Here is a 220,382-nt window from a genome sequence, read left to right on the forward strand (position 1 = left end):
AGTGGACATAGGTTCCTACCAAACAGATAAGGTTGGTACCTCAAATGTTTACTTTCTAAGGACCGTGTTAAGATACCCCGGTCTTCACTGAGTTGGAACTCTGCCCCTTTGAAGTTTACACTGACATGGGGGGGGGGGGGAGAGTGAACGAAGAAAGGTCGAAGTGACACTTTACAAGGACTTTTCAGGCTTGAATGCGATAAACTTGTAATGCTCAATGCATTGAACTTTAAAGTTCACTGGAATTCAAAATTCAACACTTCACATATTTATTATACAAATTAAAATTACAATTCCGAAAATTACGGTCTCCAAATATTACCCCCAAAAAATGACAATTTAACAATCTCAAAAAATTACATCATAGCAATACCCTCCATGATATTTGAGCTGAGTCATAGAGACTCGATAAAGAAAATTACATTACGGGTAAGATACACAAGGTAACTGTACACTTTCTAAAAATTCCTTACAAAAATATGACAATTTAATAATCCCAAGAAATTATCTAATAACATAAATACTAAAATTGGATTAAATCCCAGACTGGACTTTACCAATATCTGATACTAGCATAACTGTTAGTCTCAGTAAAACGAAATTCAGGATGACCACCCCATCAAGACCTGATCGTGTTCGATACAATTGTACACAAACCTAATGATATTACTCTACCATCTTATATAACTTTGCCGACCAGAATTACTAGACATAGGCACACCCTTTCATTTGTTTAGTTCCAGGCAACGGCCATTTATTATAAATATTCCTCTTTTCTTATGGCAATAGTATTGTGGAACACAAATCGTTGTTTTGACAAAAGTAGAACCCTTTAAATTAAACGTTTGGGATTTTTATTCTACTATACTTCAATTTTTCTTCCCTAAATAATACGCAAAGACGGACAACTGAACATAATCCTTGAGAGAGGGCGCTGCAGTAGATAATAGGTCAAAAAGCAAAAGTATAAAGAGCAAGTAAATTTTTTATTAAGCTCTCTGAAGCAGATTATGATTATTGCATGTATAAAATTCCAGTCTACTCCATTTTGTCAATAAAATCTCAAATGATACAGATAATAAGCTTCAGAAAGTATAATGGACACACACACACACACACTGTTGTTTCCGATTTTCAACAGCAGAACAAATTTGCCACTCAAGAAAACACAATTAAATTTATTTACTCATAATTTTTTAGCAAGGATCTGTGTAACACTCATGAGAACCCAGAATACAGTCTTTAGAGAATTATAAATATTGAGAGGTATATTCGGAAATATTTGTATTTCTGTAAATTTTCAGTCCAATGCTATTGTCACACTAATAAATTCAAAGAATCCTTTTTTCTGAATTCAAAAATATTATCTCCGAGAATTACGTATTGTAAATATTCAGATTTCATTATTGATCTCCACGCTTTTCAAACAGACGTTTATTACGCTCATCATATATGAAGCCCAAATGTTATTAAGCTGTAAGTTCTACTTTTTATATCACCATCAAAATATAGCATAACTAACAGGAATATATTAATCAAATGTGTATCATTTACAGTTGTGGTTATAATTGTGATTGGATATGGTTTTGAATTTTAATTCACCATGGCATGAGTTTATGGCATAGTCCTGCGTTAGTTATGTCATCCATCAACATTGCTATTGGAACTTATTCCCAAAAACCATGGAAACAGTTTTAATCAAATAACGCCGAGAGCTTGAAGGCATGACGAGCTATAAAGTTTGTACAAATGGTGCCGATCTACCATCAAATATCGCTACCGTTTCTAAAAATAAAAGTCCCAAATCTACAGCTTGTTTTACATGGTTACTGCTGTCATTTGGTGCTTTCTACGTCAACTAAATATTTACCCTGATGATTTCCTTTAGCTTCAAGCCTAAGATACCATGTTCATGCAGTATTGTTCTCTTATTTATTTTGTGGTACAGCTATTTATTTGTATTTTTAATAACGATAAGATAGCTATTACGCATACGTCTACACGCAATCGCTACAAAAGCTAACATTATTTAACTTGAAAAACTTGATTTGCAGGCCTGGAGCTGCTATTTACAGACTTCTCATGTGAACAAGAGACATATGCAAATGAATTGAATATATGCCTAATTCATTTAAAGACGTCTTTGTTTACATATTTGTTGAATCAATCCCGATTTAGAGGTCTCTTTCTATTAGTGAGATCTATGATCGAATTAATCTCTCTTATTCATTTTGCAGAGGTATCCAATTGTATTAAGGAGGGTTAAAGTTCAACTAGGTGTTGGTGAAGTTACATGATATAAGCAGTGGACGCCAACTGCCACAGGTGTTATCATTTAAGTGGACAGAATCTAATCACAGCATAAATTAATAGAGCATGGATAGGGTACTAATGTAGCCATGAACGAAACATAAAGAGAAACTAACTGATCTCATTCTCACATTTTGTTTCATTTTGCCACTAAATTGATTATACATAAGCGTCTGTGACATTTTTTTTTTCAGTGCATACAGACTCCATATTGCTATGCTCTTCCTTAAAGTATGTGGACAAAAAGGCATGGAATTTTTTATTGCGAGTTTTTCTTCGCATACACACTACTAAATGTCCACGATAATTCATTACAGAAACCGGGACATCACTATTACCATAGCAGACCTTGGGTAGAAACAATGATGTCAGCCTCGACCCCCGTCAGCCTCCTTGCTTTAAGACATAAACTACGGCCCAATCTACGTATCCACCAGCTTGATTCTTTTTGCACTTTATGACCACAATCAAGCTCACCAAAACTGCCGAACAATGGTCAACTTAAACACACGACTGTATAATAGGTCACGGGTTAGTGACAGATGCAGGCCTGGCCCTAGGGCAAGATGAATGAGACAACCGCCTTGGGCCCCCCACTTTCAGGAAATCAACTCCGCAATAATATTTGTTTGTTTGGGGCCCCGCTCATCGCTTGCTGCCTTGGGCTCCGCACATCCTAGGGCCGGCCTTGACAGATGATACATTATATTAATCGCTGAGTGCTTCTGGTATGAATAGGTTTCTGCAAGGTTATATTTTCTTTATGATTTTATGAGAAAATATATTCAAACACAAGATTTTTCAACTTTGATCCGTTTGCTGTGTTAAAAAGTGACATAAAAATCTTATGTTGGATATGTCTCGCAAGATCATGTTTGTGGTCAGATGTCTGTTTCGAGACAGTATTTTGTAAGTCACATTAAAATAAAATAAAATTACATAAAATAAAGTTTCTCGTCTGGATTGCACAGTTAGCAGTTCTCAGAATCGTATATAGTTTCAGTCGCCAGCCAGAATCACGAAAAGGCCTTTCATTTCCGGCATAGTATCAGAACGTAATCGTAACACAGACGCATCGTTCTTGTTTCCCCTGTCTTGTTGTCGTAATAAAATTTTCTCAACCTGCAAAATATAATTTTTCAGAAATTCATACTCAGCCAGTAGAAGGGGATATGAAGCTGTATACTGCGTTCCTTCTCACAATTTGAAAAATGTTAACATGCTGCTCTCTCTCTCCCACCCCCCTCAATTGTTAAGTTTTTTCTGCTCAGTCTTTCAAACAAGCTCACCTACGTATACTCGCATGCCCTATCTCTCTCTCTATCGGTCGACACCAATACCCAGTCTCAGTTCACGATAACACATTGATGATAGATAAGATGATGCTAAGTTACTTTTCAATACACACACCAATGTGATTTGGTAATTAATTATAATGTTACGCGCACACGGGTATTTACTTGACCGAGCGGTTGTCAAACCCTGGCGCGATTCTCGCTAGAAGTCATAAGTTTACCCTGACTTTCCAAAGACTTCCATACAACTTCAGTTGTAAATTAGAAAGCCAGACGTGTCCATTCTATACCTAAATTTTCCTCTAATTAGTGCAAGACCACAGATAAAACAAACTGCCAAATATATATCAACCGCACATCTGCATGTTTTACCTCCATCATGTTTCCGTACCGCCAACCGTTCACGCCTTAGAAAATATGAGTACCACCTAACAGTGGGAACTATTTTAACTCCGCCACCTTAGGCCAGTCAATGTATGCTTTCCAGGCACATTTCGCCAATATAACTGCACCATATTCGCCCACATGGCGGCATAAACGGTGTCTGCCAAGTCCCTTCTTATTTATTCCCTTGTGTGATTTACCGGTTTCAATACCGTAAATCTGTCCTTGCAGTCACGCCACCAATGTATACCACTAGATTTTAATATGGACTATTTTACGACAGGGACATTTATTCGGTTTTGGCCGGAATTCACTACTAGATAGACAAAAAGCAAGAACTAAGTAAGAATACCTTGGCTGAATGTAATTAAAACTTTCCGCTAAAATGCGTTTTATTTTCTATTGTACTATTGAATTATCTTTCGCTCTTATGCCAATGCTGACCAATTCAACTCTAAGTCTTTAATGAGGGCACGGCGAGGTTTCATATATCTATCTATCTATCTATCTATCTATCTATCTATCTATCTATCTATCTATCTATATATATATATATTGCCTAACCTTTAGAAGCTCTAAGTGCTTTGTATTAAACAACACCTATAACATAATAAAAAAGAAGAACATATACAATGACATGATTACAAAAAACAAACACCATGAAATTAGAAAACAAAAAAAAAAACATGCTGAAAATATTTAAAGTAGGAAACATTATTAGGTCTTTAAGTTTGTTTTTGCAGTCGAAATAGGTGAGTTTTAAAGTTCTCTTGAATGGGATCAATGTGCCTATGTGTCTAAGTTCAGTGGACAATTCATTCCACGTTGCTGGCCCTGGTATGCAAAAGAACGTTGTCCATATGAGTTCGTTTTCGCAGAGGGAATAACGAGTATACAATTGTCAGAAGAGGAGCGTATATCTTGCTGGTGTGTACACATGGGTAAGGTCGGATAGGTATGTTGGACTGGAGGCCGTCAGTGAAACGTAGGACAGAGAACACATTTTGTGTTTGATTCTGGATCGAATGGATAGCCAGTGTAGGGTACAGAGCAGCGGGGAGGTGTGCTCTGATCGTGGCACTTTATGAATGATCCGAGCAGATGTGTTTTGAACTTCTTGAAATTTCTGGAGTAAATATTGAGATGAACCAGACAGAACTGACTTCCAGTAGTCAACTCTTGAAAGTACTAATGAGTACACAAGTGTTTTAGTTGCATCAGCTAAGAGATATTTGCGAATGGAGCTGATGCGTCTCAGCTCAAGATATGCAGCCTTGCATATGTTCATGACATGTTGATGCAATGTGAGAGTACTGTCCATAGTAACACCTAGGTTTCGTACTGACTATGTGAATTTAATGTTGGTGTTGCTGATATTTATTGTTTGAGGTAAAGGATGTGATTGAGAAGTCTTTGTGTTGTAATCAGAATGGCCTCAGTTTTATCATCATTCATCTGCAGCTTCTTACATGTCATCCATGATTTCGCATCAGAAATGCACCTCTCTACACCTTGGATGGTAGCATCAACTTCAGTTGGGTGGCTAGGTTTATATATTTGGGTGTCATCAGCGTACAATTGGTGAGACAATGGATGATGATCTATCACACTTGAGAGCGGCTGAGTGTATAGAATGAAGAGAACAGTTCCAAGAACAGACCCCTGTGGAACACCACAACAGAAATCAACTGGGTTGGAGTGTATTCCATTTCCGGACACAATTTGTGCCCTGTTGACCACGTAGGACTTGAACCACAGTAAGGCTGTTATCAGGAATGCCAAATACATGCTGGAGACGGTGAAATAATATAGTATGATTTATTGGGTCAAAATGCTGCAGGCAAATCAAAGAGGGTGAAGACTCTAATCTTTCGGCTATCCAAAGATGGGAGAATGTCATTAACTACTTTTAGAAGAGTAGTTTCAGTACTGTGGCAAGAGCGACACGCAGATTGTAAATTGCTTAAAAGACTCTTTGAATTCAGATACGATAATATTTGGGATAGATCAACTTTTTCAAGCTAATCTCTAATAGTCTGTACTTTGTCACGAAGAAATTTGCAAACATGTCCGGAAGGTCGATTGTAGAGAAGGTAGCCGGAAGTGGTGTACATTTGTTCCTTGACATTAGCTTGTTAGTAATCTCGAAGAGCTTTTTGCAGCTGGAACTTTCCATGATCTTAGTACTGTAGTGGACTGATTTCGCTGCATGGACTATGTTTGTGACGTTCTTCTTAGCGGCTTCATAGATTTGCTTATGAATAGTGAGTCTGGTGGAAAGCCAGAGCATCTCAAATTTACGGCGGTCTCTTTTAGCAGTGCGAAGCTGGTCCCTAACACTGCTATACCATGGTGAACACTTTTGAATTGATACTCTGTGTTTTGTGGCTGGGGCATGTTTGTCGAGCAATGAACGCAGGTAGTTATTGAGTTGTTCTGCTGTAGGAGGTAAGTAAATTGTTAGGTTTGCTTGGATGTTATGCATTAGTTTGGTTCTATTTATCATCGGAGGTTTCTCTTAGTAGCAGATAAAGGTGGAGGGTTAGGGACTGATACGTCAAGATGTCATGTAATGCAGAGGTGATCTAATGCAAGTTCGTGGGATACCAGGGAAGACCGTAGAATATTATCATCAGGTCTATGAAGAATCCAGTCTAAAATGTGATCATATTTATGGGTGGATTGGTTAACTGACTGTTTGATGTTGAAAACATTAATGGAATTTAGGAGTTTTATGTGTTGGGTTTCCGGGACAGTCAAAGTGAAACTTGAAATCTCGAAGAATAATCAGGCTGCCACCTATCGAATGTCTAAACTCCAGGAGATTCGGATATTGCTCCAAAAAGAGAGATTCAGTTAGCTCATTTCTTCTACAAGGAAGAGGGCAGTAGAGGCAGAAAAATGGACTGACCTTTGTTCCAGTGTGAGTGTGGTTGGATTAGTTTAAACGATGTGTGGTAGAAACTGAAATTTATGTAGCGGATAAGACGTTTGGTCATGGAGTTATTTTTGATGACAGGAATGAATTCCACCTCCGCGAGAGTGGCGGGGGTACGACTTGATGGAGTAACCGGTGGGTGTTAGATCCGCGAACTTGGGCTCATTGCCTGATGTTTTTAGCCATATATATATATATATATATATATATATATATATATATATATATATATATATATATATATATATATATATATATATATATATATATATATATATATCTGAAGTAGCTGGACTTACTTTTCTTCCAGGTGTCCGGCTGCATCCGGATTCTTGTCTGTGAAGCTCTGCCAAGCTGAAAGGCTCGACAGAAAACCAAGAAAACTTTCTACACTAGATTCAACTGTATGAACGTATTCTTGTCTGAAAATAAGAAATGCAATAATCGAACATCAGCGTTTATTTACTAAATACCTATCATTATACAAGTCATGATGATAGCTTTTTTTTCCCCTGAAGCCCACCTGAAACATTGTATGAGATGCGCACCTGATACAGGCGAAAAATAAATATCTCAACAACTAGAATACTTATATGGGAATATTCGAATAGGAAGCTGGTATTCAAATAATGGTTTCTTTCCACAGGAAGTTTTACAACATTTTTAAAAGAAACAAACAGGACGAAATGTACACTATGCAACGTTGACTTAATTAGTCTATATTTGAACAAATAAAGCATCCCCTTCTAAATCACCTGAAATTTGAATTCCGATTTGCAAGGTACAATTCTGAATAGTTACATTATACTCTTGAAAGAATAACATGAAATAAGGCAGGTTTGTAAAGAAAGTGGTATTGAATAGAGGTCACTTCAAAGTTATCATGGTATTAAATAGAGGTCTTGTCAAAGTCAACATGGTAATGAATAGAGGTCACTTCAAAGTTATCAAGGTAATGAAAAGGGTCACTTCAAAGTTATCATGGTATTGAATAGAAGTCTTGTCAAAGTCATCATTGTATTGAATAGAGGTCTTGTCAAAGTCATCATGGTATTGAATAGAGGTCAATTCAAAGTTATCATGGTAATGAATAGAGGTCACTTCAAAGTCATCATGGTTTTCAATAGAAGTCTTGTCAAAGTCATCATGGTATTGAATAGAACTCTTGTCCAAGTCAAGGTGGTAATAAATAGAGATCATTTCAAAGTTATCTTGGTAATGAATAGAGGTCACATTAAAGTCATCATGGTATTGAATAGAGGTCACATCAAAGTCAACTTGGTATTGAATAGAGGTCACATCAAAGTCAACATGGTATTGAATAGAGGTCTTGTCAAAGTCAACATAGTAATGAATAGAAGTCACTTCAAAGTTATCATGGTAATGAATAGAGGTCACATCAAAGTTATCATGCTAATGAATAGAGGTCACATCAAAGTCATCATGGTATTGAATAGAGGTCACATCAAAGTCATCATGGTATTGAAAAGAAGTCTTGTCAAAGTCATCATGGGGTTGAATAGATGTCACTTCAAAGTTGTCATGTAATGAATAGAGGTCACTTCAAAATTATCATGGTAATGAATAGAGGTCACTTTAAAGTCATCATGGTTAAGAACAGAAGTCTTGTGAAAGTCGTCATGGTACTGAATAGAGGTCATTTCAAAGTTATCATGGTAATGAATAGACTTCACTTCAAAGTTATCATGGTATTGAATAGAGGTCACATCAAAGTCATCATGGTATTGAATAGAAGTCTTGTCAAAGTCATCATGGTATTGAATAGAGGTCAATTCAAAGTTATCATGGTAATGAATAGAGGTCACTTCTAAGTTATCGTGGTAATGAATAGAGGTCTTGTCAAAGTCATCATGGCATTGAATATTAGTCTAGTCAATGTCAAGATGGTAATGAATAGAGGTCACTTCAAATATATCATGGTAATGAATAGAGGTCACTTCAAAGTCTTCATGGTATTGAATAGAGGTCACTTCAAAGTTATCATTGTAATGAATAGAAGTCACTTCAAAGTCAACATGGAAATGAATAGAGGTCACCTCAAAGTTATCATGGTAATGAATAGAAGTCACATCAAAGTCAACTTGGTACTGAATAGAGGTCACTTCAAAGTCAACATGGTATTGAATAGAGGTCTTGTCAAAGTCAACATGGTGATGAATAGAGGTCACTTCAAAAGTTATCATGGTAATGAATACAGGTCACTTCAATGTTATCATGGTAATGAATAGAGGTCACTTCAGTCATCATGGTATTGAATAGAGGTCAATTCAAAGTTATTATGGTAATGAATAGAGGTCAATTCAAAGTCAACATGTTAATGAATAGAGGTCACCTCAAAGTTATCATGGTAAAGAATAGAGGTCACTTCAAAGTTATCATGGTAATGAATAGAGGTCACTTCAAATTCAACATGGTAATGAGCTGAAGTCACTTCAAAAGTTATCATGGTAATGAACAGAGGTCACTTCAAAGTCATTATGGTATTGAATAGAGGTCACATCAAAGTCATCATGGTATTGAAACGAAGTCTTGTCAAAGTCATCATGGTATTGAATAGAGGTCTTGTCAATGTCATCATGGTATTGAATAGAGGTCACTTCAAAGTTATCATGGTAATGAATAGAGGTCACTTCAAAGTCATCATGGTATTGAAAAGAGGTCAATTCAAAGTCAACAAAGCCTTTAAGTATCAATCAACCAGATCTCTGCAAATTACTAAGATGTGATTACACGCAGTACCGGATTACCCATTAATCACACTAAGCACGTGCTTACGGCACCAGCCCAACGGGGGTACCAGAAAAAATTCAAATTAAATGTTGATGATAAGATCGAATGAAGTATATATGAATGAGCATTTGGATGGAAATCTTGATAGAAATAAGTGAAAACAATCATGGCTTAGATCCTCTTTAATAAAGTCAACTACCAAATTCAATTTCGCTTTCTCATAACATTCTTTAATATTTACTGAGCGCAAACGAACTTTGCAACAGACGATACGGACGGGCGTGGTTTATACAAAGTCCCCCACCCCAACGGAATATGGTAAAGGCATAAACAAATTCTTAATTGATATATCACATGGTCATTAAAATAGTTTAGCACCATTCCAATCGATACAACGTAATTAGCGATATCGCTTAATTAGCGATATCGCGTAATTAGCGATGCATAAGTATCACTTGAAAAGCTATTATCTTTCAGGCACAATTATTAACAGGACTAAAACATGCATATACCTTTTAACATCTTGAAACGGAAATTGCACTCCAGCATATTTATCCAATGAATGTTTGATTCGCGGGTCCATAAACGCCATCAACTGAAAAGGAATCAAGGTTTATAAATTATACGATTGTGAGTACCAGGTAACAAAATCAGTTGCTATTTACCCAACTTTTCTTCTGCTTAACTGGCAAGTCAGTCTTTATTGCCATATTTATAAATAAAAATATTAATTAAAGTTATTATAGATGTGTGCAATTAATATCCAATATTTATTAGAGCATTAAGCCCAAATTTCAGGCTGACTACATGTACGGACCTTTCCGTCGTAGACTGACCACGTGTACGATTGTTTCCGCATTATACAAGCTTTCTTACGTTACAGGAATGACAACGGACGAATTGTATTATAATCAAAATTTGCATTAGTAATCTGACCGTTTTTATTTAATTCCAGCATTTAATTAATGCATCAATTTCATCTCAAATGTATCATGCTTTTTACAATACTGCAAGATCATGGGACGAATTACAGAAAAAATCACTAATTTTTCTGTTTCTATGCTTTGTTGCTTTTGGGTTTGTTTTTGGGGGGTTTTTTTTGGTCCTTTTGGGGCTATTTTGCTGCAGATTTCTTAAATGATTTCCTTTAATGCTGATTATGTTTCTGAACTAAAGATATAAGTTAGTCTCGTGTGTGGTCAGTCTGAAGTTTGATCGGTATCATACTTGAATTATATTTGTACTAAATATTAATGTAAAATGAAATGAATGACACGTCATGGATTTTCAGATAACATATATGATCCGCCTCTCAGTTATCAGATCTGACTCTACATTGGCATAGAAAATTAGGCAACAAAGTCATTATTATTAGTGTGATGTGAGGGATAGAGAGAAGTCAAAGAGCATGGTTCATGATACCTATAGCAAAAGCAAACTACAAACTCATTTTTTTCCAAAACACATTTTTTATTCAAATAACTCACAACTAACAATCAACAATTTTTTATCATTAACCAGTCAATTAACTAACAAACATTTTTTCAATAACTAACTATTTATTATGGACATGGTTGACAACGTTGTGAATGAAACTGAGATTTGCACTGTTGGAAGTCATTGGGCCATTGATGGACAAAGGCAAAAGATAAGCATAATGATCAATAACTTATCGATCTACTTTCTCATCGTTTCTAGAAGAATGACGATCAAAATAAGTCACTAAATGTTCTAAAGAAAATCCCAGACTGCGATGATGCAGAAAATACACAATATTGTCCACACACCAATGAATCTGTGCCTTGTAATTTCACATTATTGAATCGTATTGTCTGAGCATTTCTTCTCATAAAGTCAATGACATCGTCTTCCAAAGGGGAAAATCCATACGAATCGAAATACTCCACACATCCTTCTTGAGGAAACTAGACGGCTACCCAGTGGGTTCCTGGGAGATGACTGTCGTCCGTGTTGATCACATAAGCTTGATGGTCTTGAGGTTTGCGATGAGACTCCAAGCTTCGTCCACATATTCGTCCAATTTTTCTTCTTGACTCAACATCAGACATTTATCGGGGATTTTCTTTTGAACCATTTGGAGAAGAACGTGACGATGTTTGCCTAAGCATTGTTTCTGGTGTTTCGACAAAGGGATCGTACCTTTCAAGACGTTCAAACAATATTCACACACGGTATCAATGACATCTTAGGAGGCCGTTTGAATGAGTTTTTTTCCACATGGGTGGAGAAGCTTTGGACAGGACAGACCACATGTCCCCATGTTTGACTAAACGAGGAGGCAGTCCTTTCCTTTTCTTTCCTCTGGGTTTAGAAGAGGGGTGTTTTCTGGGGGGTAACATCTTTGCTTGTTGGTTCCGGGACATTCACCAAAAATACACTGGCGTCGATGACTAAGCACTCGCTCTTTTATCTTGCTTTTTGACTATCGCTTTGTCATAAAGGTGACAATGTGTTTTCCAAAATCGCCAAGGAATCCTCCCTTTGGTGACTCATCTTTTTGTTTAGACGAATGTGTCTTTTCTTGAGGTAACGTCGATGCTTGGCTAAGCGTTTTGTCGGATGACGAGACTGTCCTTGTCTCTTTCCTTTTTGGACAGGAGAATGGTTATAGTGATGGTGTGCACGTCTTTGAGGTGACATCTTTGGGAGTTCATGAGCACAAAAAAAACCCCACTGATACCCATGTTTTGCCTCAGGTCATTTTTATACTGGAACGCGTCGCCACTGATTGTCTGTACGTCGTATCAACTTGATGACAGGCATCACACGTCGTGAAGGGGTTCGCAACGGGCTAAACCGAGCCAGTTCTTGCTTGGACAAATCCAGTAAACTCTGTAACATGCCCGATCTCTACTGGGCTTTGATTCTGCGAACAGGTACGTTGTGAACAGCTGCCACTGCAGCTAAATATTAGGAGGGTGTCACCACTGGAGAATTTCTTGGAGACACGGGCTTCCATGGTGTCATCAACGGATAAGTGGATGAACCTGAGGCTACCGGAGACGCGGTCACCGTCGTTGTAGGTCGTGGTTTGCGAATGTAAGGTTGTGTCCTGGCCGAAGTGCCTCTCTTGCGACTAGAAGCTGTTTTCTGTGGGCTTTTCTTTTTCTGGGGACTTTTCTGTTTCTTTTTCTGGGGTTGTGACCTGGTCTTGACACCGTTGCTCTTTTCCTTCTTGGGGCTTCGTTTGGCTTTTTTGGGAGTGGCATTTTTCTTGGGGATAACTTTGGAAGCATTAGGATCCCACTTTAAGAGGGAGCGAATGATGACACCTCCTAGAGTACCGCTCCCTCCAGGTCTCAAAATGATTCGATTTTTGTGTCAATGCGGGGATCGGCCAGTTGGGTTAAGGCGACTTTCTTTCTATCAAAAAAGCGTTTGGATGGATGAGGAATCTGAATGATACCTTGCAACAATTGACGTGCTGTCACCGTAAACCATTGTAAGACTTCTTTGAGACTGGCTTCTAAGACACGTATTTGTGGATTTTTCTCAATACTGATACCATACAAGGCACGAATCAATTTGACGGGAAGATGAGACTGAAGGGACGTCAGTTGACTCTGTTTGAGACAGACGAAAAGTGTCCAAGGTTTTTATCAATTTTTTCGTTTTAGGCATTCAAATCAAAAGTATGGCCAAGTATCTCATCTAATCTTTAAACTGTACTTGTCCCACTTGCATGGAAATGATTTTGGCTCCGTTCAAAGTCACTTTAGGACGTGCGGTGCTTTGTTCCGTATAGTATCTCAAAAGAAATTGTCTATCGTATACCGAGAAACTGTGAGCCATTACCGTGGCATGGCGATGACAATCTCCGTAACGTTCGAAATCCTCTTGACTCCACGTTTCGTCGATGGGGTCTAAGATCCATTGGGCGAATTCGGCTAGCGTGTTCGGTCCTCGAAAGATTTTTTCACGTCCTCCAGGAATCTTACTGCAGTGAGGGCAATGACTAAAGATAGGTTCTTGGATGCACTTTTCGCACGCTCGATGAGCCACACAGATATTAGGAATGTGAATGCCAGTCTCTTTCATGCATTCGAAATTGTCATCTTGCTCTTGTTGTGGTTGGTATTTTTTAATGTAGCGTTGCTGTTCCAAGTCCACGATTTGGTGATAAATGTGACATTTTTTTTCCTCTGAACATACGTGTGCCTTGGCATTATTGCTAAGTATGCCTTGTGCACACGTAGGACACAATCTCAGCAGTTGACAAGTACATTTCTTCTGTGAACCTTGCATTTTCAAATGTTGTTGGTAACAGGTAGGGCTGACAAAAGTGCGCTGACAAGCTGGACAATGCACTCGTTCTTGTCCTTCGTCCAGACAGGGTTGAGAGGCCAAACATCCTGAGCATTTCGATCCACAATGTTTGTGTTGCTCTCGACTGTTATAGCCAAAGTCACATTTCTCACAGTAATAACTGTATCCCAGGAATCCAGTGATATTGGTAATGGCATCGAAATGTTCATCGTGATAAAAGACGTGAATGTATTTTCCGTCTTGAAAATATTGGCCTCGAAACAACAGAGGTCCGCGCACTTCTTGAAGGTAAACTTTCAAGGTGTAGCGTGGAGCTAGGACATCTTGCAATTTTTGCATTTCAGGAATGTCACAGGGTGTCTTTGGACAAGTCAGCTTGTTGTAACAGGAGTTCTGCTTCACTTCGTTGTTTGGCTCGGTCCGATTTTTGAATAGTTTTCCAGGCTCTTTAAAATTCTACCGTGTCGTTCTTGATGGCATACGTTCGTCCCACCACGATGGCACGGGCTAAACACATATGGTCATGAGAGCTGTTAATTCGGACGAGGCTTGTTTTGGTGTTACGAAGGTCGTCCACCAATAACACCTTTTTGCGTCCAGTCCCTTGGGGAAGAGACACGTTAGTCATGAACAGTGTCGCTTTTCCATCGGTGAAGTGAAACTGGTCATTGGATTGTTGCACGTGTTGAATCTTGTCAATGACTTTGGAAGGTGTCAGTTCTGCTGGGCTGCTAAACTCGATCCAAACAGGGGATTTTAGATTGTCGTGATGTATGGAAAGTCTCAAGCGATCGTCTTCTTTGGCTTGACATTGTCGCTTCAGTGTGATTAACAAAGAATCCCACACGTCGGTGATGAACCATTCTGCTTTCTCCAACGGTACGTCGGACTTGAAATCTTGAAACTTCACCGTGTAGGTGAAAGCTGTGGTTCTAAACTTTCTAGAGGAGCGCTATTCCGTCTCTCGAATGTGATAGTAATTTTCATGGTTTACTAAGGGTGGTAAAGTTTGACTAGGTGTAGAATCGCTGGGTCTGGAATTTGGTTCACACGTCATCTTGAAAATCACTGGCATAAATTTGTGCCACGACTTCAGCTATTGTATGAGGCGATAAATCATGTTTCTGCCTCTTACTTTCTTCTTCTTTGTTCTCGAATTGATTCGACCGTTTCATCTTGACTGCGAAAAGTCAAATGACTACATTTTAAACACCATAGGTCACGTTATATCCATGGCAGACCAGCGTTTATATAAAGGGTGTGTGTCTTGCCTTCCCATATTCATTTCACTCTCAAACTGAGCTGAACGATGGAATAGCCTACACAGATCGAACTTTTAATCAGAGCTTTGCGAGGGGTCATCAGAAAATTTTCTTCAGACAAGCAAACGGACTACTCTCCCTCCTTTCGAGATAAAAGTCAAGATACTTGCTATATAAAGGACATCGGTCTTCAGATTGTCCTAAGAAACAACAGGAGAAGAAGAAGAAGAGATGGATTGTGGAGAGGAAGAAGAAGTACCCTCCCCCAAGGAATGGTGGAAAAAAAACTGAGAAAGTGAAGAAATTTAAACGAAAAAAAAAGTGAAGACAGACAGAGACGAAACCTAAGAACTTCTTAAAGTGCTATGTTGTGCTGTGAATTGGATTGTAAACTTTGTACCAGAATAGACCAGGCATAAAACGTAAGTGTCTCTTGGCTGTGATTTTTAGAATAAGAACCTACACTCACGCACTCACACACACACATACAATAGGGTAAAAAGGGCTTTTTGAGTTTTAATTGATGTTGGCAAGTGGAATACTATCTCTTTTCGAGAGAAATGGGTGGCCCTGAAAAGGGCTATTGGGTATTTGTGGGTTTAAACAATCAACTTTAACTGCCTTAAGCCTTTGCCACGACCTACTTCTGAACTCCCTCCTGTCGATGATGATTTGGCAGAAATCACTAAGGGTGGTACGGCAGGCGTAGTCACTGGGTTGGGTTGTTTAGCTCGGGAAGGTCTTTTTCTCTTCGGTCGTAATAAAGAAGTCTGATACATTTGTTTGACACTTCTTAACTCTGCTAAAATGTCTAAAGGTATCGTGACCGTTGACTTTCACTACCTTGTTTCTTAGCTGCTTCTTCTTCCTGTCGTTTTCTTCTTATTTCTTCTTCCTGCTGTTGTTGCTGTAGGAGAAAAGCTTGTTCTGCTATCTTTTTCTGCTGTAAAAATTTCTCCAATTCTTCTTTCTGTCTCTGTTTAAAATTCTCCACGTGTGGTAAAGAAGGAGAAGGTGGCGAAGGTACTGGTGCCGGAACAAATTCTTGCGAAAGAATTTTGTAACACGTGTTTGGATTGGTGAATGAACTCAATCCGTTTCGATCCTCCCTTCCCCTATAAATAACCGCAGTTCGCTGCATTCCTTCACCCTTTCTCGTCACAAAGATGTGGACCAGGGTAGAATCCTCTACTCTGGTATCTTCAATGCTGTTCCGTACGGACTTACCCATGTATGTCAGATTATCGTGGACCATTGTCAGAATGACGGATAGAAGTGTTTGGAAAAGAAGAATGTATGTGGAGAGACAAGGCTGTTTGAAAAGAGTTATGATTTATGGACCAGAAATCAGACAAAGTTTGGGGAAAAGAGGAAGAAACGATGCCTTCTATGTTAACGGAATAATGTTAACATAAACCCAAAGGCCCTTTTCAGGGCCACTCATTTGCCTCGAAAAGAAAATGACTTTCTTGCCTACCCCCCCCCCAATTTTTTAAAAAAAATGTTGTATCAGTGCTTTGTCTGTTGTTTATGTGTAATATAAATCTAAATCCCACTCCTTTGCTCAGTACTGTGACGTCACCTGCCCCTAGTTGCTACATTGTTACCAATCTCCCTACCGTGACGTCAGACGCTATCTTTCCCTTGTCGCTATACAGGCCCATACCCTTGTCGCTAGGCAGGCCCATTCTTTTTGGTCGCTCTAGAGGCCCATCCATGGTAAATTTCCCCATGTTAAATTCCCCTTGTTGTCGAGAGCCGGGACCCTGTTTTTAATGGTAAGTCCCCATTGTCGCTAGAGTGTCCCACTTCACTACCAGCTACGATGTCTGCAGTGTGACAGTTTATAGTGATGAGCGCTAAGCAAGGCAGCTGTTAGTACCATTTTTGTTAGTCTTTGGTATGACTCGGCCAGGAATTGAACCCATGACCTTCCACATCCAAGGCGGACACTCTAACCACTAGGCCACCGGAGCGGTCGTTAGCATATGAGGTAGAACAGGGTTTATCAGATCCAGGAAATTGCATGATATACCGAAATCTTGATCAACCAAATTTACTGATGTGCCTAAATCTATATTAACCATATTAATGATAAAATGGTGAATAAATATTTGCATGTTTCTGTTATTATTTATTGTAAAAACAAAACGTGACCGTGCCCTCAAAAGTGTTACAACATCACCGTGGAAGAACCGGTGGAGACGTCGGCATTATTCAGAACTATGCTGTTATCTTATTGCCTTCTTTGTATTTATCATGAATAAAAGAGAAAAACAAAAATCACAACACTTTGCCACAAATTTCTAGTTTTATAAATATTAAAATTGAATACCTCATTAAAAAAGCTTTCAACATCCGGGCAGTCGGCACGTGAGACAACGTATGAATACACAGCACAAACGCCACCTGTTTTTAGAACTCTCTTTGTTTCCTGCAAAAATTTTGGAATATCAAACCAATGCATAGAAACTCCAGCCGTGACAAGGTCAACTGTGTCATTGTCCAGGAAACTAAGATTTTCCGCTTGTCCTACACGAAATTCAATTTTGACATCATGTCCACATTTAGATTTTGCCACTTTTATCTGATCTTCGCTGATGTCCAACCCAATGACAGACAGGAAATGACGACATAACTGTTGGCAACTTTGGCCACTCCCACATCCTACGTCGACTGCCAACAGGAAAGAGCCATCTTTGCAACAATCAACTATAGAATCAAATATCCAATCGGGATGTTGAATTCGGTACTTTGCATATGCCGATGTGCAGATCTCGCCTTTATAAACATCTGACATTTTCTTGAAGCAAAGAAAGATATAATAGGTGACATCAACAAATTATAAACTATTTGGAAAAATCATCTTAATTTGTTTTTGTACTGCAAGTGCACTAGCTCTCTTCACTTTTGTTTGTAAATAAAGCCATTCAGTCAGCAGGTAAATATGAAGGTAGGTATGCGTACCTAGTTATTCATATATTCACCAATTCATTTGTGAACTTTAATTGAATGTATGTATGTATGTATGTATGTATGTATGTATGTATGTATGTATGTATGTATATATGTATGTATGTATGTATGTATGTATGCATGTATGTGTGTATGTATGTATGTATGTATGTATGCATGCATGTATATATGTATGTCTGTCTCTATGTATGTATGTATGTATGTATGTATGTATATGTATGTATGTATATATGTATGAGTAGTGAAGGGGGATAGATTAGCCTCAATGGGAATTAGCATTACAGACCCCCTTGGGTCAGATTAGCCTCAATGGAAATTTAACATGGAGAAAAATCGTGGGTCAGATTAGCCTCAATGGAAATTTAACATGGAGAAAAATCGTGGGACAGATTAGCCTGAATGGAAATTTAACATGGGAATAAATCGTACAAGGGGAATTTAACATGGGGAATAGAGTTTGGGCTTGTTTAGGGACAAGGGGAATTGAACATGGGATTTTTTTTTTTTTAAATTTTGTTTAAAAAAAGGGGTAGGCAATTGAAAGGCTATCTCTTTTCGAGAAATATGGGGGCCCTGAAAAGGGCCTTTGGGTTTTTTCTTCTTCTGCTTCTAAGTTCTTCTTTTTCTCCACCAACTTCTTATTTTCTCACCTACACTCTTTCTCTTCTTTTTCTTCTCCTCCTCTTCTTTCTTCTCTTCTTCTTCCTCTTCTTTCTTCCTCTTCTCATTTTCTTCTTCTTTTTCAATTTGTTCGTTCCATTTGCGTATTCTTATTCTTTCCTCTTCATCCTCCTTCTCCTCCTTTATCTCTTTCATGACACCACTGATCATAACCTTTGCTTTTCTTAAATTGTTAATTTCCATTTTTACTCTATGCGGACTATAAGAATAGTGGTCTTCATTGAGTCGTACGAGCATTTGTTCTATCATGCCCAAATTGTCAAGGACGTCTTGTAATGTTTGAAATTTATCGAGGTGGTTTGAAGCCATCTTCTCTGTAGAATGGTTTGAACGACGAATACCGTGGGTTCTTATACGAAAAGCGCGGACGTGATGGAAAACATCCCCCTAAAACATAAAATTGATCTTACCTAGATCATGACCTAACAACGCGCGGACGTGAAGTAAAACGTCCCCCACTTTTCTCATTTCATATAATAAAACCCAAACTATACTCTCCACATACGCTAAGAAACAATAAAAAACCCATAATCTACTATTCACACAAACTTACGCAAGCCCTTACAAACACAAACACACAAACACATACACTCACACTATGAATAAAGAGCTGGTGTTTATTTTCACACTACTCTACCTACACACATTGGCAAATGGATCGTTATTTCTTTTCTTGAGTATTGGGTAGCCCTGAAAAGGACTGTTTTTGGAACTTCACAGGCACCTGGCTAATGGTGGCACCTTCCGGGTCTGGCACCACAGACACAACGCCTACTCCAATCATTGGTCCAATTGACTGAAGTTGTTGGAAGAGCTGACGAGGGTTGAGTGGCTTCACTATCCCACTCCTCCGTTTGCGGAATAGTGAACATTTCTTGTTCCCTTTGTCTTCTTTGTCTTCTATTCCTCATTCGAGGATGAACAATTGGTCTCCTTACCTCTTGTGGGTCCTGTACTTGTTCTTGTTGTGGTTGTAACTGTGGAGGTTCCATCACCCAGGGCTTCACCTCACATTTCTGTATCATGAACACGTGAGACCTTATCCCTCTCTTTTTCTCTTCCTCTTCTTCCTCTTGCTCTATCCTGGCTTCTTCCACAAGGGCCTCTGCAGCCAGCTCATTCAGGAGGCATCTGGCATACTCCAGATGCATCTGAAGTTCCATTAATTTAGTCAGTCTGCTGCTAATTTTTTTCTAGTGTTGATCAATCAACAAGGGTAGCTGGACTGACGAGTGACTTTTAATTTATACTAAAAGCGCGGACGTGAAGGAAAACATCCCCCTAAAACATAAAATTGATCTTACCTACATCATGACCGAACAACGCGCGGACGTGAAGGAAAACATCCCCTACTTTCTCATTTCATATAATAAAACCAAAACTATACTCTCCACATACGCTAAGAAACAATAAATAAACCCATAATCTACTATTCACACTAACATACCTGAGCTCTTACAAAAACTAACACACAAACACATACCCTCACATTTTTTTAAAAAGAGTTAGTGTTTATATTCACACTACTCTACCTACACACATTGGCAAATCGATCGTTATTTCTTTTCTAGAGTATTGGGTAGCCCTGAAAAGGGCTGGGTTTTTTTTGTTTGCTACGGCATTCTTTTTTAGTTTCTAAGAATGCGATGTCCTCTGAGGATAGACTTTCTGGCCATAGGTCTGCTTCTTCGGAAAGAGAAGAAGAACTCTTTGGTGTCGATACCACAATCGACAAAGCCTCTGTCAGCTTCAGGTTGTTGTTGCTGTTGCTGTTGTTGCTGCTGTTGCTGCTGTCTCTGAAGTCTGTACTTCTCTGTCCATTCTTCTTTCTCCCTGTTCACTTCTTCTCTGAAGAGCTCTTCTATCAGGTCTTCAGTGATTTTTAACATTCTCACGTTCTCTATTTCTTCTGGCTTCGGTATCAGACTGTGTCTGACCTTATGCAAATTCACGTAGGCTTCGTTGAGCTTAGCTAGTTTGGAGCACATCTTCTTAGGAGGATGAGTCGACAATGGATGGTTAGACTGGAAACAACCCGGTTCTTAAAGTCAAAGCGCGGACGTGAAGGAAAACATCCCCCACACGGTTTTCGAGCCTCAACGTTCAATGAGTGTCATGAGAGGGATAGTAAGAAATGAAAGAGCATCAATCCAACATTCTTATAGCTAAACAAAAGACAAAGGCATTTTTTTTTCAAAACACAACATTTTTTATTCAAAAATCACTTAACACTTAACAACAACTCTACCATATTTTAAACAATAATCCATCATGATAACATCAAACATTTTTTCTTCAAATACAGTCTACTTTAAACAGGGCTGACAACGTTGTGAATGAAATTGTGATTTCCACTTTTGGAAATCATTAGGCCATTGATGGACACTACGTTTCCTAGCTTGAGACAAAAGATAAGCATAATGGTCACAAAACCATTGATCTACTTTCACATCGTTTCTAGCAGAAGAACGAGGATCAAAATGAGTCACTAAATGTTCTAAGGAATAGCCTAGGCTGCGATGATGCAGAAAATACACACAATATTGTCCACACACCAAGGAATCTGTGCCTTGTAATTTCACGTTATTGAATCGGGTGGTCTGAGCATTTCTTCTCATAAAGTCAATGATATCGTCTTCCAAAGGGGGCAATCCGTAAGAATCGAAATATTCCACACATCCTTCTTGAGGAAAGTAAACGGCTACCCAGTGGGTTCCTGGGAGATGACTGTCGTCCGTGTTGATCACGTAAGCTAGATGGTCTTTAGGTTTGCGATGAGGGAGTTCATCTTTAGCACAGACGACAGGATTCCAAGAAGCCGTATACGAACTGTGGTTCAAAAGGTAATAAAGTTCCCAGGTATCCATCTGTGTTGTTTTTTTTCTTCTTCTTCACAGGTAATAATAAGTCGTCAATTCGATCCTGACTTTTTGCTTGAAAATGTCTGACGAATAAACGGTTATTCGCTCTGTTTCCTCACTCTGATTCAGGAGAGCTTCGATACGATGGATCTCTTGAGTGGTTAATGGTGGACAAGAATGTTCACGCAAGTCTTTATACCACTGATGTAACACGTCTTCGTCCGAGATGAGACTCCAAGCTTCGTCCAGATACTCGTCCAATTTTTCTTCTTGACTCAACATCAGGCATTTGTCGTGTTGAATTTGACTGGGATGATCGTTTTGACATCCATAACAATTTTTCTTGATCAATTCCGTTATTTTGTCGACCAAGTGTTTGGCAAAACAGGAGACTAAATGGGCTTCTTGATCTGGCCATCTTGACTTCATCATGATCACTTCTTCCACAGTCTCCTCACATTTCATGTCCAAAGTTTCTTCACTAGGTAAAGAGGGATAACAGTCTTCCATAGCTTCTAATAGTCTAGAATGACTTCTCTCAAACTGTTGATTTCTATGGTATTATCGAATTCTGCATACAGGATGACGTTCACTGTCTCTTTCAGTGGTTCTGTAAACTGAAGTTCCACACGAATCTGGCCTGATTTTATAGGGTGGAAATGTCCCTCGTCGCTGCCTTGGTCTGGAGTGAAATCGAAAGCCCACAAAGCATAACCTCCTGTGTAATCCTCGTACGTAATACCGTGACTGGTGTTGGTTCCTAACTGTCCGGTAGCTTCGTACAGGGACAAGTACGATCTCAAGTAATTCTTCTTGTCAAAGTTAGGTTCGAAAGGTCGGGTACACAAGGTCTTGCCATCGCGACTGACTTCGATCTTGGACACGCCAAAGTGTTTAAAGTAGAAAGGATTTTCTTTGATGGTTCCGTTGAAGGCTGAATTCAGGACCATACCAACGATTAAACGTTTGGGTAGCTGTCCTTGGAACAGATGATCTTCGATCATGGATCTCTGTCCAGCAGGAATGGTGAAAGTTTTCACTTCCACGCGTCGTATGGGATACTTGGCGGTCGTTCTGCTCAACGTCTGACTGATGTCGTTTCCCACTTTGGGTAACACTTCCACGCGTCGTACGTAGAGTCTGGCTTCTTGGATTTTGGTTTTGTACTCGTCAGCATCAGCCAATAAGTGGAAAGCGGTACTGCTCCGATTCAGTCTCAGGCGGACATCCACCCCGTTCAGCAAATACTTTTCTTGCAACCACATGTCCAAATGCAAACGATCCATCAGTTCTAAACTCTGTCCATCTTTGATTCTGTTTCTTCGTTCTAGAAATCCATCATTTGTTAATTTAGTTTTATCCTTTGTATCAGTTTCGAATGTTTCAAACTCGTTAGCTTCGTCAGCTTCCCATACCACACAGGCATTAAGATGGGTGTTCTTGGCGTCTATTCCGTACGTCAAGAGATTTTCCAGGTAGGCACGATAAGGGTAAGTATCCATGCTGCTGCTGACTAGTTTGTTATTCAAGTACAAGTCCACTCCACTGAACAAGGAATGCATGAAATTGTTGACGGGAGCTACATCTTCAGTGTCTATATCACCTCCTGTCTTATCTAGAACTTTGACTTTCAGGTACAAGTAACTGCTATTCAGATCGATGTAATCTTCGGGCTGTCCTTTGATTTCAAACTCGATGGGAGCGGAATCGGCCCATGAGGAGACGGGATGAAATTCCACCCATTGGGATTCTTGCATCGTCATCATGGTGGGGGGCATGGCAAACAGATCCAGTTCCGTCTTGGAACAGGCGCAAGACTCTCGGTGCATCATTTTTTTGTCTCTTTTCTCAATAATCGAAAACGTCTAAGTCTCGAACGGTTCTTCTTTTCTTGGCCTTTCTAGCTTTAAGTCTGGTGAAAGGGTGTTTTCTTCTTCGTCGTCTCTTTCTGCCTTGTCCTTGCTGAATGCTTGACTCGGTAGCGTGCAGGGCATTTATAGGTGTGTCTCGGCGACCCAAAAGGTCTCTACCCGTTTGCAGCAAGACATTTTTGCCTGCCCTCATGAAAGCTTCTTTGGGGTTTTGTTTGTCGATGATGACATTTTGGAGAAATTCTTTGCCTTGTGTCAGTGCCGCATCTTTCAAGACGTGCAATCCGCGTGTCACCATCGGTTTCAACACCGGGGCCACCGAACGAAAGGCCGATTTTAACATATCTCCTAAACCGTGTCCTCGCTGTCGAGCAACCCCTCGGTACACTGGATACATGAGTTACTTACGAGTCGTGAGAAAACCGTTTTCGAAAATGGAGTTTCACCGTGAATTTTCCTTTGGTGAATGGAATATTTTGTCCCAAATCTCCTTTTATAGCAATGTTGACCGTGTCCAAATACGACTTGCTGACAGGCAAATAATGAGGATGGACAAATTCCCGGTGAACGTGATAGGTGTTTCCACCTTCCTGGTCACTGGTTGTGGTACTATCCACTTTGAAAGGAATGACACGCAGTAACGGCACAGAGGTGTGTCCAACCACGTTGTACTCCACCACATCGGAGTACACAAACATCAAATTCAGTCCTTGGTTCAGTTCTACAGGGAATCGAAAATACTTGTAAAATTCCATATTGCTTTTGATCTTCGGATTTAAATTTGGAGCCATTTTTGTGTCTCCACCTAAAATATCAAACAAGTCACGATTAAAACTGATGGACATCGTTTGGGTATCCTGAAATTTCATCAATAAGCGACGAGCCACTTTATGGTACTCCAGGGTGACACTTTTTTTGACTCTGTTCAGGGCTTTGCCAAAGGCGAACTCAAACCTGGAAGTAATGGTGTCCACCAAATGTTGGCCACTAAAATAAAACCCTGCTGGAATTTTCAAGGTGTAGATACTGAAGGCTGGATTGCTGGCTGGTTTTGTGTCCCCTGAAAACCAGATGTCATTCATGGCTTGTTGCAATTGTTCGTTCAGGATTTCCACCTCAAAAGTGTTTTGCTTTTCGGTGATGTTTTGGATTTGTGTAGGGTGAATCATTTCTACTAAAGCCACTTCCCAATGGGCTTCGTGATCTAAGGGGATGGCCTGAGGTAATTTGGCCGTGTAACAGCACAACGTGTTGTGGGGAAACACCTCCATGGAACTGTCACTGGGTAAGGTTAAGTAAAATTGGTTTTGGTGACTCATAATTCCCGAGTTCTGTGGCTGTCCGAGGGGTTACTGGACGTCAGAGGCGTGTCTCCGTCTAAAATGGGGTTCTGATTGTGGTTGTTGTTGGAGTGGTGACTGACACTGGCACTGGACACAAGGTTCCCGTTGGAAGAGAATTTCAGGGAGGGATTGGGAAGCAGGTAACCGATGCAACTGCTCAATAAAATGGTCCACAATTGTTTGTCTCCTTGTTGCAAACTCAAATTGGCGATGGCTGCCCCGATGACACAATACACCACGAAGATTTGGCAGAAAAAGACGATTTGCGTTTTAGGCACACGTTCTCCACACCACACCCACAAGGGTTGTTTTTGTAAATCTTGTACAGAAGAACTAGGTGAAGAAGGAGTGGTCGACGTAGCTGCGTCTGATGTGTGAAAGGGCATGATGGTCACTTCTTTTTATAGTCGATGACTTGCGAAGCGTCGATCCAAGAACCGAAACTGGGTGGATATCCTTTCCAACGTACTTTGACTTCTTTGACACGTCGTTTGCCCACTTTACGGGTTCTGCGTTCGAGAATGCTTTCGATGTCGTACACGTCGTCTTCTTTTTTGGTGACACGTTGTAACTCGGGCAAATAAAACGTTCCTTTGAGCACTTCTCCGTTCATGTCTTCCAATTTATAGACGGCAGGATGACGGCCATGCACTCGTCCAGTGACGCGAAACAGTTCGGTCGTCCAGTTAGGTAAGTAACCTTTGTCGAAAGTGCGTTTGGTTTTGCCAATGCGCACCCAATCTCCTACGGCCAACTCTCCACTTTTCTTGGGGACAGCCCTCGTCGGGGACGTACCGAACAGGCGCTCAAACACCAGCACTTCGTTGTCGGGAGTCACGTCTTGAGGGGCACGTCCGATGCTTCGATGGTAAGATTGGTTGTACGCTTGCACCAGGTGCGGTAAGATGTCGATGTACTTCAGAGTGTGGTGATGCGTAAAATATTTCCACATGCGTTCTTTCAAAGTGATTGAAAACGTTCCACGATGCTGGCTTTGGTTTCTGGATTCTCGGTGGTAAAAAAATGAATGTCACGTTTCTTTAATTCTTTTTGGAAAGCTTGGTTCAGAAATTCGGTGCCTTTGTCCGTTTGCCATCGAAGAGGGTGACGACCGCTTTGTTTCAACACTCGTTGCAGGGCTCGCACTAACTCGCTGCTGGATTTGGAAGTCAAGGGCACGACCCAGGCAAATTTGGAAAAGACGTCGATGACACAAAACAAATATTTGTAGCCGCGATTGTAGCTGGCCAAATGAGAGACATCAGCTAAATCGGCTTGCCATTGATGATCGATGCCTTCCACTCGGGTGCGACTTCTGGCAAACTTGCGTCGAATGGGTTTGTGCAAAGTGTAGGTAGCTTGTTCTTGTAACCATCGTTGCACTTGAGGTAAACGGAGACTTTTCAGTTGACTTTTGGCAGCACGATACAATTTTTGAACTCCTGCGTGACCTGCAGGATGGTATGGGATCGTAGTAAATGCTGGCTAAGACTTTTTCCATTTTTTTTGTGTTGGTTGGTGTGTTAATAAGACACCCACTCTTGGAGGATGCTACTCTTTTTCTCTTGGGGTACTTTCTTGGATTGCAATGCTTTGCGTGTGCGACCGGCAATAGGTGTTGAAGAGAAGGAGGAGGAGGATGTCTGAGCGGGGGATATCGGTTCTTGTTTCACTTCTGTCTTCACTTCTGTCTTCACTTTCTTTTTCTCTTGTGATGAAGAAGGGGTGGCCATCATCTTTTTAATCCATCCAATTCTGGAGGTAGGTGGTGTTGTTACCTTGCGTACTTTTTCTGGTGGAGTTTGAAACCCTTCTTCTTCTTCTGCTTCTTTTCCTTTTTCTGTCTTGGTCACGGGTACTGGTGGTACTGGTACTGGTACTGGTGCTGGACTTTTCATCAAGGTCTTAAAATCTTTCAGAGTGGGTAGAGCTGTTTCGTCTAAAGCTTTCTGGTGAAAGAGTTGCAGTCGTTGCAAGAGTTGACCGTACTTTTGCGATTTTTCTGTTTCGGACAAATCTTGGCGATCCATCAAGGACTGCAATTCGTGTTGTAACTGGAACATCTCGCTCAAATGGGGATTGGGAGGTAAATGCGGGGTGCGTTGTTCTTGCCACCGATGGTATTCCATCCATCGTTTGTAAGGCACTAAAGCTAGTTTTCGTCCTTCCATGGGGTTGTCAAGGGTCGATTCTGAGATCTTGGGACTTCCGAAGGCCTTTTTATCTTGCTCCCACCAGTCCTCCCAACATGGTTCCCAAGACTCCTTTCAGTATGGGGCCTAACAAGAGGGGCAAAATGCCTCCACGTTGCACTAACATCTTCTTCTTTTGACGAATGGGAATTTTCTTTCGAACCATTTGGCGAAGAACGTGACGATGTTTGCTTAAGCATTGTTTCTGGTGTTTGGACAAAGGGATCGTGCCTTTCAAAACGTTCAAACAACATTCGCACACGGTATCGATGACCTCTTTGGAGGCCGTTTGAATGAGTTTTTTTCGTAGGGGTGGAGAAGCTTTGGACAGGACAGATAACATGTCCCCATGTTTGGCTAAACGTGGTGGCAGTCCTTTCCTTTTCTTTCCTTGGGATTTTCTGGAGGGTGACATCTTTGAGTCTTCAGGAGCACCAAAAAAACACTGATACCCTACTTGGTCACAGGCCTTTTTTATACTGGAACGCGTCACCACTGATTGTCTTTACGTCGTATCAGTTTGAGGACAGGCATGACACGTCGTGCAGGGGTACGTAACGGACTAAATCGAGCAAGTTCTTGCTTGGACAAATCCAGTAAACTTTGTAACATGCCCGATCTTTCTTGAACTTTGATTTTGGGAGAAGGTACTTTGTGAGCAGCAGCCACTGCCGCTAAATTGGAAGGTCCTGCCACTGGGGAAGTTCTTTTGGGGGTCATCAACGGAGAAGTTCTTGGTGTGATCAACGTCTCCAAGTACTCTTCAGTTCTGGGTGTCATTAACGGAGAAGTGGATAAACGTGAGGCTGTCGGAGACGCAGTCACCGCTGTGGCAGGTCGTGGTTTGCGAGTGTAAGGTTGCGTCCTGGCCGAAGTGCCTCTCTTGCGACTAGTTTTCTTCTGTGGACTTTTCTTTTTCTGGGGACTTTTTCTCTGTTTCTTTTTCTGGGGGCTTCTTTTCTTTTTCCGGGGTGGTGGTGGTGGTGTCTGGTCAGAGGAGGGTCCTGCCACTGGAGAAGTTCTCCTTGGGGACCTGGTCTTTTTCTTTTTCTTCTTGGGGCTTCGTTGGACTTTTGTCTTGGGGATAACTTTGGGGGCATTAGGATCCCATCTTAAGAGTGAGCGAATGATGACCCCTCCTAGAGTACCGCTCCCTCCAGGTTTCAAAATGATTTGTTTATTGGTTTGAGTGTCGATGCGGGGATGGGCCAGTTGGACCAAAGCGACTTTGTTTCGATCGAAAAAGCGTTTGGTTTGATGAGGAATCTGAATGATTCCTTGGAGTAATTGACGTGCCGTCACCGTGAACCATCGTAAGACTTCTTTGAGACTAGCTTCTAAGACACGGGCTCGTGTTTGTGGATTTTTTTCTCGACTGATGCCATACAAGGCACGAATCAATTTGACGGGAAGATGCGACTGAAGCGACGTCATGTTCACACTATGTGAGACAGACGAAAAAGGGTTTGAGGTTTTTATAGATTTTTTACGGGGAGTGAAATGAAGTCGAGGACGGAGACGTGTACAGGACAGGCCCTCCGTCTTGGCACCAGTGGTGAAACAAGTGGGTACGAAATCGCAAATCCTCGGGAGTCGTAGGTTTCAAATCGACGAGTAAATAGGCGTGTGGCGTTTGAGTGGCATCGTCGTACGCCTGAGTCAGCCAAGGCGTTCCTAACTGTTTGGCTAAGACTTGCACTTGCGATTTATCTCGAGGGCTTTTAAACAAGACCACGTAATGCGCATTGAGACTGATGGTGCGATGGGCTTTACTTTGTTGAAACAAATTTTGGGTGATGTAAACGACACTGGCATTACGGTGATGCCCTTTGCGCGTGAACCACAGTTTAATTTCTTCTTCGTCTTCTCCTAACATGTCGTCGAAAATGACCAAATGGGTTTGACGGGAATCAGAGACGATGCCGTCGTCTTCTTTAGGAATACCTTCCACAAACACGATGGAATCGCCTTGACTTTCTCGCAAGAGGTTGTACGCCGATTGCCACTCTTTGTAACACCACACGATCCGTTGAGGTGGCCGATCGATCAAATGATGTTTATGTTCGATCAAACGTTTGACGAATTCGGTTTTGCCTGAACCGCTAGGTCCAGCAATGAGCATGTTAAAGGGATGGCGAAGATACAAAGCCTCCCAACTGGCACGATCTAAGTGTTCGTCGATGACTTTGACAGTAGAGGAAGAGGGAGCAGAGACAGCAGAGGTAGCCATTGTGTGAGAAATGTCACTTGTGACACGAAAAACAAACAAGACAAGAGTTTATATACTTTTTCAGAACACGTTTATTGAATTTTTTTTTTTCAAACATGAATAAGAAAGACAAAAATACATAAAAGCCAAAGGCTTAAGTACAAGGATAAAAGGCACATGATAACTATGAACGTGGAATAAAAACAAGTGTCTGTACAACATGTTTTGGGTAATGTTCTAACCAGTTCTATAGTAGGGGTAAGGTCACACAAGTGTCCTCCCGAAAGGGTCTTTCAGGCCTGTCCACGACAGTCCTGTCCTGGGTGACGGGTTCTTCTGGCACCGTCACTAACACGGGTTGAAAAGTAACTTTTTTCTTTGAACAACTCTTGTGCATACTGGGCCACTTCTTGGGTCCAAGCCTCAAAACCCCATTCTTTCCAGGCACGGACATCTGTCCAATGGGGATGTAAGTCACAAGCTACACACACATCGTCATACACGTCTTGGGTAGCTAGAAGTTGACGAATCTTTTTTTCCTGTTGAGGTCGAGAAGTATCCAGATGAAAACGCAAGGCTTTGAGCAAAAGCAGTTTTTCGTGACCATTTAAGGCCATTGAGGTGGTAAGTATTGATCGTAAAGAGTCCACAAAGAATCGGCTGGTAAACGAAATCCCAGAAAACAAGTCACTAAGACACACACCACTTGTCGTCCCAAATTGAATGGATAAAATTCTTGTAATAATTGATGGTAATGATCCACGGTTTGAATATGGTCATTGAGTTCCTTCCACGGAATCTGTTGAATGATATGTGACATAATCCGTGGCATGGCAACTTGATTTTATAGTCTCTTTGTTTCGGAAGCAATAAAGGTAATTTCTAACCAAACACGTTCGTTCTCCAGTAGGGAATTTAAATGTTACATACTGTAACTGAAACGTCAGAGTTTGTCTAGATGTTTCGTCTTTTTCTAAGCAGATTCCATGTAACAAATGTTGTTAATCCTTTAACTCGTCTTCCTCAATACGTTGCAGTAAGTGAATCTCGAAGTAACCAAAATTACGAACGTCTAGTCCATCATCATCATCATCATTCATACACTGAAAGTGTTCAACAACGTCTGACCACTGAAAAAATTTCTGACGAATCAGTCCTCTTATACCATTCAGGTACCAGTGGTTAAAGATCTGGTGACGTAACGGATGCAATTGTTCTTTACGTTTCACTTGTATTTTCACCAGCTCTCGGTAAATCCTTTCTCTCAACTCCTCAGGCAAGCCCAAAATGTTCTCTTGTAAAGTATCCATAAGTATATACACTGTTTCTGGAATCGTTGGGTGGTGGCCAATAGCCTCGTTTAACTTTGTGCCTAATGTAATATCCACTCATAATCAGTCTTCTTGTACTTTGGAACATAGCATAATTTAAAACCGGACGAATCACTTTGAGTTTGCGTTTCACTTGTATTTTGATCAGTTCTCGGTAAATGCGTTCTCTCAACTCCACAGGCAAAGCACGAATGTTCTCTAGCAAAGTATCCATGAATAGGTCATACTAAATCCTCTTTGGTCTGACACAAGAAATGTACTCTTTGCACAAACATGGTTTTACTTCAGTGTCGAATTTAAATCGTTTAGTCACTAATCTACACATTACAATTCGTTCAGAAGTTTCCTCTTTCACTAAGTTGACATTGTGTTCAAGATGCTGGTAATTCGTTAACTCTTCCTCTGGAATTCGATGCAGTACGTTTACAATGATGTAGGTAGAATCGTCCATACCAAACCAATCCTTTTTAAAACTAGAGGATCGTTCATAAATGTCTGTCCGATGGAACACTTTCAATTGAATCAGTCCTTGTATAGCCTTCAGGTACCAGTGGTTCAAATACCGGTGACGTAACGGATGCAATTGTTCTTTACGTTTCACTTGTATTTTAACCAGTTCTCGGTAAATGCGTTCTCTCAACTCCACAGGCAAAGCACGAATGTTCTCTTGTAAAGTATCCATGAACAGATGATGGTAAGAAGTTACTTCAATGTCCCGGTCCCACTAAGGGTAAGTAATGACAATTCGGTGACCATCGAGCATGTTCTACGTAGGCCGAATCTTGCGGTTCCCAGTGGTGAAGTGACACACCGCAACTGAAGCACTTGACTTTATCTCCTTCGCCCAAGTAGAAAAATCCGGCTCTGGCTAATTCTTCGGGGGTCGGTCCTCCCAGATACTTAGGCCATTTTCCTTTGAACGATTGAAGACGATTTTCAAAGTCGCAGTATTCCGACAAACGCACAGGGAACGAATATTCGTCTTTCACAGGTTCGTTTCGATGAGGGTTGGGTGACATGAACAGGAGTTTGCTCAGGGCTGGATGACATCCGTAAGGGGGTAGACGTGAAGGTGAACATTCCCCTTTAAAACGAAACCCAGTAAAATGTCCAAGAGGACGAGCGGCATCACTTTCGCATCCCTCAGGTTTGACACGCACAGCATCACTTTCCATGATAGGGGTAGGGACACTAAAGTTCCCATGATGCTTTACGGCATCACTCAGGTCACAAGGTACAGCATCGTATCCATCGCAAGGCTCACAATCGCATTCCACTTCCGAAGCCTCACACTTGAATTCTGCCTTTCTAAACAACTTGTTTCGTGTTTCTCTGAAAGTATTCATCTTGTTCGCTCGGTCTTGGTAGTCCCAATGAACTATCGATCTTGCCTGGGGTTCCTTTTTATATACAGACCAATACCGACGTGACCGTACGGCAACGTAAAGTGATTGGGAAGTCGCACTCGCTTCTGGTACACGATTTGATAGACTTTTTCCAGGGGTCGACTGACGATTTGGTGAGTGGGTAAACGTACAATCTTGTTCGGTTGGTGAGTGGTCACTTTAAAGTTTCCATCCTCTCCCGATTGCAAGGCTTCTTTCAATACCCCAAAGTTGACCACTCGACTGGTACGATAATTCAGAGTCAGTCCTTTCACTTTGCACGTCGTGTGCACTTCTCCTTGTTTGTCCCGGTATTCGTAGCCGTAATTTTTAGGACCGCCACTGACGAAACTTAGAATCTTGTCGTCGGGATGCTCGTCTGTCCAGGCTCCTAAACGGTCTCCTTCGATGTCAGGGTGATGTTGAATCGGGTGATGGATGTAAATGCAACTGTCCGTGTCAAAGTACAGGACGCGTTCCCCTAACAGTTCTAAAGCTTCGTACAATTTTAAGCGAGCATGGGCTGTCACGTAAGCCGCAATGATGACATTTCCAAAAGGGTCGTCTTGTACAAAGTCCAGATCTTCTTCGTAATTGACCAAGATCAAATCCTCTCGAACGACGTCCACGTGTTTCATGTATTTGGTTTTGTCGTGAATCATCTGCAAGTAGCGGGAAGGCTCTGTCAAATAGTCCGTCTTGGGTAAACACGGTCGTTGTGCCATTTTACCCCACAAGCAATTTAACATCTCTTTGGCAAACGATCGCCTGCCTTCGTTTTTCTCGATGTGGTCTAAAGTGATGCCTTCTTGTTCGTAGTATTTCTCTTTGAATTGTATTTGGTCTTCGGGAGTGTGACACCAGGAAGGATAGCCGCTGGCTTCTTGCTTCAGTTTCAAAAAGGCATCCACGTAGTCAACGAAAATGCCTTTCTGACTGGGATCACCCTTGTGGTATTGTTGTGTCTTGGGAAAGTGGCAAATTTCGTACACTTCTAACAGTTGGTATCCCATGTCCAGAGCTTTGAACAATTCTACGCTGACCCAGGTTCCCGTCAAGGCACGTTCTTCCTGGTTGTGATGACAAGGTTGGTCTTGGTTGCATGTTTCGGCACAAGTACGGCACAAGGGAAACATCAGTTTGCCTTGACAATGGTGAGGTAAGACGGGATGGTATAGGTTCGTGGGAGGCAAAACTTTACACTTGATCAAGCCTTCGTATTGTCGAATGTTTTTCAGGTCAATGTGTTCCGTCAGCAATTGCGGGTGCCCTACAGGAAAGCGACAATATTTGCACACGTAGGGATACAGCGAACACACGTCCAAATATTTGATTTCTTCTCCTTTCTCTTCGTCGGCTTGGTACAGCAAACAGGTGGCATTGGTCCTTCCTCCGTACAAACTATCCCTCGGGTTCAGCGGGTCCATGAACTGGTAACTTTCCACGAGGCGTTTAAACTCGGGATCGGTTTTCATACGGTGATCGTACTCGTGTTCCCACATTTCCACCACTTGGTATCCTTGCTGTTCTAACTTTAGGCGTCGCTGACAAGTGTCCTGGTACAAGTCTTCCATGGTTCGTTGCAAAAACTGATTTTTAGTGCCACGGTCAGGGTAACAGACGGGACATCCGTGAAATAAGCAACCGTTAAACTCGTACACGATCTTGGGGTTTTCTAAGTCCCAGCCATCGACCGAATACGTTCCGATGGTCTTTTCACCCCCTCCGTTGCGGGCATGCTGAATCCACTTGTCTTCCTTGTCGCACAAGTAATGTAACCAACGTAGGGCTTTGACCGAGTATTAACGCTTGACATAGTGGGTCGTTTGAGGACTGATGACAGCCACGGTGTTTTCAGGCATGAATCGTTGTCGATACACTATGGAACACGCTTTGGCAATGGTGCAAGCTTCTTTCAAAGGATCGACCCCTCCGTGTTCCATGAACAGTTCTCGAAATTTTCCACAGCAACGTCGTAAAATGTCCACGTCGGAACGACAATACTTTAACATTTCTTCCTGAAAGTCGAAGGGGTCCGAGGCGTGAGCCTGGTACCAAGCGTAGAAAGCTTCTCGTTGTTCGGTACGCATGCTGTCGGGGTCGTAATAGTGAGCCTCAGGTAAATGGGGTAGAACGGCGTGTTGATTGGCTTCCGTATTGAAAAAGTGCGGAAAGTACCCTTTAGCCATTTCTGTCATTCCAAACGTTTTAGGCATTCGACTCAAAGGCATGGCCAAATAGCTCATCGAATCTTTAAACTGCACTTGTCCCACTTGCATGAAAATGATTTTGGCTCCGTTCAAAGTCACTTTAGGACGTTCGGTGCCTTGTTCCGTATAGTACCTCAAAAGAAACTGTCCATCGTATCCGGAGAAATTGTGAGCCATCACCGTGGCATGACGATGACAATCTCCGTAACGTTCGATGTCCTCTTGGCTCCACGTCTTGTCCATGGGGTCTAAGACCCATCGAGCGAAATCGGCTAGCGTGTTTGGTCCCCGAAAGATTTTTTCACGTCCTCCAGGAATCTTGCTGCAGTGAGGGCAATGACTGAAGATAGGTTCTTGAATGCACTTCTCGCACGCTCGATGAGCCACGCAGAAATTAGGAATGTGAATGCCGGTTTCTTGCATGCATTCGAAATCGAAAAAGATGAAATTGCCTTTCTTCTTGTGACCGTCTTCTTTCTGTGGTGGGGGTTGGTATTTTTGCACGTAACATTGGTGTTCCAAGTCCACGATGTGGTGACAAATGTGACATTTTTTCTTTCCTGAACATACGTGTGCCTTGGTATTATTGGTACGTATGACTTGTTCACACGTAGGGCACAATCTCAGCAGTTGACAAGCGCATTTCTTCTGTGAACCTTGCGTTTTCAGATGTTGTTGGTAACAGGTAGGGCTGACAAACGTGCGCAGACAATTTGAACAAGGCACTGGTTCTTCGCTGAGACAGGGTGAAGAGGCCAAACATCCTGAGCATTTCAATCCACAATGCTTGTGTTGCTCTCGATTATTATAACCATGGTCACATTTCTCACAGTAATAACCGTATCCCAGGAATCCGGTGATACTGGTAATGGCATCGAAATGGTCATCGTGATAATAAACATGAATGTATTTTCCGTCCTTAAAATATTGCCCTCGAAACAACAGAGGCCAACGCATTTCTTGAGGGTGCACTTTCAAGGTGTATCGTGGAGCTAGGACATCTTGCAATTTTTGCATTTCAGGAATGCCACAGGGTGTGTCTTTGGACAGGCCAGCTTGTTGCAACAGGAGTTCTGCTTCGTTTCGTTGTTTGGCTCGGTCCGATTGTCGAATAGTTTTCCAGGCTCTTTTCCATTCTGCCGTGTCGTTCTTGTTGGCATAGGTTCGTCCCACCACGATGGCTCGGGCTAAGCACATCTGGTCTTGAGGGTTGTTAATTCGGACGAGACTCTTTTTGGTGCTGCGAAGGTCGTTCACCAATAACATCTTTTTGCATCCAGTTCCTTGAGGAGGAGAGACGTGGGTCATGTCCAGTGTGGCTTTACCATCGGTGATGTCAAACTGATCATTAGATTGTTGTACGTGTTGAATCTTGTCCATGACTTTGGAAGCGGTCAATTGTGCAGGGGTGCTAAACTCGATCCAAACAGGGGATTTCAAACCGTCGTGTTGTATGGAAAGTCTCAAGCCATCGTCTTCTTTGGGTTGACATTGTCGCTTGAGTGCAGTGAGCAAAGAATCCCACACCCCAGTGATGAACACTTCTGCTTTCTCTAACGGCACTTCAGCCTTGAAATCTTTAAACTTCACCGTGTATTTGTAAGCCGTGGTTCTAAATTTTCTAGAGGAGCGCTTTTCCGTCTCTCGAATGGAATAGTACTTTTCAGGGTTGACTAAGGGTGGTGAACTTGGTTTAGAGGTTTTAAATTCTGGTTCACTCATGTCCTCTTCAAAATCACTGGCATGAATTTGTGCCAAGATTTCAGCCCTGGTTCGAGGCGATAGATCACGTTTCTGCCTCTTACTTTCTTCTTCTTCTTTCTTCTCGAATGAATAGGATCGTTTCATCTTGAGTGCAAAACGTCAAATGACTCAAGTTTAAACACCATAAACTAATTTATAGTCATGGCAGACCAGCGTATATAAAAGGGTGTGTGTCTTGTTCTTTCACTATTCATTTCACTCTCAAGCCGAGCACAACGATGGAAGAGACTAACCAAATCGAACGTTTCGTCAGAGCTTTGCGAGGGGTCATTAGAAAATTCTCTTCAGACCAGCCTACGGACTACTCTCCTTCCTTTCGAGATAAAAGTCAAGATACTTGCTATATCTGTCAGAAGAAAGGGCATTGGTCTTCAGAGTGTCCAGACCGTCAAAAAAGAACAAAAACAGGGACTAAAAAAGACAAAAGTCAAGATACCTGTTATTATTGTAAAGAAAAAGGACATTGGTCTCCAGATTGCCCAAAAAAGAAACAAGAGGAGTCAGAAGAAAAGAAGGATTCTTCAGAAGAAGAGAGGGATTCTTCGGAAGAAGAGAGGGATTCTTCAGAAGAAGAAGAGGAAGAAAGAAGACAATTCTATTTACAAGAGGCAAAGAAACAGGAGAAGAAAAGAAGAAGAAGGGAAGAAAATGAGGAAAAGAAGGTGAAGAAATTTAAAAAACAGAGAGACTAAACAAGGAGAAAGAAGAAGTTAATGAACTTTTTATTAAAGTGTTGTGTTGTGAATTGTGAATTGGATTGTAGCAATGGAGAAAAGAATAAATTAATGATATAAGGTAAGTGTCTTTGAGTTTTGATTTTAAAATAAGAACGTACACTCACGCACTCATACAAAAAGACACGTACTATAAGGGTAAAATGGGCTGTTTAATATTTTCTTTGAGTTATTGTCAAATTGAAAGGCTATCTCTTTTCGAGAAATGTGGGTGGCCCTGAAAAGGGCCTTTTTTATTTCGGTGTAGGGTGAGTTTAACCAATCAACTTTAACTGCCTTATGCCTTTGCCACGGCCAAGGCCTACTTCTGAACTGCGTAATGTTGATGATTGGGTTGAAATCACTAAGGGTGGTACGGTAGGCTTAGTCACAGGGTTGACGTGTTTAGCTCGGGAAGGTCGTATTCTCTTCGGTCGTAATAAAGAAGTCTGATACATTTGTTTCAAACTTCTTAACTCCGCTAAAATGTCCAACAGTACCGTGACCGTTTGATTTTCACCCTCTTGTTTCTTTGCTGCTACTTCTTCTTGCTGTTGTTTTTTTCTTACCTCTTCTTCTTCTTGCTGCTGTAGGAGAAAAGCTTGTTCCGCTTCCTTTTGTCGTTGTATAAATTTCTCCAATTCTTCTTTCTGTCTCTGTCTAAAATTCTCCACTTGCGGTAATGAAGAAGGTAACGAAGGTTCCGGAACAAATTCTTGCGAGGAGAGAAAATCCACAAAATCCCAGTTCACCTCTTCTGAAAGTAAGTCCGGGTTCCCTTGGGCGGTCTCCCCTGCTGGTGCACCCCATTGGATCGTTTTCTGAGTTTCCGTCATGTTGAATCACTGTCGCATAGATTGACTGCACACAAGCGCTAGCGAATCTATATAGACTACGTGACGTCACAGACTGCTCTCTTCGGATTGGATGCGGGCTGACTGAATTTTGTAACGCGTGTTCGGATTGGTGAATGAACTCAATCCGTTTCAATCCTACCTCTGCCTATAAATAAACGCAGTTCACTGCATTGATTCACCTGTTCTCGTCGCTTCAAGATGTGGACCACAGTTGAGTCATCCACCCTTGTGTCTTCCATGATGTTTCGGACAGACTTGCTCATGTATGTCCGATCCAAGTGGACCGTTGTCCACAGGACAAACACCAGCCTGTGGATACGTAGGATCTACGTTGAAAGACAAGGATGCCTGAAAAGAGTGCTGATTTACGGACCAACAGTGAGACGCAGCCTAAGGACAAGAAGAAGACCAATGCGGTGCCCTTTATGTTAATGAATACATTAACATAAACCCAAAGGCCCTTTTCAGGGCCAGCCATATTTCTCGAAAAGAGATAGCCTTTCAATTACCTACCCCTTTTTTAAAAAAAAAAAATTTTAAAAACAAAAATCCCATGTTCAATTCCCCTTGTCCCTAAACAAACCCAAACTCTATTCCCCATGTTAAATTCCCCTTGTACGTATATTAACCCACGATTTATTCCCATGTTAAATTTCCATTGAGGCTAATCTGTCCCACGATTTTTCTCCATGTTAAATTTCCATTGAGGCTAATCTGACCCACGATTTTTCTTCATGTTAAATTTCCATTGAGGCTAATCTGACCCAAGGGGGTCTGTAATGCTAATTCCCATTGAGGCTAATCTATCCCCCTTCACTACTTGTATGTATGTATATGTCTGTCTGTCTGCCTGTCTGTATGTATGTCTGTCTGTATGTCTGTCTGTATGTATGTATGTATGTCTGTCTATATGTATGTCTCAATATGCTGCCTTTATGTTTATTCATTACTGTGCATGCACATCTGCATGCTCGCCCATCTTATGAGAGAGAGAGAGAGAGAGAGAGAGAGAGAGAGAGAGAGAGAGAGAGATTCTTGTAACTCACCCTTCAGTGTTCTTTCTTCTTGAAAATTCCCGTTCGATCCTAAACTTAACTCAGTACGAATCAAAGTCCAATACGTGGTAGACAGGATACTGCTATATATTAGAATAAATAATGAATTTAAAATGTCTTTTTAACCTTAAGCGTTCAAATTTTTACCTTAGTATGCCCATGCATTCATTGATTAGTACGGTTTTGACTGTTATCTTTTTAGGTGCTTTTTATACCTTATTTTCTTCACAAGGACTTAATTATCAATGTAAGATATCAATGCAAGTAAAGGTATAAATTTAAATAAAAGCGTTTATATTTTTCAAATAACAACAGTGTAAATGGTGAAGCAGTAAGATCACTTACCTTATTTCATTAGCATGGTTGTGATATTCTATACAGACATGTAGAGTTAGCAGTGGCACATTTATAATCTTGCTTTCATTTCATGTAAAACAATGCGAAAGATTTTTTCAGTCATGATGCGTAAATTAACTGCCGCATTTATTCATTATAAGACGAGTCCAACTACCAGCAACATATAACTTTGCATTAAGTGTCTTTATATCAGAGTTCATGTTGTTTGATAGTGTGAGGGGGCAAATTTCAGTCGATCTACGAAAAGCACATTAGTTTGGGCCAGAGAACAAATAATTAGATTTATGGAGACAGGTGCTTGTTAAATCGCTATACAGCAAGGATTTATAATGTATGGTCAGTAGAGGTAGAGTTTTAAATTAAGCATTTGTTTACTTAACCGCGAGACGGACTGTTAGGGACATGGTTAAACTGCGATTTCATAGTGGAACTGTCAAACTTGAAAAATTCCAGAAACCTTTAGTCGAAAGCCTAGAAGGTCAAATTGCCCCCAGATTTTGGCGCCTAGTTATAAATGGCGGTACATATATTTCATCCTGATTGGTTAAGCTAAATAAGGGGCGTTTCCCACACTGAATTTCCTAGCTGTAAATATTCCCCCCATCGAAAAATCTGATTAGTCTAAGTTTTGCTGCAAGAGTAAAGGGACAGGGTACTCCGAGAGTCAATTTGAAAGAAATTCTCTCGTAAAACATGTGTCCAAGGGTCCGGATGTCTGTAAAGTCGACGGACACAATTTTAGCTGTAGAAGCGAGAAACGCATCAAAGCAAAAAGGTATTTGCGTCAAATTTATCACATTCTCTGAAACCAATATAATGTTTTGCTTGAATTATTTGATATGTGCATGAATTTGTTTAAATTCGTGCATCAATTATCTTGATATAACTGTGTTGAGTATATATATATATATATATATATATATATATATATATATATATATATATATATATATATATATATATATATATATATATATATATATATATATATATATATATATATATATATATATATATATATATATATATATATATGAATTCGTACAAAAATCTTCCTTATTATATACTCGTTTTTTTCCGTTAACTTTACATTGTCAGAATTGTGCAGTATTTATAGGTTACTGCATTTGTATGGGAAAATATGAACGATTTTTTGGATGGAATACTACACGACCTTGGGAGTGCAGTATATCCTTCCGACAAAACGAGTTCATATTTTCCCATACAAATGCAGTAACCTTTTTATTATATGCTCATTTTTTTTATTCTACCTAAGGTTAAATTATATATAAACAAAATACACTACAAGAAACAACGTAAATGAATGTATGCCGCATTCCAAACTAAATACACAAGCGCATATTCATCATTACACAAATCAACATTAATACAGCGCACATAACTTCGCCCAGATAAATTTGAACTTAGTCGCGTGCTCGACATAGCTTTCTAAAGAAAATGGCGTGTCTAGTTAAAATTGAATATTGGAGTCATATTGTGAATGAATGTCCATTGCAGCAACTTTTCCATTTGATCTGGAATGAATCGATTTTTGTAATTTTCTCGATTCTAGGAAATTTCGTGATTATGGACTGGATTTGTATGTGACAAGTCCACATGAAATACATGAGACTGAAGAAGCGTGTTGACATCTGCAAATGTGTTTCTGTTTCTGCCAATGAATGTTTGAAATCATAATATGGGAAAAATATGAAGTCTTTCAATTGCAATTATCAAAAAGACGCTATGGAAATTAATGCTTATTTCATTTTGAGTGCAGTAAGGAGGATGCAGTTGCACTTATCATCGAAATTATAGCACAATTTCGAAATGTGTAATCCAGATTGAAAACCGATGACATGGCTCATGTAACTCGGATTTGCAGAATTAAGAAAATACATTTTGAGGAAATTCAGTATGTAAAACTGTAAGTATATTTTATTTTGCCATTCTTATCACCAGCTAAAGAAGAGAGCATATGACTTGTCACTTGTATGTTATTTGTAATGACCTTATCTTGCGTCTGTTATATACTGTAGCTAGCCTAAATCTGTAACATTGTATCAATGTGGAATGTGCCAAATCAGCTGGTATGTGGCAGTCCACGAAACATCTGTTTTAGTTCATTCAGAAACAAATTTAAACAACCACAACGTAAAATGTCTCTTACGCCAGTGTACATGATTTGTGTACAAATCAAAAGTGCTGGCGTCTGCGTCCTTTGTTTGTTTACAATAGAAAGTAGTCCCTTTATGCACGTGAATGAAATATGTGTATTGTCGCGCGGATTCAATATCGTGTATTATTATATGCTCATTTTTTTCCCCGTCAACTTTACATTGTCAGAATCGTGAAGTTGTCAAATTGTTTGAATTAGTCGGCTTGTTTTATAGGAATTAGGTTCAAAGAATTTTGTGTATTACTTGAGTACCGTTATGCCGGTACATCTGGTTTAAGTCAAATTTAGCATGTTTACAGCATGGCACATCTCGTTCAGTGCACCATCGAACATATATCTTGTTCACGAAGTAAGCTCATGCAACTAGTAATGACCATGTTAGATTAAACGTAATTGTTACGCTTAAAATGTCCCAGTTTTAATTCACAGATAGGTAGACTTATTTCGGCAGACGTGATTTGAACGTTCATTTATGCAGAGCACATGTTGTTTATTACCACCACAGGAGTCTGACGTTTTATCAATAAAGTACGGCGAAATCTCTAACAATATGAAATCCCCTTATCAATAATATAAATAAACACAAGGAGTGCAAGCTTGACCACAACCCTTCGCTCGATTCATATTTTCCCCACGTTATGATTTCAAACATTCAGTGACAGAAACAAAAACAAATTTGCAGACGTAAACACGCTTCTCCCGCGCCACTTCAATCCGATGTATTTCATGTATAATTTGCACAGATGAATCCAGTCCAAAATCACAAACTTTTGTCCAATCGAAACAAAACACTAAAATATATTCACTCCAGATCAAATGGAAAAGTCGTTGCAATGCCCACTCATTCACAATATGACTGCGTGGCCGAGTGGTCTAAAGCGCTCTCCGTCACGGATCACTGCCATCTCACCTCTGTCTACGTGGGTTCGTGGGTTCGAGTCTCGGGCTCGGTCAATGTGGATATGTGAGAAAGATTGTCGTTATCTTCTGGTGGGTAGGTGGTTCTGTCCAGGGTTTTCCCGGGTTCTTCCTCCACCATTAATACTGGCCGCCATGTATAGCCTATCTTGTGCTGAAAAATGGCGTTAAACCCCATAACAACAACACAATATGACTGCAAATTTCAATTTTAACTAGACACGCAATTTTCTTTCGAAAGTTATGTCGACCGCGCGACTAAGTTCAAATTTATCTGGGCGGAGCTATGTGTGCATTAATAATGACGTCATTTTGTAATGTCAAATCTGCGCTTGTGTATTTAGTTTGGAATACGGCATTCGTTCATTTACGTTGTTTCTTGTAGTGTATTTTGTTTATATAATTAAACCTTAGGTTGAATAAAAAAATGAGCATATAATAAAAAGGTTACTGCATTTGTATGGGAAAATATAAACTCGTTTTGTCGGAAGGATATACTGCACTCACAAGTTCGTGCAGTATTCATTCCGAAAAACTCGTTCCTATTTTCCCATACAAATGCAGTAACCTATAATTACCACTACGATGTGTTGTCGACGGATGTTGGAAGAAACGTATTTTGAACTGATTTGACATTTTGATCACATGGCTTGTCTACTTACATCTTAAACGTACAATGCCTTGTGTACTTGCAATCTATGGAATTAATTCTTTAGCGTGTCTCCTATTCTTGGGCCTTCATGGATGCATTCGAGAGGACTGTTCTTCATACCGGTGCACGTTATGGCGCCGTTCTCGACACTCGAACGTCCAGAACATTATACCCGGAACGCGTTCTCGTGATGACGACCCACACCTGCTTTTCGTAGGCGTGATCCTGGAAAAAAATGGCGGAGAAGAAGATGAGGGTAGCGCTAAAATAGTTGTTTGATTTAAACTGCTTATATTTGCTATAATTCAGGATAATATGAGAATATCCAGATAAGGCCACGTAAAGGTCGACTATTTCCATAACGAGATTCCCTTCACTCGTAACTTTGTCGTGCTTTTTGGAATAACGCCTTTGCTAATTTGATGTAAATGCTTGTTTTATCTTAAATCTTAAAATAATTTTGGAGGCAGTTGAGTCAGGAAGTAAAACAGTTAAGAAAAAAGTGTGATCAAGTATTGGGAGGGGGGACAGAACATTTTCTATTTCTTTACTTCAATATACTTTTTTGACTATATGTATATAAATAATGAGCAATTTATTAAATTATGTGTTTCAGTTTATTTACTGCTTTTGTACTTAAACAAAAATTAGAAGATTGTGTTAGACACCTTAAAGTATGACATGGATGAAGATTTTAAATTGCTTTCGTTTAATGATTTTTTTAAATATTTATTTCAGGGTCCCTGTTGAAATCAGTGAGGAAATTTACTACGTTACAAAAGATCTTGCTATCAGAATGGAAAATGGTAAAATGACTCAATATATTTTGCTGTCCAATTTAAAATAAATTCCTTGAAATATGTGTACCTGAAATTAACAAAATTAAAACTTATTAATTTAACTGTGCTACTGAACAGAATAAAAATATGTGATATCATTTTTCTTTCTGTCAGACTCCCCCACCCACCCACCCCAACTTATCATCCTAGAATAATGTACTAGATCTTATTTAGTAAGTAGCCTAATACTTTCCAAAACGTATATGTTTATGCTAATTAGATTAATTATCAATCAGTGTAACCCATATATAAGAGTAAATTATCCATACCTAACCATTTACAGCTGCAGGGCCTTCCATTAAAATCGAAAAGGTAGTTGCCAAATTAGGCTGTGGGTTTGAAGTGGGTTTTTTTTAATAAAAATTTCCACGTGTAAAGTACAATTTGCCTGGTAAATTACCTGGCCTGAATTGGAAAGATGTATTGATTTATTTGGTCTCAAACATTTATCTCTTCATGCTGCATCAATTTCAAGTTGAATAAAACAGTTAAGTTTACAGAAATGTGTATCTGTCTGTTTCTCCTCTCTCTCTCTCTCTCTCTCTCTCTCTCTCTCTCTCTCTCTCTCTCTCTATATATATATATATATATATATATATATATATATATATATATATATATATATATATATATATATATATATATAGAGAGAGAGAGAGAGAGAGAGAGAGAGAGAGAGAGAGAGAGAGAGGGGGAGAGAGAGAGAGCACTAAGCCTAAATAGTCAGTTCACTTTGCATGTGATCACTCTGAGATGCATTTCTATTGATACTGCATGCATGATTGTAGATTGAATATCCAGACTGGGATGTTACATTATTCCCCACAGTTCACTGCACTTAAATGGATTTATTAGAGGAATTTCCAGATACCTGTTCTAGCAACTAGTAAGAATTATAGACTAGAATTGAAAGTTTGAAACACTGCATATATTATGCTTTTATTTATAATTTGCAGACAGCAGCTTTGCTGCCAAAATCTTGAATGAGGTGATGTTATCATAGGGCCCTGGGACATGTCAGAAATCTTCAGCTACTAGTCTCAAATCTTCAGGTACAAATCATATGTCATGTGATACTGATGTAGAGCTATCAAACAATGGTATGTCAAAATATAGATGTCAAGATACGTTTGGGAACAAATTAAAATGTCAGTATAATGAGTTCACTTATAATACAGTCAAAAAATCATGTTAGTTTCTTTGACATTAATTTATGTAACAATTTTGTACAAAACAAAAGGAATTGTGTAATGTTAGCCCTGAAATGATTTTGATCTTTAAACTTGTCATTTTTTTTTACCAAATACCACTTTTGCCAAAAAAGAAATATTTATTTGCAGAGTCCTCTCAACAATGTTTTCTTTTGCAGTTTTAATAAGCCTGCCCATAAAAATACTTGTTAGGATTCTGCAATACAATGGAGTCCACAATTTACTTATGACTGTTATATTCATCAACAATCGTCTACGACAGATAGTTGAATACTGTCATTTTGGTACAAAAAGTGATATTTGAAGATGTAGTAAATATAAACATGGATATCCTGGAATTTATGTTAAGTATTTGCATATGATTTTCTCATTGTGTCTTGAATTTATTAAGCCAGATAATATGCACTGACACAGAAGAATTTAATAACCATTTACAAAATTTGAACAGTGCTCTTGGTTTGGAAGAATTGTGTTTGGAAAGTTGCCCAGTACAAAATATTTCTTTGGTGCCTGCTGTAAAAGTATTGATTGTACTTGACTTGAGCTCCTCTTTAATTGTAGATAGCAGTTTGAATTTTCTAAAAGCCAGAAAAACCTTTAATACCTCTATTTATCTTTCAACTGTCTTTCTGCAACAGCAGTTCAGGAAGTGGCAGCAAGCCTTCCAAAGCTGCAACATTTGGATATAAATGGAATCAAACTCAGTACCCATACTTATGAAGGAATTCTTGATTTCTCTCCTAGCTTTCAGTGCACTCTGGTTGACAATCACGATGTTCAGTATGCTCTTCATATATCACAACAGTTAGGGGTAATAGTGAAAATTATTTAGGCTTTTTTTTTCCTTCAGAGAAAACACCCAAGGTCTGGACATCTGGAGAGACAGATTTGCTGTTTGCTTTATGCTTAGAGAAGGATGAGCTCTTCAAAAAGAGCAAAATACATGCTCAGATATGGAATTCCATATCAGCAGATATGGAAAAACAAGGATATACTGTGAGTGGTGACCAGTGCTCAAACAAATGGAAATCTCTGAAAAAATGTTACATGGAAACAGTGGATCACAATTTTAAAACAGGCGAATATCCAAAAACCTGTAAATATTTTGGAGAGATGAATCATTTGTTTGGTAACAAACCAAGCACCCAGCCAACATTTAATTTGCATTCATCAGGTCAATCATCATCTTCTGATGTCAGTCTGTAAAGACAAGGATGAAGAAGATACCAACTTGGAAACGGACAGTTCAGCTTCAGAGTCTGTAGCTCCCCTTGTCCCTAAAAATAGAAAGTTCCTGGCTGGCAAAAGCAGAAGGGAAATTCTATTCTGGAATTTATGAAAGAACATAGTGAGAGGCAGATAAATGAAATGAGAAGGCATGAGCAATTTCTACGAGAACAACAAGACCAAAGATTAACTGGCTTTTAGATATTTTGCAGTGCAAAGAACCATAAGCAGAATGACATCATGAGAGTGAATATTAGACAGTGATGATATTGATGAGGATTGTCACAGTGATTGAAAATAAAGTGATCTTATTAATAGCTGGTATATTGAAATATATTGTTTAAGATTATACTTTCTTCAGCTTCATGTCAGGACATTGCATATGGATTCCAATTTGTCTGTGTTGTCAAAATCATATAATGCACCCTTATTTTACAAGAAATTGTCCATTATCCAAGCATGAAGTAGGCAGTGGTTATAGAAATGGGTCCCATCTATCCATGATAATTTTATTTCTACAGTGCAAGAAAAAAGATGTTTAATGACTCGACTGTTTCATTTCCTTGGGAAAGGAGAGAAGACCTGGTATTTTCATTCCACTTGGAATATTTGTTCCTTTACCTCAAGATAATAAGGGCAAGAAAATTTTTAATCTCTTTTAATCAGTTAGGGAACTTAAATTTAATGTTCATACTTCCCACCCATTAAATGTAATGTTCATACTTCCCACCCATTAAATTTAATGTTCATACTTCCCACCCATTAAATGTAATGTTCATACTTTCCACCCATTAAACTTAATGTTCATACTTCCCACCCATAATGTTCATACCTCCCACCTATTAAATGTAATGTTCATACTTCCCGCCCATTAAATGTAATGTTCATACTTCCCACCCATTAAATTTAATGTTCGTACTTCCCACCCAAATATTATTGTTTTCCAATTACAGATCTTTCATTTTCCTTACTATACATTATTGGTGAAACACAGGATACAGATGACGCCATCTTCTTTATATTAAATATTGTTATTAATACAGTTATTGGATAGGGGTTCATTTTTTGCCATTTTGTATTTTTTGATTTTCTTTGTTTTTATTTTTTTGCAATGAATCAAAAGTTATTGTTTCATTAAGATACTAGTCCATTTGAGATATCTGCATTTTATTTTCATTTCTTGTTGGCTTTTGGATCTAATAGGCAGGTCCTTGCAGATTTTCTTATATTTGCAATAGTTTTTTTTATTGTTTTTTACAAGTTGATGTGGAAAGGTATCCAGAATATGGGATTTTGTGTTGTTTTTAGAATTTGCATTTATTCGGAGAGCAGTAATTTCAATACTTTTTGACACATCTTATAAAAGATGTTATTTATTTTGTTGTAATATAATGTGAAAAAAACCCAACTATTTCTGTGTCTTGTATTCATTTAGGCAGTTGTAGAGTATATTGAATTATATATGACATTCATCCATCGTTGTTGTTTCATTAAACTATACCAAATGTGGGTCTTCCCATCATAAACTGACTTTTAACCGCATTTGTATCTAGAAAAACTATGTTATTTTTAGATGTTTCATATCACAAGACAAGACCAAAGACATCATGAGAATTTGTATGCAAAGGTTTATTTTTTTGAAAAGATGCTCACAGATATAATAAGCATGATATGTATTCCCACCATCATATCCGATAGTATAACCATAAAATTGTATACATGTCTATCAACCATTTAAGTAGCCCACCACCATATTATATGGTGAAGCCAAACATCCATCTTGTCACTATATTGTGAATTTTGTTCCGCTCAATAACTGTTGCATGGCTTTATGGATTGAAGCCACTTTTTTAACATGATTGTGATCAGTGGTGTAGCAACCTCCCAAGCAAAACATGTAACTGCTGGGGGTCCAGGTTATGTGGGCACCCTAAATTCTAAACAAACACCTGATTTATTGGTGGGGTCCCCAGACTTTAGTTACTAATATGCCACATAAACACTAGTAGCTGTTTAGCAGGAGAAACTGCGTCCCGTCCTCCATCTTTCTTGACCAAAGCATCCGCAAACTCTGCCAAGAACAAGTTATAAACAGTTTTCCCAATCCTGAAATGTCGATGGAACTCGTCGTCCATATTAGGAATAATTTCCTCAGCAAAGCATTTCACTTTGGCCACATCATCTCCCCGAGTTAATATGCCAAGCAAAATAATATCGTCAAATTTATACACTGTCAGTTTCTTCTCCTTCTACCGTGAAAATCCCTTCAAAAATTGGCAGTAAGACCTCAGCGTCGTTCAGAGCCGCCATATTATAGTGCATTCTACCACAGGTACTCGACGCGAGCTTGATGTTAAGAAGAAATAAAACAATCATCTAAAGAAAAAAATCATACAGAGTGACAAAAATACCTTGGATTACCCCCATGACCCGTTCTGACATAGGACCCTCTCTATCATAATATATAAAAGAGAAGGTATGGAACTTCCAAATACTTCGCTCCACCCATGACCCTAGATTTCCTTCTGCTATTTCCGTCTTTAAAGGCACACGACCATAATGTATGGCTTGTTTTACTCCTGAGATATTTTTCTATCCATCAAACCATCATTGACGTTTCTGCCTTGTACGAAACTGAAGTTACGGGCTCTGAAACGTGCGATTTTCGCGAATTTTTTCATTGTGCCTTAAAGATGAATGCATTGAGCATTAAAATGTTATTGCATTTAAGCCAGAGAAGTCTTTGTAAAGGGTCATTTCGACCTTTCTTCTCCCCCCGTGTTAAAACTTGAAAGGCTAGCATTTATGACTGAGTGAGATTTTGCCATGGGCATTGCTACGCTGTCCTGAGAATGACAACATTCGAGCTACCAACCATAACGGCTTTATAGGAACCCATGTCAAATTATAATTTTCAAAGGGAAATTTATATATCCCGTAGTTCACAGATTCTATGCAGTCTAAATCTGACGGAAGAAATTATTATGTTTGGGAAAATTTAGGAACCGCTGCCTACGATTGGGCAGAATAAATTGAAGCAATGTGAATTAAAGTGACGACCGTAGTCGGAATTCTTTAGTCTGAATTTCCTGAGAGAGGAGTAGTTTTTGCTCCGGGGGAAGCCTAAAGAGAATAGTGCTTTCCTCGTTAAACAAGAAAGGGACCAGGTGGCTGTCTTGTAAGAAAAAACAACGTTTAGTGCTATGACACACAAGTTTTGAAAGAGAACAGCATTAAGGTACGCGATTTTAATTTCCCAAATAATTTTCTATTTTTTGATTGTTTGTTTTAAGCAGATGTGTTTGCTATGACTATGCATCGTATTATTTATCATTTATTCGATTTCATGGAAAGCGTTGATGCTAGAGTTGTTATGCAATTTATCTTTTAATTTTAGGGTTATTAGTTCATTGGTAGAATTGATTGCATTCGATCCAAAATTTCATATGTGTAGGATTTCATAGGGTTATACACAATAGTTTCCTTTGTATGTTAGGACGATACTGATTATCGTGAGTTAACGATAATTACCTATTTATATATGATTTTGTAATGTTTACATAACCTTGTAGGTTAGAGATTTCTGTGAGTTAGAATTTGTGAATTTCATGCGATAGTAATAGAACATGTAGTAGCATAGGTAAATTAATACGGAAATGTTCGATAGACGCTCACGTGGTAATTTATGACTTGTCGCTATGAAGCGAGGGTAATGTTATATCGTACTAAGAAAGAATTTACGCAATGTGTGCATAGCTAGTATGCTTCTGAGTAACGAAGTGAGGGAATTTTATGTCCGTGTAGAAAGTGATACATACAGAGATTTAGTGGTAAGGAACAGCTTTCTGGGGGAGAGATGGGACAGTACGAAGACGGAAGTTTGAGAAAGAAAGAAGTGACGAGTTCAGAATAAATTGCTAGGAAGTCCAGGAAATGATGGAGAATAGAGAATAGGAACTCGAGGAAATAGGAAGACGCTGATACACGGTCAAGGGAGGAATATGATGCAGATCAGTCGTGGACATTGTACTCTTTTCACCACTCGTTATTTTGATGGAATAAATCCAAATTGGACGCTGCTATTAAATTCTGTAGACAGCATTTAGATTGAATTGGAATTGCCACATTTAGTTAGTTTTGATTAAATTTGTAATTTTTCTTGTCTAACGGGGGCTCGTATTTTTTTAATATCTTCCCAGTATTCTTGCTCAGTTCTCTGTTGAAATTATATTCTTTTCTTCACCCCCACAGGGCTATAACATCGAGGGAGGTCATCATATAGATAACGCCAGCCAAATCCAATTAGCCCGTCTTACTAAGAGGGCGATGTTACACAGTGAATGTTACTTGCATTTAAATTTTTTGAATGACGTTAACACTTATTCTAAATATAGTTTTTGTACAACCTATTTCCTTTATTTATTTTTAAGCAAGACGTGTACTGTCAATTACCTTTATTTATCTTTGTCTAATTACCCTGTATATACACCATTTATATTCCCTGAATATCGGGAACCTTCCATTAATCTTCGCCATCTCTTCGTTTTTGTTTTTGCCCTTTTGTCGTTGGTTGATAATGAACCAATTTTCATACAGAAATCATTCATCATACAACCTTCTTGGTAAACCACCAGTCCAACCGACAGCTTATACACTATGAAACCATTAGTCTAACCGACAGTTTACTATATTATGAAAACCATTGGTCCATTAGAAAATTTACTATACTATGAAAACCATTAGCCCAACTGAAAATTTGCTTCTTTGCTAACTTCAAGACCTGCCCGGTTCTACTTATTAGTAAACGTGTATACCTGTAACAGCTTTTACATAGCTACAGCCATATACAATTACTAAGACATTTAACTCTTCGGGAGGGGTCTTGAATTTTCTTTCCAAACAGATTTTTTTTTTTTTTTAACTTCACGATAATGAATATTTTTATCAGCTAATAAAATGAAAATCTTACCTGTGTAGTAAATTTAAACTAATTAACACCCGTCGAAGGGAATGCCATTTTGTTGGCAAACATTAAAAAGCGGAATTACCATTTGCAATAACAAATCAACAGGAGGACAAAAAAAATCTTAATTTGAACTAGTTTTCCATTAAACAAGATGACTGATAATTAAGTAAAGAAACTGCTATCTGGATAAATGGTATTTTTGTTTATAACTTGAATTACTTAAGAGAGATGGTATAACAGAGAGATGGTATAACAGAGAGATGGTATAAAGAGAGATGGTATAACAGAGAGATGGTATAACAGAGAGATGGTATAAAGAGAGATGGTATAACAGAGAGATGGTATAAAGAGAGATGGTATAACAGAGAGATGGTATAAAGAGAGATGGTATAACAGAGAGATGGTATAACAGAGAGATGGTATAACAGAGCTGAAAGCATATTGTGTAATATCTTGTTTCCTATCATATATTTATCAGATTGTCGTTTTGAAATACATTTCAGAATTAACACCCAAAATAAAAACGCTTTCAAATAAATATAAGCACTTAGTACAAGAAGATAAATGATAAAATGCAAACATTTCCATTTCTTCCCTTGTATTCAGTAGCTATCTTAAACTTAAAATTCCCATCATATTCAAATGATGTGACCCTAACATTATAATTACTGATGTGTAAAAGGACATGTATAACTGGAAAAATAAGTTTCCTATTTCAGAAACTATTTAAAAACAATATTGTAACGAATGAAGAAGAAAAAAAAAATGGCCATGCAAGACCAAGGTGAAAATACCTCGATATTTTAGTTGGAGAAAGCTCAATTGAACATTCTCACCATCGGTCTTACCTGAAAGAATAGGGATAGAATTGTTGTTCTTTTATCTGACCTTTACTTCACCAAGTTAGTGTTCACTAGTGGCACTCTATCTCTCAGTAATATCAATATCCAGAATAAACAATTAAATATTCACAAAATATTATGGCTTCTAAAACACTGTGAATTCTTGCAACTCCAGAGAGTTTGAAAGGTATTGACCATCAATTGTTTTTCACACAGCTAGTACTCGCTGGAGTGTAAAGAATATACAAGGTTAGAACGGTTCTGCCCTTTTGAAAAACGAGTGTTTGTGTCAAATTAAAAAGTAACAAATTATTATCCAAGTCAGCTTACTTGGGTTAGCGTACAGGCACCAACAGTTCAAAGGCGACAGGATTTCTCCTTCTCTCGTTCTCTTCGATAGCTCTCCAATGAAGGACCGTAGCGGCAGAAAAACCCGTTCCAGAGATTTGGTTGTCCTTTGTGTTTATCGTTAACCAGAAGAATGTTTTGTTGATTATTCGTATTATATATTAAATCATTAAGTTATTAACTTAATTTTCTTTTCCGCTGATTATGTGACTTTATGTAGATCTCATGATTGGTGTAGATGAATGAAAATACATAAACAAAGGTGGCAAATGGCATCCTGCAATTTACAATTCAGTACATGGAAAAAAGAAGTTAAGAAAATACAAAATGTATAACTTATTGTCTTTCTATTTTTATTCCTTCATTATAAGACAATTAAATATATGAAAAATAACTGTAAAAAATATGCAAAACAACCATGAGAATAGTTTCGTATTTAAACTTTAATTAAGAATAAAATAATTGCATTTATTTGGTTTAAAGAGCAAGATACCTTCGGTAAATTTATAATAAACATAAATTATAGTCGTCATAATTAAGATAATAATGCTCCGTCTGTTTATGCCCAAAGTTATTTACTGGAGGGGAGTACCAGCAACACAACAAACGTTTTCTTCATTTATATGATTTATAAAAATACTTGACTAAGACATCTTTGAAAAACTCATAGGCCTTCAACCTGGAACCAAGAAAATTTACAGTTGTCTAAAATGTAGATATGATATTATCTTAATAATATCAAATACAGGATTAAAGTGAAGACCCCTCCTGCTAATAAGTGATCCCTCAAGTCAGGTGGTATCTCGGGAGACAAAACGTGATCTATAATATGGCTAAGCAATTCATTTAAAAAATGTGTTTTTCATGACAGATGATCTTGCAAAACACTAGACCTAAATAATTCAAGTCAGGTACGCTTGTATTCTGTATAGTTAGCTGAAGAGCACTCTTGTTTAGAAAGAGAATATTTAATGAATATTCCGGTAAATATGCTTCAAAACGGTACTCAGCGTTGTGGTGCGGGCACGCTAGCGATTTGATTAATTATATATTGTATTGTTGCAATATTACCAGTTTCAAAATAGCCAAGGGTAAACCCTACTGATACACCGCTGTCACTCATTCTACCATTTTCAGTGACCCCGTTCAAGGTTTTTGCGACAGCTTGACAATAATATTTTGAATGTCTACGTTTGACGTTTTCTATTTGCCGGATTGATGTTCAAAAATTACAAGGTCACCTGGATCGGCACCAACAACAACCATGGCTGGTAAACTCAGACAGATCCACTTTGGTGACCAAATGGCTCCGATCCACATCAGCACCGTGTCGTAGAGAAGAGTAACGCATATGGGTCCATCCAACTAGGTTTGTACATTGCATAGTCGAATGAAACAACGGCTGACGAATCTGCCGTCAACGTCCACAGTGCCTGGATAGATAATTAGCAACTTCAGCTTGCGGCACAAGACCATGTGATTCAAAATACAAACTATGTTGAGGTGTCACCACGTAAGCAACCCAGTCTGAGTCAGGATCTGTTGATGAATCCAAACTGATAATGCCAGTTTCACGTGTTCGCGGCACCATCGATGCAAATTCATTTCGCATAAAAACAGAACGAAAAAGTTTGACTGATTTTGGTATCATGAGTAAATCAATATTGGTCAATGGGCGCTTGAGAAGCTTCGCTTTCAGCATCAACGGTGCGATCTTCTGCGACCGGGTAATCAAATACCTCTATCCGAGGGTATTCGACGACTTGTGCATAGCAAACGAAGGCTTCTTCCTTTCTAATGCGTACACTTACTGCTTTTTTTCAAAGCCATTTCTGATGCAGTTTAACAGTTCCTATCAAAACAATATTACCGAATCATATTATTTCAATGTTTGATGACATCTTTCTAAAGCTCCTTGGTTTTAAGTGATACGACGAAGACTTGAATTGCTGGTTGCCCAATTCATGCATCAGTTGATGGGAAATTCCAGACATAAAATTTGACCCTGGATCAGACTGAACCGATTTGGGGAGGTCAAACTGAGTATATAAAAACAACTTTATCAAAGCTTTTACTATCGTTTTTGTTTTAATATTCCTCAAAGGAATTGTCACTAGGAATCTTGTAGACGCACACATTATGGTCATCAAGTATTCATTCTCTGACTTAGTCTTAGGTAAGGGATGGACACCAATTTAATATGAAAATATTTGATAACTCGAATATATATTTCTTTCTCTTCGCATAAAATGGTCAATGTATATATACTATGCAGGCTATGTAACACACTGTAAAGAAAATTAATACACAACACAGCTGATATAAGTACATTCAATTTAGGACGATTGCTACCATAGACTTGCCTCTCTGATTATGTCGTGTGTGTGTGCAGGATATTTTGTCGCCGTTTCTACAATCCTTGCTGACTAGACTAGCTCTGAGCAGAACGAAAAGCCGGTATTTGCCCCACTTGTCAACTTTTTGCGCATTTCCATCCGGACAAGTCTCTACCCACCATGACCAAATCACTCGCGTCACCTATCTGCTTGGTTGCGTGCAAGATCAAAGTTCAAAGTGGCCTACAGACAACGCTCACATAGGGGCTAAATGGTCAAATGGTCATGATAGGTAGTGGCGCGGACGGGTGGACAGGCTGCAGAGTGCGCCAAGAAGTCAAAATCTGTAGTTTTCATATATATATATATATATATATATATATATATATATATATATATATATATACATTCACTGCGCTTCCACGATAATATAGACAAAATTACAGTGAAATGAATGAGAACATCAAGTTTATATTTTCTACACTAGTAACTACCAAAATTACACCACATTGGTATCCGGCAAATAAATATGAAAGTTCCAAGACACTCCAGTGATGTACAGAACGCTGCTGCCTTTAAAGATTTGCGGATTTAAGTCAAAACTATTTTGGAAAATAATAACAAATGTATAATCAAAACAAAATTACAAATGCTACGTACACAGTTTGTTCAATAAAAATGAGGAAAATGAAATAACTTTACTCATATCCCAGAACCCATAACAATAAATCAGTTAGAATTATCATAAATCGGTTAGAATTATCATAAATCAGTTAGAATTATCATAAATCGGTTAGAATTGTCTGTGTATGACAATAAGTATTTTTATTGATAAGGTGAATACATACCTTATGTACAAGTAATGTATGTATTCAATTAGCATGCACCTTGTGTGCTGTCTTTGTAGAGAGCAGATATTTAGGTCCAATTAAAAGTTTGGTTCTTTGGTACTGTGTGAGAGTTTCTACTTTCATTATGTAACGATTAATATGGTTTTCTTAAAACACTGTTTCCATTGTTGTTGTGGAGGGGGGAGGGTCCAAGTGACAGAGACAATGCAAACCAAAACTCGTATAGCATTGAGGCACAACCGACAACTCAAACAGCCATCATATACCTACATGAAGATGAGAGACACCACCAAGCAAACACAGTTAACCAAATTGTGCGTGAAACGTCGAGCCATCAACACAAGCAGCGATTTTCATGGAACTACCACACAAATGCAAAACGATCAACATGGTGGGATGAATCGTGTGTGTGTGTGTAATTGTAATTATATCGCTACGATATCTGCAGTGTGGCAGATTATAGTGATTCCTAGCACTGAGGCATCCTGCAGAAGACATGTAGCATGATGTCCCACTCAGTCACATTATCCTGACATCAGGCAGACCAGTCTAACACTAACCTTTCAGTGGAGAGCGCCAAGCGAGGCAGCTGCTAGTACCATTTATATAAGGCATTGGTTTGATTCTGCAGGGGTTCGAACCCACGACCTCTCGCATCCAAGGTGCACGCTCTGACCACTTAAGCCTCCGGATCCGTCGGAATGAATCATCGAGCAATGACCGAAAACGGCCATCGTTATAGCGACATGAAACATCGGCCAAGAATAACAAAACAAAAGTAAAACAAACAAAAAAGAGCCATCCATACGGTGGCATTATAAATATCAATTGTGCAAGCAAAAATCTGGTTCTTTGTTTCATATTCTAAGGAATGATCTGAATACTCATTTATTATTAAATATATAATTTGCTCCCAAAATTTATGTGACAATAAAGACTTACTTAACCGATTGACATGAGAGCTAATCACGTAACATTAAATGATAATTTATGATCGTTAAACAATTAATGGCGATATACACAAAGACAGGTAGAGAAGCACACGTTTACATTTACACACTTAAGACACTTTAACCCACTGCAAAATGTAAAATCGAAGTATTTCAATCGAACTAACACAAGAAGTCTCATCTTGATCTCCGTTTCCCGATCTGCTCTTGTGCTGTGTTCAACTGCGTACGGGAGCAACGTGTCTTCCGTCTATTGCAAGCATGATGAACCGCAGGAAAATGTCTTACTTTCGAGCCAGTATTAAGAAATAATCATAAAAGAGTTTCATATTCCTCATTTCGCCCGATCTGTCATCAAAATAGAATTCTTTTAACCTACAAAAATGGAAAATCTGAATGTAAAAAATTATTACAAATTAACAAATAACATAGCACTATTTTCATTAGAACATTTTAACACTAAGCTTGCAAGTACTTGTTTACTTAACAGGTGCTCGACAGAAAAGTTCATCAATTAGAAAGATAGAAAATCCATTAATAACTGTAACAGTAGTAGGTTAGTGGGCACTTATGACAAAGTACAAAACTGCTCAACATATAAATGAGACCAGTACTTGTTATCGGATTTGACATGGTCTTATAGTAAACTAGATGCAGCCAATTTTCCTTAGCATTAAAGCCATCCAAATAGTAGTATCATACTGGCTAGTTCTTTATATGCCATATATCTTTACTACGTAAGACCATAGCTATATAAAACTTCACTATTAAAGTGTACCAGTAACAGAACTTGGTTAGCTTACACAGCCGGCAAGATGTAATGGCTTTTCGCACAAAATTCCTCTCAAATACGTATAATTTTTTTTTTTTTAAAAACAACATTTTTTGATCAACAGGTGTACAAACTGACATGCAAAGCCATGTAACTTCAGCAGGTGAAATTTTGGAATATATCCAACTGAAAGTTCTTAAATGGCCTTTAATTTTAAAATTTAAAAAGCTTTATTCATGTTGTTGTTATCACCGCATGAGAGGCAATCCAGGAATAATTTTTAAGCCTCTCTGAAGTTATTCAGGAGTCCCAGATCTTTAAGAAATCGCGAAAACATAATAGATCACATTATTTGAGTATCAACTTTGAACCCAAAACAATGAACGGATCTAGTTAAATCTTTCATAACTAACGTGGCCCCGTCTTGCCGAGTCGTCAAATGCCCTTGCCTAACGTGGCACCGTGTTGCCGAGTGATCAAAGGCACTGGCCTAACGTGGCCCAGTGCCGACGAGTGGTCAAGGCGCTCGTTTTTACAGATAACTCTTATAAAAACACCCTGTCCCCGTGAGATTCAATCTCGACTCGACCAGAGTGGGTGTGTGACAAAGCTTACCAGTAGCTTCTCGGGGGTAGGGGGTTCTTCCTGGAGTTCATCTGCCACCAATTATAATATCCGCGATGAATAATCTATCATATGCTGAAAATTGCAGTTAAACCCCATTGTACCACTACTGTCATGTTTACCGTCAGTTTACCCCATGGTACCACTACCGTCAGTTTACCCCATGGTACCACTACCGTCATGTTTACCGTCAGTTTACCCCATGGTACCACTACCTTCATGAATAAAGTATGCTAGATGTAAACGTATCAAAGTGTACAAACGCAGTGTGGGTTTAAACTAGACACACAACTTAGTCGTTAGGTGTGTAAATTAATATGTTGACGTCGTTCTACTATATAAGATGCGATATTAGGTTATTTTTAATGAAAGTCATAAATGATCTTTGTATGTTTAACAATCAGAAGTATTTTATCATGTCTTAGTAAATCTTCAGTAATTGTGTAACCTTGATGGCTTGACAGAATATACAAATTTGTTCGCGTTTAATGTCTTACACTATATGTAGATAAAGACTGAATTATTGTGTCGTCACAAATCAGGTCAGGTCATAACGACAATTCATTATCAAGCTGTACTCCTGTCATCAGTTTTAAATTAGCGTCTCACACCTGGGCCAGGTGCTCCTGTCATCATTTTTGAATTAGTGTCTCACACTTGGGCCAGATTCGCCCATCCCATGTTGTGTGTGGTATTTTAAGTTTTATAATATTTATTTACATGCTTTACAAGTAATCTCTAGCTATTATTATTTTGTGAAATGATAAAATGAAAGATTTTAAACACAATACATTATTTTTTTCTACAATATACATTAGTCATCGACCTAATCAACTCACCACTTAATAAATATACACCAATTTTTAAAGTAGAATGGTTTTAAAGACATACCTTTTTATACTTTTGTCGATCATACCTGTGCGTGTTTATGTGAATAACTATTTTAATGTAAGTAGTTTTGAGTCGCATTTTTTCCTGATACTCAGGGTAAAATAGAGGATTTTTTCTACGTAAATACCGGATATATTTCATCGTGTGGTTAAAAAAAATCGTGATATTTTAACGAGTGGAGTATTTATGCAGGAAAAGAAAATGTTCATTTTATTCTATACTCAACATAATCAGTGTCGAAGCCTGGATGATTAAACTCACTCTTCAGCACACGGTCCAGTTCCTGCTATCTTAAATTCACTTTGCTTTCATAGGCTGATCATATAAATATCAGTGACTAGAGAGAACGATAAGATAACCTAAACTGACGCAGTAAATTACATTTTCGACATTTTGAAACTACTTGATAATGTCTGACCACATTGTAAGTCCGATTCTGCAATACATCTCAGCGGGCTTACAGATGTTGTCGCGGAAGTAAAGGGAAATAACTTCACAGAGATGCAAACTGCGTCGAGTCAAATGTCTACAACAAAACTTAATTTCCATACCTGCAGTTTCTGTTTATTTGTTCTGACTCAAAAATACTGTTTTGTTGTTGCAGGTTTAACGTATGTAGACACAACCAATCAAGCGTCTCATTGTCTGAGGTAAAATCTTGTATTTTCACATTTGAAAATATTCATTGGTTACTGCATTTGTATGAGAAAATATGAACGCGTTTTTCTGAGTAATACTACACGACCATGTGAGAGAAGTATTATTCCGAAGAAAAATAATCGAGTTCATATTTTCCCATACAAATGCAGTACCTTTTTTTATATACTTATTTTGTTTTCCAACCTAACGCTTAATAATAAAGAAATACACTACCAGGAACAAAGTAATTGAATTTAAGCTGTGTATAAAATAAATACCCAACAGTAGATTTATCAATACTCAGAAACAATATCAATGCACATAACACCGCCCAGCGACCTTTGAATTTCGTCGCGCGCTCAATATTAGTTGAAAAATTCTCGTTTTTGGTCCACTTGATTTGAAATTTAGAGCTATATTTTAAATGAATGCGCATTGAGAAAAAATCCATTTGTTTCTGGAATGGATGGATTTCGTTTTTCTCCCGATCCAACTCAATTCCGATTTTCTGCTTATGACGTACTGTATTTATGGGATCAATTCAGTGGAGTAAGAAGACTATGATTTCAGTGGGAAATTACAGTACCATTTCGGTGCGTATCAGGTTATGTCATTCGGATTTGCAGAACAAAGAAAGCACATATTGAGGAATTTCAAGATACATAACTATATCTTTGTTGTTGTTGCTGTTGTTGTTGTTGCTGTTGTTGTTTTTGTAGGGTTTAACACTATGTTTCAGCAAACGATAGGCTATATATGGCGGCCAGTATTAATGGTGGAGGAAGAACCCGGCAAAACCCCGGGAAGAACCACCGACCCACGAGAAGCTACTGGCAAGCTTTCTCACATACCCACATTGGCCGAATCCTAGACTCGAACACATGCAGACATAGGTGAGATGGTAGTGATCCGTAACAGAGAGCGCTTTAGACCACTCGGCCACTCGGGGACCCTAAATATATATTTATTACCATTCTTATTATCAGCTAAATAAGACAAATGTTGATGCCCTGTACAGGGCCGTAGAGAGCAATTACGGGCCCTGGGGTAAAAAACACCCAGGCCTCTCCTAGGACTTGTTCAAACAAAAATTTTCTTTAACCGATTCGGCCCCGATCCCGTCTGTAGGCGTGATGAGGCTGTACCCTACTTCCAAGCTCTGCAGCATCAAGGTCATTTAAGATACACCAACGTGGGTGGTATTAAAAAAAAGCAGACAGATATAGCTCTAAAGTGATATCAACTAATCTGGAAGTTCTAGTTGCACTACAAAATACAGAGAGAAAAACCTCATTTTTTGGACCCGGTTTTTTTTTCACCCAAAATTCGCTCGAGATCGGAATGCGATTTTGTGTCTGGATTTTAGATCTTTTGGCCTCAGATCTAAGGCATACCGGTCTTAACTGCACACAGACAGGTGAACCTTTGCAAAAACGAGGATAAGGTGGGCATTTGGAATAAATTGCGGTCTCCATGCGAAAATGATGGGTCCATTAAGAAAAAAAGAAAAGAAAAACAAAAAGAACTCCAACTTTTACCCTTCTGCTCATGCGCAAGCAAAATAACCAATGTAAAATTATGTTTCCAATACAACTAGGCATTAGTCTCATGGAAAATCTGTTGAAAGCCGATGTATTACGATGTATTCAGAAATAGCCCCCCCCCCCCCCGCCCCAAATGTCTTTCCTACTCACATTTCAGGCAAAAACGACAAAAACCTCTGGGGCCGAATGCTGTTCGGCCCGGGCCCCGGGGATATGTCCCCGGTCTCCCTCCCCCTTCTTGTCGGCCCTGGCACTGTCACTTGCATACTCTCTGATGGAGGGACCCCAACTTTGACATGCTAACCTAATATTGTATCAAAAATAGTTAAGCGGGGAAATTGCAAAGCAGCTGTTGAATGACAGTCCATTTAGCCAGCGTGGTAACAGGATAGGTATAGTCCATTTAGTCAGTGAAAATAATATATTTTAGTTGTCATGGCTTATAGGCTCTGATGCTCTATATTTCCTACCAAAACTTTCAGTTGTATTTTTGTCTCGAATTTAGTGCTTTGACTGACCTGTAAAATGGGACGTCTGTGATACAAATGCGATAGCCCTTGGCCGAAATATGCTTTTATATGTTTTTTTTTTTAAAACCTAGTGAGCACTGATCATAGCTGGAACCATTTTATAAGTGAACAGTTACAAATATATCTTCTAAATACTTGTCTAAATGTTCACAATGGCATTTTCAATTACTGGGTCTCTCACGTTTTTTGCTTACATTGCGAATATCAGGTTCATTCGTTTGCTTGTTTCATAGTTTCGTTTGTGACTCACTGAACTCATCCACATCGTTAACTTTATCATTTTTACTCTCAAATGAACGAAACAGCTTGTTTAGTTCATTCACAAGCAAATCTAATCAATCAAAAGCGTCTACAATATGACTGTACATCGTTTGTTTACATAGTAGTTCCTAATACACGATATATTGTTAGACACAAGGGTCGTGCAGTGTTGAAGCCGTGTAGTACCTAAAAATATTGCACGATTCTGACAAAGTAAAGTTAGCGGTTAAAAAAAAATGAACATATAACATAGAGGATTTTTTTTTTCACGTGAAAATATAAGAATGTTATAAATCTGTAAATTATTTTGTCATTACGTTTCTACATTTCACACTTAAGCATATAATAAAAGCGTTCTATTTCTATTTATTGACTGTGGCAAACACATTTTCAAATCCATGCAATGCACTAACGACGGCCTTTATTTCTTCACATCATCTGTCTGAATGTGACTATTCACGTGTAAAGGATATGTTGCGGATAAGGGGCGTGGTGACAGGATATGGTAAGAATAAGGGGCGAGGTGCCCGGATAGGGTGGGATTAAGGGATGAGCTGACAGGATATGATAAGATTAAGGGCTGGGCTGACAGGATAGAGTGGGATTAAGGGGCAAGGTGACAGGATGTGGTGGGATTAAAGGACGAGGTGACATGATATAAGACTAAGGGGTATTTAAAAGGAATCTGCATTGTTTTATTATCTATTATTTTCTTTTACAGAAAATACCGAATGCTAGAGATAACTCGTGTAGTGTAAGAATGTAAATACATATATCACTTAAAATACCGAGTTCATTAATAGATTAATACGCCCCAGGTGTTTTCCATAGAGTCAAAACTGATGGCAAGAGCACAACTTGATAATGAACTGTCGTTATGACCTGACCTGAATTACAACTACACTATTCTTTACTTTTTACATGCGTATAGTGGAAAACAATTAACGTAAATACATTTGAATATTGGATCAAGCTTGAAATAGTACGGTATTAGTGAAGATTTACTAAATCATTATAGAAATACTTTTGATTGTTAAACATAAAAGATAAAATTTATGCATAAAAGATTAAATAAAAACATAAAAGAGACAATTTATTGCATCGTTTATAGTTGAATGACGTCAAAATATTCATGACGTCAACATGTTAATGTCATGACGTCAAAATATTACTGACGTCAACATATAGATTTACACAACTCTTCACCAGATAGTACATGTTTTAAATTTACACCAACATATTAATGGAAGATATGCGTAAAATCTAATTTCATCAGAACCGCTTAAATAAGCTGTAAGTAAAAGGATAAGTACACAGTGAAATCTCTTACAACTAGCATGACATATAGTATTCATGAACTAATGAACGTGATCCGTTCATTATTTCTAGTTAAAAAGGTGATCTATAATTACTAAGACATCGTGACATTTTAAAGTCTTTGACTCCTGAATAACTTGAAAGACTATGAAGCTAAAATAGTATTACCTCTTAATTGAAAATTTATAACATTTATTTTATAAAATGTTTTTCTTTAATTTAAGAGGCCATTTAAGAACTTCCAATTAAATATGACCTAATATTACATCTGCTAATGATTTCTTTATATCAGTTTGCACACCCGTTGATCAAATAACGTTTTGACGCAAATTACACATATAATCCGCTCCGGTGACCTTAGTGGTTAGAACATCAACTCATATGCGGAAGGTCGTGGGTTCAAACCCTGGCCGAGTCATACCAATGGCTTATATAAAATGTTACTAGCAGCTGCCTCGCTTGGCACTCAGTATTAAGAGGTTAGTGTTATGACTGGTTGTCAGGATAATGTGACTATGTTTGACATGATGTCCCAGTGCTCGACATCACTATAAACTGCTACGCTGCATACATCGTAGCATTCTGACTCAGATTGTTAAAGCTACGTTAAAATACACACACACACACACACACACACACACACACACACACACACTTATGGGAACGGAAACTTCGTGTGAAAAGCCATCCCATCTAGCCTGTTTAATAAGCTAGGCAAATCAGATTGCTGGTAGTCATTAACAACGGATTATTTTATCAATATGGCCTTGCGTAGGTTGTTGTTGTTGTTGTGGGGTTTAACGCCATTTTGCAGCACATGATAGGCTATACATGGCGGCCAGTATTAATGGTGGAGGAAGAACCAGAGAAAACCCTGGAAAGAACCACCGACCCACGAGAAGCTACTGGCAAGCTTTCTCACATACCCACATTGGTTGAATCTTAGACTCGAACCGCCGCAGACAGAGGTGAGATGGCAGTGATCCGTAACGAAGAGCGCTTTAGACCACTCGGCCACTCGGGGCCCCCCTTGCGTAGGTATATGACCTCTAAACACCAAGCCAGTAAGATACTACCAAGAGGATGACTGAATGCTAAGTAAAAGCGGTCTCATCTGGTTTACTAAAAACAAAAACAAAAAAGGTCTCAAATCGGATAAAATAAAATGGATCCACATACCGCCAAGATTTGTTATGCAGCTAAAGATTACGACCACAATATTGACGGCTTTAAAGTAAAAGATGTATATCACATAGATAGTACGTAGTGACCATTGCCTTAAATCTATATAGACTTCGATTAAAAATCACTGAAACCACACATCTTCCGTACGTAGGCGACCTTACATCACCTCATGTCATCATACCATATGGCTCGGTATGTTACTCCAGTTTTCTCAGTGAGTATGGGTGTGTAACATGATGACGTCACACCAATACCTAAAAATTTCCTTGATCCAGATCATCCTCAGGGGATCGGTAGTTTATATCTACTTAGCTGCCTCTCCCATAAAATGGAACCGTTATGGATCCCATAAGACTGGCTAGATTTTGTTTTAAAATTTTTACTCTTTTGTTCACTGAGTTTAGTTCTTGGCCAATGAGAACCAATCAAATGCGTTTTTACTACATTAAAGGACAAGATTGGATTATGGCTGATTTTGGCTACGAAATTATATCTCTTAAAAACCAATCAAAGAATATTGCAGCTACAGGAGAAACCGATTACCGTACGACGTTTCTTTTAAAATCAAAGCCTGGTCTATTAATGACGGGACGTTAGGGGTGGATACTGTTGTTTAAGCATGGGGATATGCTTCTTTAATATGCAATGCAGTATATACTCTCTTATAAGTCCAACTACAATAAAAAAAGACCCAGATCTTCCGTCGGATAATGCACCAATAGATCTGGGTCTATAGGTGTATTGGAATAATGAGCAGAACAAACGATACTGACCCTGATCTGCCTGCGCATCATGCGACAGCAGATTAGGGACTAAATCGTTTGCAGTTAGATTCGGCTTACAGGCTAGTATAAACGTTAGTTGTTCTTCACACCTATCAAATTTATCTATTTTCCACTCATTGTACTTACTTTCTCTGTAAGTTAGTTCCAGCATCAGGGTTCTGGTCTATAAAGGTCCGCCAGGCTGAAAGACTTGGCAAAAATCCAAGAAAACTGTCAACACTGGATTCAGTTGTGTGTACATATTCCAGCCTATTAAAAATCGAATTAAATTAACTGAGTTTTGTTCCAAATAATTTTAATATATTTTATTGCATGTAACACTTTTAAATAAAGAGATAACTCAACAAAATTAACAAGGGTTTCGAATGCTAGTAACGACAACCCTTTTAGGAACTGCATCGTAAAAATCGGACACAATGATCTGACATACTTCGTCAGGCTTGTTTCGCAACAATTAGTTTTCCACGGCATAAAAGGCATGTTCAAGTTTATGTACCAGCTTCTACCAGCCAAAGCTGACAACTTCAGATTATTTGCAACGAGCCATAAATCGCATACGAAATTTCTCATATCGTTTGGGAGCTACGTACGATCTCGTGTAGCAAATACATTTCAACTAGCGTACATTGTAATAAATTTTTATCTTTTGAATATAATTTTGGAATATCTTATAAATCGATAAAGTTTTGAACTATTGTCTTTAACACTTAATAACATTGAATAATTTTAAATTTTTTTTTAATTCAGAATGCGTACATGATCATAGCGACACCTGGATTATGTTAGCTGTAGGTATATAGGTATTTTTATTTTTCACTACAAATCGATTTCCTTTCTTTGCATTTTATTTGTTAAATAGCGTTATGCATGGCGGATAGAACTCCTTCAAATAAGTTTTTCTTTCCTGGATCATATCATGGAGAGAGAGAGAGAGAGAGAGAGAGATTTCTGATAATGGAATACCGTTTTAGATCGTTGAAAGGAAATTCGACATTTCTAAAATGCTCCCAGACTTGTTTAGTCCGAGCGTCCATGTAAGTAATAAACTGAAATGAAAAAGAAAACCTGACAAAAACCATGATACATTTATTTAACTATTGATACATATATTTAACTAATGATACATATATTTAACTATTTATACATATATTTAACTATTGATACATATATTGAACTACTGGTCCAGACGTGCTTATTGCTCTTCACAACTCTTTAGTCTTTATATTGTTAATATTTTGTTCGTTTGTCGGTTCTTCCATCAATCGGCTAATCCTATTTTCGTTTCCGATGTAAAATTACAAAACCATTAAAAAACATATATGTGACATTTGGCACACATATTAGTGTAGATGTAGATATACCTTTTGCTATTGATAATTCTTTAATTTCGATATTTTAAACTTTTTCTTCCATTTGACATAATTCGTACTTTCGTTGCTGGAGTAAAACTTGGGCACGATATGTCTGTGAAAATGTATACTCATTTTAGGCTTGTGGTCTAGATATGCAAGTTCTCTCAATGAAAATGTATACTAATTTAAGCCTGTGGTCTAGATATGCAAGTTCTCTCAATGAAAATGTATACTAATTTAAGCATGTGGTCTACATATGACTTTTACTATTAAGAATTCCTTACTTTCAATATCTGTAACATTTTTGTTCGTCTATCTATTCATCCAGACAGTTATCGTTACCTTTTATATCTGGAGCAAGGTTCTAAAACCGTTAAATATATCCCTTTCGACACTAATCGTCTCTCTCTCTCACTCTCACACACACACGCTATATATATATCAAGCTGGTGGTTCTGATGGCCAAACAAATGGCGTTAAACCAAGAAAACAAAAAATGTGGTCAAGTTGTTTTGTTTGTTTACATTTTTTAATTTTTCATTGAAAATAATGTAACTATTAATGTCAAACTTTCTATTCTGAAAGATATTGCCCATACGTTCCTTTATTTGTACTGTTCTTGTAAATAACCCACGTGATAATTTCACACTGACGTCATCACTTACATTCAACCAATCAGCACTACTATCTGACTCATTCCAGTAGGTAATTGACTCTGTTTTTATCCTTTCAGACCTTTATCTTTGATAGCGAAGAAAATCATTCTAGCTTGCTAAAAAAATTTCAAGCAAAATATTTATAGATAATAAAATGCTGACATGTATTTCCAAGATTTTCCACTAATTCGTTTTGAGAAATTATATAATGACAAAATTAGACTCTTGTAAGGCATAATGAAGGATATCACCTGCATAAACCAAATGTTTTAACCTACGGGCTTCAAACCTGTTGTAGCCCGTAATACGGTATATATAAGTTATCAATACCAATAATGCATTGATCAATTTTAAACAAACACATGTACATGATGCTAATCAGTTCCTTGTATATTCTGCAAGTATAAACTTCCTATATATGATCGACAAATCCTTCTGTCTCCAAAAATACATGTTGGCGGAGAGGAAAATACAGATGACACCATCTTCTTGCTGCTGCGTATCTAATTTGTACTTTACGAGACCTTTAATAGAATAAGCATACGCGAACTGGGCATGGTAGTATCTCCGTGAAGACTGTACAGCTGTTATACTTTTTAAAATAGAATTTATACTTAATTTTTTTAAATTTACTTTGATTTTCCGACATTTTTTTATGTTCGAAAGTAATTTTCTCGGCGTTAAGCTTTCGGTATGTATGATGTTCATTACATGCTCATGCATAATGCTGCTGCACATTATGGTCGTCCAAGTACCCAGGAGTCCCATGATTCATCGCGCCCGAGGTCTGGCACGCACCATTTAATGGCTGATAACAGTGGAGATGGTGGAATTAATAAATAAATGCGTTGGCAATAAAAAAAAAAAGGTATCATCAAATCAGTTATTTCCAGCTGTGTCCCCAACGGCGTTTTCGTTGTATTAGTCACAACTATGTAAATGAAAGATGTACAGGGTGTTTGATTATACTGTTACTAAGCAGCACCTTCATTGTCAGCCATTATGTGGGGTGGGGTTGGGCAAGGGGTACAATGGCAAATTGTGCATTTGTATGGTTGTACTTAATTGTGTCAAAGATGTTTTATTTATGTGGAATTTGTGTCTATTCTGTTTTATCTTTATGTTACAAACCGACTGGGTCGGGGTTTCTTATCGGGTATTCCCGAGTTCTTCCTCACCAATTATACTATCTACCAAGTACAGCCTATCTTGCGCTGAGAAGTGGCGTTAACCTCAAACAACAAAATTTAATAATACAAGAGCAGGCCCCTTCACAGGTCGAGAGAGGCCCGGGCTACATCGTGAGTTTGAGGCCCCAAGGCCCTGGTTATATTGAAATTTGGAATGCCAAAACAAGCATCTATAATTTAAAATATAAAGATTTAAAAGACAGTAAGTACACAACGAAGTATATTTATCATTTTCATAAATCATTATTTAAAAAAAAAAAACACTTTACGATGCCACTTAGAGGCTGAGGCTCGGGACAAATGGCTTCCTTGAAGGCCCCCTCCCCCCACTGGACCTGTACAATACCTCACAATCTTATGCATGCAGCTCTGTGAATATTCAGAGTCGTGCGACTCGATTAGCGTCTAACGCTCATTTCACTGGTCTAAATATTACTTTTTGCTAAAAGACGTAGTTTTGTCGTTATGGAACTAAATATAGGAACAAACAAAGAAGCTGCTGGCAATCAATACATGATTCTTTTCAAATGGATTATGTTATGATAGTGATACTGAATTTTCAAGCTTAAGGTTTTCAAAATCAATGTACGACAATTTACCTTTATAAAGACACATGTCATGTAAAAAGTAAACGAATACGCTGATACATTATCAATATATAGATAAAAAGAAACATTGCTAATACTATGTGTATATGTTATGTTCCTGAATTCTTTTATGATATTTTCTCTTCACGGCTACCAGTCGACAAAATCATGATCACGCCCACATAATATGCAAGTGCAATGGGCTGAATGAAATACTGTCCTTTCATTGGTCGACCGAAATGACGTACTGCATCTACTGACAACCTAATTTTGAGTCGACCAATAAAGGGGCTGTATTCCATTCAGTCCGTTGTAGTTCTATGTTAAGCAGGCGCGATCGTCACCATATAGACCGGTAGCGTTGGAAAATGGTCTGGCTTTCCTTGAATGTGCGGTAGTAAGTCAAACTTTGTGTAAACAAAAAAAAAAAAAAAAAAATACAAAAAACTTTAAGGCCTCAGTTAAACATCGGTAGCAAATTTTATACCGATACCCAAAGTGCAGCCTGAAATATCAGTGTTGATTCTTAACGGGGGTGGGGGGGAGGGGTGAACAACGATACGAGCCCCTTTGCTTACATCTATTCAAGGACATCATTTTATTTTCTATCAAAATATTAAAATGTTCTTTGCAGAAGCCCACAATAAATTCTGTGTAAACATTTGTTTTGTTTGTTTCAAATCATAGAGAGAAAAAGAAGATTGATGACATATAACAGTTTCAAGACAAAGAGTTTTCGTAAACGATTACCTCATCGAAGAATGTTTTCACAAACGGGCAGTCAGCATTTGGCAACACATACGAGTACACAGCTAAAGCTCCCCCTGGCTTTAAAACTCTCTTCGCTTCCATGAAAAACTTTGGTATATCGAACCAGTGTAAAGAAGCACCAACTGTTACCAGATCCACAGTTTCGTCTTCAAGGAAACTAAGATCTTCCGCTTTCCCCACTCGGAACGAGATATTGCTGTGTTTGGATTTTGCCGCCTTTATCTGATCTTCGCTTATGTCCATTCCAACCACAGATCGGAAATGACAACACAGCTGATTGGAACTTTGGCCACTCCCACAACCGATGTCGACAGCCAACTGGAAAGAACCGCCTTTACAGTATTCAAATATGGAGTCAAAAATCCAATCAGGATGGCTTAATCGAAACTTTGCGTACGCTGCCGTGCATATTCCACCGCTAAATATGTCAGCCATCTGCCACCAAAGATACTGCGGAAGAAATAAAAAAAACTGATGACAACATTTCAACCGCGTAAGGAAACGTTTGCGTGCTAATCGTCTTCGTATTCAGGACATTAGATGTATAGAATTGGCCAATCGCCACAGTATACATAGCCACGTACTAGTCATAAGAATATCATGTAACTGAAAATCAAGTATTTTATGTGGGCACTTACTCTATGCGAATTAGTATTGATTTTTTTTAGTTCATTCTTAAGCTTTCATGAAAAATGGTTGACGAGAGCTAAAGTTATGACGATTTTAATTTTAATATGATATAAAATGGCTGCAGAACAGGTGACGGACATAAGATATGACTGTCCGACAAGCTGCCTGAATACCTGTAAATAAATTGAGGATCAACCCTTGGCAGCAACGTAGCGGTCGTCAGGCCATAGGTATCGACACATGTATGTAATGGCCTGACACATGTATGTATGTATGTATGTATGTGTGTATGTATGTATGTATGTATGTCCAGCTACTTTACAAAACAGTTAAAAATCTAGAACACGCCTTCTCACCTCAAGTCTTGTACGTCTTGATTCAGAAGTCCTCCTTTTTCTAATCAAACAAACGTAGTCAATTCTAATGCATGTCCTACTTTTATATCTTGTGTACGTACGTGACATATTTGTTGCTCTAGGTGTGTTGATAAGATGTTATGGCTAAGAGCACCTTTAAAAACCACTGCAAGTTCTCATCTTTATCACTGTGCAATAAAAACATCATGTACTATTATCACTGTGCAATAAAAACGTCATGTACTATGTCGAACGCTGTCCTGATTTGGTTTGACATCTTGAACTCACGGCAATGAATATCTTAGTAGTAATCAAGCACGTTCCGTGTCATATGGTAAACCAACATTATATTGTTGACAAGTACAATGGGGTTTAATTCCGGATGTATCTCCGTATATTTTTCAAAACCAAGTTACTTCGCAGAGTTGAACTATATTTAACTAGCTTACTCTTTCTTTACTACATTCGTAAGTCATCAATCACACCGCATGCTTTGCATATGAATTCATAATGGTGTTTTCCAAAATGTGTGACTACTGAATTGAAAACATACAGCTATTTTGAATGACGCTGTTATTTTTTATAGGAAGCTATACAAATAAAAGGCAGAAGGAGGTGGGACTAAGCAGACAGTAATCCAGCCGTCCCCACATAAATCTATCTTTTTCAAGGACAAAGTATGTTCTTACTTTATTTTCAAACAAGCAATCCATTCTCTCTTTTCCCGCCGCCATCATCATACTGGTAGTAGCAAAGAATGACAGAGATAGCTGGGCCATTTTTTATTTTCTCTAAATTAAGTTTTTACATTTCGTGCAAGGAATACAAGAAAACAAAATTGAAAAAAAAAATTGGGTATTAAAAGGTCAGCAAGACTTTGTTATCATTTTTAGAAAATCAGAGTTAAAAATCACCTAATCTCTCAGACCTTTTTACAATTTCGTGCAGGTCTATAAAAACATTAATAAACAAGGTTTAAAAGGTCAAGAAGATGCTGAACACGCAACAATGATGAATCTGAGGATATTATTTCACAAGTAAAAAAACAACTACTGAACCGGTTTGAGTACGACGAATTTTATTCGACACACATAAATTTTGTTTTACAAAGCATAACTAACGGCACAAAGCTACGCTGTAATTAATTCGGAGGTTCTGGGAGATTTAATACAAACATTTAATGGATTTAACATGAAAGCAATAAATGTCGATATCAAAAGAGAATGCCTACTTGGACTGGATAATTGTTTTATCAAAGCTAGTTGTGTTGGAAAACATTCAGATTTAAAAAAAAAAAAAAAGATGTATCCCAATGTTTTAGGTAAGATGCGGTTGTCACATTCCTTTCAGTGATGATAATGGCGGAATACGTAGCAAAACAATACAGTATGTTACGCATTTCATGTGAATAAATATACACATTTTATACGATTGAAATTACACTATATCATCAAGATCAAGTAAACATTACAAGGACATGTTGAAACGATTTAACAAACACGTGGATATAATAATTTATGAACCAAGACCGATTAAAACAACAGACGATGACTCGTTCATTGAAATAGTTGTTTTAGAACAACCAAAGGGGCGATACATTTTTACACAAATCTTAAAACCATGCCTAAATTTTAAAGGAGAATCAACGTTGCAAATTGCTGAAATAAAAGTACCTACTGAAAAAAAATGCACTATTCATAACACATTGCTATTGTTTTATACCATTTTTAATGGCCGACAGGGAGCTGTATTTAAGACGTCTTTTTTTATACCATTTTTAATGGCCGACAGGGAGCTGTATTTAAGACGTCTTTACTACTACCGTGAAAGCTCAGTTGCTTAAATACATATAAATCAACTGCGAAAAAACAAACGACAATTTACAAAAATTCGAGAATTGAAATAATGATTAACTGATTGTTATACTTACACATTATAAAATCAAGCAAGATAAACACGTGGAACACCTTTGGCAGCTGGACGTTTCAAAACCTTCACCACCTTCAACCATTTTCGGATATTTAAGTAACTAGGAACGGACAAAAGTCCCTGGAAAAAAATTGAGACTTACAGAAGAAAAAAACAGCAGTATACAAACAGAAATTGAACAAAAGCTACTGCAAACTGAACATAAAAAGAGATCAGCAGTATTCATTTAACTAAAAACAGAATTGGAGCACATGAATTAAAATGAAATCAAAAGAACATAAGAAATCCTTGCCAAAATTATTAAGTCGATGTCAGATGTTCTCGTCTAGATTGTGACAACATCCAATCAATAATCTCAAAAAATGCAACTATGATTACATCACATCCAATGGTATCAGATTCGTTTTTCATTTAAATTAGTTTTGCCTCAATTTGAACTGAATGTTTGATTACATTCATGAATATTAATTTCATGAGGCAGAATTTTTGCAAAGTAGGGCGAAAAAATAGGGACAGTGAAACTATTGAAAAATTGGTGAATAACTGAATGTGTGCTGGTTGCTTAAGTGTTGGTGTCTTTGTGCTTTAAGCACAATTTCTACACAAATTTGTATTACATGATTGATCACACTTCACTAGAAAATAAATTAGACAATACTGTTCAAGGGCATGCCAGATGCATTGTTTTCCAGTTTAGTTAACTTTTTTCAACTTCTTGTTTCATAATCTGAAAGCATTTTTGTTATATTTCAGTACTTAATGCAAGTTTGAAAACATGACTTGCAATTAAAATTTGATGCATTTTGTTTTAGAACCTGCATTTTGTACATTTAAAGAGCAATAGCATACGAGCACATACTAGAACCTTTTATGGTACATTTTACTTTGTCCGCTAAAATTGTTTCTGCATTGAGTTTCTTTGCAGTGTTAATGGTCATTACAGGTACATAAACTGGGGTAAAATTAACAGAGGATAACAGTTGAAGAAAGAAATATATAATATGCAACACGTTTTTCACGAAAAGAAAATAGCGTGAGAACGATGGGGCGATATTTTAAAGAAATCCTTGCAACTTACGCTTACCTCAAACATTAGAAAAAAAATGACAAGAGAAAGGTACACCAATAAGTCAAACAATTAATACTTAAATAAATGGTCAAAGGTAATCACAAATTTATGTGGTAATCTTAAATTAGCTGATGCAGCTACTTGTTTTGTATTTTTAAAAAAGTGCTGATGCTCGTATACATAAGATTTTAGCGAATATCAATTTGATAGATATCAAAATATGGAGAGAATAGATTGAAAATAAATTGTCAAGTATGGAAAAAGAGGTAATGAAAGAACGAATAAAATCACTAATCTAAAAAGATTAATTTCTTTGGGGTTTTATAGAGGCAGGGTGGAACCAAGGCGTAGTAGATGAAGTAATCTTTATGAAATTGTTAAAACAAAGATCTACTGATATTGACATGTAAACCTAAATGCAAACATTAATGAATTGGTTAGATTAAGAGTCTCCAAAGTAATTAAGTAGTTAACATCAGTTTGCCTAGATATTATAGAAAGCCCACTGTACCGTGCTTCGATATTATGTAAAATCCATTATACATTTTCTAGATACAATAGAAAACCCACTATACCATACCTAGTTATTATACAAAACTAGCGTACCTTGTCTAGATATTATAGAAAATCCACTGTACCATGCCTAGTTACTATGAAAAACACACTGTACCGTGTCTATATATTATATAAAACCCACTGTACCGTGTCTAGATATTATAGAACGCCACTGTAATGTGCCTAGATATTATGGAAAATCCAGTATACCATATCTAGATACAATAGAAAACCCACTATACCATATCTAGTTATTATACAAAACTAGCGTACCTTGTCTAGATATTATAGAAAACCCACTGTACCTTGTCTAGATATTATAGAAAACCCACTGTACCTTGTCTAGATATTATAGAAAGCCACTGTACTGTGCCCATATATTATGGAAAACCCACTGTACCATGTCTAGTTATTATAGAAAACCCACAGTACCTTCTCTAGAATTATAAAAAAAACCACTGTACCGTGTCTAGATATTATAGAAAACCCACTGTACCGTGTCTAGATATTATAGAAAACCACTGTACTGTGCCTATATATTATGGAAAACCCACTGTACCATGTCTATGTATTATAGAAAACCCACAGTACCTTGTCTATAATTATAGAAAACCCACTGTACCGTGTCTAGATATTATAGAAAACCCACAGTACAGGGTCTAGATATTATAGAAAACCCACTGTACCGTGTATATATATATTATAGAAAACCACTGTACTGTGCCTATATATTATAGAAAACCCACAGCACCTTGTCTAGATATTATTTTTTGTTTAAGAAAAAACACCGTACCATATAAAAAAACCCACTGTATCTTGTGTAGATATTATGGAAAACCCATTGTACCTTGTGTAGACATTTATTCTCGTTTTAATCTTGACACAACCAGTCTCCATTCTCTTCTCCATATTTATTTAAGCAGAAATATTTTAAGAAACATTTAACTAATTATTTATATAAATCTATTCAGTATATATATATATATATATATATATATATATATATATATATATATATATATATATATATATATATATATATATATATAAATTATAAAATAAACAACACCAACACGTAGAAGCGGATAAGTCTAGCACCATAGTAATTATGAATAAGGAGGATTATATTAAAGAAGTGGAAAGACAATTAAATGATGAAGAATATTACACAAAACTTTCCTATATTTCTTCTGAAGAAACGAAAGAAAAAATAAGCCAATGTATTAATTTAATCTCTGTACACAACTGTTCTATATATGATGAACTAGATATCTTCCCAAATAAAATACGCACACCTCAGTTTTATATTTTACCAAAAATACATAAAGCTGTTGATAAGTCACTACCTTTAGGATATCCAGGTAGACCCATTATTTCTACATACAACTCAGTAAATAAAATTTACATTCAATGTCTCTAAAACTAAAGTTTCATTCTTGGACGTTGATGTCATGAAAAATGAAAATAATGAAATTACTACCATGGTTCATGTTAAAAACACGAATATTCATCAGTATGTTGAATATTCTTCATGCCATCCTAAATCATGTAAAAATGGGATACCATATAGTCAAGCAAAAAGATACAGAAGAATTATTTCGGATGATGCTGTTTTTAAATCATCCTTGACAGAGCTAGGTCAGCATTTTTTAAATAGAAATTACCCTATTGACATCATTAATACTGCTTTCCAAAAGGTATCTTCTCTTACACAGCTTGAATCTTTACAATATAAAATCAAAAATAGAAATGAAGATATCATTCCTTTTGTTATTGAATATAATCCAAGTTTGCCTAATATAGGTAAGATTATCAATAAATATTGGGATTTATTAAACTTATCATATAAAGCAAGTGTTAAATCGCTACACGAAAGCAAACCCACACTTGCTTATAAAAGGACTAAAAATCTGAAAGATTTCCTAACTAATTCCAAATTAGAAAAACCATCATATAAAATAGGATCATCAACTAAATGTAATAGACCTAGATGTTCACACTGTTCATTTATTAATGAAAATACTTCTTTCAATAGTAATAATACGAAAGAAACTTTTAATATGCGTTGTGACATTAATTGTGCAACATCAAATGTTATTTATTTGATAACGTGCAAAAAATGTGGCATCCAATATGTTGGACAAACCAGTCAACAAATATCTAAACGTATGAACCAACATAGATCAGATATAAAAAATTATATCGATCAACCATTTTCATCTCATGTTGCCGCACATTTTAACAAAAATTCCCATACATTGCAAGATTTCTCCTTCCAACCTATTGTTAAAGCTGATTCTGAAATGGAACGTCTACTAAAGGAAACCTATTGGATTCACCGTCTTAACACGGTATATCCAAAAGGTCTAAATTCTAAAACACTATATGACATTTAGTAATTTTTTATTAATTTTTTTTTTTTATTTTTTTATTTTTTTTTTTTTTTTTTTTTTTTATTTTTTCTGAATTATGTCCCCTGTTTACAATTAGATATGAATATTTCATATTATTTTACTTTGCAGAAAATCTTAATTGGTAAAAGTATAATCTAATAACATAAAAATAAGTTTACTAATTCTTTAAAAAATGAAATTGAATTTTTAATTAATTATCAATATAATATGATTAATTATTTATAAAATACTTGATTAATTATTTATAAAATACTTGATAGTAACCGTAATGCACACCATATTTTTATCATATTTTTATTAAATAAATTGAGTTCTGATAACCACTTTAACAGCTATAAAGATTATACTAGTATATATGTTGATTACATTTATCTTTGTAATTTTTTTTTTTTTTTTTTTTTTTGTAATTTATTTTCTTTTCTTCTAATAAGCGTGTATTATACATAATACTAATATTACTAAAACTGTTTATCTCTATTTGTTAATAAATCGTATATATATATATATATATATATATATATATATTAAAATGTTTATATATTTAAGTCGAACTATTCCAATATATATTAAACTATATTGCATGTATTGAAAGGATAATATTTCTATTTATAAACTTACAGCCAAGAGAGAAGAAAAAAAAAAAGAACTTGACAAGACTGTACTGTACTATACTATACCACGAGACCGATGGCAAAGGGAAGCATGTGATCACATGACTGGGTAAAGATATATTAAAAACGTCTGTATTTGTTTGTCCAAAGACAACATTACTGCACTTACAAACAATAAGATTAAAGTCAATAAAGTAATTTGCAGTTTAAATTCTACTTGTCCGTTATGAACAAGAGTTAAATTTAAACAGGTATCTTTTCGTCGCTGGTGACTCTTGTACACGTCTCACGGGTCATGTAGGCATTCAACACCGACTATTTCAGTAATGGATGCCATTTTTAAGAATGTTATTATACATACCTTTAAGTGGAAAGTATTCGCTTCATTTTGATTCGTATATATCCATATTTCTTTGGACGGTCATTATTTAGACGCCCTAAGAGATGCATGCGACAAATTAAATGTTAAAGTAGGTATACATTTTTGGACGAAATGAACCTAAAGGTGTGATCCAGTGCAATCCGGATTGAATATCTCTCGCTGTGATGTCACAATGAAAGCTACACATATTGATAAACAAATTCGTACTACCCTTGATTGTGACGATTCCACTCGACGCACTCTTATTTTGACCCAAGTATAGTACATGGTGACCATTGTAAAAGTCTATAGCGATATATAATTTTCGTATGGAAGTTTCTTGGTGACAGTTAAGGTGCACAGCATTCAATAGTTAGGACTGAATAAACCTTGGTTAAAGAAAATTAGTGTTAAATTTGAAAAGAACAGTTTTCGTTTACACGACCCATGTGACTTGTACTATACTTGCCTCAAGCTACCAAGATCTGAGGACTCCAAAAAATATTTAGTTTTAGAATTTGTTGCATTTGGTACATATTTCTTTTCAAAGCATAGGAATGTAGATTACCAAATATTGCAATCCAAAACATTGACCGTTCATTATTTGTGGCTGCGGGAAGAAAATTCACCTTGCATAGGAGAGCAAATTAAATAGCGGAAAAGGTGTCTGTTTAACAATCTATTGTACACCGTTTCTGGATTGGTGAGAAAGTTAATCTTGTGTAACATAGAAAACTGTGAAAAAGGTGTATGCTGTGCAAATAGTATTTGGCAAGATCCAATTATCTGTATGCACAATAATGAATGAGAATCCGCCCACTGATACGTATTACGATGTAATACATCGACATGTTCGTATTTGTAAGCTCTTAAGCGGCTGGACAAGCTCTTAAGCGGCTGGACAACTTGCAGGTCAAATATTTGCAGGACAAACAGTTCATCGGGTTCTTTATCCATGTATTTTTTACACACATCCGGCGTACAACAATAAGTGAAAGTCAGTAAAATCGCATTAAAAGTGAATATAAAATGAAATAGGCGAAAGATGTAACTGGTGAACAAGTGAGACCCAAATAGGTAAAAATAATAATGGAAAAGTGAACCATATACCCACCGTTTTTTCCCGCAACATTACTCAGATAATTGCCACGCATGTGTCCGTACATGGTTACTCCTACTTAGATATCCATCTGTAACACCCGTGACCTTGAACTTACTCTCAATTCTAACTTTTTCTGCACAAAACTAATGTTTCACAAAGTCATATTAGTATATCTGTTATACGTATGCTAAGAATTATGTAAATACTGTGAAATAACATATCCATACTAATAGCATCAAAAATATACCACATGATCAGTCATATGAAACTATTTATAGCTCCCTTTCTGGCTAGTGTAAACAACTCACATTAGTATATGTTTTATCGGACGTCATCCCGGTCAGGCGGTCTACTAGTATTTTACATTAAAAAACTAAAGCTCTAAGACAAATAAATAATACAATATATTGTTGATTTTATGAATATATAAACAATAATAATAAAGATATAAAGAAATCGCAAATTATAAAATATACACCAATATATGTCATCGTCAAAGGCTAGGTTGGGTGATATCAATCATAAATTCTACGCTTTAATTCTGTACAGCTCTCCACAAATACGATCCTAATTATATTACTTGATTAATAAATTAGAAAGAAGATAAATTATGTTGCTCTTGCCAATTTAAAAAGTAGAATCCCGCTCAAAATGTTTTTGTAACATGGTTTTAGTATCAAATGGCTATTCATAAAAATGACAAATGCAATAGGATCACTATAATTAGATTCTTTGCCTGTTAGTTATAACTTTCACCATTCTATCTACTACTGCACAAACTGACAAGAAGTGTTGAACACTGAAAGAACTTGCGCTGATGCGTGCAGAGCACATGAATGTCCTGCGTGATCATTTGAAATATGACAGAGATAAAAACATTTAAAATTAGTGTCCACTAATTATCTTCATAATCTGTCACAATAAATTTTGTTTTCTGTTTTTACTTTGTGAAATATGATAATTGGGACCACATTTGGCGAGTCTCCTCCGTTTTGTTGGTCCAGTAATTGTTTTCAACTTAGTATTTTAATGTTCTCAGATTCCTTTTACATGAGATATCAACAATATGAAGACATAAATGGGCCAGATATCTCACGTGCCTTGAAATTAACAGTGTACGGCATTTTCTATATGATCTCAATATGAGCTAATTTTGCTTCAAGATATTATTTTCAAGCCTCCCGGTGAGACATGTAAACGTGTGATGCCAAATCTGCATAGTAACCAGGAATACAAGTTACCAATCATGTTGTCTATTCAGGGGTATGCTCATTCTTATGGTTAGAGAGAAAATGGTTCTTTTCGCACTCCAACGCCGTTTTTAATGTCTTACTAAACAACCGAGAAAAGATTGTGTGGATTCCATATTTTTCTTGCATCATCTCCATTTAGTTGTGCTTGTAAGACTTCATTCCAATGAGTGCTAATTTCTTCCTGTGTTTATCCACTTAGTTATGCGTTTTATCTGAAAATCTGAAAACTGCTTAAAGAAGGAAAGATCGAGTCTTTGGTCAGTTTCGTGTGTGTGTGTGTGTGTGTGTGATTTGGATTTTTAACGTAGCTTTAACACTTCTTCAGTCATATCGCAACGATGTCTGCAGTGTAGCAGTTTATAGTGATGTCTAGCACTGGGGCATCATGCCGCAGTCATGTAGCATGATGTCCCACCCAGTCACGTTATCCTGACACCAGGCCGACCAGCCCTAACACTGGCCTCTTAATGCTGAGCGCCAAGCGAGGCATCTGTTAGTACCATTTTTGTAAGTCTTTGGTAAGGCTCGGCCGGGGATCAAACCCACGACCTCGGCATCCGACCTTCACTAGGCCACCAGAACGGTTTTTGGTCAGTTTCGTAGTGAAGATTAAATACATGCTTGACCGAAATTATTTTTGCAAATCTTGTGGCAACATTCTATATTGGAAATACTGGTACCTGTGGAAATAAATATGTGTATATGACTGCAAATGTGTAATGACTACAATGAAATTTTTTTTGGGGGGGGGATTTTTTTTACAGTGACACTTTAATATGATACAATAGCATTCAAATCATGAACACTCATATCAGTTCTGACATGGAATTAATTCAGCTTTTCGAATAAAATACTCGAACTTGATGTACTGATGCAAATACATAGATTTCAATACATTATCATTCGAAATTTATAAACCAAAGATGTTTCGATCTATAACTGGGCTCAATATCTCCGACTCGTGGCTAATAACTTTCCATCACGCAAAATGGTAGTTATTGTTTTGAAAAGGAACTCGTGATGTGTTAACCAGTTAAAGAAACCTAATATATCGATGTGCCAGTACTAAAAGGATCACAATATATCGATGTGCCAGTACTCAAAGAAACCCAATATATCTGTGATGTTTTACCCCAACCCTTTGTATTATACATGTATTTATAAGTCTGTAAGTGGAGCCAGGTAAGCTTTGTTTTCCAAGTACCTAAGTTGGCTAATCCTCTTACGTAACCCAGTCTTTGTTTGAGCTCTTGAGTGGAAATCTGGCGGGAATCTTTGTACATGGGAACACGTGACGTAGACAACTTCAAAGAGCCGGAAGCCGACAATGGTAGGCTGGACAGTACATGGGGACACACAGACTGACATTTTTATGATTGACAGTTCGATCAAATGACCAGAGTCCGTCGCCATCCAATCGGGATGCGTTGTAGGTGGGACTTGATTCGAGAAACTGGCATAAGACTTGTACAAGCCTGAAATTCGTCAGTTGGTGTTTAAGAGTCGCAGTGACACACACTCCGTTAGCCATTCGTAAAAATTGGCGGAATTTAGGAAATTCATGAAATAGCTTCGATCAGGTGAGTTTGATGTTACGTTGATTCTGCTTGATACGACTGCTGTTAATTGAAGAGAATTTGTCGTATGTATACATTTTACTTGTATTGAAGTATGAATAGTTAATTATGACCTTAATATTTTGCATTTTTTTCATGACTTTAGCTAGTACTTTTGTTTACGATTGATTACGATGTTGATTCGTTGCATCATTATTCATAATGTTACTATGTACACCTTATTGGTGAGGCGAAAATGTTCTCTTCTTTCGCTAGTAATATGTGTGCATATTATTTCGTGGATTATTACGTTTACGCCCTTTTGAAAGGACGATTTGTATTTGTGAAGAATTGTATTGCTCGCTAGCCGCTATAAGAATTAATATTGTAATTCTTTGCGTAGTTATATTTTGGTAGACAAGAAATTTGTTTACGTAATGATAGATTTTGCCATTGAGTAACGGATTGCCGTTCATCACCATTTGAATGTGAATATTGTCGATTTGGTACGCTTGTGTAGGAAATATATATAAATATATATAAATATATAGATAGTCATATTACTAATCGTAGTAATATTTTAGTACAATCATATTTGAAATATTTTGTATGTATATACTGATAGGGCTCAGTATGTAGATATTTGAATCCTTTGTGTGATTGTGTTATGGCGCCATTTTTGTAAGCGGCGGAAGTGTATGGGAATTTCGATGTGTGCGCATGCGCGACCCAAATGTCCCGCCTTAAACTGATGGTTCAGTTCAGTGACGTAGTGTGAGGGAAGATTTTTATAACCCTATGCTAATGCATTATACCTTTCAACAGGAAGCTTTCGGGGGACGAAAGAATTTCAGAGAATTTCGGGGGACGAGAGAAGTTCAGAGAATTTCGGGTGACGGTGAGAGATACCGAGTGAATTTCGGGTGACCTCAAGGGATGCCGTCAAGGGTTCCGGATACTAGAAGAGGAACCGGAAGTCAAGATAACGGCAAGGAACAAGGATTATAGAAGAGGAAGCGGAAGTGGAGATCACGAAAGGAGAGAAAGACAAGGGAACGAAGAGATTTAGATGAGTAGCACTCAAGAAGGGAAAAATCTCCTCACACTGTGAACTCAAATGATGATCAAAGGGATCATTGGGTGAAAGAGAGACATTGATTACTTTAAATTCTTTTAAATTTCATTTATTAAATTGTTATTGTTTAAATTTCATCTTTGTATTTCTTTTAATTTAACTGTCGGCATTGCTGACTGGGGGCTCGTAGCCATAAATATATTTAGTCAATAAATAATATAGTGTCCAGAATTTACCTTCTGAATAAGGACCAGGGGAACTTCTCATAACTCGTTAAAGTCTATAAGAAGAACCCCACCCCTAGACAACCACTACACCCCCACAGTGGGCGCTTCGTCCGGGATATGAATTAGACATATATATTATTTTGGGACTTAAAGTTATTGGTAGAAGTATTAGTGAACAGTGTGAGATATTTTCCATTCTTTGTATTTGAAATTTTGTGATTTTCTCATCTTGTATTTTTATTGTCATATGTGCAGGCTTTGTAGATCTTCCATTCATAGCAGTACGTGTGAAGCAGATATCGAACAAATATCTTACCTGAACGAAACTAGTTGTTGTCGACAGGTAAGTATTTAAACTGGTATTACAAATATCTGTATATTGTTTGAATTTTGAGACAAGGTATCACTTTACATTAGTATAATGGCTACCGAACGACAAATGATAAAGGAATACCGCGCCATGGGGTCGGAAGATCTTGGATACGAGGGAGATCGCCTGGCAACCTTTATAGAAGAAAGGATCAAGGAATGGAAGGCCGAAAAAGCAGCGGAAAGAGAAGCCCAGAGAGAACTAGCCAAGATAGCAGCGGACCAAGAGTTAGCCAAGATAGCAGCGGACCGAGACGCCCAGAAAGAGCTGGAGCTAGCCAGACTCGCTCACACGCTGGAGATGGAAAAGGTCAGAGTTGAAGCTAGGACCAACGGACGGGACGACGCCAGTACAAGCTCTGGAACAACCGGCCGACCTTTCATCGACCACCGGATAGTCCAGATCAACATGTCACGCTTCAATGATAGGGAGGAGGCTATTGACGATTTTCTCGTCCAGTTTGAGAAACTCGCACGCGCTCATCAGGTTCCTGAACAGCACTGGGCCATTAATGTCTCAGCCTTTTTGCAAGGTGCAGCTCGGGAAGTCTACCACGGCTTAACTGCAGAAGAGGCTGATGACTACACTGCCCTCAAGAAGGCGCTTCTCTGCCATTACCGGTTGACCGCCGAGACTTACCGGAAACTTTTCCGGGACTCGGTGAAAAAGGTAACAGAGACCCACTCTCAATTCCACAACCGTGTTCGAGGTTTATTTGAGAAGTGGATGAAAATGGCCGAAGTCGAACGCACGTACGAAGGGCTACGCGAGGTAATACTCAAGGAACATGTCCTGGGTACTTACCGTCGCGAGTTGACAGTTTTCTTAGCAGAAAGAGAACACCGGACGCTCGAAGAGATCGCTAACATGGCGGAGCGATACGAGCAGGCGCACTCGAAGAGTGGAGGTTCCGGGGTTGCTGACCGACCCCGACCCTCTGAGTCGCGTCGTATGGGGGAGGTTGAGCCGGCTGTCCGTAACCGTCAGGGCGACGGGAAGGTCGGAGGGGCACCTACAGGTAGGGCTGCCGCCTATCGACCTGGACAGGCCTCACCCACGAAACCAGGACTTGCAAGTCGGCGAGGGCCGCCGACATGTTTTAATTGCAAGCGCCTGGGGCATTTTGCCAGGGACTGTCCCAAGGGCAGGCAGACCCAGGTGAATGTCGTAGCTAAGAAGGAATGGGTGCCGGAAGCGAGTCGCAACCCAGCCAACCTTGCGGTCGCAACTGTCAATGGTGAAGGCGCCACCATCTTGTATGACACTGGGTGCAGCGTCCCCGCGCTTGTCGACAAGAAATATGTCAAGCCGGAGGACTATACAGGGGAGGTAATAGAAGTTCAGTACGCGAACTGCGCGCGTGACTCATTACCAGTAGCTGTCATTGACCTCGATTCACATTACGTGAAGGGGAAAATTGAAGCTAATTGCTTGGAGGGGCTATCACATGACGTCATATTGGGTTGCCGTTATGTGTTACCCCAGCCGAACCCCGAAACCTGCACACCTATGCCAGTGAGTGCTGTTGAAACCAGGGCCATGAGTCGCCAGCCGAAACAAAAGCCAATCCAAGTTACATCGACACCGGTTAGTAATGTTATTACAGCGGAGTTAAGGAAGCTGCAACAGGAGGACGCAACTCTGGCGCAGTTGCACAAACACGCAGAAGCGGGAACAGAAAGGGAAACTCCGAACGGCGCGGTGAAGTTTGTCTACAAGAAGGGAATCTTGTATCGCCACGCCAGGAAACACAACGAACACTTCAAGCAAGTCGTCGTGCCAAAGGAAAAGCGTTGCGAAGTACTGAAACTTGCACACGAGAGTCTCATGGGTGGACACATGGGAATTGCTAAGACGCGTGACCGTCTTGTAAAAGAGTTTTACTGGCCAGGGGTCCAGGGAGACGTAAAACGGTTCTGTCTCTCCTGTGACAAATGCCAGAGAATGGCACCGAAAACGGATCAGCGACCCATCCCTTTGGGGAGTACGCCCCTTATCGATGAACCATTTAGACGTGTTGCCATGGATTTAATCGGACCGATAAAACCCGCGTCTGCGCACGGAAATCGATATATTTTAACGGTTGTCGATTATGCTACACGCTATCCGGAGGCCGTTGCGTTGCGTAACATTGACACGGAAACCGTCGCGGAAGCTCTGTTTGCGATCTGGTCAAGAGTCGGAGTGCCCGACGAGATCTTGACCGATCAAGGAACACAATTTATGAGTCGTGTGATGGCGGAGGTGAATCGTCTCATGTCGATTAAACACCTCACGACTACACCGTATCACCCCCAATGTAACGGATTGGTCGAACGGTTTAATGGGACCTTGAAAAACACGCTCAAGAAATTGTGCGAAGGCCGCCCCAAGGATTGGGACCGGTATATTCCGGCCATGCTTTTTGCATACCGGGAAGTACCGCAAGCGAGTTTGGGGTTCTCTCCCTTTGAACTCTTGTACGGGAGAACCGTACGCGGCCCAATCGCCGTACTGAGACAGCTGTGGACAGACGACCACGCTGTAGAGGAAGTACGCACTACCTACCAGTACGTCGCGGACTTGCGCAACAAACTGGAAGAGGTTTGTTCTCTCGCGCAAGAAAATCTCAAACGAGCTAAGGCGCAACAGGCGAAAAATTACAATAAGCGCGCAAAACCACGTCAGTTTGAGGTAGGGGACAAAGTGTTGTTGTTGTTTCCCCAGGAACACAACAAGTTGCAAGTTTCCTGGAGGGGTCCATACGTCGTCACCAAGAAGGTCGGAGGTCAAACCTACCGGATACAGCTACCGACGAAAGAGAAATTGTACCATGCCAATTTGCTCAAGAGGTACCGGGAAAGGGAGACCGCCAGCGATTTTGTTGTCGCAGCGATAGTCACCGAGGATATCGAAGGCGATACGGAAGGTGCTAACACTGTCCCGAGCTGTCCATTAACGAGGGCCGAGACTCCGTCCGACGTGGAGTGTGACCCCATGTTAACTGAAGGGCAGCGGAACGAGATAGAGACCTTGCTGGCCGGATATTCCGACGTGCTAACAGAAAAACCCGGGAGGACGACGCTTGTCGAGTTCGGGTTAAAGATGGTGGACGACCGACCAGTTCAACGTAAACCCTACCCCTTGCCCCACGCGAAACGACAAGTTGTAAGGGAAGAAATCGAGCAGATGATTGCTCTGGGAGTAATCGAACCTGCCGACTCTCCGTACAGCTCACCAGTAGTCTTAGTGCAGAAGAAGGACGGCACCCATCGGTTCTGCGTCGACTACCGGAAGCTGAATCAGGTGACAGAATTTCAAGTTGAAATGCTACCTGACCCCGAACATATCTTCGCTTCGGTCTCGAAAGCGAAATATTTTTCCAAACTGGATTTGTCCAAGGGGTATTGGCAAATTCCGGTAAGGAAAGAAGACCGACCGAAGCTTGCTTTTGCTACTCCCGACGGGACATACCAATGGTTGGTGATGCCGTTCGGGGTACAAAACGCGCCCAGCGTCTTTACCAGAATGATGCGGAAGTTGTTGGAGCCCTTGCGCGATAGGGGTGTCCACAACTTCATGGATGACCTCTTGTTAGCTACAGAGACATGGGGTGAACACCTCGCTCTGTTAGCTGACGTTTTGGAGCGGCTACGTCAGGAGGGCTTGACAGCCCGCCCTTCCAAATGTCACCTTGGTTTCAGGACATTAGACTATTTAGGACATACCCTGAGCCAAGGCACGCTGTCTCCAGAGAAGTCGAAGGTGGAGCAGTTGAGAAACGCCGCACGCCCCACCACGAAAACGGAAGTGAGGTCATTCCTGGGACTGGCCGGATATTACCGGAGGTATGTCGCTAATTTCAGCGCGATTGCGGGCCCGTTGTCTGACCTAACCAAGAAACGGACCCCGAGTAAGTTCGTTTGGACAGATGCGTGTGAGCACGCATTCCATACGCTAAAGGATAGACTTACATCCGACGCAGTTGTTCGTCTACCGGACTTGGATAAAGAATTCGTTCTGCGCACCGATGCATGCGACACGGGACTGGGAGCAGTACTGCTCCAGGAGCATGACAAGACGCTTTTTCCTGTCGCATACGGCAGCCGGAAGTTGTCTGCTGCCGAGAAGAATTACTCAGTATCGGAGAGGGAATGTCTCGGAATCGTGTTCGGCATATCACGGTTCGAGCGATACCTATATGGACGTAAGTTCATATTGGAGACCGACCACCAACCACTCGCCTATCTGGCGCAGGCAAAGTTGTCCAATGGTCGATTGATGCGATGGTCGCTGTTTTTACAGCAGTACCAGATGCAGATCACATACGTGAAAGGATCTGAAAACGTAGGCGCAGATTTCATGAGTAGAAGCGCCGAAATGATATAGATCATTTGTTATATTTTCGTGTTCATACTCAGTTTAGCATTTAGTTCATTTTGCTGATTTTGTTCTTTATATCGTGTAACACTTTTGCTTTTTTAGTTTGAGTGAATAAAATCCTGATTTTATTCTCAAGCGTGGGGGGATGTGATGTTTTACCCCAACCCCTTGTATTATACATGTATTTATAAGTCTGTAAGTGGAGCCAGGTAAGCTTTGTTTTCCAAGTACCTAAGTTGGCTAATCCTCTTACGTAACCCAGTCTTTGTTTGAGCTCTTGAGTGGAAATCTGGCGGGAATCTTTGTACATGGGAACACGTGACGTAGACAACTTCAAAGAGCCGGAAGCCGACAATGGTAGGCTGGACAGTGCATGGGACACACAGACTGACATTTTTATGATTGACAGTTCGATCAAATGACCAGAGTCCGTCGCCATCCAATCGGGATGCGTTGTAGGTGGGACTTGATTCGAGAAACTGGCATAAGACTTGTACAAGCCTGAAATTCGTCAGTTGGTGTTTAAGAGTCGCAGTGACACACACTCCGTTAGCCATTCGTAAAAATTGGCGGAATTTAGGAAATTCATGAAATAGCTTCGATCAGGTGAGTTTGATGTTACGTTGATTCTGCTTGATACGACTGCTGTTAATTGAAGAGAATTTGTCGTATGTATACATTTTACTTGTATTGAAGTATGAATAGTTAATTATGACCTTAATATTTTGCATTTTTTTCATGACTTTAGCTAGTACTTTTGTTTACGATTGATTACGATGTTGATTCGTTGCATCATTATTCATAATGTTACTATGTACACCTTATTGGTGAGGCGAAAATGTTCTCTTCTTTCGCTAGTAATATGTGTGCATATTATTTCGTGGATTATTACGTTTACGCCCTTTTGAAAGGACGATTTGTATTTGTGAAGAATTGTATTGCTCGCTAGCCGCTATAAGAATTAATATTGTAATTCTTTGCGTAGTTATATTTTGGTAGACAAGAAATTTGTTTACGTAATGATAGATTTTGCCATTGAGTAACGAATTGCCGTTCATCACCATTTGAATGTGAATATTGTCGATTTGGTACGCTTGTGTAGGAAATATATATAAATATATATAAATATATAGATAGTCATATTACTAATCGTAGTAATATTTTAGTACAATCATATTTGAAATATTTTGTATGTATATACTGATAGGGCTCAGTATGTAGATATTTGAATCCTTTGTGTGATTGTGTTATGGCGCCATTTTTGTAAGCGGCGGAAGTGTATGGGAATTTCGATGTGTGCGCATGCGCGACCCAAATGTCCCGCCTTAAACTGATGGTTCAGTTCAGTGACGTAGTGTGAGGGAAGATTTTTATAACCCTATGCTAATGCATTATACCTTTCAACAGGAAGCTTTCGGGGGACGAAAGAATTTCAGAGAATTTCGGGGGACGAGAGAAGTTCAGAGAATTTCGGGTGACGGTGAGAGATACCGAGTGAATTTCGGGTGACCTCAAGGGATGCCGTCAAGGGTTCCGGATACTAGAAGAGGAACCGGAAGTCAAGATAACGGCAAGGAACAAGGATTATAGAAGAGGAAGCGGAAGTGGAGATCACGAAAGGAGAGAAAGACAAGGGAACGAAGAGATTTAGATGAGTAGCACTCAAGAAGGGAAAAATCTCCTCACACTGTGAACTCAAATGATGATCAAAGGGATCATTGGGTGAAAGAGAGACATTGATTACTTTAAATTCTTTTAAATTTCATTTATTAAATTGTTATTGTTTAAATTTCATCTTTGTATTTCTTTTAATTTAACTGTCGGCATTGCTGACTGGGGGCTCGTAGCCATAAATATATTTAGTCAATAAATAATATAGTGTCCAGAATTTACCTTCTGAATAAGGACCAGGGGAACTTCTCATAACTCGTTAAAGTCTATAAGAAGAACCCCACCCCTAGACAACCACTACACCCCCACAATATCGACGTGTCAGTACTAAAAGGATCACAATATATCGATGTGCTAGTACTCAAAGAAACCCAATATATCGACGTGTCAGTACTAAATGAAACCCATTATATCGATGTGTCAATGCTAAATGAAACCCAGAATAGCGATGTGTCAGTGCTAAAAGAAACCCCAATATATCGATGTGTAAATATTAAACGAAACCCAATATATCAATGTGTCAGTACTCAAATAAACCCAATATATCGATGTGTAAATACTAAACGAAACCCAGAATATCGATGTGTCAGTTCTAAAAGAAACTCAATATATCGATGTGTAAATACTAAACAAAATCCAATATATCGATGAGTCAGTACTAAAAGAAACCCGTTATATCGATATGTCAGTTCAACGAAACCCAATATGTCGCTGTGTCGGTACTAAATTAAACTCAAACATATCAATGTATCAACACTAAAAGAAACCCAATATATTGATGTGTAAATGCTAAACGAATCCCAATATATCAATGTGTCCATGGTAAACAAAATATATCCATATAACCAATATATCCATGTGTTAATACTAGAAGAAACCAATATATCGATGTGCCAATCCAAATATAACAATTCAGGTACGTATATCCGATCCAAACGAACATCAGAAAATACCAGGAAACTAAATGACACCAGGTTGGCTGTTTGCGTTTTGTTAATTTAATTAATATATTATTGTATGAATGCAGGGGCGGACAGACTTACCGATGTGGGCCTGGGTGAGTGTAAACAAGGAAGACAGAGATCTGTGGTATCGACCCCAGCGAACGAAAGAAGCTCCGCCATTTACAGCGTTGCCAATGCGCAAATGTAATAATCTAATTGTAAAGAAACCTTACTCCAAGAAACGTTACGGCCGTTTCGCTCTCATTCTTATGGGGTGGGCCGTATGCCATCTTCACCCCATCTCTCAAACAAAGACAGACAGATATCATTCTTCTTTGTGTTATATTTAGTAAACAATGCTTTAAATGGGATGTTGAGCCTTATGACCCGTCACACGAGATGGATACTAAAACACAGGTATAGTATGGGCTACTCCAAAATGTCGATCATGACAATGAATTTAGCTAAACAATCTTTGGTACACGGAATAACCGCTGGGTTAGATGTGGATGTGACTAATAGTGGGTGTGATACTTGGCTTCGTAAAGTAGGTAAGCCATCAGATACGCAAACAAACCGCTAGCGCTTACCGAACATGACTGGTCTTCCCCACTTCGAGCCATGCTTTCGCACAATATCCGAATAGGAAAAAGATTAATCCAAGACAGATGAAACTCGATCGACGAGAACCTGAGTATATCTAACCTAAATTATTGAGAGAGAGAGAGAGAGAGAGAGAGAGAGAGAGATCAAATCTTGTTTTAAAAGTATTTGATGCCCAGATGATGTAAAACCTACCTTATTTGCTAGCAGTATAATATTACTGACTAGGTTTCAGTATTTACTACTTTTTATGTTAAGATATAAGTTCAAAATTTCTCAAACCCTTTTTGTGTCTTTCTTGTCTCAGATGAAAGCCATCTATACAGATTGGTTATGGTTTGTGGCATCGCACTTTAGTTGAAAATGTGGAATCCGTTTTACTTCTTTAAGTCCTAATAACTTTGACCTCTGTTCTTCTAAACCCGAACTTAAGAGGTGTTTTCCTTGTCTCAAATGCAAGCAATCTACAACTTTTTAAAAATGCATGTGATATACAAGTAGTATTTATGTTTTGGAGATCGTGATATTTCATTCACGTTTGTTACTTTGATCTTGAATGTGTGTATTCCATGTCTTAAATAAGCTCAAAGTTTGGTTAAATTCTGTATAGAGAACATTATTCTACAGTCACCGTGATCTTGACCTTTTACCTTTTGACCCCACAACTGATTAGTGTTCTTCTGAAATAAAATGCACGCCATCAACAAAGTTATTTGTAGATATTTGTTATACGCTTCAACTTATTTTGTGGAAACCGTTTTTCTTTTCTTTTCAGTTCAGGGCTGTGATCTCTATCTTTGACTTCTGGAGCCTGAAATCGATCGATTTCTTTCTTGTCCTAAATACAAATAACAATACTTGCACAAAGTTTGGCAAAGCTAGATGTTAGAGAACGCGAATTATTGTGCGGAAACAAAGTAGAGAACATATATCGCAGTACGAAACGCTCTACCGTGTGTCTACTTATAAATGTTTCAGTGACTAGCAGTTAGAATAAGTTGAGGTATATACGTTTTAAGTCATGCTTTGTGGACATTACTCATATTAAATTGTAAGTATCTATACTAATTATTTAAAATCAAAATTACATTATTTTTGTATTCGTTAGAAAGAACTAACATTTTGCGTATGTATTCCGAAGTTTTGCATTAATAAACCGGGTCAGCAAGACATTGAAATGGTTGCATTTTACAATTCCGGTCACAGGCCCGTGCAATGACATCATGATATCGGTCCTTGAATTTGAACCAGGTATTAGTCCTGGCTTATCATTTGTAATCCTTCTGTTTTCTACCTGTTGGAGATGAGCATTCTACACTGATTCGAATACACATATATATCATACATAAAGCCCGGTTTCATTATCTAATAGCAAATCCCATTGATGTCAGAGATGTTTTTAGACTACAACATAACATGGATTCATTTAGGATACTGGCGTTGTATTTTGTAATGCTTGCATTCGAAGAATATTGTATAGGTAAGTTCTAAGCAGGTTTACACAGAGTAGACACCGATTTTTCTTACCCTTTTGCCGCTCATTGCTTGCAGCTATACCGTAGATGTGTTAAACGAACCGTACATACATTGTTTGTGACCTATCTATTGCCTTCAAGGCAAGATCTGGTTCACTGAAGATGTACCATTGTTCCACTGAACATGTCTTAGCAGCAACGATGTTGTAGTGTAGTTCTTTTCAGTGGCCCCCATTAAAAATAGGGTAGAAGATGTACATTTGTTCCGGAATGGCTTTTGACTCACACAGGTAAAGATAAAATGGATAACTGTTAAAATGAGTACGGGATTCAGCTAAATAATAGGATGCTTTAGTGAACATTGTAGAATAACAAGAAAAAGGTGAGTCAAATATATGTTATTAGGTACAGCAGTGTAAATACCCCCCCCCCCCCGAAAAAACCTTGTTAGATGCAACATTGTAACGAAAGGAAAATTTTGAAACATTTGTATATATAATTTGACTCTAGGGAATTCAAATAAGTATATATATACATATATATATATATATATATATATATATATATATATATATATATATATACATACCCCCAGTTATATGCATTTCTGAGGTAATTTTCAAAATGTTATTTTTAAAAATGTATATGCAATTTTTATTCATAACTTTTATTACAATTATATGAATAATCAACCAGGCAGTTGCATTATCCAAGCATATAAAATAGTTGCCCTTTGTGGGTTACTTGTATAAAGTTTATTAAAACAAAATTAATCCCCCCATATATATTTTCATATTTTTTATGCAAATAGTGTGAATAATGTGACAAGATTTCAATTTTTTTAAAGTGTTGTGCATAGAACCTATGATAGTTAACTCATTAACCCCTGGCACCGCATTTTCATGGCAGGAGGTAGTAGCCTACTGCCGAGCTCTGTAGCGTCAAGGTCATGTATGATACACTAAAGTGGGAAAGTGGGTGGTAGCTGCACAACGATACCAAATAATCTGGAGGTTCTAGTTGCACTACAAAATGCAGAGAGAAAAACCTTGTTATTTGGACCTGATTTTTTTCCACCCAAAATTTGCCTATAGTCAGAAACTGATTTTTTGTCCGGATTTTAGACTTTTTGGTCTCAGATCTAAGGCAGACTGGTCTGATCTGCAAACAGACAGATGAACCTTTGCAAAAAGTAGCATAAGATGGGCATTTGAAATAAAAAGTGGTCTTGATACAAAAATGATGAGTCTGTTAAGCAAAAAATAAGAACTTCAACTTTTACCCTTCTGCTCATGTGCGAGAGAAATAGCCAGTGAAGACTGATGTTTCTAACACAACTAGGCATTAGGTTAATGGAAAACATCCTTGTTCTAGGGTTTAACGCCATTTTTCAGCACAAGATCGGCCATATATGGCGGCCAGTATAACTGGTGGAGGAAGAACCCTGGAAAACCCAGGAAAGAACCACCGACCCACGAGAAGCTACTGGCAGGCTTTCCCACGTACCCACGCTAGCCGAGCCTTGGACTCGAACATACGCAGACAGAGGTGAGATGGCAGTGATCCGGAACGGTGATCGCTTTAGACCACTTGGCCACTCGGGGCCCCAGAAAACATCCTGGAAGTCAACGTATTAGGATGTATTCATAAATAGCCCACAACATGTGTTTCCCCCTCGCATTTCGTGTGAAATGACAAAAACCTCCAGGGGTTAATGAGTTAATAAATCCCAAAACTATCATATGAATCATACTGAAAAGTAGAGTAGGCTTAATCAGTGAACTAAATCTTGCAGGATGGAAATTTTGCCTTGAGAGTCAAATACCACATGATAACCTGCATAACCCACTAATCAGTTAACATTGTTTTTATTGGAAGTTGTCAGTTATGTTGGATTGTCCAATAACTGTCATCAGTATCAACATGGCTCTGTTTAGAGTTGCATGACAGAGATAATTATAATTAAACACCTTGTAAGATGGCAAATCATCTTTGATGAAAACAAATTCAAAACTGTGGATGGAAATAAGGAGAAACGATTGGGGAAAATGTTTGTTTTGATGATACTATCCTATATAAAAAAAATTGTAATTAATAATTTCATTTATTCTCTATTATTTAGTCATGCTTCTGTGAATTACATTTATGATCATTTGTTTCATTTTACTGTTTCACTGTCGACATCAATTTTTGGGTTGACTGTATTACATCATGTTATATCAGATTTGAGTATTATATATTGGTAAATAACATGGCTCATGGCTCAGAGGAACAATTTGACTTATTTCTCGTAGAAATATCTGCACAAAACTGCCTCAGACTGTAAAAATGAACATGGTTGTAAGAAACAGAAAGAAGACACTCCTTTAAAATGCACATACAAATCAGAGATGTGTTGAAGAAAATTTATCATTGATCTAAGTACATGTGTATTGACTTGTCAAAAGGATCTAAATGTATTGTCTTGTCAATAGGATCTATGTGTATAGCCTTGTCAATACACAAATTATAATACACAAATTATAATACACATAATGTATAGATTATGATACACAGATGTATGTGATACACAGATTATATTGTATGAAGCAAAACTTTGCCAACATATTATCAGTAGTACTGAATATTTGTCTATGGTGATTTATAAATACTACATTTCACTGTAATATGAGATGTTCATATTTCCTTTTCTGTCATAATTGTGTAATTTATATGCTAGATAAGACTGTTTGATGCTTTCAGTGTTTGACAATAAATGTAAATACAAGTTTTAAAACTGTTTTCTTTTTAAATTTCCTTTCTGTTGGTTTTAAGATTTCTACTCTGTCTTAAAATTGGGATTTTCAGCCTTCATTTTCAAGTCATGAAGGAAACCCTGATTCTGTTGTATCAATAAAAAAAAACTTGATTCTGTTGTATCTATATAAAAAACCTGATTCTGTTGTATCTATTAAAAAAAACCTGATTCTGTTGTATCTATAAAAAAACCTGATTCTATTGTATCTATTTAAAAAAACCTGATTCTGTTGTATCTATATAAAAAAACCTGATTCTGTTGTATCTATAAAAAAAATATAGAGACAAGTTTAGAATACTTCTAAATTACACAGATCAGATAATTAGAATAGGCTGAAAAATGCAAAACTTTGTTTATTGCATATCACATAGTTGGTATAGTTTTCCTATAGTATGTGCAGTTTCATATTTTTAATATTACCACACGTTAACATATCACTTTGTGTGATTCTGACTGGTCCAAATAAGGCCATGAAATTATTGTGTAGTATCCTCTTTACTGATTGAATGTGATCATGGGAAAACTTTTTTAACCCCTCCTTCTGGAATTTTTTGTTGTCGCTGAACATTTTTTTTGCTGCCATTTTTCCACTCATGAAAGCCAATTGGGGGAAAATGGTCTTATTTGTTTCAATATGGCCAATTTATGCCAACAGGGGTTTGTTACGTCAAGTATAACATATCATCCCACTCAAAAAGAGATTTGTTTACATCTTCTGTACAGTCTAATGTTCCAAATCAAATACTGCAAATATCTGGTCACAAATACGTTACAGTAAATATATTTATTTCTGCATCCAGTAATCTTCTTTTCACAAGAATATTGCAACAATATAATGTTTATTTTTTATGTGAAATTTCAAGGTAAACACTAGCACTGTGCTGTGTAGGCCAACTCAAACCGGTACTGTACACCATATCAAACAATGTGACAGTGTGACAAAAATTGGACATTTTGTGTTGAAAAATTAATTTGTCTTTTGTAAAATGTTCTGTTTATTGGGATGGATGCTTTTTCTTTGATTTATTGTTAGCAAAAATGTATAATCTACTTTAACTATTTCAGCTTTGTTTGGGACTATTTTTACACACAACAAATGAAAGGTACAGTGTCTGTCAGAGTGAACAAAATGATTTGTTCTTCTTTCTATCTAAATAATTTCCACTGAAATAAAAACTATCTGATAAAAGGAATCTCAAATGCATAATGATTTAATATTAAATTTATATTAAATATGAATAACTTGATTCATAAATTTGGTATTGAATCATTACCCATTTGAGATCCTATATTACTTTATAGAACCAGGTTGTGAGATTTGTAAGAAGTTTTTGAGGTCAAACTTTTTTCTTTAGTCATCTTTGTGCATTGATGCAATATACAAAGTGTCTTTTTGAATTCGCCATTGCAAAATATTAGGTTGCAGTTGAATATCAACTCATTTATGATTAAAATGAACTGCATTTCATTCTATCATTGGTTGACTCAGACAGCCAAATTATTATGAAAATACTTGCAAGGTTCAAAATATCACCAGAAATACAATTTTAGGATAACATATTTCATATTATCTGAGAAACTGATCTCTAGGAGTGGTACCGTGATATGGTCCAAACTTGTATGCAAAGTTTCTTTAGACAGTCATTTGTTTTCTCCAGGGCAAATACATGAATTCCCCAAAAATTTAATGATTCCATCTTCTTAAAAATCAGTGAGCACTTGAAAGTCATTTCTTCTATGAGCATTACGAACCATGCAACAGAAATCAGTATTAGTGTAGTTGTAATTGAATTCTATATCGACCACCACAATCAATCACTTACTATGTGACCTTTTGTAATTCTGCAGTGATGAGATTTCTTTGTCTGTATTTATTAGAAGTTTTTATTACAAACTATGTTTGGAGAGATTGTACAATGGCCGACAAGCAGTTTTTGGTATTTGGTAGTGATGTTCTATCATGAGATAAAACATGATCACAGATATATCCTGGCATTAAAGAACATCTCAATAAACATGTATTACATGACCTGCTTCTTTTCTAAGATGAATATAATTCTACTAATGAATGGACTTCCCTTTCTTCTGTCTGTATGCCCAGATAATAAGCAGTTGCCCCATCTGTTTCAAAATGCAACTTATCTATTCCACCTGATTAAGTTATTTTTGGCATATTGAGGAAATCAGTGTCAACTATTGGTTCTTTTTCTGGTCTACATAAACATGGTTTCTGTGAGCCCAGTGTGTTGTCATTGATTTAGAGATATCTTAGCAAATTGTACTTTAAAAAAAAGATTGTCTTCAGTTCCAGCCAGTCCAACTACTACCACCAGAAACAAGAAGAAGAACAACAGCAGTTCAGTATGCCTATCTGTGGCTATCAACACTAAACAAAATAACTGCTAGCTTCATTCTTAAGAAGATGTGTATTGGGCTTCAGGGCTTACACACCCTGCATTGGCAACTAAAGATGTGTATTGTGCTTCAGGGCTTACACACCCTGCATTGGCAACTAAAGATGTGTATTGGGCTTCAGGGCTTACACACACTGCATTGGCAACTTAGGATGTATATGTTGCAATCTTTCTGGTTGGCAATACACTTGTGACATTTAGCTGAAACTGAAAACTATATACCTTTACATACTGTCATCAATTTTTGTTTTAAAAGAATGGATATTAACTCAACAGTGCTGTGTTAATAAATTGTAAGACACTTCTAGAGCTTCAGAGAGCTATAATGAAAAACTACAACAAAGCAGACCTTGGAAAATTAGTCCTGAAACCTGAATATGTATACTGTATATTCCTGACTGTAAACAAGTATATATGTATATAGATAAGGATAGTAGTTAACCCTGCTTTCCCTAAATGACCCCACCTTTTTGACATTGTCAGAACTAATGGGCTCAACCTTTTAAATTTTTTAAATGAATACTTATGCTTAGTGCAGTTCACTCTTCAGCTAAAATTAATATGAAAATTTTATCCGGTAAATAATTTGAATAGTCGTCTACCTTAAACATTGTTGGCAGAACAGTTGGCCAGTAATCCACTTAAATGAACAAGGAGTACTTGATTCAAAGTTTAGCATCGATCAGTTATGGCATATGGAGCCATTTAATTTACTGTTTTATAAATAATGGTTAGAGAAGAGGTGGTTTTAATTTACAAAGGTTTGGTCTTGGTTTGGTTTTGGTGCTTTGTAGCACAGCAACACAAGTAGGTTATTTAGTGCTGAGGTTGCCTCAATTTACAGCAGAACACACTGTACTGTGGCTGCACTAGTTTTCATGGTGTAACAGTAATAGTGGATTTTGTGGTTGCTATGAATTTAAAGATCCAATGAATGAACCATATTTGTCTTGATAAAATTTGTCAAATGCAATTACAAAAATATGATTTTGGTGGTTTAGTATGAGTTTATTAGAGCACCATCTCCCCTGTAGCAACAAAGAATACAATATAATAAATCAGGCTGCTGGTAGAAGTGGTTATAAAGGAAAAATAGACAAAGGGTAAAACAAAACAAATATGAATCAACAAGTTAAAACTAAATAAGTATGAATCAGCAAGAACTAAACAAAGCTGAATCAAAGAGTAAGGACTAAACAAAGATGAATCAAAGCAAGGACTAAACAAAGATGAATCAGAGAGTAAGGACTAAAAGATGAATCAAAGAGTAAGGACTAAATAAAGATGAATCAGAGAGTAAGGTTTAAACAAAGATGAATCAAAGAGAAAGGACTAAACAAAAATGAATCAAATAGTAAGGACTAAACAAAGATGAATCAAAGCAAGGACTAAACAAAGATGAATCAGAGAGCAAGAACTAAACAAAGCTGAATCAATGAGTAAGGACTAAACAAAGATGAATCAAAGCAAGGACTAAACAAAGATGAATCAATGAGAAAGGAATAAACAAAGATGAATCAAAGAGTAAGGACTAAACAAAGATGAATCAACGAGAAAGGACTAAACAAAGATGAATCAAAGAGAAAGGACTAAACAAAGATGAATCAAAGAGAAAGGACTAAACAAAGATGAATCAAAAGGTTGTGAGTTGAGTTAATGAATTAAATCTTTTAACTATTCTTACGAAATTTTGTATAGTTTAAATTGTGAGAGCAAAGAGTATAAGACGTGATCGTTATGATCAGAGTATTTTGGAGAGTCTGGAAGAATGTGTTTGCAATCTCTATTTTACCACAGGAGCCATGCTTATATTTTTTTTTGTATTCATGTTATTCTTAGAATAGTATGCATAATATGTGAAATTTTATAACAAACATAATAATAATAGTAATAACAATAATAATAATAACTCTTCTATGGAAATATTAGAACTTAAATCCCAGTGTATGTAATTAAGTATAATGCCCCCATGTCTTAGTTTCTTTGGAAATATTAGAACTTAAATCCCAGTGTATGTAATTAAGTATAATGCCCCCATGTCTTAGTTTCTATGGAAATATTAGAACTTAAATCCCAGTGTATGTAATTAAGTATAATGCCCCCATGTCTTAGTTTCTATGGAAATATTAGAACTTAAATCCCAGTGTATGTAATTAAGTATGATGCTTCCATGTCTTAGTTTCTATGGAAATATTAGAACTTAAATCCCAGTGTATGTAATTAAGTATGATGCTCCCATGTCTTAGCTTCTATGGAAATATTAGAACTTAAATCCCAGTGTATGTAATTAAGTATAATACCCACATGTCTTAGCTTCTATGGAAATATTAGAACTTAAATCCTAGTGTATGTAATTAAGTATGATGCCCACATGTCTTAGTTTCTTTGGAAATATTAGAACTTAAATCCCAGTGTATGTAATTAAGTATAATGCCCCCATGTCTTAGTTTCTATGGAAATATTAGAACTTAAATCCCAGTGTATGTAATTAAGTATAATGCCCCCATGTCTTAGTTTCTATGGAAATATTAGAACTTAAATCCCAGTGTATGTAATTAAGTATGATGCTCCCATGTCTTAGTTTCTATGGAAATATTAGAACTTAAATCCCAGTGTATGTAATTAAGTATGATGCTCCCATGTCTTAGCTTCTATGGAAATATTAGAACTTAAATCCCAGTGTATGTAATTAAGTATAATACCCACATGTCTTAGCTTCTATGGAAATATTAGAACTTAAATCCCAGTGTATGTAATTAAGTATAATGCCCACATGTCTTAGTTTCTGTGGAAATATTAGAACTTAAATCCCAGTGTATGTAATGAAGTATGATGCTCCCATGTCTTAGTTTCTTTGGAAATATTAGAACTTAAATCCCAGTGTATGTAATCAAGTATAATGCCCCCATGTCTTAGTTTCTATGGAAATATTAGAACTTAAATCCCAGTGTATGTAATTAAGTATAATGCCCCCATGTCTTAGTTTCTATGGAAATATTAGAACTTAAATCCCAGTGTATGTAATTAAGTATGATGCTCCCATGTCTTAGCTTCTATGGAAACATTAGAACTTAAATCCCAGTGTATGTAATGAAGTATAATGCTCCCATGTCTTAGCTTCTATGGAAATATTAGAACTTAAATCCCAGTGTATGTAATTCAGTATGATGCTCCCATGTCTTAATTTCTATGGAAATATTAGAACTTAAATCAGTGTATGTAATTAAGTATAATGCCCCCATGTCTTAGTTTCTATGGAAATATTAGAACTTAAATCCCAGTGTATGTAATTAAGTATAATGCCCACATGTCTTAGCTTCTATGGAAATATTAGAACTTAAATCCTAGTGTATGTAATTAAGTATGATGCTCCCATGTCTTAGCTTCTGTGAAAATATTAGAACTTAAATCCCAGTGTATGTAATTAAGTATAATGCTCCCATGTCTTTGTTTCTATGGAAATATTAGAACTTAAATCCCAGTGTATGTAATTAAGTATGATGCTCCCATGTCTTAGTTTCTGTGGAAATATTAGAACTTAAATCCCAGTGTACGTAATTAAGTATGATGCTCCCATGTCATAGCTTCTATGGAAATATTAGAACTTAAATCCCAGTGTATGTAATTAAGTATAATGCTCCCATGTCTTTGTTTCTATGGAAATATTAGAACTTAAATCAGTGTATGTAGTTAAGTATAGTGCCCCCATGTCTTAGTTTCTTTGGAAATATTAGAACTTAAATCCCAGTGTATGTAATTAAGTATAATGCTCCCATGTCTTAGCTTCTTTGGAAATATTAGAACTTAAATCAGTGTATGTAGTTAAGTATAATGCCCCCATGTCTTAGTTTCTTTGGAAATATTAGAACTTAAATCCCAGTGTATGTAATTAAGTATAATGCCCCCATGTCTTAGTTTCTATGGAAATATTAGAACTTAAATCCCAGTGTATGTAATTAAGTATAATGCCCCCATGTCTTAGTTTCTATGGAAATATTAGAACTTAAATCCCAGTGTATGTAATTAAGTATAATGCCCACATGTCTTAGCTTCTATGGAAATATTAGAACTTAAATCCCAGTGTATGTAATTAAGTATGATGCTCCCATGTCTTAATTTCTATGGAAATATTAGAACTTAAATCAGTGTATGTAATTAAGTATAATGCCCCCATGTCTTAGTTTCTATGGAAATATTAGAACTTAAATCCCAGTGTATGTAATTAAGTATAATACCCACATGTCTTAGCTTCTATGGAAATATTAGAACTTAAATCCTAGTGTATGTAATTAAGTATGATGCTCCCATGTCTTAGCTTCTGTGAAAATATTAGAACTTAAATCCCAGTGTATGTAATTAAGTATAATGCTCCCATGTCTTTGTTTCTATGGAAATATTAGAACTTAAATCCCAGTGTATGTAATTAAGTATAATGCTCCCATGTCTTAGCTTCTGTGGAAATATTAGAACTTAAATCCCAGTGTATGTAATTAAGTATGATGCTCCCATGTCTTAGCTTCTGTGGAAATATTAGAACTTAAATCCCAGTGGATGTAATTAAGTATAATGCCCACATGTCTTAGTTTCTATGGAAATATTAGAACTTAAATCCCAGTGTATGTAATTAAGTATAATGCTCCCATGTCTTAGCTTCTATGGAAATATTAGAACTTAAATCCCAGTGTATGTAATTAAGTATGATGCTCCCATGTCTTAGCTTCTGTGGAAATATTAGAACTTAAATCCCAGTGTATGTAATTAAGTATAATTCTCCCATGTCTTAGCTTCTATGGAAATATTAGAACTTAAATCCCAGTGTATGTAATTAAGTATAATGCTCCCATGTCTTAGCTCAGCCAGATAACTAGCAAACCCACTGTAACATGGAGATTGGTGTGAATACCTTTTTCTTATAGAAATTCCCCCAAAATTTGCTTAGCATTAAAAAAAATTGTCTTCAAACTTGTACATGAAAGCCTGTTACATGTATATCCCTTTAATCTTCATTGAAAACAGCTGTTAGTGAATGGAAATTTTGAATTGTCATTATGAAATTCAAAATTTGAATAAGAAATATATTTTCTTAATTTAAAAAAAAAAGTGAAATTCATGTTTTGCAATTGTCTTTGAATTGGGTTTCAAAGTAACTATCATACACATGGTGAGAGTAATTCAAACATGATGAGAGTAATTCAGATATAATGAGAGTAATTCAAACATGATGAGAGTAAACTTCAAACATGAGAGTAATTCAAACATGATGAGAGTATTTCAGACATGATGATTAGTCATTCGGACATGATGATGAGTCATTTGTACATGATGAGAGTAAACTTCAAACATGATGGGAGTAATTCAAACATGAAGAGAGTAATTCAAATATCGGCTTCATCTTTTTCACTTTGTTCCTCACAGCATCGCAAATTTTATCCTATCTGTAACTCAGTAACGTTTCCGTTGTGGATCAGTAAATGTAACTAAAAGTACGTAATTTTTTTTTACACAGGATGTATTTTAAATGTATTATATACTTTTAGCTACATACAATGATGCTGACATGAAAATTTATTGAGTTACAGATAGGATAACATTTTCGATGCTGTGTGGAATTAAACTGTAATAACTTCCAGTTTCTTAAATATTAAATGTATCAACGTATGCTATTTCAATATGAAAATTGCATCATTGATGCTTGTTCCACATTTTTTTGGATGGGGGAAGAGAGATACAGAGAGATACATATTTATTCTGATATAAGTTAATTTCAATACTGACAATCATGTAATTGTTTCAATCCTTTATTTGTTCATACACGATCTCTTCCCCAAAATGAAATAAGTTTTTGCACATTTTTTCATACTCTTTGAGAATTTTGTCTATACGAAAAATTATGTGACATGCGATAAAGCTATTTGGATGACATAATCCATATACAAGTCGATTCAGAGTATAAGATGAAGCTAAGGTTTTCTGGTCAGAAAGTATCGTCTTATAGGCAGGCAAATATGGTATGGTCCTTCAACACAATCACACATGCTAATTAGTTTACACATGCTAAGCTAATTAGTTCACACATGCTAATTAGTTCACACATGCTAATTATTTCACACAAGCTAATTAGTTGTCTCCTCCTAATTACCATACATGCTGACATCACAGTAACACCCTGTGAAGATTAGTCTTATTTCTTGTGAAAATCACACTTTAGACAACTAAGTGTTTTCATTTGTGGAGTATTGTGATGAAAAACAATCAGCAGATTATATAGACCTTGGAAACTTTGTCCTCAAACCAGCACATGTATTCATGATTAAAGACGACGTGTATATGTTAACATTTGTAGCCTTGATTAATTAGGAATTAAGTATCTCATTTGTGATCTTCAGTTACAAGACTTGTTACATACGCTGCTCTTATTCATTCTTATCTAAGCCTATTTGCTAAAATACATTTTTAAAAATATTAAAATACATCTTTTATTCATTTCCTTCTTCAAAGGGATTTATTAATTATGTTGTTTCATAATGGATGTCACAATATATCATACTCGACATCAATTGATATCATGTCATCATAAAACATGCATGTCTATTGGATATCATATATATCATCATAAAACATGCATGTCTATTGGGTATCATATATATCATTGTATAACATGTATTGTCAATTGTATATCACATACACCATTGTATAACATTTATATCTCTTGGATATCATAATATCATCATATAATATATGTCTGTTGGATATCATATATATCATCATATAATATATGTCTATTGGATATCATATATATCATCATATACTATATGTCTATTGTATATCATATATATGATCATATAATATATGTCTCTTGGATATCATATGTATCATCATATCATATGTCTCTTGGATATCATATATATCATCATATCATATATGTCTCTTGGATATCATATATATCATCATATACTATATGTCTCTTGGATATCATATATATATATATCATCATATAATATATGTCTCTTGGATATCAAATATATATCCTGATGGATATTGTAATAGCATCATTTTATGTATATCTCCTTTAACCACTATGAATACAATACACACAAAAGTAGACTATGCTCTTGAAGTGGAGTTAAGTGAAATTTACTCCTGATGTGAAAAATATAGCTATAAGCTTCACTCAGCATCACCCACCATTGTATTATGTATAGCTGATTTTTAAACTGATATGGTTCCAGGAGAGAATGTACTTCGTTACTATGAAACGCTGAAGTCCTCAGACATCAAGATAAGGGTCAAGAGAGAGGCTGGAAAGAATCCAGAAGAAATTCATTCCAAACATGTCACCTTTTCAACACTGGGCAGGTGTGTATATTTAATCATGATAAAATACAGAGCTCAACAATTTTCATTGAGCTACTTGTCTTGCAAGCTTAGTGACTTTGAATGTGCTAGTCAGGCATCAGTTTTACCATATTTATTGTATATTTTGGGACACCATATATGTTGGAATAAAATGCATTAATTTTCAAAGTAATATTTTTTGCATTGCATGTTCTGGGTCACCATATTTTTTAAGTTGTAAGTTTTGGGACACCCTTTTTAAATTGTAAAATTGATGCTATGTTGATAAAAAATTTTAATAAAGAATATCAACTAATGTATTTTGAAATCCTTTGATATTTTATTGTGAAAAACTAAATTTTATAAAATATAAATTTTGAAAAAGCTGCTGTGTATTTGTACTTTGTAACCTCAAACGTTTGAAGAAGAAGAGTTGGGTGAATCATTTATGCACATGAGAGTTTTGTTCCATTTTTTTTCCCTAATTTTACACTTCTGCAAAGTGTCTAGTTCAGAAGTTCAGAAAGTATTCTATACTTATGTAAAATATGTGATGAATGTGTATACCATCTGTACTCTCTTATAAGACTGGTCGAACTGCACAGACCAAGATCTGCCATTGCATAATGTACCGGCAGATCTGGATCTATGCAGATTGGTAGGAGTAATCAGTAGAACAAATATAGACCCTGATCTGCAGGTGCATTATGCTTTGGCAGATTAGAATCTATGTTGTTTGCAGTTGAACTCAACTTATAAGCTAGTACATATGGTATGTACAGGGAGAGAGATTTATGGAATAAAGTTTCTAAGCTGGATAGTGAAGGTACAGAATAATAGATACACATTAATGTACACAGAAATTATCAATTCCATATACCCTTGAACAAGCATGCATATTGATACTCTGTTCTAACGAAATCCTTCACACTGTTCAAATTCTTATTTGGCCACTCAGCTTTCTTGTCTTCTTCATATTAGATGTCATTTTCAACACATCCAGCATTTCTTTGCCCTCATGACCATTCAAGTTGCTGATACCACATACTTCAAACAAATTTTTTAGAAGATTTACTTGCCCTGCAGTGATTTGCCAGCCATCAAAAGCCAATCCACAAAAGTGTGTCAGTGCTCTTAGCATAATAAGTGTGGTCATTTTCTTGGCCAGGCTGTGTGATACAGTATGAATAAAGTCGAACCAGCTTTTGTTTATATTGGTCTTGACTAGTTATTAATAGTAACACCTAACGGTTGCAACTTGGAGGTGTATCTACCCATAATGGTGGCACTGTGTTACCCCTTCTCAAAACCTTCTTTGCAGCATCCATGTGTGTACAGGATGAATCCATTGCCAAACTTGATCACTCCTTTCCCATGTACTTGACATCTTTTAATTACCCCTTCATCGTCCCAGACCTTCTCTTGCACAAGTACAATTCATCCTTTTAGTACCATAATATCCTTTAGCTATCTTGTCCTGAAATTTTGGTCAGTGGAGGTATTGCTTTCCTTGCAGCAGAAACTGTAAGGATTAAAGTTTTGTTTTTATATATTATTTTTTGCATTTGACACCTTCATATTTGCAGTCCATCCAAGAATGAGATCAAAAGTACACAGGAGTTTAATCCATGTTAATAACTCCCTTGTTCTTAATTGTCTTCTCTTCTGACCTTTGCAAAATCATTGAATTATTTTGTTTTTCCTCCAACTCTTTGGGGAGTTGCTGGTTCATAGATGTCCCTGCCCAAAGCACTAGAGGTTGCTTATCAAAGACTTACAAAAATAGTACTAACAGCTGCCTCAGTAGGTGCTCAGCATTAAGAGGTTAATGTTAGGACTGGTCAGCCTGGTGTCAGGATAATGTGACTGGGTGGGAAATGTTCTACATGTCTGCAGCATGATTCCCCAGTGTTAGACATCACTGTAAACTGCCACACTGCAGGCATTGTAAAGCTACATTAAAAATCAATCATGCACACACACCCAAAGCACTCGATAATGCTCCTTTAAAAATCCTGTATCCCAGTTAATACTGAGAAAAAATCTATGGATGTTCACTTGACACCAATTCCTTGGCATAAGCACATACAGTAACTGTGCTGACGGGATCTCCAGATTTAACTGGATGAGAACCTACTTCGCTATTTTTCTAAATCATCTCCACACACTCTGGTCTTCCACTCGTCATATATTCTCATTCATTAAGAGATGTCTGTTTTTTTACCTTTTATGATCATGATTGAAAGATTTTGAAATATCTTTCAATTTCACTAATTCTGTGTAAATTGGAGAAATTTGTTACATCAAACTTTTGCTTTAGCATGAAATGCTTGCAATGACTTCACCTGACAGTATCATTTTTACAAGCATTTTGCCCATCCTGTGGGATCAACAATTCAGTGTTTTGCAGCTGGTTCATTTTCTTACACATCACACTCTAGCATGATTTCTTGGTCAACCAGTGGGCCTTCTTGCTCAACCAATGTGCCATTTTGGTCAGCTAATGGATCTTTATGATCAACCATTGGGCCATTTTGGTCAGCTAATGGGCCATTTTTGTCACCCATTTGGTCTTTTAGGTCAGCCATTGGGCTGTTTTGGTGAAGCTGTAGTCAAAGATTTTATTCCAGTGCTTAAGGCAAAGCCTCTTTGCAACTTGAGTATTGCAACACAAATTTACCCATCATGGCTGAGATTTTTTTTCTTCTTATAATTTTATTCCCTTTATGGTAAAGTTATATGGTGAAAATTGTGTGCATACTGGTAGATCAGACACTAAAATAAACTAAAGTCTGCTTCCCAAGCCTTCTTTGTATATAAACAAAAACTATACACTTAGGAAAATACAGTACACCATACTGAATCTGCTTCAAAAGTTGCTAATTCAGTCAGGTAGCTGCTTAAAAGGTGACTTGCCCTTTCTCAGCTACCACTCATATATTCAAGCAGATAAATGACATTTTTGAGTTGTGCAATATAAGCTTTACTTAACTCATTAAGCCCTGGAGTTTTTTTTGGTTTTTACCTGAAATGCGTGTAGGAAACACATTTTGTGAGCTATTTCTGAATACATCCTAATACATCAACTCCCAAGTGATTTTACATTAACCTAATGCCTAGTTGTGCTAGAAACATCATTTTTCATTGGCAATTTCTCTCGCGCATGAGCAGAAGGGTATAAGTTGAAGTTTTTTTTTGTGCTTAACGGAAACATCATTTTTGTATCGAGACCACTCTTTATTCCAAATGCCCATCTTATCCTATGTTTTGCAAAGGTTCATCTGTCTGTGTGCAGTTCAGACCAGTCTGCCTTAGATCTGAGACCAAAAAGTCTAAAATCCGGACACAAAATCGGATTCCGACCACGGGCGAATTTTGGGTGGAAAAAAATCAGGTCCAAAAAACAAGGTTTTTTCCCTCTGTATTTTGTAGTGTAACTAGAACTTCCAGATTGTTTGGTATCATTGTAGGGCTACATCTGTCTACCTTTCTGTAATACCACCCACTTCAGTGTATCATACATGACCTTGATGCTACAGTAGGCTACTACCTCCACGTAAATGCGGCACCAGGGGTTAATGAGTTAAGGAACTGCAAATGCTGCATTTAATTTGAGACCACTTCATGGTTAGAGCATCTGCCTCGGATGCGGAAGGTCTGAGGTTTAAGTCCCAGCTGCGTCATACCAAAGACTTTATAAAACTGGTACTAGCAGTTGCCTTGCTTGGTGCTCAGCATCCAGACATCACTATAAACTGCCACATTGCAGACATCATACCAAAATGACTGAAAATTTGTTAAAGCTATGTTACAAATCCAAATCACAAACACATTTAAATTGAAATTGAAATTTAAAAATATTTAAATTGAAAAAAAAACAGATAAAGGGTTTAAATTTGAAATTTGAAAGGCTGTTAATAAATCACCTGTGCATTAAAAGAATAGAAAGTTGTGAAAAGTTTAGATTGAGTTTTCAAAATTCACTCATGTACTCATGCCAGTGAGTATTGTGAAAGAGTCAGTAAATGAGTAAGAATAAATAAATGAGTAAGAAAGAATAACTTTATCCTAGACAAATAGAAAATCCAAATAACTGACTTGTCACTTATCATACATGACACCAGGATATTTGGAAATTTGTTTGATTTTTGGTGCAAAGAATGTTGCCAAAAAACGAGTTCTTTGACATAAGGAGGTGTGTGTATGTGATTTGGATTTTTAGCGTAGCTTTAACAATTTTTTCAGTCATACTGCTACGATGTCTGCAGTGTAGCCGATTATAACAATGTCTAGCACTGGGGCATCATGCCGCAGACATGTAACATGATGTCCCACCCAATCACAGTATCCTGTTACCAGTATAGTTCTTTGCCACGATAGCTGACCCAGGCTGGTCCGATGGTAGGATTTGAACCCATACTCCTTTGGTTCTTGAGTACAACATGCTAGCTACTAAACCACCACAGCTCCCCAATGCCAAAGGCATTGTTTCCACCTTTTTTTTTACCAAATGTAGTTTGTAATACTGATATTAGTCATAATTGTATGGTCATAGAATTTTTTTAAGAGAGTTATGGTCTGCGTGACTGTCAGTAGTTTCCATTTCTTTTGTCAAGGGAAGCAACTCAGATTGAAATGTAAGATTAAACATTGGTAGTTATCTCTCTTGCATTTGTTCAACTTATGATAATACTTGAAACAATATTGGAAAAGTTTTTTTAAAGGAGATGACCACAGTAATTATTCAAACGATGTTTTCAATGTTAATATAAACTTTCTGTGTGCAAGTGAACAAAACAATAATATTATAGAGATTATTTTGCCAGGTCTTTGTGATCATAAAATGGGCACTAAAAAACATTATCTCAGAAACTATTTTCTTTAATCTAATTTTATGTAAATTATTATCATTTCAACCTTTTAAGAACCCTGTGTTTTATTACTTCATGCACTTTTGATTTACGAGATAATGCATCATCCTCCATTAGTTTGTACAAAAGTCTGAAGTTTAATTGTAACAGTAAAGCGAATGTTAAAGTCAGCATTTGTTTTAGTTCTGATAACGAGTTCAAGCAGTTCCATAATTTACGATTTAATATATTCTGGAACTTTTTTGTTTTTTCAGAGATTTTAATTTGTATTTACAACCATCCAAGATATTGTCGCATGACTTTAAAGCTTCTATTGTGAAAGGAAACGGGCAGGATGCAGTGTTTAAGGTCAATAGTAGTGCCTTCTACTCAGGGAAACTGGAAGGTAACACATCTAACTGTTATCAATGTTTTTTATTCTCAGCTGAAATGTTAAACTTAAAGTGACATACTGCTGTATTTGTACATACGTCTGGTTAAATTGACTGATTTTTTCCCCCACAGACTGAGTCATATTGAATGGGGTGGGGTTTTGCTAGTTGGTGGAGCATTTACATTCCATGAAAATATTTCCAGCTTATAAAAAAGATACTATTCTGTCTTTGTCTGTCCATCTTTCTGCCAGTTGTTGTTGTAATGGGGTTTAACGCCATTTTTCAGCACAAGATAGGCTATACATGGCGGCCAGTATTAATGGTGGAGGAAGAACCGGGGAAAACCCTGGAAAGAACCATTGACCCACGAAAAGCTAACGGCAGGCTTTCTCACATACCCACATTAGCTGAGATCTTTCTGCCAGTGCAAACCACCTAAACTAGAGTGTGGAGATTCAACAGACTTAGTACATTTAGTTACATTATCTTGCCCTTAAGGAAAGAAGAGAGATATTATTTTTGGCTCCATCCTGTGGCATCCGTTGACGGATTCAGATTCAGATGTACCAAAAATTTAATTATAGAGACATTTTCATCAGCTTGTTTTTGACCTAGCTTTATAAAAACAATATATTTAACAGATCTGTGTTCTGGCTTCAGGAGCATGATTCTTGATGTAATAATAAGTGGGGACCCATCAGAGATACATATTTACTAGTCATTAGGGGTGTATAGTTTCACCATTATATTGGTATATTGTTTTACGGATCCTACCAGTAAGTGAGCCTAGTTTGTGCAGTATTTATATAAATACCATACAACTCTGTTTCATTTGAATTTGTTGTCTCTATTAATGTTTTTGTTCTAAAACTCCCCCAGAATATTTCTGAAAACTTTGTACATCAAGAAAATGTTGTTTTTTTTGTCCAGAGTTTCACATGTTTAGTGATGTAACAAGTGAGATCCATGCATATTTATGAAATGATCTTGAATGTGTTTGGCTGACGTAGCAAGTGAGATCCATGCATATTTTAATGATGTTGATCTGTATTCAAATATGTCATACAGTACTACAGATTGATAAAAAGGCCATTGTTACTATAACAAAAAACAACCTTTCTCCACGACTGCTGAATATTATTTGACTAATCTCGACCGTTCATTTTTGTACAATTTATGTCAATGGAACATCAAAGATGGCTACATTACTAAAAATAGAAAAGCATTTAAAGACTAATTAAAAACTGCTGAGGAGAATTTGGATGGAATGCAATCTGGGATGAAGACCTTTCATATTTTTACAAATGATGCAGATCTGCCACCAGCTAGAGTCACCAGTAATATATATTAATAAATACTTCTTCTCCAAGACTGTTAAATAGAATTTAAGAAAATTTACAGAAAGCATCCTGGCACGAAAATCTTTCAAATTTATACAAGTTGGGCTGATCCATCACTGTTACTAAAAATAGAAAATGCTTGTTACTTACCAAAAATCGTTCTGGAGAACTTGACCAAATTTTAACCGAAAACATCCTGGCATAGAGGGCTCTCAGGGTTATACAACAATGCTGAAATGCTGTTATATATGGCCACTATAACACAAATAGGAAGAACTGTAAACATACTTTTCTGAAAAAATGAACAACAGAATTTGGCTAAGTTTGACAAAGTATGCTGGCATAGAGGTCTTTATTTTGTATGCAAATGATGCCAATCTGTATTTACATTGGTACTAATTATATTAACACTATGTCAAGGTTGCGACATTTTAATATGGCCACTGTTGCTAAAAATGGAGAAACTTTTACCAGACTCCTGAAGAAAAACTATTCTGTAAAATTTTCCCAAATTTTGTAGAAGGCATCCTGGCATAATGGGCTTTCAGATTTATACAAATGATTCTAATCCATCACTCAGATATAAAATATTTTTGCATGACTTTATTTCAAAAAACTGCAAAACAGATTGATGAACTGAATATACAGAAAACTAGAGAAGCCATGAAATAGTTGTTTTCATACTATTCACAATCAGCAGCATCGAAAAACAGTTCAAAAGAAAGCATCCAATATTTTTTTGACCGACAGTTTTTGCATTGGGCTATTTTTCAGCCTATTGAATGATCTCAGACCCCAGGAATCTCATGTTTGGTCATTGTCAACCCCTATGTAGTGTTCACTTTCCCAGTATTCACTTGTCTTTATCCAATTTCAGATGATGCAGATGCTCAGGTAAATGCACACTGGGAGGGGGATGCGATGATGGCCAATATCATTACCAAGGATGATATCTATATTATAGAGGTGAGAGATACTTATAGTATTGTGAATTAAATCCCAAATAATCAGTCCTAAACGTCCTATCACTGGTCCAAAAATATAGAATGTTCTGAATGAATTCCAGTAGTCTTGAATGTCCTTATATAACACACTGATGCAATCCAGAATGTTTTTGAATGAGTTAAAAAAAATTAAAGTATGTACAAATTCTAATAGTCAATCAGCACTTTAGAAATTTCGAGGAATATTTTAAATAAATAATTCCTCCCAAATTCTATTTGAACACAGCTGCAAACTCTTATCATGGATTCCCACAGACTGTTAGAGAACAGTGATGAATTTTCTTTTTTAATGAAATCTTTATTTATACACATGTTCACATGACCTAGATAAGAATCAGTCTAATAAAAATTCTACTCAAATTGTAAACAAGACTGAGCCTAGAATAATCTCAAATGCTATGTAAATATTCTATTTATGAATGACCATTATCTTTAAGTACAACCTACAATCATGGGCAAAGGTTAAGCACACAATATATATACACATAACACTTGAAACTTTGCCTTTCATTGTGTGAGAATTTTATTTCCTGTCTTTTGAAGGACTTTTTGGATTCAAATTAAATTTGTATGAAGCTTTACATAAAGGTAACCTTGATAGAATTCAGCTTTCTCCTTTTTCCAGCAAACTTTAATCTAATTACAAACCCTGTTAGAAACTTTGCCTTTCAGTTTAATTGATGTCGTATTGCATGGTTCCCATGTGTCAAGAAAATGTCAGGGAATTTTCATTTTTCTGGAAAAGCGGGATTCAAGACAGGAAAAATTTGAGATTTTAATAGAAAGTGTATGAAGAGTTAGACAGTTTTGTAAGCTCAATAAGGAATGTTTACTATGGACTTTTTCAATGACTATTTCATACACCCTCAATATCTTCAACCCCATTTCAAACATTCATGAAACTTGGTATGTGGGAGGCATCAACCAAAACCATGTCACTGTAGCTTAATTTTCATACTGGAGTGAATTTTGTATTTTTCTTTTCATTCGTCCTTAATGTTTTGGACCCTGTTCATACTACAGGTATATATGGAAATCGACAGATTGATGCCTCTCAAGGAGATAAGCTAAAACATGCAGAAAGTAGGTCATAGTTTTCACATGTGGGGTACAATGGTATTTTTCTCGATAACAGTCTGACTACTCTAAAGGAGCTCCATTTATCTTTCATACCAATGCTGCACCATAACAAGAATAAGAAAAGAGAATTCTTGTTAAAGAGGATTGTTTTATTTGTTATTTTTAATTATTATGAACATCTGAATGCATTTAAGCATCCATGAGGATTTCAAAATTCACTCTTTTTGAACATAACAAAATAATTAGCATAGTCATTTGTATAAATGTTTTTTGAATTCACACTTAAATATTTTTAACTATTTTAAATTAAGCTTATCTTTTCATACAACTAGCATTTCTCAAATGAAATGGTTGATTGAAAGGTGATATGGAAGGTGCAGGTCAACTGGTTGATTAAAAGGTGATATGGAAGGTGCAGGTCAGCTGGTTGTTTAAAAGGTGATATGGAAGGTGCAGGTCAACTGGTTGTTTAAAAGGTGATATGGAAGGTGCAGGTCAATTATAACAACAGTTAATTCCTTTTGTTTTATATCTTTATCTATGGAGAGTGGGTGTGCATGTGGCTGATAAATTAACCATCTGTTGGTAACATTTTTATCGTAATAAAAATAAATTCTAAATGCTGTTAATTCATTTATATTTGTGGTTTAACAGGTAGTTGGATTAATACCATAAGCTTATGGATTGGGATATGGGTGTCCTGCTGTTTACAGCAAAATATTATGGTTAGTTTGGTCTTCAGACAACTTTGGAATTCATAAAAATTGTAACCCACTAAAAACTAGGAAATTAAGAATAGAATGTGAGTATTAATTTCCAGTATTTAATAATATTTATTATGATGATAGCATTTTAGAATTTAAGATGAGTTGAATAACAAGACATAAGTCAGATGATTTCATTCTTTGTAATCAAAATTCTACCCTGCATGTATCTTTCCTTCAGCCATCATGGAGAAATTTTCCAAAGTCAGACAACCACAGCATGGTGGCTTACAGGTTTTCTGATTTAAAGAGAGATGGCTCCGGAGAAGATACTCTCTCACACAGGTGAGAATTTGAGTCGCTGTAAGTCAGAATAGTGTTCTAGTTAGTTTGATGAGTGGTGTAATATTTGCAAAATTTGTATTCTATACAATTTTGTGATTAAAAGATGTTGATGACTGTCTGGATGGTGTTTAATACTATCATCCATCACTGTATAAATCCATTTCAATGTCTTATCTAAAATTGAAAATTTGGATGGGTAATTCCCCTTCCACTTGAAGAATTAGAGCTAATTTTCAGACTATAGGAAGGATTTAATACAGAATGAAAGGTATGGCTTAAAAGTACAATTTTAAATTTTTGCACAGTCAGTTGATTTTGTTTTTGTGCAGTGGTTGAAAAGTTGGCATGAATACTGCAGTAATGCATCCTAGAATAGACCAAGCAATGTTTTATGTAATTGATGATGCTTTTATTGAATACTGCCATTAATATTTTTTTTTTATTTTTTTATTTTAACATCTTTCACTTTTGGTTTGGACTTCATCATTTTTGTAGTATGATGATTCCCATGTTGAATTAAAGCAACCACACTTCATTTGTGTATTTTCATTGCAAGCACACAAAGCTCGATATAAAACTCTGAATCACTACTAAAATTATATTTTGCACATACATAATTTGCTGATCTCTGCTGTCCACTGATTTTAAATAAAACTTGACCAAACTGACTCAAGAGTAGGACCTTCATCTGATTGTTCATTAGGACCTATTCTTTTTTACAGATGTGTTGAAAATTTATCGCATCACTATCAAACATGCTAGATGTATTTGTCTTGTTGGTAATTTGATTGACTGAGTCATATTTAATGGCAAATCAGCACACAAAAGACTATTTAGCATCATGGCAATAGGAGTAAAGTACAGTGCCAAGAGATGCAGTGTGGTGGATGATTTGGGCCAAATGACCAACCGATCAACTAATTGTGAACTTCGTGGGCTAAAACCCAAGCGGCTGCAGCATGGCTGAATTGGGCCAAATGACCAACCGATCAACTAAATGTGAACTTAGTGGGCTAAAACCCAAGTGACTGCAGCATGGCTGATTTTGGCCAAATGACCAACCTGATCAACTAATTGTGAACTTTGTGGGCTAAAACCCAAGCGGCTGCAGCATGGCTGAATTGGGCCAAATGACCAACCGATCAACTAATTGTGAACTTCGTGGGCTAAAACCCAAGTGGCTGCAGCATGGCTGATTTGGGCCAAATGACCAACCGATCAACTAATTGGGATCTTAGTGGGCTAAAACCCAAGTGGCTCCAGCATGGCTGATTTGGGTCAAATGACCAACTGATCAACTAATTGTGAACTTCGTGGACTAAAACCCAAGCGGCTCCAGCATGGCGTGCAGACTAAGATGCTGATCATTTGACGAGATGAACTTCACTAAATTAATTAAATGCTACTTAGTTTTAGGTGTGCAATACAAATATATACCTCTCTTGAACTCTTTTCATGTCTGACTTTTTCAGTTCATTTTGTGGGATTAAAGAAGGTAGCTCAGGTTCAAATGAGTATGATGACATGGATAAGAAGGAACTTCATGGTCAGGTGAAAGTTGACGAAAAGGGTAAGACAAAGGTTTTTGTGAGTACATTAGTGTGTGCATGCTTGTATGAAATGTCTATACTTGTATAGACAGTTACAACTGTTAGTTTTAAGATATGAACATGAGTGGTTTGCAGCGTGTATGGAAACATGAAGAAAAAACAACAAAACATTGAAGCATGGATTAAGCATCTGTAATGCAGAAAGCTAGTTAATAAATGACACACTTTTAACGTTTTTTTGTGGTTTTGCCAAAACAATGACATTTTCATCAACACAAAAATTGTATGGATTGGAGAAGTGGTTCTAAGTTTTTTCAATATACATTTAATTGTTCATTTCAGTCTTTTGTGGTTTACAGAAAAAAATGAAATACACATAAATTGGTACCCATGCAAAACAGTGGCTTCACTGTAATTTCATTCATTAAAATCATTGAATTCACAATTATTGTTGGGTGGGGTGGATAGGGTACCAGTTTCTGTGTATTTCATAATTGCTGCATGTCACAAATTTGAGTGAAAAATCATTCTGCTGTGTAAACAGTACAGCTTCTTTCCAAATTCATGAATTTAAGAACCACTCCGGTGGCCTAGTGGTTATAGCATCCACTTTGGTAGCAGGAGGTCGTTGGTTCAAACCTTGGCTGAGTCATATCAAAGACTTACAAAATGGTACTAACAGCTGCCTCGCTAGGCACTCATGAATGAATCCTTGGTCAGGTCCTATAATAGAGATCTTACTACTAAACCAGATTTGAGCAAAATCTCAACTGGGCAAGGAAATCCAAATTCATTAGTAAGTTACCAGCTGGTCCAAAATTCAGTCCCTTGGGTCATGCTGGTCACTTCCCAATTTTTGCCAACACAAAACTTCACAAATACTAACAATAATCTCCTTCATCATTTTGCTTCAGGTTTTGCAAGCAATATGACATGTACATTCAAAAACAGCACTTGAACATCAGCTCAAAATAAATCTTAAAAAAAAAATTCACATGAGACATGATAAAGGTACAGTTTTAAAATATTATTGACAGAAGAACTAATAGAATAAGAAATTTACTTTTCCTGCTGAATATTCACTAGTCCTTCTTGTATTACACTGTCAGATACATAGTGAGATTACATAGCCATTGGACTTGAAATTATGAAAATTACTAGTCCGACAGAAAATTCACTAGCCTTGGACTAGTGGACTACCAGTAATTTGAGTCCTGTTATCTACCAACATTACTGTAATAGTAACTGCAATTTAGATTTTCTAATTTTGTTTTCAATTTCTAATTTGTGTTGCGTTCACGTTACATGTATGTAAGTTATGTTGTGTTTTCAGTACATGTATCTAATTTATGTTGTGTTTACAGTACATGTATCTAATTTTTGTGTGTTTACAGTACACTTATCTAATTTATGTTGTGTTTACAGTACATCTGTATAATTTATGTTGCATTTTCAGTACACGTATCTAATTTGTGTTGTGTTTAAAGTACATGTATTTATGTTGTGTTTACAGTACACATATCAAATTTGTGTTGTGTTTACAGTACACATCAAATTTGTGTTGTGTTTACAGTACACTTATCTAATTTGTGTTGTGTTTAAAGTACATGTATTTAATTTATATTGTGTTTACAGTACATGTATCTAATTTGTGTTGTGTTTTTAGTACATGTATCCAATTTTTGTTGTGTTTTCAGTACATGTATCTAATTTATGTTGTGTTTATAGTCTCTAGTTGATGTGGCTTTTACATGACTTTAAAAAGTTGTTTATCTTGGATGCAAAGTAGTTCCTATGACATTAATCATGCAAACAATCAACTTTAAATGAATGTCGTACCCTTGAAATAGGAGGAAACCTATGGAATGTATGAATGTTGTAATTATTAAGCAATTATTACATTTCTGCTTTCATTTTATATTTAATATATTTGCAATAAAGTGTGAATCTTTAGCTCATAGTCTTTTTATTACATTTCTTGTGTACCATCCTAACATTTTGCTGCTGGCAGCAAAATATCCTGATTTTCAATAACTGCACCTTCCAGTTTAATTCCAAAAAAAAATGAATGTGCCCAAAACATTAAGTAGTTGTTTTTCTAATGAAGTGCAGTATGTTGACTATGCATGCCAAAATAGGGGCCCCAAGTGGCGGAGTAGTCTAAAGTGCTCTCCATTACAGATCACTGCCATCTCATCTCTGTCTGCATGGGTTTGAGTCTAGAATTCCTCCAATGTGGGTATGTGAGAAAGTTTGTCAGTAGATTCTCGTGGGTCAGCGGTTCTTCCCGGGGTTTTCTATGAGTCTTCCTCCACTATTAATACTGGCTGATATGCATAGCCTATCGTGTGCTGAAAAATGGTGTTAAACCCAACAATAACAACAAAAACACGCCAAAATATTTATATATAAAACATGTCACTTCTGTTTTTTTATTATAAATCTAATGACAGTTTCCAGTTATAAATTATCAGCAGATTCAGAAAATGTGGTACAGGTAGTTGTGCGCAAAATCAAATCCTCAACAATAAAAACATGAATGTGTCACACAATTGTTTGATTTTTTTAAAGTTGTACTGTAATTCATATTAGAGTTTATTAGAAATGTGCATTTCTAATAAAACAAAAATCATGAAACTTATGCATGTTGTTATGATTTTCTGTGTGAAATACTTAACTTCTGACACAAAGAGCATTGCACATCAACCCTCAGTCTCTATTTCTATACATCCTTCTTTATGTCTATTTTCTACGCTATTGTCACATATTTGATTGAGGAGGGCATATGGTTGTGAAACAGTTGGTTTTTTAATAGACAGAATGTCATGGAATAATTATATGGATCAAAATAACAGCTCATTTTTACAAGTAAGCGTGATTGTATATGGAAAAAGAAAACTGAGCATGTAGCTTCTGCAGCTTATTGCATCGTTATATTCAACACAGCATGCTGATTGGCATTGCCTGTTTATAAACATGAAAATAGATTTTACAGGATGTAAATAGCTTACCCACAAGTCTGGACAGTGATGAATCTGCCAGATTACTTTCAGTCCATTAAAGCATCAAATCTTAGAGTCATTGTTAGGTCTAAAAGGACTTCTCATTCTTTACTTCAAATATTGACCTTCATGCAGAATGCAAATGTCCATTGAGATAAAAGTTAAAGACCATACTGGAAATGTTCAAAATCATTGGTTGAAGCATTATGTTCATGCTGAAGAATAGCCTGTTTTGAAAATAGCTACCGTATTTACCGTATATGTTGAGACAGCACCATATTTGTTGGGACACCATAAATTTATTTTTAAAGTGATTTTTGTATGCACTGTATGTTCTGGGACACATCCTTTTTTTTTTGAGTACTAAGTTATGGGACACCTTTAAAATCATTCGAAAACTACATGTCGGAAAATGCACTCAGACATAAATTTTATTAAAGAAACTTTAAAAAGAAAATCCTGTGAGTGCTGTTTGTTTACACTTTTCTTCCTAAATACTGTATGTGTCAGAAACTCCAAACAAATATTCATAGCAGAATGAACATTCAAAAAATGATACAAGGGATTAAAATACAAGAAGAAAAGTTAAACATTTTGTTGTTTATTGGTATATGAAGTCTATTATGTAACTAACAAAGTTAATACACTGATAAAACAGCAGAAAAAGTACATTCGGTTCTTAAAAAGCATCTTTTACGATTTTAATTTTGTTGTGTTTTTTTTAGCATAAAATGCATAATTTGACAATAAACATATATTAGTTCAAAAAGAAATAAATTGAGTGAAAGATAGGATAGAATAAGAGTCTTATTTGGTGCAGTCCTTTTCTGGTACACTAAATAATTGAAAATATTGGTTTCGGGGCAAAATTTGGTGACCTACTGGAGAAATTCTAGGACTAAGCTTGCATAAGGGCATTTATAGTATGGCATGTATTACACATGAGTAAATGTGTTATTGACTTACAGATATTGTTGATTTTGTGTATTTTCAGATGTTGGCAGGAAAAAACGGCAGTCTTCCTTACTGTCTCGGACCGTTTGTCGTTTAATGGTCGTGGCAGACTACACATTCTTTGAGAACATGGGAGGAAAATCAGAGGCAGCAACAGCTGGCTACCTTGTAAGTCTTTTGCAAATTATTGCCTGTTGCCAAGAGACACCAATATTGGATGCTTACCGTTAATACTCGCTTATATTTCAAGTAAAATTCTGAACAACAAAGATCCTGAACTGCTGTAACATAATGCACCTGCAGATTAGGATCTGTTTTGTTGGTTCTACTGGTTACTCCTAACAAACACAATAGACCCAGATCTGATGGCACATTATGCAATGGCAGATCTTTGTGCAGTTTGCAGTTGGACTCGTCTGATAAGCGAGTACATACGATATTCATCAAACTGATCAAGTTCCTCAGCATCCTAGTTTCCATAGTTTTGTTTTGATTTTAGTCAAATTCTGTTTGAAATATTATCCCAACAAACCATCATTAAGTTTAATTATTAATTTTGGATTGTAATAGAAAATTTGTGTCCATATTTAGTTAGTCATTGACCAGATGAGCTTATGGGATGGTCTGTGGCCTGCCAGCTGTCTGTCCACTAGCACAAGTTTATTATCACTGCTCCTCCTAAACTACTTAGAGGATTACGATGAAACTTTGCACGTACTCTTCCCATGACCTAATTAGTCTGAAATGCTAATTTTGCTGTCAAATACAGACACTGCAATGGCCGTCTTGAAAATCTTGTTATTGTTGGATTTCCAGAATTGATTGTCAAATCACCATGCAATTTTCATTAAAGGACTTTGTATGATGTTTAGTTAATCCAAAATGAAAATGGTGCCAGTTTGATTTCTACGGTGGTCATCTTGAAAATCTTGTTACTGGACAAGAAAGGCATATTGGAGTTTTCACCAGAAGGCTTCTTATTGTGTCTGCTTGATTGTAAATATCAATGGTTCCCATCCGATGCTCCACATCAGCCATCTTGAAAATCTTGTTTATTGTTACTCCTCCTGAATGAAACATAATATTGCCATAGGGATTTCATCAAAAGAGTTCTTATGACATCTAGTTGTTCCTGTATGAAAATTGTGCTGATCTGCAGTCCATTATGGCCAACACAGGAGTCGGCTTGAAAATGTTGTTATCACTGCTCCAGTGGAATGGATGGTCATATCAACATGGGAGTTTTACATAGCAACTTTTTATGATATCTAGTGGGTCCTAAATAAAAATGATGCCATTCAGACACTCAATATGCCTGCCACAGGGGCCATCTCGAAAATCTTGATATCCATCCTCATTCTAAATGAATGGCCATATTAGCTTGGGGTTTTGAACTAAAAGATATCTTAGGATGTCTAGTTGGTCATAAATGAAAACTATGTCATTTTGACTTCTAATGTGGGTTCACAACTGCTAGTCATGATAGTCTTGTTATCACTACTTTTCCTAGATGTTGACATTATGCTTTCGCCAAAAGACCTCTTCTGTTTATTTGGCACTAAATGAAATGGTGTCAGTCTTATATCCAATATGACCACAATCTTGGTATCATTCCTCCTACAAATTGGAAAAGTCTGCATTAAAGTTTACACCAGAAGACTTTTAAGTGTGTCTTGTTTGTCGTAAATGGAAATGGTGCTTAAGTTGAAAATCTTGTTATCTCACAAGAATTTCATAGATGGTTTCACTACTAAGCAGTTAAAAAGAAGCACTGGTCTTATCTTGAATTCCTGGAAATTCTTTTCAGCCAATCAAATATCAGTCCCTTTGAAGGACTCTTTGTCTTTAGATAAAGGAGGAAACAACTGAGGCTTAGTGTGTTGAACATTGGACTGGTAACCAAATGGTTGCAGGTTTGACACCCACTCAGGCCAACCCAGGTTGGCTACCTCAATGTGTCCTTAGGAAAGGCACCTGGCTTCCATGTCTCTGCCATGATAAAACCAATATTGTGTTATAAGTGCCAGTAAGACCAACAAAAGCTATTCATAAATTGTGGTCATTAATGAATTCTCAACAGATTTATTGAAAAATATTTTTTTTTACATATACATTGATATTTGAAACAAAATTATAAATCAGTTGAATATGAATTGAATTTAATATGCAAGTTAAAAAATTTCATGAATAATTATCCCAACACTTTTTTAAAAGCACTGATGATGTTTTTATATATCTTCCATATTTTCATCAATCTATACATCACCACAACACTTCCTAAGCTTTTGGTTGAAAATTAATGAAACGTGAGGAGCATTACAGTTTGCTCACTTTCTCCAAAAAATGTTGTTGGGGTCAAATTGATAAAAATCTCTATTATAGTGAATGATGTCATCATGGTGGCTGAGTGGTTAGTGAGTCACACTTGTGACCTAAGGGTTTTGAATCCTACAAGCTTCCATTATGTGTCTTTGAGCAAGGCACTTTACTGTCATTGCATTTAGCATTAATAACCTATTTGTGTTGTTTTGCTAAACCAAACCAGCCCTCACTATATAAAGGTCACTGAGAAAAGGTACATGTCAAGTTGGCAAAAAAGGCCTATTTTTAGTGACATTTAAATTAAAAAAACTACGAAGTTGTTTTTTTCTTTCTGCGCAGTACAAATAGGAAGACAGATAGTATATGTAATTGGTTTTGGGTCACTATCCAGGGCATTTGGATTTTGGGGTCAGGGTTTTGCATCAGTGTCCATGGTATTCAGATTTTAGGCATATATTTTTTTGTCACTGTCCAGGGTATTCAAGTTTTAGGCATAGGTTTTTTTGTCACTGTCCAGGGTATTCAGGTTTTAGGCATAGGTTTTATTGTCATTGTGCAGGGTATTCAGGTTTTAGGCACAGGATTTTATGATATTGTCCAGGCATTCAGAAGTTTGGATCACCGTCCAGTGCATTCAGGTTTAGGGTCACTGTCTAGGACATGCATGTTTTAGGATCATGGCTTGGGGTCACTGTTAAGGGTATTCAGTGTTTGGGTCACTGTCCAGTGCATTCAGGTTTTAGGCACAGGGTTTGGGATCACTGTCCAGGGCATTCAGGTTTCGAGTCAGGGTTTTGGGTCAATATCCATGGCATTCAGGTTTTGAGTCAGGGTTTTGGGGCACTGTCCAGGTCATTCAGGTTTTGAGTCAGGGTTTTGGGGCACTGTCCAGGTCATTCAGGTTTTGAGTCACAGTTTTGGGGCACTGTCCAGGTCATTCAGGTTTTGAGTCAGGGTTTTGGGTCACTGTCCAGGTCATTCAGGTTGTAGGCACAGAGTTCTTGTCATTGTCCACGTCATTTAGGATTAGGGTTTTGGGTCACTGTCCAGGGCATTCAGGTTTAGGGTCATTTATTTTTTGTCACTGTCCAGGGCATTCAGGTTTTAGGGTCAGTGTTTTGTGTCAGTGTCCAAATCATTAAGGTTTTAGGGTCAGAGTTTGGGGAGTATTATATCATAAATGGCATTTGGCCATGACAATTCATGGAAGTTGTTTGGTTACCATTTTGTCTTGCTTTTCTCATTTTCAGATAAACCTGGTCGAGTTTGTAAATAGTGTCTACACCACTACACAGTTTGATGCCATACACCAGCAGATGCAGGGAATAGGCTTCGAGATAGCAGAGGTAGAAATTACAGGATTTTGCTTTTATATTTTTGGTCTGTTTTCTGATTTCAGCTTTAAGCTTCCTGTTCTTGACCACAGTTCCCTAACTTTGTCAGGGAATATTGTGAGTTCGTCTCTGTGTGTGTCTTTTATCACATCTATTTGACAGTTACTTTGACCTTGGGAGTTATCATCTACAACTTGGCTCCCACCTCTGGAATCCCTTGGATATCATAAAAGGTCATATTTACAAAAATGTTTGGCATCATACACTTTTCAGATATTTTCATACCAAACTTTAAATATATAGTTACAATGGGAAGACACTTCATATATATGTGATTTTCTTTGCATTAACAGGGTAAGCACTGGATTCAAACTTTAATGCAATCTGACGAGACATTAATGTCTCCACACAAGAATAGGTCCAAGTGAAGGAAAACAGGGCAAAGTGAAGATCAAAATTTTATGCTCAAACCAGTCACTTAAACAGTCATTTTGTTCAATCAAATATTGTACAAACAAAAGGAAAACTGATTGAGCTTTATGAAACTTATACTATATTTATTAGTTTGAAGCAGTAAAATTGTTCTGTGAATTCTGGGTGATATTTATCTAACTATAAAACCTCTCTTTTGGTTTTTCCAAGATAAAATAAATTGTTCACCCTTACTAATGACCAGTCTTTAAACCTCCACAGGGTGATAGTTTGCTTGTGATTAGGCAAGAAAATTCACACAAACTCATAAATATGCAGGTGGATTTTGGATTGCTTGGACCCATAGCTATGTAAAAATATCACTTTTAAAAGATAAATAATGCAATATTTCCTCAAACAACATATTAGTTTCTTCAAAATTTCTCATAATTAATGTCTCCAACCACTCTAGTGGCTGAGTTGATTGAGCTTCCACCTCAAAAGAAGGAGGCCGTGGATTTGAACACTGGCCAAAAGATATATGAAAATGGTACTTGCAGCTGCCTTGCTATGCACTCATTGTTAAGATGTTAATGTTAGGACTGGTGTCAGGATAAAGTGACTGGGTGAACATGATGCTACAGTGCTAGACATCACTATTAACTGTCAAAATGCAAACATTGCAGCCATATGACTGATTTTTTTAAAACTATGTTTAGAAAAATCCAAATTCTAATTAATGTCTCATTTAATGAATGTCTGTTTACTACAGTGTGTATGGCATTATTATGTGGTAGCCATGGCATACCTATGGTATACATATTGTTAACATTATTAGAGAAGTGAGTAATTTCTTCTACAGCCATATGCTGGGTTTTCTAATTTGTATGTGTCATTTTGATTCTGCAAGATGCAGCAGAAATGCAGCAGAAATGATAGTAAAGAAAAAAGATTTTGGATTGAATGTTTCCATGGACATCATTATTATGATGATGTATATGCCCTGAGTGTTTGTACCCTAATGTTTCCTGTCCTGGACATTGTTATTGTGATCATGTTATGCTTACATTTTTTCTTCATACTTTCTAGATGAGAATCCACAATGAATCTACCTCAGACAGTATTACTCTTCAGAACGGGGAGCATTATAACAAGAACAAGGATTGGGCCACAAAAGACTTATTAGAGGTAAAGAGCTACATAAACTCATATGCATAAATGAAAACTTAAAGATGTCCTCATATTAACTATGTAAAGACTTATTAGAGGTAAAGATCTACTTAAACTTGTAAATGAAAACTTAAAGATGCCCTCATATTAACTACATAAAGACTTATTAGAGACTTATTAGAGGTAAAGATCTACTTAAACTTGTATGCATAAATGAAAACTTAAAGATGCCCTCATATTAACTACATAAAGACTTATTAGAGACTTATTAGAGGTAAAGATCTACTTAAACTTGTATGCATAAATGAAAACTTAAAGGTATCCTCATATTAACTACATAAAGACTTATTAGAGGTAAAGATCTACTTAAACTTGTAAATGAAAACTTAAAGGTGTCATATTAACTACATAAAGACTTATTAGAGGTAAAGATCTACTTAAACTTGTAAATGAAAACTTAAAGGTGTCCTCATATTAACTACATTAAGACTTATTAGAGGTAAAGATCTACTTAAACTTGTAAATGAAAACTTAAAGGTGTCCTCATATTAACTACATAAAGACTTATTAGAGGTAAAGATCTACTTAAACTTGTAAATGAAAACTTAAAGGTGTCCTCATATTAACTACATAAAGACTTATTAGAGGTAAAGATCTACTTAAACTTGTAAATGAAAACTTAAAGATGTCCTCATATTAACTAACTTAAAGGTGTCCTCATATTAACTACATAAAGACTTATTAGAGGTAAAGATCTACTTAAACTTGTAAATGAAAACTTAAAAGTGTCATATTAACTACATAAAGACTTATTAGAGGTAAAGATCTACTTAAACTTGTAAATGAAAACTTAAAGGTGTCCTCATATTAACTACCTCAAGGATAAGTTGACATTTGTTCGGCCTGCATGCATGAAAGTGTAGAGAACATTATCAAGCATCATAGACATCACTGTTGTTTTTGGTGTAAACAGTGGATTAGGTTCATATTTACACTTGTTTGACTTTACTGACGGAAAGCCTAGTATGTGTATGCATCTGGATAGGTACTAAGAAGGATGCTATAATCTCCTTAGCACAGTTAATTTTGTTCCGCTTTTGTATATATATATATATATTAAAGTTTTCCACACTTTTCTTTCAGGTTATGGTGTATAATTTTTTTGTATTCATAATGATTGGTTCGGCATCATCATCATTATTAAGTAGGTCACTGCAACATACTTTTATTACATTAGTGTCTCCTTGCTTGCAGATAGGTATGGTTGTCTTATGACAGTTCCCTCTATTTTGTGTGTGTGTGTGATTTGGATTTGTAACATAGCTTTAAAAAAATTTCAGTCATGTCACTATTATGTCTGTAGTGTGGCAGTTTATAGTGATGTCTAGCACTGGAACATCATGCCACAGGCATGTAGCATGATGTCCCACCCAGTCACATTATCCTGACACCAGGCTGACCAGTCCTAACACTAATGTTGTAATGCTGAGCACCAAGTGAGGCAGCTATTAGTACCATTTTTATAAGTCTTTGGTGTGACTCTGCTGGGGATTGAACCCACGACCTCCTGCATCCAAGGTGGGGCGCTCTAACCACTAGACCACTGAGCGGTCCCATTTTTTGTTACAGCATATCTTCATAGTAAAGGTATATAGTATTCTGTAGGTTTGGGTTTTTTTTTGTATTTTTATTTTACATTTACAACCAAAGATTTCATTATTTTAAATGAATTACTTATGTAATATGTGCAGAACATAAAAACGCAGGATGGAAGCCATCACAAATATCCACACTTTTTCATTTTGTTGCCCCATAATCTGTTCAGCTTTACATTATCCCAAAAGCAGCATCCTGTGGTGTCATCTACTCATTCAAGTGAAACATTATTCCAAATATGAGTTTTCACAAGCTAAGTAATGGAAACATTTACATAAATTTCACTTTTCTTTGCAATACACAAAACTATCAGCTTGTATTTTTCTGAGTTGGCTTAAAAAAAACAAGTTTGATACAGCATAGAGATACACTATAACCATCAGAGCGGGACATATGCACCATATTAAATGAGTTCTTTCCCTTGAGTCAGAATTTTTTGTAAACTGCATTTTGAAAATCTTTATTCAGATATTCTGCTAAGTTTTCTGCAATCTTTATTTTGCTTTCTGTCTAATTGCAGGCCTTTTCCAGGGATATATACTTTGCCAATTTCTGTCTCGCTCATCTGTTTACATACAGGGTTTTCAGCAATGGTGTACTTGGTCTTGCCTACATTGCATCTGATAGAATAGGGACGGTTGGAGGAATATGTTCACCATGTATGTATAATATGATCTTTATTATTATTATTATTATTATTATTACTATTATTACTATTATTATTATTATTATTATTATTATCATACATTACACATGTTAAACTGTTTTTCTTTAAGAGACAAAATGTGATTTATCTGGTGTCATACAGATTTCATCCAAGATGTGAGATTTATTGATGAAACTTATTGATTTCAGGTAGGAAGTTCATGTTAACTTTGTTTATTGCTATGACAATCATTCAAAACCATATGCGGCCAATGTGGGTATGTGAGAAAGCTTGCCAGTAGCTTCTTGTTGGTCGGTGGTTCTTCCTGGGTTTTTCCCAGGTTCTTCCTCCACCATTAATACTGGCCGCCATGCATAGCCTATCTTGTGCTGAAAAATGGCGTTAAACCCCATAACAACAACAGTAACAACAAAACCATATGTAGTTTTTAAAATTCATGTCATTCAAATGTTAAAATCTGGTCACATTGCAATAAATGTGAAATTCTTATCACATTGCAATAAATGTGAAAATCTGATCACTTTGCAATAAATGTGAAAATCTGGTCACTTTGCAATAAATGTGAAAATCTGGTTACATTGAAATGTTGAATCAGTGTTTTTCTCCAAAAATCAGTGAAGTGTGAGTTTCAGTGCTCTGCAGTAATTAGTGTACGTACTTAGTGCTTCATTAGTACGTATGTTAAAACAAGCCTCACAGTCAATGGCTAGAAACAGACCGTAGTGAATTACCTATCTTGGCAGCACTCTGTCCCAGAACAACGTAATCAATGTTGAAGTTAATGCCAGGATTGCAAAGGCCAGCACAGCATTCAGCAGACTAGATAATAATTTCTGGAACAGAAGAGGCATTAATTTACAAACAGCTGAATGTGTACAGAACGATAGTACTCCCTATACTATTATATGCCTGTGAAATCTGGACAGTGTGCCAGCGCCATTCAAAGAAGTTGAACCACTTCCACACAGCCTTCCTCAGAAGACTCATCAACCTCAAGTTGCAAGACAGGATCCCAGATATTGATGTCCTTGCCCAAGCAACCCTGCCCAATATCTACACCATCCTGATGCAGTCACAATTGCGATGGGCAGACCATGTGGCTTGCATGCCAGACCACCGGCTTCCAAAAACACTCTTTATGGCAAACTTGAACAATTAAAACACAACAAAGAAGGCCAAAGTAAACGATATAAGGACACCCTGAAGATGTCATTAAAGATCTTTGCCATGACACATGGGAGCAGACTGTCCAGGACAGGGTCGCTTGGCAATGTTCTAAAGGTCAACAGGATAGCCAATGCAGTCCAACAGAGGCAAACCTAGAAATCCTGAGCCAGTAATCCCATGATCTGCATTGTTACCATCCCCTATCCACAATGCCATAGAACATTAAGGGGCCACATTGGCCTCATCAGCCATTTACGCACTCACAGACCATTTGGTCCTGCCATAAACACTGGCTGACTAAAGTGGTCATGCAGTAGTTTTAGTATTTTACAGCCATGTTCATTGGGATTAAGCATACATGGATAACATGAAACTTTAAAGGTGTTTTTTACAACAGTTTCACTTGAATGAAGAATGAATTTTGAATAAGTATTAAATCTGATCTTCATATGCTATTATATTTCATTATTCATTTGTTTGTTTTCAGTAATACTAGTGTTTGAATACCTTATGCATTTCCTATGCATATCCTTCCTTCTCTCTGTCTTTACTTATCTCACAATGTATTGATTTAAGGTAGTGAGTAGAAATTACAGCTACCAGAGTCAGGGTCAATATTTGTGCATTCAAACAATATTAAATGTTTTAAATTCATTTTTTAAGGATTAAAATGAAACACCTGTAAAACCTAATATTATGTTACCAGATTTCAGAAATGACATAGATATATCAAGCAATTTGTTGATCTCTTGGAATGAACAGAGTAAGAAAATGAGGGAGAAGGATTTTTGAAAATCATATATGGCTACCTTTTCCTTGGGTCTTGAAATTTATTGTTAAAGACAATGAAATCCATGAAAACTGGTTCCCCATGAAAATTAGTAATACAAAATTATCAGTGCTCTCCAATAAGTACTCTTGTCATTTTTTATCTTTATGAATAAATCAGAATAAGAAAATGGGGTCGAGGAATTTTTTTTATCATATATAGCTACGATTTCATGGATCTTTAAATCTGTGGTTCAGGATGACAATTAAATCCATGAAAATTGGTACCCCATGAAAATTGGTACCCCATGAAAATTAGTAATAGTGCAGTTCTCAGGGCTGCAAAATAAGTACTCTTGGTATCCCATGTCGGCTCATAGACTTGAAATTGACCTGATGTACTCACCAGAATGTCATAAGGGATACTAATAGAAGCATGATCCATGATGGCTTAGTACCGAGGATGCCAGACTTGCACCTAAGATGGTATAAGTTAGAAACCTAGCGCTTTATCAATCCTGGTTGGCTACTAAGATGTGTTCTTCAGCAAAACACTTTACTTTGATTGTTTAGGCACCTAGTTTTGTTGCTTAACCATAAAACCAACCAAGCTCTCATTAACTTCTTTCAGCATATCCAAAATACCAGGGTGTAAAGCTATCTCTCAATACAGGCTGGAGTTCCAGTAGAAATTCACAAGGGCGACTTCTGGCCCTTCAGGCTAACATCGTCACTGTTCATGGTAAATTTTCTTATCTCACCTGTGAATGCTGAGACATAAGAATCACTTTTAAAGTCACAATGGCAGTGATACATTATCATAACTCAGCACACATATGAGACATTAAGCTTCCTGGAAATTTCCTAGTTTTTATTTGTTTTTTTTTTCATTGTGATAATGGGTATTTTAGACAAGTTTATAAAAATATTATTTTGATATGCATTGTTTGAAAAAATGTTATGCAGGTAAAATGTTTTGAAAACATTCTTTTAATTTGAATTCATTAAATATATGCAAATCACTATGACAGACTGCCATCCTTATACAATGTGAAAATAAAATAACCCTACAAATTTATATTAGTATAGTATCCACTGTTTAGGTTAGGATTATTCCAGAAATTTTCCAGTTGAGGATGAAAACTACCAAGTGAATTCAGAAAGGTGGATTTAGAAGAACCAACAATATGATGAGACATTACAGATCTCTTTCTACTTGAACAAACATGCTTTTACGTAAATTTAGAAATTGTTCTTTGAAAATTAAAATTAGATCATTCAAATCTCAATGTACTGTGCTCTTTATGGACAAATTTTAATGAATGAAAGGAAAACTTAGTTATAATAATAGTCCTCATTTTCTACAAATCCTTCCTTGATGAAACAGTACCATGTTTGTAAACTATAAGGTATTCAGTTTTCAAAAATTAATGAGAAGATATGTGTTTTTAATGATGACAAGAATATCTGATAGAAAGAATTGTATCTTGAAATCTTAATGGAACTATGATATTTGTTTAAATTCATGGATTATAGATAGATGGAACAAGTTACTTGTTAAATGGCTTACTTAATTTAATTTTTAACAATGCCTCAAAATGCCTTGGACCCATATGTTCCATCCTTGTCCAGATCGTCGTCTTCTTTATGCTAAGCTCTTGTCCAGAGAGCCATGCAGCAGAAACAGTTGAACCCTTAAATCATGGAAAGAGTTGCATGAGCTATAAGGCCCTCCTCTTTAAATGCTTACGAATGGAAGTGGTGTCTTTTCAAAGTCAAAACATCGTCCCTTTTGAGAGCCTTTGTCCCAAAAGTAGCAGACTTTTTTCTTTGTTTGTTTGAGGCAAAATGTTGGCTCCTATTACTACAGGGTCTGTTCGGTCATTAAAGGTCATTGAATGTCATTGAGAAATGAACACCTCAGTTCAAGGCCTTGAAAGTCATTGATACTTCACCTAGGTTATTGAAAGGCATTGAATTTTAGACATTTTGCTTAAAAATAAGATATGGAAAATATTGATTTCAGGTCATTTATTTTACATTGTGTGAGGATAGAAAGTATGGTTTGATTTCCTGCCATATACTATCCATTCCTCCATTATCAGAATCCACAGGAAATTATTGGATATCATGCATAGCACCCCTTTCACATGCCATCATTAACGTATGTACACTCTTTCACTTCACTAAGTTTTACATTTTCCACCAAGAAAGGACAGTTCATTTGTGACAGTCTTTTGAATGAGCAATCATCACAAAATACCTAGCAACTGCACATTCAGTGATAGTTGGCTACAAGACAAGGACTTTATTAAGTGGCAGAGGAAAGATGCAGCCTCACAGCACTGAGCAATTTGCATAGTGTGCAAAGATGCAGCCTCACAGCACTGAGCAATTTGCATAGTGTGCAAAGATGCAGCCTCACAGCACTGAGCAATTTGCATAATGTGCAAAGATGCAGCCTCACAGCTCTGAGCAATTTGTGTAGTGTGCAAAGATGAAGCCTCACAACACTGAGCAATTTGCATAGTGTGCAAAGATGCAGCCTCACAGCACTGAGCAATTTGCATAGTGTGCAAAGATGAAGCCTCACAACACTGAGCAATTTGCATAGTGTGCAAAGATGCAGCCTCACAGCACTGAGCAATTTGCATAGTGTGGATGCTCTAAGTAGCCATGCAGAAGGATAGAAACAGTTGGAACTAATAAAAATATGTTTAGATAGGAAAGGCAGCATTGTTAAAAAAATAGGTAATTCTCAGCCTACTTTATTATTATAGCCATTCATGTAAAATCAGCATTTTTATAGTTTTGAAAAATATCCTGCAAAATAAAGGACATTTTTCAGAAGTAGATGGTGATCATTTCTTGAAACTTGAATGAAAAATTAAGTTACAAAAGTTAATAAATGTTTTATATATGAAGTAAAAAGCACAAAGGTGGCCAACAGTTGTCTTACCACCTCATGATACCAATACCAAATGGCATTATGTAATGATTCACGTTTGGCTTCTGATTAGAGTAATAGTCCCATGAAATTTTTATTATCCAATAGCTGATTTTGTCAGTTGCAGTGCAGGGTTGAGGGGTCAGTAAGAGATGTTTATGGAGATAGAAATACAAGCCTGTAAGTACATATATACCAGTAACATGATTACAAAATTGTCATTCTTGCTCTTTATAATAAATTCATTTTTTCTTTTCATTTGATGCTGACTTGAACATCATGGACATAAAAAGAATTAGGTGAGTCAAACAAAATATTTATACAGAAATCCGCTGGAATGTAGTCTGCTAGTAGAATTGTCTTATTGTTGAAAACATTTATAGCATGTTTGATAATCTAATGTACCTGAAAATGACTGCACTGTGGAATTTTCTGGTTCATTGTCTGACCCCTATTCAGCATTATTTTATTACCTGTTATTAACATGTGTTCTTTCATAATTCCCCACATGGTATAATGTGACAAGTTATGCACATTGTGACAGGTTGCCCATATTGTGACAAGTTGCCCATATTGTAACAAGTTATCCACATTGTGACAAGTTACCCATATTATGACAAGTTGCCCATATTTTGACAAGTTACCCACAGTATGACAAATTACTCGTAATAGGTTAATTGTGTTTTGTACATGTGAATGGCTTAGTAATTTGATGAGTCAGTAGTATGCATCAATATGAAGGTTTATTGACTAGTCAAAGTAATTATTGATACATCCAGGATGCCAGTGTAATTATTGATAAATGCAGGATGTCACTGTAGTTATTGATACATGCAGGATGTCAGTGTAATTATTGATACAAGCAGGATGTCAGTGTAATTATTGATACAAGCAGGATGTCAGTGTAATTATTGACACATGCAGAATGTCAGTGTAATTATTGATAAATGCAGTATGTCACTGTAATTATTGATACATGCAGGATGTCACTTTAGTTATTGATACAAGCAGGATGTCAGTGTAATTATTGATACATGCAGGATGTCACTGTAATTATTGATACAAGCAGGATGTCATTGTAATTTATTATGTATGTATGTATGTATGCAAAAATCAGTTGTTTTTTGCAGTACCATTTGGGACAATCTTGCAGATACCTGCATCTTGACAGTACACTTCTTTATCCGTGCATCCTTTCACCTCCTAGGTACAGAATAGGTGTGATCCTAGATTTATTTCCTGTTCACATTGTCAATGTACCATACAAAATTTGAATGCCTTTTTTAAAGGACATAATATGGGGTCTGAGCATGACCCTGAGACAGATGAATGTGCCCCCTCAGAAAGAGGTGGAGGGAAGTTTGTCATGTACCCATGGGCAGTCAGTGGTTATGAGAAAAATAATAAGGTGAGTTATATCTCATAATTATACCTAGTAGTGGTCAAATTTTCAGTTCCTCATACTGACCATTTTTTTACAGAGTTCTTGTGTCTAAATCCTCCTTTTATAATGTTTATTTTAATTGAATGCTTAGTTTTTGGTTTTAACTGTAACTTTTAGGATCCTCGTTTCCATATAATTTATTTATATTTCTCAGTTAATAAATATGGCTTTTGGGCATATTTTTTAAAAACAAAACTGTTGGGTTTGTTACCCAGATCTGTGCATTGTCACATATATAGATATGCTTCTTTTTTAAAATGTTCATTTGAATTTTAGGTACTATTTTCTTTTTGTCTTTTAATCTGCTGTTACTGTTGGCACTGTAATGTGTCAGATGTGTATTGCTTCACTGAGAATAATGCATTTCTGTTTTTGTTGAAAAATGTAATGTTTGTCCTGAACCAGTGTTTTGTTTTATCCAAACTACTACCATTAAATAAAATATATTGTATTTTGTAGTATGTGCCCTCTTCATTCACTGACATCTGGGTCATACAGACATGTAATGAAGAGTTTTAAATTTCTTGTGATTTACCTCCACAGTAGAAGGTGTTAGCACTTGTCTTTGTCAAACATTTTTAGATAGTAATTTTTGGCATTTCAGAAGCAGAGTTATAGAAATACAGAATAGCTTGCACATTTTTATTTCCACGCATTTGAAATAAATCTTTCCAAAACACCCTGTTTAAATAAATAGCCCTGGTTCTTTGGTTATGGCATTGAACTTGTGACCAGAAGGGTGTTTGGTTGTATTCCACCATTGGATCATACCAATTCAGCTACCATAGTATGTCCTTGGGCAAGTCACTTTGCACCTTGGCATTATATAACCTTCAGAGTGTTACTGTGCTGTATAAAACCAAACTAAATCAAATAAAACCAAACATGGAAATTCATGATTTTGTACAGTATCTATTCCCATCTTATAGTTTTAATGGGTTTATAGACATTGAGATAGTGATTGCAGGGGAGGTAAATAAAACAACATATGATATTGTGGGTAGGAAAATAACAGTTGAACAGGTATTTGATGCTGAAGGAAACATGCAAAACAAATTTGCAATGACTTTACAGCAGTGATAAGTATGTTACAAAATGCTGATTTTAGCACAGTTATGAAACACTCTCTGAAATTAATTCATAAAGTCAGTTTTACTTACTTTTACCCATGGTTTTGAAGAGCTCAATCAAAGTTTGTGTACATTCTTTGTAAATACAGCAAGAGCTTAAGGCATGGGATGTACACTATAATGTGAAACGAAATGTATTTTGTCTGCATCTTTTGGAATTTAATTTATTACAGAATTAAACATATACTTGGCAGACTGATTAAAAACTTGAAATCATCATTTACTTTCTGAATCTTGCTTATACAACAAGTTCCCGACAATTTAATATCTTATATGCATTCTCCTTGTATAAATTAGAAAATGAAACAAAGTGTATTTGCCCATGCAACTGGTCACATACAAAACACTTCATCCAGTCCAGTCCTTTGCTGATGTGCTACGCCTGTATTTACATCACCCCTAATTCATTTGAGTCATAATGAAAGGTTAATTTAACTGTCTTTACCACTGCATGGATATCAGTGAAAACACAACAGTCTTGATTCTGTAACAGGATAATTTTGGTCATAACAGCTTTACTTCATTGATGAAGCACACTCATTAAAGGGATGATGCACACTCATTAAGGGGATGATGCACACTCATTAAAGGGATGAGGCACACATTAAAGGGATGATGCACACTCATTAAAGGGATGAGACACACTCATTAAAGGGATGAGGCACACATTAAAGGGATGATGCACACTCATTAAAGGGATGAGACACATTAAAGGGATGAGGCACACATTAAAGGGATGATGCACACTCATTAAAGGAATGACACACACTCATTGAAGGGATGATGAAAACTCATTAAAGGGATGATGCACAGTCATTAAAGGATGATGCACACTCGTTAAAGGGATGATGCACACTCATTAAAGGGATGAGACACACTCATTAAAGGTATGAGGCACACATTAAAGGGATGATGCACACTCATTAGAGGGATGATGCACACTCATTAAAGGATGATGCACACTCATTAAAGGGATGAGACACACTCATTAAAGGTATGAGGCACACATTAAAGGGATGATGCACACTCATTAAAAGGATGAGACACATTAAAGGGATGAAACACACTCATTGAAGGGATGATGAAAACTCATTAAAGGGATGATGCACACTCATTAAAGGGATGATGCACACTCATTAAAGGGATGAGACACATTAAAGGGATGAGGCACACATTAAAGGGATGATGCACACTCATTAGAGGGATGATGCACACTCATTAAAGGGATGAGACACACTCATTAAAGGTATGAGGCACACATTAAAGGGATGATGCACACTCATTAAAGGGATGATGCACACTCATTAAAAGGATGAGACACATTAAAGGGATGAGACACACTCATTGAAGGGATGATGAAAACTCATTAAAGGGAAGATGCACACTCATTAAAGGATGATGCACACTCATTAAAGGGATGAGACACATTAAAGGGATGAGGCACACATTAAAGGGATGATGCACACTCATTAGAGGGATGAAGCACACTCATTAAGGGATGATGCACACTCATTAAAGGGATGAGGCACACTCATTAAAGGGATGAGGCACACATTAAAGGGATGATGCACACTCATTAAAGGGATGAAGCACACTCATTAAATGGATGAGGCACACTTATTAGAGGGATGAAGCATACTCATTAAAGGGATGAAGCACACTCATTAAAGGGATGAGGCAAACTCATTAGAGGGATGAGACACACATTAAAGGGATGATGCACACTCATTAGAGGGATGAGGCAAACTCATTAAAGGGATGAGGCACACTCATTAAAGGGAGGAGGCATGCTCATTAGAGGGTTGAGACACACATTAAAGGGATGAAGCATAATCATTAAAGGGATGAAGCACACTCATTAAAGGGATGAGACACACATTGAAGGGATGAAGCATACTCATTAAAGGAATGAGGCACACCCATTAGAGGGATGAGACACACATTAAAGGGATGATGCAAACTCAATAAAGGGATGAAGCACACTCATTAGAGGGATGAGACACATTAAAGGGATGAAGCTTACTCATTAGAGGGATGAAGCACACTCATTAAAGGGGTGAGACACACATTAAAGAGATGAAGCATACTCCTTAAAGGGATGAAGCACACATTAAAGGGATGAGGCAAACTCATTAGAGGGATGAGACACACATTAAAGGGATGATGCACACTCATTAGCGGGATGAGGCACACTCATTAAAGGGATGAGGCACACATTAAAGGGATGATGCACACATTAGCGGGATGAGGCACACTCATTAAAGGGATGAGGCACACATTAAAGGGATGATGCACACACATTAAAGGGATGAGGCACACATTAAAGGGATGATGCACACTCATTAGAGGGATGATGCACACTCATTAAAGGATGATGCACACTCATTAAAGGTATGATGCACACTCATTAAAGGGATGAGACACTCATTAAAGGGATGAGGCACACATTAAAGGGATGATGCACACTCATTAAAGGGATGAAGCACACTCATTAAAGGGATGAAGCACACTCATTAGAGGGATGAGACACTCATTGAAGGGATGAAGCACACGCATTAAAGGGATGAGGCAAACTCATTAGAGGGATGAGGCACACTCATTAGAGGGATGAGACACATTAAAGGGATGAGACACTCATTGAAGGGATGAGACACACATTAAAGGGATGATGCACACTCATTAGAGGGATGAGGCACACATTAGAGGGATGAGACACATTAAAGGGATGAAGCATTCTCATTAAAGGGATGAAGCATACTCATTAAAGGGATGAGGCACACTCATTAGAGATATGAAGCACACTCATTAGAGGGATGAGGCACACTGATTAGAGGGATGAGACACATTAAAGGGATGAGACACGCTCATTGAAGGGATGAGACACACATTAAAGGGATGATGCACACTCATTAGAGGGATGAGACACACATTAGAGGGATGAGACACATTAAAGGGATGAAGCATACTCATTAAAGGGATGAAGCATGCTCATTAAAGGGATGAGGCACACTCATTAGAGATATGAAGCACACTCATTAGAGGGATGAGGCACACTCATTAGAGGGATGAGACACATTAAATGGATGAAGCACACTCATTAAAGGAATGAGGCACACTCATTAAAGGGATGAAGCATACTCATTAAAGGGATGAAGCACACTCATTAAAGGGATGAGGCACACTCATTAAAGGGATGAAGCATACTCATTAAAGGGATGAAGCACACTCATTAAAGGGATGAGGCACACTCATTAAAGGGATGAGGCACACATTAAAGGGATGAAGCTTACTCATTAAAGGGTGAAGCACACTCATTAAAGGGATGAAGCACACTCATTAAAGAGATGAGGCAAACTCATTAAAGGGATGAGGCACACTCATTAAAGGTATGAGGCACACTCATTAAAGGGATGAAGCTCACTCATTAAAGGGAAGAGGCACACTCATTAAAGGGATGAAGCACACATTAGGGGATGGTGCACACATTAAAGGTATGAAGCATACTTATTAGAGGGATGAGCACACTCATTAGAGAGATGAGGCACACTCATTATAGGGATGAAGCACACATTAAAGGGATGAAGCACATTTATTAGAGGGATCATGCACACTCATTAAAGGGATGAGGCAAACTCATTAAAGGGATGAAGCACATTCATTAAAGGGATGAAACACACTTATTAAAGTAATGAGGCACACTCATTAAGGGGATGAAGCACACTCATTAAAGGGATGAGGCACACTCATTATAGGGATGAAGTTTGCTCATTAAGGGGATCACTCATTAAAGGGATGAAGTACACTCATTAAAGGGATGAAGCAGGCACACTCATTAAAGGGATGAAGCACACTCATTAAAGGGATAAAGCACACTCAATAAAGGGATGAGACACACTGATTAAAGGGTTAATTTCTTACTTTTAAACAATGGTATTTATATAAAGAGGAATGTATATGTAAGAACTAAATATTACTTTATGAACATTTGAAGCTCATCTTCAAACTTAGCAAGTATCAGTGACACAGTTTATGGAATTTGCATGTGAACTATTGTATTTGCATTTTGCATGTGAACTACTGCATTTGCATGTGAACTACTGCATTTGTACATAAGCAATTGAACTTGCGTGTGAGATATTGAGATATTGAATTTGCATGTGAGCTGCTGCATTCATCAACTCTGGAATGCTCAGAATGTTACATTTCTTTATTAAAATCTTGATTGTCAGCTCTGATATTTGCTGTCAGTGGTCTGTCTAGTGAATGAACATGACAAATAGACAAAGCAATGGTTTCCATAAGAGTAACCAGTATTCCAGCCTGCATTTAAAACTGGGCATCAGACCTTGGACAACACAAGTGTATTTGAACAGGATTAAACCTGTCAACACTGGTACCAGCCTACATTTGAAACTGGGGATCAGCCATTATACAGTGCAAGTGTTTTGAACAGGATTAAACCCATCAACACTAGTACCACCCTGCATTTTAAACTGAAGATCAGCCCTTATACAACACAAATTTATTTGAACAGGATTAAACCTGTCAACTCTTGTGTATTTGAACTGGGCAGTAATTGCAATGAAAACATTGATTTTCAAAGGTATCAAGTTACACGATTTTTGCAAAAAATGACATCTTCATTGGTATCTTTTGTGCACAGTTATAAGGCAAGTCCAACTGAAGACTACACATATCCAGATCTGCCATTGCATAATGTGCCAGCAGATCTGGGTCTGTGCAGTTTGTTGGTAGTTGTTATCACAACAAACAAGATAGACTTGGATCTGCCTGTGCATTTTGCAACAGCATATCAGGGTCTTTTTTCTTTGCAGAGAGTACTTTAATTCTTTGGTCAGGGAGAATTTTTTTCCACAGAAGGATTATTGTTCATTGGCTCTTTCAATGTTGGGTCTTGGTGGCCACAAAATCCTCATAAGTTCGTACCCCACAAAAATAGTGAATTGACATTCAACATTTATTTTACTCAATTTATCATATTTATGGAGTCACATAACTTGAAAAGTACACTGTATGACAAACCTTCTTTCTTATGAACTGAATCAGCATGCAAATCATTTAAGAGCAGATATTATTTGTTGTGTCAGCAGTCATTATATTCGAACAAAAAGGAACTTTAACATAAGGCAAGACTTGAAACATCATGTAACCTTTTGGTTTTCATTCCAGAATTTTTCACCATGTAGTAAAGAGTATATCTTCCAAGTTGCCAGGGCGAAGGGAGAGTCTTGTTTTAGTGGTAAGATTGCATAGTTTGCATATTATATCTTCTTTCTGTCTGTCTGTTTATTGCACCATTTGTCTGTGTATTGCACTATAGTTTTCCTTGTCACTGCAAATAAATAGATTTTATTTGATCTCTTTTTGTTAGTTTCTGTGTGTGATAAAGATGTTAGAATCTATCTAAAGCTGTGGTTTGGGATAAGGTGAGATTTGGATGCAGGAAATAGGTTGAATGATTATTTCACCACTTTGTAGTGATCAGATGATCTGGTGACAACCATAATGGTGAATCAGTTTTAATGTTTTGTCATTGTAATGGACATCCTCTGGAACAAAGGTAAGAAGAGATAAATTTAATGTTGATAGATGCAATGCATTTTCCCACGCAGCATTCTCACATATGCAGATGATATGACCGATATATGTATGTATGTTTAATTTGTATTGTTTGTTGCTTTTCTTCATGATTATATGTTATATATATCTGTAGTTTGTACTTGACCTTAGTCCAAAATCAAGTTAATGGTTTACATGACCAGTGACATTTATTTTGTAAACAAAATAATACATTGCTAATATTTCTCATTGATTATGGAGTAAATATTCAGATCATTATTACTGGAGTAAGCATGTTTTTTGCAATATGAGTTTAGAACATTAGTTTCTACCAGGAAATTCCTAAACTTGTCGACAACTTTATGTTTTAGAAAGGAAACTGACCTTCATTCTGGCTTTATTATTGCATCTTAGTTTTTTATATCAGTGTTTTTTACTTGAAAAATTATTCATTCCTACCTTAATATCTGAAGTGGAATGAGTTTTTGTTGTTGTTGTGTTCAGTTCAATTTGGGTGGCTTTATTTATTTAAATTATTCACTGGAATTACAAATTGTTCATTAATACTTCTTGGACTAAAATATTAATTTGGAATTATGGTTAATTTAGTTAAGGAGATTTTGGATTCTATTGTTATGATACCTCAAAAGACTTAACACATTGCCACATTCCAGACCATTGACACATTAGCACTTTCAAGACTACAGGTGCATCAGCACATTCAGTATTGGAATTCATTTGGAACACCACTGGAATTCAATTGGAACTATGCTGTACAAGTGTATAGGCTATGTTGAGAATTTTTTTTTTGTATTTTATCCAGTTGGAAGGAAATGAACATTTTGCTTGTTCCTAAATTTGTCACCCTCTCAATATTTTAGTTACCCCTCAATATCTGAGACCCTATTTCACTCACACTTATGAAAATTGGCATGTTTATGCATCTCATGAAGAGGGAATCAGGCATACCAAACACTGGATCACTTTGATTAAATTTGCATGCTTGAGTGACTTTTGTATTGTTAGCTGTTCATTTTTTCATTACACCCTAACTATCTTGGACCCAATCTTACAACTCATAAAAATTGTTATGTAGATGCAGGTCAATGAAAATAACACAACCATACCAAAGCTTCTATTTTTAGCTGTTCATTTGTAAACCCACAACAAATTGGGCTCTATTTCACCTGCACTTAAGAAATTGATAAGTACATACACCTGGATGAAAGTAACTCAACCAGACCAAAACTTGCTCAGTACTTAACTTCCATGCTTAAGTTGTTTTTTTCCTCAGCTGTTTGTTCATAACTGTACCCCAAATATTTTGAACACAAAAGTAACTCAGCTGTACAAAAATTAGGTTAGCTTGACCCACTTTTCTTCTTTGAGTGACATTTGTATTTTTAGCTGGTCATTTATTAAGCCTTCAGTATCTTGGACTATATGTCACCAACACTCTTGAATGTTGGTATGTGGATGCATCTTTGTGAGAGCAACTTGGCCATATCAACACTAGGTAGAGGAACCATATGCTTGAGTGACTTTGGTTAATTTCATCCTTATTATATTGGACCCTCTTACACTTCCACTTATGAACCGCTCTGGCGGCCTAGTGGTTAGTGTCCACCTCGGATGTAAGAGGTCATGGGTTTGATCCCCGACTGAGTCATACCAAAGACTTACAAAAATGGTACTAACAGCTGCCTCGCTTGGCGCTCAGCATTAAGAGATTAGTGTTAGAACTGGTCGGCCTGGTGTCAGTGTAATGTGACTGGGTGGGACATCATGTTACATGTCTGTGGCATGATGCCCCAGTGCTGGACATCACTATAAACTGCCGCATTGCAGACATCGTAGTGATATGACTGAAAAATTGTTAAAGCTACGTTAAAAATCCAAATCACACACACACACTTACACTTATGAAAATTGCAAAGTAGATGCATATCAAGATGTGTAACCCTTCCATATAAAACTAAGTTATTGTGACCTAATTTTCATGTCTGGGTGATATTTATGTTTTCATTTTTCCATCTTATGACACCTTTGGTATCTTGGACCCATTTTTATGCACACTTATGAAACCTGGCATTTGGAGGCATATCAAGGAGATTAACTCAACAATACTAAAATTAGGTTACTGTAACCTAATTTTCACATTTGAGTGACTTTTGCATTTTTGGTTATCTTTTTATTATACCTGCAATATGTATTGACCTTTGTGGATGCTTCGCAAGGAAAGTAATTAAACCTTACCAAAACTAGGTCTGAGCATCTCTGGTATTTCCTCTGTACCAGCGTGAATAGTGTTGGCTATTCCAGATGTGCTCTGTTGGTGTGATGATTTGTGTTTATGATTAAACTCCTTGTTTGCATTTGCCTTTTACTCCTTTCACCTAGGTTTTCAGCAGGAAAATTGAAAGTTATAAAAAGAATGATAAATGGCTAATTGGAAAAGGGAGAATAAAACACAAATCTTTTTAGTTTTCAGAATAAAAGCCACAACATAAACTTTTTCCTTGGTATATGAATTTCCACTAATATTTTTATTACAGAAAAGAAAGAGGTCATTGCATTTTGTGGTAATGGAAGGGTGGATCAGGGAGAAACATGTGATGAGGGTTGGGAAACCAGTCAGGGCAAGGGACAGTGCTGTGATGAAAACTGTCGACTACGACCTGGAGCAAAGTGCAGGTCAGTTCAGTCTGTCTTTGTGTCTGTTTTCTGTCTGTCATTTTGTAGACAAATCTGATAAACACTATTATCAGTAGCCAGGAGTAAAGGACAGATCAGTCTTTTTGTCTCTCTTTCTCTTTGTCTCCCTCTCTTTCTTTGTCTGTGTCTTATGATAGTCATGTACAAAACTGTTATGAGCATTCTAGTCTCTTACCTGATGCAGATGAGTCCGTCTGTCTGTCAGTATATTGCTCATTAGTTTTCATTGAATCTGAAAGAGGATGAAACTTGTGGTTAAAATGTATATATCAGTGGCTTTGACAATTCTATTGTCAGCATTATTAATTTTGGGGAGGTAGTTACTTACATATTTGGCCAGTCACTGTCTGTCTGTCTCTTATTGAATTTGTTATTGTTGAGTTAAGAGGAGCTTTATGTGAAGGGATGGGCTGTTGATATTGTTGTGATGAACAAAGATTTGGCGAGATGCCTCTGACTGTGTTGTTCATGTATCTGTGTGTCAGACTTCCCACTTAGAAAGTTGTTGCATAAATTATTCAGGCATGGAAAAGATGAAGATACGCTCTCATTATGCACATTATTAAAAATATATTGATAATGATTGATTGGTTTTTATAATGCATCAAAACATGAAAGACTATTTAGTCCTGAACCGTCCACATAATTTGTAATGATATGTTTTAGTACTGAATAAGGTCCTATATTACTTGGACACAGTTAGTATTACTCATCAACATTAACTCCTAAAAATCAAAATGTGACTCGAATCTCAGGCTCGGCCAATGTGGATATGTGAGAAAGCTTGCCGGTAGCTTCTCATGGGTCGGTTGTTCTTTCTGTGGTTTTCCTGGATTCTTCCTCCATCATTTATACTGGCGCCATGTATAGTCTATCTTGTGCTGAAAAATGGTGTTAAACCCTATAACAACAACAACCAAATGTGTCTATTAGATTTAACAACTGACAGGCTGTTATTGTTGTTGTTATGGGGTTTAATGCCATTTTTCAACACAAGATAGGTTTTGTGTGGCATCCAGCATTACTGGTGCAGGAAGAACCTGAGAAAACCCCGGGAAGAACCATTGACCCATGGGAAGCTACTGGCAAACCTTCTCACATACCCACATTGGCCAGGCCCAAGACTGAAACCCATGCAGACAGAGGTGAGATAGTTGTGATCGGTAACAGTGAGTACTTTAGACCACTTGGCCTCTCTTGGCTCGAACTGGAGGGGTCATTTGACTCCTAGTATGAAAGTACTAGTGGAAGCTGTGGTGTGTATGTTTGTATGAAGATCTGTTATTGTTTTTTATCCTTTGCCAGGAGTGGGAGATCTACTATTCATGTTTGCATCCATCAGTTTGTCTGTTCATTCACTCAGCATGCTTTCTATTCCAAACTGTAACATTTATACCCTTTAAGATAAACTGACAATACTTGGCACAACATTAACAGAGGATGTATTGTATAACACTTTCTAGGTCTGATCTCCAAGTTCAAGGTTAATGGTCAGCATATCCAGTTTTTTTTTCTCATTTCTCATCAACTGTTAAGGTAAGGGAAAAAACGTTCTTTTGGCAAGGGATAGTTTTTTTGGCAAGGGGTAGTTTTTTTGGCGTAATAATCATGCCACTTGTATCTGTATAACAAAAGTCACAATAAATGCTTGGGGGTCTCAAAAGTATGTATTTCTTAATACCTTAGCTATATAGCAATGTGATAGTGTACATAATTAAATCTGGTATTCAGTGTTTAGGATAGAGTGTCAGAAATTTATCCCACACTTCCGAAATGATATGAAGTTCATATCTGAAACTTACTTTATATGGTTTTCTTTGGAACTTTTGTTTCCAATACATGTAATTCTTTTGTATAATAATTTTCCAGAGCAATGTCAAATGTTTCTTTCAAAAAGACACAATAAGCAAAAACCCATTGATCTTGTTGTTAAAAATATTATAATTGCCTTTAAATGTCATGTCCTTAGAATAGAGTCCTTAGAATAGAGAGTTTGCAGCATGCAAGTATTTTAGTATTGCATTGTGATGAAGTATATTCATCACTTTCAAGAACAGTGCTTTATGCAAACTCCTATTCAAACCAGATGTAGTCCTGTCTTAATTTATTAAACAGTGATAGCCATGAATCCTTCACCTTATCCGTAAATTAAGAAATTTGACTAGAACCTGAATACAGGACTTTCCCAAGCTATTTTATATTAATATGCCACCACTAAAGATATATCATTTATCACAGTTTGGGTCACCCTCACAGATCAAATTATTGATACTTTCATGTTTTCAATGTCAACCTCACAGATCAAATCACTTATACTTTCATGTTTTCAGAGTCAACCTCACAGAGCAAATTACTGATACTTTTGTTTTCTGGATCAACCTTACGAATCAAATCACTGATACTTTCATGTTTTGAAGGTCAACCTTATGAATCAAATCACAGATACTTTCATGCTATAAAGGTCAACCTCACAGATCAAATCACTGATACTTTCATGCTGTAAAGGTCAACCTCACAGATCAGATCAGATCACTGATACTTTCATGTTTTCATGGTCAACCTCACAGATCAGATCAGATCACTGATACTTTCATGTTTTCAATGTCAACCTCACAGATCAAATCACTGATACTTTCATGTTTTCAATGTCAACCTCACAGATCAAATCACTTATACTTTCATGTTTTCAATGTCAACCTCACAGATCAAATCACTGATACTTTCATGTTTTCATGGTCAACCTCACAGATCAGATCAGATCACTTATACTTTCATGTTTTCATGGTCAACCTCACAGATCAAATCAGATCACTTATACTTTCATGTTTTCATGGTCAACCTCACAGATCAGATCAGATCACTTATACTTTCATGTTTTCATGGTCAACCTCACAGATCAGATCAGATTACTTATACTTTCATGTTTTCAATGTCAACCTCACAGATCAGATCACTTATACTTTCATGTTTTCATGGTCAACTTCACAGATCAAATCACTGATACATTTTCGTCTGCATGATTAGTGGGGACATAAATTCACTAAAATTCCTTGTTAAGGTTTGAACATCAGCAGGAATCTGTTACAGTTATATTGGGTGGAGTGGGGAAAATGCAATTTAAGTCCAGATGATTCCTTAGTTACCAGACTATGTGAGGTTTTCCAACAGTTTATCTCTAAACCCACTCACCTTTATGTAAAACATTTCTGCTTCTAATGATATTGTTTTTACCATATACAGGTAACTTTTTGACTTGCATGCTGGCATTAATCAAGCTCATCATATTCTTCTGACATTTTCAGCTTTTACCTTATTTGTATTTGTATCCACACCCATGAAATGCATCTCTTACAAATATTTTTTTTCATTTTTTTTTTGTACATAAATGGAAATATTTAAATTTTTCTCTTATAATATATAGAGGCTGTGTATAGTCATTATAGTGTTGATATGCCATTAGACACTAACACACACACACACACACACACACACACACACACACACACACATAGGTTCATAATATAACCATCTTTCTGTTTTCATGATTGTCATATATTGGGAAATTTTTCATGTAATATTAATTTTACAAGTCAGAAGTCATGACAGTGAACTTTTAGGGAGTTAATTCAATCATACCACCAGAATGCTGAATTGCCAAAATTACATGCAACAAATTTTCAGAAATTGTGAAAAAGAAAATTGGGACTTTGGTCATGTTAACATCAGTCTCCTGGCTTTCACTTTAAGGGCTTGACCTAACATTATATTTTTTAATGCCTTGAACTGAGTATATAACTTGATTGTTCTGTTTCAGCCCAATGAATTACCAATGTTGCTATAAGTGCCAACCAGCCAGTAGTACACAGGAGTGCCGCCTCGCCTTGCCCCTCTCCTGTCAGGGACGAGTCTTCTGCGAGTATCCTTTCACTTAAAAATATGTTATACTCGCACTTTATGAATATCTTATGTCAGATGCAGTTTTTCATTTAAGATGTTTCTATTACAATGTTTCTCCTTTGATAGCACAGGGGATCATTCAAATAAATTTTTACTAAGTAGGGTGGGGTTATAATCAGGCAAAGTAAATATTTAAGGAAGCCCTTTTGTGATTAGCCTATTACCAAGTACAGTTTGTTGTTGGATGTATGTAGTACCATATTCATAGATGCGGCTATTCCATATGAGTGCACAAATCATGCAACAACTTTACAGATTTGTGCAGTTGAAAATCAGTTATGTACGAGTACTTCAACACAGAGAACTCTCACATATTAGTCATGCATGTAAAAATGCACTCCGCACAGTATGCATTTTTTTAACTTAACTGTTAACTTAAACTGAACAAATAAGTACCTAAAAACATTGAAAAATAAGGATATTTTTTTGATCAAAATATCTTGTCCATTCCAAAGTATGCAGAAGTAGGTTAACACCAAGGATGCTTGGAAATCCTGCGAATTGCTTATAACAGAAACAGGCGTGTAAATGAGGGTTATGCAACTGATGCCATTTCCTGACATTTGCACATGTGCAAACTTTGGTTAATTTCTGGAAGTTGAGATTATATTCTGGCATGGCTGAGCGAAGATAGCAGAATCGTTTCAACTTTAAGTCAATGCTGGCATGAATGTGCAAAGTTAACAGCAGAATGAAGAAAAGAAAGAATGAATTGGAGGTTCTTGCCAGATGGAAGATGACAATTGCAAAACAATGTCAAAGATTGGGTTAGATGAACTGCAAAAGAGAAAACAAAAATGATGCAAAGTTTGAGAAATCTTGGCTATTATAGGACAGATGGTTACAACACAACACGAAGATGGGAGGTATTTTGTGTAACATTTACAACAATTGTGGGATAAATAACCACTGAGAAAGAAATTAATTTTAAATTATGGAAGTTATAGACTTTAACTAGATTGTCTGGAGCAGATCTTACTGCATGGCCATTGAAAGTAAAACACTGGTTTAAATCAGCTATAAGTGTAGCCACCTAGTGGGTACAAATGGAAATTTACCTGTAAGTGTAGCCACCTAGTGCATACAAATGGAAATTTACCTGTAAGACTTGCCTCTTGATATATATATCAGTAAGGGGTGACCTGTCATCAGTGAAGATACAACCAGTGTGAAATACACTTGTATATTGACAAATTACGTTTTGGTTACCTTTGTGTAATAAAATCCACAATAAAATATTGCATTGGTCACATCTGATATGAAAAACATTCACTATGATATTCAATGTCGGCATTAGCACATGGTTACATAGTTGTTATTTACATGCTTCAAGTACATGTACTTAAATTGGCCCATATTTTGGTCAGTCTGTTCCCATCTTATTGAGGCTACCAAGGGGATGGGGCTATTCACAAGGAAATGAAAACCTGTCAACAAGTTGGTTTGAACAGTACATGTATTTAGTTATAGATGTCATCGTGAAAAGTACATAAAAGCAAACAAGAGATATGCGGCTGATATGATTAATGAAGGCATAATATTGTATCCATTGACACATGCTAATGAGGTATTAAAAGAAAATGATTCTTACAATACAATGTTGTAAAAATGTCAGCTCAAGTGGTATACATTTAAAATACGTACAGGAGATAACAAGTTATGAATTCTCTCTGGAGAAGACGCTGCAACTTTTCCAAGTGACCATGCGCTTCTTCTGATATTACCAATGAGTTTGATTGCGCAAAAAATGTATGTTGTCTTCTGGGCCGTCTTCTGAAATGTAATCCATTTTTACAGCAGCAATAATGTCATCATCTGCTAGAGCTGCTTGGCATTGTTCCTTGTCATCCGTTTGAATAGCCATCCGAACAAACTCATCCATCGGAATTCCAATACCTTCATATAAGCCATCTTCTTCAAGACTATGTGGGATATCTGATGGGGAGAATCCATGAAATTCCTCATTTTCGGGAAAGAAAGCAGTTCTGTATGGTCTCTGGCTTCACTGATCTCCAAGCTTTCCTCAAGTTATACAGAGCCCCAAGCAAATCATATTACAATCTGTGGATAAGGTGGAATGTGCAATGCGGGTTTCATTGAACCATTTTGCTGTGGCCTCCTTCACATCTTCAGATTTAGCAGTCTTCTGCTTCTTCCTTTGGGGAGCGCAGTTACCTTCAACGTAATCTTTCTTTATAGACTCAGTAGCTTTCATCCATCCTGACAAGGTGTTATGTTTGAGAGAAAAACTTTCACAGGCATCTTTGTGAAATGCTCCACCCTCAATTTCGTTAACAACCAGATATTTAGTTTCCAGAGACTGTAAATTTAATCTGCATTTTACACTGACGTTGGTAGCCATCATAAATATAAATAAAGTTAAAAAGGAAACTTTCACAGCACAATAAATTTGTTTTAATCACCGATCACTTTGGAAAATGTAAGAATCGATCAGGTTTCATTGCTCTTAAGTCGCTGCAAGAGGCCAACCTTATAGGACCAAACAAAAGCCTGTTTTTTTATCCGACCACGACATTAAAGCCTGGCGGCAAGATCAAATAATTGTTGAATAAAGTACAGGTCGGAACTGGCCACTTGCCGACATAAATGATTAGGCAGGAAAATTAAAGCCTGGTGGCAGGATCAACTCTTGTTGAACAAAGTATGGGTCAGAACTGGCAGCTTGTTGACATAAATGATTAGAAAACAAACGATTTGTTCAAGCTGGGACCAAGGGCTTCTTTCGACGTGTACATTTATTTTTTATCTCAATATAAGCATGACAATTTTGGTAGTAATAGTAGACCAAGGGACCAGGACTTTGCTTTCTTGTTGAAATAGGCAGCTTGTTGACATGAGTGATATCGATATATGTGGTTAGGACTCTGTGTGTGTGTGTGTATATATATATATATATATATATATATATATATATATATATATATATATATATATATAATAATAATAATAATAATGAGGACTTTGTATAGCGGCTAATCTTTAGAAGCTCTAAGCGCTTTACAACATTAGACAACACCTACAAGATAAAAAAACCTATATAATATGATAACAAACACAAACACCATGAAATTTGAAAACATTAAAAAACATGCTGAGAATATTTAAGGTAGGAAACATTATTAGGTCTTCAAGTTTATTCTTGCAGTCGAAATAAGTGAGTTTTGAGAGCCCTCTTGAATGTCATCACTGTGTCTTTGTGTCTAAGTTCAGTGGGCAATTCATTTCACGTTGCTGGGCCCTGGTATGCAAAAGAATGCTGTCCAATTGACTTTGTTTTCATAGTGGGAATAATGAGTATACGATTGTCAGAAGAGGTGCATAAGTATCTTGCTGGTGTGTACACATGGGTGAGGTCAGATAGGTATGTTGGACTCGAGTCCGTCAGTGAAACGTTGCACAGAGAACAAATTTTGTGTTTGATTCTGGATTGAATGGATAGCCAGTGTAGGGTACAGAGCAGCGGGGAGGTGTGCTCTGATCGTGGTACTTTAAGTATGATCCGAGCAGCTGTGTTTTGAACTTTTGGAGTAGATATTGAGATGAACCAGACAGAATTGAGATACAATAGTCCAGTCTTGAAAGTACTAATGAACACACAAGTGTTTTAGTGGCATCAACTGAAAGATATTTGCGATTTGAGCTGATGTGTTTCAGCTCAAGATATGCAGCCTTGCATATGTTCATGACATGTTGGTGCAATGTGTGAATACTGGCCAGAGTAACACCTAGGTTTTGTACTGATTGTGTGAATTTAATGTTGGTGTTTGATGTAAAATAGCCTGGTACTGTTTTTATTTTACTACCTCAAGGCAGAGGTAATTAATGTTATAATCCTATCCATTTGTTTATTGTTCATTTTATTAATGCCCATTTGCTTGGGTTCTCCACTAATTACAGTTAACTGAATTTGTAGACAGCTTGCTCATGGAGTAAGGAAGAAACCTGTCAATTTCAGAGTCAAAAGTCAAATGGCAAAGTCACTGAAAGAAGAAACATGGCATCTGTACAATAACCTTAGTTCTGCATCACCTATGTGGACAAACTTTGTTAATGGCTTGAAGTAAGAAAGAGGAAGATTCTTTTTGATTTGAGGGTCAAATTGTCATTGGTGAAGGTCACTGGCAGAAAGAAGAACAGTAGTTTCCACACAGTAGCATGAATTCTGCATCACAGAATTGGACCAATCTTTGTGGATGATTTGTATGCTGCATAAGAAAGAAACCTATCAATTGTTAGGATCAGAAGGTCAAAGGTCAAGATCACTAAATGAAAGAAAAAAAATGGTTTGTGCAGATATTTCAGTTATCTGTCAAGTATTTTCTCTGAAGCATTTGGATGCTATACATGTTTGGTAAGAAACATGTCTGTTGATTTGGAGTCAGGAGGTGAAAGGTCAAAGCCACTTTGGCTAAAAGAAGAAAAATGTTTTTGCATGCTGTCTTCAGTACCGTGACAAAAATGAGTGGAGGGCTTGCACTCAAGATGTTGTCATGAGTGTGCCAGAACAGGTAGTATTGCTGTAGGTATGAGTTGGAGTTAGTAGATGCAGTTTTATGCCATTTTCCATCTAGTGTGCAGTCCAAGGTTGAACTCCTTGAGGTTCTGCTCCACTATTTGGAGCCAGGAGCTTGTTGGTCTCTCCACTGGCTGATCCCACCCCTATGCTGTTTTCCAATTGCAACCTTAATTGCACAGTTGTGATCCATATGAGGAGATGTTGTAGCATTTTGGCTGAAGAGCTGCAATATAATAATAATAATAATAATAATAATAATAATAATAATAATGATAATGAGGACTTTGTATAGTGCCTAATCTTTAGAAGCTCTAAGCGCTTTACAACATTAGACAACACCGATAAGATAAAAAACATACAATGATATGATTACAAAAACAAACACCATGAAATTAGAAAACATTAAAAAAAACATGCTGAGAATATTTAAGGTAGGAAACATTATTAGGTCTGTAAGTTTGTTCTTGCAGTCAAAATAAGTGAGTTTTGAGAGCACTCTTGAATGGGATCACTGTGTCTTTGTGTCTAAGTTCAGTGGGCAATTCATTCCAAGTTGTTGGGCCCTGGTATGCAAAAGAACGCTGTCCATATGACTTTGTTTTCATAGTGGGAATAATGAGTATACGATTGTCAGAAGAGGAGCATAAGTATCTTGCTGGTGTGTACACATGGGTGAGGTTGGATAGGTATGTTGGACTAGAGTCCGACAGTGAAACATAGCACAGAGAACAAATTTTGTGTTTGATTCTGGATTGAATGGATAGCCAGTGTAGGGTACAGAGCAGCGGGGAGGTGTGCTCTGATCATGGTACTCTAAGTATGATCCAAGCAGCTGTGTTTTGAAGTTTCTGGAACAGATATTGAGATGAACCAGACAGAATTGAGTTACAATAGTCCAGTCTTGAAAGTACTAATGAACACACCAGTGTTTTAGTGGCATCAGCTGAGAGATATTTGCGAATTGAGCTGATGCATCTCAGCTCAAGATATGCAGCCTTGCATATGTTCATGACATGTTGGTGCAATGTGAGAGTACTGTCCAGAGTAACACCTACGTTTCATACTGATTGTGTGAATTTAATGTTGGTGTTGATGATATTTATTGTTTGAGGTTAAGGATGTGAATGAGAAGGTCTTTGTGTTGTGATCAGAATGGCCTCAGTTTTATCATCATTCATCTGCAGCTTGTTACATGTCATCCATGATTTCACATCAGAAATGCACCTCTCTACACCTTGGATGGTAGCATCAACTTCATTTGGGTGGCTAGATTTGTATATTTGGGTGTCATCAGCATACAATTGGTGAGACACTGGATGATGATCTATGACACTTGAGAGCGACTGAGTGTACAGAATGAAGAGAACAGGTCCAAGAACAGACCCCTGTGGAACACGACAACATAGATCAACTGGGATGGAGTGTATTCCATTTGTAGATACAATTTGTGTCCTGTTGACCATGTAGGACTTGAACCACAGTAAGGCTGTATCATGAATGCCAAATACATGCTGGAGACGGTGAAGTAATATATCATGGTCTATTGTGTCAACTGCTGCAGACAAATCAAGGAGAGTGAGGACTGTAATCTTTCCGCTATCCAACGCAGAGAGAATGTCATTAACTACTTTTAGAATAGTAGTTTCAGTACTGTGGCAAGGGCGATATGCAGATTGTACATTGCTAAAAAGACTGTTTGAATTTAGATGAGATACAAGCTGGGATAGAACAATCTTTTCAAAAAATTTTGGTATGAATGGGAGATTAGAAACTGGGTGATAGTTCTTTAAATCATTATGGTCTAGTGTTGGTTTCTTCAACAGAGGCTTTACAATGGCAGTTTTGAAAAATGATGGGAATTCCCTGGATGAGAGAGAGGTATTAATAACATCAGTTAGCGAAGGCAATACTGGATCTAAGCACTCAAGCAGCAGTGATGTTGGAACTGGATCAAGTTCACATGATTTTGGTGCACTCTTCATCAGGATTGTACATATGTGGAAGAGGCCTATTTTTTCAGGGATCTTAAAGAGCAAAGGTTATTGTGGCTCGAAATAAAAATAGCTTTTGCAGAATAACTTTTGTTCTAGAATAAATTGTGGCTAGCTTGCACTTAGGATAATAAAACAAAACTTATATATTCTGGGGTCTACAGATCATGGTAAATATAAAGTAATAAATAAACCTATTGATTCTAGGGTCCACATATCGTGGTAAATATAGGGTAATAAAGAACCTATTGATTCTAGGGTCCACATATCATGGTAAATATAGGGTAATAAAGAACCTATTGATTCTAGGGTCCACATATCATGGTAAATATAGGGTAATAAAGAACCTATTGATTCTAGGGTCCATATATCATGGTAAATATAGGGTAATAAATAAACCTGTTGATTCAAGGGTCCACATATCATGGTAAATATAGGGTAATAAATAAACCTACTGATTCAAGGGTCCATATATCATGGTAAATATAGGGTAATAAAGAACCTATTGATTCTAGGGTCCACATATCATGGTAAATATAGGGTAATAAATAAACCTATTGATTCAAGGGTCTACATATCATGGTAAATATAGGGTAATAAAGAACCTATTGATTCTAGGGTCCACATATCATGGTAAATACAGGGTAATAAATAAACCTATTGATTCAAGGGTCTATCAAGGTAAATATAGGGTAATAAATAAACCTATTGATTCAAGGGTCTATCATGGTAAATATAGGGTAATAAAGAACCTATTGATTCTAGGGTCCACATAGTCATGGTAAATGTAGGGTAATAAAGAACCTATTGATTCTAGGGTCCACATATCATGGTAAATATAGGGCAATAAAGAACCTATTGATTGAAGGGTCTACATATCATGGTAAATATAGGGTAATAAATAAATCTATTGATTCTAGGGTCCACATATCATGGTAAATATAGGGCAATAAAGAACCTATTGATTGAAGGGTCTACATATCATGGTAAATATAGGGTAATAAATAAACCTATTGATTCAAGGGTCTACATATCATGGTAAATATAGGGCAATAAAGAACCTATTGATTGAAGGGTCTACATATCATGGTAAATATAGGGTAATAAAGAACCTATTGATTCAAAGGTCTACATATCATGGTAAATATAGGGTAATAAAGAACCTATTGATTCAAGGGTCTACATATCATGGTAAATATAGGGTAATAAAGAACCTATTGATTCAAGGGTCTACATATCATGGTAAATATAGGGTAATAAATAAACCTGTTGATTCAAGGGTCTACATATCATGGTAAATATAGGGTAATAAAGAACCTATTGATTCAAGGGTCTATCATGGTGAATATAAGGTAATAACCTATTGATTCAAGGGTATAAAAGTCATGGTCAATATATTAAGAAGAAAAAATGGTTTCTGCACAGGAATTTAGTTAAGACTGCGTTCCTTGACCAGATGTCCATGTCATTGTAACCCCTTGGGTCAGTAATCTTCAGTCATCCATGCCTTACAAGTGCTTATATAGAGTACTTTTAAAAGACATAATACTATTCACAGCACTCTTGTCAAAAGATTGGATATGCACAGAAATAATTCTCTCCAGATTTTGCAATTAACCTCGACTATTTGTGATGATAACCCTGCAATGGTGCTGTACCTCTCCCCTAATCTCTCTCTTTCTTTCTCTTTCTCTCTTTCCAAAATCATTATTAGCATGAATTAAAATTTGTTTTCATTTAAGTTTGAAACAGAAAGCTGAGAGTTCATTCCAACATACTGTAAACAAATGTGATTGAGTTTACATCACAATATTAACAAAGCTGTTCACCCCTCTAACTTTTATATATATGTTTCCATAAATATTAATCATCTTGCTTACAAGATTTTATTTGGCATTGTATTCATGGGGTACTATATATTCTTGTGTACAAGTTAGGATCTGGCTGCAGACTGCATAGACCCAGATCTGCCATCGCATATTGCATTGACAGATCTGGGTCTCTGCAGTTTGTTTATAGTAATTAGTAAAATAAACAACAAAGACCATGATCTGCTGATGCATTATGGGATGGCAGATCAAGGACTATATTGTTTGCAGGTGGACTTATAACTGTGTATACATATAAAGTTATAACTCTTTAAAGCAGTACATATTAAGATTAACTTTACATGAATATATTTTTTCATAAAGCATCAGCAGATTTGGGTAAATGCAGTTTATTAGGTGTAATCTGTTAATAAGGTCTATATTGTTTCTAGCTGGACTTGATTTATAAGTGAGTATTTATTTGTGTGGATTTGAGAATTTGAGAAATTTTGAGATTCCCATTATAATGATTTTGAGATTCCCATTATAATGATTTTGAGATTCCCATTATAATGATTTTGAGGTTCCCAATATAATGATTTTGAGATTTCCTTTATAATGATTTTAAGATTCCCATTATAATGATTTTGAGATTTCCATTATAATGATTTTGAGATTTCCATTATAATGATTTTGAGATTCCCATTATAATCCACAGACTAATCCAAGATAAGTTGTTTAAGATCAGCAATTTATCAATCCTATCAAATACAGTATAAAAATCTTAATGAAGAGCCCTTTTATAAAAAAAAGAAAAGTTTGCATTGTTTGAATGTGTGTGGATTTGCCCTTCATGTGGATGCATTTATTTCACACGTTTCTTGTTTTCATATGTAGCCTTAACTCCTGTTAGTGGTATAAATATCAGATGTCCAAATGTAACAAAACCACTTGATGGCGAAGCCTGTATTGATGAGTAAGTAATAAAACACGTTTCTTTAAATTTGATTTATTTCAGCTCAATTATACAAGAGTTAATTACAATTTATATCACATTGCGTTGATTTAAATTAGTGTCAGAACATCCCAGTGTACAAATTATTTACAACACTGTGACAAAGCGTTTATCAGCATTAAATGGCAACATCATAGAGTGATGAAAAGTCATAGTAATGCAATGTCTTAGACTGATGTACATAGAGTGATGCATAGAGTTGTAAACATACATGTGATTCTTCCAGACAGGAGAGTTTTCATCCCGAGATGAGTTGTGTCTCTTCTCCCTCCCATCACTCACTGATATATGTGTACTCAAAATTATTATTGAAAAATATTTATTTTCTCACCTTACTTACAAGTGTATATTTAAAGTAAATACTGCTTGTGATCATATTTGGTAATACTGCCAGTGATAATGTGACTGGGTGAGACGCTTTAGTTGTTCATTTCAAGCGGCATAAAAACAATCAACATCCTTTTGATTCTGTAGGCAGGGTTGGTTGGCTTCAGTGTTTGAAGATTGTTGACATGAATTGTACTATGTTTGGTCAGATTTTATTCCAAAATGATTAAAGAGATTGACTGATTATGGCTTGATTACTAAAGATCTTGAACAATATAAAACATCATCAATTTTGCTTCGTTGTTTAAAGGTTGTGGAGATAATATCATACATGTTACAGAATTTTTAATCCATACTCTACGGAGATTTGAACCCAGGTTTAAATATTAATTTTGCAAATATTAATTCTGCCTACTATTATCAAGCATTCTTCTATAGAATCCAAGGATAGCACTTTCCATTCTGTCTGGTGTATATTTATAATTCTGTTTAATTAATTCTATATATAATATATCTTGATTTCTTTCATAGGAATCTGGAATGACTTTGTAGATAGATGAGAATTAATTACTGGGTCATCATGTGACACATGAGTGCATAAACACTGAATAAGTAGCATTATTTTTTGGTGATTTGTGCTTAACCATGAGGAAATATGGACTCGAGTGTGCAGACAAGGCGATGGGTACCATTTACCTGCGGACCTGGGTTCAAATCTCTGTAGAGTACAAATTAAAAATTCTCTAACCTGTATGATATTATTATTTGTATTATATTCTGCACTATTTCCATGAAAAATTGTTTTACAGGGATAACCTTATTCATAGGGATACCTTTAACTTGCTATAATTTTTTATTACCAGTATGTCTTTTTTGTTAAAAATGGTCAGTGCAAGAGATTTTTTTATGTTATATGCATGCATATATTTTTTATCTGTTTTATACATGCATACATTTTTTATGTTACATGCATACATGTTTTATCTTATGTACATGCATACACATGTTAGATATATACATACATTTTTATAGATTGCTGCAATAGTCTAGTGATTAGAACGTCTGCCTCAGATGCAGGAGGTCGTGGGTTGGAACCCCGGCTAAGTCATTCTAAAGACTTAAAAAATGGTACTAGCAGCTGCCTCACTAGGAGCTCAGCATTAGGAGGTTAGTGTTAGGACTGGTCAGCCTGGTGTCAGGATAATGTGACTGGGTGGGACATCATGCTACATGTCTGCAGCATGATGCCCCAGTGCTTGACATCACTATAAACTGTCACACTGCAGACATCGTAGCAATATGACTGAAAAATTGCTAAAGCTACATTAAAAAATCCAAAGCACAAAACACACAAAACGTATTTTTTAAAATCTCTTATATACATGCATACATTCATCCTTACTTGCTAAAGTCTTGTAATACCTAACCGTACAGCCGCAACACTTACAGGTGGAATGCATCATGAGATTAACATTTTTTTGCCACTTTTGAGTCACTGTAACTTTTTTAAAGACATCTCATGGTCAGTTCAAATTGTATATGGTTACATCTCTGTCACCATTTGGTGCCAAATTTAGATTTGAACAGTAGCTTAAAACGAGTATGTGTGATGTATCATTAAGAAATTTGCAGCTCATTCTTTACTATAAAATTCTTGTAAAGAATCATTAGGTTGTGCTCACTGTGTGTCAGATAAAGTTATTAGTTTTTTAATACTTTCCACAAGAAAAATAATAATAATATAATAGGTGAATAAATATGGCATTGTTTTAGAAATAATGAAATCTGAACTGAACCAAACTCGGAATTATGTACATGTTGTGAAAATATTGGTCATTCTTAGAGGTATGGCAGATGACTTATAACTATGTTGAGATACACTTTTCACTCGCTTTTTTTCAGTGGTATTTGTCAAAATGGAGAATGTCGAAATTTCTGTCAACAACAAAATATCTCACTTGTACCATGCATCTGCCCAAAAGGTAAGGGAACCCAAAATAGTTCTTGTATGGTGTTATAGGCTTTTTGAAGTACTTCCCTTGCTGATTACCTCCCTTGATCTGCCTATAAGAAATGTATGGTGTGGTGGTTCAGTGGTTAGTATATAGACTCATGACCAAAAGTGTGTGGGTTGAAATTATATCAACCAGCCAGCCTGGATCAGCTACCATGGTATTACCTCTGCACTATAAAACCTATTTGTTTGCTGTGCAACCAGTTTTAAAAATTAGGTTAATAAAAAAAATGTAATGGTTTGTTGAACCCTTTGTCTAAATGTGTAATCAAAAATATGGAAGATAATTATTTATGCAGATGGCCTTGCACTATATTCATGTCAGTGAAACATACTCCAAGGGTGACCAAGTGGTTTAAAGCACTTGCCTTTACAGATGACAGACATCACTTCTGTCAGAATGGGTTTGAGTTTCGGGCTTGGCCAGCATGGGTTTGTGAGAAAGCTTCCCATGGGTCTGTGGTTGGTCCCAGGATTTTCCATGTTCTTCCTCCAACAGATATACTGGCTGCCATGTATATCCTATCATGTTCTGAAAAATGGTACTAAACCCATAACAACAATGACATACTCTCTCACTGGGTTAGCTTCCTTTGGTCAGAGAGGATGGACTAAGGTTTAGATTACTCACAGAACAGCTTTATGACAGTAATATAGTCTGAAAGAGGATGAACTTTTAGAAGCATGGTCGTTGACAGTTACATTGCAGTGGAAAGTAGTTCAGAATGTTGATTGGTTTAAATCTATTTGGAACTGATAGCTTATTTGTATATGTGGCCTATCACATTATAGCATTTGTATGGTTATAGGATGGCCAAGTACTCATATGCCATGTGTGAGCTGTTGTGTATTCTACCTAAATCAGTCATTGCTTGTTGTGACTTCTGTTCAAAAACTGCCAGATGAAATTTGACTGAATTCACATGGAAAATCATGCCATCATGTATGTTTAGTTAGCTAATATAATTATTCTACTTAATAATACAGAAGTATTATATATGGATGTAATTAAACATGTTTTGAAGCCTGAAATTTACAAATATATAATAACATATCTTGTTATGACCCTTATAGGACAATGACAGCTCTTCTTATTCAGCCAAAATTATATCATTACCAAGTTTGCACAGCTTTCAAAATTGTTTAGCCAGTTTATGTGACTGCATTGAAAAGTGCTTCACTTGTAATGAAATTGCTATCATGTAGTTAAATATGAGGTAAATTAAATAAAATGTCAAGTAAAAAGATATCTTTAGCAGGATGGTTAATTTCTGTTTGCAGAGAGTGGTTCTGCTTGCCATCGGTGTTGTCGTCCAGCCAGTGATGAGGAAGGGATAGAATGTAAATCGTACAATGTCCATTTACCTGATGGAAGGCCATGCTTTCAGGGCACATGTTCACATGTAAGTTGGCCATCTTGTTCCATCTTTAAGCTTAATTGACCAAAATACCAGGTGAGCATATGGTGTGACTTTTCTTAGTACTAGCGACTGCTTTGCCATTTCTTAGTATTAATTGCCATTTATTTGTACTAGTTACTAGTTTGCTGTTTACTAGTATTACTTACTATTTTGCCATTTACTAGTACTATCATAGCGATCAGAGTAGGTAGGTATGTTGGTCATTGTGTACACGTATGTGGTTTCACAATATCTGAGTATCATACTGTCCATGTAGTGACAATTAAAAGCTCATATTTTGAAATTATTACAAGTTTTTGATTTAAAGACAAAAGATTTTTAAAAACTGTTTAGTTAATAAAGGGACTAAGATCAGTTTAGTTTGAATTTATTTTACATGATAACATTTCCAGTGGCAAATGGATTCTTTGTGAAAGTAGACATGATCTTTGTAACTGTTGATTACTAAGATATGTTTTGGTAGAATCCTTGTTAGCACATTTTCTCATAAATAACTTGACCTAGGGAAATTTGTTTCAGCAAGCATTTTGCTTATCCATATATAGATTTTTTTGTACCATTTGGATCATTTTGCACATTGTGTCAGTTAATTCTTTAATTTTGGACTGAAACATTTTTGTTACAAATACAGGGATTCCCTCTAAGCTCTATACTCTTGCATATTGCATCCTTTGACAGAGGTGTATTTGTCACAGTTTTACAAATTACTGCAAAACATTTGGTTCATTCACAATTGTTAAAAACATTTATTTTGTTTACATCATTTAGAATTAATGAATTTTATTTACAGTTCTCTAAAACATTGCAATCTTTATACCTTTCGCTTGATTTAGTTCTTATATAATGAATTTGATTTTGAATCCATAAGTTAATCTATATTCCAGGGTGTATGTGTGAAGCAAGTACAAGATATGGTGCAGCGACTTTTTGATATCATTGAGAGTATCACCATTGATCAAGTTGGTAGGTTATGAATGGTGACTTTTGTCTTTATGTTCTTGATACATTAAGCAGCTTTGCTGTCCATGGGTGACTAATAAGAGTATTAGTTAGTGTTTTGAATGTACTAGTACTAGTTACTATTTTGAAATTTACTAATATTAGGTACTATTTGGTCATTTACTAGTACTAGTTACTATTTTAAAATGTACTAGTACCAGTTACTATTTGGTCATTTACTAGTGTTACTATTTTGAAATGTATTAGTACTAGTTACTATTTTGACATTTACTAGTACTAGTTACTATTTTGAAATTAACTAGTAAGTAGCTACTATTGGGTCATTAATAAGACTAGTTATTATTTTGAAATGTACTAGTACTAGTTACTATTTGGCCCTTTACTAGTACTAGTTACTATTTTGACATTTACTAGTACTATTTACTGTTTTAAAATTTACTAGTACTAGTTACTAATTGAAATTTGATAGTATCAGGTACTGTTTTAAAATTTATTAGTGGTAGGTACTGTTTTGAAATTTACTAATGCTAGTTACTGTCTTGAAATTTACTAATACTAGTTACTGTTTCTAAATTTACTATTACTAGTTACTATTTTTACTACTTTCTAGTACTAATTTCCAATTGCCGTTTTCTAGTACTAGTTGTTATTTTGCCAATAACTTAATACTAGTTAGTATTTTGCCATTTTCTAGTACTAGTTGCTATTTTACCATTTACTTGGACTAGTTACTGCCTTCCCATTTTCTAGTATTAGTTACTATTTTGCCTTGTATATCTTGTGGCATGCATCAGCATAGTTCAGTCTAAGATGCATTATGGTCTCAAAGGTGCAAACAAAATGTTCTGATGGCCCACTCAAACGACACATCCCCATGACACAGTACAATAATAATAATCTGTGGAAACTTTGCACACCTTGTGGCCCATATAGTTGTTAATTAGGTCCTTTATATGTGGTGTACATTATGCATTAGAGAGTTTGACAGAAACAGATGAGTCACACTGTGTCATGCCTACAGCTGCCTATTGAGTAGTGTGATGAATGAGAGCCATTTGTACTTCATGCAAACAAACATCATCGTGAGAGATGATCTGCAAATATGTTGATGACCTGTTTGCATAAAATTGCACAAATTAATAAATCAAAGTGATTCTATCTGACTGAAATTGTCTAATGAGGTTTCTCACTTCATTCTCTCTACCAGCAGAACCAAATAAAATGATCTTTTGAAAGACATTAGAGTGGTTACAAAGTGTTTATGTGCATCATCATTTGCACTGATAATTGTTTTGTTGGAAAAGACAAAATTTATATCTCTAACTCAGTCGGATAAAGACATAGTGTTATAATTCTGAATATTTTTTTCTTGTACTGTCTTTATCCTGACAGAGTTAGAGATATAAATTTTTCCAAGATTATCAGAGTACAAATTATTCCTGCAGTTTTTGATGGATGACTTAACATTTGGTAAATATAATGGTCATCGTGTGCATAGCACTTTGCTCCTGCAATTCTGTTAGAGTTATTACCCTTTTTGTCTTGTAGCTTAATTTGGTGTATGTGTATGATACAATCTCAATAGCACAGTGGTTTACAAATGGGCAGTACCACCCCTGGGAGGGGATTACAGAGGTTGCACTAATGCTGAATAATGCTTTTTGCAGGGTATGGTAGGGATCGCTGAGGATATCCAAAGGGGGGGGGGGTAGTGGCTGGGAACAATTGCAGTAGCACAACAAGTCTTGTGGCTTTTGTCTTGGAGGGATTTGAGTCCACAAAGGCTATATCACAGTGTCTACTACCTGTCACTAAATATAGTTGTAATTCTGATAATAAAGTACATAATATATTTATCTTTCTGGCCTTTTAACACATTAACCCCTAGTGACGACTTAATGGGGCAGGAGGTAGTAGCCTACTGCCGAGCTCTGTAACGTCATGGTGATGCATGATACACTAAAGTGGGTGGTATTATAGAAAGGTAGACAGATGTAGCTCTACAATGATACTAAATAATCTGGAATATCTAGTTGCACTACAAAATACAGATATAAAAAAACTCATTTTTTGGACCCATCTTTTTTTAACCCAAAATTCACCCGTGGTTGGATCTGATTTTGTGTCCGGATTTTAGACTTTTTGGTCTCAGCTCTAAGGCAAACCGGTATGAACTGCAAACAGACAGATGAGCCTTTGCAAAAAGTAGGATAAGATGGGCATTTGGAATAAAGGGTGGTCTCCATACAAAAATAATAGCTCCGTTTAGCAAAAACACCCAGAAAGAACTCTAACTTTTACCCTTCTGCTCATGCGTGAGTCAAATAGCCTATGAAAATCAATGTTTCTAACACAACTAGGCAGTATGTTATTGAAAGATGACTGGGGATTTGGTGTTTTCAAGTCTATTCAGAAATTGCTTTCAAAATGTGTTTCCTACTCGATTTTCAGGCCAAAATGACAAAAAGCTCCAGGGGTTAATGTGATAAACAGGACAGACTAGTAGGCAGATATTAAGGGACACAACTCATTCTATTCCTGAGAGGAATTTATTAGAGTTGTTACCTCCCTTGATATAGCTTGACCAGTACATGTGTGTAACACTTTAAAAAATACAGAATCTTTTCAGTAGATAATGCTCATCAAAGGTAATTGCTGAAATACTTTCTCTAAATATGAAATTTTTGTTTATGAATTCTATGTTACAAAATAAAGAGAAGGAATGAAATAAAACATGTCTTGATATTTGGATATAATTTGGTTATAATCGTGCAAAAGGAGCTTGCCATGAAGGTTGGTAAATATGGTCTTCATATGAAGATATGCATATTAAGCAGTCACTTTGCTTCGACAATTTATTTATAGTTATTGCTCCTTTTGTTTTTTGGTTTGATGTAGTGTATTACGCAATCTTGTTAGAATTGTGCACATTTTTTTGTGAAGAGTGCGTTATTTTATTTTTTATTTTATTTTTTGCTGTAAAATTCCCAGTTGTCACCCTCGGCAAATATGTTGTACAGTTGTAAATACATTGTGTATTTCTGTGTGTCATGTTCTGAATTGTGATTGGTTAATAACAAATCTCAGAAGAGCACATTTGATACAGAGACTGGCTTGGCGGGACAGTGTGTTAAATTACAAAATCAGTTGAAATGCAGACACTTTTTCATTATTTTAGCAGTAACACTTCTTATAACAGTCAGGATGCAGAAGTTTCTGGCAATAGGCACAATGACAGCAAACAAACACATCCTCAAGCTAATCGCGTAACGGACAACGATAGTGATGTGCTTAATGATGGCTGCGATCAATCTAAGTGTCCAACTAACGCCAAGAAAAAAAGTACTCTTTCAATTCAGACTGGAAACGAAATTGACCATGGCTTGAAATGAATGAAAAAAATGAGATGCTTTGCAGATGGTGTGTAAAAACGGGCAAAAAAAGTTCTTTCACACTTGGAAATGCTCATTTCAGAACATCAACCCTTGACAGATATGTTGAATTACCAGCTCACAAACAGGCGATTCAGGATTTGAAACTAAGTGAAAATCTTAAAACTACATGCATGGCAGCTATCAGCAAGAAATCAATTATTCATGCTATGTCAGTTGCCTATTACTTGGCAAAGGAGAATATTGCTTTTCTAAAATATGGTTCACTGTTGTATTTTGTTGACTTTCTGGGTGTTGGTGTTAGCAACATGAGAGTAGGAGGAAACACAGCATATTTGTCAAAGCTTCTGTTGAGGAATTTCAGGTAAGTTGTTTTATTTTATTTACATTTTTTCTATTGAAATTTAGATGGAAAAAATAGTGTATTTTAACAAGCAACCAAAACATGATAAGTTAGGTTCCGATCAGTGCATATCTTGAGGAATCCCTATGTTATTAAGAATAGAACCAAGTATGTCGTGAGTGGCCAGTGAAATTGCATTCGGTAGCTAGTCGTCATAACTTCCTGTCAACGTTTAATGGTGGATAAAGTTTTTCTTTTTTAATCAGTCTGGATTATTAGTACCTGTTTCTTTTGTCATGAAATTCTTTCCTGTCTAGACAGGTCACATTTCATTATCACTGTAAGGAGTTTTTTTCATGTGTTTGAAATAATGATACAGTCGCTGTTTGAATAATTTCCTGAGCATGAAGGAGATGCTGTCGTCATCATGATACTGTACAGTAGTCAGACAAATCCCACCGCTTAAAACTTATATAATGCTTTAGTAAATAAGTTATTATTATTTGCTCTGATGATCATTGCAGAAAATGACATTGACCCTAATCTGCTTATATCACAACTGTGCATATGTAGGGACCCATCAGTGATGTATATAATAGCAACGTTTTTGGTTTTTAAATCGTCATATACAGACAGGCATAATCACTTCCTTCATTACTATTATTTAATGATTTTAATTAACAGAGAGAGAGAGAGACTGTGGTGACATTATTTTAGCATTCAATCACCTTGATAGGTTTTCTTAAAAGAACCGAATTATCACAAGGCAACATCCTTAGACACTCCATGATATTATGTTAAGGTTCTTGCACAATTTGCATCTGATTTTGGTCATTTTACTTTGGGTTTTTGTAAAAATATTTTTGTTTTACATTTCTCAGATACTTTAATAAAATAATAATAATAATTATGATAATAAAATACTTTTATACTCTGATTTATCACCAAGCTTTATTTTTTTCCAGGATTGCATAACAACAATAATAGAATCTGAGTTAATGCAGAAAGTACAATGTAGTCCATTCATTAGCATCTTAACTGATGAGAGTACAGACATTTAAAATACCAAGAAGCTGGTCATTTATGCCAGAATCAATGAACCAACCATGTTTGTTTCTACAACTCATTTTCTTGGTAATGTGTCAATGGAAGGCCAATCACACGCTGCTGAAGTTCATTTCAAAGAAGTTGTACAGTTCTTGGAAAAGAAGGAGATTTCTCTTGAAATAGTCGTTGGTTTTGGCAGTGATGTGGCATCAGTGATAACAGTTTGCAAGTGGTATAGCAACACAGTTCAAGGAAAAAAGCCCTCACTTGATCAGCATTCATTGTATGGTTCATAGATTGAATTTGTTTACCTCTCATTCATCGAAAAACATTCTGTACCTCAAGGAAACCTTTCAAGGCACAGTTAAAGACCTGTACTAATTTTTTTAATAAATCGGCCAACAGAACAGCTGAATTGAAGGAAATCCAGAAAATTCTGGACAGTCTGAAAGTCAGAGAGGTGCATGAAATAAGATGGCTGACATTTTATGGTGTACTATATTCTCAGAAGATGATTTCAATTGAAGGACCTCCTCAGAAGATGATTTCAATTGAAGGACCTCCTCTGAGAGACATCAAGTTAAAAAGGCTTGGTAGAGTGGAGGATGAGGAAGGACATGAGGCTATTTAGGAAATAGTGATCATATTTACAGAATAATGCAGTCACAATTACAATCTGTCTGGATGCAGATGTATATGATCCAGTTAAGAGTTAACTGTTATAGAAACTGTATATATACTTTCCCTAATTCATTTTGAGCTTTTAACTTTTCCTTAATAATTATTTTTTGTCATCCGTGAAGGAAAATGTGTTCCTCTGATCTTTCTTAATATGAATTTGTAACCAATCAGAATTGAGCATGTGACACACAGGAAGTACATGACACTTGTTTTTTTAAGCTTTGCCAGAGGAGTAACACTATTTGCAGTCTGTGGTTTGATTCTTTAATGGTTAGTGTGTAGATAGAATATTGTTATTAGAAAACATAAGACTTTGATGTCAGTTTTAAGTGTTATACTATAATATACCGAAGACATGATATGCATTTAATGGACTTATTATACTTGCTGTTGCTCTTTTTGCATACATTGAGTTTCTTTTTCACCATATTGGAAAGCCTTCCCCCCCCCCCTTATGGCTACATTGGTCCCCCTTTTTCAGATTCAGTGGGGGCAAGTACCCACATTTATCAAATCCTAGATGCAACCCTGCTTTCAAATAGATGCAGTGTATGGCAGTATTTTATGACTTGCATAAGGATGCAGTGTATGAAAAACATTTGTCTTAAACATAGGTACAGTGTCTGACTGAATTTTGTGAATGTTTCCACTCGTACAGTTTTTTGTGATTGCTTTGAGATTTAGTGACTCTAAAGTAAAGCACTCCAAAAAATGTTGGTGGAAAACTTTGGTACCATTGCTGACTCTAGAGTAAAGCACTCTGTTGGTGGAAAACTTTGATACCATTGCTGACTCTAGAGTAAAGCACTCTGTTGGTGGAAAACTTTGATACCATTGCTATACACTCTGTAAAGCACTCTGTTGGTGGAAAACTTCGGTACCATTTGCTATACACTCTGTAAAGCACTCTGTTGGTGGAAAACTTCGATACCATTGCTATACACTCTGTAAAGCACTCTATTGGTGGAAAACTTTGGTACCATTACTATACACTCTGTAAAGCACTCTGTTGGTGGAAAACTTTGATACCATTGCTATACACTCTGTAAAGCACTCTGTTGGTGGAAAACTTTGATACCATTGCTATACACTCTGTAAAGCACTGTTGGTGGAAAACTTTGGTACCATTGCTATACACTCTGTAAAGCACTCTGTTGGAGGAAAACTTTGATACCATTGCTATACACTCTGTAAAGCACTCTGTTGGTGGAAAACTTTGGTACCATTGCTATACACTCTGTAAAGCACTCTGTTGGTGGAAAACTTTGGTACCATTGCTGTACACTCTGTAAAGCACTCTGTTGGTGGAAAACTTTGGTACCATTGTTATACCATGAGGTATTATGGACTTCATTAGGAGTTATGCATGTTTACAAATCATTGTACTGGGGACTATTTTCAGATGAGATATGCACTTTTTATTTTTACTATTGATTCATCTCCATAACATGATAGGGTTGCATTGTGGTAGATATGTGGTTTTAATTACGCTTATTGCACACAGTTACTCTAGCATTAGTTGAATTTGAAGATAACTGCAATTTAAGTGTTTCATCTCCTATTTCAGTGGCTTTCATGAAGAGTAACATTGTAGGAACTGTGATAGTGATCTCCCTTTTCCTATGGATACCAGCAAGCTGTGTAGTCAGCTTCATCGTAAGTCATAACTTTGTTTTTGCTTACATACTAATCATCTGAAAACATATTTCAAAACTAAATTTTGACGAACTGCAATCACATTATATTAGTGTCATTCAGTTTTAGCAGATCTTTGGTTTTGGCATAGTAGTTATGTACAGTTTTAGTAAAGTTGGCATAATAGTGTTATAGCTGTGTGGGGTGGGCAACAGCTACATTGGGGAATTTGCTGGTAGAGCAGAAAAACAAACAACTAGGTTACATATTTATTTAATTTAAATTCAAAAGCTCCCTCTAACCATTTCTGCCTCTGTATATATATCAGCCTAGCAGACTTCACAGGAGACATCCTGATATCATATTTCTATAACTGGCTTGATTGTTTCTGGTACATAGATCTGTGTTTCGTACATTAAACTAAACATTGGATATCTAACTAATGAGTTGTCTAGAAGTTGATTTGAATTTAACATATAAACGATTATAATATATCTGATCAGACTCAGACTCACCTTCAACCTCTTCCTCAAAATATAAATGTTAAATAAATGTAGTTTATGTGTAAGGGTTGGCAAAGATTATCAGAGTTCAAGTATAAAATATCTATTTCTTTAAAATCTATATAAAAGATACTCTTGCTAATTAGAGAAACTTAATCTACTATCTTGTCTCTAATATCGTCAGCATTTTCAAAATCTATAATTAATTATGTCCTGTAAATAATCCTTTAATTAATTTGCATGAACACAAATGTCTGTTCTCACTTACATAGACCATAGAGCTAGACCTGTTAAACCAAATGATTAATGTCTACAAGGCCATGGGGTGAGTGTGCTGTAAAGATTCAGCTTGTATTGTTTTGGAAGATATCAATTCTATTCAACATGACTATGTACAAAACTAGAAAATTGGAAATCAGTTCAATCATATAAAAAGTCCCTACTACAGTAGTTATGTAAAATGTTAGTAAAGTTGGCACAGTAGTTATGTAAAATTTTAGTAAAGTTAGCATAGTAGTTATGTAAAATTTTAGTAAAATTGGCATGGTAATGTAAAATGTTAGCAAAGTTGGCATAGTAGTTATGTAAAGTTTTAATAAAGTTGGCATAGTAGTTATGTAAAGTTTTAATAAAGTTGGCATAGTAGTTATGTAAAAATTTTAGCAAAGTTGGCATAGTAGTTATGTACAATTTTAGTAAAGTTGGCATAGTAGTTATGTACAATTTTTGTTAAGTACCAATTGTCCAAAAATTATTATTGCTGTTGATTCAAAAATGGTGTGTATTTGGTGATTACACTTTCTAATCAATGACATCTTAGTATTCCAAGACAAGGAATTATCAAACGTAAAGAAAGTGGTTTGCTGCCAACAGTGAGAAATTCACTGTGATTTTTATGGTACCAATTTTAGATTTTGTATTAGCTGTAAACCACACATTTAAAGGCATAATAAACAATGGTCCTTCTGTGGAAGCAGCATCACTCTTCCCCAATCTACAAATTACTGCCAAACAATTTTTTTTTGTGGCAAAACCATGCAAATTAATACCTATGAAAATAAATGAGTTTACAGTAATTAGTGAGAAAACACCAAACACAAATGACAAAACATGTTTTACAGGTCAGTCTGCTTGGACGATGGTTTGTGTCAGTAGAAAAAGAAAAGGGCTGATGAAATGGTGGCTCATGTTCTCTGACCTTGCTTAGAAACTTTGGAACCATCAGCTTGGCTGGTGATCAGCATTTACATTGTATTAATCTTTTATTGATGAAAGACGAAGATCTTTCCATAATGTTAGTGTATATAAAGTTTTGCAAAAATTCAGTTTGCTCACTATATTTTCTTAAAATGTATATGCACTAAATTTAAACTCGTTAACCCCTGGAGATTCTGTTCATTTTTGCTTGAAATAGGGGTAGGAAACACATTTGAGGGTTATGTTTTGCAATGAAGTACATGATGCATTTAACTTGACTGCCACCTAATGAAATGGGATCCATACAGTGGACCCTCTCTTACATAGTGTTAGAACTGGTCGGCCTGGTGTCAGGATAATGTGACTGGGTGGGACAGGATGCTACATGTCTGCAGCATGATGCCCCAGTGCTAGACATCACTATAAACTTCCACACTGCAGACATTGTAGCTATATGACTGAAATTTAAAGCTACGTTAAAAATCCAAATCACACACACACACTCTCTCTTATAAGGCTACTATTGCAATTGGAAAGGGGTCTTATAAGAGGAGTGACCTTTCCAGAGGGGGGTTACATACATGTGAGTGTGTGTGTGTGGTTTTGGATTTTTAATGTAGCTGTACAAAAAATTGTCATCACTATGATATCTGCAGTGTGGCAGTTTATTGTGATGTCTAGCACTGAGGCATCATGCTGTAGACATATGGCATCATATCTCACCCAGTCATATTATCCTGACACCAGGCCGACTAGTCCTAACACTAACCTCTTAATGCTGAGCACCAAGTGGGGCAGTTCAAATAACTTTTTTATTATAAATCTTTGGTATGGCTGAGCTGGGATTGCATCCCACAACCTCCTATAGCTGAGGTTGATGCTCTAACCACTTAGACCACTGTCCAGATGTGAGAAATAATTACATAATGTATATATTTGCTTATAAGATGAGTGCAACTGCACACTTCAAAGACCCAGATATGCTGTCACATAATGCACCAGCAGATCTGGGTCTATGCAGTTTTGTTTGGAGTATTCAGTAGAACAAACAACATAGACCCCAATCTGCAGGTGCATTATGGTACAGCGGATCAGGATCTTTGTTGTTTGCAGTTTGACTCGACTTATAAGTGAGTATATATGATATAATGTATGAAAGGTATAACTAATTCTAAGTTATCATATTTTCATTTACAAATTAAATCCATGTAATGCAGTAAATTTGACAAAACTTGCATAAATTTTATGAAATGTGATTTTTTAAATACTTATTATCAATAGTGGCGCAACACCATTTGAAAAAGTCTTGATAATTAAATTTGTATACAGACATCTGGTTATCATTTCTCAGGCAGTTCTGTTATTCCTCTGATGCAAAATGTAGACAAACTGTTTTTGTTTTTTTTCTTTTTGACATAAAATAAGAAGCAACGATGAAAGGACTCTCTGTCTGTCTCACTTTCTCTCTGAGTGGTCTAAAGCATTAAACATTATTGATCACTGCCATCTTGCCTGTGTGGATTTGAATCTTGGCTCAGCCGATGTGGGGATATGAGAAAGCTTGCTGGAGGTTTCCATGGGTTGTTGGTCCTTACAGGGGTTTTCCTGGGTTCCTCCTCCACCAGTTATATATAGTCTATCGTGTGCTGAAAAATGGTGTTAAACCCACAACAGTGACTTACATGGGTATTGACTATAGAATTTGACAGATGGGATATTTAACTTAACTCATAACATCTCTATGTTGTGTATGTGCTTAGAAATGGTTGAAGAACATAACTGTGATGTTTCTTGGTGATTAATCTTATTATAATTAAAAACAAAATTACCAAGCTTTTGTGACAAGCCTATTGTTTAGTTAAAATCACATGTGATCCTGAAAATTATAATTAATTACTTCATAACACTAGAAAGGAACTATTTATGTATTCATGTACCTTTCTTTTGTTTTGACAATATTTGTAAATGATAGTAAAACTATAGTACTGCTATTATTAATTGAAAGGCGGTATATTTTGTATGCCTGGAACATATTTATAAGTAAGAGAATTAAACTTCGTATTCTACGGGATTCATGAAGTAATGAAGGTTGAAAATTGTTACACACTACATATTAATGTCCTTTGCTTCACTGTGGCCATTCGTGCAGTATGTAATTAATTTATAGGCATCATGACTAGACGAATCCTGTAAAATTCTTAATTAATTGTTTTATTATCAGAATCCTCCATATGTTTTAATCCTGTAAGACTTTGTGAGATCTTGGGACATAGTGCTAATGTTGAATGTCCGAATGAAGAAGTAAAAATTCAGTCTTAAAATTAAAGCATCTCCAGGTACTCATCACTTGTTCAACCCCAGCAGAAAGTCTTTTCTTGCCTGTGGCCTCAAAACATCTACTTTCTTGAAATTCAGACAAAACCCACATCAATCTGAGCTTTGATTACACATGTGCTGTAATTGGTGTACTTTTTATGTATTTTGTAATTTGTTTTTTCACCGTCTGTCTATAAAAATCATAATTAAATGTGACAGGATTTTTGGGCATGTAAAACTTGGGCAAAATTGAGGATGATTGGTAGAAAAGGTAAAGAAGAGAATCGAAATGTTCTGCATTCATTTCCAAATTAGAATAAAGGGAAAGGCAAAACAAGTATGGTAAAAATGAAGACAAAATGTAGACTGCAGTATTTAAAAATTTTTTTATGGGGAATTAGGATCTTAGTAGGAAATCCTTGTGATGGGGAGGCTTGATAATGACCAGAGCTGCTCCTGTATTAATTAATTTTCACAAAAAATATAAATTCTTCAAGCATTATATAATTTTAATTTCCGCAATAAATATAAATTCTTCCAGCATTATATAATTTTAATTTCTGAAATAACTATAAATTCTTCCAGCATTATATAATTTTAATTTCTGCAATAAATATAAATTCTTCCATCATTATGTAATTTTAACAGTTGTTGCTGAGTCACACAATAAATATAAATTCTTCCAGCATTATATAATTTTAACAGTTGTTGCTGAGTCACACAATAAATATAAATTCTTCCAGCATTATATAATTTTAACAGTTGTTGCTGAGTCACACAATAAATATAAATTCTTCCAGCATTATATAATTTTAACAGTTATTGCTGAGTCACACGACAGCACAGTTTGATACAATTTCTTTGTTTATTCAAATAACCATGTCCTGAACAGCGTTATTTAGTGGACAAGGAAATTATAGAATTGGGGATGTATTCTGCTGTGACTAGGTTTAAAGCATATAATACACTAAAAAATATTTATTGCAGAAATTAAATTTTTCAAGCAGGTGTGATAATGATATGTGTTTGGATTTCTTGAATACACAAAAAATAGTTAAATTTGCATGTATTTTGTTTTCTAAATGTTAAATCTTATGAAATCATACATAATTGTTAAATTGGTTAAGTATTTAATTGAGGCATTAAAGACAAGAGACAGGACAAATGTTTTTATTGCAGCTAATACTTTAGAAAAACTATTTTGCTACAGTTTTATTCTTGTAATTCATTGTCATACTTGTTTTTATTGATGTAATGATACATGATGAAATATTGATGTTTTTTTTAAACTTGAACACATTTGTTTAAGTTTATAAGTAAATAATTGTCATTTAATGTTGACTGCTTAAAATATTCAAGGGAAATGTTTTTTATATTATCAGTTTATTACTATGTATTGGTTATAATCTCATACAAAATAAGCGATTGGAGATGAAGAAAAAATATAATCACTATTTTTAATCATGCAGGAAATCCTTTGGTCATGTAATTTTAAAAGGTCATAATCTTGTTTTCTTACTTGAGAATCTTCCCATATTCTTTAGTTCACCCTTATCTTTCTCTGGAGAATGAAGAACAAATAATATGTGTAATTGCTTCTTGCCTTCACAATATCAACTGTTTTTGCTGCTTATAAGCCTTAATATTGCTCTAGGGTGTCCTTCACTAAGTTGGTCAATATCACAAGCACCAATGACCAGTGACCAATGGTCAAGTAGTCTTCTTATTTCATTAATATAAAATAATATACTACAACTTTGGCATTTTCTGTTATAAATAAAAGTCATGAGTGAATTCAATTCTTGGATAATATCTTTTTTAATGTTTGTACTGTTTATGCTTTTTACAAGATATTTTTTTAAAATTTTAGATGCAATTGGGTTTTGGTTACCAATAGTGAACACTGAGGCTACGTCTACATTACTGACAAAGTCATGCCAACAGCAAGGACTTTTGTTCTGCTGAATGGTCAGAGTTTAATATCATGCTAATAAAAATCTTTTGCTTATGATAGAAATATATATAGTTATATGTATTATATATTTTAGGATAGAAAGAGGGAAAGAAAAGAGAAGCAGGCCAGACTTTGGAAGAGTAAATCTGTGAGTGAATTATTACCTGCATATTGGTTTTGTTTGTAAAAAATGTTTATGACTTTTCATGAAGTCCTATTCATTAAGTCCTATGGTATTCTGTGAATATTTTTTGTGAAAGGATGTTAATTTTGTGTTATTAAATTTTATTGAATGGAATGCATTTTCTACCATGTAATTGGCAGTAAACAGCAACATGATGCTCATCTGGTATTTTTTATACAATTTCATGTTTTTTTAACTTGTTTTTCTCTTACTCTTTCAAACCTGATAAAATTATTATTTTTGTCAAATACGAAAAATAATGTTTACAAATTTAATTATCATTTTGGGAAGAGATTGTTTACAAAAACACTAAAGGACCCAATATTGAAAAGTGCTCCAGCAATATCTATATTATTATCAATATTGAATTCATCAGATGTAGTTTTGCTAAAACAGCATGTACAATCACACATTTGTATTCTTGGAAACAAATAATGACTATTAAACATTTTTAGGCATCCTTATGTAGATGAATTTCTTAGATTATCATATAAAGTTGTTTGGAGCTTTATTTTTTGAATTTTCACTTTTCAGACGTTATTAAAGCAAACCATGTTAGCACAGTTATGCTGCATGTGTTCAAATAACCAAGTGAATTATGGTGTAGTTCAGCTTATTATATCTTTATGTAGTTTCAAAGTTTTTTTATATAGAATTTTATAAGTTTAATAGTATCTTATTTGTGATTTTACATTTTAATTTTTTAAGTGCACAGCGTGCATCTTACATTGAATTCTCTTGCCCAACTCCTGGAACAAACTCAAAAAATAGGCATGAAGCAAGCTCAGATTTTTAAGGTACTTGCCCACAGGCAAGTGCAAATAATTGTTAGAGAGAAGGAGAAAGGGGTCGTGTTCCATTTGTAATGTTTTATGTTATACAAAGTTTTAGTTCTTGCATTCCGACCACAGTATAAGTATCTTTATCCTTTTTTTATATGTAGCGTGTTCTTCTGGTTTTTTCATCTTTTGTATGTCACTTCCATCTTGTTGTCAGTCCCATGTTCAGTCTTGCATTTTCATCTTTTGTATGTCACTTCCATCTTGTCAGTGCCATGTTCAGTCTTGCATTTTCTTGTGCAGACATGATAATGTGAATATTTACTATTTAAATCAAGTTTTTACAAATAAGGAATAATTTTTAGATAATTTAGTTTGTTGGTTACACTTTAATTATAATATATGTGCTTATATGGGATTCACCAACTTCAAAGTCCTAACTCAGCCTAGGGCACATTGTTAGCTTGCTGATTCAAAGCAATTGGCTTGTCTAAGATTGTTTTTGATGTATGTCACAGATTTTAATGTGATTAGGTGTCAGTTTAAAAGTCACTCATCTTGAACTATTAACCACCAGGGGTATTTTATTTAAAGCGTGATTAACAGACCAAAAACATAGTACCCGCAGTAGGTGTTTACATGTTTTGTATGCGATAATTACTGAAGACCGATACATACTTATTGCATGGCAGAGAAATAAATGGATTAAAAAAAATAGGAGTTCTCAATCCAAAAACTCAGCTTGTCAAATATTTTCATGCATGTCACCAGTTTCAAGGTGACTATACGATTATTCCTAAGTTACTGGATAATATAAATGTTCATAAATCCTTCAGTTGTGAATATTAATAAATCAATTACAAACATTCTGGCTTTCATTGTTGTCGATGTACTCAATGAGATGAGTCTGTCTGGACAAAAAATAAATTTCCTTAAGATATCCCATATTTATATTTATTATTCATATTGGATTATAATATTTATGACAAGTTCAGGTTCCCATGGCTATGTTTAATTTTCTAACCAGCTTGCCCTGAGCAAGCTGATTTTTGTCATAAAAAAGACATTCGTAACTAATTTTTATGAAATAAGTTTTGCAAGAACTATTTTAAATTTTTTTTGCCAGTTTAAAGATTTAATGCAAAATTAATGAGCTGTAGAATCTCTAAGAATCCAATAGTTTGAGTTTTGTGTATTGGAATTAATAATCCAGTAATTGAGTTTTGTGTATTGGAATAATTAATAATCCAGTAATTGAGTTTGGTGTATTGGAATTAAGAATCCAGTAATTGAGTTTTGTGTACTGGAATTAAGAATCCAGTATTTGAGTTTTGTGTACTTGGAATTAAGAGTCCAGTGTTTTGAGTTTTGTGTATTGGAATTAATAATCCAGTAATTGCGTTTTGTGTATTGGAATTAAGAATCCAGTATTTGAGTTTTGTGTACTGGAATTAAGAATCCAGTATTTGAGTTTTGTGTACTTGAAATTAAGAATCCAATGTTTTGAGTTTTGTGTATTGGAATTAAGAATCCAGTAATTGAGTTTTGTGGATTGAAATTAAGAATTCATTATTTTGAGTTTTGTGTATTGCCATCATGTATGGCGGGAGAGACTGGAGGTACATTGACATGGTAATGACTGATGCCATTAACAAATAATGAATAACAAAAATTGTTTCACAGTTTTGATAAAAGTAATATAAGCCATGTGAAAGAAAATGACACAGTCAGAGAAGGTATAAAAGACTTATGAAATCTTGGATTGGTTGTACATGATGTTTGCTGCAGAAATCATTCTGATCTTGATAACTGTGCCATAATGAAATATTATATTGCCAACATACCCTTTGACCATTTGCCATTCATTTACCAACATAGCCATTTAACATTCACTATTCATTTACCAACATAGCCATTTACCATTCATTTACCAACATAGCCATTTAACATTCACTATTCATTTACCAACAAACCCTTATACCAGTTGCCATTAATTTACCAAAATGCCCATTTACCATTCATTTACCAACACATCCATTTACTAACACATCCATTTACCATTATCATTCATTTACCAACATACCCTTTTACTACTTGCCATTGATTTACCAACATACCCTTTTAACATTTACCATTCATTTACCAAAATACCCATTTATCATTTACTATTATTTTATGGACATACCCTTTTACAATTCGCCATTCAGTTACCAACATACCCTTTTGCATTTGCCATTCAGTTACCAACATACCCTATTACCATTCAGTGACCAATATTCCCTTTTACATTTACCATTCAGTTACCAATATGCCCTTTTACCATTTGCCATTCATTTACCAAAACACTCATTATCCATTTACTATTCATTTACCAACATACCCTATTACCATTCAGTGACCTTTTACATTTACCAATCAGTTACCAGCACACTCATCCATTTGCTATTCATTTACCAACATACACTTGTACCATTTGCCATTAATTTACTGACATAACCATTTACCATTCATTTACCAACATACCCTTTTCTTTGTGAATTTGGTAAGAGGAGTCTGTCATTTTAAACCTTTGTAAATTTTATTATTTTATTAATGACGTTGATAAACTACAAAATGTTTTTCAAGGTATAAATAATTCTGTCTGAAACTTATCCGATGTGTTCATAGATCACAGTATGATTTCTGATGAGTTGGGGGTGGGGTGGAGGGTGAACACTTAGAAGAATAACAATTGGCCTTAAGTATTTATTGCAAAAATAAGCTTTCTAAGTGTCTTAGCAACATGTCGGGTTGAATATGGTATTTGGAATTTCTTGTATATTTCAGGTGATCTGTATTTGTATTGACATGTACCAGTACACCTCAAGAAAAATCATCCAAAGTTTCTTCTGCTTAGTATTATTTTTCTGCAGTTCCGTTAACTTTTTGTCCTTTGTTTGTGTCATTGATGTGGGCACCAGCATTTTACATATGTTTTCCATTCCCCATATTAAAACTTTTATCATCATTTTTTGCTTACAATTATTACCATTATTTTGTAGAACCGTGCATTGTTTCTTGACGAGGACAGAAGTAGGATCAGAAGAATTCCAAATATGAGGTCTTCACGACATCATGGCAGCGTTGTGCGACATTTTGGACATGATAATGAGACAGTCCTTTAGTAGCCAGATGGATTTATTCCCCTCCTTGCCCAACTGAAGTTACTCTCCTTGTCCATGTTTGACAAGAGTTATTCTCCTTGGCTAAATCTAATAAGAGTTATTCTCCTTGATTTTTTCTGTCCTCACATTGCTTGCTAAATTAATTACTATTTTTTTTAGACCTTTTAGTGCTCAGTTGATATGCACCTGTGTTTCTTTATGGAGTTACAATGACTAGCTCTGTATTTTTGTACCTTCATTTAGCTCAGAATTCTAAATTATTCTCCCCCCCCCCACCAATCTGGTTTTAAATTTATAAATACTGTGTACCATATTCAGCAAAATACCATCACTACTAAAAAATATAACTGGTGAACTTCATGAGGTTAAAGCTCACTATGTTAAGTACACACAAATGATGACATAAATAATGTTTCATCATGTGTATGTACAGTACGGAAGAATTAGCTCTCTGTTCCTGTGTAATGGTTGGGAACTCTCCACTCTGCAGGTTCCTTATCTGTCCAGATATGGCTTCCCCAAGTTTAACTCCATTGCAAGATCCATTTTTGAGACTAGTTGTATAAATGTGTAAATTTTTAAGAAGTTAAATACCTGACATTTCACAAATTATCATCTTTAAGGAATTTGGACACTTCAACGATGCTAAAAAAAATGAACAGCATATCCAGCCAGATTCTAAAAATGTATTTTTTTAATTCTGAAATATATTCAAACTAAACTTGTCTAATATCTGCAGTCATGAAAAAAACTGAAAATGCAAAACAGTTTTTAGCTCTACTGGGCCTAGACTAGAAGAACTTGTGGGATAGCAAGTTATCTGTTGTCCGACATCCACCTGCCTGTCTGATTGTTAGTTCAAACCTGTTATCATTACTCTGCCTCAACTACATGGAAGATTGCCATGAAACTTTACACACATATGCATCCCTTAGTTTGTTCAAAATGGAAAGAGTGCTGTTTGCACATTCTTGAAAATCTTGTTATAGATGCTCCTCCTGAATGGATGTTCATATCAGCATGGGGATTTTACTAAAATACATCTTACTATGGTCAGGTCAGTCGTAAATGAAATGGATGGTCATATTGACATGTTTTTTTATACTAAAATCTTACTATTTCAGGGCAGTCCTAAATGAAATGGATGGTCATATTGACATGGTTTTTTATACTAAAATATCACTATTTCAGGTCAGTCCTAAACGAAATGATGCTGATCTTCTGTCCAATATAAAAATCTCGAAAATCATGTGATATACTCCTTCTGAATGGAAAGTCATAAGATGCAGTTTTCACCAAAAGACTTCTAATGATATCTGGTTGGTTCCAAATAAAAATGTTGATGTTCTGTCCTTTCCTGTATGGCAACAGCAATGGCCGTCTAGTTGAATCTAAATGAAATGCTGCCATTCTGATATCCATTATCTTGAAAATTGTTCCAATGTAATGTCTAATATGGACACGATATGAAAATGTTGTTATTGCTACTCCCCCTGAATGTAAAGACATATTGATTCATTATGATCTTTAGTTGGTTCTAAATTAAAATGGTGACAATTGATCTCCACTATGGCTGCCATGGTGGCAGTTTTGTAAATCTTAAAACTTGTTTTTGTTACACCTGAATATTTTCAACCTTGGGTTTTCACCAAAAGACTTAATGTACTGGATCCCAAATGAAAATGGTGCCAATCTTACATCAGGCATGGCTGCCACAGTGGTTAGTTTGAAAATTTTGGTATTGCTCAAAAATATCAGCGATGGTTTCAGTACTTGTCATTTAAAATGAAGAAATGGTCATATCTGAAATTCCTGGAAATTCTTCTTGGACAGTATAGATTCAGTCCCTTTGAGGGACTCTTGTCTGTTGACCTTATGAAAAAATATGTCACTAAGTGCCAAAACTTTGCCTTAGCTCCTTTGTCTTCCATTTACAATTCTTCCTCAAATAACTTTGCCTGTCTGACAAAGGGTAATTTTAATCAAGCTGTATACAAAATGTTCATGCCTGCCTTGGGCTTTGGTTCCAAATCTTCTTGCATGTAGAGGGTTTGTATAATTCAATGTAGATGCTGATTATAGATCTACAACATCATTCCAACACGTACAGATATACAGGCTATACAGTTACATAGTAATTTCCCCAGTCAAGTATGGTACACACAGCTGACACTCAATTTACGCCATATATGTGATGCTGATGTTCTCTGGTAAATTGAAAGTAATTTTCACCATAGGATACTTGTAAATTAAGGAACTTCTTGGGCAAATTATACCTCAGTGTTCTCAAGCAATCATTATTTATGCACAATTTTCAAACAAATTAATACGTACAATAATTCATTGCATCAGTAAGCGATGAGATACGTGCACATCTACATATGTGAGTACCGTGCAAGTCACAGCACAATGCACCAGTGATAAAGTAAAGACCAGCACAGGTTGAATGTTATTCTTTATTGTAAATGGCATTAAAGTGAAAACACATAAATTAAATTGGTGTATAGGGATCACCATCTTTGCATGCAAGTACTCCTCTTCAATACTTATAAATTGTAATATTGGACGAAGAAAATCTCATCTGTTTGAGTGGAAGATAATGAAATTATAAATAAAATCTTAGTGTTATTAAAATGTTGATTCCCATGATTTACATGCATATTTTGAAATATTTTCTGGGGTTGTTGTATAATCAAATTCTTTGACAAATCTACAGTGCCTAAAATTTTATTAAATTTTTTGGCTCCACCATGACTGTTATAGGAGTTTGTATAGTATTCTGTGTATCCATTTCTTCATTATATTTTGGTAATGTTTGCATGTAGTTTATTGTATGCACTCTGGAGGGGCATCCATCTTCTATGATGAGTTTTGTTGTTTTTTAATAAGCATAACACTTTTTAGTTTTTTGAAGTGTAAATTTTTACTGGTGTACATTGAAATATTTTCTAGATTTGAAATCTAAACAACGTCTGTCAAAAATAGTAACTTTTTGCTGCGTGATTTTGAAGAGCGTATTCAGGATTATTTGGTTTGTAAAATATTTCTCTCATTTCATATAAACATTTTTTACAATCCTGTGGCATAATTTCTTAGTGCACCAAGAAAATGAACTATGAATTGATGATTTTTCATTTTCAAGCTGGTACCGGTGATGACAGTGACATTGTTTTTGTAGGTAATTTTCTTAAAATATAGAATGGTATGCGTTTCCAACATTGTGCATAAATTTAATGCTGAGTTTCAAAAACAAACAGATTCATGGTCATATCTATGAGAGATTGTATTCACTACATGATCGTCTAAAATACTAAAGCTCAATTTCAGTTATTATATTTATTATAGGATTTGGAAGGTATGGAAGTTTCCACATACAAACACACTCATGTATTGTAAGCATGTCCATATTATTTTTGTATGCATTAAATATAATATTAATTTTTAGGATCACAACAAAGTTTACTTGGTCATGGAACCATATATATAAATGACCAATCTTCATTCACTTCATTGGTCACATAGCCAGATCTGTCACTGACTTCACCAGTGTTTGTCACTTCACTTATGTGTCACTAACTTCACCAGTGTTTGTCACTCCACCTGTGTGACACTAACTTTAAAGTATTTGTCACTCCACGTGTGTCACTAACTTTAAAGTCTTTGTCACTCCACCTGTCTGTCACTAACTTTAAAGTGTTTGTCACTCCACCTATATGTCACTAACTTTACTAGTGTTTGTCACTCCACCTATGTGTCACTAACTTTAAAGTGTTTGTCACTCGACCTATGTGTCACTAACTTTAAAGTGTTTGTCACTCGACCTGTGTGTCACTGACTTCACCAGTGTTTGTCACTCCACCTGTGTGTCACTAACTTTTAAAGTGTTTGTCACTCCACCTATCTGTCACTAACTTTACTAGTGTTTGTCACTCGACTAGTCTGTTACTAACTTCACCAATCTATCATACAGTAGTTACATATTCAGAATTGCAATTGATTTATGAGCGCTTCATTTATGAGTATATGCAGATGGTTACATAATTGGACAGTTTTTTCATAAAAGTTTAAATATTGTAATTAACCTATTAAGTTATTTTGAGAAGTAAAAGAGTACATTGGGCATGAATCCATTTTATCTTTAAAGAGCCCAATATTTTTTAATGCAGGTCAAACTTATAATTTTGAGCATTGACTTAACATAGCACATTTATATTGGATTAATAATGTCAATTACACAGTAGTATAACTTTTTAATTACTTTATAGTTGTCCATTCTTTAAATAACATGAAAACATGCCCTAATAAATCATTTTTTAAATAACAGATAAGTATATGCCCTTCAAACTCATTCTTTACATAACATGACATCATGTCTGTGTGAGTTATTTTTTGCAAAACATGACATCATGTCCATGTGAGTTATTCTTTACATAACAGATGACACAGTGCCCTTATGACCCATTCTTTCAAGCTGGGGCCTCTTTTATCTAGAAGTAATTAAGTGTATAGTCAGTATTTTCATGTGCTCTCATATATACTTGCTTATAAGTCAAGTACATCTGCAGACTTCACAGACAGGATTGGTTGTTGCATAATGCATTGTAAGATCTGGGTCTATACAGATTGTTAGGAGTAATTAGTAGAACTAACAACACAACCTGATCTGCTGGCGCAGATCAGGGTCTGTTCTTTGCAGATGGACTTGACTTTCAAATGGTACTTACTGTTATGTGTCTCATTCATTCCATCAAAAATAAGCACATTTAATTACATTATAATCCATTGATACCAGAATCCTTTCCCCACAAATAAACTCGTATAAAACTAGTCCATTTTACTTGTATTTTGTAAACATGACAGCAGTAAAAAAAATAAGCACATGATTTGTGGGATCCACATCATAGAGGAAAATCTTTTTAGCAAGGGACACCTCGATTTCCATATTTTAACAAATATCAGGGATATTTTCTTTATATGCAGCACATGTTATGAATTTTCTTCACACTTAGATTTTCATTTATAGCCACTTTTTCTAAGGTGTATGTTTCTGTAATATATATATATATATATATATATATAGCAACATGAGAAAATGTCCCTGTGCAATATGATGCCATTTTAGAAAATTTACTTCATATAGAAGAATTTGTAATATCATTACATTGTATCATGTATTTACATCATTATTTACACCATTGTTTCAATATTGTTGATCATGACATCAAGTGTATTATGATATTCAGGAATGACTTTTTTTATATAGGAAAGACAAAAACTGTCAGAATTCCAGTTTTTACCCTGCATGGAATGTTTTCTCATGCTGTGAATTTATAATGTTTGTATATGTTTCAAAGGGATACGCATAATGTAGACATACTTGTTTATAGCTTTTAATATATGTTAGTTTTCATCAAGTATAGAATAAATTTACATATGGACCTGTACTTATGTATGCAATTTGATGCACAATTTTTATCAAGTCTGTCTTGCCCAAAGCTAAACATTGTGTTTGCTGTAGGTTATTTACCTGTGCATTCTACTTCTATCTGCATTCTAGATTAAGCTCAATGTTGAACTTATTAAACTACTGCCTCAGCAGAAAGGAGGTTATTAAATGACTGCCTCAGCAGAAAGGGGTTTATTAAATGGCTGACTCAGCAGAAAGAGGGTTATTAAATGATTGACTCGGCAGAAAGGGGCCATTAAACAGCTGACTCAGTAGAAAGGTGGTCTTCTTTCTAAAATGGTAAAATGTTTCTTCATCTGTATTGTTCTTTACAAATACCAGAACTGGTTATACTTCTTGTACAATCCTTAAAATGTAATAGTTATAAGTGTGTATAAGTGTACAATATATCATGCGTACAAGTACTTGGATTTTTCAGACTGGTTATTAAATATTTATTAAATATTTAGGTGGTGTTTGGGATTTGAGTATTTGCAAGCACATTCAAAAATGCAACTGAAGCTGTGAGAGTAAACAAATTCAGTCCTTTTATTGATTATGAATCTTGTTCCTACATGATATGTCACGTATACACACATATATGTTGGGTCCAACTGCTAACAACGTAGACCTGGATCTGACATTGCAAATTACGCTACAGATGAGTCTTGTCTTGTTCTGCTCATTAATCCTTAAATCTTGCATTGATCCACATCTGTGATTTGAGATCATTGTCTTCTTATGCACTTTGTTATTGGATCAGACCTATACATGATTTAAGATGGTATTTATTTCGTACACGATATATAATTCTGGTAACCAGGTTTTACAAAGATTTGCTCAAAGTTATGAAGGTCTTTGCGACATTTTACAAGGAATTAGAAGGAAAATTACATAAAAGCTGAGATTAATATCTATTAAATAGCAAGAATGGTGAATTTTTGAATTGCACACCAGCAATTAGTAACACACTTAAGCACTGGTATGAGAATCTGCTTTAGCTTCAGGTTTTGACAACACTTATGGATGATGTTAAGCTTTGGCATCAATATTTAAGTAATTTGATAACCGTGAGAGCTCCATACCTAACTGTAAGCTGTCTATTTTAGCAGATTAGGAAGGGAAGATAACAGCATATGTATATATACCATTACACCACCTGAATCTATCAAAGAGTTAAGTCAACTCCTCGTGCAATATTGATGCTGTCATTCACTGATCAAAGTCGGCAAGGGTATGGGACTACAACTGTCAATCACTGATCAAAGTCGGCAGGGATATGGGACTACAACTGTCAATCACTGATCAAAGTTGGCAGGGGTATGGGACTACAACTGTCAATCATTGTTTAAAGTCAGCAGGGGTATGGGACTACAACTGTCATTCACTGATCAAAGTCGGCAGAGGTATGGGACTACAACTGTCAATCACTGATCAAAGTTGGCAGGGGTATGGGACTACAACTGTCAATCAGTATTTAAAGTCGACAGGGGTATGGGACTACAACTGTCAATCACTGATTAAAGTTGACGGGTATGGGACTACAACTGTCAATCACTGATCAAAGTCGGCAGGGGTATGGGACTACAACTGCCAATCACTGATCAAAGTCCGCAGGGATATGGGACTGCAGCTGTCAATCACTGATCCGAGTCAGCAAGGGTTTGGGACTACAACTGTATGTAAAGAAAAGCTTCAGTCAGACCTTAATGTTAAGACGGTTAACTTTCAAGACTTAAAACACATTTTATGGTTTGTCAGTACATTAATACTGAAATCTCGGGGTTTTTTTCTAGTACAGGGCAAATTCTATCTGAAAAACTGGCAAATACCTGAGTGATGGAATCTCTGATTTTAGAGACAAATATTGAACATAACTGGCTAAAAGTTGAATATTAATTTTTGTGTATGAACTGCATAAAAGTTCATTATTGATTTTCCAGTGTCGTTTTTGTTATATTAGTTATTTCTTTTCTTTAATTCAACATATTACACTGGAGATTACGTGGATGTACCTTTCCAAGTAGAACAAGTGCTTTTATGTGTACTCTTATATGAACTTTGAATTTCTAGTTTTGGTTAATTTTTTTGACTTGATACTTGGCTAGAGGTCCTATTCAGATTACCTTATAATTATCATTAGCCAATTAGATATCAAGTCTTCAACATCAAACAACCAATCAGAAACTATTTGTATGTGCAGGTTAGGTATGGTTGGCAGTATTGTGGACCACACAGTGTCAGGTGCCTTGTTTATCCTGTGTTTCATTTTGTAAGTTTAACTTTTAATTATTCATTTATCAAACTTTTCTTTCCTTTATTCAGTTTTATTTTGAATGGGGGAACACTGTGGATTACCTGTGTTTATATGTTTGTATGAGTATGGTTTCATGACACATCAGTACAATCCTGATTATATAGTATCCAAGTATAAACTAGATAGCAAAAATGCATGAGACAAAATCTTTGCCAAAAGACAATTTCCATGAATCTAAAGTAAAGATGCATCATGAGACAAAAGATAAATGGTAAAAAATTTAAAAAAGATAGAGTTTTAAAGAGTTGGAAATCTTAAATTTACAAAGTCCAAATTTTCTGTATATACTATGCTCTTTTAAAATGTCAAGAGTTCTTGTAAGCTGAAACATCATCACAGAATGCAACCTATGGTAACAGGTTACCTCCATTACTTGCATCTTATGACATGTAAACTTTTAGAGCCTACAGTTACACTATTTTTTAATGTGTCTTCAGTTTTATATAAACTGGGATGTCATCATTTAGTATAAACATATAACCAGACAAACCTAATTGTTTTCAAAGTTACTAAAGCTGTAATTTCAATAGCTGATTACCTAAACATGACAGTTCTCGACTCTTTAAATCTTAAGCATACTTTAGTTATATAAGATACAGTTTAAAGACTGAGTTTTAGAATATTGCCTTTGGATGATTTATGTGTTGATTCCTTTGCTTTTGTGGATTATCTATATGAATTACTTCCTGTTTATTTGTCTTTGTACATTCTTCATTTTCTACCTTCATATTGTATCCCTAGGTACCACAGGTTTGAAAACCTTTTGATAAACCTCTGGATTTCTTTTATATGTGCACTAGTACTCTGGGTTAAACTTATACCAATTTTTGATACAGATAAATTTTATAAATATAACTGTAAAATATTTACAGACCATACCTTATCTTATTTTTGACCAGTAGCTAGAATTTATGGTGTAATTATACTCAATGTAATGCCTTTTATTTTATTTTTATTTTACTTTCGATAAAGATTTTTATTTTTATACTTAGAAAGAAGTCATATTTTAGGTCTTTTGAAAAATGTTCTTGGAATAGATGTACTGAATTATTAGTGCTTTTGATGCACTTTAAATCTTGATTTTAAATTTTCATTGTATATTCTGTTGGTTTTTTTATAAATTAAAAAATTATCTATGGAGTGTTTATATTTTCAGATGTAAATTTGAAGTTCTTTATTCACATTTAAATGTGTAGGGATTAATTCTGTTAGATAAGATGATTCCAAATTGTAACCTCATTCATAGGAGCTATGACTAAAACATTGTTAAAGTTACGTTAAAAATCCAAATCACACACACACATTCATAGGAGCTAAAACAATTGTTCTGTATTGTGAGTTGGAGTTCTTTATATTGAAATATGTTATAAGCAAACCTGTTTTATAATGAGACGTGGTTTTAATAAAACTATAACAATGAGATATTTAGCTAATTGGTTTTTACTCTGCTTAAATGAAACTCAAGTAAATTAAATTGAACAACAATGACTGAACACAATTGAGGATCACAGTGGTATAAAGGGAATGTAAGGAATTTATTGTCTTATATGAATGCAAGGTTTATGTGGAATCAATTGTGAAGGACCTCATTTGGAGGTAAGGTACTCTAGAATTTTAGTGAAATTGGATCCTATTAAAATCCAAATAGTAAAATGCCTTTTCTAATAATTCCTCTTTTACATGACTATTTTTTTTTTGGCACTCTGTTCTAAAGGGGTAAGAGGGCTTTTATTAGCTTTCTGTGTGTGTGTTCAGAATTGCACATGTGATGTATGTGGTCTGAACAGTTATATAAATTTATAAAATAGCATTTTGATTCATATTGCTACATTGAACAAATTATTGCACCAATACAAATAAGTACTCTGTATTGATGTATATGAGAATCGCTGGACCTATACAAAAGTACACAAAATATTACATTATTACAAATAAGTACTCTGTACTGATGTATATAAGAATGTGGCTAGACCTATGCAAACGTACACAAAATATTACATTATTACAAATAAGTACTCTGTACTGATGTATATAAGAATGTGGCTAGACCTATGGAAACGTACACAAAATATTACATTATTACAAATATTACTCTGTACTGATGTATATAAGAATGTGGCTAGACCTATACAAAAGTACACTAAATATTACACCATGACAAGTAGGTAATTTGTACTGATGTATATAAAAATGTGGCTGGACCTATGCAAACATACACAAAATATTACATTATTACAAATAGGTACTCTGTACTGACCTATATAAGAATGGCTGGACCTTTTCAAAAGTACACAAAATATTACATCATTACAAATAGGTACTCTGTACTGTTGTATATAAGAATGTGGCTAGACCTATGCAAACGTACACAAAATATTACATTATTACAAATAGGTACTCTGTACTGACCTATATAAGAATGGCTGGACCTTTTCAAAAGTACACAAAATATTACATCATTACAAATAAGTACTCTGTACTGATGTATATAAGAATGTGGCTAGACCTATACAAAAGTACACAAAATATTACATCATTACAAATAGGTACTCTGTACTGTTGTATATAAGAATGTGGCTAGACCTATACAAAAGTACACTAAATATTACACCATGACAAGTAGGTAATTTGTACTGATGTATATAAAAATGTGGCTGGACCTATGCAAACGTACACAAAATATTACATTATTACAAATAGGTACTCTGTACTGACCTATATAAGAATGGCTGGACCTTTTCACAAGTACACAAAATATTACATCATTACAAATAGGTACTCTGTATTGACCTATATAAGAATGGCTGGACCTTTTCAAAAGTACACAAAATATTACATCATTACAAATAGGTACTCTGTATTGATGTATATAAGAATGTGGCTAGACCTATGCAAACGTACACAAAATATTACATTATTACAAATAGGTACTCTGTACTGACCTATATAAGAATGGCTGGACCTTTTCAAAAGTACACAAAATATTACATCATTACAAATAGGTACTCTGTATTGATGTATATAAGAATGTGGCTAGACCTATACAAAAGTACACAAAATATTACATTATTACAAATAGGTACTCTGTACTGACCTATATAAGAATGGCTGGACCTTTTCAAAAGTACACAAAATATTACATTATTACAAATAGGTACTCTGTATTGATGTATATAAGAATGTGGCTAGACCTATACAAAAGTACACTAAATATTACATTATTACAAATATTACTCTGTACTGATGTATATAAGAATGTGGCTGGACCTATACAAAAGTACACAAAATATTACATTATTACAAATAGGTACTCTGTACTGATGTATAAAAGGATGGCTGGACCTATACAAAAGTACACTAAGGTAATTTTAATTTGCCATCCAGAGAAAATATATTGAGATTTTTGACTTGGTAAACTTCTTAGATACATTAGCTTTTATTTTCTTTAAATTGGCTATAAATTACAATTTTATTTTCTTGAATAATTTATTTTAATGTGGCGACTACATAGCTGATTATGCACACAAAATTGTTCTGTTAAGCTCACAAGTCATAAATGTCACTGTTTGACTTTTTTTTTGTTTCAAACATCTAAGTACTTTTTTGTTGCTAAGTCATAGTCAAAATCAAAATAAAATGCAGAAATCCATATTGAATCATAATTGCATTGAATAACATTGCATTTGTGAACTTCTGTTTGTTTTATCTTGCCATGGCTGATTGAAAGATGCACTGGTGTAAACTTTCTATTTCTGCTATGCAAAACAGAGGCATTTTTATTTCTATATTTTCAGTGTAATACACCGAGAAGGTGATAACAGATTAAAGGCATGTGTGGACAGGAGATTAAAAATAGGAATCCCATCCACACCCCTTTTCCAGAATATAGACACAAACCTATCTTAGTAAACCAAAGGTGTCATATACATAGTGAATTCAAACCATGCATTTATGTAATCCAGTACTGAATCCAGGAATATAGTTATATCAACAGCATTTCTTCAATGAACAGTTTTTTGAAGGTGGTTTAAAATTTTCTGTGAAACTTGTATATCTTTGATATAGTGTTAATTTTGTACATGTACGTGTTTTTGCCTTTAACATGAGAATAGTAAATTTCCTTTTCTAACATGATCATAAATTGAACAGCCAATTGCTTTTGTAACAGGAATTAAGTCAAATAGTAGATTGCCATGTCTAACATGGGTATCAGATTAGGTAGTAATTTCCTTTTGTAACATGGGCATTGAATTGAATACAAAAAAATTGCTTTTTCTAACATGGGCATTGGATTTAATGGTATATTGCCTTTCCTAACATGGGCATTGAACTGAATGATAAATTGCTTTTTCTAACATGGGCATCAGATTGAATGGTAAATTGCCTTTCCTAACATGGCCATCAAATCTAATGGTATATTGCCTTTCCTGACATGGGCATTGAAACGAATGGTAAATTGGCTTTCCTAAGATTGCTATCAACTTGAATGGTAAATTGGCTTTTTTTACATCAGTTGAATGGTAAATTGCCTTTCCTGGCATGGGAATCAAATTGAATTGTATATTGCCTTTCCCTACAAGAGCATCAAATTGAATAGTAAATTGCCTTTCCAAACATAGGCATCAAATTAAATGGTATATTGCCTTTTCTAACTTAGACATCAAATTGAATGAAATATTGCCTTTCCTAACATGAAAGGGCATCAAATTGAATGGTAAATTGCCTTTTTTGTCATGGTTATAAAATTTAATTGCAATCCTGAAAACAGAACTTGTGGATTTTAGGGATTTAATTTGTCTTTTGATGTATTTGATTATTTTTGCTTGCTTTTGCTGAAAGATATACATGTACAAATGAAAAGAAAGGGAGGCAAGTCATACACATTTATTTATCTATTGTCAGTTTCACAAGTAGTTCTTCTGCCTTATTGACAACAACATTTCATATGCTGGTGTAATGTGGTCTTTTATGGTGAAGAAAACCAGGGGACCAGTAATTCCATTCAACCCAACTTTCACACGACAGAGATTCACACTAACCAGGGTCACAATAATTAATGGAACTAATAAATTTGGAAAAAATGCAGAGAAGTTAATTTAAGTGAAAGCACAGATAGATTATAGTATTTATTGTTAGCAATGAAAAATAGAAAATAATAACTCGGGAGACAAGTCAAAAGGAATAATATCTGGTCCCTCCATACAGATAATTGGAGGGTATGAATTCCACCCATTTCTGTAAAATGATCAAGTAACTGAAATAACTAAGGTCATAACAGAGTTACATCCCTTTTTGGAATGTGCTGTGCAAGAGCTTCTTTAACTTGACTATATATATATATATATATATATATATATATATATATATATATATATATATATATATATATATATATTAGAAAAGAACTAATAAGAACACAATTTCACAGTTCTGAACTAAGTTACCATTGGAAGACCTTAACAGAGAGTGGTCATTAGTTTACTTAACATATGTAAATGGTATGGTTAGAGTTATAAAATACATCAGAACAGAATAAAGGATTAAAACCAATCATGCTGTTTCCTGAATTTGTAGTCCTGTGATTTTGTAACTTGATTGTACTGTTTTTTGACATGATGTTTCAGTCACTGGAAATCCATATGATAAAATGAATAAGATTCTTGTTGACTGTAATAATTTTTCCTTGTACAGTCTTGTTTGTTGTTTGAGATCAAATGATGTCCATGTCTGATCTGAGTGTTACTTTTATCATTAGATTCGTCAATTAATCACATAACCAATATATAACAACCTTTATCCTCTGATGTTCACATTTCTTTCCTTCACATCTTTTCTCTTTTATTATGCCCCCACTGCTTGCAGCTGGGTAATCTTGATAGTCCTCTCCATCTGTCAGTATGTCCTATCCATCTGTCAATATGTCCTATCCATCTGTCAATATGTCCTGTCCATCTGTCAATATGTCCTGTCCATCTGTCAATATGTCCTATCAATCTGTCAATATGTCCTGTCCATCTGTCAATATGTCCTGTCCATTTGTCTGTCAGGTTTGTCCATTTGTCAATATGTCCTGTCCATTTATCTGTCAGGTTTGTCCTAATCTCTGTCTTTCGGTATGTTATATCATCCCAAGAAGCTTGCCAATAAGATTACACTGTCTGCTCAATGTTGACAGGTATTTTGGACTTTTACTTCTCATGAATCTTACTTAACACTGTTTAGTAAAATTCACCTTTTGTATGCACATATAGACGACCTCATTCATTTCTCAGACCATTAAAGCAGTTTTTCAAACTTTATTTACACAGTTGTAAAACTTTCTGGACTAAGTTTAGTTAAAAATATCACATGTGGCAGACAAGTAAGATTTGGTAGGCATATGTGCATGACCTGATAATGCCATTGTAGCAGTATATTTAACATTGCAAATTTTTGAACTTATTTAGACTTGGACTTGTTGGTCTGCATTTTACATGTTAAACAATAAGAAATATTGTTTTCTTTTTCCTTTTTTAAAATTTTTTTTTTAAAATAACCAGGGTTTTTCAGACCATTTTTGTTTGTATTTTTCCATAGGATCTTGGCTCTAAATGATGTGAACTAGGAACCAATTAATGCAAAAATGTAAGAACACTTTGTGTAGCCAAAAATAATGTACTTAATATCTTCACTTATTTTACACTTTGTGCACAAAAACAGTACAGATAGCAGCTTTGGTGTTTTAATTTTCATTGGAAATGTTTTCTAAATATTATTCCTTCTCTCTCTCTCTCTCTTTCTCTCTCTCTCTCTCTCATTTTATTCAAACTTAGTATAAAGGCCTTTACCACTAAGATCTGGGATGATTTCAGTTTTTGGGTGACATCTATGTATAAATAGTAAAATGTGACCTTGCCACCAGGTGTCAGCATGATCATTACTTAGGTATTACTTTGGAAAACCATTGTATTAGCTGCTTTACTAAATATCCATTAAAGGAACAATGGAAAGATAAAAAATCTGTACAAATAATTAATGAAAGGATTAAGTAAAGAAATGATCTGGCATCTAATTGGTTGACCTTTCTGTCACCAAAAAGGCTGTATTTCTGAGCAAATTTTAAAACATATTTTGTATATAGGCTTCAGGCATTGGCATGATGGGTGAGTTTAGTTATCTATGAAGAGAACTATGAAATAAACTGCTACCAATCTTTGTGGACAGCTTTCACTTGGGCTAAGAAGAAGCCTATTGATTTGCAGGTCAAAAGGTCAGAAGTCAAGGCCATTACAACTGAAAGAAGAAATATGGTTTCTGCCCCCAAAAATAACATTATATTCCTACTCTTCAGACCTGGACCATACTTTCTGGTTTACTTAAATTTGGGTAAGGAAGAAGTTTTAAGTGTCAAAAGACCAAGGTCACTTTCAAAGAAGTAAAATGGTTTCTGCACAACAATTTTAGTTAACTACATAGAAAACTATGAAACGTGTTGCACTTATAGTGTGCCATTCACATTCCATAATATGCCATTCATAGTACTTTTGATTATTTGGATTGCCATGAAATTTATTAAGTGTTAATGTTCATCACCTACAGATTTCAATATTGACAAAACACTTTGCTCCCATTATTGTAGGGTTTTCACATGAACACTTTGTATGATGCCTAGTTGGTCTTAAATGAAAATAGTGCTGATCTTGCATCTAGTATAGCTGCCTTGGTGGCCATCTTAAAAATTTTGTCTTTGTTGAGGAATATCAGAGATGGTTTCAACACTGCATTTAAAAAGAAGAAACAGTCTTTGATTCCTCTGAATTCTTTTCATCCAGCAGAATGTCTGTCCCTTCAAAGTGACTCTTTTGTTCAGGTTGCCATTCTTTATGTCTTATGACTTAATGCAGTGTATGACATAATCTTGTTAGCACAATGGTTCATGCATTGTTTTCTTTTTTAATGAATTGCAATGAATCTTGGCAAATATTATAGTAGTCATCTGAAGGTAAGCATGTCAACAAATCATTGTACTTGTCAATGAGCAGTATTTTGAGTTATTACCTTAAAAAAAAATAATTGCAACTTGTAGTTCAATTCTGTGAATAGCTCGGTCTTGTGAATGAATCTAATCTCTCATTTTGTAATGGATGGCCATGAAACGTGGTAAAAGTGTTTATGGGGAAAAAAGTTTAAAGTGACAAAGGGTCAAACGTTTATAGGGACAAAGGGTTAGACGTTTATAGGAACAAATGGCCAAAAAGTTTTTATGGAAAAAGGGTCGACTTTGTATTGGGACAAGGGGAAAATCTAATGTCAGAGTATTTATCTACAATACAAGACATGCCTTAACAATCCAGCAACTGCTTTTTAATTATGATCCAATACACCACAGCTGCTTTGTGATTACTACTCAGCACACATATCTGTACAGAAACAGTTTCTTGATTACTATCTAATCACACACTGCTACTGTGCAACACACCACAACTGCTTTGTGATTACTACCTAATCACACACTTCTACAGTTCAACACACAACTGCTTTGTGATTGCTATCTAATCACACACTTCTACTGTGCAACACACCACAACTGCTTTGTGATTACTACCTAATCACACACTTCTACAGTTCAACACACAACTGCTTTGTGATTGCTATCTAATCACACACTTCTACTGTGCAACACACCACAACTGCTTTGTGATTACTACCTAATCACACACTTCTACAGTTCAACACACAACTGCTTTGTGATTGCTATCTAATCACACACTTCTACTGTGCAACACACCACAACTGCTTTGTGATTACTACCTAATCACACACTGCTACTGTGCAACACACCACAACTGCTTTGTGATTACTATCTAATTACACACTTCTACTGTGCAACACACCACAACTGCTTTGTGATTACTACCTAATCACACACTGCTACTGTGCAACACACCACAACTGCTTTGTGATTACTACCTAATCACACACTTCTACAGTTCAACACACAACTGCTTTGTGATTGCTATCTAATCACACACTGCTACTGTGCAACACACCACAACTGCTTTGTGATTACTATCTAATTACACACTGCTACTGTCCAACACACAACTGCTTTGTGATTACTATTCAGCACACATATCTGTACAGAAACAGATTCTTAATTACTATCTAATCACACACTGCTACTGTCAAACAAAGAAGTAGGAGTGTTTACACACATTATACAAAATATATATGGTACTCCCTCATTGTAATATCCTCATTATAATGCTGTCAGTATGAGCCATCAATTATACTGCCTTGTAGTGAGACTGCCTTATAATGGAGTACATTATACATATAATATCACGATTACATAATGAAATAGGGTCCATGATCATACCCACCTTAAAACAGGAATGGTGTTGTAATGAAGGGTTTTATTGTGAGGGAGTACTGCACTGTCATACATACCATCTCTAAAAAGTGGGAAGTGTTTATAGACATGGTTATACCCTATCACACAAATGTGGGAAGTGTTTATAGACATGGTTATACCCTATCACACAAATGTAGGAAGTGTTTTTAGACATGGCTATACCCTATCACCCAAATGTAGGAAGTGTTTATAGACATGGTTATACCCTATCACACAAATGTAGGAAGTGTTTATAGACATGGTTATACCCTATCACACAAATGTAGGAAGTGTTTATAGACATGGTTATACCCTATCACCCAAATGTAGGAAGTGTTTATAGACATGGCTATACCGTATCACGCAAAGGTAGGAAGTGTTTATAGACATGGCTATACCGTATCACGCAAAGGTAGGAAGTGTTTATAGACATGGCTATACCCTATCACACAAATGTAGGAAGTGTTTATAGACATGGCTGTACCCTATCACACAAATGTAGGAAGTGTTTATAGACATGGCTATACCGTATCACACAAATGTAGGAAGTGTTTATAGACATGGCTATACCCTATCACACAAATGTAGGAAGTGTTTATAGACATGGCTATACCGTATCACACAAATGTAGGAAGTGTTTATAGACATGGCTATACCCTATCACACAAATGTAGGAAGTGTTTATAGACATGGCTATACCGTATCACACAAAGGTAGGAAGTGTTTATAGACATGGCTATACCCTATCACACAAATGTAGGAAGTGTTTATAGACATGGCTATACCGTATCACACAAATGTAGGAAGTGTTTATAGACATGGCTATACCGTATCACACAAATGTAGGAAGTGTTTATAGACATGGCTATACCGTATCACACAAATGTAGGAAGTGTTTATAGACATGGCTATACCGTATCACACAAATGTAGGAAGTGTTTATAGACATGGCTATACCGTATCACACAAATGTAGGAAGTGTTTATAGACATGGCTATACCCTATCACACAAATGTAGGAAGTGTTTATAGACATGGCTATACCCTATCACACAAATGTAGGAAGTGTTTATAGACATGGCTATACCCTATCACACAAATGTAGGAAGTGTTTATAGACATGGCTATACCATATCACACCAGCATCTTCATCCAATGTGTGTGTGTGATTAGGATTTTTAATGTAGCTTTAACAGTTTTTCAGTCATATTTCTACGATGTCAGCAGTGTGGCAGTCTATGGTAATGTCTAGCACTGGAGCATCATGCCGTAAACATGTAGCATAATGTCCCACCCAGTCATATTATCCTGACACCAGGCCGTCCAGTTCTAACACTAACCTCTTAATGCTGAGTGCATAGCGAGGCAGCTGTTAGTACCATTTTTTTAAGTCTTTGGTATGACTCAGCCAAGGTTTGAACCCACAAACTCTCGCATCCAAGGCAGACACTCTAACCACTTGGTCACCAGAGCGGCAGTCTCATCCAATGTGCATTGAAGAGTTGAAATTCCTTGCCCTCTTTATTTCCTCTTTTCCTTCTCCAAGATTGCCTTAATCTTTGCCTCTTCTTTCTCCATTAGTTCACTCACATACCTCTTAGCTGCAGTAATTGAGGTATTTCTGCTGCCACGACTGGTTGGGGTAATATGCAATTTCTTCTGTCTGGTCTAGGATGTACTCCACCCCCTCCATCAAAATGATGGCTTCCCTCTATCCCCCTACTTGACAATGTTGGGAAGTTGTTATTGTTCTTTCTTCCTTACTCTAACAGGACTGGTGATGAATGGCATATCTGGTGAATGCCTTCTTTATATAGCATAAGCATGGAGATGAAGGAAAACATCCATCCAAGGCAGAGATGCAGACATTAATGAAAGCACTCAGAGGTTTTGTACAGAATACAAAATTAAGGGATCATGTTGACCTAAAAGAAACTAATCTTGTCATTTTTTCCCCACACAAACACCCATTATCATTGAGAATTAAAAATTTATAACACAAGGGTTCGAAGTGTAATTAAAAATTTATAACACAAGGGTTCGAAGTGTTTATGCATACAATATATACCCACAAGCACACATTACACTGGAGTAGGGATTCAAGTTTTAGTCGTGAACATAAACCTATACCAAAAACACATTTTTTGCGATAATTTTGAGTAGTACCATATCTTTCTATAGATTTGGGTGACCCTGAAAATGGACTTTTTGATTTTTCTGTATGCCTAGTGTCCACACATCATGGTTCTAGCTCCATAGGCGGCACATCTTCCACTCCATCTAGTTCGCCCTAAGGATTGATTGAGATTGGAATAAGAATGATTTTCCTCACTTTTCCAGTCTTCTGTTGGAGGGACTATGACAAGCCTCTTTTGTTGTTGTTGTTGTGAATGCTGCGGCAGATCCAGTTATCCCAGTGTTCAAGCTGTAGAGTCCTCCTTTGTGACTTATGTTTCCATAGCCCAGTCTTTATTCTGGGGCACCCTTCACCACTGTTGTGATGGTCTTGTAGCCCTCACCACTGCTAGGATGTGTCTGTGATACTCTAACAGAGTGTCTTTCTTTATTATCTCTGTTGTGGCAACATGTTGAAGTTCATGGTGTTCCCTCTTTTCACTTCTGTTCCTCCATTACTTCAACCTCAGAAGTTGAGAGACCATATTTACCAGTATTGTAAGTGTATAACATCTCTGCACCTTCTCTGCGCACTTCTTTTTTTTCTCAGTACTTACTTTATCTAAATATAAGATATATACTCGGGATGAACTTTCTGCATCAGTTTTTAATGAGATAAAATATTTTACAAATAAAGATGAGAAGATTCCATTCTTTATAGAAAATGCATTGTTGAATATTTAACATAATTCATTACCATGTTGTGTGCAAATATATATTTAAAGAAAAGAACAATCAACACAAAGAGAAGGCAAACATTTCTAATTCTTATATATTTATTTTATACATTTTAAATCAGTAGTATATATTTTCTACAATTGTCAGTTTTAAATGTTCTGTGCAGTCTTTGTCCTGTGTTTGCATGTCTTTGCCCATCTTTGCACGTCTTTGTGGCATTTAATACGACTATCGGGAATAGTATGTGAGTTCTGAAAGATTTTTTCTCTCATCATCGTGGAATCTTACTACAGATGGCACAGTGAAAAAAATATAGGTTTTTGAATACACTTCTTAGAAGCAAGATGAGTTTTGCAAAAATGAGAGATATGAATGTCTGTCTCTTGTGTAAATTCAAAGTAAAATAGAAGAAAAATTCCACTTATTTCTTTCTACCAATGTTCTGATCTTCCATTCATTCCTGATTCAGTTCATTGTCACAATTTTTGATGTAACATTAATGCTCGAAGACCATTAATTCAGTATACTAACTTAGTTACAGTATCACCTGTTCTCAAGACACCCTGAAAAAATGTGGTTAAATTTGAGCCATTGGTGATCATTTCTAACATGCTGTTCAGTTCAGATTACCTAGGTTATGTGAAGGCATCATGGGTCATCACCAAGATCACAGATAAGGTGATCTGGAAGAGAAGAGTGCATGTGGAAATGCAAATATGTCTGAAACAGGTATTAGTCTATAGATCAGCAGCAGAAAAGATGTTTGAGGAGAACAGTGAATCGGATGTGGTATTTGTTCACTCTCTTCTTTTACTAACAACATTCTCATAACAACCATGTCACTAGAAAACAGAGATACTAATCAGTTGACAAAAATGTTTTTTTTTTGTCTATGTCATTGCTTTTCCATAGAAGAAAATTAAACTTAAAACCCCTTTCTATCTCCTATATGATTTTTGATGTGTAAAGTTATAGTATTGTGTCTATAAACACTTCTACTCTTATGTGATAGTATATATATATACTCCTACCCTTTTGCTTGGAAAACAGGAGTGTGTGTTTGGATAGTGAGCACAAAGCAGTTATTGGATACTGTATGTGCTGTGTTTGATTGTAATGATGAAGCAGTTGCTGGATTGTAGAGATTTGTGTTGGATTCTAAAGGTTTGTGTTATATTATAAATACAACTTCTACCATTACGTATTCCATTGTCCCCTATTCGACCCTTTATCCCTCACGAACTCTTGAGGCTATATACTCTTGTCCCCACTTGTCCCCATATTACCATTCCCATGTTAAACCTATGGACATTTTTAAAAGGATCTCCCCTTTTCTATATAAGAGTCTCACAATGTAAACCTATGGACAAATGTTAATTCCCACCCCGACCCCGACTTCATTGTCCCCCAATTGCTACATATTACTACATTTATATTATAATAATATTTACCAAAATTCATGGCAATCCGTCGAAAACTGAGAGACTGCTTGCGCTAAAAATATTTTCCCCGACAGACGGAAGGAAACGATAAATACCAGATACGTCTATATGGGACTCTTTTTTTTTTTTTTTTTTTTTGCTGCCTTTCTTGCTAGGACAATTTTTAAAATACTACGCCTATCATCTATCTCGAAACTTTTTGAGTGTAAAATTAAAGATAATGCTGAATCCCAAAACTTGGGTAATCTGCAACTATGTTTAAAACTAATCTGATTCAAATCAGACCTCCTCTGTCCTGCATGAAGATGTGACACCGGCCACTTAGGGGTCATGTTCTCTTGACCCATGTTATTACCATAATCGATAATTTTATTAGTCAATCGGATGAAGTCATTATATCTTCGCGCTTGGGAGACTGGGCAGTATGGTGGAAGTGTCCATTGGATAAAGTCATTATATCTTCGCGCTTGGGAGACTAGGCAGTATGGTGGAAGTGCGTCAATGTATGCCGAACGATTTGATTCACTTTCTGATTTTTTAAAGCAGCATTTGCATTCATAATTAGAAGGTCACCAGAACATGCCCACTAAGCGGTCACTGTCAGATTTTTCAAATAGGACATTGGAGAGCTGAATTTAATTAGATTATGTTAAAACATAGCATCATTTAACTTAACAAATTTTAAGTTCCGCGATATTTGTTGGAGTTGTTAGTAGTAAAGGGGGATACATTAGCGACAAGGGGAATTAGCATTACAGACCCCCCTGGGACAGATTAGCGACAAGGGAAATTTAACATGGAGAAAAATCGTGGGTCAGATTAGCGACAAGGGAAATTAACATGGAGAAAAATCGTGGGTCAGATTAGCGTCAAGGGAAATTAACATGGAGAAAAATCGTGGGACTGTTGAGCGTCAAGGGGAATTGAACATGGGAATAGAGTGTGGGTCTATCTAGGGACTAGGGGAATTTAACATATGGAAATTGAACATGGTGGGTCTGTATAGCGTCAAGGGGAATTGAACATGGTGGGATTGTCTAGGGACAATGATGGTAGAGGGTCAAACACAACAGAGACAGAAACATACATACACTAGTACAAGCGTGAGATTTATATATAAAGCATTACCAAGACCTGAAATCTTGCTGGGGTGTTCAAAAATTTGCATAATTGTAATGATGCTATAAATAGCTATAATCAAGGAAATGCTCAACGACAAAATGGATGTGACTAAAAGTAACGCTAAAATGACGAAATTGTCCCAGAATTTAAAGGAAAATAAACATATCCCCGAAAATTAAGTTACAATGGTTTAGACTAAAATGGATAAAATTAGTAACTACTTACAATATCAACTTCTGTGACGATCGTGAATAAATACCTATGTATCTATAATCAGCTGAAATTCCTATGAAATCCCACTATCTATTTATAGCTCCAACTTGTGGGTTTTTCCTTTGGAAAATCCCACTATCTTTTTATAGCCTCAGCTTGAGTGACGTTCCTGTTTATGAATTCTAATATATATGTAAAGCTACAAAATGTGGAAATCCCCAAGTCGATATTTATAGTCTCAAAATTTCCAGCCTCAGTGACGTCACTGTACTGAACACTAGGGGATAAATGGCAACAGTGTTGCAAGTGGCTGACCTGAATACGCGCTACTGTAGGTAGGTAGGTAGAGTGTATCTGATGGGGAAAAAGTGAGTTTTATAGGGACAAACAGAGACCAATACACACACACACACACAGAGAAGAGGAAAAAACAAACCCCAAATATACTATCCACACTCGGGAGGAAGAAAGAAAACAACCAAATATACGATCTACACAACGTACGCGAACACACACACACACACACACACACACAGAGGGAAGAGGATAAAACAAAATCCAAATATACTATCAACACAGAAGGGAGATAATACAAACCCCAAATAAACTATCCACACAAACGTACCCGAACGCATACAAACCCCAAATAAACTATCCACACAAACGTACGCGAACGCATACAAACCCCAAATATACTATCCACACTCGGGAGGAAGAAGAAAAAACAACCAAATATACGATCTACACAACGTACGCTAACACACACACACACACACACAGAAGAGGAAAAAACAAACCCCAAATATACTATCCACACTCGGGAGGAAGAAAAAAAACAACCAAATATACGATCTACACAACGTACGCGAACACACACACACACACACACACACACACACACACAGGGAAGAGGAAAAAACAAAATCCAAATATACTATCAACACAGAAGGGAGATAATACAAACCCCAAATAAACTATCCACACAAACGTACGCGAACGCATACAGACCCCAAATAAACTATCCACACAAACGTACGCGAACGCATACAAACCCCAAATATACTATCCACACTCGGGAGGAAGAAGAAAAAACAACCAAATATACGATCTACACAACGTACGCTAACACACACACACACACACACACACACACACAGAGAAGAGGAAAAAACAAACCCCAAATATACTATCCACACTCGGGAGGAAGAAAAAAAAACAACCAAATATACGATCTACACAACGTACGCGAACACACACACACACACACACACACACACACACACACACACACACAGGGAAGAGGAAAAAACAAAATCCAAATATACTATCAACACAGAAGGGAGATAATACAAACCCCAAATAAACTATCCACACAAACGTACGCGAACGCATACAAACCCCAAATATACCATCCACACTCGGGAGGAAGAAGAAAAAACAACCAAATATACGATCTACACAACGTAAGCTAACACACACACACACACACACACACACACACACACACACACGCACACCACAGAGGGAAGCAGAAAACCATTATACACTATCCACACGGAGTGAAGAAATAACCCTTTATATATATATATATATATATATATATATATATATATATATATATATATATACTATCAACAGAGAGTGAAGAAAATAACCCATTATATTCCATCAACACAGAGTGAAGAAGAAAAAGTTTTTTGAAAGCACCTAAGCCCTCACCTGCAATGACCAACTCTGCCAAACACCTACACCCCACCCCACCCCCCACTCCCAACACTACAAAACCCATTTAACCCGTTATTTTATGGCATCAGTGTGTGCTTTAGGAAACATCAAGACACAAAATGATGGATGAATAGACTGACTATTGTTTACGGACTTGCATGCCTAAAGAGCGTGCGTGAAGGAAAACATCCTTCCATTTCAATTCTAACTAAAACATGATCCAGAGGGATAGAGAGGTGAAAGAGCACAATTTCATAAAGTGTGAGTAAAAACAAAACACGCCATCCTTATTATACAATGTCAAGACCAAGAGACACTTACGTTTTCTTTCTGGTCTATTCTCTTTTAGAAGGTAGTATGAAATTTCACATCAGGGCCAACGCATCGGCTCACATTGTCAATTTTTCCATTTCCATGTCTTTACTGGCACAAGTTTTTCATCATCTTCAATTTCTTCTTCTTCTTCTTCTGAATCCCTCTTCTCTGTTTCGTCTTGTTTTTTTTTTCTTCTCTTTTCTCGTAGGGCACTCTGAATTCCAGTGTCCTTTCCCCTGACAACGATATTAGGTATCTTGACTTTTGTCTCTCTTTCTTAGACGAAGCAGGTATTTTGGAGACAAATACCCATTTACCTTTGCAGATATAGCAAACTTAGCACACACTTTCGTATGACTCTCATCAAATCAACGACCAAAAGAGTAAGTTTTGTTGCCACTTTCGCCTGTGAATTATGCTTTCGTATGACTTTTAGCAAATATTTGACCAGCAGGTCGATCTGTGCTGACTCTTCCATCTTCGTGATCGTTTGAGAGCGGAATGAATACTCTGACGCTAAGACACTCTCCTTATATACAGGGACCTGCTGCGTATGAAACCTAGTCAAATGTAATTTTGCAATAAGATGAAACGATTTCATTGAGGAAGTAAAAGGCAATGATGTACCGTATCGCCTCACACAAAACCTGAAGTGTTAGCTTAGATCCGTGTCAGCAATTTCGAAGACATAACTGAGCTTTCATCAATGCTCTCCATTTACACCACAAAACCACGAGTCCTGATTCACGCCAAAAGAAATTTCGTTCGGTCCATAAAAAATAGTATCACATCCGAGAAACGCAAAACCGAACTTCCAGAAAACTGAGAACGACGGCTTACACCTACAACGTGAAATGTATGAGTTCAAGTAGTGCGTAAAACTTAGTCAAATTAAATTTTTATAGTCAAGACGAAACGATCTCTTTTCGAAGAAGAAAGCAGACACCAAGCGACAATGGCGATCCGTGTCACACAACACTTTTCAAAATGTATATGATCAGAGGTTTGTTCTAGCGATCTGCACGGTTAAATTAAATGTTGATGTATTTTGCAATAAGACGGACACAATTTCCATGGGATCGCCCATGGAACCATTGTTCGTGCATTAGTTTAATTTTTTAAAATATTTTTTATATAAATCGCCTATAGGATAGACCCAGTAAAACATGGCCATTCTCGTCACTGTGTGAATAGCTACTCAAGTCAATTCGAAGTGAACGCGGTAAGAAAATAAGTATAGCCAATGAAATGGCTTACAACGGGTGATGCATTGTTTTGTTCTAGGACTGTGTGGCATAATAATCCCTATGTTCTTGCGTTGTTACCATTACAGTGCAGACAGACTGAAATGTGAACTTACAAGCCCTCTTTGTGTGTGTGTGTTGTACCATTTCTTCTTACCACATCAAAATACTGAGCGTCACAGTATTGGTTCGCGTTTTCAAGCTGACCATTTTTTTTTATATCTCACTTAAACATTTTAACATAAACACTCACACTCACATCGGTAGAGTCAGAACAGACGTGTTACAGTACTGAGGGGCATGTTATCTTTTTTTTTTTTTTTGTTTTTTGTTTTTTTTTTCAAACTAATAAATTGGGGGTTTGTATGAAGTAAAGAACCGAAAGTACAGTGAAACTCAAGGATGATGACCCAATCTGTCTGTCTATTGATGCGTGTATTTACTTAAGAAGAAATATGACCTCTAAAACACAAAGAGATACGGCAAGCATGATTAGAATGAACATAACGATGTTTTCCTTCACGCCCGTGTAATTTAGAGCTTCAATCCTCTTTGAAGACAAACTTGGTCTCCTTTTGTAGGGCTTGAAATAATAAAAAATCTGAAAAAATCTTAAACACTTTGCTATAGATAATTTCATCAACAGACTAAACAACATAAATACCGTTACAACACTAGAAAGCCTTAAATCTTCTATCAAAAAGAAATGCATAAAAAAATTAAAGATTAACGATAACTAACCAATGAAACCGAATTTAACAAAGGCAGTGACATGTGAAGAAATGGCTCTCACTTTGGAAAGGTAGGCGAACGTACTCTGTCATGTACCATCAACTTGAAAAAAAATTATAAACAGAGAGAAACCTGAATTCAAAATTCAGTTTGTTTTCTTCAAAATTGTTTCGTTTCTTTTTTCTTTCTTTTGGAACAAATCTAAGCACTAATATAGAGTGGAAAAGGGAAAATGCACATACAAGCTTTGATATTTCTTTAAAAAAATGAGGGGATATTCCTAACGTTCATAATCACCTATATATGCTTGGACTTGTCTGTGACTTATCCACAAAACAAGATGTACATATTTCTGGTCAAGCTGCAAGTGTGTGCGTGTTTTTGAAAATGGTAAAAATTGGATATACAATTTTCTCGTGACACTTATAAAGTGAAGAGTCTGTGCAAGTGTCAAAAGCCAAAGTCATATAAGTTTTGTATTTTGTACGGCTTGTAAAGATTTCCACTTTAGAAAATGTGAAGTATCACAAGTTATTATCACAAACAGAAGTGGAACATAGGGGATTGCAAGAAAGAAAATAACCCAGACAGTTGGTGTCATCAAGAGTGCTAGAGACGGTACCCGAACTTGCTTGCCTGCTTACTTGAATTAAAGTGATTTTCGCTCTAATGGAGCATATATCACTGGTTTAATAACGCACCGCGTGATTTTTAATTACTCCTGGGGAAGGAAAGAGAGCCTCATCCCCAGGCTTTTATGTACTCACAGACTACTTTTAAATTTAGCCACTCAGGTGTAGGACTAACTAGTCCTTAACAACCTGACTGAAAGGCTTTAAACATGAGTGGGAATAGTCTCAGCACACACTCATTTTTCTGTCCGAGCGTGGTAAAGGAGGAAAAAAGGTGCTCAAAAAGACAGCCATGGGTGTTAAGTACTCAACAGAACGCTAGCCCGTACTTATTTCAAATCAAGTCCCGTTTTTGCTAATAGACAGTAAAAAGTACCAATAATGTGTTAACCACTTGTGCAATTAGTTCAAATCTAACGAGTCTGTTAAATTTCCTACTTCCTAACATATCTATCTAATATTAGTACTTAGTGTAGTGTACATAAAAATAGCCATACTGATCTTATTTAAATTATTATGTCTAAGAGACATATACCAGTTTGGTCACTGTTAGGTTTAAAAAGTTAAGTTTGTTGCGGTGTTCCAATGGGTCAAGTTTGTTTCGAGAATAGTTTAGTCAAGGAGGGATACCAAGCCAAATATGGTTCCCTAGTTAATAAAAAGCAATCTTTTGGAGCCCTAAAAAAGGCTGTTTTTTTTCTGTTAGAAGGTAACACGTCTCTCTTTTGCTTTCACGTTCTTTCTCGCACTCCTAGTCTCATGATTCTTGATATCAGGAAATGCGTAGCCATGATGGGCGGCAATGTAAGCAGCGGCTTCTACCAGTTGACTGAGGGGGTATCCAGCGTAGGTTTGTTTGTAGAATTGGGAAGAACTCTGACCCTAATCCCCATTGAGAAGGTCTTGGTTTAAAGGAGTCTAGAGATTTGTAGGCAACGTATTGTATGACTCTAATAAACTACCCTGCTTTGTTGACGTCATACAATGCTTGATCTAGTCCCATTTCGGTGTACTTCTCAACGAGTGTCAGCGTCCCCCTCCTCCTCCTCCTCAACCGCCTCAATTTCCTCTTCTGGTTCTGATACTAATTCTTTAGTTGAGGTAGATAGTTTCAAGTCTGCTGCTATGGTGTCTGTCGCTGTTATTGTTGTTGTGGTTGTTCTTTCAGCTGAGATTGCCTGCAGTATCGGAGTGAGAAAAGAACGTTGTTGTTGTTGTAGTGTTTAACGCCATTTTTCAGCACGCGATAGGCTATACATGGCGGCCAGTATTAATGGTGGAGGAAGAACCCGGGAAAAACCCGGAAAGAACCACCGACCCCACGAGAAGCTACTGGCAAGCTTTCTCACATACCCACATTAGCCGAATCCGAGACTCGAACCCACGCAGACAAAGGTGAGATGACAGTGATCCGTAACGGAGAGCGCTTTAGACCACTCGGCCACTCGGGGCCCCAGAAAAGAACGTAGTGCGAACTTACATTATCCATATTATCACCAACGCACAAACCTAAAAGAAACACTCACTCACTTTTTTTACAGAACATTACTATTTTTTAAAATTTTGATAAGCGACGGAAACGAAGGACTTAGAGTCGCACTTTCTAACCAAGATAAAGAAATCATGTGCTGATAGACTCACTTCTGTATTTTTTCTTCTAACTGATTAACATATCATAGCCTGTCGTCAGAGGAGGTCGCCATCTCCTATTCTGGCGACCTCCTCTGACGACAGGCTTTCTCACAGGATAAGGTCGCCATCTTATAACCTAAGCGACCGCCATAGCTTCAAGTTCAAAAAAAAAAAAATTCAGGGCTACCCCATGCTCTCGAAAAGAAATAACATTCCATTGCCTATGATATGTTAGTCAGTTAGAAGAAAAAATACAGAAGTGAGTCTATCAGCACATGATTTCTTTATCTTGGTTAGAAAGTGCGACTCTAAGTGAGTGAGTGTTTCTTTTAGGTTTGTGCGTTTTTTTTTTTTGTTGGTGATAATATGGATAATGTAAGTTCGGTTACAACGAAATTAAAAGAATTAGGCCCAGAACTCGGTGTGGAGGGAAGAAATATACGCAACAGCAGCGGGAGCAAGAAATGCAGACCTAGCCAGTTAGCAATCCACCCACCTCGAGAACACAAATAACATCTAGTCAACATCCGACTATACCTAACAAACAACCTGCCCCGGAAAGAGTGGTGGCAAAACAAAGGGCCAATTATGTTAGACAAACGGTATGGCAAACTCAAATGTAATTATCGGAGGCACTACGTTCTTTTCTGGGGCCCCGAGTGGCCGAGTGGTCTAAAGCGCTCTCCGTTACGGATCACTGTCATCTCACCTTTGTCTGCGTGGGTTCGAGTCTCGGATTCGGCTAATGTGGGTATGTGAGAAAGCTTGCCAGTAGCTTCTCGTGGGTCGGTGGTTCTTTCCGGGTTTTTCCCGGGTTCTTCCTCCACCATTAATACTGGCCGCCATGTATAGCCTATCGCGTGCTGAAAAATGGCGTTAAACACTACAACAACAACAACGTTCTTTTTCTCACTCCGATACTGCAGGCAATCTCAGCTGAAAGAACAACCACAACAACAATAACAGCGACAGACACCATAGCAGCAGACTTGAAACTATCTACCTCAACTAAAGAATTAGTATCAGAACCAGAAGAGGAAATTGAGGCGGTTGAGGAGGAGGAGGAGGGGGACGCTGACACTCGTTGAGAAGTACACCGAAATGGGACTAGATCAAGCATTGTATGACGTCAACAAAGCAGGGTAGTTTATTAGAGTCATACAATACGTTGCCTACAAATCTCTAGACACCTTTAAACCAAGACCTTCTCAATGGGGATTAGGGTCAGAGTTCTTCCCAATTCTACAAACAAACCTACGCTGGATACCCCCTCAGTCAACTGGTAGAAGCCGCTGCTTACATTGCCGCCCATCATGGCTACGCATTTCCTGATATCAAGAATCATGAGACTAGGAGTGCGAGAAAGAACGTGAAAGCAAAAGAGAGACGTGTTACCTTCTAACAGAAAAAAAACAGCCTTTTTTAGGGCTCCAAAAGATTGCTTTTTATTAACTAGGGAACCATATTTGGCTTGGTATCCCTCCTTGACTAAACTATTCTCGAAACAAACTTGACCCATTGGAACACCGCAACAAACTTAACTTTTTAAACCTAACAGTGACCAAACTGGTATATGTCTCTTAGACATAATAATTTAAATAAGATCAGTATGGCTATTTTTATGTACACTACACTAAGTACTAATATTAGATAGATATGTTAGGAAGTAGGAAATTTAACAGACTCGTTAGATTTGAACTAATTGCACAAGTGGTTAACACATTATTGGTACTTTTTACTGTCTATTAGCAAAAACGGGACTTGATTTGAAATAAGTACGGGCTAGCGTTCTGTTGAGTACTTAACACCCATGGCTGTCTTTTTGAGCACCTTTTTTCCTCCTTTACCACGCTCGGACAGAAAAATGAGTGTGTGCTGAGACTATTCCCACTCATGTTTAAAGCCTTTCAGTCAGGTTGTTAAGGACTAGTTAGTCCTACACCTGAGTGGCTAAATTTAAAAGTAGTCTGTGAGTACATAAAAGCCTGGGGATGAGGCTCTCTTTCCTTCCCCAGGAGTAATTAAAAATCACGCGGTGCGTTATTAAACCAGTGATATATGCTCCATTAGAGCGAAAATCACTTTAATTCAAGTAAGCAGGCAAGCAAGTTCGGGTACCGTCTCTAGCACTCTTGATGACACCAACTGTCTGGGTTATTTTCTTTCTTGCAATCCCCTATGTTCCACTTCTGTTTGTGATAATAACTTGTGATACTTCACATTTTCTAAAGTGGAAATCTTTACAAGCCGTACAAAATACAAAACTTATATGACTTTGGCTTTTGACACTTGCACAGACTCTTCACTTTATAAGTGTCACGAGAAAATTGTATATCCAATTTTTACCATTTTCAAAAACACGCACACACTTGCAGCTTGACCAGAAATATGTACATCTTGTTTTGTGGATAAGTCACAGACAAGTCCAAGCATATATAGGTGATTATGAACGTTAGGAATATCCCCTCATTTTTTTAAAGAAATATCAAAGCTTGTATGTGCATTTTCCCTTTTCCACTCTATATTAGTGCTTAGATTTGTTCCAAAAGAAAGAAAAAAGAAACGAAACAATTTTGAAGAAAACAAACTGAATTTTGAATTCAGGTTTCTCTCTGTTTATAATTTTTTTTCAAGTTGATGGTACATGACAGAGTACGTTCGCCTACCTTTCCAAAGTGAGAGCCATTTCTTCACATGTCACTGCCTTTGTTAAATTCGGTTTCATTGGTTAGTTATCGTTAATCTTTAATTTTTTTATGCATTTCTTTTTGATAGAAGATTTAAGGCTTTCTAGTGTTGTAACGGTATTTATGTTGTTTAGTCTGTTGATGAAATTATCTATAGCAAAGTGTTTAAGATTTTTTCAGATTTTTTATTATTTCAAGCCCTACAAAAGGAGACCAAGTTTGTCTTCAAAGAGGATTGAAGCTCTAAATTACACGGGCGTGAAGGAAAACATCGTTATGTTCATTCTAATCATGCTTGCCGTATCTCTTTGTGTTTTAGAGGTCATATTTCTTCTTAAGTAAATACACGCATCAATAGACAGACAGATTGGGTCATCATCCTTGAGTTTCACTGTACTTTCGGTTCTTTACTTCATACAAACCCCCAATTTATTAGTTTGAAAAAAAAACAAAAAACAAAAAAAAAAAAAGATAACATGCCCCTCAGTACTGTAACACGTCTGTTCTGACTCTACCGATGTGAGTGTGAGTGTTTATGTTAAAATGTTTAAGTGAGATATAAAAAAAAATGGTCAGCTTGAAAACGCGAACCAATACTGTGACGCTCAGTATTTTGATGTGGTAAGAAGAAATGGTACAACACACACACACAAAGAGGGCTTGTAAGTTCACATTTCAGTCTGTCTGCACTGTAATGGTAACAACGCAAGAACATAGGGATTATTATGCCACACAGTCCTAGAACAAAACAATGCATCACCCGTTGTAAGCCATTTCATTGGCTATACTTATTTTCTTACCGCGTTCACTTCGAATTGACTTGAGTAGCTATTCACACAGTGACGAGAATGGCCATGTTTTACTGGGTCTATCCTATAGGCGATTTATATAAAAAATATTTTAAAAAATTAAACTAATGCACGAACAATGGTTCCATGGGCGATCCCATGGAAATTGTGTCCGTCTTATTGCAAAATACATCAACATTTAATTTAACCGTGCAGATCGCTAGAACAAACCTCTGATCATATACATTTTGAAAAGTGTTGTGTGACACGGATCGCCATTGTCGCTTGGTGTCTGCTTTCTTCTTCGAAAAGAGATCGTTTCGTCTTGACTATAAAAATTTAATTTGACTAAGTTTTACGCACTACTTGAACTCATACATTTCACGTTGTAGGTGTAAGCCGTCGTTCTCAGTTTTCTGGAAGTTCGGTTTTGCGTTTCTCGGATGTGATACTATTTTTTATGGACCGAACGAAATTTCTTTTGGCGTGAATCAGGACTCGTGGTTTTGTGGTGTAAATGGAGAGCATTGATGAAAGCTCAGTTATGTCTTCGAAATTGCTGACACGGATCTAAGCTAACACTTCAGGTTTTGTGTGAGGCGATACGGTACATCATTGCCTTTTACTTCCTCAATGAAATCGTTTCATCTTATTGCAAAATTACATTTGACTAGGTTTCATACGCAGCAGGTCCCTGTATATAAGGAGAGTGTCTTAGCGTCAGAGTATTCATTCCGCTCTCAAACGATCACGAAGATGGAAGAGTCAGCACAGATCGACCTGCTGGTCAAATATTTGCTAAAAGTCATACGAAAGCATAATTCACAGGCGAAAGTGGCAACAAAACTTACTCTTTTGGTCGTTGATTTGATGAGAGTCATACGAAAGTGTGTGCTAAGTTTGCTATATCTGCAAAGGTAAATGGGTATTTGTCTCCAAAATACCTGCTTCGTCTAAGAAAGAGAGACAAAAGTCAAGATACCTAATATCGTTGTCAGGGGAAAGGACACTGGAATTCAGAGTGCCCTACGAGAAAAGAGAAGAAAAAAAAAACAAGACGAAACAGAGAAGAGGGATTCAGAAGAAGAAGAAGAAGAAATTGAAGATGATGAAAAACTTGTGCCAGTAAAGACATGGAAATGGAAAAATTGACAATGTGAGCCGATGCGTTGGCCCTGATGTGAAATTTCATACTACCTTCTAAAAGAGAATAGACCAGAAAGAAAACGTAAGTGTCTCTTGGTCTTGACATTGTATAATAAGGATGGCGTGTTTTGTTTTTACTCACACTTTATGAAATTGTGCTCTTTCACCTCTCTATCCCTCTGGATCATGTTTTAGTTAGAATTGAAATGGAAGGATGTTTTCCTTCACGCACGCTCTTTAGGCATGCAAGTCCGTAAACAATAGTCAGTCTATTCATCCATCATTTTGTGTCTTGATGTTTCCTAAAGCACACACTGATGCCATAAAATAACGGGTTAAATGGGTTTTGTAGTGTTGGGAGTGGGGGGTGGGGTGGGGTGTAGGTGTTTGGCAGAGTTGGTCATTGCAGGTGAGGGCTTAGGTGCTTTCAAAAAACTTTTTCTTCTTCACTCTGTGTTGATGGAATATAATGGGTTATTTTCTTCACTCTCTGTTGATAGTATATATATATATATATATATATATATATATATATATATATATATATATATATATATATATATATATATATATATAAAGGGTTATTTCTTCACTCCGTGTGGATAGTGTATAATGGTTTTCTTCTTCCCTCTGTGGTGTGCGTGTGTGTGTGTGTGTGTGTGTGTGTGTGTGTGTGTTAGCGTACGTTGTGTAGATCGTATATTTGGTTGTTTTTTCTTCTTCCTCCCGAGTGTGGATGGTATATTTGGGGTTTGTATGCGTTCGCGTACGTTTGTGTGGATAGTTTATTTGGGGTTTGTATGCGTTCGCGTACGTTTGTGTGGATAGTTTATTTGGGGTTTGTATTATCTCCCTTCTGTGTTGATAGTATATTTGGATTTTGTTTTTTCCTCTTCCCTGTGTGTGTGTGTGTGTTCGCGTACGTTGTGTAGATCGTATATTTGGTTGTTTTTTTTTCTTCCTCCCGAGTGTGGATAGTATATTTGGGGTTTGTTTTTTCCTCTTCTGTGTGTGTGTGTGTGTGTGTGTGTGTTAGCGTACGTTGTGTAGATCGTATATTTGGTTGTTTTTTCTTCTTCCTCCCGAGTGTGGATAGTATATTTGGGGTTTGTATGCGTTCGCGTACGTTTGTGTGGATAGTTTATTTGGGGTTTGTATGCGTTCGCGTACGTTTGTGTGGATAGTTTATTTGGGGTTTGTATTATCTCCCTTCTGTGTTGATAGTATATTTGGATTTTGTTTTATCCTCTTCCCTCTGTGTGTGTGTGTGTGTGTGTGTGTGTGTTCGCGTACGTTGTGTAGATCGTATATTTGGTTGTTTTTTTTCTTCCTCCCGAGTGTGGATAGTATATTTGGGGTTTGTTTTTTCCTCTTCTCTGTGTGTGTGTGTGTGTGTATTGGTCTCTGTTTGTCCCTATAAAACTCACTTTTTCTCTATCAGATACACTCTACCTACCTACCTACAGTAGCGCGTATTCAGGTCAGCCACTTGCAACACTGTTGCCATTTATCCCCTAGTGTTCAGTACAGTGACGTCACTGAGGCTGGAAATTTTGAGACTATAAATATCGACTTGGGGATTTCCACATTTTGTAGCTTTACATATATATTAGAATTCATAAACAGGAACGTCACTCAAGCTGAGGCTATAAAAAGATAGTGGGATTTTCCAAAGGAAAAACCCACAAGTTGGAGCTATAAATAGATAGTGGGATTTCATAGGAATTTCAGCTGATTATAGATACATAGGTATTTATTCACGATCGTCACAGAAGTTGATATTGTAAGTAGTTACTAATTTTATCCATTTTAGTCTAAACCATTGTAACTTAATTTTCGGGGATATGTTTATTTTCCTTTAAATTCTGGGACAATTTCGTCATTTTAGCGTTACTTTTAGTCACATCCATTTTGTCGTTGAGCATTTCCTTGATTATAGCTATTTATAGCATCATTACAATTATGCAAATTTTTGAACACCCCAGCAAGATTTCAGGTCTTGGTAATGCTTTATATATAAATCTCACGCTTGTACTAGTGTATGTATGTTTCTGTCTCTGTTGTGTTTGACCCTCTACCATCATTGTCCCTAGACAATCCCACCATGTTCAATTCCCCTTGACGCTATACAGACCCACCATGTTCAATTTCCATATGTTAAATTCCCCTAGTCCCTAGATAGACCCACACTCTATTCCCATGTTCAATTCCCCTTGACGCTCAACAGTCCCACGATTTTTCTCCATGTTAATTTCCCTTGACGCTAATCTGACCCACGATTTTTCTCCATGTTAATTTCCCTTGTCGCTAATCTGACCCACGATTTTTCTCCATGTTAAATTTCCCTTGTCGCTAATCTGTCCCAGGGGGGTCTGTAATGCTAATTCCCATTGTCGCTAATGTATCCCCCTTTACTACTGTTGTTCATGTACTAGTCTAGTTCGTGTAGTTGGCGATGGGGGTGCTCACCATCAATATTCTTTCGGTATTTACCATGCTGGTTGCAGATAAATGATTTCATGCAGAATTGCAGTACGTTTATAGTTTCTTGCCGCTAAATTTAAAATAAATTTCAGACCTAATTTATGACTATCTTTAAAATGTAGACCAACTTAAATAATTAATTCTTAAATCAATCATGATATATTTCTCGATCGTTGCTACTTACTTTCACTTCTCCCAAAGCAAAGCGCGTGAGAAATAATATATCTATATCAGTCACTCGAGACGAGAAGACAATATGAATGGTTTAGTTATCAAAAACTCGTGTTCTAATTGCTGTTACTGCTGCTCTGTGTCTGTGTGTGTGTGTATATATATATATATATATATATATATATATATATATATATATATATATATATATGCTATTATTAAAAACAAAAAATTATTCGAAACAAAAGAACGATTTAATTGGGTTCTAAATAAATGAATACTGTATTAAGGTTTGGAACATCAACATAACAGAACTGAAACAACATTTTTGAGGCAATAAATGTTTAGCGTTTATCTTTATATAGTTTTTTTTTTGGGGGGGGCATATCTAAACGAGAGGAAGATATATGATATGTTCTTCTAAGTGTATTACCTCAAAGATGTTGAAGAGGTTTAATTTTGGAGCTGCAACAAACTCGTCTTGAGTTATTTATTTAAGTACGTTTCTATGTTGTATATCCAATTTTCAATCACAGCATGGGATGGACGTTACTTCGAATTAAAATGGAATGTACTCTTTGATGGAAAATGTTTCCTTTCTTAAAAATTTATATCCTTAATTGAAATGAACAAATACAATTGATCAGGAATATACGTCTTAATTGTTGGAATGAAGGCAAATTAAATATCTAGACAATTCGGAACATTACTGAGAGGACATAAACAGTACATCCGGGCTAAATTTGTGTGTTAGACTATTCGACTACAAGTTAATGGCGAGGTCGAATGTTAAATGGAAGAGCGTATCGATAACAATACCCGTATTATGGTAATTTTTAAAGCTAAGAAGATAAACGCAAGCTCAAACATAAAATAAAATAAAATCAGATTTAATACCAAAGACAAACCAGTAATATGAAGATGTAGCAGTTTAGTAGAGGGGTTCCAGTTATGTAAAATCAGAAACCTATGTCGTTCTAGTTTTAGTCTATGTCTGTTTTTTAAATATTTTTTTTTAAAATTTGTTTTATTATTATTATTATTATTATTATTATTATTATTAGTATTATTATTATTTTCATTGAGACGGAGTTTCGAGTGCAAAAAGATTCTAAACTACGCGTTCAGACATAAAGTCTCTCTGTCCTACAACTTATTCGACTCCAGATCTCACTCTACATTATTTTTTTTACCAATCATTAAGCTGTCTTTGTCATTTTCGAGTACGATTTCCAAGTTTCCAATTTTAGATAACACTGATTACTGAAGATGCTGTGCTAGGCTTTCTAACACACGTGGAGATGATACATTTCGAAACTTGAGGGGTAAGATTGAGGTTCCATTATCAGCCAATCCAAAACGAGCTCTTCAAAAGTAATGGTATTTTGCTATTTGCCTCAATAAATTCACAGGCTCAGACTCGAGCCCAGGAGTTAGATTTACAAAATGCGGCAAGGTCTAAACTGACGTAAGATGGCAAGCTGAAATCTAGACACGAATCCGTTTCTATTCTTGACAACGAAGATTATTCATCACCGAAATAAAAATACAATATGAACCAATTTCTAGCCACGATTCCAAAGCTCAGTCAATGTGTAGATGCAGTTTTCGTTGTGCTGGCTAAAGAAACTGTAACTGGAAGTCATAGTTACTCGATTTCATAATTACTCAATTTCATTAACGCTTTCGTTTGTATGTTGCTGTCAGGTGTGTTTGCAATTAGATGACTACAATATGGCTGAAGAAAAAATACAAATACCATTTTGGGGTTGTTGTTGTTGTTGTTGCTTTTTTTTTAAATAGTCAATTACAGAAACTGAGGACGACATGGCAGATGGGTCAGTCATGACCAGATGTGTTATCCTCGTTAATGAAAGTTTATTATTATTATCATTATCATTATTATTATTATTATTATTATTATTATTCATGCCTGAATGTTCAAAATTGTACTGTTCTACATGATCTTTGCGCCTCGTTATCAAATCGCGTTACAATCCTTGTTTTGTGTCTGTCTTTTCGCCTGTTTGCGTAAATATCATAGGTCATTTGGGACCAGAGGTAAGGGTTGATTCTGTGATATTCATCACATTACTTCAAGTTATATCTGTATATAAGTTGTTACTTATAGGTGCATTTTATATTTCAATCAATTTTCGAAAACCCACGTGAATTGCCGGGTCAAACAACGGGTTACTAGAAACACCGAAATACACTCAAAAACCAAAATACGCACCTAATGTTCATGAGAATAAATGTATTTTGATTTGTTTGTGTTTTAATAATGAAAAAAAGTAAGATTTGATTTAATGATTTTTATATGATTTTTTTATTATATTTTTCTATTTATCGTTCCGATCATGTAATAAAGTCACTCTGTCGTACTTTATTCGACAGCTTTTCTCTCGTTTTGTATTTTTGTTACGTACTTATTTCCTTTAAAACACATAAGTGTATCTTATTTCCACCTAAAATATGCAAAAATACATTCTGGATTCTTACAATCAATAATATCACTCTTATATTTTACATTCTAAATGATTTGCGATTTATCATACCTGGCCTTTATTAAATAATACACCAATCAATCATAATTTATATAATACACCTAGTAATAACAATTTATATGCGCATGAAAGGCAACATGACACTGGAAATCAAGAGAGAACAAGATGAAAACTGTCATTGATTTTGTATCACATTTCAACTGCAATTTCTCACTTGTCATTTTTATCTCCTTTCAGTTGAACTCATTAATTATAGCGAGTTCTCGATAAAAATAGCTCTTCAAAGCGGCTTTTACAAAAGCGATAGATACGATTTAAAACGTGAAAATTCAAACATTTAATTTTGGGTGTAAAATTACTCGATGTCTGAAGACATTTACCAACAATATTAGCGGTTATATTTTATAGTTCATTCAAGAGTTATTTCCCTTTCGTCAGTGGGCGCGTATGAAACGAGACTAGTAAATGAAATAACATTCTTCCAATGGAATGTCTCACCAGCGTGTCACGGACAAGTCTTATATGTACTATTATTTTGGAGAGAAAGAGAGAGAGAGAGAGAGAGAGAGAGAGAGAGAGTGGTCAAGAAGACCATGAAAAAAAACCCTTAATCTTGGATTTGTCAAATTGTTTTTTTTTTTGGGGGGGGGGGGAGTCATTACAAACGACCGCCTTAACAGATCATTCACGTATTTTACCTCTTTCCTCGTGAGTTCGAGTCTCGAAACGACCAACGCAGGTATGTGATAAAATGAAGAAATGGCCAGTAGGTTCCCGTATGTCGGTGGTTCTTCTCGGATTCTTTCTCATCTAAATATACAGGCCGCCATGATAACCTATCATATGCTGGAATACGGCCTTAATCCCCGCAAAACAAATAAACATTATGTACGGGTTGCAATCTTTAAGGTATGCAAACTCTGGAATTCTCTCCCTGATAATTTTCGAAGAACGTCGTATTTTTACATGTATTCTCTCTAACGACAGAAGCTGGTGCTGATACCTTAATCTGCCGCATGTTTAGTGTTTTAATTTGTATATTTTCTTATATCTTTTAGTTAAACTAAGCGTTGGTTTATGTTGCTTATTTATTATTATTATTATTATTATTATTATTATTATTATTATTTCTCAGCTCTGTCGAATGTGTAATGTTCGTAGTTTTTAGTTATGTATTCTTGTTTCATAGCTGTGGTTGCCTTGTAGATTGATAGAAGCTTTCAGTTGCTTCCATGGGCGTCCGCATTACTTTTTTAGGGAAGCCAAAGTCAAAGGGATATCTTTATATACTGTACAATGCATTTTTTAAATATTTAGGGGGTGCACATAGTTACTTTTCATTCCTGCGCACTGCCCTCGCATGTGTTTGCCTGTACATCCTGTTAATTCTTGTACGTATGTGCATATTCCGGGGCAACTTCTCCTTGTATATTTAAAACCATGTAAAATGGTGCCCTAAACATGCATTTGCCAGCAATTTGGCAGTTCTATTTTAACATTGAATGTAATTATTTTAAAAAAATTATTCATGTAAACTGATTTCTTTTGCACTGCATATTTAAATAGACATTATAAATTAGGGTATGGGATTTGATGAGTGGATATCTAAAACGTGTATTGGTGTTTTAGCACTGCATGAAGTAAAGAGTATACTTTGTTAGTACGAATTCTGTAAAATAGAAATTATACATTTGAATGGTGAGTTAGGGTATGGATATAAACATTTTTGTAACTAGTCACCGACAATAATGTTTAGAAGTTAATGTACGTATGCCCGACTATTAACGATTGTGATACAATTGTCTGTAATTGGTAAAATAACATAATGTTTCTTATTATGTAATTGCAATTCCGACTCAAAATAAACTTTGTCTATGGAGAGAGAGAGAGAGAGAGAGAGAGAGAGAGAATACTTTTCATTTGTAGTAAATTCACACTTTCTTTATTACTGTTGAACATATAAGGTAGCATGTACGTACCATTTAACCAAGGCCTGTCCATGGGATTTTGGCACCCTAGACGAACTATGACTCTAGTAAACACCCTCTCCGGGGGAAAAAGAAAAACGCTCCTGTCAAGTTTTGGTGTCCATTAAAGTCTGGCACCTTGGTCGGGTCGGCCCTGAATTTAACATTCATAAATTGATATCACCGATCTTCACCGGAACAAAATAAAAATTTCGAAACAATTTTTAAATAAAAAGAGCATTTGATCATTATTCTTCGAAAAGCAATTTTCTATGTTTTGATTTCTGTCAATTTCTCAAAGGCATCATCCCAGAGAGATATATATGTGAAGTTCCCACAGGCTAAACCACATGGTCTGTAACGTTAACTACTAATTTAGATGTGATTGATAGTAAGTACAGAGATCCAGACAAGTCTAATCTACCGCAAAAGATCTTTTAGATTATATAATAACACATGAAACGACGACAAGGACTCTTTTCGCTCTATATAACTGAACAGGTCTAGGTCGGGGGAAGGGGGTTTCCAACCCCAGGCCCCCCCGCCCCCCCCCCCCCCCCCCGCTCCTCATACAAAAGTACAAGCACACAAACTTACAGTCACTGGTCACTAGACATTTGACCATCATTTTATTCTTGTGCACGTTTAATTTATTATGCATACTTTCAGTAAATAGACACACAGACTTCTGTTTTGGTGCCGTTTCGAGGAAAGTTAGGGCCCTTTTGAAATTTTGTTAACCGCTGGGCATTTACACCAAGAAACCTAACTCAACCAGTCAACAATACGATTACATAAGGGTTCACGCATGACTCACAATTGGACAGGTAAGTAAATCGATTGGAATTCGTGCTTTGCTAAATTTCATTGATAAAGGCGTGGGGTTAATTATTAAGGGGTAATGGGTTATCTTTAGATACTTCTTACATACGGACAAGGCAAGAAACGGTAAGTAGGAGGTGCAGGAGATACTTTATTTTCTCCTCTTAATATCCACGGATGTTTAAATGATATATTAGCTAAAGATTTATTGTCTTTATCCATCCCTTTCACTGTCATTTCATTTCACGGGCTTCGCTTCCTGACCATCATCAAAGAAACCGTTCCACAGAGGTCAGGGTACTACATGTTTACGCTACCCTAAAATAATACTAAACGATATTTCTGGATCCGCTAACCTTATATAATACTAAACGACATTTCTCGATCCGCTCCTGGTAGTGAAGTCCTCAACACTAGCACTTCACGCATGAATGCACAGGT

The 220,382-nt window shown here is 36.3% G+C and overlaps 3 protein-coding genes and 1 long non-coding RNA gene across 6 annotated transcripts; 2 read left to right on the forward strand and 2 right to left on the reverse strand.

Moving 5' to 3' along the window:
* Nucleotides 1-969: 969 nt before the first annotated feature.
* On the reverse strand, nucleotides 970-39,800 carry LOC149790752 (putative methyltransferase DDB_G0268948). The gene is made up of 5 exons (XM_089972817.1): nucleotides 38,667-39,800; nucleotides 17,563-18,030; nucleotides 10,191-10,273; nucleotides 7,227-7,349; nucleotides 970-3,432 (listed from the first exon to the last, which is right to left on the reverse strand). Exons 2-5 carry the CDS (start codon nucleotides 18,025-18,027, stop codon nucleotides 3,342-3,344), a joined length of 762 nt encoding a protein of 253 aa, XP_089828943.1. The 5' UTR covers nucleotides 18,028-18,030; nucleotides 38,667-39,800; the 3' UTR covers nucleotides 970-3,341.
* A 3,718-nt stretch (nucleotides 39,801-43,518) lies between these two features.
* On the forward strand, nucleotides 43,519-45,813 carry LOC149790753 (uncharacterized). The gene is made up of 3 exons (XR_016423641.1): nucleotides 43,519-43,587; nucleotides 44,577-44,672; nucleotides 45,682-45,813. It is a non-coding gene; the product is annotated as an uncharacterized LOC149790753 (long non-coding RNA).
* A 6,737-nt stretch (nucleotides 45,814-52,550) lies between these two features.
* On the reverse strand, nucleotides 52,551-92,260 carry LOC149790754 (putative methyltransferase DDB_G0268948). 3 transcript variants are annotated; one of them, XM_089972819.1, is made up of 6 exons: nucleotides 92,071-92,260; nucleotides 72,372-72,490; nucleotides 69,435-69,905; nucleotides 65,863-65,945; nucleotides 65,026-65,148; nucleotides 52,551-56,726 (listed from the first exon to the last, which is right to left on the reverse strand). In XM_089972819.1, exons 3-6 carry the CDS (start codon nucleotides 69,888-69,890, stop codon nucleotides 56,636-56,638), a joined length of 753 nt encoding a protein of 250 aa, XP_089828945.1. In that variant the 5' UTR covers nucleotides 69,891-69,905; nucleotides 72,372-72,490; nucleotides 92,071-92,260; the 3' UTR covers nucleotides 52,551-56,635. The 3 variants fall into 3 exon arrangements, with proteins under 3 accessions (XP_089828945.1, XP_089828946.1, XP_089828944.1); XM_089972820.1 differs by lacking the exon at nucleotides 92,071-92,260 and adding an exon at nucleotides 77,381-77,504; XM_089972818.1 differs by lacking the exons at nucleotides 72,372-72,490; nucleotides 92,071-92,260 and adding an exon at nucleotides 70,442-70,656.
* On the forward strand, nucleotides 91,848-191,883 carry LOC149790755 (ADAM 17-like protease). Its single transcript, XM_089973260.1, has 22 exons — nucleotides 91,848-92,023; nucleotides 104,459-104,585; nucleotides 109,690-109,820; nucleotides 112,027-112,115; nucleotides 114,179-114,282; nucleotides 115,755-115,852; nucleotides 119,829-119,956; nucleotides 123,361-123,456; nucleotides 124,945-125,043; nucleotides 127,202-127,340; nucleotides 129,915-130,025; nucleotides 133,520-133,638; nucleotides 139,995-140,064; nucleotides 142,940-143,078; nucleotides 146,914-147,015; nucleotides 156,306-156,368; nucleotides 158,637-158,716; nucleotides 160,030-160,151; nucleotides 161,054-161,132; nucleotides 168,160-168,248; nucleotides 174,292-174,345; nucleotides 178,202-191,883. Exons 1-22 carry the CDS (start codon nucleotides 91,960-91,962, stop codon nucleotides 178,322-178,324), a joined length of 2,226 nt encoding a protein of 741 aa, XP_089829386.1. The 5' UTR covers nucleotides 91,848-91,959; the 3' UTR covers nucleotides 178,325-191,883.
* Nucleotides 191,884-220,382: the final 28,499 nt, after the last annotated feature.

The sequence above is a fragment of the Sinohyriopsis cumingii genome, chromosome 10 (assembly GCF_028554795.1).
Source record: "Sinohyriopsis cumingii isolate HCF-2022 chromosome 10, ASM2855479v2, whole genome shotgun sequence".
In the NCBI taxonomy this organism is placed as follows: Eukaryota; Metazoa; Mollusca; class Bivalvia; order Unionida; family Unionidae; genus Sinohyriopsis; species Sinohyriopsis cumingii.

Coding starts and splice junctions, on each gene's coding strand:
- LOC149790752 (XM_089972817.1), bottom strand. CDS start 18,027: ATGTCAGATGTTTATAAAGGCGAGATCTGCACATCGGCATATGCAAAG. Junction 10,274..17,562: donor TTGAAAGCTTTTTTAATGAG/GTATTCAATTTT, acceptor ATTCCTTTTCAG/TTGATGGCGTTTATGGACCC. Junction 7,350..10,190: donor CCGTTTCAAGATGTTAAAAG/GTATATGCATGT, acceptor TCTTATTTTCAG/ACAAGAATACGTTCATACAG.
- LOC149790754 (XM_089972818.1), bottom strand. CDS start 70,549: ATGTCACGTACGTACACAAGATATAAAAGTAGGACATGCATTAGAATT. Junction 65,946..69,434: donor TGAAAACATTCTTCGATGAG/GTAATCGTTTAC, acceptor TTTTCATTTCAG/TTTATTACTTACATGGACGC. Junction 65,149..65,862: donor CCTTTCAACGATCTAAAACG/GTATTCCATTAT, acceptor GATTTTTAATAG/GCTGGAATATGTACACACAA.
- LOC149790755 (XM_089973260.1), top strand. CDS start 91,960: ATGGATTCATTTAGGATACTGGCGTTGTATTTTGTAATGCTTGCATTC. Junction 92,024..104,458: donor ATTCGAAGAATATTGTATAG/GTAAGTTCTAAG, acceptor ATATGGTTCCAG/GAGAGAATGTACTTCGTTAC. Junction 160,152..161,053: donor TTCAGGGCACATGTTCACAT/GTAAGTTGGCCA, acceptor TCTATATTCCAG/GGTGTATGTGTGAAGCAAGT.